The sequence below is a fragment of the Clinocottus analis genome, unplaced genomic scaffold (assembly GCF_023055335.1).
Source record: "Clinocottus analis isolate CAN_PGR_092001 unplaced genomic scaffold, fCliAna1.0.p SCAF_23, whole genome shotgun sequence".
In the NCBI taxonomy this organism is placed as follows: domain Eukaryota; kingdom Metazoa; phylum Chordata; class Actinopteri; order Perciformes; family Cottidae; genus Clinocottus; species Clinocottus analis.
In genome coordinates, this window is record NW_027175965.1 from 7,876,507 (window position 1) to 8,164,864 (window position 288,358).

The window sequence follows — 288,358 nt, forward strand, 5'->3', positions numbered from 1 at the left end:
GAGTTTAAGAAGAGGGGGGGTCATCATCAGTTATTGAATATTTGAAGAAATCCACGTTCCCTATGTCTTATTTGATATGATCTATGGAGTCGATATACACAATAAAGATCTGTGTCAGTCTTAAAGGAATCATTTTACGCAAATAAGACTGAATTTTACTGCCCAACATGCAGCACAAATATGGTGACAACAAACCCAAAAAACGAGGCAGCTCAATGTCTATATTTTGACTAACGCACGCGGGCCTTTACAGCTGAGGCCCCGATAACGAGCTCTCTGGTCTCTATACGAGCTCTATATGGCCGAAGACTTCAGCAGAAAACAATAGACACACTGGCTGGATCTGTGACTCGGCTTTGGTCCCATTAATAGATTTACTGAGGGGCTCAGGGGGAAGAAGGGGGGGGGGGGGGTGCAGGTGTGGATGCTTCTTCTCAAGACGTGTTACATTATCATGTGCATCCCCCCCTCCCCCCTCCCTCTCGCCCCCACCACGAAGTTGTGTTGGCTTTAATTGGAGGCCCCTTGGTAGCAGCTATGAGACAGGGCTGTGGACCCTCCTGGACGGGCTCTGGACCTGCAGCTGTTCTGGAGAAAAGCCTTACATTTAATTTGCGCTGTCAGTGTCTCAGCACCGGCCAATGGAGCGGTGAAAAGAGCCCCAAAAGGGCCACGCGGACTCCATTTCACCTGGACAAAGACACCCCGAGAGGACCGATCAACTCAGCTCTGTGTGGTATTTAATATGGCTGTTGGTCCCTCTCTCTCTTTCTCTCCCTCCCTTTCTCTCTCAACTTCTCATTTCACAGAAACAAATATAAACAGAGTATATGCGCGTGTTCGTATTTGTGAGCAAGACATCATTATTGTCGTTGCTGTTTTGACCCGTTGCCTCCAGCAGTGACATTTCATTTGACTGAAGAGTGTTTAACAATGTGTCAGTGAGCACCAAGGGGCCGAGGGAGTGATGGGATTGTATTGTGTCGTTTTGTGTCGTTTCCTTTTCTTTATATCCAATTAGGATTTTACCTGCAACTAGATCTACGCTCATTAGACATTTTTTGTTGTATTGTCTCATTTGTGTCGTTTGTACAGATAAAAGCCAATTCACGAAATTAACCTCAATCTTTTTTTTTATAGCTGAGAATATTTATTTAATTTGGAAATAACAAGTTCTCGTTTGAAACGTTTTCTTACTACTGTCCAATTAAGCGACCTGGTTATGTTTGCTATCGATCATATTTCATAGCTGGAATTAAATTAATTGGAAGAATATTCATCTGTGCCATCTTCGTTTAATTTCTGAGAATGGTTTGCTCTAATTTAAGAATTGGTTTGACCAAAATTCATTCTTATAATAAACACGATCATCGCTGTTTATTCTCACTCTGCATTTCAAACCTTTGGCGCTTTAAATAAAATAAAATAAAATAAAAACAGTGTTAACAACCATGTTTAAAATGGCGTTTGAACACAGCGTGGCTCAGTGGGTCTGACCTTTCTCATATAAATAAAGAAAAGAAAATATATTACCCTCAACCGACCAACTAAATTACGTATATTCCTACAATTAAAAAAAGAGCGTCATTTCATATTTCCCCTGCCTTTCAACTTGCAGGATTTCCCTCCACACTCATGTTATATTTACATAATTCAGATTGTTATCGAGGTAAATAATATTCCGTGACATCCCGTAAATAACGACGAGGTTTTAGATGAGTTTTCCTTGCACAGCCTCCCTGTTCATCCCGCACAATAACACCAAAAATCACCGTCTGCATCATGCACCGAATCTGTCGCGCATTGCTTCATGTGTGTTTTTTTGTGTTGTGTTTAAAACGCAGACCTCATATACTAATATTCCCCCAAGCCGACATAAGGAAAGGTCTTACCTGAGGCTGTGAGAGAGAGATCCCTGTGAGGCGGAGGCGCTCCGGACTGCGCGCAGCGTGCAGAGGAGACAGAGGAGCTGCCGGTAGATGGGGGCTGTTCCTCGTTTCTGAGCTCACACTTGGAGTTCGAGCGTCAATTAAAACACAAGACATTTAAATATCCTTCTCCCGCATGCAGACACCCCTCAACACACAGCACAAGCACCCAAACGCACAGCAAAACAAGGAAGCCGGGAGCCAATGGCCTCTTTACTCAGCATGTGTAGGTTAGAATATGTGAAGTTGTCGTAAATTAGAGGATACATAATCTGGAGTCGGAATAAACTGCCGTTTTAGGCTCCAGCCAGATTTAGGGATGTTTAAATCAAAGCAGATGTTTGGGTGTTTTCTCTGTCGCGACATGTTTTCTGTGACTATAATGTAGTCATTCAAATGGTGAAGTTATATTTTAACCCCCCACAGACACACTTCTATGCGGGTTGTGAGCACACATCGCTGTGTTTATCCCCTGCATGTGAAGGAACAGGCCTGCACGGCTGCAGCTCTAATTCCACTGGTGTGAGCGGAGCTCCGCGTGAATATGTAATTAGATCTATAGTCAAACTGGATCAGTCAGTCTGACAAAGATGTGAAGCAGCAACACAAGGTCTGCTGCATGAGAACACAACACAAAAAACAACGGTTTGGTATATGGATACAAATCGAAATCAATTTCAAAATAAAAGGTGCTGAATGCTTTTTGAATTTGACGTATTTATTGTGACAATAATCTAAAGCAAGCAGTGTTAGGCCAGTTGTTCAGAGCATATTGTTGTGTTTGTATGTTAGCATCATTAAACCAGAACAGACGTTTAAAAGGGGCTCATTTATTCATCATTTCTTTTGTTCCTCACCTCTGGTCTATTCTTCTATTTTCATCACTTAAATTAAATGAATCCTCCAAAAATAGCAACGACCTTAAAATAATTCCATTAGTTTATATTCTGTTTCCCCTAAAACTGCTCTGTGTGTCTCTGCATGTGTCTCACCTGCAGATGCAGCAGATATAAATGCAATGCAGTAGTGTGTGTGTGTGTGTGTGTGTGTGTGTGTGTGTGTGTGTGTGTGTGTGTGTGTGTGTGTGTGTGTGTGTGTGTGTGTGTGTGTGTGTGTGTGTGTGTGTTTAGCCAGGAAGCATTGTACACACACTTGGCCTCATGTTGCAACATGTAATGAATAAAGAAATGTTGTTGATAAAAAATTCACCACTATTTAATAATGTCAAGTTTTACAGTAAATATTAATACTGCTCGCCCTTTGAAGATGGTTTGATTGTGCCTGACTGCGAATGAAACAATATATTTTACATTTTTCAATATTTACTACCTTATTATAGAATGTTCCTTGGAGTAATTTCCCTGTGCATTATTGGATTGTTATTCACTTGACATGCTAAGCAATATGACAAGAAGCCAATAAATAACAACAACGTTGATACCAGGATGTAAGGGAGTTTGTAAAGCATGGTGATGCAGGCCTGGAGGTCCTGCTCACACTGACCACATGCACAACACGCTGCTAGATGGACCGATTTCAACCCACCACACGTGATTGGAGGGTTTGTTGTCTGTAAACACTCTCAGCTCCGGTGAGAGCGAGGGGTGGCAATTAATTACACCTCTGTACACGCTTGCATAAATGACACTGTTGCCACACTGCTAACAGTCTTTTTTTTTTGGTGCTTTGCTCCTTCCGCCTGGGCTGACATCACAATGTATCTCATCAATAATGCAACAGCACTCAGATCCATTTCAGTGTGTGTGTGTGTGTGTGTGTGTGTGTGTGCACCACAACGCGTCCCGTGTACACTGCGTTCTCCGAGCATGATACACCCAGACGTGGCTCTGCAGCGTGCTCGGTTCAACAGTGAGACCACAGATACGGCGTCGACACCCGGGGATGCCTGCCTGCCTGCCTGCCTGCCTGCCTGCTTGCCTGCCTGCCTGCCTGCCTGCCTGCTTGCCTGCCTGCTTGCCTGCCTGCCTGCCTGCCTGCCTGCCTGCCTGCCTGCCTGGCTGTCTCTGGCTCCTTGGGCACGGCGGTTAGATTACCACACATCCAGGGTTCATCTGGAGTCATCATTTCTGGGTCACCTCAAGTGACACTCGGTCTCGTGGAGAGGGGAAGCTCTCAGTCACTCCCAAAGCAAAGCCAGAAAAAAAAAAGGAGCGGAGGAGACGGGGATGCGAAAAGAGGCAAAGAAAGAGGGGGAGAGGAGGGAGGAGGTGGGAAGGCTCTCCCAGGATCCACTGTGGTGCAGGCTAAACACTGACAGAGTGAAGGAGAGGAGTGGGAAGGGGAGGGAAGGGAGAGGAGGGGGGGTTTGAGGAGGAGGAACAGAGGGAGGAGGCAAACACTGCAAAGCTGAATCCCAGTCACATGTATCCCAGTCACATGAGCCAGGGTGGGTGGGTGGGTGGGTGAGACATCCTGGAAATATTTACAAACACACAGTGGACATGGCTTCATAATTATTGGAGGAGAAAAAAAAAACAAAATCGGAGCACACAAGTGCGGGTGAAATATGACCATATCACTGTTTTTATAGGCAAATTAAAATGTCTACCAGTGATTTAGAATGGACTAATAATGGTAGACAAGAATACGACTATAAATAGAGAGTTGAGGCGTCTCACTCCCCACGTGCCCTGTTTTTCATTTCCATCCTTATTTTCTCTCTCCAGGTCTTTCTCCCTCACTTTTTCCCCCTCTCCTCCTCCAACATCCTCGCTTCTTCCACTTTCTCTCTTTTCTGTCTCTTCCAACAAACGCTCCCCCCTCCTCCCTTCACCCGCTCACTACCTCTCCTCCTCCCTTCCCACCACCCCATCCCCTACTTCCCTCCACCCCTCCTTCGATCTCCCTCCCTGCTCTGCTCTGCTGGAGCTCAAATCACAACCCCGGTCCCTGGCAGATGGAGGATAGGAGAGAGAAGCTCTTAACTAGCTAGCCCGAGCCTCTGCTCTCTGCACACCAACTGCTGCCTGCCTCCCCAGCTCCAACGGCACACCGCCACCTCCACCCACCCCCCCACCTTCTCCTCCATCTCCTCTGGGGACAGAGAATCCTCCTGGGGAATGGTGCACATATTAGTTCATATCTGGCCACAGTAGAAAAGGACATGGAAACATAATGGAGGGATGTTCTTTAGTGCGATATGACCAAGCGACTTTTCGATGGAGACGCGGGTGTTTAGGTGATGCTTGTTGCTATATTGTCAAATGCTCTCTTTCTTCCTTTGAAGGCAGAGTCAGAGGGGAACATAAGTTAAGGATTAGATAGTGTAAAAGAAAAAAAAGAAGCCCTTAAATCATTTGTCTTGTTGTTGTCGACAAGAAAGCTCAGATGTCCCCGCATTGATGTAGAACCAGGTGGGAAATAAAGAGGCCAAAGTGCTCATGGGCACGAGGTGCCTGGTACGGCCCCGGCTTCTCCTTTCATCTGGGCTCATCTGGCGGCCAACGACTTGGCCTGGCATGAGCCGGGGCCACCAGTTGTGGTCTGAGGAAGAAACTGCTCCTCTGTGCTATTTGCAGCCCAGTCTGTCCAAAGGAATCTGGAGTGCTGACTGTCACTCAGTGACCATGTGTGTGTGTGTGTGTTGTGTTTTTTATCACTAATTCTACCACAGGGATCTGGTTGTCCATATGACCACTGCGGAGGCTGCTGCCCCGAGGCGAGCTGACATCGTGTGTGTGTAGAACGACCAGACGTTGATGCAGGGGCTGCTCAAATGCTGCTCGAATATCAAGATACACGCGCGTAGATTTACGTGCGTGCACACACACACACACACACACACACACTAACATTACAAAGCAGTGACCGGCCAATTGCTGAGACTGATGTTCCTTTCAGCCATCATACGGCTGACACTCAAGTTTTTTTTTCTTCCCCCCGCCAACCCTGTGTCAGTTCCTGGCTGGTCTGGCCAACAGTGATGGAGACGCTGTAACTGACTGTGGTTGAGGCCATTGGCCGCAGGGCTGCTGTGGCTGTTTGAGATGGAAGAGGAGGGAGGAGGGGGGGGGGGCTGCTTGGCCTGTCAACTGGTTGTGACTAGAGCCTGTCTGGTCACAGTTCCAAACTGGACAGCTCTCTCTTTTTTTTTTTCTTTCTCTGCGGCGAGTGCCATCATCCTGCAGAAAGGCGCACGGTACAGAGCTGCCACTCGGCTCCAGCGCAGCATATGCTGCAGCTGAAGGTCAGAGATGTTCAGTCCAAAATGCCTGAAATAAACACCTCACATGTCAGGTTGGCCGCGGTAACTTTGGAGCAAATTTTGCACCGAGAAAATACCAGTAAGTGTGTGTATCGACATAAACCCAGTAGCCACTTTAATAGGTACACCTGTACGATCCCATCCTTCTGCAATAAAGTGTATTTTGTATGATGCTTCAAGTTTTTTTAATACTGTTATAATGTTTGAGGTCATATAGATGAAAAGTGTTTTTCATATTTTCTCCCTATTATGTATATAAATAGGGCGGAATTTTTTTAAACACATCTTAAAACATATTTTAATATACTTAATAATAGACATATACCATTTTAACAAAATCTGAACTATTTATCAACTTTCTCAAGGTAGAATCTTGGAGGAGCTGTTACATTGAGTTGCATTAAATTGTGCACCTATAAAGTAAAAGTACATATTCCTACAGGTATTGCATAATACAGCCCAAATCAATAACATGAATTAATTCATGAATAAGGTCGATTGAGGCCTTTTTACGGGTCGTCGCATTAATGTTCCAAAGTAAAATAAGCAACTTTGAATAAAAGACTATTTTAAACAATTCATCTGAAAGACAATAAGAGAAAAAAGTCCAGATGTGCAGTTAAACTCTTCATGACACACTCAATCATTTGCATTTAAAAAGGGCACAATTCAAGAACTCTGCGGGTCCGCTAAGACGAGGCTTCCTCTTTCTAAACATAGGCATGATGATTGACCATGGCGGTAAATTCCTCCATAAATCTGTCGCAGGGATCGCTGTGCTGTTTGTGTCTCAGTCACCAACTGCTCGGCTACAACATAATATTTAAATTAAAGAAGAAAAAAAAAACATTTCAAACTGTGCCATCACTGGATCGGGTAGACGTGGAGGGATGAGGCAGACATGAAAGTTGGCCTATTTCATGGTCAGGCTGCGGGACCGCCGAGGCCCTGAATGGCAATGCATCTCCTTTAATGTGACAGACAAGTCCCTAGGCAAAACCAGCAGAGCCGCGGCAGGCAAGCGGGCCCAGGTACTTGATGAGTGTGACACCTTCACCGTCCCGCTGTAGGAATGTTGCTGCCGCACGCTCCGCTGCCTCGCTTTAGAATAACACCAAATAAATTCGCCTCTCATCCCGCCTGACGACGCGTCCCCGAGAACCTGTCCTCCCCAGCACTGTTGGGATCATGAATCTCCTTGTAGCCGCTCACAGGGCTTTGCTTCCGATCACTAAGCGCTTGCCTTTGGGACCCACCTGCCGAGGGGAAAAAATTGTGGCCGCGCCGGTCGGCGGCAGCGACAGAATCTCGCGGCAGACACATCCTCTCATCCCGCCGCCGTTCGCCCAATCAGGCGGAGACGGGCGAGTGTGTGTGGCAGGTTCAGAGCCAGCGCCTGGAGGCATCGCGCTGCCTGCCCACATGCACTCACAAATCAAGTGGCACATCTTCCCTCAGCATCTCTCGCACGCACAAGCATTGCCGCATGAGCGCTTGACCTCACCTTGTACTATTACTGTGGGCTACAAAGTGCGGTGTTTAGTGCAACCTTTATTCTATATTGGCCTATTAGGAGCCAACGGGGTGTTCGCGGATCGGAGCCCGTGCATGTGTGCGTCTGAGGATGCCTCGCGAACGTGAGCGGATCTGTTGCAGTGCTGGGATGAGAGGGCCCAGGAGTTCATTAGGCTGCGGCTCAGGAGAGCAGCCGCGGGGAGCGGCGCCGTAGCCAAGTGTTGCCGGGAGGCTGAGCTTGCGAGTCCGGTGGGGAGGGATTGCTGTTGATGTCCATGGCATGTTTGTTAACAGCCTGATTCCATCAAGTGGTGTAAAAGCAGCGCAGCCAAGTGTGAGGGCCGACCCTTGGCCCCCCGGACTATTTTTAAACAACACAGTGTTTCAGTCAAAGGTAGACAGTTCAGCCGAACACTTAGACGATGCTAATATTCATGCGGCTCCGCATTTGGAAGGAAAAATAACAAGAGATGCAAAGCAAAAGAGCACCAGACTCAATCTGTCTAGCTACAGTTGCTTTCGCTTATATGCCCTTTATCTTGAGGGCTAAGATCTCAAATGCTCTTTCAGTTTTTCATCTCCATACCCCCACAACTCTTGTAAACGTAATAGAGGAGCAGAATACTACAAAATATTAAATACTCTTGAAGAGAAATGTAAAATGAAGTTCAAGGCATTTTATTGGACATTTGAGAAGAATTTCAGAAACATACAGCAAAACAAAAGTGGGATAAATTATTATTTTACATGTAGTTCGAGTGAACGAATCCTTACTCCTCATCCTATGCCTTGTGAGAATAAAAGTAATCCGGAGAGTAGTTGTGATTCACAGGAGGTAGATATTGCACAGACACTACCCATATTTCATCACTTGCTAAAAAAATGACTCCCAAGTAGTCCAAACAACGACAGGCAGAAGACAAGCGACGTGTTCTGGGATCCCGTCTGAAGGCGCTTTACCTTCTCTGGGCCGACACGTAGAAAAGAGAATTAAATTCTTTCTTCATGGCAGGGTCCTTCACGTTGACTTGGCCATACGGACACTACGGAGACAAATACACATATTTAAATGGTGTTAAATGGCTACAAGTGGAGGAGAACATCCGTCACAGACTAGAAAAGATGGAGCAGGGGAAGACAGATGTGGACGGGATGGAGCGAGGCGGGACAGAGGACAAGACTGGACTTTCACTTTACTTGTTTTTCATTTGTTCTGGTTGTGTTGCTTTGATTTAAAATGAGGGTTCTCATGAAGGAAGGTTTATTTAAGATCTGAATAACATCATGCATGAATAGACAATATCGCTCTCTTCCTTAAGAATCATCTCTGCTTGATTTGAAGCTATTTCGTCATCTGTGCGTTGGGCACATCTGCTTTCAGCAACATGCAAATCACTTCACGGTTTACTTTCTTACACTTACTTTCAATAAGTAACTTGTATAAAGCATATTACATTATCATACCGAGGGACATTATGTATGCATGTCTGCTGTTTAGGAAACCCAAAATATACAGTGATACATTAAATTCATCAATTCAAGTTAGAACTATACCAGCTGATATCTAGAGTTTTACGCATAAAGTGCATTTGTCTAAACACAGTTTGCATCTGTGGTGAATGATCATTGGGAAACAGAAGAGAATGAAACAAGAGAAAAACTAAAAAAAAAAAGCAGAGGCCAAATGAGAAACACACAACCTGGTGGAACAGAAATCAAAGCGCTTACGTGTCTGCACGCGCTGCCACAACACTTCCCCCTCTGAAGGTGGCCGTATTCTGTGAACACCTTGTACCTACTGGAAGGGTCGACATACATCTGCCTCTTCGCCTGAACATAATGCAGATATTATTATTGAATGCGTGTAACATCCAAAACATTTATGTTGGTGTGTGATCCCTGCATGCATAACCATATACAGCGCATATATCCACTTAAACAGAGGCAAGCATTATACTGAATATGAACATATACATAGAGACAGATTGCTTTGGGGCGAAGGAGACGAGGGAACCAACGACCTCCACGCATGCAAACAGATGCAAGACAGTCGAACTCTTAAGATGCTACTAATTAGTTAGCGCTGTTCTTTTGTGTGCAATCTGCGTGGATTATTCAACCAGTCGCACTGTATATATATTGTTTATTAACTGCATATTTGCAGGATAGTTAAACAAGCATTCCTTTGTTTTGACCGATCCCTCATCTTGCACACAAACACCTTACATGTGAAAGACACTGAACTACTCTGTCATCCCTCAGGAAGTTAGAAAATGTCATCTCTCAGTCTGTTTCCAACTGAGAGCCCACTACTTGGTGAGCTTTGACAGGCCACAAAGGGGGAAAAGGCCCCGGGCCTTTTTGGATGACACGCCTGTCATTCTACATGGCAGTGCAGGCGCACATAGTGAAGCTGGCATAGCTGGGCCCTCCTCTGCATTGTGCTTTTCCCACCCAGGCCCTACCACTTCTCCTCAGGTCGCGGCCAACTCGCTTCAACTTCAACCTCCGCTCAGAAGCACAATATTTACAACAGATAAGCCTCGAGGCACGGAGATGACACCTATTCGCCACTGTCATCGCCGCAGCGTGGCTCGGCCTCCGTTTGATGGAAGAGCTTGTACAATTTGGTGAATATGACGGATCTGACAAAAACAATGGGCGTCATTACTTTGTGACAGGTGTGTATGAAGCACTGGGCAAGTATGCTTTAAAGTCAAATTGAAACAAAACTGTTTTAAAAAAACTTCTCAAATATCTTCAGGCTACCACTTATCTTCCTTTACAACCTCTTTGTTCAATGATTCAGGACAGAATCAATATTACAGTTACAGAAGTAAAAAAGGAAAGAGTGAAACCGTAAATCAAAGTTAAAATCTTCAACCATGACGCTTATTTGAAGTAATTTAAAATTACTGCAAAGTTTCACTCTGCCAAGGTCCCACTGGGACTTTATCTTCAATAACAAGAGGTCTTATTGTTTCGGTATTATTTATACTGATGATTTGAATTATTAATAATACAGTATGTTTGATGGATGTTTATTAGATGTTTGTCTGGAGGCGTTTTGTTTAAATGAAAGTTATTTCAGAAAGTCGTTGAGTAGACGTCTCGTCTAAGCCTTCTACAGTATCAGTAAACAGAATCTATATGACAAAAAAATAACAGGTATAATGTAAGCGCGGGGGTGTGCAGTGCTTATGTTACATATATAGAGGTATTTATGCAGTTTTAACACATGTAATGTTATGATCTAAAATAGGGCTTTTCATAGCCGAACAATCCTGATCCTGTAATCCTATATGAGAGCAATAGCATAGAGTCAATGTTAAATATTTTGGACTCAAATATGATTACTTGACAGCTTTAATGACCTTGAAGATTAAGATTTGACATCCAAATATATAACCATTGTGTAAAATATGATCACTTTGTATTTATCATATACCCAACTGTAAGTTAACATTGGATCAACTTGAACACATCACACTATACAACATTAATATGCTGCTTGAAAATGATATTTTATACATTTGCCTGATAATGTATGTACTTTTCCTAATACTTTGAATGTCAAACTTGTACTCTGATCTTTATAATGTGGTATTGCTTCTTTCATGTGAAACAATCAATCTTCTCCACAGTTATGCAACTCAGTACAAAACTCCACGCGGGAAAAGCCTGCTGCTAATTAATCACACGTAATTGCGGTAATCACATGAAACCCCACGATTTAACATGAGCACATCAGTGCACGCGAGGCCATTCATCTTACCCGGCATGCCTCTGTGTGGGCTCTGTGGATGGCCATCTCTTCCTCTGTGAACTTTCTTCCATCCGGGTCCTTTTCATTGATCTGTAACCGGCTTCAGCCTTTCAGCCGCTTGGCGCTTTCTTCTTCTGAGAGGTTCGGCACAGACATCGTCACAAGTGGTTTGTTACACTGCAGCCGGAGAACAACGCAGCTGCTGAAAAGTGCTTTTAACGGATGATGTTGCTGAAACATGCTTCTGTAAAACTACAATCCTAAAACTACTTTGAAAACCTCTCCCCTCGGAGTTCAAAAAGATACGCGGGAAAACAGACCATCTCTTAATTAGTCAAATGACTGATTATATCGTTGGTATCAAAGCTTGTTTGTTTACTTTTCGCCTCCTCTTCGCTCACTCTTGCCTGCACAGTGATGCACTTCCTGCTTCGCCTCGTCACATTGTGACATGTGACTGTCTCGCGGCTCCTCTGGTCCACACAGCGCCTCTGCTGTTGCAGCCAGAGCTCCTGATATGAGGAGCAGCAGCCTGCACGTTGCTGGAAAAAAAAATCACAAAACACATGCACAATATTCGGGAGAATGATTATATTAGCTGTAATGTCAATGCATTGTTATGTTTTATGATGCAACTTAACGCAGTGTTAAATAAACTTTGTGTGTGACCACCTGAAGTGATCACAGGTCTTTTTATCTGAAAAAAATCCCAGAACAAATAATCAAAAGTCAAAGTCAATTACTCGACATATGCAGAGGAATTTAAAACGTTTCTCTCTTGTCCATCAAATAGAGTGAAAGCTATGGAAGCCCATTTCCGCCACAAAAAAAAGTCATATGTCATTATGGCAACAAAAATCATAATTAGGAAAAAAAAGTATGACACAAAAAAATTATGTCATGACTTTTTTTTGTCATGAATTTTTTTTGTCATACTTTTTTTTTTAAATTATGATTTATTTTTTTGTGTCACAATTATGACTTTTTTTATGACAAAAAAAATCATAATTCTGAAAAAAAAGTATGAAAAAAAAAGTTGAAATTAAGAGATAAAAAGTCAAAAATATGTCATGACTTTTTTTTTGTCGGGACTTTTTTTTATCATACTTTTTTGTAATACTTTTTTTGTTGTCATAATGATCAATTCTTTTTTTGTGTCACAATTATGACTTTTTTGTGGCGGTAATGGGTTTCCATGGAAATACAGATAGTAAAGTGCAAATAGATAAAAACACATTTAAAATACAAACAACATTGAGAGAACATATATATATTAAAATATACGTTCAATAGATGAAAACTGCACTTCATGAGTTCACCCATATTGAGAAAAGCAAATTTCAATTTCAAATAAATCATTCCTCTGCTCTCCTTGGCTGCAATGACACTGACATGCAGACAAAGGCACCTCCCCATATTAATAAAGTAATAGAGACTTATAGAGACTTGGAAAAAGCACTGCAAGGTTGATGAGTGGACATTAATGAGTCCTTTCAAGGTTATCCGCTGCTGTAAGCCACTTCTGATGATGTGTCTACAACATAATTCTGGGTAATGAAACCTGACAAGTGTCTTTTGACTGACACTGTGGGGTCAATTCACCCTGAGACAAATACACATCACTGGTAAAAAAATACATGCATGCTTATATGAGAAATATTGTTAAGACAAATAATGTTTCAACAAAATTGTTTTCTTAAAAAAATGAAATGCTGCAAAAACAACCTGGGATGTGTACGCTAATGCAGATGCTTTAACTGGTGGTTACATTTAGAAAAGACTATTTTTACAAACAAAAAAAACCTACAGAGAACCCTCTTTATATATATATATATTTTGTAAGTGACCTTTACTTTGAGAAAAGTACATCTTGTACACCTCAGCTGCAGCTTAAACGATTAAAGCCATTTTGAAATGTATTTCCAGGGGCTAAAAAAAACAATGAGACTCTGTATTGTCCATTTGTAAATGTTAGGTTATCTTAAATATAAATAGGGGATCATTTACTGTTAATAGTCCCTTGTAATGTGAGTCCTAGCTGGTTGCCAGTGCTCAAGAATCCTAAAAGCTGTATGCATATGTCTCTTTGTGTTTATGTGTGTCATATTGTTGTTGTTTTTTAATGTTAAGGCAGCAGCCCTGCCATTATCATTTCATATGGATGCCTGGAACAGCATGCCCCAGTCTGCTGCCACTTAATTACCTTCCAGTCAGCCTGAAGACATCTGGCTCTGATCCAGGCAGACTCTCTGGAGAGGGAAGAGAAGTACATCTAAGCCATTGGTTTCAATTTACCATGGGGACAAATATTGCTTAAACATGCAAACAATAAAAGGAAAGTCCACCCAAAAACAGAATTTACATGGCACTGCATATCAGTGGTTTTGGCAGGTAAAGCCAACGTCTATTAAAACAACAAATATTTTCCTTAAAAAGAAAATCAAGAGCATAATTATACTAATTAATTGTGTCATCAGGTGTCACTTTCGGAGCTGGTCCTCCAACAATACGTCATTGTTAATGACCCTGTGGGCTGATGCAATCTCTGGTTGAGATATTACACTTAAATTATAGTTCAATGAATGTTCACAGCTCGTGACATGCACCCATGAAACAAGGACCCCAAATTAAATCCCTGAAAAATTATTTAATTTTAGGGTGGATTTCCCTTTTAATACTCCACTGACTCAGCTGATTCCTGAGCAATGTGTTTATTGTGGAGTCCTGAAGCAGACTTTAATAGACATATACAGTATTGGCTGATTCCACACATGGTTTGTGTGTATGAGGCAAACAGTTTTTCATAATCTAAAACTGATGTACATATATATATATATATATATATATATATATATATATATATATATATATATATATATATATATATATATATATATATATATATATAAAAATATATAAATATATAAATATAAATATATCATTCATGGACGGCTGTCGTCTAACTTGCTTGCTGTAAGTAGCATTTACAACTGACACACTATAATTCTGCAGGACAAAGTTAAGCAATCATGCCAGTCTTCATCAGTCTTCAATTGTCCACCACAAATCTGTTGGCTGATGAACAGCTTAGCAGTTGAGGGGTTAAGGGCCGTGCTCAATAGCACTTCAGTGGTGGTAATCGGTGAGGGGCAAACAGCACTCATTCAATCCCCCATCTTGTCATAAGCTCACCTCTTGAACCTTTAGGCCTTGCTGATGTGCAACTTGATGCTGGTTAAGAAATGTGGGGGCAAAAGCCTGTTTACACAGCCTCCATACTTGTTTCTTTAATACAAGTGACCCATGTTGGATGAGCTGTGGTAATGGCCGGCTTAACCTGTTTAACGTAAATTTGCTGTTGGGCTCCTATTGACCCCCACACCCATATACTGCCATCTGTATTTGTATACCACCTCGCAGCAGACGACACATGGCAGCTTTACTATTTGCTGAGAGACCCAGAAGACTCTTGTGCTGGAATACTATACCACCAAACAGGTTGTCTGTGTGACAGTTTATGGTAATCCAATCAAAAAGGATAGCTTCGTTCCCTTCATAATTAACTTGTGTTTTTTTGGCCTACAACTTTGATGTTATGGTTCACTGTTCACTCAAACCTGTCACCAGCTTTGTTCCGAGATGCAGTGCAAAAAAAACCTGGCCAGCAAAAAGTAAGCAGCTAGCTAGTGAACATTGTGTTGCATTGAGATATTAAAGAGCCAACAATTACCCTTTTGGAGATCAACACAGGGCTAAAAAAAGAGTGAATATTGAGCATTAAGTTTGTCAGATAGCCATAGACATGACCCCAAATGAGTGCTAATTTGTTGCTTCGTATCTTTTGAATGTTTAAATGGACATCTGTTTACTATCATGTTGTTATGTTCCCAGTAACAACTTTAAAAGGCCATGATATGTAGTGTTATGATGTGTTTGCAGGTTGTTCGTCAGCCCCCAAGTTGCAAAAAAACATCTCAATTTGCAGGACCCAGGATGGTCCCAGCACCCCACTTTGAGAACCACTGCTGAAGGCAACCATGTGCAACAATTACTGAACTAATAATGCAGTCTCATAGGGAAACACGTGTTTTAAAATGTTTTATATCAGAAGCATGAATCACACGGCTCAGGTCTGCTGTGTGCATCATGCTGGTTACTCATGTTAAGTGGAATAGAGAGAGAGAGAGAGAGAGAGAGAGAGAGAGAGAGAGAGAGAGAGAGAGAGAGAGAGAGATGCTCGCAGGCAGAAGCTGCAGCAAGGTGCTAATCTGACGCGCTGACGTCACCAAATCTTTGACAGCACTTCCTGGAGTGGTGTTTGTTGTGGGAAATAAACGCCGTGGTGGTGCTGAACTGGGGATCCAGGCTACATTTAACGGGAGAAGGACGGCACACAAAAGTACTGCGCTACCCCACCAACAAGCATGCGGTCGCGGCAGCTTTCGGCCGACACCAAATAAAAAACAGTGACGGCGGAGAGACTCAGGAAGGACGAGTGGACATATCCTCGGACAGCCAAGCGGAGTCAGAGCAGAGCCGCCGACAGCACGGAGTTGTCGCGATGCTGTAGCCTAAACCATGGACAGCAGAATAAAGTAAGAGCCCTTCGGTTTAGTTTCTATCCGTCGCTTCTTGACGTAGACATGTCGAGCTAACGGAGAGTGCGTGGTCCCCCCGGCACGGCACGTAACGTCACGTTAACTCGCCCCTGGGTGTACGAAGGAATGTTTGGCCGTAATTTGAGCCCTCTTCCAAACAGTGGCTTTACCCGCCGGGGGCCAGCTGGCTCGACAGCATTTGGGTCAGTCTGTTGCTCGGTCTACCGACGTTAGCTGACCGCCAATTAGCAGCTCCGCTAGCCGGGCAAGACCGCGGCGAACATGCCGGCGTGTGGACGCGACAGCGAGCCACCCCGGTCCTGTCCCCTGGTCCTGTCCAACACCAACGGTCCTGTCCAACGGTCCTCTCCCCTAGTTCTGTCCTCCGGTCCTGTCCCCTGGTCCTGTCCAACGGTCCTCTCCCCTATTTCTGTCCTCCGGTCCTGTCCCCTGGTCCCGTCCAACGGTCCTCTCCCCTAGTTCTGTCCTCCGGTCCTGCCCAACGGTCCTGTCCAACGGTCCTCTCCCCTAGTTCTGTCCAACGGTCCTGTCCCCTGGTCCTGTTCAACGATCCAGTCCCGTCCAACGGTCCTGTCCCCCCTGGTCGTGTCCAATGGTCCTGTACCCCCGTGACCTGTCCCCTTGGTCCTGTCGCCCCGGGTCCTGTCCCCCGGTCTTGTCCCCTGGTCTGTCCCTCATTATCTTGTCCCCTGGTCTGTCCCTCATTGTTTTGTCCCCTGATTCTGTCCCTCATTGTCTTGTCCCCTGATTCTGTCCCTCATTGTCTTGTCCCCTCATTCTGTCCCTCATTGTCTTGTCCCCTGGTCTGTCCCTCATTGTTTTGTCCCCTGATTCTGTCCCTCATTGTCTTGTCCCCTGGTCTGTCCCTCATTGTCTTGTCCCCTGGTCTGTCCCTCATTGTCTTGTCCCCTCATTCTGTCCCTCATTGTCTTGTACCCTGATTCTGTCCCCCATTGTCTTGTCCCCTGATTCTGTCCCCCATTGTCTTGTCCCCTGATTCTGTCCCTCATTGTATTGTCCCCTGGTTCTGTTCCTCATTGTATTGTCCCCTGGTCCTGTCCTCCATTGTCTTGTCCCCTGGTTCTGTCCCCCAGTCCTGGACAACGGTCTTGTCCCCCCCGGACCTGTCGCCCCGGTCTTGTCCCCTCCATTGTCCTGTCCCCCGATATGTTGTCCGAGATGAGATAACTTCTCGTTACAAAGCAAGAGCAGCATATCTGTTATTGACGTAGTCAGCTGTTGACAGTGTGACTCACTCAAAGTGGGGCAGGTCTATAGTTATTAATATGATAGTAATGTGATGGAATGAAACACGGTCGCTGTGCTCGATAATGCTGGAAACACACTTGTTGCCCATGTTTGCGTGTATTAACAGCTGCCACGTATCTCCCCTGAGTAAACAGTGTTTTGTTCTTCACAGGGAAAAGCCAGAACGGACATTTGATCTGGTTGTACAGGTGGCATGTCCAACATCTGAAAATGAGGGTAGGTGATGTCAGTATTTCCATTCATAACGTACTGTCAGTCGGTCAGCTGCTTGGTGAGACAACTAAATGGGAAATGTTGCTCAACCTAAAAATAACATAGATAATAAATATAGGTAGGAGTTGAAAGATTACTCAATTCATTGATTATTGAACAGTTGAAAAATATTTTAAGTCAATTTATTAGCCAAACATGCCCAAAATGTATTGATTCAATCATTATTTCGATGTCAATGAAACCTGCTTGGGTTATAAACTGTTCTGAGAAAACAAGGTATTTGAAGACACCGGCTTGGCTCTCTGTAACAGTGTGATGAGCTGTTATCAAGTAGTTTACGGATTAGTCGATCATTAGAATCTCTGTTAGTTGCAGTCTTAAATGGAGCATAGTCATTTTTAATTAGTGTTACATCGAGTGATGAAACACGCAGGATGCAAACATCACATGAAACGGAACAAAGATCTCTCAATTGCACAACAGTCATTACTTTCATATCCATGGTGCTAAGCTCACCCGCTCACATTTAAATTTACCGCAATTTGTTGACCACTTTTGGGATTAATTAGACATAAGTATTTTTCTTTGCCAGGGGTTTTCTTTAGTGTCCCGGCAAAGGGAGTAACTCAAGCTCATGATGGAGGGAGTATGTTTTGTCATTGATAATTGACTGGGCCTTCATGTGTACAGCTGTGTTGTAGAGGTCATCTAATGGCTTTTGCTGGCGTAAATGATTAGTTGTTTGGCATAAAATCAATTGTCAGCAGTTTTCATAACCAGTCACTCATTTAAGTCATTATTGGTTTATAGTAGTTCAAAAGTGTGGATTATCGCACTTTTATATTTTATTAAATTTAAAATTTTTCTTCTGACGAAAATATGTGAAGATGTCACACGGGAAATAATGATGAACATTTTCCTTATTTTTTATTTTTTTTTACCAAACAAGTCATCGATTTAATAATAAACCCCTAAAGAACGACAATGGTAGTCAACAATGCAAATACTTGTTAGTTGCGGCTCTGACATCAATCTTTTGCCTCTTGTATTTTTTTGTCAGCCATGTGTTTGAAAAAAAAAAAAGCTGTGTTTGTGTATCCACAGTAATTGTAAGGCTGCACAGGCAAGATGTCATTTGACGTTGGCAGAAGTGTTTTTGCACAGTATTTTAAATCAGACGGCGAGCGTCAGAGGGTGACACTGCGTGACCGAGTCCAGTCTTGCACAATGAGAAGCAATCATTATGTCTGTGGTGTTATTACGTGTGCTCCAGCATTTACTCTGTCTATTGTAAAGCCTAGAAAAGGCCAACGGTGAGTTCATCTGTAAAAGTCAGAGATGTTTACTGTGTTAGTTGTTATACATTCTTCATTTATTTGACACGTTTTCCAGTCCTTGACTTTTCTGTTGTTTAAGCCTGACCATAAGACAACCAGTGCAGACCTTTCTCTTGTGACTGTGACCCCACAGAGACTGTTTGAGAAAGACCGAGCTGCTTTAAGTGTTTTGCTGTTTGCGGTGGTCAAACATTCCAGCAGTGGGATGAAAAAAGTCTTCAGACTAGTTTGGGAAATGACTGTGGCCAATGAAGAAACAACACACCTTTTTATATGAATATTGGACATTAAGTAACCTGTATCACACATAAATATCCAGTCACATGAGTCAAATATCATGTATAAACATTTTCACTGTACATTACACCAGCTGTCTTATTTTGCCCCCGCAGTTTTGACGTTAAAGAGGTGTTATGTGGAGGGTTCACTCCAGCAGCTGCTGAGCTGACCGGAGTAGACTGAACGTTGTCCTTGGACGTAGATCTGATATTTTAAACCAAACTCATAAAGCACCGGCCTGCGCTGTAATAACTGACTTCCCCCCCTACTTATGATCTCGGGTTAGACTCATATCCGGACTCCTGCTCCCTGGAGCACAGCTACAGAGCAACGTTTGCTCGCCCCTCAGGTCAAATTGAACAAACGCATTCTGCTCGGTCATTTGATGAAAAGTGCTCTCTCGGCCCCCGACTGCCGAGTCCTGATTGGACATGAGAACGTCCATGTTTAGGAGGTTGTTAAGATGTATGTGTACTGTCTCTCTGCCAGCAGAGGCTTCACATTGTGGTGGATTTTTTTTTTTGTAAGAGTAGTTTCATATAATCATTTGAGGAATGAATCACTTCTCTCTGAATCTGATCAATTTCCCTTTATTTGACTTTGCTTTATCTGCCATTTGTATGACATGAAATACTTCTTGAACGCTAAAACTGTCATTGCACTTGGCCTGAATGAAGGGATTGTGTGCAACTATTATACATCCATGCATGCATTAAGCTCTAAAATTGTTCTTAAAGCAATGTATGCTTTTTTTTCTCTCAATAATGTGATGCTTGCTTCAGCCATGAGCTGAAAGGGTTAATGCTATGAGTCATAACAGAACAGCTTTGGCCAGCTATGAAACCTCCACAGTCGCTTACCACAAACAAGAGCTGTTTCTCCTTCAGCCAAACATTAGGTACTTTGCCAAAAAACACCACTTCACATTCACACTTTATCTTCCCACTAACTCAGAGGCAAACAAACAATAGTGCAACCACGATAGACTATAATTAAATTGTCATAGCAACATGGTGTCGAACATTTGAGCGTTTGGAGAAGTGATGTGAGGTTTCAGTTTGTTCATAATTCTCACATATCCCCCCTGAACAGTTTAGTGAAGACAAGTTTAATTTGAGATTGATTTTGGCTGCGTTTGAGTTGTTGTGTACTCCCTCTACAGCGATGTAGTTTGTATTACCATGCTTTAAAGCGACTGAGAGGGTGTCCTGTTTTATTGACTGGAAAGCTCGCTGTGTGTGTGTGTGCACAGTTTTTGCTGATACCGCAACACTGTTTTGCCGCCCTCACCACATCCTGGACTTGCAGGTGTGAAATTAAATCCACGTGCAACAGCATGGCATGATACCATTGTAGTGTGGAGGATAGTCACCTTTTTGTTTGTGATAGCCGTGAGCAAACTCCAGAGAAACCTGTGTAGTCGTACAAATATAGCTTCGCCCTTTATACATGGTCAGTACGCCTCGCCCTCAACTTCCCGTGTTCAGTGGCTTCTCACAGTTTCTGTAGTCGGCCATATGTTTGCAGATGACACGTACATTTTTGTAGAAAGGCCTGCGACAAGCCTGTCTACTAAGTAGTTTCATGGTGACCTTTTTAAACCGATAGATTGCTCGGCAATTATCAAGTTACCGCAAATATTTTACACTGATGTCCATAACCTCAATATGTATTTATGTGACGGGTTCCTTAAAGCTTACATGTGAGTGCTGAATTATTATTGCTAATCTTGGTAATTAATCAATTCAAGTAATTTATTACAGTCAAGATGTTTAACTCATGAATATATCAACTGACAAAGAGCAAAATTAGCACGGAAAAACATCTCAACATATTTTAAAAGACAAAACAAAAGTCTATTGTTTAATGATTTATATTTTGCATTGTGAAAGTAAAGGTACTTTTTTGGTTTAAAGAATGGCTCAGGCTTTATTTAAGTGGCCTTCAACTGGTGTCATTTGTTTTTCAGAACAGTATTCAACCAGCAGCCTTTATTAACAACCTTACTGTTTTCTTTAATTTAAATGTAACACGCTTCTTTAAACTTTATGCTGCAAAATAGGCCAATGTCATGTCAATAGCATATGTCATTGTCATGTAATTTTGTGTTTTGTAAGCCTTGAATGAAGAATCCATTTTAATTAATAACAATTGATCACTGTGGTGGCCAATTCACTGAAGGTGAAAAAGGGTTTGTCAATGGTCTTGTGCTTTTCTACGCTTTGACAAGAGTGTGTTGATGAAGCATTGAGCTGTGACATTTTATGAATTCACTCTGGCTCTTTATGGCTCTCTATGGTTTAGTTTTTACGGAAGTTAGCTCTCTAACAGCCGCAATGGCAATTAAACACATAAAAATGGCCGCCGCTCTGTCTGAGCATCCAGCTACATTGATTTAAATGGGAATATCCGTTCAACTCCTAATCTATTTCTATGGTGTAACCCCAACTCACTGTGTTTTGGTGACTAAAACTGAATGTCAACACAATTCAAAATGTGCATCCTTTGGACTTAAGCATTGTGAATTATGGCCCGAAGGGGCAGTTGCCTATTCAGCACATTTAGTCACTTAGTATTTCTTGTGATGAAATGCTCCAATCTCAAATCAATTCCACTAAATTATTCTGATGATCTTTGCACTTTGTTGTTAAGTACTCCCATTATTACAGCTTTGACTGTTATGTACACTGCTGATAGTGACGACTCATGTGACTTATGTAGATTTGTGATGTTCAGCCAACTGGGCCATTCAACTGCGAACGACTGCTATTGATGCCTGACATTTAGCCCAAACATCAGGTCTGATTTACAGGTTTCAGATCCAGTTTATCATACTGTGGTCAAGGCGAATACAATGTGTAAGTGTGTAGCTAAGAGCATGTTATTTAGAGCAATTAAGTCTGCCAGTGTTCTCAGTGCGTTGGACAAATTCCCAATTATTACTCCCATGGGTAGGTTGGATTTTTTTTTTCTCCCTGTCTTTTGGCAAACACCCGTGGTAACAAAATAATATCAATGGCGTCTAACAAAAATGTCCATCACATCCCAGATTTGATTATAAAACAATGATACAGAAATTTGAAGAGCATGAACAGAAGAGGTGTCGCTAGTGAAAATAAATAACAACAACAAAAAAAAAAAGCTCACATCTACAATGATGGCCGTGTTCATATCTGGACTTGGCCTCACACTTCTAACCATGGATGTGTTGATAGATGACAGACACTGGCCCTTTTTCCTCATGCAGGTCCATGGAGACCTGGCCTCCCTGTTCAGCCCGAGCTCAGTTCCGCTTAGCTCTCTTGGCTCAGCGCTCTGTGGATGCTCAGGCTGTGAGCGAGATGCCTGAGAGCGTGACTGGCATGCTAGCTACTAGCGGCCCTGGCTACATAAAGCCATATTGATGTGCTTCCAAGATGCTGCCAAAGCTAGCAGATGACGCTAATGCTGCCAAGGCAGTAGGTGGGGACAGATGCTACCTGTCCTCGCTCGCTCCCTACAGCCAGATTGTTCCCAGTAACAAAGCAATAAACTTAATAGATCAGTGTATCAATTTTACTGCAGCATTCATGCTGCAATTAAGAGAACGATTTACCGTATGGCTAGCACTGGTGCCTCACAGGACTACCGTTTTTGGGTTTAAAACCTGACACTGGTTCTTCTGTGTGGTTTACTTTGCAGGCTTTTTTTTTGTCAAGCTTCCCCTTTTTTGCGTTTCTCTTTCAGTTCAGACATACAGGTCAGATACATTGGGATAAATTGTCAGTTTCCCTGCCATTGGTAGATGGGTGAAAGTGCTCTGTTTCCACCTCTCGCTTGTGCCTGTCAGTAGTTTCTCATAGAGTGTGCGTCTTTTTTGTTGGCGATAAGTGACAGGTTTGTCGTCTGCGTCTCACGATATCGCCCCTCACTTGTCGTAAAAATATGCTCTGGAAGGTTTTGAATGGTGAAACACAAATGCATTTGCATAGGTCCGAGAAGCAGAATTTTGTCCACGGATGAAAAGTTTCTTTTGTTCTGTATCCTGAGATGAATCTTTGCTAAGACCCGTAGGTCTCACAGTGTCACCTGCTGTTTGCTAGCTAGTTATTAATCTGCTTTCTTCCCTGCTGTAGCCCCCCTCAAGCAGCACTGTGATGTTCCTTTTTTACCCTTTTAGCTTTCACCCTTTTCCCATTTCCACCCTTCGTTTTCGTAGAGCAAAACTCCTGAGCGGTAGAACTTTTAGAAAAGGTTGAACGTTGACATTCTGCAAAATGTCATAATTGCTCCTTGACCCAAGCTTTGTCGTTTCTGCAGTCTGATTGGATTCCGGCTGCGCGTTGAGTTCATGGTGGGCTCACACTCAGACGGGAGGCCATTGGAGTACTAACAGATGCCATGGCAGCAAGGAGGGTGTTGATTGGTCATTAGAGAGGCCACACTCCTCCACTCACACTCCTGAGAGGACCTTGGGGTCTCACACTTTATTTATCTCGCAACCCTTCTGCCTTTCTCTTTTGTCTCACCCGTATGACTTTGCTAAATTGGCTCTTTCCACAGAATCAGATATCGTCCAAGTCTTTGTTGTCTTTTGTTGGTTTTCTCTGAAATGATTTGAGGAAGTCTCAACTTCCCTGCGATGCTTATGCTATGGTAATGACCGCAGTGTGAGTGGACTTTGAGGAACCCCTCCCAATTTAAGCCAGTGTCTATAGGATCATGGCGGACCCACAGTCCAACATTTGGCAGCTTTTTTGTGTGAACGTGTGTTGACACCCTTTTCTTTGGCGAACACTCTTAATAATGACATATTGAGATGCTAATGTGGTGCAGCAAGCGGTACACAACTTTTGGAAGACTGCATCACCTGCCAGCAGATCAGAACCACATTTCATTTTAATGACATCAGAATGATGAATCAAGCAAGACATGAGAAGACGGTAATGGGATGTGATGGCATAAGTGACTTGAATATGTATTGATGGATGAGGTCACATTCCAGGAAAGAAAAAACAACTGTTGTCTTTGACATTACATTTGAAGTCTGCTTGACTTTTGTGGAATAGTTGCATGTTCACAAATCAAGCCTATCCTGTTCAGTTTCCAAGGTGGATCATCACAGTCTGTCCTTTGTACGACACGGTGAGGTATCACAGAAGAATTGTTGGTATTTCTGTTTTGGTTATCCAGATGACGACGTTGGCACGCGGGTGCTGCTGCTTTTCACAATGCTCGACATCCTCGTTCTTGGTGTTGGTGTCTGGAGTCATTTGTAGCTCCCCGCTCACAGTCACTCATCCGTTCAGTTGCTGTGTGGCACCCTGCTGCTCACTGGGTGTAGTTCCAGCTCTTTTCTTATTGAAAGGAGTTGGAAGCAAGTGTTGTCCGAAAATTTCCACCATCCCAGCATGTTCTGTTTCAGATTATATGGTCCAGCTAAAACCATGACTCAGCATTGTTCACTTTTTGTCTAGTGCAGGTCTACAATATGTGAGTTGTTGCCTCGGTAGAGGCACTGAAGAATTCTAAACTAGATATATAATAATAATATATAATAATATATATTTTTTCTTTTTCCAGTCTATGTGTCTTTGGCAATGATAACCAGAGTGAAAAGTTATGCTAATGAATGTGCACCGGTTGTATACCTGCTCTACACACTTATGCACTCTGTTTTGTTGGTCTGACAGCACGGTTTGAATGAGAGCGCTCAGTTTGTGTGGCCGCAAAAACTGTCATCGCTAATGTTCATCCGTTCTGTCTGGCGACATCTGTCTTTTTCCACACATACACTCACACTTCATGTGTCCTGTTTCTACCTGTTCTTCTCACATTGCAACTTTTTCTTTGTGATCACACGTTGTTTGACACAACCAAGGCGCAATCCTTCTTGCTTCCCTTTTCTGATTATCACTGGTTAAGACAAGTCTCTGGGACTTTTCAGGTGGTGCCACGTGACTTCACTACGTTCATGTTTTAACACACACACGCTTATATGCACATTGATCACATGCAGGACAGCTGTGAGTGAACTTCTCTCTTATTTCTTCAGAGCATTGTTGCAGAGTATTATTGGCCTGAGCATGAAGAACTGGGGCAAAATGAGACTGGGTGGGGCAGGATGGGAGGAAGGGAGATGGGGAGGGGGGAGAGAGAGAGGATGAAGGGTGGTGGTGGTGGTGGATATGCTGATGGGGTAGTCTATTAAACGAGAGGTGAGATACCGAGGGGGTTTCTGGCTGAGCTTTCCCACTCACTGACGCAGAGAAACTCCAGGGGGGCAAACTGCTTCTGTGTGTGATAGCAGGTACATGTTTAGGTGGATAGTGTGTGTGTATACCATGTATGGCTCTGCATGCGTGTGCACGCCTGCTGCATGGATGTGTGCGTCTGTGCACGATAAAGAGACACAGAGGCGGTGAGAGCTGCAGGAGAGGCTCATCTGAATTCACTAATGCTGCCAGACTGGGAGAACATGGAAAGACTTCTAGGCACTGACGCTCACGGACTATTTTTAGACTTCCCCTTTCCACGGCGAAAAAGTGGGGGGAAAAGTAGGAACCCGATCAATGATTTAAAAAGAGATGATTTTGATGAATGCAGAAGAGTTTCATCACATCGCCCCCACTTGCAGCCTCGCAGCATTGTTCTTGGTGGCCTGTTTATTTTTATTATTTGTGTGTATGTGTGTGCATTTCGCTATGCATCTTTGTGTGATGGCAGATGAATGTATTCCCTTGTGGACACTCTTAAGTTATTCACCAGAAAGCTGTGGGAGTTTCATGCGTTTGAAAATAAAAAAGACCATGGAGCAAAGGCTAGAATATCGTCCAGCTGAATTTAGCTTCCAAAAAAATAAAACGCTAGTGTCATCTTAAAGTTAAGCTCCTCTTCACATGTATCATGTCAAAGGATGACAATAGAGGGCCATGAGTATTTACGCTAAGCACAGCAGATGGCACACACACACACACACACACCACAAAGTATTGCGAGTCAAACAATGATTGGCTGGTTCTTATGCATGTAATACCAATGTGGCCTAGTTTAGCCCCCAAATGAACAGGATTAGTGCAGCTCCTGCTTTAATGTCGCTTTAGTGATGTTAATCTGTTCCTAGTCTGGCAAATTGGATTCCATCAACACAAAAAAAGCTATGCTCAAAAATATGTGACTTTTGACTGCCATATTCAGCAGGTTTTAAAAATGACAGGACTCCAACAGGATTTGGGGTTTACTCACTCCTCATGACCCGCCCACGACTCTGGTCGTGTGCCGTGGGAACGACGGCATGACGTATTAAACGAGACGGCGCTCTCTGTGAGATGTTCCTACAGGAACCGTTACGTGTGAGCATTTCTGATTTACGGCTGTCAAAAGTATGTTTTATTTGTATTGCGTTATTGGCAAGAAACCTGATGTAAAATGATGAGTAATCATTTTTGCAGGGGAGACTAAAACAATATCCAGTGTTCTTTAAACCCCACTTATATGAATGGATCAGATGTACAAAGAATGAAGTCCTCTGGTTGTATCATGGTCTCACAGGGCTGCTGCCATGTTGACTGATGTAAAATGACCCCAAAGATGAACGATGCAAAAGACAAGAGATGCGTTTTTCCCCGGCAATTAATGAAATCAACCTACTTATTGACATGATATGAGTACTGGTATCCTGACATCTAGACTGTTGTCCTTTAAACCTTAATTTCTGTGGTCAAGTCTAAACCCGAGTGGAGCAGAACTCGTGGTACGGGCCTCCTGTCTGCGCTGTCATCTTGGCTTCTATCCCCCACTATTTACACGTCAACAGCTATATGCCCGGAGGCTACGTCTCTCCATTCAAGGCTGCTTCTATGCAGCCCAACGCCACACAATTACTGTGAAGACGACGGCGTTTACACGCATGTTGTAACCCTGCTGGCCCCTTAATTTGGGTTCTGGCCTATTTTTTCAAGACAGAAAATATAGGTCAGTCTCGACGTCTCTGTGAATGTCTGGGACCATTTATCATTGCAAATCATATAATTCATCCACAAGGTCTTTGTTTTCATGTAGACGGACAGACACACACACACACACACATACACACACACAGACACTTATACCTCCCTCCCACTAGGACGGGACAATTTATTGATGTTACATCGATAGCGTGACATAAAAATATGTGTCTTAATATGTCACGCCTCCTTTTTTTTAATAAAGTAGATACTGAATCCACAAATAGCATTTCCAATTGTTAATTTGTCTTTTAAAGATCATGAACTTCTAAATCTCCTGAATACACACAACAACCAACGATCATTCCACAAACAACCAACACATTTACAGTTTATATCAGGTCTAGTGTGGAAATAGTTTGTATATTTAGTTATTGGTCTATTGAAATGTTGATTGATTTATTTCAATATAATTTATCAAACAAAAATGCCAAACATGAGCTTAATTGGATACAGCATGACTTTGGGCTTGAGAAAATGATGACAAATAAATGAAATGAATGAAAAATACATGCCAAAAGTCATTATTCTATTATACACTTTCAGTTTGTCCTTTTTCTCCAAATGACCCTGACAAATAATCTCCTTAAAACGGGTTAGCCAACATTTTTATCTTCTACTCCTGAAGCCAGTTACATATTGAGAAAGTGTGTGTGTGTGTTTAGATTTCAGTGGTTCAACAGTGTGTTTTTTCTGTCAGCATTTCGTCCATCAGTCCTGCAGAGCATTGCGACCCCGCTGAAGGTGTTTCGGCACTATTGTGTGCTTTTAACGGATACAGACATATTGTCATCCCTGTGGAGGGATTGGCTGACTGACTGACTGCCTGTCTGACTGAGAGCTGTCTGTCTGTCTGTCTGTCTGTCTGTCTGTCTGTCTGTCTGTCTGTCTGTCTGTCTGTCAGCCCCTGCATGTGAACTTCAAATCGCAGCTCGGCAGCACCGAGCATGTAGCCGCCAAAGGCAAGGCTTTACACTGTCATCAGCAGCACACAGCTGCCTCTGGGTGCCGTGCCATGTGACATTAACTGAGATCGATCCTCTCCACACCTCAAGGAGACGCTGTGCTGCACTGTGTTTCCTCTGATGCTGCAGCCACCACCTCAAAGACGAGGAAAGGAACTCCACCTTTAAGCAGGTGTAATTGAGTGACAATGACCTGAGCACCAGCGCTCTTTGACTTTGTAAGTTGTAAACCCCCAAAAAACTATTTTATTTTCTCTTGTTTTTCACCGAAAATTCAAGTTACACTGTTGGTCCAGGTTATATTAACTTAATAATAGAGTTATTAATAATTAACTGTGCACATATAGATGTTGTGTTTGGACCGAGGCAGATGGTTGGACCATATGGAGAGAAAGTATGTGATTATGTGAAGAAATGTTGGTATTTAAGGCGACAAGCCAACAAGCAGCGATAGAATCGTACCCACTAACCTGTGCCGTTGCAGCCTGCCCTCCTTTTCCCCCCTTTTTTCTATTTGGAAATACGTATCTGGGTCATGTCTCAGATTTCAGATTAGATCCCAGATTTTAGGGCACATTACTGCGTTAATGTAAGAACTTGATTTTGTTATTTGGCAGCAACAGAACATAATACAGTGAAGACAGAGTTGGAGACGAGTCTGTCAAGGGAGATGCTGGTTTGTTTTTCTTACCCCCCCCCCCCCCCCCCCCACAACAAACATGCCGTCTGTGTGCTGTGTGGAAAGATGCAGTCATGCGAAGCCGGTGTTTGACATAATGTTGGACCAGTATGGAATCTGACTGGGAATATCAACGCTGATACGTGGTGATACACAGAGGCTGTCACAAAGGTTGCATCCATATGCTGTGCCACTCATTCGTGAAGCTGTGAAATTGGGTTGCATCCCAACTAGCCTGAAGACAGTATCACTTTCACTTCTCTCTTTCTGTCTCTCCCTCTCCACCCCCCCCCCCCCACACCCGTCTCTCTCTCTCTCTCTCTCGCTATCTTTTTCCTCTCTCTCTCTTTCTCAGCTCATCCTTCTCAAGCATTTTTTTTCAAGGGAAGACGGAACAATTAATGTGGCATTATTAGGGTCACATCATCTCCATTCAGCTCTTTCTTTCTTCTCCTTCCAGTGGCTGAGGCTGTTGTTTATCTGTTTCAGATGTAGTTGTAGAAATGGCTCAGAAATCCCCTCAGGCCGACATCTCTCACATGTGAAGCCTGCCAGTTGATTTTCTTTTTTTTTTTTGGCCGGTAAAGGAGGTTCTACCTTAGAGGTTTTCTTTTTTGTTTTATTCACATTTTCAAGCATTGTAATTAAAATGCATCGCTCCTTTTTTTTTAAAAATGTAGACCTATTTCCAGACCAAATCTAGACCAATGTAGTAATGTATTTGATCGTGCCTTTTAAACAAGAAAAGATGTGCCCTTTGTCAAAGAGGAATTTGTTCTAATTTGTTCCAGGTAGTTTTCGACTAACCTCCGGCTTTCACTTTTTCTGTCAGTCCTCAGTCCTCATTCGTAACAACATCGTGTGACCAATCAGTTTTAGTAAACTTAAGCACCATATCATCGTTTAAGATGTTTCTCTTCTCCCTCCGCGCACTAAATCAGCATGAAATGTAATGCCATTTGCAGTGTGCAGTCTAAGACTCGATAGGCGAAAGGGGAAAGTTTTTTTTTAAACGTCTGTGAGTGTGTTTTTCGTTCTGCCGGCCTTTTGTAAAATGCCAGTTAATCTGCTTACTCCTTTTAATTGTGAGTGTAGGGGTTGGGCCTCCTCCTGGCCAGAATAAAGCTACTGATCCAGAAGTAAAACGATGACCACCACAGTTATTCCTTCTTTTAGGTTTTTGCAACCCCCCCTCGTCTTCTTTAACCACCACTCGTCTCCGCCTCCTCCTCCTCCTCCACCATACCCTCCCTCAGAGGAAAGAAAGCTTCTTGTTCTGACAATAGACATTTTTTACCATATGTTGGCTTGACATCTTCATCAGGTTCACAGCAGGTTACCTTAGTTAACTTTCACTCCACTGCCTGATGGGATTTTCTCCCTCTGTTTCTCCAATCGGCCCAGGCTCAAAGTCTAGACGCCGGCCTCCGAGGCAGGGTCCCTTCAGCCCCGTGTCCACAATGGCCGTATTGTGGATGCTTAGTAGCGGTAGCTTCCTCCAACGTTACAGCGAACGGGCTAGCGCTAAAACAATGCTTTTGTCCGAGGGCGTACGAGAGGGGTGGGTGGGGGGGGCCTAATCCACTACATACTGTGAAATAAACCTCTCTCAGAGATGAGAGAGTGAGCGAGAGGAACGGGAGTGAATGAGAAAATCACTGCCAAGGAGGTTAGAGTGCAGCAGTTTAACCCCTTGGCCAAGAAAGAGGGAGGAGAGGAGGCAAAGGGAGCGAGAGAAAGGAGGAACAAGGAGAGGCAGGCGCTACATCCCTTCATCTCCGGAGCGCGGATGGAGGAGAGGGGCTGCCGGTGGCTTTCACAAGCCTCCCTTCTCACTAGAGAAGCTGCTGTTCACCATATGGGATTTGGCCTCTCTTAACAAACAGGCCCCCTATTCACTCGCAACACACATTCAGTAGTTCATGGAGTAAGGTGAAAAAAAAAGAAGTGTTTTTATGCCTTTAGAACATTGGATGGCCATGAGGGCTCAAAGTCTGTGTTTGATTCACATAGTATAGAGAATTATAAACTAGAAGCTTTCATCTAAATGTGTATTCACACTGGATTTAGGGTTAGGTCTTTTTGTGTTTTTACTGAAATCTCTCTGTCTTAAAGCCAGAGCCGTGCATTCAGGCCGCTGTTATTGAGCTGCAAGGTGATCCTATAGAAACACAAACGCAGGCCTCGTCTCACTGTGGGTGTGTTTCATGTTCAGCATATGCTTTTTTTTCTCCCAGTAGTTCTCAAAAGGCTATTTTTATAACTCTTTATGTCATTCAAAGTGAGTGAGTAAATCAGTTGGATTCCGCTCCTTTTTTTTTTTTAGTGACAATAGGTTGAATAGTTGAATAAGTTGCCGGGCAGTGCAAGCTTTCTGACACACTGGTGTCGTGCGCCAACTTTTTTCTTCCAGCCAGCAGCATTAGGGCAACATTAGGAATGACATCCTCTGCCAACAGCTTCTTTTTAGCCTACTTGGAAATCCCAAGAAGCGTAGATTCATGCCAAAAGGAAGATGCCAGCATTTCTCATTTTTAGCCTACTTGGACGTGCCAGTGCACTTAGATTCATGCAGATAATAGAAGAAAAAGAAGAGATGAAGGGTTTTGGTTCTCGTCTTTCTCGTGTTTCGGTGAACACGCGTCTTGTTAATTTATTCTGTTTAATTCTCTCACGCCTAATGATCCACCTGAGTAGGTAGAAAGGAAGTGGTGCCAGTTTGAGAGAGAGGCAGAGTTCTCCTACCTCCCACTCTCAGGCGAGCCATCCATTTCTTCCCTCATCCCGTCCTTCCTCCTCCTCCCACTCCTTCCCTGTTGCCCCGCTCTCAGCTCCCAACACCCTTCACCTATTAACCCTCCTTTCTCCTCGCTCACTCTTCTCATCCAACTTTTAAAGACCGGCGTCTCAGGAATAGCCAAAACATTGATTTTCCACCGTATCTACCACCACCTCCCTCTCCCCTCCCAGTATCTGTGTCACGGCTCAGGGGCTTCCTGCGCGTTGCCCCCATCGTGACTGTTGGAGGTCAGCCACGCTTGAAGCCCTCGGAGATCAATGGACATGCTACTGTACAGTGAATATTCAATCCTGAGCTTCCTATCCATCTGTGAACACGCATGTACCAGCACACATTTGTACACAGACACACACACGCTTTGCAAACAGAGACCAATGGTCACTCCTTGAGCTTTGTTTTTTTTATCACATTTGCCTCACCTCCATTTCCTGGGGTGTGAATGGAGGACTCCAGCTCCGGATAGGTGATTTCAATTCAATTCTCACCCATTGGATCTGTTTATACTTCACCGGGGTGAAAATGCTATAGGTTGTTTTTCCCTCGTCGCTGGTGTCGCGTGCAATTTACTGTTGTTTCTATGTTTGTTTGCAACAGCTCTTTATGTATTTTGTCAAAATAAAAGAAACACGTTTAACATTTTGGAGAGGCTGTTGTCGAACAGATCAATGTATCACGAGACCGACCAGACCGTGGTTTCACAAGACAGAAGTATGGACAGATCAGGAGCATGCAGCACGCCGGCGTGTGAACGAGCAGTGTTGGGTTCGAATTGGAAAAATGTCAAAAGCGATAAATCATATTGCCATTTGTTAAACCTGACCTTGTGCGAAAGCCAAACACATTCATATAATGTGTTTGTAAAAAGCCACAGCAAGATCCTGAAAAGGCTGCAAAAAACACAAACGTATTTGCTTACAGACATTTCAATTGAGAAAATTGCAAGCATACTTTTTGCACCTTTAAATACTTGTTTTAGTGCTGAAAGGAACATTGTTTAGTAAATGTATGTATTACATGTGTCACAGTTGACTGTTGCAGTGTTCAGAAATGAATTGTTGCATTTTTTATTTTTTTTTGCACATGATTTGCAGCTCTAGTTTGCGCGTGTGTGTGTATGTGTGTGTTTTGAAGAAGGGGAGGGTGGATTAACCAGTGTAGGATCTGTCATGGTGACATTTGTGTCCCCTGGCAGAGCAGCAGGGGTCCTCTTCACCTCTGTAACCTTCAACTTTCAGCCTTAACCCCCTTCAGGCCCCCTCTCGAGTCCACCACACGCCTTGCACATCCAAAGGGAGGGGTATATTAACGCAAAAGGGTGGAAAAAAAAGAGTGGGGAGGGGTGGGGGGTGCAGAAGTGAAGAGGACAGAGCTGCAGGGGAGGGCGGGATGAAGAACAAGAAAGGTTGTGGAAAAAATATTTAAAAAAAATCCGTCGAGCATGGGAATAGGAGAGGCGAGAAGGAGGAGCGTGAAGGACTGGGGGTAAAAATGAATATTTAAAAGAAAAAGGCAGTGGGAAGGAGAAGCACGAGGCAAACGGATTGGCAGAGAAACGTGGAGGTGGAGCAGAACGGAAACAATAAGAGCCTGTTGGATAGAAAGGAAACGCACAGGATGCAGAGGAAAGAGAAGATATGAAGGATAAAGAAAGGTGTTTGGTGAAGCTCTGAAGTTCTTGCGTGGTGTCGTTACAACTCAATGTTTTCTGCCTCCTTTGCTTTCTTTATTTATGACTCTCTCTCTCTGCAGCACTCAATACAATGACTCAATACTGAATTGAATATACTCAACGACTTAATCTTACCTCATTCTACTCCTGGAGCTTTCATACAAGCCCCAAAGAAGGAGCGAAACTTTTTCCTTATGACTGCTTTTGGGCTCATATATTTGAAGGATGTCATCTGTTATTTTTCTATTGTTCAACTTATCTAAACTATTATGAACCATGGCAGTAAATCTGAATATCAAACACTTAATTAGACCTTCAATGTGGGTCATTATACTGTAATCAGCGATGCAATGAAGATGAATTAAAGGCTGCAGTGTACAAGCTCACCTGTGCTTTTCTTGCATGACACGTCAAAAAGTCTTTTGACACGTGTGTGTTGCAACTTTCAACGTCGTGCCCATCAGCTCAGTCGTGAAGAAGGACACTAAAGTAGACCTCCCCTTACCCTCTCGTCTTCTTCTGTCCTGCATCACACTCCAGCAGCAGTTCCCATCCTCTCACCCAGCAAATTGGCATAAAATAGCCCTAACTGTGGCAGAGGAGGGGGTGACTTTGGGGGGGTCGGAGTTGGTTAGTAGAGCTTTGCTGTTTTTTTTTTTTTTTCTGTGCTGCTCTTTTCAAGCTGGGGCCCATGAAATTATCCAACAGGATTATGTAAGGCATGATGGATTCTGCTGCGTCCTGTCATCCGTTTGTCCATTGTGGAGCTCTCTCTCTCCCAGGCTGCCTGGTGGGTTAGCCATGAAGCTACTCTACACATTGTGTGTTATTGTATGTCCTCTTTACTGAGGTAAAGGTGGGGAGTGGGGGGGTCCTCCCCTCTGGCTTCATAAATGTTTGCATTAATCTTACTTGGACATATGCGAAGGGCGGGATCATACCCACGTTTAGCCTGTGTTAAAATGGGTCATGCATCTTTTTAATTAAAGGACAACGGACTAAATCTGTTTTACCTGTTGAACTCACCGTTATTGCTATGCTATCAAAAGGTTTAGAGCTTTCCAGATTCACTTTGTCTCAGACAGCGGTGGGGGCGTTCAGGGGCCTGCAGGCCTTTTTGCACGTCCATGACAGTGAACCCGGCACGCAAGAGCTCGTCTCTGCAAACCCTTGCTGTTCCTGCCGAGGTCACAGGATGACCTTGGAGCTGTGGAAGCCGTGTTTACCAGAGACCCCTGTGTTCAGGGTATCGCTCAGTGGCTGCTTCCTTTCAAACACACGGCAGACGCCTGTGAGAAGAAGGTCTCGTGTTTTGGTTTGGAAATAAGCTTTAAAAGAAGTGACACTAATGCAAATAGATAATTCAAATAAAGGGTTGTTTTGCCCTGACGATTTACCCAGTAATTTCAAACTATAAGTGCAAAGAGAATTACGTACATACTATGATTTTCTTGTACGCTCTGTCTTTATTATTTACATAAAACATTAATCTGACATCCTGAATGTCTTTGAAGCATATCCTACTGCAACTGGTGATTATTTTACTGTTGATTTCCGTTCTCCTTTTGATTAATTAATTACTAAGTGGTCTAAAAAATGTCAGAAAGAATGAGGAATACCCCTCACAGCTAATGAAAACAACATGTTTATCTTAAAATGTTTTGATTTATAATGTCATCTATTTTCCAACCCAACTAATGCTCAGTGTGTACACTTTATTACGGACCTAACTCTTAATTGACAAAACCTGAATTAGTACATTTCTCTTGGCTAATCTCTCGACACTAAATGTTATTTACTGGAGAGAAGAAACAAATCTCCAACCTCTGTTCCGGTGTTAAACCCTTTAGCTTATAGGTTTTTACATCTCTCCAGCAAACAGCCAGGCGTGTCTCACTGTAGGAATAATTAAATGAAAATAAACTAGAGTATGTGTTGATGTGGCTTTCTTAAACGTGCATGATTTGGTAATATAAACTATCATATCTACACTGAGAATATAGATTAGCATATTTACAGCATATACCTCCTAGACACACTCGCTCTCTTGTCTTTCACTGTGTGCCGCTCTGCATGTGTGTGTGTGTGTGTAAGTGAGTATATAAGTGTGTGTGTGTGTGCACACAAACTCGCAGCAGCCACCCTTGCCCCCACCCCTCTCATTAATATGTATGTGTTCTGAGGCAGCTAGCGAAGACGGTGTGTTTCTCACCCGCTGATTAATGCTGTCTGTCAATTACCTCTAGATCCAACCGTGCTGTGGAGCTTCCCCCAGGACCACACCGACCAGGTTGGAACACCACTCTGCTTTTTCATTCTTTCCTCCCTCTCTCCCTCTCCATCTCTCTCTCTCTCTCGCTCCCTCTCAGTCGTTATAGACAACCTCTACCTCCTCCTCCTTTCCCATCTCCCTTCCTTGCCTAATGCCCTCACTCACCCTGCCATCCTGTGGTAACCCCCCCAAACACCTATCACCACCACCACCACCACCACCACCACTCTCCTCCTCCTCATCTCTCCCTCCCTCCTCCTCCTCCTCCTCCTCTCTGTCTCTCTCCGTCTCATTGTACGTCTGTTGCTGGTAATGAAAAGCAGTGAGCAGGTCTTCAATAACCGACGAATCAGTAATTATCATGCAACCGTGACAGGAATGCACACCTCTGTTTTCTCCTCTTACTCTTCCTCTCTTTGTATCTCTCGCTTTCTCTCTCACTGTGTCTGCTTCCCATTGTTTCACATGTAGAGCATTATCACGTTCATTTTCAATCTGAAAGGAAAATCTGCAGCTGTTTTGCAATACATTTTTGCAAAAGCAGTTATTCTAAACCAGTCATATACACCTCAGTGCCACCCTACTATCTGCACTGTTGAGGAGTCACACACACACACACACACACATATATATATATATATATATATATATATATATATATATATATATATATATATATATATATATATATATATATATACACATACAGTAAATAACTACAATTAATAAGATAAGTTAGATAAGTACAATTCAGTGTTTTTTTTAATGCCAAAGTAATCCCTGGCCCAATGTTATGTCACATAAAATGGATCCATCAAGTTTGAAGAATTGAGATATACTGATGTTAACTTTAAAGCAAAAGAAAGCGCAGGTATTGGTTCTATAGCTGGTATTGGTTGATACCCTCAGTTGAAGTATTTAAATGGTTCAGCAGGAGATGAAAAGTTGTATTATTCGTCTGTTCTCTATAACCTTGTTAAATGTGTATCGTCCCATCTGACTCATTTGTATTGATGTCACTTCAGTCAACTTGGTGAGTGCAATGTTATTGTTAATCATATAAATGGTGGCCAAAACTACCTAATAAGACCCAAATTGTCAAAAAACCCAAATTACCCTTTAAGCCAATCACAGTTGGTATCGGCTGTCTCGAGGGGACAACGTGTAGAACACGCGTATGCAAAACATTTTTGGAGAATTATTGAAATGGATTTGATATCCTTTTTTTTTATTTAAAAGCCCTGCTCCTTACCCTTAGGAAAGAACGGCACCTCAGCAGGGCGTCTTTGTTATTTATCTCTGGCTTCACCTTCAAAGAACCACAGTCGAGATCCAACCTGATCAAAACAAGAACATGGCCTGTAACGGCGTGCGTATTAATCTCTGCGTTGCGCACATCGTTCCGTAAGTAGATTAGTTTGACTCATTCTCCTGTTGTTGCAGAGACGCGTGATGACTCCAGGACTGTGTGTGGTTGATTTCACTGGCAATCTTTTAGTGTTAGTAACGAGAGTAGAAAAAAAAACACAAGACATGCAACATATTGGTTTCTGTTCCCAAAGTGGCCACAGCGCAAAACAGATCCTGGAGCAAAACGATGGACAGATGACTGCAGCGGCGCATCATTGGGCTGAAGGAAGAAAAAAAAAAAGAGACAACTATAGCGGAAAATAAAGCAATATGTGCGTAGGCTAACTATCTCTCAATGCAGCAGCCAAGCCAGTGAGTGTAAACGGCTCTCCTGTCTCTCTGATCCACTTTGAGGAATAAACGGGCTTGTAGAAAGACGCTTCAGGCGATGTCTGCCTACCCCACAAGAACCAGAGCATGCAATCAAAGCAAGAAGAGGAACAGGGAGTGAGGGAACCAGAGTGTGAGCGCCAAAATTACAGACTTGCAGAGGTAGGCACAGGAAATGGAAGAGGAGTAAAAAAAGAGCAGCTGAACCCAACAGAGATGAAACCCCCCCCTCTTCAAAAAGTAGTGTAAACATAGTCCATGTGCCGTCGTGGGCCTGCCTCGTCCTTCCTCTGCGACACGTCTCCCTTTTCATCCCACCCACAACCTTACTTTTCTTTTGATTCTGTTGTGGACCAGATCGTTTGTGTGGATAAGATGGCCCTTAAGATGGCGAGTTAGCGTGCTGTGTACAGAGGGATTGGCCCTTTCCCCCGTATACATAAAGACTGTATTCACGGGCCTCATTACCAGGATTAGGGCTCCTTTCCTCCTTTTGTGGGGCTGAAGGCTGGAGTCCTCTGGAGCCACAGTCTATATCTCTTTCTGTGGCCCGAGCTGGCCAGCATATGGCAGCAGCAGCCAACAGTCTCTGCAAGAGGGGCTCAGGGCTCAGAGCAAGGCCTCCTTTTGTTTAGGCCGTTATTGTTGCTCAGCGTAATGACATTTGTAGGCCGTAGGATCGGGGTGGAGGGGTTAGTCTACCCCAGGGGAGAGGGAGAAAGAGAGAGAGAGAGAGAGAGAGAGAGAGAGAGATGGGAAGGGGGGGAGGAAGACATGCAGACAGACAGGAGTGTGGATTATGGAAATATGAATTGATTTTTTTTTCTGTTCTGTGGTAGAATAGAAAGCTCAAAGGAGAACAGACTGCAGGCTGGCTGGCACGCCGGGGTGGTGCTGGGGAAATATGAAGTGAGAGGCGCTTGCTCCCTCTTTCTCTCTCTCACTTTCTCTCTCTCCCTCTCTCTCTCCTTTCTTTTTCTCCCCCCCTCCTCTCTCCCTGTTCCCCCTCTCAGCCCCTGAGACTCTTGATGCCCTGGTCATCCACAGATGCCACTTGGATAGAGAGGGAGAGATGGAGAGATGGGAGAGAGAGAGAGAGAGAGAGAGAGATAGAGAGGGAGGGAGGGCAAGAGAGCGGTGGCTAAAGCATATATTTGAATCGCAAGAAGGGCTTTTTTTTTTTTTTTTTTTTGCAAATGAAGCAGACAGATGGAAATCTGTCCGTTTCCTCTCAGATCTCATCCCAAAGTTGTGGAAAAAACACAGCAGACAGACCACGCACACTCATGCTGTCACACACACACACACACACACAGAGACACACACACGCGCATGCACGCACACAAAAACAAAAAAAAACGGTTCTGCCAGTTAGTTCTTGCTAACCAAAGTTTGGTGTATAGAGGGCCCACTCTGTGAGAACAGAGGATAATATGATAAACACTCGGCAAGTTCCACAAACAGACGACCATTTGAAAACCTACAGTGAACAATGTTTCTCACACAGATCAACTTCCTGGTCCAACACTCCAGGCAAAGACCCAATTTTGTCATTATGTGTTTGATTATCTGTTATTTTCTAACATACACTTGTGTTTGTTTGTGTTTCTGTTCATTTATTTATCTAGCTTTGGGCTGTCATGATGTAGTTTCCTTACATTTAACTCTCCAAGCTGTCAGACAAACATGGGATTAACCGAACAAGTTAAACAAACAAGTCCAGTTTAAACCATCAAACCCTCGAATAAACACTGAAGAGTCCTGTGCAGAAGGTCTCACATAATCATTTAATATACTTCAATTGGAAATTCCTCCTCCATAAAATTGTATCTCATTAGCAGTTTTATATGTTTTCGAATTTGTGCTATTTATTTCTATCAGATATTCAGAGGTGCTAGCTGCAAGCCTGGAAAACGCCGTACCAATTCCTGATCTGGAGCGATATGTTGAGTGAAATCCGATTTCTTTTGTTTCTTCTTATTAGCAGAAATGCATATTAACTGGGGCCCAGTACTCCCAGTACTCCTGCTGGAGGAAATATGGATCAACACGGGTCGACCATGACCGCATATTTTGATATCGTTAGACATTTAGCTTTTTTCTTCTTCTTTTTGGATAAGGTTTGATGTTTATCAACAAGGATACTGGGCATACTTTAGTAATGACATATAGTTTATCTCTATAAACTTCAGACGCATCTCTAAATGTTGTGAAAGTCATATCCACCACCTGAAGAACTTGTGGCTGCAAGTAAAAACATTTCCAAAAGCTGTCTGGAGAGAAACTTCCTGAATGTGCACCTTTCTTCCGAGACGTTGCCGTCCCCGTGGCTTTGTGGACTCTAAGGCCTTGAGTTTGGCCATTTGGCAGTTGCCGTCTTGACGTTTTGGCAACTGTTGAACGGAAGTTACCGTATTTGCAAGGAAGGATACTCGGCTTTATGGTCTATTTTACTTGAATATGGACGTAAATGGCTGTAATTAGATTGTTACTCTCAGGAAATAGACACTGAATGACTCCACAATGTGTCTCCTTGCACACTCCACATTCTTTTCTTCTTCTTCTAGTCATTATCTCTCTTTGTTGTGCATTCTTGCACATTTCTTCCTCACAGTGTAAAGTTAGCTCCCCCCCCTCTCTCTTCCATATCATACACTCAAGCATACACACTGAGATAACGTGGTGTTTGCTTTCTTGGCATATCACCGTTATGTGTCATTCTTGTTCAACCTCTCGATGCTCTCGTTAATCTTTTCTCTATTTTTTCCCTTCCTGTCTCCGGTCCTGTCTCTTTCTGGCTCCACCGTCTCAACTGGATTCATTTTTTTTTCTCATAAAAATCACTCCTGTTCCTTTTAGTATGCCTATAGCTCTCTGCTGCTTCATCAAACTTATACATTCATAACACCTTATCCCATATTTCCCCCTCTAAAGACACTGTTGCAGGGAATTGCAAATTATGCATAAACCTCCATCGGTTGCTGCATAAAATCCAGCGAGAAATAAAGGATATATTGAATAATGAATAGATTTTAATCTCCGCTATGAACTAAAGTTGATGTTAACTCTCTGTGGCTATTCCACACATGTTAATTGGGAACCTTTTTGATCTTCCTGCAGCATACTGAGTGGAGTTGACTGTATAACATGCTGTTTTTCATTCATTCACACCAACGTAGGTGTGATTTGATCTTAAAAGGAAATCTATGCTTTGATACAGATATATACAGTTACGTTGATATGTATTATCAATTTGTGAAATTTATTGCGCTATTTATGTGTGAAAAAAATGCAGTCGTGTTTCTTGCATTAAGGATCATGTAGGTGGTAAGAAAGAGTTCCCCAGTCGAGGAAAACCATTTTCTTACTTTTAGCATATCACGTGCTTTTTGGACTAATGGGCTTCGGTCGAGTACGGTGTCTCCGCTTCATCGATTGAGATTTCGTCGTATCACGCTTCACCGTTTGAGAGCGGACACAGTGCCTCCACTTGCACGGCTGTGGCTCATCGGTAGAGCGGTCGTCCTGCAAGGTTGACGGGTCGATCACGGGTCTCCTCATAGGTCACATGTCCGAGTGTCCTTGAGCAAGACATTGAACCCCCGAGTTGCTCCCTGACTGTTTTACAGCAGCCCTCTGCTCCTTAATAGCTAAGGACGGGGAAAAGGCATGTAAAAATATGACAAATGTAATAAAGTGTACTGTACAAATCACTCTAGCTGTACACATTTTTTTGTTTCTTTCATAAATGGTATTTACACTTTCTTTTCCATGTGCTGATTTAGTTTTTAACCGCCGTCAAGTTTTTTTTTTAGATGCCATAACTTCAGGCTAAACTTGGCTTATTTTTTCTGCTCACGTAGTCCTGTACATCCATCTCTGCTTAAAAGCCCCCTGTGTCATCAGCCAGACAGGGAGAGAGGGAGGGAGGGACAGACACAGAGAGAGAGACGAAGAGAAGGCAGTGGGTCTCCAGAGGCTTCAACCTTGGCAAGTCTGAGTGTTGCTCTGACACTGTATTCCATCAGGACAGGCTGGCTGACATGATGTGATTGGTGGCCACAGCTCTGGACAGGCCCTGGGTGGGGGTGGGGGTGAGGTGGAGGGGAAGTGGGCTCAATTGGGTGGGTGAGGTAGCAGTGGTCTGAGGGATTGAGGTAAAGGAGAGGAGCTGGTGGACGTGATGGGTGCCCTGAGGGAGCTGAGGGCTGACCCGGAGTAAAGGAGGAGATTGTGGGTGGTGGTGGTGGTGGTTGAGGAGTCAATGTGGGTGTAGAGGTTCGGTATCAGGGGGCCCACAGGTGCTAATTTGATAAACAATGATATGTAACTTTCATTATATACCTGTATGGCACCCAAAGGGCAAGAAAAAAAAAGATGGAGAATCTAACGAGATATCAAAAAGAGATTTATAGCATGACATGTAAAGTTGGAAGGAGGTAAAGAAGTCATGAGATTGAAAGGAAAAGGAGGGAGAAAGAAGGAAGCAAGGTGAGAGGCGGAGGAAATGACAAGATGGTGTTTTAGGAGTGCAATGTTTTGTCAGCAGAAATCCCACAAAATGTATTTTTGTCATGCAAAGCTTAAAGTCAGTGTCCTCATGGTCTACAAACCCAACCTGAAATGTTGTCGCCACTACGACGGTGAGGTCGTCTCTGCAGTTACTGATTAATTGACAAGTTTAGGTGTGAAACGCCACAGAATAAGTGATAAAGTAGGTGATATCCTCAATGACATCGTAATATAATAATAACACCACACGGTAATGAATATTTCTGTCGGCTGAGCGTGGTCGACAGAAGAAGGTGTCGGTTGGAGGAAATGATGCTGAAGAGGGAAAGTACACTGCCTCTCTTGCCAGCCTTTTTTCACAAGGGCCGACCTCCCTACCCATCCTCTGAAAAGATCAGACGGAAAAGTAGTGATGTTTTGTGACAAGCTGTTGAGAATGAGCACATTTTGCCAGCTCTTTGGATGCTGCTACAGCCAGTTTTGTGAAGCTGTAACAGCAAGGCGTGAGGTGTGGGAAACTGAGAGATGAGAAAGATGGAAATTCATACCTTTTTTTATGTTTGTGTGTGTGTGTGTGTGTGTGTGTGTGTGTGTGGAGAGGTACTGGCACAGGCCTAAATGTGTGTGTGTGTGTGTGTGTACTGGTGTACATGTGTGTGATGTCTCAGTGTGTCACAGGTCTCGTCTTTCCACTTCACTGCACCCTGACAGCGGTGTCAAACAAGGCCTCACATGATCTGTATATGTCTTTGCGAATATGTGTGTGTGTGTGCCCGGGTTGATAGTGTTTTTATTCTTCTTTCTAACCCTTTTCACCTCGGATCCCTGGGGGTGTTTCAGGGTCTTGCCTATTGGACAGTTTCGCCCCACTAAGCTGGCCTTTGGCTCGGGCACTGAGCCGGACGCCTAAGTAGGGCCCTTTTGTTGCTCATGGGTCCTGATTGCGCTGACCTCTGGGCTGGCTTCCTGGGAGAAGAAGGGTTGGTGGTGGTGGGAGAGGCAAGAGGAGAGGGGAAGTGTTTTTAACGCCCCGCTGCTCGCATCTCTCCAGCATCGCCGGCCGCCGTGGGTTTTGTCAGCGCAGTAAAGAGCTGTTGGCTGCGTGTGGATGCAGCTACGGATGTACTTTAGCTTCACTGCCATGCAAACTTGATGCCTGCAGAAGCCCCCGGGGTCCCACTTTGTCATCCTTCTCACCCCTGAACTAGTTGCTACCTGGTCGAGAATGACACCACTGCATACAATTCATTTAGCCTCATTCAGAGCACTTCCAACATACAGATATGTGAATACTGCTCTGGTCTATTTGAATCTGTTTTTGCACACGTGACCATAATAAAGGAACAGATAATTAAGAATAGGGAACAGGGAGATTGAGGTGAAACATGTTTCCATCATGTTTTGTATCTTAATTAATTATTTAACTCTTAAGGTAACGTGAAATCAATGGCAGAAAATGCTGCTTTGCCTGGAGTTTCAACCTGTAAATTGTTGCAAGCAAGATTATAATAAACATTTTCCTTCCACAACCATTTCTTTAATGCAAACTAGACTATGTGATGCTGCAGTGCATTTTCTCCAACCATATATTATATTTGTGATTCCTGCCAAACAGCGTCAGTGTTGTATATGTATTCACAGAGGAAAAAAGAGGGCATCCACACTGAAACAGGTTGTCCCTGTCAACCAGGAAGCTCATATTTACGGTATCGGATGCCAGGCTCACCGTAACCACATGCCGCCGCTGCCAACAGAGCTATCACACATATAACGATGCAGCTTAATTGGCGTGCATTTCACATTAGCTCCCCGATACGTGGCACAACCAGCGGCCACCAGCCAGAGATGGAGAGAGAAACAGTCGCTGAACAAAACAGAAAGGATGGAGAAGGAGGCGGAGGAGGAGGAGGAGGGTGCAGCGAGGACCTAACCTCCTCTGCTAGAGCCCGTGTACATCTGTCAATGAGACATCCACAGCCAAATGTTTAGGAGCCAGTGTTGCACTGCTGCCCTCCTGCTGAGCTTCAATGTATACGTGTGTGTGTGCGTGTGTGTGTGTGTGTGTGTGTGTGTGTGTGAGAGAGAGAGGGAGAGAGAGACGCCATGTGTTAGAGGCAGGCCCACATCAGGGTTCATACAGTCGAGCTAAGCCCAGTGGGAGCTGAAAGCTTAAAGAAGGAAATCCCCCCCGGCTGCTTGGTACACACACACACACGCACACACACTCACACACACATGCACACACACACACATGCTCTATCCCTATCTCTCTATATCTCTCCCTATCTCTATCCCTATCCCTCTCCCTCTCCTCCTGGCACTTCATTAATGAAGTCCATTGCTTGTATGTTTGGGGCATATGCAGCTCTCTTGGCCCAACACTGTGTGTGTGCGTATGTGTGTGTGTGTGTGTTGGGGAGTGAGACATCTCCCCCTATCACATGGTAATATATTCAGTGGAAGATCTCGGCAGAGGCATAATACCGCCGCTCTCCCCTGTCTTAGCCCATCTGTGATATGTAGAAAGGACATCAGCAGGACAGGTTATTAGCACTGGAATAATGCACACTGTTATTGTTGATGCCATATATTTATTCTCCGAGCAATATGACCCTTCACCCCATAACATAAATACATCCATTGTGGGAAAAAGCAGAAAATAAATGAGTGCAGTGCAATGGGCGACATGTATAGTACCCCAGTGGAATGCTATTATATTAGAGGTGACTCATTAACAGCTGATAGACGGAGGGAAGGAGTTTTTGGGGCCGGACAGTGGGAGGTTAAGGGGATGAGATCCCTTTTGTTAACACAAATTGATGAATTCATATTGCATGTGCGTTATAGCCTAAACTGAAGCCAAAGAAGAAAACTATAAAACTAATCCCATCAACATTTTATCTCCCCTTATTAAGACTTGAGCAAGGACAACTCTTAAGGGTAAACGCAATGGCTTCTGGGAATGCTAATTTTCAAGTGACATTTCTATTCAGGAGGGGGCTGTAAGGTGTTGAAGCCAGGGGAAATGTGTGCCGTTGTGCTTCACAGGAGGGTGAAACTAAGGCCTTTATTTTGTCCTTCTTGTCGGCGTCTGCGATGTCCTCGAGGGTCCAAAAGTGCAGATTTGAAAATGACAAATATTTTTTCCCGCAACCGGGGTTTTTCTCTTCTTCTTGTTATGGAGGTGGAACATACACATATGGATATAAGTGTACATATACCTGCCAGGTGTTGTCATGTGCTTGAAGAGGCCAGAAGATCAATCTGCCACCTGCAACACCTTCCTGGAGAGGCGCACCGGTAACATGGGACCGTTGTTAACCAAAATAACCTCCCTCACACAGACGCTGTGCAGCAGACGGGTCACTGGGAACAGAAACTTGTGGAGGGGAATAGAAAAAAAAAAAAAAAAAAAATCCAGGAAGACAAAACTCCCTCTTCCCCCCATCTCCCTCTCCTATCAGCAGAATAAGCAGGGATGTGAAAATCTACCCCCCTTCTTCTTCCACCACCCTCTCTCTCGAGCAGCTCTGCTGCTTTGGTCCGGCTTTGAAGGCCGTTCTTATTACTGGCACAGAGCGCAGGTCAGAATGGCAAGCCGGCAGCATACTATTAAAGCCTAATGAAAGGAATCTCTGCAGGGTCCAAGGTCTGCAGCGGCCAGAGGAGTCGGAGCCTCTCCCTGTTGTTCTTTTGCTCCTCTCCTCACTATTCTGCAGGTTTTTTATTCCATCTCTATATATGGCTTCCCGTGCCATCTCATCCCCCCCAGCCCACCAGTCTCTGTCTGTCATTGCCTGTGTCTCTATCAGTCATTTATTTAGTTTTCTCTCTGGATCTCCATCTTTAAGTTGCACTATACCTTTATCTGCAGGTACTCTGATATCAATGCATTCACCACATTGATCCCCACCAGATAATCATCTTAATTTAAGCCCATTTAATAGGAAGGCCAAAGGTCAGGGTCACCTAGAACTCGGAGTTAAGAGGTCCTGTTTAGATCCCAGGGATTAAATCTTTGTTCTAATTCCTAAATGTCCTGTTTTTGTGAACAGCCATCGCTCCTAGTTTGGTCCTCACAGTCAGTTTCTAGGAGAAGAAGTCTTCACAGGAAGCTAATTGCCATCTCTGACATGCACTCTGATAACAAATGTGCATTGTCAAAGTGTGGTTTACATTGTTATGCATGCCTCAACGCTTCGTAGCAATAATATGACTCGTGCAACACTTTCCAGTAACCACGATACCTGCATTTATTTTCCTGGACATAGAAAATGATGGTGTTCTTCAGGAAGATGTAGTGGGCTGGTACAAGCATTATTGGAAGAGCTCTCTTATATAGATTGCTTGATACTTGTAAAGCATTGGATTGTTATGCTGTAGTCCATAACCTGACAGTAGATTAATCTCTTGTGCCATATTTATGTGTTAATGCCTACACATAATATGGGAGATATACAAATCAACAAAGAATTGAAAAATAGGATTTAGCCTCTTGTTTGCCTGAGAGGAACAAAAGCTCATCATGTCACAAGTGCTACATTTTCTTTTTGGACTTTACAATTTTAAGTATTCAATTGTTATATTCTCTCTCTATATCTCTTTGTCTCTCTCTTTCAATATATTTTCTTTCTCATTATATAGTGGCCCTTCCAGTAACCTTTATCTGGGGCAGTTTGGAGATCACTGAGGAAACAGGAAGTTGTTCAGGAAGTTTGTGCTTACAGTATATAAGATCACAGACGTACTCACTCCCCTTCCCCAGTAAATGTACTGATACTGCTCATGGTGCCAATGTTTTATTAGTTTTAAACCTAGTTTTAATACACCAGTCTACCCAATCACGGTTTCACACCATCATACATTTTTATTCTGCATTATTTATTTATTTTACCCTCTCTCTCTCCAAAACCAAGGCTCAGCTGTCCTTGTGCCTTTACACATTGCAAATGAATGCATATCCATGCAAATTCTTAAAAAAGAAAGGCTGAAAAATTTGAATATTTTGCTTAAAGCTGCACCCAGGTCGACCCTGCCATTCGGCATTTGAAAGCAGTGTGTGTCTGTTTGAATACTGAGGATCTCTCTTTGTCATGTTCGCCAGAGGGGCTGGGTGAGCGAACCAGCACCGGCAGGATGGGCAGAGATCGGCTGGGTAGCTGCACACAGACACACTAATTGGGAAAAGGGGGGCGCGGGGGTGGACGACGGGTGTTGGTAAGGGTGAGGAAAAGGTGGGGTATGCGGGAAGAGGGGAATCTAAGATGACGACAGGGGGTTTAGGAGGGAGGTGAAAGAGGACGGAGACTCGGGGGCGGGGGGGATGGAGGGAACGAGAGAGAAAGGAAGGAAGAGAGGAGGTGATGAAGAGGGCACGAGAGCGTGCGGGAGGAAGAGGTGAAGGAAGGGTGAGTGGAGACACTGTGGTTTTCCAGCGCTGATGTGTTAGTAGCCCTGCTGACTGTGTCATTATACTGTAGGAAGCGCTGGCTGGATAACAGGGGTCCCTGCCTGCTGCAAACCACTGCATGTTTGACACATATGGAAAATATAGCTTTGCACACGGGAGTTTTCTTGCAGTTATTACATATATTCAAACATAATCGTGTCCTTCTCAACTTTTACACTCTGCATACTTTTTGATTTCACCAGATCGGGCATCAGTTGCGGGGATGGTTTCTCACTGTATACAGAGAGCACTGCATTGCAATGTGTTGCCTTTGTAAAGTGGTATCAGAGATTGTAAGTTGTGTAACAAAATGTGTCGCTTTGGGCATCGTTGAACTGTACAAAAGATACTTGAGTAGTGACTGAAGCTAAGCTAACGGTTTAACCCAAAAAATGTAATCTTAACTCAAGGTCCGCTTGTGATCTTCAAGGGCTTTCAAGGACATCTCATGGTCGTCCTCACAGGATGGACTTTGCTTCGTTGTTGTCGTTTAGGGATTCAGAAGAGCGAAAAGCATCCTGGCTTTCACCCAAAATGTTGCCATGTGACGTCGTCCTCGCTAACTTTTTTGTAGCTAGCAGAATTGACACAAACTTTGAATCTGACATCATTTTAAACATTTTAGACTTCTGATCATTTGATACGAGTTGAACATTTTTGTTGTCTTGTTTCTCTCCAGAAAGACCAGCAGTGGTTCACCAGATTTCACGCTAACGGTCACCAGTTTTGAATCACAAGCGAATGCAAAAAAAATGCTCTGTGCTCACACACACTAATATTTCACGCCGTGACATTAATGATCTCACAGACAGTGAGTTAAACCAACATCCATGGCTGCTGAGGGGTTGTTAACCTCTTGAAAGAACAAAATGATTCAGAGCCGTTTGAGTCCTTTGATGACTTGTACACATTAGCTGGCCATGTGTGACACCGCTCCAGAGCTCGGTTCACTTCCATCCTCATGTGCAGATGTGCAGCGTGCCGTCGTTGTCGTTGCATACATGAATTTAAGTCCCTTCTCAGCTTTAATTGATTTCTATGTATTTCCGTGTGGTTCAAAAAAACTCATCTTGCACAAAACTGAACTTGAGTTATTAATAGTTATCCATTAGGTGAACATCTTGCCTGCATTATTTTGAGTTGTGTTATTTGTGTGTGGTAATGCGGCACAGACTTTTCAAATCAAGTCTTGCAGTTGCATTACCAGGAAATAATAAATTAACTTTGACAAAAAAATAAATAAAAGCAGGCACAGTGTTCACTGTGATGGATTGTACAGTAAAAACACACATTAACAAATCTAACACACGACAGCTTGCTTTGAAAAAACAGTTGACAGTAATGTAAAGTATATGTGAATTGTAGTAATGGGCTAACATGCAAAAACACCGCTCGTCTGCTTCTAATATGAATATAGCAGTGGTACATTTACAAACGTGCCTGCCTCCGTTCCTCTTTAAACTACACCCTGTGCGGAGGGCTCTGGGGGCCGAGCTGCACTGAACTAGGTTGAGTTACACTGGGTAGCCGGCTGGATTGATCTGGCTGCAGTAGCCAGGGGAATATAAAGCAGGGCAGGGGCTTAAAGTCTGAGTTCCCCCAGGGAGGAGACCTCGCTGCATGGGGAGAGGGGCATGAACCGGGCTGCTCGTCCCTCCCTCCCTCCCCACCTTCTGCTGTTTGTGTCCAGAATACCTCCTCCATCACTCCTCCTTTTAAGACATTCACTCTTGTCAGTCTCTCCGTCTGCCTTTCGCTTCTTTGCATTTTTTTTTTGCTGCCTCATATTTAAAAAAAAATTATTTTCAGCATTATATTTGCCCCTTTTTACATCCATCCTCATTCCTCCCCACTTCTCGCAATCCATATCTCCACCACACTGTTCTGTCTCTCTACTTTACTCTATATTTGCAAGCATATGGGGGAAAATGAACGTTGCTCATGAAGTTCACACCCAAAATGAAACACCACGGCTGTGGCTGAGTTTAGCATTGAATCCCTTGATAATGAACTGGTTAACATCGTTCCATCCACTTGCTGTGATTTTTAAAAAGCTGTTTTTGCTCCTTTTTTGTAGTGATGGTGAATGGTTAAAAGGGAGGTGCATGCAAATAGCCCACAGAGTACGAACCGTCACGTGTCAAATCCCCCCAGCACCCCTGTATACCTCAACCATATATAGCTTAACTCGCCGCAATTACCTCTAAAAATAATTAGCGTCGAGCGGGAATAAAAGGGAAGTTAAAGCTTTTTTTTTAAAGAGTAGAAAAACAAGATTGTCGTCCTGTGCCGCAAAAGTTTTGTTGCTCGTCCCTGCTGCACCGCGCTATCCTGCAGGGGCTCGGTGCTGCCGTGTGCTGCTGTGTGCTGCAGCGATAGCATGGTCGTCCGCTGGGGGAACCCAGATATTCTGTCTCGCTGAGTGATACCCCTGTCTCCACTCACGATAAACAGCGTGCACACACATACACACATACACGCATACACTGTCTGCCAAAGCCCAGCCCAGCAGCAGATTCCTCCTCACCCCCCTCTCCCCTCACAAATATATTAGCTGCCTCTTTTTCTTTTGTCTTGGGAAAATGGCAAGCAGGGTGTGTGTGCATGTGTCTGTGTGTGTGTGTGTGTGTGTGGAGATGGTGGGCGGCTTACTGTACTAAGAAACTGTGGAAGAACACTCCCCTTTGTGCCAGTCCTGTTGAGATATATATCCCCACGGTATAAGGCCCAGTCGTGGACAGAGGGAGGTGGAAAGAGAGCCACAGATGCAAAGATGTGTCGTCAGTAGTCCAGGTATGAAGAAATCACACTGACAAGAGACAAGATTATGAGTTTGCATATCGCACAAGCCGTCTTATTTGCTTAAAAACCGTAAGCGATGTTGGAACAGGAGCGCTGTGGGATGATTCAGCCAAAACATATCTTCTCACTCACCAGTGGTGTGTAGCCATGTGGAGGGCTTTGGTGTTGTTCGCCCAGGTTTGGAGATGCATGTTTTGAGATATTCACTCGGCGTATAGAACTATACTTTCTACTATAGAAATAGACCAAAGGAAAACTTTCTGACAGTAAGTCTGCAGGTTATCCAGAATAATGGAGACGATGATGATAAAAAGCATTTTTTTTTTCCAATTCTGTGAGCTCTACACATTACATTCTGTTCAACGACATTATATTAGGTGTTTTAAAACCGAAGATCAAGACTATCTGCACGGTTCCATGCCATTAAGTGAGAAAATGTTGTTTTTAACCAAAGCATTTTCTAGTATCGGTGCTTTATCTTACGAAACGTGTGTGTGTAGTGATTTTCTATATACTAACAACATTACTCTGAGTGATTAAATACCCAGGTCAGCTGTTGTCATATGTATGTAAATCCATTCAAGCTGAATCAATTTGTCTATTAATGAGAAAGTTAACCTGCAAATACTTTAAAAGACTTTTTTTTATTGTTGTACGTTTGTCCTGCGAAAGCCTGTTTTTTTTTTTTTAGGTCTGTTCGGTCCGTTCTCGTGAACGTGATATCTCAGGAATGCCTGCAGGGAATTTCTTCAAACTTGGCCGAACATCCACTTTCACCCAAGGTTGAACTGATAAGAACGTGTTGGTCAAAGGTCACCGCGACCTCACGAAACGCGCTTCTGCACCAAAACTCGCCAAAAAGACAACGTGATTTCACGTAGACGTGGATGTAAACTTAGTCTGCGGAAGCGTACGACTGCGAAGGGATAATTCTAGTTTCCCTTTTAAAAGGGAAAATAACATTGATTTTAAAGGACAACATAAGTAATAGATTGTTTGATGATGATTTGATAAGCTACAGCCCAAAAATGTATTGCAAGATATTGTAAAGAAAGAAGAGGGTGGATCTCTAGTGATTTCAAACACAGAAACAGCCATCTATTAGACGGCTAAAGACAGATGTAAAAATGTCTATAGACGTATAAGGCATGACGCACAAGGACTGTATATGTATATGGTACTCAGAATATATATATATATATATATATATATATATATATATATATATATATATATATATATATATGAAAGAGAGAGCATGTCTGCTGTCACACCACACACGCATAAAAACGCATCACTTCCCTCTAGTCCTGTATGAGATCAGAGTCTCTACAGCCCCAAGACTGTCACTCAAACAGAGACAACTGATGTGGGCGGGGCTGTGACAACTCTCAAATCTGGCAAGTCAAATGTTTTTAGTTGCAGGGAAAGCGTGTGTGTATGTGTGTGTGTTTATGTGTGTGTCTGTTTGGGTTTGTGAGCCATATGCAGTGCGCCAGGGAGGGCTCTCTGGAACATATTGGTGTGCGTACATAGTGGTTAATAATAGTAGCAGACGCATACAGCGATGGCAGCTCTGATGTGTGTGACAGTTTTACAGCCGCACACGCCAAGACACAGTCACACACATGTGTGCACACACATACATATCCACCATACACACACCCACAGAAGAGACGGAGACCTCCTCTGCCACCGAGCCCTCCGTCTTTGTTAAGTCCTCAATTTCATCACAGATCCTGATAAGTAAAAACAACCCCCCCCCTCCCCTCCACCCTCTCGTGGGCTCCATGTGTGGCCACGCAAAGCGAGCCGCCCACCCACACCCATAAACCTACCCAAATGCCGTACAAATGTACACGCTTAACCACCCTCTCACGTTGAAATTTGAATGCGCAAGGTCCTTGAAGCAGCCGCGCACTCACACACACTCAAATTCACGACCGCACGAGGCACACTCACTCGCATACCCTCATCTCCCCTTCTGTCATATCTCATTGTTGCTCGCTTGTCTGTGACGATGGTCGTGTTGTGCTGGGATGGCAGCTTTAAGTTTTGATAAGGAGGGGCGGCGAGGGAGAGAAAGAGGAGGATGGAGGGGGGGGATCAGTGACTGCACCCCACGGCGAGGTCTTAGCGACAGTAGGCGGCGGCAGCAGCAGACGCCCCAACCTGTCGTCCGGAGAGGCAGACAGGGAGACGGTTGGAGCGGCAACATCACTCTCTCAGGTCGGACATTTCCAATCACAAAGAAGAGAGACGCAGACCTTGGGGCTCAGTGGCCGAGCTTGGCAGGCAAACCGAGAGAGAGAGAGAGAGAGAGAGAGAGAGACCGCGAGAGAGGCCAGAGCAGACAGCCGCCCCAGTCCCAAGGATTAGTCTGCGGGGTTGGCAGAGCTCTGCCGAAAAAAAACAGAGAGCGCGGTTGCAGAGAGAGAGAGAGAGAGAGAAAGAGAGAGACAGACGGCCAAAGGGACCTGATGCCTGGCGCCCGCTCTGGGCCAGGTTAGCAGCCAGAGAGACGGGCAGACAGAGCGACAGACAGAGCGGGGACCTGGTAGCGCCGTGGCTGTGTGGCTGGTCTGGAGTGGCTCACCCATATGGTGCTCCGCTCTGTTCCTGCTCCCCGTCTATATCCATATGCTCTGCTGGTGGAAAGGTGCCCCCTCCACCCCCCCCCCCCCCCTCCACTCCCACATCGCTTCAAGAGCATGCACCCTCCCCACACACTCCCCCCAACCCACAAGGGAGGTGTTGGGAGGTAAAGCCCTGAAGGCTTGTACACCCCCCCCCCACCCCACCCTCCCTCTCCTACCTCTTAACCCCTCAGAGCTGCTTAGCCCATTGTCACTACAATCTGCCACCATCGCCTTAGTGTTGTGTGTCCCCCTCTCTTCCTCTCTTTCTTTCTCTCTCTCCCTTCATCTTCTCCTCTCCCTTTGCCACCTGATAATCGATGAACGTATTAACGGCTAATTATTCAAGCTGTGGATTGGGATCCACCCCCATCCTCGTAAAAAAGAAAAAGGGAACCGTTCCACTGTTCTGCCAAATGAAGTGGGTTATATTGCCCATTCAGTTGGATTAAGTGCGTTTAGGCTGCAGTGTTTGGGATGTCAAGACTTTGTCAGATTGCTATCAGCAGCGTTTAACATTAATCCTCATTTTGTTCAGCCAATTAATAGCATCCACTTAGTGGAGGCCGAAGAGAATTTCATATTGAAACAGGCAGTTATGCAGTTATTTGCTTTCTCTGTGATGTGTGTTCCTCTAAAAACTTGTGTGTGTGTTTCTCTCTGTTCTGGATTCTCAGGAGGTCCTTCAGACGATACCAAAGTTCTGCTTTCCCTTTGACGTGGAAAGGTACGATTCCTCTCCCTTTCAGCTTCCCTGTTGTTGAACACTGCAGCGCACTTTCACCTCCTTCACAGACGTGTACAGCCAGCTCTCCTCTCATTACAGAAACACACACGTGTTTAAAAGAGGAAATGATAATGACATTACCATCATTCACAAGATCATTTACTCTCACTGTCACATTGAAAATATGAGTGAATTTGTCGGTGTGATTGCCTCTCTGGTCTTAAACCCCAACACACCTGACACACACACACATTTTCTTGCATACAATCTGCATCGACTGTATCTACAAACAACACAGCTGTTGACAAAATGTTGTGATGATGAGGACACACTATAATAATGACGGCAACAAGTTCCATAAATGATGATGATGTTTGTGTGTGCGTGTGTGTGTTACGTTCCCTGACTAGTCAGGCTTGGAGTAACAATAACACGGGCAACAAAGGGATAACCAAAAAAGTGGGTTTATTAATCAAGTAACAAAAACAATAACTACTTAACAACAAAAAGAGGAGGAAGCGGTAGCACGCGTCCACGATGTCGTCAGGCCTCTTATTCACCTTCCGACCCAATCAGCTGATTGCCCTCGGCTTCAGGCAGGATCACGGGCGTCACCTGCACGGATCCTTAAGGGTGGGGGGGGGGGAGAGAGACGACATGTAACTGTGTGTGTGTGTGTGTGTGAGAAAGAGCCCGAGTCTAAGGAGGTGTGTTTTCTTCTACCTTTACAGAGGTCTGATCAGACCGGCAGCTTTTTGAAAAGTAGCGGCCTCTATATTTTGAGGCTGGAAAATGACTTGTTAAAATTTCACATTGTAAAGACAGAGAGAGTGTGAGAGGGGGGAGGGGGAGGAATGTACAGTATTTCACTGAAGCTGAGCTGCTGCCATCTAGTGGAGCAGGGAGGTACAGAGCTACTCTGCCATTTCAAAAAGCTTTTTTACATTTCTCAAGTCATAATGGAAATAAATTTGGACATTAACCGGAAATTTAGCTCATGGGGAGATTTTGTCTGAGTTTGTTTCTCCAGCCATCCAGACCAAAATTCAGTTTTTGTCTGTATTTTAAATGTATATGATTTCACAGATTTAACTGTACCCCATTGCATTCAGTTGATTGTTAAGTTGTTGTGTGGTTGCGGGTCATTTGTGAGTGTGTATGTTTACCCTTTTGTCGGGCTCCAGGGTTTCCCAGAACCAGGTGGGGCAGAACTTTACCTTCGTGCTGACGGACATCGACGGCAAGCAGAGGTTTGGTTTCTGTCGACTCACTCAAGGCTGCCGGGTCTGCATGTGTCTGCTCAGGTAACACACACACACACACACACGGTCAATCTTGTTATGCTTTTAATACTCCAGGGTCCATATATTTATTTTGTATTTGTTCAAAGCCATGTTGTTCTAATGAACTGAGTCTTGCTGCAGTCTTTAGCACTCTGGATCAAACGTTTAGTCCTTTTTAATAGTATCCAACTCTCACAGATTAAAAGAGTGACAACTGCATGTAGTGTAAGTTGTGCTGCACATCACAAATCCAAACATATAAAAGTCAGCCTTTATTATCTTACTCTCTGAAAAAAGTCATTTCCCACACATAGATTCTGATTCAAACATTGCTTTTATTTATTTGTTCAAATAACCAAGACTTGGTCTTTTTTTGGCCCTTTTTTTTTTTAGATCAGTCTCAGAACAGTTTTTTTTAAATATCTGCATTTATTTCTCAAGTCTGATAAGAAAAAAAATTAATTTCCCAGATCTTAGAAGTGAGCACAGATTTCTTTCAGACAGTATTTCCTCTCTTCACACTGAACTGCACTATGCCAGAATAACACATTTATATTCTCATCTGCCCACACAATTATGTTAGTGATGTGGTTATAATTACCCAAAAGTTTAGCAGTTTTTTGATATTTCATAGGTGGATTCATCTTATCACAGCGTAGATAAATGAGGATACCGAACCCAGGAAAATATCATTTTCTTTGCATAATTACCCTCCAGGAAAGGCTATTATCATTTAATTCCCATGTAATTGCATGTTGACACTACATTTTTACAGATGTAATTACCTTACCATCACAAAGGAGCGCTGCAGTGATAATCTCAGTGGACGGGCTCGTGTGCTTTTAGAGTAAACTGAGGAAAATGTACAAATAAATACATTTTTAATGAATGTATTAAGCAGTTTAACAAACAACAAACTGGAAAAAGGAGCACAAAGCCTTTTCTTTTTCTCTGTTGGTGTAAAGCAGCACACTCCTGTGTGTGTGTGTGTGTGTGTGAGTGTGTGTGTGTGTGTGTGTGTGTGTGTGTGTGTGTGTGTGTGTGTGTGTGGCTGTTGATGGACAGTCGTGGGTTTGTCGCTGCCCTGATGAGCTGCTGTGAAGAACAGTGTCCCTCCTCCCCACACCACCCACCCTCCTCGGCCAGCTTCCATGGCCTTTGTTTTTCCCCTCTCTCTCTCCCTCTCTCTCTCTCTCATTCTCTCTCTCTCTCTGTCTCTCTCTCTCTCTCTCTCCCTCCCTCCTTCTCCTCGTTATTCGGCTACTGCCACGGTGCGACAGCAAAGACGCTTGGCCCATAATTATGCATGAAGCTTCACTGCCAATTAGCAGAGGTTCCCCTGTCCCTCTCGCTGAGTTAGACATGCTAATTCATTTGACATATGATGTATAAAATTCATTATGCATTTTGAGTAGTTTGCATGGCTTGCTTCATTTTTAATAAGACAACGTATAGAAAGTTTTTTTTTTTTTTTTTAACGTTAATTTAAAATTGTTTGTGTGCTCCCCAGTTACGTTTGCCTTTTATTTTTTTGTCTTCTTATGAAGACAAGTGTCATTATTCTAAAGCATAAAAAACATTCATGATATCTAATTGAGAAATGGGTACATTTAAATTGGGTAGGTTACTGCAGTTGAACATTTAATTATGTTTATATGTCTTTAAACTAGTTTTCATTCTGCCATGCAAGACAGTGTTATGAAGGACAGCAGATGAATATGTGTGTGTGTGTATATATATATATATATATATATATATATATATATATATATATATACACACACACACAAAGAAGAACAGAAAAATACAGATACTGTAAAGGATTTATCTGAAATAATTGTCAGTTAAAAAGTGAACGAGGAAGGCCCAGACCGACTAGTTTATTTCAATTTTTCATTTTATCTTTAATTTCCCACGGATAAAGAATAAAACTGTAACGTTTTTTTCCGTCTCTGTGAATGTTGAAGTGCTGGGACCGTAAAATTGTCACCTCTCCTTACAGGAGGAAGTGCCTTAATGAGGAGGGCAGTTTTATGAGGATATCCCTTTGTAGTGTCGATGCTGAAGCCGTGGCCGAAGGGCCGCGCTCCCTTCAGGCGTGTTCTCCACCAAAACCAGGAACAACACTAAATAGATCTTTCAACTTGTTCTGTTTTTCCTCCATTTTCTCTCCTTCTTCATCCCCCTCACATTTGACAAATTTTCTGGGAGTAATTTGGATAAATGTGGCTCTTTATTTGATGGCTGAGGCTTCAAGGATACATTTTAGGGACTGCGTTGCTCCAGTTTGTGGTCACTTAGTGATTCGCCGGAGGACACTTCCTCCCCTGTACTTAACCCCTAACCCGAGAATGTAAAGGTGTAGTGAAATGGTCTACAAAGTGTAAGATGACTTACGATTACAGGTGCCTGTGCATTAAAGGAGACTTAAGACTCATCTAAGGAACAGGAATAAGTGACGTGTTTAGCACCCAACAGGTACTTTATTGCAGCAGAAAGGGCCAATCCAAGTACTCTAATACAAAGAGTTAATCAAACGCCTTCACTACTGACGTGTATAGTTAAAACGTATGAGTATGAGAATATTTATTCACAATTTGGACATTTTAAGAATAGTTTATTTCACTCTCGGTTCACACATCTTCTGTGCGAGCCTATTTCAGCCGCATTTCTGTGCGTGTCCATAATGGCATAATTGTAAGTTCCCAGAGGCACCTTGGTGTCCCTGTCTTCTGTCAGATATCTCCGTGCGGTGAGGTAGTCCGAGCCCTGGATGAAGAGCATGACGGGCTGTGAGTGGACCGCAGATTAACTGCTTCATTCTTTGAGTACATGGCACTTTGAGAAGACATGTGTTTAAAATGGCAGGAGAGATTGTGTGCCCCCCCCACCCCTCCCGTCCTCCCCCCCCCACACACACACACTCACACACACTGAGCACTCGTGTGATGGATGCCTCTCTCTCTATCGGAGGATTTGCGGAGCACAAACAGATCTGAGCAATGAACTGTGATGAGTAGGAGTATCTCTCTCAGCTTTCCAAACTTTAACTTTGCATCAACAGAGAGCGCGTGGGGGAGGGGAGGGGGGAGGGGGGGATAAGTAGAACAAAACATTACATTTCTAAGTTGTATTCATGCTATTGCGTTTTAATTAAGCATGAGAAGGCATTACTTATTGCGGGAAGATGTTATAAGAATATTGATAATTTGTGCTTGGCTGCCTTCACCGGCAATCATGTGTTTTCCTCTAAAACAAAAGGATTTACAGCACCTCGGTGTAGGAGGGTAATGACTGTGAGATCCGTGAGGCCTGACGGCTGCTCTGACAGCAAGACTCCTATTTACATCCCCTTCGACGGTGAAAAATGAAGGATTAATGTCCAGAAGCCTGGCTTTTTTTTAAACACACATACAGGAGGCAGATAATACAAAAGGCATCGCCCTCCCTCCCCCCTCCCGTCAGTCATTACATATACTGACCTTTTCGTGTAATTGCTAAATGTAAACTGACCCCATATGCAGATATTGTGTCGTCGTCTCGGCAGAAATAGGTCTTGATATCCGGTCAGCATGTGAATTAACATACGCGTGTTTGAATTTAAGGCTCTCCTGCGAATGTGACCTGATTGCGTTAAATCTTCGCACAGACGTCAAAATACTGGCACGTTAAAGAGGCTGATTGTTTCAGGCTAATGGTCACTCGGCCTCTCTGATTGGTGCGCTTGGCTGCACTTCTCCGGGGGAACCTGGGCCCCGTCGTTGGCCCCTTTTGCGGATTTAGCGATATGAAAACAATTTGCATTAGGGTTCACTTTATTGTTTTCTTGTTGTCTGTTAATTCCAGTCTACAGAGCAGCCGGTGACCCATGCCCTGCAAAGTCCTCCGTCTCCAGCCAACTGCCTGAGCAGGACTTCACTGCCGTATAAACTCACACGCAGTCAAGGCTTCACTCCGACAAACCAGTCATCTATTAGGACTAAGAAATGGCAGATTTGATGTTTTTTTTTACTCAAATGAAATTATTGTCTTAACGACTTTTTATTTAACGCCATTTTCACTCGTTGACATTAAGAATTAAGAATCCACTTTTGATTGATTGGCTCATTTTGCCACTAATTTATTTCTCAACCCCGCAGCCGGGCGAGTTAACGGAGCGTTAATGGGAGTTTCTGTTTATTTCATCGGGATGCTAAGAAGTCCTTATCTCCAAATCGTTATTCACCCAGTGTTCAAAACCAAACTAAATAAAACAAATCAATACATTGACAGGACACTATGTTTTTAGTAGTATTGATTGCATAACATTAAATGCACCGAGCCCTCTTTTATGCCAGGAGAACATGTTGGCGATCTTCCATCGAGGAAAAGCGAGTCGACGTGGCCAAGAATATGTCAACTTTGTAAAGAAAGCCACGCCGCAGATGCTTTTAGCTTATGGTTGCTGTGCTCAGTCATTAGCTTTAACACAAACACTGCAGTATAAATTATTTTGAGCTTGTTAATGAATTTATTTATTTAACATTAATTGCATAAGGGAAAGATTTTTTTTTTTAATGCGAAGGGCAAAAGAAGAAACAGAGAGAGGGGCAGAAGGAGGAGGAGGAGGAGGAAGAGGAGGGGGGGGGAATCTTGGGCTGCATTTTGTTAACCCTGCGCATCTGTGAGCCGCATGCTTGTAAACCTTAGCATCCTTCCACATCACATGAAAGCTATTGTGTTGTTTTATTAAAGAATCTAAAAGAATGTCATAGTACCAACTACATAGCATTTCATTTTTTCGCCCCCCATTGTGACACAGACTTTGTGCTTTGGACGAGCTGGGAACACGATCCATTATCAATACCCTGAGTGTGTTTGATCCATAAACAATGGGTCACTAACAATAGCCAGTACGTACACAGGCTATACGTTACAAACTCACTGCTGTGTCATGGTTTTATAGCAGACGGTGGAACAATGTACTGTATGTACAGTGAGAACACACAAACAGTAGTTTTCAATCCCTCTACGTTCATAGTGATGCACATCTTGTTTGTTTGTTGTGGCGGACGACACAATGAATTAAAACATTGTCATGAATTGTTTTGTCCCTCTGATTCTTTCAGTTATCTCCCGTGGTTTGAAATCTACTACAAGTTGCTAAATACTCTGGCGGACTACCGAACAAAACAACAGGTAATCCGTCTCCTCTGAGGTGTTTATAATTGTGTGTATTGCAAAGGTAAGTACATGAGGAATAAGACATGGTGGTTTGGTTTGACTGGGAAAGGAGCACACAGTTTAATGTTTTTGAAAGTGTACTGTGGTGAGATATTTCCCTCCCTTCGGTGCTTCTTCTGCATGTTCCCTTTTGTGTGCAAGTTTTGTTCGCCGTCTTGGGCGCCACTTGGCTCCTGTTGTTAGCAGCAACAATGTTGACATTTCACAGACCAAACGCTGATCTGACACTGGAAGTTATTCCTGATGATTTACTGGAAAACAAATTGTTAAGAAAAAAAAAACAAAACCACACACACACACACACAAACATACACAATGCTCACACTTCACAAAAGTCTTTTCCCCTGACTATTCACTGCATTGTACTAGCAAAGGGAGGGGAAATGTAAAATATTCAACAAACTGGGGAGATGTGCGGCGTCTAGCGCAGAGGGTGTAGGTGATGTTCCCATGTTGAGACTGAAGTGAGAAGACGAGGGAGGAAGGGAGGGAGGGAGGGAGGAAGAGCAAGTGAAAGCTGCAGAGAGCTTTGGGACCGCTTTCAATTGTCATGTAGTCACTGCTTCTTCTGGGATCCTTAGAGAGCAATGATCAGGACAGAGAGAGGCCCGCTAAAGCAGACAATCACAAACATATCACATAAACATTCAACATGCACTCACATGAATGTGATTGAGAGGCGGGATAGTCGAGTATATACAGAGAGAGAGAGAGAGAGAGAGAGAGAGAGCCAGATGAGTAGAATAGACCGGTTTGTGTGCGAGGAAGAGAGATGGAAAGATTGGTGGAAATCCTGGGTGACTGAAGTGTTAGTGTGCATGATTTGGTTTCTATTTACTCCGCTGTCCGTTCCGGGCGAGAGGGAGATGTTGACAGACGAGGGAAGACAGAAGAGCGATGAGGGTTTAGGGCGAGGGGTAAATGAACTGTTTCCCCAGGCCGTGTTGCTGACCATGCGTGTGAGCATTGAGCCTCTCATGACAGGAGGCTGTTCGATTGCACACACCCCAACACATCCCCTCCCTTCCCTCCCTCCATCCCTCCCTCCCACCCTTCTTCTCTTACAGTACATCGCCGCCCATTCCTCTCGAGTTTCTATTTCCTTCTGGCTCGCTCATACAAACATGTCCTCAAACGAGCAACCGTTCCAAGCCAAAAACTAAGTTCTCTGGGCGAGTAGAAAAATAATCTCAAACAAACAACAATGTGCCATCTCTGTATTCGCGGTAGTTAGTTGCAAACTGTTCTCCAGCCAGAGGAGCCGAGTGTAAACAGTAATCTTGTCGCAGGGCTCATAAATGCTGCAAGAATAATCTCCCGGCCTGTTTCTGTGGTCAAGCTAGCTCTCTCTCTCCGACGGCTTCTCGAAGACCCCCACCCTCGCCCCGCCCCCTCGTCTTTGGAGCGGGGGACCCCGGGCTTAATTACCGACAGCCCCGCTCTCGGCCGTAAATCAACGCCGCCGGATAATAAGCGTCTGCAGCCCCACACTCAGCCGTCTTTTAACCTCGCCATTGCTCGTTAAACATATGTCAGTCGGAAGTTTTCGGAGCCCTTCAGGCCTCGCTGCAGGATTGCCCTCTGGTCTGCACCGGCGCCGATCCCAGCGCCGCTGTTAAGATTGACACATAACTCGCGACATCAACAAAACAAGTAAATAAAATTCATGTGTCCCATGTTTTTATGTTTTTTTCTTCTCCTTTTGTTGTTTGTTTCTCTCCCCCAGGAAAATGACTTGAATGACATGCTGAATTCTCTCCATGATCTGCCTGTGCCAAAGCCCTTCACGCCAGTCAACCTGAGTGTGGTAGGTATAGATCTCGTATTCCCCCTTATCAGAGGCAAGACAGCTGAGAGTAGAGCGAGAAAGAGAGGGAAAAGGGGGGGGGGGGACAGGTAGGTTACTGCAGTAGTGTGTTGTATTAAGAAGGAGACTGCAGAAAGAAAGAAGATGGCTGGCTGAAGAAGTTAAAAGTAGAGCGAGAGACACTACAGACAAAAATTGGGGACAAAGAAAGGAAAAATTAGAAATGAAATTGACACAAAGACAAGAGGAGGAGACAAGTATGGCATAAAAACAGACAAGAAAATAGGGCAGTCAGGCAGAAACAGGGAGAGATGGAGAAAACCGGTTGAAATGGATGAAATGGAGAGATTACAACAGATTAGAGAGAGGGAAGGAGGTTAGATACACTAGAAGCTGAGACACACAGAGGGCCCCGGACCGACACTGTTTGGAAACAAGAAGTGGCGCTAACAGGTTTTTCGGGTGATAAGCCAGAGCCGGACGTGTTTTAAACTGGACGGGTCCTTTCACAACTCCTCATGTCTGCCGCTTATCAAAAGAAAAAAGTGAACTGGCTTAACGAGCCCGGGTCCCTCCAAGTCAGCCGGTGTTTGTGTTACCTCTGACACAATCTCTTCTCGTGTGACACAAAACACTCACTCTTACACAGATGTCGACTCACATGAGCCCGGACGACATAAGTAGAAGGTAATGATTTTCAGTCGGTTAAACGTTCAGATGTTTTGTTCCTGTAATATAGTTGCTTGGACTCCACACGCTAATGGGATTAAAAGAATTTCAGTGGTAGCCTTTGTCCTTGAGGACCTTCGCTCCTTTTTTTTTTGGACCAATTAAAAAAGCAACTCCGGGTCTTTTCTGTGGCGCAGGTCTCAGAAGGATACACATCTAATTACACAGATGACTTTACAACATAACAAGACTCATACGAGGTAATCAATATATCTATATGGAGGTTAACAAGGTCAATACATATTTCCTTGTGATTTATTATTTCTTTGCGTCGGTTTTTCTCACCCCGCTATGCGTGTGTGAACAAAGTCTTTTTCATCAGCATCTCCGGAGCATCATTGAAAAAAGACGCCCCGGAGAACAGAGGTGATGGCTCCGTGTCTCTTCTGGAGAAAGCCACTAGTTTGATATTTAATTGATGAAGCCGAATTATTCCCTTAAAGATGTGTTTTTTTTTAAATTATTTTGTTTTATCGTGGCAGCCAAGAAAAAAAGGATCATTGTCCCCTTTCATGTGTGAACCCTGTTTTTGTTCTGTATCTCCCTCTCTCATTGTGCAAGAATGAGCAGTTGTATATTGCCACTGGGCAAGTACTGAGAGATCAGCGAAGCAAGGAGCCGGTGAGTGGAGGGGCATGAGTGAACGGCAAGAGACGGGAGGAGGAGGGGAAGAAGGAGGCTGCTGTGAAATATGAAACCCGCCGCTGTACTAATCGCATGGGAGCAACGGCTTTCCAATTTGGCCAAATAAGCTGCGCTATCTTTTTTTTTTTTAAATATAACAAAAACAAACTATCCTGGGCCTTGGTGTATGTTTCTTCTTCTCTGGAAAACAATCAAACTTTGTAAATGATTAATGCCTTTCCACACTGCTATATTCTCTGTGAATATCAAAAAGTTTTTCCTCCCCTCTTTATGTTTAAAGCAAAGGCAATTGTGCTCAAGAAATCTCCTTGATGCCTTTCCAGTTAACCCACTTTCAATGTTTTTATACAAACATGTCTTCGAAAGAAAAAGAGAAATGCAGATAAGCAAGCAAACAGCCAATAAAAGCCCGGGTTGAGTCGAGGAGCACGGCTTGTGATTATCACAGTGCCGTGAATTTGTCGACCAACAGGGAAACATTATTTAGCACACAGAGCACGCGATGTATGCTCATGGAGGGTTGTTCTCTGCCTCAGGTGTATCGTCTGGAGTCCCCGATCTTTGATTGCGATTTTCATTTGTTCAGTTACAATTGCTCTTTTATCTCGTTTTAATTATTCCATTGCTAGTCTTCTATTCATCCAGTCAACGATGAACAGGCTTCCCTTCCCACATGCAGTATTGTTCATACAGATATCCAAGATTTAATCCACTTTCCTGGCAGCTGCTGGATTCCAGGCGATGGAGCGTTGAGCTCGATGTAAAGTGGGTTAGAATGAGGTGGCAGCAGAGCGCCGCTCATCTGTACCTTCATTGTACACCAACGTGAGAGTAGGAGTTACCCGGGAGAGTTAATTAACAGTCGTTCCAATATTTACTTTGGTGATCTATTGTCTTCTTTTAATGATTTTACAAAAAAGTTTTCCAAGTGAAACTGGAAAGTGAAACTTCAGTTGGAGCTCCAGAACACAGGTGAAGATAAAGAAAAGGTGTACTCAAACGTTTGACTTCATTCAAGCATAAATCGCTTAAAAGTTGTAGCAAGTGTTGTGAAAATCTTGCCGTCGTACATTTCTGCAAACCGCTAATACGATGAACGTCACGCGGTACGGTGAGCAAGTGTAGTCCCGGTATCTTAAGCGACCGTTATTAACAGTCACCTGGTATAATTATGAGTATAGCAAGTCAAACGCAAGTCTTCAACCCTCTTTTCATGGCTGTTTGTGTTGTGAAACCCACAGTAAACGCTGACTCTGAGCACTACAGGACACGCTGACGACATCGCTGCTCAGTTACGTTACGGCGCCAACACTTTTAGGTTGAGGGAAACGTCACCGTTTGGGGGTTAAAAGAAGTACGTTAACGCTGGACGTTATCTCAGGGCGCGCTGTGTTCGGGGCAGTTGCAAATGAACCAGAGTTCGATCGCTGAGACACAGAGAGGGCCCAAACTACGTTCTTTCCCGCTTGATTTGTCTGTCTGAAATATGTAATTACTGAATTATCTCTGCTTTAACCCGACCCATCGCTTCAATGCGTCAGTGAACGTGTCTGTGAGCGTGATAGCAGCGGTACGTCACAATGAACTAATAGCTGTAACGCTAACTTCTGCAGCTGAAACGCGGGAAGAGGGAATCTGCTCAAGCGTCGCAAATTGTTTCCCTGACTATGCTTTTCTCTTTGACTGCCATGTTTTTTTTTTTTATATAGATACCCCGTTACGGTGTAATGGTAACTGGCCATTATATGCATGGAAATGTAGGAATTCAAACATTTACAAATGCACTTGCCATAAAGAAGAGTGTAGGAGTTGCTTCTGCTCAGAAACAGTCTCATTGCCCATAAAAAAAAAAAACAACTCGAAAGGCGAAGAATGCTTGCGTGTGCTGCATCTTCATCTCCTCTAAGCTTCGCTTGACGACAACACTTCGTCCTCGGGGGAATTGTTTACTCACAGCAATTGTTTTCGCATTTTTCCAACCAACTTAATGCACTCGAAACATCTTCGATTGTTTTACATTAAACCGAATGGTCCAATGTCAACCGCAGACACAGTTTATGTGCTGCCATCATCATCATCATCATCATCAGAGTCTGTTGTTGTTGTTGTGTTTTCTCAAACACTCACTTCAGACTAAGACACAGCATCATTCTGGGATTAGAAATTCCCATCTGAATAAACAATTTTGAGAAATTGTGTAAGGCACCAGAACAAAAGTTTATATGTGAAATGTGCTCACGAAACGTTGTACTTTGTGACCGACGGTGAAACACATCTTTGCTCAAAATAGCACAAAATCAGGTCAAATTGTCACGACCCTGCTCGGTACATGAAGCTCATATTCTTCCATTGTTGATTTTTACTGTCTGACTGTGACGGGCTTTTACTCTCCAGATCTTTCTTCATGTCTTTTATAATCAGAGACGTCTTTCTTTCTTGCTGGTGACATTTGCGGCGGGGTTGCTGCTTTTGAATGCATCCTCTTACGTTTGTATACTCTTAATTATATTGTTTGTGATGTAAAGCATGACTGTGATGTTGTCTTCTGTTTAAAGAATTTAAAAGTCTTCGGCGACGAAATACATTTTATCATATAAAACACTGTCCAAGTATTTACTGTATTTACATGATTTCCATTTACAATGGAAGCAAATACCTGCAACAGATGGTATAGCGTGAAGGCCTCCAGAAACGCAGGTGTGATAAGCATACAGGAGAGTGTGTGTGAAAAACACAACAGTGTGTTTGAGTTGATGCTTTGTCTACCTGTCTCCAAACACCACCTCTCTCAGGCCCCTTTTATCTGAACACTGAACCTGCCCTGCTCTCCCAAAGTGAGACAGGCAGCCCTGTGATCCTCTAAACAACCTGTGTGTGTGCGGATGTGTGGATGCACATGAGCACATGTGCACACACACTGTTGTCTGTGTGTCGGTGCTCCCCGAGCCTTTTTAATGCTTAAATAAAGACTCGAGTTTTCCACCGGAGACATCACCCCAGTCTGTGTCTATGGGGAGCTGAGCTGCTATTGAGCTTTCTCTGTTCTGCAGGCCTGATAAAAGCATTGCCACAGTTCAGACACCAGCTCAGCAATTCATATAGACAGAGCTGAAGATGAGCCATAAATCATAGAACAAAGTGAACGGCCTTTCCCCCCCTCCTCCTCCTCTCCTCTTCCCCTTCATTCTTTTCTGTGTGAGTGGTATGCTTCACTTGTGACCTTCCCTCTTCTTTCTCCTGCATGTTTGTGTTTTCGCAGCACTCCTACTTCATCGCCCCGGATATCAATGGACTGCCAACCATCCCTGAGAGCGTGAGTATTCATGGGAAAAAGAAAAGAAAGGGGTTGAAGAGAGAGAGAGAGAGAGATGCATTTTGGAAACATCTCTGCCTCTAATTGTTTTTTTAATCAAATACACGTGTCACCTTTTTGAAAATGATTGCATCATCCTTTTGTTTCACTTTTTATCTCCCGTGGTGCTTTTCAGTGGTCGTCCTGGGTATTAGGGGATTCAAATTGAACACATGATCTTTTTTTTTTATCTTCTATTCCAATTGTAGCTCAAACATGGAGCATCCCAAGTGTTTAGCACAAGGGACGCCAGATGAAAACGGGTATCAATCAGCCTGACAAATGCGAGCAACATTGATTGACAGAAACATGACTATATAAGATGGTTTAAATCTGTATTTCTCATGTATTCTTTTTTTTTTTTTTCGGGCCTGCAAAAACAATATGTGCAGAGATTGAAGTCCACATCCTTTTTCACAGCCAGTACTGTATGTCTCTCTTTATGGAACACTCAGGCACTCTCCCTGTCTGTAGCATTGACACTTTACTGTAAACAAGGACAGTTTGTTATGAACCTGCATATCCCTCTGTTCCTGTCTCTCTCCAGAGGAACCTGACAGAGTACTTTGTGGCTGTGGATGTCAACAACATGCTCCAGCTCTACGCCAGTATGCTGCATGAACGGCGCATCATCATTACCTCAAACAAGCTTAGCACTGTGAGTCCATTCCCTCCCCAGTCATCCTCTCGGCTGCAGTCGGTTATCAGCTCTGCCCTGTCAGCCGCAAGGTTGGAAAACAAATACCGCAACCGCTTTCATTCAAGTTGAGGTGAAGCTTTAAGTCTGAAAAATGTCACGCTTTTGTGTTCTCAGTAAGTCATGTCGGCGTAAATGTAGGATTTTTATGTTCGCTATCGCACTAACTGGTTTCTAATTTACACTCATGGAGACTCACGGTTGCTATTTTTGGCTCCTTTACAAATTCAGATACCGATTTTGCCCTCTCTTTAAAAAAAAAGAAGAGTATAACTCAAATGTAGATTGAACATGATTCTCTTCATCAATAATCCAGCAGGATATCAACCCCTAATTAGTACGATGAGAATATTTATCTGACACAGCTACGCTACTTGTACAGATCTGTCTCCCCCCCCTCCCTTCCTCTCTCTCTTTGCGCACTATCACCAGACTCTGACAAGCTGTGAAATCCACACTAAAGCTGGATTATATCTGCCTGTTTGTCTTATAACCGCAACATATTAATGGCCAAAAAGCCATAAATTATCCGTTATTGCATGTCTTGACTCTCTCACATAATTTAAAGTCTTCTCTCGGTCTGTGTGAGGGAGGACATCTCGCTCTTTCTTCCCCTTCTTCCTCTCTCTGTTCCTCATTCCAACCTTTCCCAGCGTTATCTCCGCGGCTGACGAGGCAGAGCCAAATGTTTATGACAAATGAGATGGGAGAGGGAAGTGATGTCATCCACGTCCTCTCTGTATCTGTATAGTTTAGCCGGTCCTCGCTCGGGTATCTACAAGGCTGCAGAACGCCGAACAGCCGGAGGGGCCTGTGGGTGGTGATGGGTGCTGGAGGGAAACGGTACCCAAGGTCTCCCGTAAGGGAGCTATCCTCGGAAAAGAGCTGTAAAAAAATTACCCAGCCCTCCAGAGAATATCACCTGTCTCCCCTCAGCACCTCAGACTAGCGGCACTGCGCTCAGGGTCTCGGCTGCACACTGTGCTGTGACACGAGGGTTACACCATGTAAATGATCAGACTCCAGGGTGAAGGTGTTTTTCCTTTTTAGCAGGAAAGAGCGGGTGGAGGCGCAGATATTTGTCTGTGATTTATATTTTTCTCCCGCTACGAGACTAATCTCGGGCTTGTTTCTTTTACAAATTTATGCCGACAGGATTTTTTTTAAGCGCTTCCACGTCAGACCTTCACCCCTGTAAACCTTTATTTATCCTCTGCAGTCCTTCATCCACTCATCTGTCTGTCTCCCTGTCTGTCTTCCTCAGGGAGAGGTGTTTTGGTTTGGTAGCGATATATGTCAGGCACTGCATTACAAAGGTATTTTCACATCTCCACTGGGATTACGAGCAGGCCTGATGTTATTACTGCTCCTGTGATGTGTTTTGTGTGTGTGTTTTTGGGTGGAATGACCTCCTCGTTCAGGTGGAAATGGCTGCCATGAATCTGCACATACATACGTAAAATGCAAAAAGCATCTCAGTATCAACACTACTGTCTTCTGATCAAATATCTTAAGATGGGGGAAATATATAATTAACGTCAGCGTTTGTCAAAAATGTTTGTTAAAGTGAGCGTTAGCAGTCACTGGATGGACGGGTAATATTTCTATAGAGTCTGCTCGCCGCAGATAGAGGATGTATGAGAGAAGGTATTGTTAGCAACATCGTTAGTACCATCCAGCTGCTTTTCACCACCTCCGCCTGTCCAGCGTCTCAGCCGAGCAAAGGGAAAAAGTGGAAAGCGAGAACGAGGAAGACACACGAGCACACACAGACACACAACGCTATATATACTGCATTTATTCTGCCCGGCTCGAGGTGCTGCCTGTGTTAAAGCCCCCGGTGAACCCCGGCGTGTCAGTCTGCCGGTACATGGCCGCCGCGTCTCGCGAGCAGCCAACAGCAAAGGAATAAATCATGATCTTACAACAATGCGTCAGTTGACTTATTGCTGTTTCGTGACCGGAGGTGAATGGTACCACTGTTTTAAAAAAAAAAAAAAAGGGCCGGTCGGCGGTGGCGCAGGGGGCGGGAGCCAGTCGAGCGTGCAGCCTTGTCATAGGGCCGTATAATAGGGCTGCATCGGCCCTTCCTCTAACTAGTCAGTTGGGAGGACCCCCTCCACCTCCCCTCCCCCCTCCCACCACCACCATCGCCCCACCACCCTCCGTGTCTTTCATCTGCCGAGGCCCCCCAGCTCTCGAGCCCAGCCTCTGCCCTGCCTATTGCCCAAACTCTCGCACAGCCCCGGCCCCGGCACCGGCTGACAGCAGCCCTCTCATCAGCCTGTCAGGCCTATGCTAACAAGGAACTATCCATCTACCATGCCCTAGAGTGCCAGCTGTCTCTCTGTTTCCTGCCTTTTTCCTCTGTTCTTCCCCTCCTCTCCTTCCATGACTTCTCTCTCTCTGTCTCTTTACTTTCTCTCCATCTTAAGTTATTCTTCCTCACTGACATTATTATTTTCTGTCCATCTGTCTCTCACTTATCCTGTCTACACCTCTCTCTCTCTCTCTCTCTTTCTCTCTCTCTCTCCGACTCTGCCTCCCTCTCCTCTCGGGTGTCTTAATGCGACTCTCTGTTGCGGGGCGTCTGCAGAACATCGGGACATCCTTTCTCCTCAATAGACTTATCTCAGCCCCGTGCCATGTGTCTGACTCGCGCCGCCGTGAATGTGCACGTGCATGCTGTGTGCATGTGTGTGTGTGTGTCTCTTATGCATGCATCTGTTTGTGTGTCTTCTGCGCTCACAGGTGTTTGTACCTTATGTCTGGTGTCTCTCTGCGAGAGAGTCGGCGACTGTGCGTGCATGCATGCATGCGTGGGAGGCCCGGCGTTAGCCGTTAGCCGTGTCGTCCCGCGCGCCCTCCCTCTCTCACCCCGGCGCCACCTACTTGTTTTGTGGCACACCTGCGTCGTGCCGGGCCTGACACCGGCGTTTGTCAACAGAGGGAGAAGCAGAGCGAGCGTAATTGGTGACTCACTCTGCGCGAGGGGAGGGGAGGGGAGAGGGAAAGGCTAACACAGCGATAAACCAACAGGAGGAAAGGAGGGAGAGGTAGCAATGGACAGAAGGCAGCGGGATGAGAGGCGGAAGACAGAATAACAAATGAAGAATGGGAATGGAAATGAGGCCGGGAGAAGAGAAAAGAGGATTGAATTCGGAGAGTGCGTAGGGACAGAGTTGGAAGGAAAGGCTAGTGGAGGGGAAATGAGTGTTTGAGGCTGGTGTGAAGAGGTCAAGAGCGACTCTGTTGATACCATTCCTCCTGTCAAATTGAATTACATTGCCTGCAGCAGCGGCTATTTGTCTCACACTCCGCTCTCGCTGTAATTTAACATGTGTGAAAGATTCCCGCATCTAAGAGCATCTAAGCAGAGGGAGCGAGCGTTGCTATGTGCTCAGTCCAGTGAAATCTCCATAACTCTGCCATTTTATGATGAAAAATATGCGGAAAAAAGGTATATCTCGCCCCCCCCCCCCACCCCTACGATAGCAGTTTCTCCATATTCTGTCGGCGTTTCACTTCAACGTGTCCAGTTGCTCAGGTAAAGGGGGGGAAGGTGTAGCAGGAAGCTTACTGAGCGCAGAGTTGAGAAGATCTGAGGTCTCTGGTGGCTCCAGCTCTTTAAGGAAACATCCCCGTTGAAGGCTTGTGTATGAATATGGAGAGTTGTTGTTGTTTCTGCTCACCTTTTAAACAAAAAAAACGTTTCTTTTAATTGGGTGAATGTTTGTGAATGTGTCATAATTTAGATTTTTTGCGGGGTTAATTTCCAAAAAAAGAAAAAAATCATAAGCTGAATCTATTCCTTCCAACATACTACCTCGAAGCAGTGTGTGTGTGTGTGTGTGTGTGTGTGTGTGTGTGTGTGTGTGTGTGTGTGTGTGTGTGTGTGTGTGTGTGTGTGTGTGTGTGTGTGTGTGTGTTCACTGTGCAAGAGTGACGCACTCCTGTGAATCAAACAAGTGGGCTTAAAAGAAAAAACACTGCCGTTGATGGTTATTATTTTCCCACAATGCAACGCGCAGAGGAAATGGGGGAGCTGCTCAGCAGCTGGAAAATATTAAAACAAATTGTAGATGGTGGTAAAACAGCTTTGTGAACACAGCAGAAAGATTTACTATAAAATCCTTGAAACACATTTTAAGGTCCATTTGTGAAGTTTAATTGGGAGTGACATACCAAAAGTCCCGGTTTGATTGACACCAGGTCACACAGATCCTGTACCTGCAAAAACCAGTTCGCTCAGCCATTCACCAGTTCCTCCAGTATGAGTATGTTGTCTTGATGGGACACGCTCAGACCCCATTATTGACAAAACTGGCGCGTGACCTTTCAGCTTAAGTTTATCGCTACCTACTTCAAAGTTGCGATGCCCATTTTGATCTCTTCACTTCTCTCTTTCTTCTCCTCCTCCCCCCTTTCACACCATTCTCTCCATCTCTCTTTTTTTTGTCTCTCCTTCCTTTAGTCCCGTTGAATGGATCTTGGAAAACCAGTGTTAGTGTGGACACTTTCTGTCTCGGCTACAGCGCACTAAAAAAAAAAAAAAAAAAAAAAAAAAAGCTCTCGGGGCAGAACCAAAGACCTTGACTGCTTTTTGAAGCAGGCTGTCGCTGTATAATCGGTTAGCTTCTCTCAGAGGAAGGGGGGGAAACACACACACACACACATGCACACACACACACACACACACACAGTGTAAGAGGCAGGCAGCCCCTCATTACAGGGCAGAGCCCTGGTCCCTGAGGACTGGACCCAGCACCTAATCCTGTATTTGTTCTTGGGGACTGTATCTGTGATTCTCCATTGAATGGAATATTAAGCACCCAGGTCTTTTGTGGAGCGTGTAAGCCATTTGGCTCCACTCATCTATTATTTATCAGCCTGGCAAATATTTTATCAGCCTTAGCCTCTCATGACCCACTCTCATGTGAACCCCCCCTCTCTCTAAATGAAGAAAAAGAAAGAAGGGTACGATTTCTCTCTTTTTTTTTTTCTTCCCCAGTTTAGATTCCTTTTACTTTTTTTTTTTTTGCCTTGTTCGTTATGAAACCTGAACAAGGACATGGAGCTTTGTATTAGGCTGAATTAGAGAAGCAAATATGTGAACTATTCCTCTGGAGTTCCCGTCCAAATGCCTTATCTCAGGCACACTGCCACTTCTATTGCTTTAGAGATAGCGACTAAAAGAAAACAGAAATCTAGATGTTGCTTTATAAATCATTATCTCAGTATCAGCAAACCACCTCCTCTCCTTTCCCCCCGGCCAACTCCCCTCAAGCCAGCCACCCAGCCCGAGAAGAAGAGAGGCAGGAGGAGAGACTCCTGTTTTCCCTTTCAACCTGAGAGTAAATCATGCCAGTTGGGGGGCTCACCTTGAGGCCTGGTGGAGATAATTGGAGTTGGTTAGCGAGGTGTTCTGTGCCATTACCTCCTGGTACCAGTGAATGACTGGGGCTTGTCTCGCACTCCCAGAGGAGGAATACGCTCGCCTGTTGGCGCCCCGCTCAGTGTGTGTGTGTGTGTGTGTGTGTGTGTGTGTGTATGTATATATCCACAGCCGGATCGCTGACCTCTCTTCATCACAATTTAATGGCCCCTTACCATCCTCGCTTTTGGAGAAGGGGAGAAGGGTGTGATGGTTTTGTTAGTAGCTCTTCCACCAAGTGCCTCACTTTTCCGACATAAATATTCATCGCATTGATTTATTTTCAGAATTAGCAACAAAAAAAAAACAAACAGTTTGCCAGGGAATTAATCCTGACAGGAGCGTGGCATTGTTGTTTTATTTGAAGACGGCATGCGGCGGGAATATGCATATGCAGATACACAGAGCAAGACACCAATTAAATGTTGATTAAGTCCTAACTATTGTGGGACTGGGTGTAGGAGAGAAAAGACGATAAAAAAAAAAAAGATCATTGCTTTTTTTTTCCTGGCCGATATGAAAAATGAATGCAGTTAAAACAAACATTCAGGGAGGGAGCCACACAAACACACACACACACACACGCACACACACACGCTCTTTGTTTTCAGCCTTTCACATGTCCAGTGTTGATGTTTGGGGTGCATTCAGAGGGTGGGGCACTTTTTCCGTCGGTGGGTTTCAGTCGCCGAGCTCGTCCGCTTTTTGGCCGGTCAATTGTGACACTGTGTATGTGTGAGTGAGCACGGGGTCTCCTGGTAGTTGTGTGCACGCGCACGCACACGCGTGTGTGTGTGTGTGTGTGATAGTGTGTGTCCGCTTCACACATTGACTGTGAAGCTGCAGCGGTATAACGGCGGCTGCTGCTCCGGGGTCCCGGCGGTATTGGCCTCGCCCGCAGTCTCTCTTGGCTAACTCATGTTTCATTCTTTGGCAATTTGCCCTAATGAAGTCCCGCAGGAGCCCCTCAGACCTCTGTTCTCTTTCCATATTTAATCATGTTATTTTAATCTGGGGGATGAGCTAACGCCTCTTTCTCCTGCCGTGTTTCTGTGTGTGTGTGTGTGTGTGTGTGTTGCAGGTCATTACTATAGCTGGGTTTTCATGAGACGGGATGTCAAGAGGGGGGTTCTGGTTTTAAGACAATGGGAGACAATGACTTTAATTTTATGTGTAATCTTTGTTTGACAATGTAGAGAGCAATGCCATCTTCATGTGATTGCTTCTCATTATTTGTTAAAAAAAGGGCTTATTTTCTCCTTAATTTCCTCGACTAGTTGGCGTAATTTAGATTTTTTTATGGCTGCTGTCAGCGCTGTTTTGGGCTCCTTTTTTTGTTATGCTTGGGCTGGTTGCAGCACAATTCTCACATTGACATAGAATGAAAAAAAAAGCAGTTAATTATGAACACTGTGCTCGTATTCACTCATTCCTGTGTGCAAAAAAACTAGAATCTGTGCTTTGAATGTCTCGATGCCACGTGCAAAAGAAGCAATATTGCTGCAGTGATGACCCGCCACAAATGAATCAATATGGAGGAAACATTGGTTTCATGTTCTCTGTGTGTAAAGCATGTGTTGCCTTTCTTCATGTCAGTCTTTTCAGTACTTTCCCTTCTCACCTCCTCATCAATCTGTCTCTCCTCTGCTGTGTTTCTGTCATGTGTTTAAGACAAGGCTCCTCTCAACTGGTTGATCTCCGGCTCTCAGTCTGTTCTTCTCTTCCTCCAACAATAGCTCGCAGGTCGTGTTCATCACAAACAGCACCAGACACGTCGGTGCGCCGCCGTTATTATTTTTTCTTCCGAGCGCGTTTGTCTGCGAGCAAGATTAGAAGCGAACTCGATGAAATCAAACATATTTTATGTCGGCACATCACCACAGCAACAACCTTGATCAGACCTCTATATATCTTGAATAAACAGGAGATTGTTTAGAAGGAAATAAAGCTGCAGTTATATCGACTTCGATGGATTTGAGCTGCGTAGAAACTTTAATAAGTTAACGAAATGTATAAGAAAGAAAAGACGATTTATTTTATTTTCTACTATTTCTTTTAAACTTGTTGCACTTCTTCTTTCTGGGGGGTAATTCTTGAGACTGAACAATAATTGAAATTGCCTGGAAACAGTTGTAAAGTTGTGCTGAGTGTGTCTTCTTTCTCTCTAGTTAACGGCGTGTGTCCACGGTGCAGCTGCTCTGCTCTTTCCTATGTACTGGCAGCACATCTTCATCCCTGTACTGCCCCCGCATCTTCTGGACTACTGCTGGTAAGCCTGACCACCTCTGAAACACACACACACACACACTCACACACACAGCGTCAGAAAAGCATCAGGATCATCATAACTGTTTACACCCCCATCTTTTCTCTCCTTCTTCCGCACTTTTTTTTTCCAGCCACCCTCTAAAACACACACATGCACGTTCACACACACACGTACCTGACAGCATCGGCACGTAATCGCACATCACGCCTCGTGCGCTGGTCGCGCACCGGGCTCCGTCACTAAAACCTTCGGTGTAAAAGTGCAGACACGCGTGTTCGCACGTTCCACCCACCCGATTCCTCTCGGCGGGCGCCTTCTCCTGTGTGGCCCCCTCGGCATAACCGACGACCTGGATCACCTTGCTCTATATTTCATGCCCAAACTCGCATCATCTGAAGCCTCTCAGGGGTTCATTACCACCCGTCCAACTCAGATCTAACAAATCTGAATGGACTCCATCACAGCTGAATGGAGAGCATCAGCTCATTTATGAATCTACATGTGTTCATAGCGACTTCAGATATATGCACATGTAAAAAAAAAAGAAAAGAAAGCCGAGGAAGTCAGCTTTTGTAAAAGGAGCTGTTTTTTGTCAAATCAGTGCCAATAGCGCGTACAGTACGCTGCTGTAACCATGAGGGACACGTCAGCTTCAAAAAGCTATTCATCACTGACAGTAAAATGTGATTTTCAACACTCTGTGAAGACTCATCATTATCTTATTTAATCACACGGGGGTCCTCCATGCGCTGATTATATAACTACATTATTGTGTGTGTGTGTGTGTGTGTTGAAATCCAGTGTATTCATGAAGCAGAGACGACAGCGGCTAAGTTCAGAGCTACAGGCCTGCTGTTTGCTTCGCTTTAAGTTGATTACAAGGCTCCTGGATCCTTCTGGCCACGTCTACTCTGACCCAAAGCTATCCCATTATTGCCCGCGCTGTAAACCTCCGTCATGAAAACAGTTTTTTGTTGATTTTATGTGTCTTGGTATTCATCCTTTCCTTGCCACTAACTTCTCAATCTGGCGACGATGAATGACGACAACATTTGACACTTGTACCCTTTTAGCTTCTGAGAAAGAGATGCAAGCTTGACTTTACTTTCTGAATGCTGCGTCTCGTTAGAGGGAACACTTGATGTCGCGCAAAAGCATTTCATGGTATTAATGGATAATCTACGAATACAAGTTGTAGCATTAAAATGTCCAGATGAATGTCTGCGGATAGCTCAGGGTGGAACTTGTAGACAAAATTTACAAAACATGTTTGAATAACATTATAACTTTTTGATTGAGCAACATGTTAAGACTGAAAACCTAAATACGGACAGAAAAAAATGACACACACACATGTTGGGTCATGTGACTTGTATCCAGGGTCTTTGCCCTACATGTGACATGTTTGGGTTAAACATCAACATGTGGATGATAATCCTTTTTGCTGCCTATGTTATGATTATGTTATCTCACGCAAAGTTAGTTTATTTTAACACATCCACTGCACAACTGTTGCATTCTCGTAGTTACACATCATTGCCAGCAGTTAATGTAATAGATTTTACTTTAGAAAATAATGTTGGCTTATATTGTTAGTGTTGATCATTCGGACTATATTCGGATATCACTTCAAATTAATAATTTCTCTCTCTGTCACTATATATATATATATATATATATATATATATATATATATATATATATATATATATATATATATATATATATAAATATAAATATAGTGTGTGTGTGTCTATTTCTATTTCTGTCTATAAAAGGTTGAATAAACCACCAAATCTTCACTTTAAACTGGGACGTATGCCAGTTTATCTCTCAATAAACAACTGAAGATGATTCCGAGTTCAACATATTCATTCAGTACATTTCTGTAGATCGACCAATCTGTTAATCAATGAATACCCTCAACAATGCGTTTGTGCTGTGTATGAAATATGCTGTGCTAGCGTAGCCTCGATACATATTTCTTCGCTGCATGTACCCATCGGATATTGATATTGCTCACAGCTTTGTTTTCCTCTCTCCATCTGCAGTGCCCCCATGCCATACTTTGTGGGTGTTCATCTTAGTCTGCTGGAGGTACGTTAGTTAATCTCTATGTGTGCATATGAATCTGTATGAATGTTCATCATTATACCGTGTGTGTATATTTATACATGCTGCTGCAAATTGATGATTTTTTAAAACTCTGTACTGTATATAAAATTCTAAATGACGATTTTCTTTTTTTTCATCTGATACACATTATGAATTTCAGTGGATTTTCTTAAAAAGCACCACGAATAACACAAGTTATACTGTCTATGTGTTTATTCAGACAGTTCTTCTTTTCCCCTCTGAGCACTACATATGGTCAGCTGTATAGTGCTGCACCTCATTTGGTGAATCATCTTAATTTTGGTGTAAAAATATTTCTTTCAGCCAATTTTTTGGGCATCTGCAACACATTGAATCAAAAAAAAAGAGAGACAGATTGTTTTTTCCTCTTCATCTCCCTGTCTTCTCGCATGTGTGCATTCTTAACCACAAGTACAAAAGACACAGAGAGAGAGAGAGAGAAAGCATCTGCGAACAAAGAGCTTTTCTACTTCATTGTTAAACCCTGCGTGTTGGTTTGGGGGGGGGGGGGGGGGCAGAGAGGGGGGGGGCAAGCCTTCACCAGCACTGCTGTTGTGTGTGAACGCATGTTGCACGCACGCGCACATTTGCACTCGTGTGTGAGTGTTAGCATGTGCGTGTGTAAATTGTGCAAATGCATATGTTGTAATGCACATATATTTGTGTGTGTGTGTGTGTGTGTGTGTGTGTGTGTGTGTGTGATATTTGTCTGACAGTTGCAGCAGTGGCAGTATTTATCACACTCTGCATCCGTGACAGACCCCCTTTCCGCCACTACATAATTAGTCCAGATCAGCATGTGAGCCTCCACTGCACAGGCTGTCACAAAAGTGACAAACTAGAAATTCACACACTATGCTACCCCCCCTCCACACACACACACACACACACACACACACCTGCCTGCATCCTCCTGCGCCACACTGAAATAATAGTTGAATTTGTCGCCATCAGAATGCACGCAGCACCGCACAGCGTCCGCGTGTTGTTGTTGATTCATGAGGGGTTTTTTTTTTTGGTGCTGTGGAAAATGTTTGCTCAATCCAAGTGTTTCCTCTCAGTACCATTCTTCATGTTGTGTGTGTGTGCGTGTGCGTTACAGTAAAGATGTCCTAATATTTTTCTTTCCTACGCTCCGTATTTCATCGTTAATCGTAAAAGGAGTGTGATGACAGTGTGGTTTTAAATGTGACCGCTGTGCTTTCTCCTTCCTGGAGCTTCTGTGGAAACAGTGCAGACTTTGTCTGCTAGCAAACACAGGAACTTTCTTTCATAATTTCATGAATAAACCAAACTATATTCTCAGGTTCTTTGTTATTTAAAATATGTCAAATATACGTGATGCGTGACAAATTGCTCTGAGATGCTAGATTGTAAATCAATTCAATTTAAAAAACATTTTTTAATCGGCGATAATATGAAAACTTCTGAATGCAAAATGTTACATGTTGTAAAAAATATTTACTGTGACAGTTTTGTTCCATATTGTGAGATGATTCGAGTCGTTTGAGCTCCAGTGGCAGCGTGCGCACTGTTGCTGATAACACTGAACATTTCCTCCCTTTAGAGAGTACGCAGTCGGTCACTGGAGGATGTGGTTATTGTGAATGTGGACACCAACACCCTGGAGAGTCCCTTTGATGACCTGCACAACCTGCCCAGTGACGTGGTGAGACACACACACAAATACACACACACACACACACACGCACCTTTCCGGAGCTTCTCAACCTTTATTGTCTCATTATCGTGACACACAGGAGGTTCATTTTTCCTCTTTCGCATCGAGACTCACGCTCATGTGCACACACCAACACAAACTCAAACAGACACACACACACACACGGCGAAACAAACATACACAGACAAACACATACACATGCAGAAAGTTGTCAAAGTACAGCTCTGTCCCCTCCCCGCATCATTAATGACTGCAGTACTGGCTCCTCAGATTGTGGCTGTCTAAAGTAAACTCCCGTCGCGTCGCATGACGCTTGAAGGCAAACAGCATTCCCCGACCATCAGAGGCTTGTGGGAAAATGTGCAACTCCCTTTCCCTTCATCTCCATCCATTCTAATCATTATTTCACAAAGTCTTGCGTTCCTGCCTGCCCACTGGCACGTTTCTGAGAGCGAGGGATAGGAGGAGGGAACGAGGCAGAGCGGAGAGAGAAGAAAAAGGCAGAGATGGGTGATTTTCTAGGGGGATAGTGGGAAGAAAGGAGGGACAATTACCAGTGAAGGCAGCGAAGCCACCTGCCAGTGCGTCGTCTCTTTAATTAATGGAGCACTGACCGGCGCCGGTGCTCCAGGAAGCATCACCGCCACGATGTGCGGGGTCACTCACACATCTACACACACACACATTCTCTCAGACGCACACACACAAACGCAGAGAACAATGCACGCGGTTGTCGTCTTCCCCCGTCTTTGTGGAAGGAATATATTTGTTTAGCTGCTTTTATGGATGTATATGTTACAGCTCGTCTGTGAGGCCCCCGCTGAGGCTGCGGGCACACTTTATTTCTTTCTTTTTCTTTCCCCTGCGCTGTTAAACAGTTTGTTCTCAGGTTCCCCTGCCTACCTACCGGACTCCTGTCCTAAACCCACAACGTATAATTCAATGGGCTACCCGGCAGACTCCAGACCCTGTCACACTCCCACACTTCTCTGGTTCTCCTGATTTAGCACCGCTGCTCAGCCTCGTACGACTGCTAGTGTGTATTAACGCCTCCTTACAACCTGCAATGATGCGATCGCGCTCTTCATTTTATACAATTTTTCTGGCTACTTTTGAGCCTGTTTGCCTGCCCGCCCGCCTGCCTTATCGCCCGCCTTAATGCCTGGCTGCTCGAGTTTCATGACACCTGTCTGCCTTCTTGTCTCTCTCACAGTACTTACCACCAGCAGCCTGGACGCTTCTTGCACTCGCTGTTTGCTTCTCCGGCTTCTTTGTCTGTCTGTCTGTCTTTCTGTCTCTCTAGCTGGCTGGCTTCGCTGGCTGCAGTGCCTTATTCTCACTTCCTGCCTGCTTTGCTTTTTTCCCCCCGAATTAAATTGCAAACTGAGTTTGTCATAAAAAGGAGTCAGGGCTTCTGAAAAGCGACAGAAGAAGAGAGAAAAGCCTTTGTCTTTGCCGTGTGATAAATTAAGTGGCAGACTCTGAGCCTTTTTTTTGCTTTGATCCCCTCCTCACCATTTTTCCTTACTAATGACAGAACATAGCCCACATATCATGTCAAATTACACCACCTGAAACAGGAAACCTCACTGGCATTAATACATTTATTGCAACAAATTGTTGTTGTTGTTTTTATCCCGATTCATTTTTTTTCACTCCCCTGTCTCCTCTCATCTTTTCACCGAGGCTAGTAGATTAATAAGGAAGCGAGCAGGTACTAATTGAGTGGAATTCCAGGTCTCTTGTTAGTTTGCTTGTTAGTGATGAGGACATGCCACATGGCATTTGATGTTTGTGTTTACACACAAGTAGATGTTTGAGGCATTGTTCAGTTTGTCAAAGAGGCCTGAAATTTTGATTAATGCCGTGCGACTCTCCGCCTGGGCTGAGCTGCCGTGTGTTGTTTCGAAGCTATTTAAAAAAAAAAACCTCTTCATTTCCCTCTAATTCTCGCCGTAACACTGGCTGCTTAACACTCAGGCTTTATTCAGTGTGAAACCAAAGGCCTGAGACCAATGAAATAATGATTCTTCTCACTTTTAAAAAAAGCCCAGCATCACTTTGCATGAATATATAAAGCATGAAATGGATTAAAAGGTGAAGGCCACGGGCAGTTTTTGTCCGCCTTTCAAGTCCAACTAAAAGTAAAAAACAAAGCCCTCTGATTTGGATTCAAGCAAACCTTTCAGAGATCCGTTTAATTATGGCAACGCAGGCTGTGAGCACATGTGGACTCTATTACGTGGCCGGGCTGACCAGTGGTCGTGCTTTTTCAGCGGGTTCAGAGTTCACAGTTGTCCTGAATTAGCCGCCCTCGTTCAGACGGGCCCCTGCAACCGGCTCCACGAGAGCCCGCCCCCTTAATGGCCCCCCCCCTGCAACTTCACACATAATATTTCAGATTTATTGACTATTACAAATGCTACCACGCCGGTAGCGGTTCCGTTTAGCAGAAAAAGGGAAAGATCTGAATACAAAGAGTAATTGGTAATGGGTCAGGAAAGGATGCAACACTCTTTTGCGAATAACGATTTGCATTTTTTAAATTGGAAATGTCATATGAAGCAAACGTTGAGCAATAATTGATCTTGTTTTCTCGATTTGTCTTTTTAAATGCGTGGGATTAAAATAATAATCACATGAATCCCTTCTTCTTTTTTTACTTGTATAACCTTTATGTATTTATTGAAAGTCAATCCAAGCATTTCCAATATTAATCGGTATATTTAATAAAAGAAATGATGCAGATCAAAGAACTTTTTTGTTACTTTATTTGAGTCTGTGCTTTACTGTTTGAGCTATTCAGTTATCACGCTAGTTATATTAGATACACAGTATTTAGTATTTAGATAGAGGTATTATTAGAGATCTATATCCCTTTTCAATGTGTTTTACATTGTGTATTTTTAGCTGGATTTTGCATATTTTAAGATTGCCTAAGTTGAGCTGAAAGTTTCAATAGTTTTTACACATTAATAAGTCATATTAATCTGAGAGAGACTGCTCGTGTCAGTAAAATCAATGTGTTGACAAGCACACTGAAAAGAAATATTCAATAAAAAAACATTTTTTTTTCCCCTGGAAGATCAAGGTATTTTTGTTTCTCTTTCTGAGATCCACAGTTCCTCTTCCACACACAGAGATACTGCTGATAAAGTTATAATTGGCTTTTGGTTTGGTGGAGCTGTTTACCGCGCTAGTCATTAAAAGTATCCAAGAATAGCGAATTAGGAGTCTGTTAATTCTGAAAACAAACAGTGTGTGACTGAATCCCATTTTCATTTGATCCCGCCAATTGATCTCAAACCAATGACGGGATTTTTTTTTTCATGTATTATTCTTTCAGTGCCACATATTCAAGGTGAGGTGTTACAATGCAGCTTACATCTTTATTTTCAGATGCTCTCTTTCACATCACAGCCTAATTCCTTCTATTCTCCTCCTCCTCCTCTGCCTCTCGCTGCTTTGCTGACACCGTGTTCCCATACATTCCTAGCCTTCGTACATTTGATCATTTGTATTCCCAATCAAGGGGGAAGATTTAAAGCGTACACTCCTACTTCCTGTATTTCAAGCCGGCATTTGGAGGTTTACAAATGAATGAGGGGGTTGAGGGTTGTGTCTGCGCGCCTCTCCTGAGATCACCTGGCACACTTAATCAAACATCGCGGCTTTAATTTGGTGTTCGCTTTTTCCTTCGATGCTCCCGGAAAAAAAAAAAAAAAAACAACATCTACGTCGTCATGTACAGCCGACAGCAGGCAAACACTCGCAGATGCACCGACACACACACTCACACAGGGACACCTACACATTTTTCCGGCCAGGAATGTTCATCAATGACATTTTAGATCTAGCACAGCAGTAAACTTTTGCTACTCACAGATTTTTTTTCGGGGGGGGGTATGTCCACCAGATTGTCCCATTTTCACATTAGATGCAGCCATGTGTGTTTCAATTCATTTGTGTCCTCCCACTATAGCGGAGCCAGCTACAGTAAAGCCCCTCACACACTAGCCCAGTGTTGGGAATGCGGTTCCTCCACCACAGTCACATACTGTCCTTTTACTTTACCAGAACCAGAACTTCACCGTCTCCAACAGCTAACAGCAAGAGCCAAAGTAGTTTCTGCTGTTTGCTGTCGAGTCTCCTCGACTTCACCAATCGCGGCTGTTGGAATCGGCTCGTTCGAGACGTTATTTTACAGGTTACGATTGTTTTTCGACGCCGCTTGAACTGCGCGTACACTCTTCTCTCTCTCTGCAGTGTTCCAGCTCCTCAGTTAATCATGTGGAGTTTAAAAAAGCTGCACTTCATTTTCGCATGCTCGTTTCTGCCGGCGGTTCACTCTGGATTAGGAGTCAAAAAGAGAGAGCAGCATCACCCACTGCGTTAGTTATTGAAGTGAGAGATGACATTTAGCTGTAGTTAATTATGTATGCAAAACTCAGCCGCTCTGCTGCTATAAGAGGTCAGCTTGACAAAGTAACCCCACACCGGGGAGAGTCTCGTGGCAGTGAGATAGCCCTATTAAAACACACAGACGCCGGAGTTTTCCCCCCCTTCCTTTCTCACTCTTTTTCATTTTGCTTGACTAACTTTTTTTTTAAAATGTTGCATGTATTTAACAGCAGATCAACATAATAATACGTCTTAATAGTTTGTGTGTTCTAGTCTTTCTCCGCTTGTATGTATTTTTTTTCATCACATCACTTTGCAAATGTAATATTCATAATATTTTCCGATCATACCAAAGATTAGAAGTTAGTGATCTCATGTGTTAGTTATGAGAGATTGTAGTAAACGGCAAGTAATATCCCCATTATTGAGCAATTTTCCGCAAGACTGAAAATAGAGGTTAATTAAAAAAAAAAGAAGAGGAAAAGAAATCATTAAGTACCTAATATTTGTTTTGAATTGAACGATTGAATTTCATAGATTGTAAGCTACATGCTCATCGTGCACATGTATGTGTGTGTGCATGTGTGAGAGTATTTGCCGGTTCTCTGTGTGTCTTTGTTCGGATTTGTGTGCGTGTGTGTGTGTACAGTTCAGACTGCAGCACATCAAAAGAAAGTGGGAGATTTTCATAACTCTTTTTTTCTTTGTAGTTCTTTAATTGCGTCCCCATGGCTTTCTTTCCCTGGACAGAATCTTAAACAAAACATTCTTTTTTTTGTGAGAAGAAAACCCAACTTTTTTATTTTTTATTTTTTTTTAAACAACAGACAAGTGTCAGGGTCGTTAGTTAGAAGGTTTTTTATGCTCTTGTGAAAATTTAGAGGAAAATTCTAAATATATATTCAGAGTTTTGTGAGTCACAATATTTTCCTCACTTTTCATTCACGCAATAGTAACAATCATATTGTCAGCCAGGCTACTACCTTTTGTCATGTTTAGTGTGTTAGTTTTGTGTTGATACCTCGTAATAGAAGTTAACAAAATATCCATATATAATAACAGCAATCACAAGGTTTCATATGTTGTGTGGTCCGACTGATCACAAGAGCAAATATTGCTTAATATGATGAAGAATATGCAGGTTGAGTTTTAGAACAGGCAGGAGAAGTTGTAGGTTACTTCCTCTCTGACGGAGACAAGTTTTTTTGTCAGGTAAATTTTCCTTGGATGATCCCACTGTGGGTGTCACCAGGCACCGCGTGTGTCCGTGTGTATACATGCATGGATTCACACACACACACACACACACACTCACACAGATGCCTGGTGTCACCTACAGCGGTATCATCTCTCACAGTCAGGCAGGGATCATCGTTGCACCTGCTAATTACCATCTCCAGCTGGAGAGTTAAATGGAGATCTGTTCTATGTCCGACCTTTGACCCCGTGCTCTTTATGTGACGCGTTTCAAAAACCCTGTTTTGGGGGGCTGGCTGGGCCGGGTCTTAATGAGGCCCCGTGTCTGCCCTCTGTGGGCTGCGCGCCTCGGATGCCCCACTTTCATCCCCGACCATCTTCCCTTGATGTAAATTGAAAAGATCACAGCTATGGGGAGAAGACCTGTACTGGAAAGGCCTCTCTGCATAGATTATGAATATCATAACTCAACAGTTTTTTTTTTTTTTATAGTTTTTTTTTTATCCCCCCCCTTCCCACCCTCCTCCCTACAACCACCCACTCCCGCTCTCCTCCTGCCGCTCCTTCCCTGTTCAATGCTACAGTTCTAATTGGACCCAATGGGGGACTCTCTGCCTTTGATCTCATCACCGCCACTGTGACTTTACACTAAAAAATGTCACCGCCAAATAGGGTTATCACCTGTAGAGCCTGGCCTTCCTCTGATGCCTGCGCGCATCTCGTTAGCTTCACTCCAACTGTACGAGTTAATTAGTTTGACAGAGCCATTACCGCGGAGGCATACCTGATTATTGTGGTATCGGTGCCATATTCAATATCCAATTACTAAACACACATTTATTTTTTTTCTCATATGTGAAGGAGCGCCCCACAGACTGTGTGCTTGATTTTTCTATTAGCAAAAAACGATATTTTCCGGTCGTTGTCACGCACTTCTGCTATATATGTTATACGTGACATTTTAATTAATTACCACACGCGACTAAAGAAACATAGATTTATTGCCGTGCCGTGGATAAATGTGAAACTTTGAACTTATATCTTTATCACCCGTTTTTCTCTGGGTAACAAAACACAAGTGATTGTGTCCCCACCTCATTAAAAGTGTTTGCCGCCGCGGCGCTCGCACCCGTTCAAAGCCGCTGTACAGAACTCAGTGTGCAGAGTAAACTCCGCCGCTATCCCGTCTTCTCTGACAGTCTTTGGGGTATGCCTCCCCCACTTAGACTGACATTGTGTTCGCTTTGATTCTCTCTCCCACCCCCCCCTTGAAAAAAAAAGACAGTTTAATGATTTGCGAGGATGAAAAAAAAAAAAATCAGCGAAAACGCACATTAACATGAAATATTAATTCCAAAAAAAAAAGGCTTTACATAAACATAAAAGCATTTAGCACAATGAGTGAATATGGAGATGACACTTGTTAATATAACCGTGATAAACTTCCTGTTTGATGCCTGGGAGCATTTGCGATGGCAGCGCGGGGACATTGTGGAGAGCGAGGAAGCCCAGGGGAGAAGAATTCACGCTGTTCGTTTTGTCTTTGTCCCAGTTTAAGACTGCCACTCTCTCCGTCTCGCTTTCTCTCTCGTTCGCTGTTTTCTTTTTCCGCCGGTCCTCTGTGTGAGCCGCGCTCACACTTTGCTTCTCCTCCCTGAAGTTTTTCCAGATAAGGCTAATTGCAGATGCCAGACCGCCGCGTCCCTCTGACGCCGCGGCGACGCAGCGTGACGCTCGGCCACCTCTGATAGAAGCAGGACCTGATCAAAATGGTATCGCATTACAGGAGAACTCGCTCCATTTAATGGTTGACACAACCTCAAAATTTCTTCCGCTTTAATCTTCTTTGGTTCCTTCCTGCCCACGAACGCGGCTCCATTAAGACTCTTGATATCGATGTACAGAATGAGTTGTAGATGTTCCATGCTGCTTCAGAGAGGTGGACGGGCCTGACGATGAACACATGAATATATGACAAAAGAAGGACCAGAGCACGCGCAATGTTCACTGTATGAAGAGGTGGTTGAGTTGACTGGTGACATATGCAGTGTAGTGTTGAATCCTTGTTGTTTCACACACACTTTTATCAGTTTAGTCCGTTTTGAACTCAAGTAAAAAGATTGTTACATGGAGCGTTTTGGCTTCAGCCACAAGCACAGTACTGTGTAAAAAACACTCTTTTGAGTGTGTCATTATACAACGATTATGAGGCAGTGATTGTTGCATTTCATCTCATAATATGACGTCATACATCCAGTATAATTAAAACATACAACATGGCAAAGTTATTCAGTGAGAATGTTCCTTTTTTTTGTCCACTTGCTGAAATTGAAGGTTAAATGAATGTTTTCCTTTTTATAATTGTGATCCAAGCCCGTGCTACCGCTAACAGCACACGCACCACACTGTCGTACAGTAATCTAGACCTCCTGTGCAACCCAATCAACGTTGTGCTTTTGTGCTACGCTGGCACAGCCCACACAGAGAGCAGCAGTCCCCTCGCTATCGCCGCCTCCTCCTCCTCCTCCTCATCCTCCTCCTCCTTCGTCACTCTGCCACAACACAGTCACACGACTGCTGAGCAGGTGAGGAGAGCCTCTTGACAACTTCTTACTCAGACTCTCCAGGGCCCCCGTTGGCCAGGGTGAATCTTTTGTCATCCTAAAACAAGCTTGGGCCTGCTGCTCCTCACACTCTCTCGCCTGGAGTCCTGGAGACAGGGCCGGGAGCGAGGGGAAATAATTAAAGACATTTTATGTCAAGAGTCCCCTCTTCCTAGAGAGAGAGAGAGAGAGAGAGTTTGGGGAGAGCCAACAGGGGAGGGGACAACTGGAGGACTGGGAAGAAAAGAGGAGACGAGTAAGAAATGGAGGGAGAAGTGATAAAGCAAGAGAGGTGATGGGGAGGAGTGGAGGTGGCAGCGTGGAGAGAGCGAGTGGGTGAGAGTGGAAGAGCAAAGATGCGAGTTTCCATTTCCTCTCTGCTGTCCCCTTCCTCTCGACGCCCTCCCCCCTCCTCCCTTCCTCTGCTCAATTAGCAAAGCAGCAGGTGCTCTCAGCAGCACAACAGATAAGCTCGGAGGAAAGACTGAAGCTTTCCCCTTTTTCTTTTCTTTCCTATTTTGAGATGACCTGCAAATGTGACACTTCACACCCAGAATGGGCTCGCTGTTTCCTCCACCAATTTCAGAGGTGATAATTTAACTTTTTACCCCTCCATCTCCCTTTCCCTCGCTTTCTGTCGCTTTTCTTTTTCTCTTGCACCAGGTGTCCTCTCTGAAGAGCAAGCTGAAGAAGCAGTCCACGGCAACAGGAAGTGGCGTGGCGAGGGCCTTCCTGAGAGTGCAGGCCGCTCTGTTTGGATCCTACCGGGATGCCCTGAGATATAAACCCGTAAGGATCCAGAGTCATACGTCGACAGTCATCTTGTTGAATAGTTTGCTTGTTTACCATCAAATCCAGAGTGTGATACACACATGCAGTGTTTAAGCTGGCCTTTATTACCCAAATTACCTAAAAAACATTAACTTTCCTCTCTTGGCGTCGAGCCATACAGAGAGTTTTGGTCTTAATAATCCATGTTGGGAGTTATCTGTCCCAAAAACAATGGACGTAAATGGAATATTCTTTGTGCTTATTCGAGAAAAAATGTCTCCCGTACTCTGATAAATCAGAAAACACATGGTACGGTTTTTATAGACTACGTCTCCTCAATAACAACTGGACCTCAAATGAAATTCCATTAACATCTGTTGTACTGAGGTGGCAGCAGAAATCAGAGACAGATGTCTAAAAACCTAAAAACCCACACTATGTGCATTTAAAGGTAAGTGACGATGAATGTTCTCTTTTTCTAATTTGGCTGAAGTTTTTATTCATCTCATACGTATCTCTGCGCTAGACAGGAAACAAACGTGTACAAATAAGCTGTTGGGCTGCATTTAAAAACAAGAAAATGTCTTGATACACTATAAAGACCATAGATTACATATAAAATGAAATATTCACAGACTAGAATCTAATATATTTGCTCGTCAGACTGTGTAGCAGGCGGTAGCAATCTCAGTTTGGGTGAGTTGAGTCAAATTTCACTGACGCCTGGTTGGACTGGGGCAGTTTTGACTGAAGGTAAAAGGTGTGTTTTTCAGTGCGAGCGCAGAGCGAAGGTGGGCCTGTCTGAGGCAGTGAAATGTCAGAGGAGCTGAAAAGAGTCAAGACGTTCCCTTTGAAGATCCCTTTTAGCCACCTTTGGTGTTTTACTCTTCTTTGCTAAGCCCCCCCCCCACACCCCTAACATTTCTTTTCTGGATCTTTTCTGCTTATCAAGTCTGAGTCAGAGCAGAGCAAAACTACAGCATGTCCTGTTTGTCAAATAGCGAAGCCTTTGTTCCTTTGGCTTTGAGATTAATTGGACTTTGTGGACTCCCGGAGTCAAGATGCTACATTATTGATGCTGTCTCTCTTTTCTCTGTATACAGACGGTATATGAGCAAACTGCCTCCCCTCTGACACAAGCACTGAGACTCAGTGTTATATGTGTGTGTTAGCGTATGTGCGAGCACAACATGGAGTAATTTCTCAGCTCACTCGCGCTCAAAATGCGCGTCGTTAACATGCACGCACACGCGTAAACATGCACAAGCTGCACATCTGCTTGCATGAAGATACTGACGGTGCCTCCCTGCGTTCTGATATTTTTGGAATAGCACTCTGCTGGTGATTTTTTTTTTTTTGTTTCCGCGCCGGAGAAAAGATCTACGAAGACGAAGCCGAGCGCTGCGGTTCACGGGCCCATATGCCTCGACAGAAGGAGGGGTGTGGATGTTTGGTTGGAGTCTCGCTGAGTTGTAAATGAAACAATACTGGGAAAACGATAATGAGTTGAAAAGCAATCAGCTGATTAGAACGCCATTTCTTAGGTCATCAATTTTCAGCTCGCGTCGACTCTTTCGCAGGTGCTTCTCGCCTACTCGGAGCAGCTCACGCACGTCGGGGCTAAAAGAACCTGAAACGGCAGTTCAAATTAGTTTTCACCACCGTTGATGAAGCCGAGTCGGGTGGGCGGGCAGCTTCCATTGCCGTGTGCTCGGTACTATTTAGGGGCCGAATTAGCCAACATTCTGCTCAAATAGGCTTGTAACCAGTTCATGTCATCCAACCAGGTGTGAACACTAAGGAGGAGATGTGCTATCACATGTTTAAAAGCAGTCGAGATGTTTTAGACTCATGCATAGAAGATCTATATAATGTGTCTACATACAGCAGGAGTCCTGAACCTGCAGGTCCACGTCAAGGTGCAATGTATTCAATATAACATGGAATTGCAGAAAAGAGTTATTTAGTCTATGAAAAAAAAGTTGATTTTGGGGGGGGCGGGGGGGGAGGGTCCAAAAAAAAGTCTACGAAAAAAAAGTGTTTTTTTTTGGGGTTTCCAATTTTTTTGGGGGGGGGGGTACATTTTTTTTATTTTTGGTCCTAATTTTTTTTGGGGCGGAAATGGGCTTCCATACAAACTGGTATCTAATAAATGATTTAAAAGTCACTCCTCACTCATGCTGGTTAGCGGGGCTCATCAGGCGTACATGGCACCCCACCAGAAACATCTATTACAGCACCGATTATTTCCCCATTCGTCTTCATAACATCTTTAAAAAGTTAGCATCACCTGGTCATTGGAGAGAGGAAAAACAATTGGACAATTGGCCATCATCTCTTCACTTGGATCCGCTATCCACACAAGTCTGGGTTCTCCTATGAAGGAACCAGATGTGATTACGTATGGCTCTCTCTCTCTTTTCAAGCCTCATGCTGTTCCTCTAAATTAACTGTGTGTCACTAAATCAACCGTACTGGCTGGCTACACAGAGTGAAGACATATTTTACATGTTAACTGGAAGTTGTCTTTCTTGTCATAGGCAACCCTGCTGACCCTTTAAACCCTTTAACCCCTTAAAATAGAGACAATTCATACGTCTCTGCTTTCATTCGGTGGCCTGTATGTACAAAGGATTTAGTTGGATAGCGACTTGTACACAGACCCAGTCTTAAAGTTGACTTTGGAAGTTTTTTTCAGTAGCAATTAGTTGTTAGTCTCGGCGTGCTATTCAGTTTTGTTAGCTGCAGGATGGTCGGAGGCTGTAGCAGCCAGATGGAAACTGTGAGCTGATTAAACTACAGCGAGCTACTTTCAACTCGGGCTTTATGAGCGAATAAGCCTTAAAAACTTTTAGTGATGTAAGTGGAGCAGTATTCCTGTGATGTAATTTGGGCCACTGGTATCATCCGCCCATCCTCGACAATGTAGTTAGTCTCTGGTGTTGTTAAGTTGTTTTTATGTGCCACACTGTGCTTGTAGCCTCGAACAGACAAAGCACATTGTTTTACACCAGAAGAATTTAGAGCATCATTGAAATATGTGAGAATTATGCTAATTATGAAAAAAACATGAATTGGAAATGACTGTAGGGCTGCGTGTGATTGGCCCGCAGTGGTTCTGTTGTCATCCTCCATGTCTATAGCTCACAGGCCAACAGACATGATGTAAGAAATAGTAATAATGTGGTGATGTGTTCATGTGGACTACAGGGGAGTTTACTGGGACCCAGTCTGCTGGTCCAGGGGAACTGGTTTCTTTTGTTCATACTCTTCCTTATCTTTCTTTATCCTTCCTCTTTACTATCTGTCTCTTGTTTTTGACTTTTTTTTCCCTCCATATTTTTAGGCCCATTTAGCTCACTAATTAAGAAATCCATTGAAATAGTTTTTATGAAACTTTTTTTCAGTGCATAATGACAATAACAACGATGTGATCTTCTTCATGCTGGAAATCATATTATTAACAGCATTGTTTACCCTCACACACACACACACATCTGCCTTTGTGTTTCCCGTGGCTCATGTAAACAGATTGGTACAAAGAGCAGTGAGCCGAAAATAAATAAGTATTATTTTTGTATTATGATTGTAATTTTTTGCCGATAACATCGCTGTGAACTCCTCAGGGGGAGCCGATCACGTTCTGCGAGGAGAGCTTTGTGAACCATCGATCCAGCACCATGAGGAACTTCCTGTCAATGGCCGTCAACCTGCAGCTCTTCAAACAGGTACACAACACTGTTTGTGAGACTCTGTGCAACATCATATTTAACTTCATGCATCAATACAGTACATTTAGTCCTCCTTAGATCATTTCTCTGTAGGCGAGCGCACATATGAAAAGATGACTGAGTGCTCATATGGAAGATTGTTCTGTCCTCTCCTATTAGTCTTTATTGTTGAGCTGTTTATTTCTTGAGCAGATGTTTTATTTAGAAGGGTAAAAGTATGTATTATTAGAGCTGTCTTCCAGTACCACTCGCTCTGCAAACTGTCAACTGGGCAAAGTTAGCGTTTAGCATCTTGATAGTTGAGTTGACAGCGTGAGGAGAAGCGAGAGGCCCGGGATTAAAGACGGTTATTGACCCCTTGAAACTGTTTACTGTGCTTATCTCGCAAAACACTGATGTTATTTCTTAACGTCTCTCTGTTTGCTCAATTTTGCACGGTGCGCAAACAAAACTACGATAAGTCCGGCCTGTTATATGTTAAAAAAAAAATTGTACTCTGTGTTCCCGTGCATGAACATGCGTGTAAAATATCCCCCCAAAAAATTGTCTACATGTTAACTATGTCCTGAGAAAATGTCAAATCCACCACAAGTAAATACATAATCAACTCCACTGCATTTATGTTTATATGTATGTACAGTGTAGTGTGTATGTGTGTGTGTTTGTGAGCGTATGAGCAGGTATCCTTTATTCATGTGTGGTTACATGAGTTTCCCTTAAAATCACTCATGTATACTTAATGTCGCCCCCCCCTCCTCCTCCAAATCCCCTCAGCAATACTAAACTTAGCCGAGCCGGCGCTGAGTGGAGAAACACACCTCTGGCTCCGATGAAAATTTCCTCTAAACCCTTGAATCTTTTTTTTTTTTTTGTTGCGCTCTCTGACCCGTGATAGTAGTGTGATTTACCCCCGAGAGTTGCAGCGCAGCAGTCCTCAATCAGCCTTTTGTTTCTCTGGACATTCTGCCCCATCTATAATTTTCCCAGGCTGAGCAGATAGCGAGCAGCAGTTCAAAGCATCCTCCCGGGCTGGCTCCTGCCTCAGCGGTAGCATTGGGAAACCGGCCCTTATCTCTTCCTCCTCCTCCTCTCTAGCGCGGTGGATGGGGTGAGCTTATCTCCTCCACTCCTCTTTCGACTAAAGTGAGAGAGGCCAGCGGTCCGCCCGAGCTCTGCTCCGGCCGTGACCCACATCCGCTCTCAAACACGCAAACAATGCTCAGCTCGCGCGGCCACACACATGCGCACATTCATTTTTGGAGACGTGAGTACACACTCACGGACTGCTGCGAAAGTTTGGATTTTTCCCCTTTTCTTTTCTGCTGCCTGTTTTCTTATTGATTGTTTTCACACCAATGTGTTATTTTGCACCTAAATTCCAATATATTGTCAGTATATCGCACATTATTTATAGGCCCGCAAGTAAGACTGCTGTCTTATTAGTATACAATTATATTAAAGGTATTAATATATCTCTTTCTTAATAATTAAAATAGATAAAAATCCCAAAATGCAATGCTGCTACTACAAAATGAGCAAGCATGAACATTTTACTTACATTTTTTTAGTTTAGTTTATTATTTAATTTAAAGTTAAAAGTTTCTGGTTTATTTCTCGGTTATTAAACAAAACTTATTAGTTCTAGTCTAGACTGAAACAACATGTCTCATCCAATATATATTTAATTATATATATCTTCTAATCACTTGCACACAATGGCCTTTAAAGTGTGGGACTTGTCACTGTCGCCTATGAGGCAACAATAATGGGTCAAACTTCAGCCAAATTCAAACCATATTATAGGAATTGGTCGACCACAACACACGGCACACACCCGGTGAAGCACACGCGAGTAATGCCGAAGGTGTTACCTGAGTTTGAGGTGTTACCGTTTCAGCAGGAAATTGCTTTTCTACAGGTGATTTTTGTTTTCGTTCCTTGCAAAGCAGTTATTCTACTTCACAAGTCATTTCAGGTTTTATAGATGCACCAGCATGAAGGTTTTTATGCAAATTCAGTGAAACATTTCGCAATACCGTTTGAGCCGAGTGGCCTCGTGGACAGAGAGACTATTGTGGGTTGTCATATGTCATAAGGGCCATCACTTACTTTCAATAGATATATTAAAAATGTTGCTTAAGAACACCTTTTTATGAAGTACCACGGAAATGAAAAGTTGTGCGCAACAACCGTCCTTTTTATCTTTTGCCTCCATATAGACTTATAGACACGAAGCCTTTTAAACCTAAAAAAATACACGCACACACACTCTGACGCTTTCACCTTCTCACATACTTCTGTTGGGTCGCTTCCTGTGTGCTGTGTCCACCAGCCCATCTCCGTTCAGAACAAGTGGGAGAAGTCTTCAGAAAGAATGCGGGGGAAAGCCTGTCGGCGTTAACCTGCTTCCTATCAACCATTCTCAGCTCCTACACACTCACGAGCGCACACATTCATGTGTGTGTGTGTGTGTGTGTGTATTGTGCTAGCTTGGACTGATAAAATGAAGTCTCTTCCTCTTATTGACAAAACTAAACCATCCACAGTTTTATTGAGTCTGCCGGGAGACTCGCAGTCTGATAATTTACCAGCCGGGAGCCTTTTGGAGACGACATGCGTCCCATCAATCCATAATCATCAGTCATTCTCAGCGGGCGTATGAATGCCGAGGCATTTATCGAAAGGGGGAAAGGTGCGTCCTCGCAAAAGCAAACGATCAGATTCAAAATCTGATTGTGTCGTTGCTCCGTCCACTCCGTAGCACAGCGGTCAAAGTAAGCTGGAAAACTACATTTTATTATAACCAATAGGAGTAAAGCTGCCTCCTCCAGGTCCAAGCAGGAGCTTTAAAATACTGCTAACGGCTCCAAACACTCGCTCACTGTAAGGAATTAACATGAAATAGTTCTGACTACATTCTTAAAATGAATGTTTCTACATCTGATTGAAGTCTTTATAGTTTATTTGTGTGTCACTGTGACAAGTTTGAATATTATCAATTGTTTTATGAGATATCAGTGCCTAAAAATACATATATTTTGTCGTACTTCACTGTGCAGGTAATCAACACTTTATTGAAATCACAAAACTGGTTCAATATCTGTTAAAATACAGTTTGGTACACAGATCCCTTTGTACTGACAAAAAAAAACACCAGAATCCTGTTTTTCAATGAAAATTCAAATAATTCTGTCAAAAATATGTTTTTTTTACATCGAATCACAAATGATATTGCATTTGCAAAATCACCAATTATTATTTTCTGCAGCCTCTGATAGCGTGTTGCTCCGTGCTCCGCAGGCCTCCTTCCTTGTGGCCGGATTTAGATTTCATGCTTTTAGTATCCGACCTTCAAACCCTCCTTTCAGAAAGCTACCAGTGACATGATTTCCGCTGCGTCCCTTAATATCCACAGTTTATGGGCTTTAATTCCAGGTTTCAATTACATTTCCTCTCGGCTCCCCGTGTGTATATTTCTGTTCGCGAACCCCCCGTAGAGTCCTAATCCCGACTTCTGGCTCCACAATTCCAGAGTTTGTATAAATCTCGACCGCTGTGACCGACCCCTGAGTGAGTCGATGTGCTGGCGTCCAGATGGAATAACTCTCACGGTCTGAACGGTCGGCTGCAGCCGCTATTGAAACAAGATGACCTGTAGGAAGCGGAGAGACGGAGCAATGCACTTTTATTTACATGGAGACTGATTAGCATAATACACATATTTGTTTTCATGTCATTAGATTAACAAGTATTGGAAAAAAGCGTTAAAGATAATGTTTTTTTAAACGTCTCCCGACTTTTTTCTTTGAATTCTTTGAGTTTTTTTTTTTTTTTTTTTTGCTCTCTCTTTCAAAACAAAGAAGAAAATGAGCCAGTGTGTTGTTTTTGTGTGTGTGTGTGTACGTGCACGAGTGCATGAACAAGTGTTTTTTTTTTTTAAGTGTTGGTTTGTGTGAGAGTGTGTGGTGATCACAGTCTGCCATTGTTGAGTAATGTCCAATTAGGGCCCACAGTGAGGCAGGTAATCTGGCCGGGGTGTGTGTGTGTGTATATATGTGTGTGTGTGTAGAGGGAGACGAGAGAGGGGGGGGGGTAGATAAGTGGAGACTTTGGCGAGGTGATGATTTGGGTTGATTATCTGCACTAATTGGGCCAGCCGAGCAGCCGAGCAGCGGTTGAAACCTGCAGTCTCACCTCTCATTAAAATGATCTAATGATGAGTCTCCAGCTCTTCTGACCAGAGGAGCGGGCGGCGGCGGTCGCTAGTTAGCTAGCTGCCCCCCCCAACCCCCTCGAGGACACGTGCCCTAAAACAACCGACTCTGTTGTTACACTTTGGACACAGTTGCAGAGGTGTGTGTGTGTGTGTGTGTGTGTGTGTGTGTAGGAAGCGATCTGACAATATGTTGCTTTCAAGTATTACAAAGAATAGTGTCCCGAAAAAAAGTGCTTGAAAGGTAGGAGGTGTTTTTATTTAACGTTTTTATTCCAAATACTTTATATATATACTAATTATATTTTAATGAAGGCATAACTGATTGTTTTCCCCTCCCACCTTTTACACAGATAAACTGAAAAGGTTAAAAAAGTAGATTTTAGTTTAAGGTTGAACAGAAATAGTTAGTTAAATAAATATACAGAAACTGGTAGAAAGTCATTTTTTTCATGACTTTTGCAGGTTTTGGCCTCACATCTTGAAAATACCATAAAAGAGCTGCAGCTGCTTGTTTCTTTTGGGGGGTTTTACACCAGAAAGTTGCCAAGATTAGCCCAAGGATTTCACTGGAAAGTATTATTTTCACCCTGTGATTTGCTGATATTATAAGTGAGGGGACAGGAAACTACCGGCAACTCGAGGGGTCAATGTGGTTCGATTTAGCTAATAGAAAACGGAGCGCCGTATGTGTGACTGAGTGATCTACATTCAAATATATATATATATATATTTAAAGATTTTCTTCATGTTCAGTATTGTAGATGAAATACAGTTTGATTTTTGATGATGACGGCCTGTAAACTGCATGGAAGAGCTCTTACAAAAGGCCAAAATGCTAAGAAATGGGTTTAAAACTATTTAATGACACAATATTTTGTCTTCTTTTTTTTAAAAAAAGAAAGTTTTCCTTCCCGTAAAACTATATTTTGCCCGTGCTTTAGTGTCTGAAGAATGCCGTTAATTTATTTTTATTGTTTTAATCACAAAAGTTGAGCTATTTGTGCTTGTATTTGCATAACATATAACATATTATTCCTGCGCTCATGAAATGTGTAGCTGTCTTGACTGTTGGGTCAATATTTATGAGATGGCGTTTAATGCGCTCCATGTTACAAAGGGAGGAAATGAAACTTCCTCATGTCTCAGACGGTGTGCAGCGTGTCGTCTGCTGCTCTAATCCCTCACCTGCTCCACATTACCAAATCCTTATTACCTGCAACCCACCTAATCTTGGGATGTAGTTGCTGTCAGGTCGGATTAATAACACCCCACTGTGGCCCGAGTGTTTTGAATCTGTGTGTGTGTGTGTCGTATCTGTTTAAGTGTGTCCACCGCCAACGCCCCCTCCCTTCCTTTAATAAGCACCTTGTAATTTATGGTCGCAGTTCATCGACGGACGGCTGGCCAAATTGAACGCAGGCCGCGGCTTCTCCGACGTGTTTGAAGAGGAGATCACAGAGGGGGGCTTCTGTGGAAGTGAGTATTACTAGAGCTGTCCATCAATTAGCCACGTTATATTTATTTGCCCTATTTCATACTGTAGTTGTTGTGCTATAGGGAGATGCACAGGAGAAATCTTTAAAGTTAAGACAGTTAATAACGACGGCATTTCACTCCCCAAATGAAATGTATATTGCTTTAAAACTCTTAAACAATTAAAAGTATGAAAAGGCCTCGAAAACTTTGATAAACCGATTAAATAGGTAGTTAAATAGTGTACACTACAGTGTCCAAGTATATGTTTTAATACATTTATGTTCCCCAGCGTCTTATTGGAGTCAGGTTTGAAGCCTGTTAAATATCTCATGAACACACCTTTTGATCACAAAAGGCATTTTCAAATACTAATTCAATAAGTGTATTGTCTTTGAATGGATAACAATCATATTTTTGTTCTTCCAAACACTACAATAAAATGGCTTCAAGTGACTCTTGGCCATTCTTAAAAACTGTAAAAAGCCTCTTGTGGTAAATTGGTTAGTTTAAAAAAAATAAAAAATTGACATGCATCTTGATGTTGTTGAAAAAACTAATTGGAACTGATCCAAAGGTTACTTGTTAATCTGATTGAATGTGACAAAAGGAGATTGATGAAAGAATTAGTAACGGTTTGGCAGGATGGAGCATTGTCACATGTGGAGACTTCAGAAGTTTGAGATCCCAGAGGAGCGCTCGCACAAATTATATCATGTTCATCACTTCACTTCAGGTTTGAGTCTTATTTACACGACAAGAAGAAAGACATGGCGTCCAGATGTTGCAGCTACATATCCATCATATTGTTGGGCTTATATATATATATATATATATATATATCTATATCTATATATATATACATATATAGATATAGATATATATATATCCTTTTAAAGCATTAAAGAAGACAAATTGCTCTAAAGCATTGCATAGAGTATATAATATATAAACGCTCAGTAACGTGAGTGTGTGTCGCCACGAGACGACGTGTCACAGTGTAATATACACAGTTACCTTTGCTTTGCAATGTTAATACAATGCTATGGAGTGCAAAATGATTAATTCATGTTCTCTGTGTCTCATGCATCCCTCCAGGTAATTCAAGGTCTTACCAGCAATGGATGCACACTGTGAAGGTATCCACAGAATGTCCCGCGTATCGTATCTAAATGCTTTTATCTGCTTTTTAAAAAAAAATGTTTCACTCATTTCATTCCCGAGTTGTATTTAATTGAAAGTGTGATTGACGCGACTCTGTGTTTGAAGTCCCGGGCTGCCGGGATGTACAGACGCAGCTCGAGAGAAAGAAAGAAAGAAAGAAAGAAGGTTTTTGGTGTGTGAAGCGGCGCGTGCAGCTGGACAGTGGAGACAGACGAGACGGGGAGGGAGACAGAAGTGATTTGACGTGACAAGACGTCCTCCGACATGACATGTTGATCTGGCAGCAAACACGGGCGTTACTCCGCTGAACCGACCCGAGAACATAGATCTCTCCCTCCTCCTTCATCTCCTGTCTCCATTCCCCTCTTCTTTTCATCCCATATCTCTCCCTCTGTTTATCTTCCTTTCTCTTTCTCCATCTTTTCATCTCTGTCACAGCCCCCCCCCCCCTCTCTCTCTCTCTCACACAGAGTATCTTCCCCCCCTCCTTCCTCTCCCCCCACGCCGTCAGCTAAGGCTGAATTAGTTCTCTAGAGTGCTCTTCAAAGATTTGTTAAAGTTCACATTTCCTGACTGACAGGGATCTATAAGAGGGGCCTTCACCTCGGCCTCTCTCCTCCTCTCCCTTTGCCGACTTCTGAAACGCTGTCTGCCATTTACTCTGTTTAGCCGTTTAGCCGCCGCTTTGTGCTTACACTAAAGACCAAACGGAGGAAAAGAACGAGACGCCAGAGGAGAGATCCAGCAAACTCTGAGAGAGAGAAGAAGACAGGCACCGAGAGATATCGGGTGCCATAATGTCAGTCTGCAGAACTCAAAGTAGAAATCAATCACGCACAGTCCCTTCCATCGCTGTTTTAGGCTGCTTCTAAATAAAACCCCTCCTGAATGCTTTGAATCATGCAGTTTATCACGGCTCAGCCGCGTGATACTTTGCCTGGTGTCACCGCTTGTTTATGGAAGTTGCGTTACGATATTATTTACAGCTGCACGGGGAGTTTTTGGCTGTGTTTGAAATTGAAAATGAGTCATTTGTGACTACTGTGGGAGTCAAATGATACGGTAGAAATGATTCTCACCATATTGATACTGTGCTTAATCTAACTGCAGTGCAGCTCGCTCTCTTCGGGCTGATATTATTGCATGCTGTGTGGATAATATGAATATTTGATCGTTTAAAAAGAATCTGTATGTGTGGAAACTCACCTGAAGTGACTTACTAATAATGTTCTGTGTCTGTTACAGAGAGGAGGAGCACTGTTCAACACAGCTGTGACTAAAGTATGTTGTTCTTCCAAACAGTCTAATGAATGTAGCTTAATGCTACGTAATGTGTCTTCTCTGTGTACATAACTTGAAACATTGAGTCCTCAAAACTCCCATTTTGCAGGTTGTTTTATGCAAAAGAATCAGTTTGCCTTAATATTCAATAAGTAATTGACAGTGGAAGGAATTGGAGTTGTGTAGTGTGCGTTTGATGAGCGGCAGCGTGTCATCAGCATGTGTACAATAGGTGGTCAGGGTTTCATGTTATCGCCTTCTGTTCGTGCGCAACGCTCTCATCCCGCCTTTTGTCTCTGTGTTTTTTTACCACAGGGATCAAAGCTTTTTTTCTGATGTTACACCAAACCAGAACAGAATGTTAATGCAGCATTTTTTTTTTGGATTAGTAATCTGTGCGTGTTGTTTTTTTTTCTCCTCCTCCTCCTCCTCCTCCTAGGCCAAGAGTCACGCGAAGAGGGGCATCCGAGACATTAAGGGCAGGCTGAAAGCGAGGGTGAGCGGCACGGACCTTCACACCTCCCTGACATACACGCACACGCTTGTAGAGATGATGTGTGCACACGTGATTCTGTTCGGAGGCACACAGATGCAGCAGCCCCCCCCCCTCACCTCCTCCCTCATAGAAACAGACAGGAAGGCTGCTTTACATGGAGTGCGTGCTTCTGACGCCGGGCCCTTTAATGACTGTTGAAGCCTGCTTAGCGCTTTGTTCAGGGCTGTACATTTTTAACCAACGCCCCTCTGGCTATGGCCTGTCATGTCATCCGAGCCCCGGCCTCCTCTTTTCTCTTTTATTGTCTGCATATTTCATCAGCGGGCCTGTGATTTCCTCAAAGCTAATGTAACGAGGTGTATGTTTCCATAAGCCTGATGGATTTGATAAGGCAATAGCAGTTTGATCTGTCAGCGGGGAAACTGTGCAGAGAGGGCACCGATGAAGAGCACCAGGAGTTCTGCATGTGTGCAGACACACACACACACACACACACACATATTGTAGAGGAAAATAGAGGTTTTGAAATCTATTTGATTTGAGGTTAAACATATTTCCTTTGCATTCATAAATTCTCAAATACACAGATTAATGAATTCAACTTTCCCAGGATCACACTTGATCTGCAGTGCGTGTGTGTGTGTTGCTGGCAGCCATATTGAAATTAAGCTCATCAGTGCTGGTTAACTTGAACGTAATTGTTAAACCCTTGTCGAGTAAGTTTTAAAGGATCAGGCTGGTGGTCATAAATATATGCGCCGTTATCCCAAATTTCTATGAAAAGACCAAAAACCAACAATGCGTTACTTCTTCTCTTCAGTCTCATGCCTCAGAGACACAAACTAATTTGTTCCTACTGAAGATCTTTCTTTTGAAAGACGGGTTAGAGTATGTACTTTAATTCTTCCAGTGATTTACTGAAGCAGATGTTCTCCAAACCCAAAGATACGGTGCATTTCTGAAGCACTATTGTTGAAGCAGATTTAGTATTTGCAGTGACGGTGCAGTGTGTTTAATATCTTCCTTTGGATCTACGGTACAGATACACAATACTTATGAGTAGGAGTTGTTGGTAGCAATAAAAAGTAGACTATCACCAGAATAATCCATTAACTTATACAAACGTCACTGAGAAATAGAAACAAACTGTACAAAGCGCATCATTCTTAAATCGAGGGAGTAAAACATTAAATGTGATGTGGTTTGAATGTAATAAAACACATTATTCTTCCAACCAGCAGATTCTACATACTCGTCACTTTCGTTCATATACAACACCGATTCGTTTTATATTCACATTCATTTCATTTCTCTCTCAGGAAGAAGAGGAAGAGGGGGTGATGGTCTGTGAGGGGTCTCCCACCAGCACCAAGAGCCTGTCTCCAAGGAGACTGCAGAAGATGAGACGGGTATGACACACACACACACACACACACACACACACACACACACACACACACACACACACACACTGATGCACATCAGTAAATAAGTTAACTGCATGTACACCGACTGATCACACCAGAGCTCAGTTTTTTACTTGATCGACATGGATGCCGTCTTCCACTTCTGTGCCATTTTCCGTCCATTTTTTTTGTTCTCATGTCTTTCTTTCTTCCTTTCTTTCGTTCTTCATCCCCTCCGCTCTTGTTTTTGACTCCATCCTCCACTCTCTCGCTCCCCTCTGCTTTCGCGCTCTCTTGAAACAGCTCTTGGAAGTGCAGTGGGTTTGTAGGGTGCCAAATGTAACGATAAGCATTTTTTCTTCTTCTTCTTTCAACGCGCTCGTGTTGTACATTCAGTGTTTCTCTCTGAGCAGCGCGGACAGTAGAAGCAACTCATCTGCTGGTCAGCATTTCCTCTGAAGAATTTGCTTGTGCCCCATAAGTGGATAGCACTTTTGTGTGTGTGCAGAGCTGGCATACAATGTGCAAGCACATGCACACTCACAAAATACACACTCATCAATAAATCTATCAGGTAAAAAAAATAAAAAAATGAGAAGAGACCAAGAGAAAAAGTGTATGTAGTTCTTGGTGAAGGAAGTCTAGTTTAATGTAATTAAAATAAGTATTAAACGGATGCACACAGCCTCAGGTTGCTAGTTAAATCTTCCACCTAATATCTTCCTCTCAGCTGGAGCTTTTCCACTTATTCTGGCTAAAGGAAGAAAAAAAAGCCAAGTGGACTCACAAAAAAACATCCTGCATGCACACACTGACATTTTAGTCACAGTCGTGTATGAGTTTGATTAGGAGAGGGTGTGTGTGTGTGTGCGTGCGTGTATGTGTGTGTGTGTGTGTGTGTGTGTGTGTGTGTGTGTGTGTGTTAGAGATGAGACTGGGAAGTCTTTGCACAGAGGAAGGTGTGACGGCCGGGGAGAGGAGGAGAACGGCAATTAGGGTTTTCTAAAGGCCTCCTCGGACACCCTCCCTCCTCCCCCCAGCCAGTGCACACACAAAGACAGGCCAGCCCGACACACACACTCACACACACACACAGATTAACAGTTAACATGCAATTGATGTGCGCGCACACCCACAAGCGTGCACACACACCGTGTTCAGGATATACACACTCTCACACCCCTGTCCATGCCATTGAGGCCTGTTCATTGCCACAGTAACGGGTCCCTGGGGACCACTGGAGGAGGGACACACAGGACACGTGTCCCACAGCACGGATTTTGTGTATTTGTGTGTTATATATTTGTATATATACACACAGTTTTTCTGCAGCCATACACAATGCTCTTCCCATCCTTCTCTTCTCACGTTAACTTTTATAAATTGACTTCTATCTTTGAGCTGGAGTAGAGTTTACCAGCATGTTTCCCGGACGCCTACACATTAAAGACAAACCCCGGTAGGAGAGCGCTCTCTGACATCCACACAGTTTTTTTTCTGTCAACTGAAACTAAGACGGAAAATTGAGAAGCCAAGAAAGCTTTGATAATTTATGGCCCGACAGTGCGCAGTAACCCCTGAAAGATTGAAACTCTTCAAAACTAAAAAGAGTTTTTGTTTTGTTTGTTCCAAGACAGTCATTTTCGTTTGGTTTACGTCCTGAAACGTTACTTAAAAACTCAAAAAAGTTATTTCACAAAAAGATGTTCATGACCAACATTTTTTACATGCACACAATGCAGGAAAGACTCTTTCTTTTCTCTTAATGTTAGCCATTTATTTACTTCCACCTCTTTAAAGCACCGTTCATACATTTTAGTGACGGTTCAAAAGATTCGTGGAGGAAAATATCCCCCTCTTATCTTTCCTTCTCCTTCCTTTCCATCAGTTTTTGTATTAAGTTGCTGCCCATGAAACCTTGATACTGTATTCTGCCCACAACTGTGTTGACCAGGTGTTCCTTGCACGAGAAATTGCTCTCAAAGGGACTAACCTGGTTAAATAAAGGTTAAGTAAAGGGAAAAAAATAGAAAACCTCCCTTTACCCCCTCATACCTGCCCTGCCTCTCCTGCCCACACACACACACACACACACACACACACACACACGTCTCTCGTCCCGACGTCTTCGTCCATTCAACCTCAATAATGCAATTCTAAATATTCTAAGAAAAATATCTTACTTTTCTTGAAGTGAAATTCTACCCTATTTTTATCAGTGACCTCATTTTTTTTAAACACGTCCTCTATGAGTTCTAGCTACTGTAGGTGTGCCTAATAAACTGGCAAGTATGTTACAGATAGTTCAATGACGCTGCTTCTTGAACATGTTTTGCCTGTAAGACACATTTTTGTGTCCTTAGCTCCAGTGCGCTCATAAGCTCCACCACCGCGTCCTTTTCTCACATCCATACCTCGGACCAAGTGACCAACAAAAGCTCATTCACCTGCTAACGTCAAAATCCTGAAACATTTTGTCATCTGGCGGTCCAAATATGTGATCTGATTAAAGACATTCCTCCTTCCTGTATGAAAGAAGAAGCCTTTTATCATTCATCCTGTTTTTTTTTCCTCTTCTCCTCAAACTCCTCAATGTTTGTCCTTGAAATGAAATGAATGATCCTGGAGTAGCTCTCTTTTAATTAATCACAGCAGAAAATAATCGGTTACTAAAATTCATATTCCATTTGATCAGCCAACACGTGAACCAAAGTGAAAGCGCTGCTGTCATTTGCGTACATATCTCAGCCGTAATCTGGCAATGTGGGTGATTCTCAGCGTTTGGTGAGCTTGTTGATTAAGGATGTAGGAGGAATCCTTTCGTTTGACAAAAACAAGACTGAATTGGACCGCTGACTCCTCGTCTGATACAACAAACAACAACCATTGTTCAGGCGTTTCTGTGTGAGTGCCACATCTGTTTAGGAAATTCTGTATATCAGGTATGTGTGTGTTTCATGTGGGGGTTGTGCTGTGAGCATCTGCAAACAGAGTGTGTGTCTTCTATACATGCGCGTGGTTTGGACTGTGTTGTACCGCGTGCACACAAACACGCATGCGTTTAGCAGTTTGCCCTCAGGTTGGAGGAGCTGTAGAGGAGAGCAGAGGTCGGGACGGCGTTATGGACAGTGACAGCCAGCAGGCCCGTGTCCGGGCGCCGCCTCGGGCTCCGGGCTCCTCACCTGGCGAGGCGGGAGAGGAGCCAGCCCGGAAAAAAACACCACGTCGCTTAGTGCGGAGGGGGAACAGGGAGCTGACAACGATGTTTAACAGAGGAACAAAGTCACACGGATACTTCAGTCTGTTCCTGTGAGCGTGTGTGTGTGTGTGCATGGGTGTGTGTTGTGCTCGATCATGTGTGCATGGCCACTGGACACACATGTTTGCGTGGTCAGGACTTCAGGATACTTGAGTTTAAACATGCTTATACTAATAATATGTATTTTAATACAGTAACACTTCAATTGAAATATTGCTCATGAAGTCTTACACAGTGTGTGTGTGTGTGTGTGTGTGTGTGTGTGTGTGTGTGTGTGTGTGTGTGTGTGTGTGTGTGTCATATTCAGTATATGATTGAAAATGCTATATTTTGAACAAAATGCTAAAGCAATACTTTCTGAGTAAACTGCATATCTATATACAGCCTATTCATGTAGATTACAGGTGTGTGTGTGTGTGTGTGTGTGTGTGTGTGTGTGTGTGTGTGTGTGTGTGTTTGTGTGTGCATAAATTACATTTTCAATCTTATTGTAAATGGAAAATAGCTCAAATCTGCTCACAATATTTATTATAAGATTAATATTGCGAGATGAATAGATAGAATGTATTACAATGAACTTTAAATACAGTGGCGCTCTCCATTTTGTGTGTGTGTGTGTGTGTGTGTGTGTGTGTAAATTACATTTTCAATGTTATTGTAAATGGAAAATAGCTCAAATCTGCTCATAATATTTGTTATAAGATTAATATTGCGAGACACATAGTTAGAATGCTTACAATGGACTTTAAATACAGAGGCGCTTTCCATTGGGTGGGTGCATGTGTGTGTGTGTGTGTGTGTGTGTGTACACGTGGTTGTGTGTGTGTGTGTTTGTAGGCTCCACTTCATTTAGTTTCTCAACACTTCAGAGACCGACTGCCTTCCTCGCTGAACCCAAAGTGCCATCTGCTGGCCCTTCGTAGTACTGCAGCCGTTCACAGAAAGACTCCAGGTGATACTTCTGGAGGAGTTCAGTGCAACAGAATAAGCATAATGCACACTTTACTTCTTTTATATGCCTCCCTTTTTTTAAGCAAAAAAAAAATAAATGAAAGTGGGCTTTTAGCAGCAGCCAGTTGGAAACACGAGCAGTGCATCTTGCCTCGAATGCTATTTTTCTTTTTTATTTCTTTTTGTTTTTGGAGCGCAGCAGCTCTTAAACAGACTTGGCCGTACTTCTGCGAAGGCTCTGCCTCTCCCCGAGGTTTGTTTGCATTTCGCCGGCATCTCTTTACGTACACTGCCAAGCAGTGAGATCAGTGCCCGCTCAGAAAATACCATATGAAATGTATAATGTAAGACCGGCTATTAAAGTCCGCGAGCGTTTGGCCCCGTCACAGACGGCCATACTTGTTCCGCTTCACCGGTCATGCAGGGAGGGAAAGAAAGGGAAGAGGAGGGGAAAGTTTGTTTCTCCAAATGCAGCCACTAGAGTAGACGGTGATGACTACTTTCCCCTCATAACCGCAGACACTAAATGTCATTTGTTGCATTAAATCTGAGGCCCTTTAGATATAATGCAATGCCAGGATATAAAGGGTGAAACATAAGTTAATCGTGTTAATAAATCCACCATCATTTGCTCACAATCCATGACAGTAAAGACTTATTAGTGGATGTGTGGCCTTTTTTAATGTCTAAAGCCTCAACTAGTGGAGATTAGGATTCTTCAATTTCTTAAGCCAGCTACTCAGGAACCTGGATCCAAGTGAAACATTTAAAAAAACAGATTACAAAATACTGTAAACATTATTAAGAAATGTTTCCGTCAAGGTAAAAAAATAAAGAGAAGCTGAGATCTTAGAGCTCAAATCGTATCCTTGATTTGAGGAACACGAGGCTGTTCTCTCCCTCCGTTGAGCTGGTTTTTACTGAAACAACCTGATCCTTCTTATTATTTCCCTGCCTCCTCTGCTGTGTCTCCTCCTGCAGGGAGCCAACCAGTCAGATCGTACAGTCGCACTGGCGCTGGAGAGGAAAGGGGAGGCGAGAGCGAGGCAGACGGAAACAGTGACATCTGTCGCTGACAGCAGAGTGATGGAGGGAGGAAATGGGAGACGGGGAGGCGGAGAGGGGAGAATCACGTTTTACATTTTCACCTTTTAGCTTCCCCATTAGCCGACAGCGAGACGCTAATGAAGGAGCAGTATGATAATCTGTTGTTTTAAAAAATGCTCTCCCCTGTCCTGTCAGGCCTGAGGAGGTATGGGATGGTGCCAGAGCTGTCACGGCTCTGCTTGAGAATATCTCCCTGCACATTTGAAGAGTCTCTATATAGTTGTGTTATTGTTGTTGTTGTGTTTTTTTACGTTGACATACAGTACATCTCATGTGAGATCTCACATTTAACTGATGCTGATGATTTCGACAGCGAGGGCAGACATATTATGTTCAAGCGTCTCACAGAAGCACACTTTGTATCTCGCATTATCAGTCAAAGGAATGCAGCGTGTTGGCCATTAAAAAAGGAAAAGAAAAGTGCGATAAACCCAAGTTTTGGTTGTTGTAAATAGTCTAATCTTAACGGCCGCACTCCAGGGTCACAGTGAAGAGAGGGAATGACAAATTGATAAAGCCGTGAAGCGAGGTGCCATCCGTTTACGGCTCCCTGTGGAACTTTTTTTTTTTTTTTGTAGACGGCACCGGAGCTGTAAGGGAGATCAGAGGGCCGGGCTTCATGACCTGTGTCTGGTTGTGTTGGGCCTCACCTTGCTTTAATAAACACCTAGACGCAGAGAGAGGCCCCGCTTCCCTACACACACACACACACACACAGCTCTCTTGCACAAATAATGGCTAAATGAACCACACACACACACACACATCATGAACATGCAGGGTTTGTGTGTCCCGCCCCTTTCCCCCCAAGTGTCTCACAGGTGCATCTCCGCTCCGCCGACCCGCTTTGGCTTCGGCCGGCTGGCACGCCGGCCTGGCCCCAGATTTACTGCCCTGACACAGGAATCCATTAAAGGCTGTTTAGGGATCCCGGGCCGGAGCCCCTCTGATATTTCTTTCATTATAGCTCCACGCCGCCGTGGACGGGGGAGCGGCTCGGCCAATCAGCAGCGCCGCCACATGTGTTCGTGTTTAGCCCGATGGCTGAGAGGGCTTAAGTGGCTACTGCACACATCTCCTCCGCTGACTTTTATGGAGAAAATGGCACTTTAACTCTTTTGTGTTTGTGTGTGTGTGTACGAGTTTGTGTGTGTGTGTGTGTGTGTGTGTGTGTGTGCCTTCCCTGGCCGAACACAGGCCCTAAATGAGGCCAGGCCAGCCACACGTTACATTCCGCCCGTCTGGCTGGCACTGCGTCGGCTAATCAAGACCAGCTTGGCTAACCGGGTCCGACGCTAACCCCCCCACCCCTCTTCCTCCTCCTTCCTCCCCCCATTCCCATCATTCTTTCTTTGAGGAATCTCTCCTCACCTCTAAATATTTCCTTCCTTTTTTTCTCCTCTTCTTCATTAGTTCCCTTCCTCCTCAGTCATCCGGCTCTCGACTCACTCTGAGTTTGTTTGCCGTTCATAACGAGAGTTTCTTTGCTTTCCTTCACCTTTTTTTTGTGTCTCACGACCACAACACAAGCGCACCAACACGACAATCCCTCAACACACACACACACACACACACACGCTCGTTCTCCACTCACTTTCAGGGTTGTGAAGAGCCCTTTTGCTCGCTGTGGCGCTTTGATAATTTGCTAACGTGAGTTTAGAGAGAAAAATGCAGAGAGGTGGAGCCACGCTATTGTAAAAAATAACACAAAAAACACACAGGGGGAACCCGCTAACTCTACCACATGAATGCTTGTTTGTCTACACACAACTTATAAGAGACTGAACGACAATTTCAAGATGTTACCCCCTCAAAAAAAGACTCAAGGTGTGCAGCAATATGTGAGGAGGTAAATGGGCGAACGTGGAAAGAGTGTAAATTAGAAAGTGAGCGATATTGTTAACATAAACGAACATGCGCACGCGAGAGAGAGGAACACATGCGTCAGAGTGGAAGGCATGTTAATCGGTGGCCTGGGGCAGATTTGGGCTCCCATGGGGAGAATCCTGCCCCGCTCTGTAAAGCTTCTGTCTCTTCTTTAACCCACCCATTAAATATGGTACACAGGTGGCTTATTAAACCAGCTGTGTGCGACAACGACTCCAGCACACACTGATCACTCACCTCTCAGTGGCAAATACCGTCACGTAGCTATACCCACATCTCAGCTCACTGTGTGTGTGTGTGTGTGTGTGTGTGTGGCTTTAACTTCCCACATAATGCTGAGTTTGATAAAATACTGCAGGGGATGTTAAAGATTTTTTTATCCCCGGACCCAAATTTGACAAATTTAGTCTCAACCCGAAGGGTCCGGGCTCATTAAAACTGCTGCTGGTGTCTTGTGGGGGACCCACCAGACACAGACCTGCATCTTCTCTCCATCAGGTTGCAGCTCGTTGTTTAATGAAACGCCGTAGCTCAGCAGAACGCCACGTTCTGTCTGCCTCCATGTTTATCACCAAGCCTTGTATCTTAAAGAGAACCCCCCCCCCCCCCGCCCGCCTTCCCCCCGGGTCCACTTTCCTCGTTTTTATCCTGTAATGCTTTTGCTTTTCTAACTGCATCCACTTGCTGTGTTGTTCTCATTAACAGCAAAACTTCAACAAGTATCCCATGAGCATGGGCCCTCGAGATTTCGGCTACAGACTCGATAATGATGAGCTGGACACTGCGAGCAAGTAAGTATTTATGTTTTTATCATCGCATGAAAATGAACATTTTGGCCATTCTCAATTTGTTTCAAGATATTTGGAACTTTAGCCGGCTGGCTGATTCATTTAAAATATAAAAATAAAAGAAGAAGGTTAAAATTCACTTTATCTGAGCACGTTCAACCTTTTTTTTTGTTTTTTACCCATGATAATACTGCCCCCTGGTGGACATATGTAGTAACAGCTTAAATTGACAGAAGTGTCACTCAAGACTCCTTTCAAAGGAACTGCATATCGCAGCGTAGTTCTCAGTAAAACGCTACATACTTGAAAATATGACTTTTATGAAATAATCCACGTATTCCTGTTTGACTCCGACTGTCTCAGGATCTCCTCCGAGGACAGCGGGGATGTCCCTTCGTACATCGAGGACAGCGACGACTCTCTGGAGCTGGACATGGAGTCCTCGCGCTCCGGCCAGATGAACCTGCTGGAGGAAATCCTGGACTCCCTGAGCACCACGACGGTGGAGCAAGGCAAGCTCAGCGCCGCCAAGAGCCTGGACTTCTTCAGGTCCATGGAGGATCTGGACTACAAGTCCCCGGTACGCAAGAGAGAGACGGGGGGGGGGGAAGACGGGGTCGTGTGAGGGTTTACAAGTTCAGGACTTAAAGGAAAGAAGGCAGAGAGGCGTAAAGGAAAGAGTTTAAATGTGTTAGAATAGAACAAATAGATCATGAGATTTGTCTTTGTATTATCTTAAAAAACTGAATTAGTTTCCTCCTCCAATAATAGATGCCACTTCATTCTAGTTCACAGCATATTTACTGTTATATCTTAATATTTATCCATGAACTCTTTCAGGCAAACTGTGTGCACACTTGTGTACTAAAGTGTGGTTTTATCACAATTCTTAAGGCCTCGTAAAATTGGACATAACTCGGTTATGAAGTACATGTGTGATGTTTTTGATTCATCTGTCAGAAACTACGAGCTTAGAACATTGATATAACTATTGATATGACGATCTGTGCCAACCTCACTTCCTGTGAGGGATGCTGGCTTCACTGTCGTCGCCTACAAACTGTTCAGTAGTGCAGATCTGTGTTTCTTCATGAAGGCATAAAGTTCATGGCGTTTTCCTTTCTTCCAGAGTAAGCCCGCCCCCTCCGGCGACGCCAACCCCGCCGATGAGCGGGGCTGCGATGGGGATCAGGGCGCTTGGAACATGGGCCAGGATGACAGCGCCGTGCACGGGAAACACCTGCCCCCGTCCCCGCGCAGAGCGCCCAACAAGAGCAGCCTGAAGGCCACGAAGAAACCCGCGGCGGCGTCCGCGTCCGCGTTGCCCGTCATCGCCACGGATGCGGCGCCGGCCCGGGAGGCCGACGCCTCCAGGTCGCGTCCTCGTCCGCTGGACTGCAACCCTCAGGCTCTGCCTTCTCCGGGCCGACGAGCGAGAGACCGCTACTCCTACTCGCCCTCGGCGCCCTACAGAGTCACGCCCACGCCGCCCTCCCCCGCTCTCTCCCACACGGACTCAAACTATTCCCCGGAACCACCGGGCCGGCCTCGGACCGTCTCGGACCCGCAGGGCAACGCGGAGCCTCCGCAGGCCCAGAACCAGACCGCCTCCACCAGCATCCTGCGGAGGAAGGTGCTCTCCAAGGAGACCGTGAGGCACTACCAGGAGAAGGCCCTGCAGAGGCAGGGCAGCAAGGCCCAGCAGGAGGCCCAGGGGAGCCCGCCGCCGAGGCTCGGCCCGTCAGCCGTGCAGGTCCCCTGGGAGAAAGAGGTGTCCAAGGAGGGGCTGCTGGGGCTCGGCCTGTGCCTGGGTCAGAGCAGGGGCTCGGGGCCGGCCGCGGTGCAGGATCAAGGCCTCCTCGAGGAGATCGAGTCCATGTGTTGCCTCGGCTCGGTCCTGCACACCGGCCTGCAGCTCTCGCAGGTTCACTGCAACAACGGCCACCAGCAGGTCCAGAGCAAAGCCACAGACGAGTCGTAGGGACTGTCACAAAATATCTATTCACTGTAATTCCTCTATTTACAACTAGCTACACAGAGAAAAGGATCTTTTTATTATCTCAACGCACTGCTATCAGGAAACATTATCAACTAATTTGATGTCCGACAGGCAGAGTCACAGCCTCCAGAGCAGCAAACAGGAAGAGATGAATCGATGCACTGCACAACTCTCCATCTTTAGCGACATGTCTGCGTACTAAAGAGCCATAAACTCCTTATCGTCTTAAAACAAGTGAAAGAACCTGGAAGGGTTGGAGTAATACTTTAACCCGCTTTCAATAAACGTGAACCCGTTTCTTAAGATAAACGTAACACAAAACTATTTCAAGAACAAGGTCTCTACTTCACATGAAGAACCAATTGAAGTGCTTTGATTTGCAATATAAACACGTTAAACAGTCTCACTACATCTCATCAACTCTTATTTATTTTAAATACTGTAGTTTGAGTTTCTTTAAATAAGTTTATTCTTGAGTGAACTGGAAGAGCAGCGCTTCAAAAAAACACAAACTGAGTCCCTTATGTGGAAATAGTTTAGTGTTTTTGGAGTTCAGTGCGATTTTTTTCACTTGTTTTAAGATCATAAAACTTCATAAACTCAAAGACAAAGTTACACAGACTCGACAAGAAGGAGAGTTCTGCAGTGTTTCTGCTGATGAAACGACGGGTTTCTGTTTATCATCTAACTGTATGGATCACGTGTTTTTATATGTTCATCTTTTAACAATTTCACAATCTTATACCAGAAAGAGAAAAAAAAACAACCATGAAACCCATAAATTACATTTAATAAAGTAGAAGAAGCCAACCGGCAATGAAGGAATGAAAGTTTAAGGAATGGTAGGGTGGAGGATGAAAGGAGGGATGACATCTCCTCCACTCATCATGACATCATTCACTCAGTGTGCCGAACATTTTAAGAGATCAGGTTAAATTTGCACTTAGATTAACAAATCTAACAAACCACCTGGGAGTGAAATCCTTTGAGCAAGGCAGGATCTTCCAGACGTAAAGTCCTCTCTGGCTCTGGAAACTTAACACCACCCTCTTGTGACACGAGTGTTTGATACTAGTGTGTGTTTTTGTTGTTTGTTTTTTATCACCATGCCTTAAATGGACGTATGATTTGTTCTCTGGTGTCTTAATCTACAGATACCATGCAGGTACTTTGTAATCAGGCTCTCAGATCTTCAAATGCAACAGTTAGTAGTACTTTAACGGCACAGTATTTCTCTGGATGAATGGAGTAGTTAATATTTATATGATGTGCTTTAAGCTGCTGTTTTTAAATCGCATTCCAGATAAAGAGACGTGTAGGAAACCTCTCTGTTGTCACGCTGAAGAGAAGCAAACGGTCCAACGTTAAAGCGTCCCGTCTGAAACTGTCAAGACCCCCATGTCCTGTTCTTCCTCCTCCTCCATGACCATCATCACCATCACCATCGTCACTCTTCCCCCTCGTGTTGTCTCTACTTGTGTAATAGTACTTTCTGCACATCTAACTTTAAATCAATCTTTAAAATGGTTGCCAGTTGTTGCAGAGCTCCCGTGGTTCAGATTTGATGTGGAGAGGTGAAGTTTGAAGGATGAGGCTGTTGATATTATTGTTCTCATTGTGAACAAATCACATGACATAATGCGTTATAAACCCTGACTGAAAACAAACATAAATATATAGTTTCAGTTCAAAAATGACCTAAAACAGCTGCGATCTGTAGACAAAAGTGAGCAGCGGGGAAACATTTCTTGTTTGTAAGATAAAAACATTTTCCTTCTTTCAAATGATGTCATGAGACATTTGAACTATTTTAACTGTGGAATCCTTTTTGGCTCCAGGCCTCTTTTTCTCTGTGTTTGAGTCGTCGTAGGTTTATTGTATGTATTTCTTCCGCAAAGTATAGGGAAAAAACGTGTATCTGCAAAAAATCACTTTTAAAAGATATTTTTATAATAACTATGAACATCCAGCGTGATATGAAACAGATTCCTCAAAAATGCCTCCTGGAGCATCAATAAGACACCTTTTAGAAAAGATTAGGACCTAAAGAATCAGAATCTGCATCAAAAATCACAATAAAACAAAGTCTAGTCCTTTTAGGAAGGAGTTTCAGTTAAAAAAAATGGAAAAATTACGTATTTTAAGCCAAAAGATTGTCTGATTGGGGCATGCTGGGACTTCAAATTGACACGGGGAGGATTTTCACACGGTTTCCAAAAGGTTAAGAGTAATATACAATCTCACCAGACTGTCCTCGTCTTTCCTCTCCGTGTCTCAGGAGGGAAGAGCAGCGTCTGGCTCCAGTTACACACTGCAGCGCTGCAGCGTGACGACTCTGCTGTTGTACTGTGATGAAGCAACACTTCTCCTCAGTGAGAAGCTTTGTGGACGTGAAGCGTTCACAAAGTATTCCTGTGCCGGACTCTCCTGTGGAGAGGAACGCAGCGTCCAGAGGTCGTGGGTTCCTTCGTTCTCTGCGTTGCCATAAACCCGGAGAAAAGAAGAAAGCTTTTTTTTTTTTTCTGCGCTTGCGTTGGGATTATTACATTTATGGCCCGTTGTTCTTATGATTTATGCCAGACGCCAGTCGCTGTGGCAGTTTAATAGCGGCTATTTCTCCACGTTTTGAGTGCTGCGCTGCGTTAACGATTTGCTCATAAAGTCTCTGGCGTGCTTCTCAAAAAGCCCTCGGATCAGTCGTAGGAAAATCCAAAAAGGAGAAAAAGACTCCAGAAGAATCTTTCCTCTCCATTATATACACTTTAAAACTTATTTACTATGCAAATATTTAAAATTGTCAACTACAAAAAAAAAGGTCAGTTTTATTGAACAGTAATTATAATGCACGATTCTACTTGAAAATAATAATCACAATCAATGTAGTTTCTATAGGAGCTTCACGTGTCCCTCTATGAATACAGAAGGACATCTGTGAAGTGTGTGTGTGTGTGTGTGTGTGTGTGTGTGTGTGTATAGTGTGCCTTAAACATTCAGAGTACCACCCAGTATCACCAGAACAAGGTACATAAAGTATTATAGAAAGGAGGCGTATGCAATGCTTTCAGAGCGCCGTCACTCACAGTAAGAACATGGATCATTGTGGTATTTATGAATATGAGCGGACCTGATATGAACTCGGGTACTAAGCGTTGTTTTTTTAGCGGTTTTGTTCTCGTGTTGCGGCTGCAGTCCAGCTGGAGTCAGTGAGAATCTTCCTGCTTGTGTTTAATAGAAGTTCTCTGGGTTATTTGACTTTTTGTCAACTAGTTTCCTTTGATTGTACTATGAGGTGATTCATTGGATCGTTTGTGTGCTTTTATTTCTTTTCTCTCTTTTATTTAAACACACTCATTCTGAGCAAAGTGTTTGTAAAGTTATTTCTCAGAGGAGTCTGGTTGATTTCATATTGATGCAAATTATTTTCCTGAACTGAATAGACGTGTATTTTTGCTGGCTTGAGTTTATTTTACATGGATAATATATTATTGGTGCTGTGTGTTGCAAAAGGAAAAAAAGACACCTAATATTTGAATGTTTTAGATTTTATTTTTGAAAGGAAAAAAAATATATAGAGAGAGAAAATATTAACAAATGTCCGATGTAGCCGTTTGTGTTGAGAAGCTTTCGACACCCTCGAATCAAAATATGCAGACTGACGCTCGCTTGTTCGCGGTACAATGCTTATTGTTGTATCTGCATGTATGTGTTGTATGCTATGATATGATTTGTTTCTATTCTTATTCATTATTATTTCAGTATTTAGCGCATCCGTCAAATGGAGAATGATGGAATTAACTTTGGGTCTGGCAAAACGCCCTCATCCTGCCTTTGCATTGGGTATCGTGGAGTTTATGTCATCTGCCTTGCATTTCATGTGTTTCTACTTTGGTTACTGTAAATCGACCTGGAGAGGTTTTGTGGGACAAAATACTGAGTTATTTAGTGACAGAGGAATAACTTTGTGTGATTACTGAAGTTAACTGATCCTCTGCAGACAATACAGTGTGACGTAATCCATGAATATAAAGTAGGAATGTCCTAAAATTACACATTTGGAGTAAGTCGGAGGTGGCAGATTATGTAGCAGCGTTTACAGAGTTACTGTGGACTTAACATATATATTTACATGACTTTCCCTAGCTGCACATTCAAGACAACAAAACAACGTATTTCCAGTGTATTGACAACCTCGCAGAAGTTACAGTATGCAACTTTATGACGTGTTTTTGGGTGTTGTCATGACTCGTCGGGGTAACGTGCTGGTGTTCTGATTCTGTGCACACTTGCATGTTCTCATTGCAGAGAAAATAACCGTCTTAAACAACTGAGATCAATCTAACGTGCTATTGATGAGTCACTCGGTACAACTGCACACAATGTATGCACACTGTGAAAATAAATTATAGTGTTTAACGATGATGCGTCTGTGTTTTTTGTATTCCAGAAGGTATTAACACAGAAGCAGAGTGTGTGGAAAGAAACATTTTATAATCAGAGTGCCATGTTGTGTATTCACAATTCACACAGAGTGCTGCTTTATTTTATTTAACACAGTGTAGTGTTTTGTTGTTGTGTGTGAGATAATGAATATCAGTGCATTGCCGTACACACAAACACACAAAATGCTAAACCTCTCAAACAGCACCGGACTAAAATACGTCCACTTTAGTTAAACAGCACATGTTCTATGTACAGCTCACATCAATTAAAGGTAGAAATCATATTCACAGCTTTAAACAAAAGTATAATCATGGTATATACACTTTAAAATTACACTGCAGGCAACAAGGTTCTTGTTTCTATCGTCATATAAATCAACCTAGAAGAAGAAAAAAATGCTGGATTAGTGCAACTGATCCTGAAACCTGAAGTTTATTATCCGTCAGTACGGAGGTTCAGTTTGGAAAAGTCCAGTAGAAATGTTCACTAAAAAAACCAAATCAAAAGACATCTAATCCACCAATAAGGTGTTTTCCAGTAGTACATTCACACAGATGGAAGTTCATGAATTTTAAGTGTCATTCTTGTGATGTTTCAAATCCCCCCAAAAAAGAAAAGAGCAAAGCAAACACTGGATTTTACTAACTAGTTTTGTCTTTTATCTCGAAGACATAGAGCTCCATCACAGTGTAAAACACGCTGTTGCTCGTGTTCCTTCACCATCAGGATTTAGTGGTTCATTTTGAGCCGATTGCAGCAAATACTTCTCTTACTTTAGTTGAGCACCAAATGCCTCCGGCTGAAAATACTCCCCGAACAGTGTTTGCTAAAAAATCACAGCGCCCAACTATCTCAGGGAATCACTGAGCCTTTTTCTCTCCTCAGTTTTAAAAGATATTTGTGTCCAGTAGCATGCTAATAAGACAAATATATCCATTACATGAAGAGGAGTTAACACAATGTTCTTGTGTGTCTCAAATTTCACCACGATTTCTTTTTTTTTTTGTTAGTGCTCACCGGTCCATCAATCCTAAAAAATATGGATCAGACACAACTTGTGGCAGACTTGATAGGGTCTGAGCTAAAATCGTTGTGCGTTTTGATGGATGCACTGCTGGGGGGGTGAAGCCAGGTGCACCACATCACAGCAAGACGGATGAACTGGGATACATGTACGATTACACAGCCTGTGAAGAAAGACAGGACTTAAAAATGGAGGTTCTGAGAGAGAGGGAATGCTATGTTTACTTGCAGGCTGTCATGCTTAGCGTTAGCCTCTCCGCTAGCACCCTGCATGTAAACATCATATGAGCCTCTCCATGGGCGGCGGCTCGGTGATGCTCCACATCTCCACCCGGGACCCCTCCTTCTCCTGCCGGCTGGGACTGTAGGTGCCGTGGGTGGCGCGCCGGTTCAGCGCCACCACCAGGCTGACGGAGGTGAGGACGAGCGCCAGCAGCAGGACGACGGACGCCAGACTGATGGACAGCAAGAGGTGAGAGGTCAAACCCTCGGGGGTCAACTGCAAGGGAAAGAGACAGAAATAGGTTTGTTTTAAAGAACCACACGTTCACGTTGTTTATTTCTGTCACACACACACACACACACACACACCCGGACACACACACTTCTCCACCCCTCACTGCTTTACACTACACCAGGCGCTCCCCGTGAGCTGCCAAAGTGCTGATGGATGTGTTTCCCGGCTCAGCAGGTGGGTTGAGACCACCAGGAGCCTCGAGTCGCCGCAGAGTGAAACCTCCCTCCGTCTGCCGCCTCTCTCTCTCTCTCTCCCTCTCTCGCAGTTTGGCAACGGCCAGCGTCGCCGCCATCGCCAAGCAAACCAGGGCCGGTGCCAGCACGGCAGCCAACCGCAAGCTGGATGGAGCGCGCTCCGTCTGTGGAGAGTCACACACACACACACACACACACACACACACATAGGCAAGATGCTGCCTGATGATGCCATTAGCATGAACACAACCAGAAACTTACTCACACACACACACACTGAAAATAGCTCGTACATAACCACCCTGACCTCGCAAGTCAAACCTCCCGAATCCAGCGTCCAGTGCCGCCAGTGAGTGATTGTTATCGCTCATTAACCAGCAGCAGATGCTCACATCAGTAGTTGTGGTTGGTGTGATAGTCGTGGGGCCGCTACGAGGTCACCAACAGCTGTAAGCGTCACTCCATTTCCCTTATTACACACATTTTACATATATATACACACACATTTTGGCTGACACCTTCATAACTAAAGCCTCTTACTGAGCTTGTCAGGTCACACAAGACTATAGAAAGATAAATCTCAGAAGTCAGCCAACTTTACTCTGAGCAATCAACATGGAAACATAATTCATATAAAAATACAACCATCCGTATCCCGAGGCGAGAAATAACTTATGCGCCCGAGCGTCGACGCTGTAGACATTACGCTTTTCCCCTTTCCCTCGCTGCAGGCTTTGTTGACTCCTGGAAAGTGCTTACCTGTCACTGCAGCATAGCTGGCTGTCAGACTGAGTGTGACACCAGCGAGCCGGAGCAGCCTGAAGCCAGGACCCGCCATCAGTCACCGACTGCCACACACACAGACGCGGGAATGTCTAACTAACCAGTCTCTAAGGTACAAGGTAAGGCCACCCTGAAGCCTCGGCAGAGCCGCCACACACACACACACACACACACACACACACACACACACACACACACAGGGAGACGGCAGCAGTGCTTCCCTGCTGTCAGCACTATCACCCTGCTCTGTGTGTGTGTGTGTGTGTGTGTGTGTGTGTGTGTGTGTGTGTGTGTGTGTGTGTGTGTGTGTGTGTGTAGGTGCCTGCCAGATAAGCTGCTCTCATACGTTTCTGTGAAGCAGACCAAACTTCTGTGAATGCCACCAGCTCTCTGCTGAAGCTGCACTTCAGCGCCAGATGCTGCTGTTTTCGCCGGCGAAGCACATTTCTCCCTCTCTCCCTCTCTCTCTCTCTCTCTCTCTCTCTCTCCTCTCTCGCTTCTCTCAAAGGATGGCCATATCACTGCCGACGCTGAAAAACCGCTTCCCATTTCCTCCCCCTCTTCTCCCTCACCATAAGGGCTACCTGTGCTCGCAAAGGACAGTCACACACACACACACACACACACACACACACACACACACACAGACACATACACATACACATACACATACACGCACAGACACATACACGCAGTGGAAAACTAGTAAAATATTGCATATTGCACAAAACTACGAGAACAGAGGACGCAGGTTCAGGAGAGAGGAGTGCAACTGCTCACTGACTGAAGGGTCAAAAGGAAAATGGCGACCTTTCACACACTGAGGTGGAGGGCAGTGTGTGTGCAGGCCAGGCAACTTCCTCCAGATGAAATTAAAAAAAACTTTTTTTTCACAATAATGAAGGGTTTCCAATTTTTTGTGTCTGTCTCAAAACAATAGTCTTGTCTATCAACACTGTTTTTTGCTTGCTTTAATCATTCCAATCGTCCATATTGTCTGTTTAAAGAACTCTTCCTCATGTTCCAGTGTAAAGGAGCAAGAATAACATGTTCATATGGGCAAAATGGGAAAATAATCCTTCAATAAAGAAATATAAGAAATGTGTTGGCACAATGCGGTGACCTCAGCGTTGTTTTTAAACCCTTAAGTGGTTCAAAAATGAGCCGGTGACGTTGTTTTCTAGAAATATCTTCGTCATGAAAACATTTTCATCATTTCATATTCCAGGTATTCCTCAAAAAACATACTTTTGATATGATGCCACTTACCTTTTATACATTTTAAGAAATTGTAGTTTTTTTTACGACCCCACGCTTCCATAAGTGGGTCAAAAATGACAAAAAAAACACTTTGATTCTAATATAGAAGAGTGTGGGGTCCAGTCACTTGGGCGTCGTCAGTGTGCAGTTGCACGCCTCGCCCATAAACCTGCATCTGCTGCTGCATCTTGTGTTTTTGTTTAGTATGAACATAGTCTTAAAGGTGTGTGAAGGAGAATGGGGGCATCTTGGTCGCCTCTCAACATGGCGACGGCTCACAGCACACAGCGTAAAAGATGGCGGGAGAAAGAGTGCTGACAAGGCAGAAAAACCTTTGCTCGGGTGGACATGACCTCGCTCTATCTTCTATCTTTACACAGCTGATAGTAGTTTAGGTCTGGATGTTAAACGCAGCTCATTCAATCTTCCTTCCTGCACAATCTGTCCGGTCCCTGCACCCAAACACTCAACAATGGACCATCAGCCTGTGCAGCGCCGTGTGTGTGACTGCTTGTGTGTGTTGATGCACTCGGGCTATTCTGGGATCTACTCACGCTACATCTCGTTAAGAGAGATCAAGCGTCTACGTTTGGTGTCACGATAACCACCTGACTTCAGCCTCACGGACACACACTGACACACACCGTCAGGAAATCAATGAGAGGATTTGTACACAAGTTCACCTTCAACCACGGAGAGTCGAAAATGGAGGGAAGAGAATGGAGGTGGACAACATGTGAAAAGACATTGTGAGAAGATGAAAAGAGGACAGAAGACAAACAAAAGCTGATAAGATGTTGTTTTTTTGTTTTAATTTGACAACAACGAAGACAAAGAGACGAGACATGAGGACAGAATATGATGAAGGAAAGACAGACACACAACAAGTTACTGTCAGACACAGTGACACTAACAGACACGATGAACAGATTGATTCATTGTGTTATGAAATGTTGTGTTGACCACCACAGCACGGCCAATGTTGGGAAGTCGCGTTCAGGCCGCGGAGACTTTTAGGCTTTAAATATCTTCGCCTCAGTCAGGAAGGGTTTTTGAGGCGGAAAACTTCTTCTTTTGGGTACAAAACAACACACAGCAGTCAGTCAGAGAGCCACGCGGCGCTCTGAACGCACATCAAGAACAAAGTCAGACATCTTGACGTCTTCCAGCCCCGCCAGGTGCTTTTGTAACCACAACAGCGCTTTTGATAGTTCACACGTTTCCTCCGTGCGGAGCTCCCCGAATCCGGTTCAGACGAGACTGACAGGATATCTTCAGTGAGAAGCATTATAAATAAAACACATTCTATAATGTTCTTCTCCGCTTCACAAAGTGCTTCATTGAATGGAGTCCATCCTTCCCTTTAGACCACGCTCATTACACGGCACCGCCTACAAGTTCAGCTCCATTATGAGACTCATCTTTGAAGGGAGGATGCAATTCTATGATTCGTGAGTTTTTGACTATTATCCAGTCAAAAGAAGGAGCGTTTCTTTAGTTTTTACACAATATAGTAGTCAAATAACGAAGACAATAATAAACAGATGACTTGATAATGAACATGATCTTTAGTTGAAGCCCTAAAGTGTCATTCGTGTGTGTGTGTTTAGAAAATATTATAGCATCTGTGATCTATCGCTACTTAAGTAAGTCAAATAAATTGAGTAATATAGTAAATTACTCTACTGAATAAGGTGCTTCTGCATCATTTTAAGGCACAGAAACAGCTCTGTGGTACCGGTAACCTTGTCACAACTAGAGGAAACCCAAATGTGTGCCGTGTGCTCTCTCCCTTGTGCTTCGAATGGGAAACCTCCGGTGGTTCTAATCATTGACGACCAATCGGTCATCCGTACACAATGGCCGACAAACGTGCAAACCAACCCAAGCGCAGAGACACAAACGCTCCTGCACACACACACACAAACACACTCACACACACACGCATTCAGTCATTGCCTCCCCAGTCCACCTCCGGCTCGTCGTCCAGCCGCAGGATGAGGTACGAGAGCAGCTGGAAGAGGTTCTGCCACAGCAGCACGGCCACGTAAAAGTAAATGTCGCTTACGTCCGTCTGGCACGTGTCTCCGGCGAAGCTCATGTCGCACACGCAGACGAACTTGTTGATGAGGTTGCGGCAGTAGCCTCCGTTCAGACACGGGTTGGACATGCACTCGTCCAGCTCTTGCTCGCACCTGACGACACAGAGTCACGGGTCAGTCACGGACACACACACACACATTGCGTGGAAGTTTTCCACTTACAGCAAATAGTTAGAAGTCCAATCATGTAACATACATATCAGACTATACGTCAGACAAGGAGGAGGTCGCATGAATGCACAAACTCATGCTCTGTTCATGCATCAATCTGAGTATCTCAGTGAGCTCTGGAGGGTTTTTTACTTCTTTACAGGGTTGAGCTTTTATTTAGTGACATTGATGTGTTTTTTGTGTTCCTACCGGTGTCCCATGAAGCCCGGCGGACAGTCACAGTACAGATCTCTGTCCGTGCAGTTGCCTCCATTGAAGCAGGTGTAGTTTCTGGTGTCGTCGCCGCACACTGAGACAGGCAGCTTCGGCCGTCTGGTTGCAGGAGACAGGCAGATGTTTCATAGGGTTAATACACGTGTTGTTTGTGTCGCATTTAAAGCCGTCGCACCAGAGGCATGGAGGCGTTCAGCAGGTCATGTGCATCTGATGGAAGCAGAAGGATCAGCCGAGCCGGAGCTGTATTGTTCAGCCTTCTGCAGCTCCCCAAAGGGAGCACAAAGAGGCTTAGGAGAGGTCCAGGTTAATAACCTTAAAGTGCTCTGGACGAGGTCAAATCACATGGACAGGAACGAAAAAAAACAATCACGCGCTTAAAGCACAGCAGCTCTGCTCCAAAATGTTACTCATCTGTTGTCAATTCATCCGTCAGTGGTTACAAAATACTGTACGCTTTACTTTGGGAAGCGTACAACCTTTGCAGGTGAAGTTGTAATCTAGAGGAATCATTTTGAACCACAGCTGTCACTCATCCGTAACAGTCGGCGTCTCATTTCAAGACAAACGATGACACAGGCAGTGTTAATATTAGCTTTGCTTGGCATTTTGTCGCACACAACCCAACAAAAAAAACAGGAGACGTCGTACATGACATTTGAGAGATGAATATCTAACGGCAAACAAATAGCTAACACCTGAGAAATAGAAAAAGAAACTTACAGATTTCTGACAACAATGTACCACGGAATCTCTTCAATACGTTCACTGGAGAGAGACAGAAAGAAACGGGTAGAAAGAGACACAAACAAGAGACACAAACACACAAAAAAGAAGTCATTTTGATGAAAACTTTACAGCGTGGATGTTCCCAGTAAAAGGTGATGTGCAGCTTGTCTGAGCGCGACACTTGCAAAGGTTTTCCTTGTGCAACAACAAAAAAAAGAGGCCAAAAGCAAGAGGCTGTGTGTTTACAGGATAAATGCTCGGAGGCGTTCCCCTGCTGGTTCTCCGAGGCAAACGGGTAGATGACAGGGGAAAGAAACTGGCGCTGAACCAGAGAGGTTTTGTGTAGTGAGACACCGCAGCAGACTGAGGCCTTTTTCTGGCTGACACTAGAATAGAAATGCAACATCTGAGACGCGCGGCGGGCGTGGTTGAAATGCTGAACAGAGGCAGCGACGCGGAAAACATTTACACTGAAGGACTTTATTCCTGTTGCAGCGCGGTCCCTTGTTTGTGCAAATTGGAGCATTTATTTGTGCATTTTGTGTTGACTAAGTACCTACGCTCCCAAAACTGTTAGTAGAAGAGGAAAAGTTTTCTTCAGAGCATACAATAATAATCTGGCGAGCCTTTTTGGAACCGGCTACGCGGTTTTATTCTCTCATTTCTACTTGTATTTTCAACTTACATGCACAGGGAGCCGGTGTAGTTCTCGGGGCAGAGGCAGGCGTACCTGTCCGGCCCGTGCAGACAGGTGCCTCCGTGGGCACACAGGTGATTCTCGCACATGTCCACCTCCTCGTCGCAGTCCACGCCGGCGTAGCCGGCCGCGCAGGCGCACTCGTAGGTCATCCCGGTCACGCTGCAGTTGCCGTGAACGCAGGGGCCGGAGGCGCAGGTGTCGGTGAAGAAGCTGCAGCGCCGGCCGGCCCAGCCCGCCGCGCAGCTGCAGTTGTAGGTGTTGAAGAGGTCCTGGCACTCCCCTCCGTTCAGGCAGGGGTTGGGCTCGCACACGGGACCCCCGCCGCAGCCGAGGAGGGGCGGCCGCTGCGACGTCCGGGTGAACTGCTCCTCCTGCGGCCGCGGGAGGTTCACGTCGGAGGAGCTGAAGTAAGGCAGGGCGATGCCGCCGAGCTCCACTGTGCTCAGGCACCCGGCGAGGGACCAGCCGGCATCGGGGGCCAGGCCCCCTAAGAAGATGTCCACGCCCTGCCGGAGGAAGTTCAGGTTGCCTCCTCGGCTCCTGGAGGTGCTGGCGTCCTCGATTTCGTCATCCAGCACCAGAGTCCAGCGGGAGGTTGGCGCCCACGGCGCCGCCATGAACAGGTGGACGCTGTGCCACTCGCCATCACTGACGCTGGTCCTGCTGCTGAGGCTGACCGTGGACACGCCCTGCTCCGCCACCTCCTCCTCGTCTTCCTCCCCCTCCTCTCCAGTGGGACTCTGGAGCTCCATGAAGAGGAAACCGCCTTGGACGGAGAGCGTAATGAACGCCGCGCCCTTCTCCGTGTGGAGAATCGCCGTGTTGCGCTTTCGCGTGCGTAGGTTTAGGGAGAGGTTCGTCAGGTTGCGGGTTATGTGTCCGTTTCCCCGGTAGGACAACACGGTGTGGTCATTCAGGAAGGTTGCATTGGAGTAGCCTAGCAGATTGGAGAGGATATATGTTCACACAGACTATAGGAGCACTGATTTCTGATGCAAAGAAACACGACAAGGCAACAAGAATATCCGTAACAAGCAGGTATCCCCGATGAGTTAATCTCTGTGGTTTATAAGACAAGCAAATTATCAGTAATCCCAACAAAAATCAGGATAAACTGGCCTCATCCTGCTTTACGGCGCACATAGAAAATACTGTGAGGGCAGATTGAGGCCGATATAATCAAGCATGTTGTAACATCCGGTGACATCGTGGACAATTACAAACAAGGTCAAAGATTAGGTAACGTGGCCTCAATGTAATGTAAGTCTAAAAGGTAAACAACTCCGTGTCAGGGTTTAACAGCTTTTACGTAACTCAGAAATGTAGAACGAGGCAACACACTTCTCCACTATGGAGGCCCCTTCCTGCCACTGTGATGAAGAAATGATCTTTAAAGTCGTTATAATGAGGAAGTATTTAAAAAATAATGACTGTATATTTCAAAACGATGGGAAATGAAACAACAAAGTTGACTCAATAACGTAAAATAATAAGAAACCTTGTGAGTCAGTATTGTTAAGAAGCTTTCTTATTATTTTCAGACACCAACTCATAATATCTAGTATCTAAATGATAATAATTCAATACACATAATGCCCTACAGGGCCGCTCGGACACCTCTGATTATAACTTAGAAATTGTCAACACCACTCACACTCGTATCCCTGGTTCAGCATCCTGCACTCTGAGTCGGTGGGACAAGGCGACAGCTCGCACCACCTGACGTCTTCACAGCGCCGCCCTGAGGTTTTGGGCGGGCAGGAGCACTTGAAGTCATCCCACATGGAGTAACACATGCCACCGTTCAGACAGGGGTTAGTCTGGGGATGAAACATTGACACGGGGGGCTTACTCACCTTTAAGAGATGTAACTATGTTTGTATCTGAATGATGTCATCGGTCATGAGTGAGGTCTCAATTTAAGCAGGATTTTAAATAGTAATCCATTCCTGCACGCTCTACACCAGCTCACACTAAACAGGGAGAATAAGGTGAACAAAGAGTAAAGGAATCTTTTAACTCACACCGCAGGCGTTGTCTCCTGAACATCCAGTCGTCACATTTTCCATGAGCTCCAGAGGATAAGATCTCACCGAGGTGCCCAACCCGAAGAACTGCAGCCGCCTGTCGTTGATCCTCAGGTCCTGAATACAGCCTTTGAAATATCCGCCGAACGCTGCAGTGGTCCGACTCTCCATCAGGCCTCCCACGTACACGGCGTGCCCGGCTCGGACGTTGACCGTCCCGACTTCCACGTCCGCCTGTTTCTGAGCCGCCACGTGCAGAGACATGCGGCGCCCCGCCACCTCCACGCTCACAAAGTGGACTTCCCCGTCGTCGACGGCGCTCTCGGCCTTCAGGCGCTCCACGTTGTTCAGCTGGACCGCGACCCTGCCGCCCTCCAGCCGCATCTGCAGGTACGGGCGGCTGGCGTTGGCGAGCGCCAGCAGGAGTCCGCGGCGCCTCCGCGTGCGCAGGAAGAGGGAGATGGAGAAGTCCTCCTCCAGATCCTCGGTGACGCTGAACGCTGCGTAGCTGTGAGAGTCCTCGTTCCCAAAGCGCGCCGTCGTGTGTTCTGCGGAAAATGGGAAGAAGATGAACGAGACATATTTTTCGGTTGAAGATGAGCGACAGGTGACTTTGATGGGCGTCAACATCGAGAGAACAAATATGTTCAACTTGCATGTTTGAAGGGTTTTCATCACTATTTTGGAGTGAAATCCATATTATAAAAATGACGACATGTCACACAACAAAAAGAGCTTACTTTTACAAATCTGTAAGACTAAAATTAACAACATTCATTCAGGTTTTATCTTCATCGATGCAGACGCAACATATTTACTATTAAAAGTGCATTTTGATAGCTTTGTGTATTTTCAGTACTAACTTTTTTTTTAGGCCCCTTGAAATTTCGGCCATTTTAGCCGCCACCCGCCCTCATGTTGTGTATGTTCTGTGTGCACAGTCAGCACTTTCCACTGTGTCACCTCCAGACAAGCAGGACATTGAGAACACACACAGCTAACGCAGAGAGGACGAACAGTGCATGACAGAAAACTTTATGAAAGCATGCGCTGATATTTTCAAATTCGTTGGCGTTGAGTGGCAAATTCAAACGACAACTTTCTTTTACTTATTTAGATTTGGATGTTTTGATTAAAGTATTCAACTGTGGACTCTTTCCTTGCATGTTCTGTGTATTTCCAAAATAGAATCCCTTGTATCCTTAATCCAGTGCGTCGGATAAGAGGATCTCATGCCTTCGTCCTTGTGGCTTTTGACTGGCCTCATCTCTACCCGCATATCTTCTGCTACAGCTTAGGATGTTATTTAATTACCCTCTTAAGAAATGACCTGGTACCCATTTATGAAAACTCAATTAATCCGTTTTTTTTGTGTGAATGAAAACATAATCTAGTTTAAAGGGAATACAAACAGACAAAATCTTCTCCCATTTGTTCACACTGTGTTGCTGCTATTTGCTTCCCAGCTGTGAACGTACCCTCGGCACAGTCCTGCCCTTCGTAAGGCCTCGGGCATCGGCACTGGTAGCTCTGCCACAGGTTGACACACTGCCCTCTGTTTTGGCAAGGCACGTCCAGGCAGCGGTCCCTGTGGCTGCAGCCGGGCGACACATTAACAGCAGAGTCGCTCCGCCAGTCCTCGGGGACGACGAGCTGCCAGTCCACAAACACGTCCCGCATGCACCCAATGAACGCCGGGAGCGGGGCGTCTTCGCCGGGCCCGTTTGAGTCCTGAAGCACTCCCCCGATGAAAGTGTCCTGAGGAGGCGACACCAGCCTGGCCAGGGGGCTTTGCACTGGGACCGCCTTGTGGCACGCCTGGCTCCCACAGCTCCCGGCGTCGTCCAAGAGCGTCAGACTGAGCGTCCCGCTTCCCAGCTCGGCCTTGGCCGAATGCCACTCTCCGTCCGTGACGTTGTGCGGGAGCTCCAGGACCTGGTTCGGGCTCTCCGCCTCCGTCCCGGCAGAGGCCTCCTTCCTCAGCGAGAGGCGGAGCCGGCCCTCGTCCAGCTCCAGGCTCAGCAGCAGCCCCCCGCTGTTGCGCTGGAACAGCGACGCTCTGGGCAGCGTGGTCTTGAAGCCCAGGGTGATGTTGCAGGACTCCACGGTGTCCGCCTGGGGACTCTGCAGCAGCAGGTAGCCTCTGCGTTCGAAGGAGAAGGTGGTGGGGGTCTGACAGAGGTGTCCAGTGTGCCCGGGTAAGCAGGAACAGGTGTATCCCTGAGTCCCATCCAACAGGAAAGGAGAGCAGGAGCCTTGGTTCTGGCACTCGTGTCCCTCACAGCCCACCAGCCTCACGTCACAGTTCGCGCCGCCGTAGAGAACGCCATCGCGGCTCTGTTCGAGGCAGTGGCAAACGTAGCCTCCAACGCGGCTCTCGCACCTGCCCCCATTCTGGCAGGGAATGGGATCACACTGGTTTATCACCTCCTGGCAGAGGGAACCTGTCAGGAGGAACATATCAAGTCAAGCTTGTGTTTTTGCAAGGGAAGAAACAAACCTCGTTGAACTGTTACCGCTGCTTTTTACGACGCATGTAACGTAATTCTGCTCACTGGAGAGGAAATCATTGTCATTATTACTTGTGCAGTGGTCTTGTGAGCAGTTATGACAAAGAAGTCACATTCATACACTTAAACAAGGACAATGTGCCAAGTTTCTATCATATTTTGTCAACTCATGATATGTAAATCATGGTTCCTGTTTAATCAAATGTATCTGGTGACATGGCTACACATGTCAAGTCAAGTTACTGTCAGGGGAATTAACCCTAGTTCTATTAACTATGTTAACTATTACTTTTCAATATGTGTACATTGTTTTTCTGCTTGTTTGTGTTTGTCTCTATAAATCATGTGACGTGTTGGTTGCTTTCAGCATTTAAAATGTGTGTACAAGTAGACAAATGGTTTGATTTAAAAGCTAAAACAAATTAAATGAGTTGGCACATATGGAGCAATAAGTTGTATAGCACGACACATCTCACTGTAGAAACAGTAACAGGTGTATTTGTATTCATAAAAGATAACCGGACACAGGAACGAAGAACCTATTACGTAACGATAAACTAAATACAGAAACAGCTTCTGATGTTACCTGATCCAAGCAACAAAATCCCCCAAATCCATGGTGCAGGTGTCCACATCATGTCGTCACTTTTCCCCCAGGATAGCCTCGAACCTGTCTAACTGCACCATATTAGTGTGTGTGTGTGTCTGTGTGTGTGTGCATGCCATTCCATTGGAGGTCTGCTCTGCTTCTACTTCTCCACCAGAACGTAGGGCTGAGTGGCTCCAGTCAGGAGACCAGCAAAGCCAGATCCTGAGGATTAAACTAATGCTATTTAGCCACCTTACTGAGTCAACGCCACAGCGACTTGGCAGAGGGTCAATATTTAGAACACAACTCTCAGCAGCCAGCAGCTCACAGTCTTACCTCATTGTTGTATCCAGTCTTGTGTAAGCACAAAAAAACAAGATTTTCTGCTTTTGCAACTGAACTATAATTAGATGCAACATCCCTACAACAATGTAAAGCTTATCTTGTTATTAAAGCACCAACAATGTACTCTAAATATGTCAATGTTATTATATGAAGTATTATCAATTGTAATGGTATTTCATCCATTGAAAAAATGGCAAAGGTGAAGATGCTGAGTGCCCTCTTCTAGCTGCGTATGAAAACTTCGAGCTAGTGACAGGTTTGTATTTTTGTTTTGGCCTTTGAGACCTTGATGCCTTTAGCTTCCATTTTAGTTAAATGACAAGATGACAATAAATGTAAATCTCACTCATTGTATTGTTTCCCTTCCCTTTTCCACCTTTGCCAAGGCCATTGTTCTCTCTCCATGTGTGTTAGGCCTGTGTACCGTTAGGCAGGCCCTAACATTTCCCATTTCTAATGCACCCATTCACCCGGCCATCGCTCCAGTCAGAAACCGCTCATTCCCTGGAGCAGACGTCTGACTGCACACGCTGTGAGACCTGTGTACGACACCATGACTTCAGTTTGGTGGATCAGAATAGATTACCAGTAGATCCCGGAGGACAGCTGCAGATGTAGCCCGCGGCGTGCTGCTGGTCATAGTGTTGAGGAAGCAGAGGCTCGCTGCCGTACAGAACCTGCCACGACCTCTCGATGCAGCGGCCTCCGTGCATGCAGGGGTTGCTGCCACACTCGTTGACGTCAACGTCACACTGGCGCCCCTCAAACCCTGGAATGAAGAAGTCAGATAGTGTCTCTGATGGGGGTAATACATACGATAGACACATAGTAGATAGATGAGGTAAAAGGGTCAGAATGTGTGTTTGTCTGCAGCTTTTGCTCAGCACTTTTCTCATCTCTTCCTCTTGCCTCCGCCTGTTTCTGTCACCAAACTACCCAGTGTCGCCCCACCTGAACACCTGTGACTCAGAGGGAGGAAGTGCTTCGTGTACCTGGCCAGCATTCACAGCTGTAGTCGCCCCGGTCGTCCCTACAGATGGCGCTGTTGAAGCAGGGATCGGAGCTGCACGCGGGCAGCGGCGTCTCACAGAGTCTGCCGGTGAAGGCTGTGTGGGAGCAGTCACAGCTGTAGCTGAGACCATCACATTAGTGAGAATATTTATTCCCTGAAGTCTGTGTGAACAGGTTTTGAAACCAATTTTGCTTTAATACATTTCGCAAAAAAAAAAAAAAAAGCTGCAATTTCTTATTCCCAACGACTTACTCGTTTTCCGCAGCGACACACAGAGCCCCGTTCTGGCACGGCTGCTCTCGGCACTCACGGATGCTGATTTCGCATCTGTGTCCTTGGAAACCGGGCGGGCAGGTGCAAGACGCACTACGGCCGTACGCATGGCAACTGCCGCCATTGAGACACGTCTGTGATTGACACTCATCACTCTGGACTTCACAAGTGGCCCCTGTGAAAATCAAAGCAAGTCTGATGTCAAAGGGCGAGTGAGCCTGCTGCATACACTCGGGGGGGGTTGAGGGGCAAAGCTTTCATGTGGACCGGCTGTGATCGTGAGTGGATCGCTCACAGCGAAGGCTTCTGCAGCTGTTTGCAATTTTAACAACAGTGCATTGTAACACAATGTATGTTTGAATGCATCCCTGCACACACAAAAACATCCTATCATCTTAGTGCAATGTGGGAAAAAGATGATGAGCATGAAAGTTGATTCATTGGGGTTTAGTTAGTCTAATATTTATCAAAATGGATGGATGGATAGATAGATAGCTTTATTAATCCCCAGTGGGGAAACTCATTTGTCACCACAGACAACAACAGCCAAGGTTTACAGTGCACAACAGACAAACAAACACATTACAAGAACAAACACCAGAAGATGCCATATGAAACAAGACCAGTAGACACATAATGGACATAGAAAGATGCTAAATTTAAATGTAAAAACCACAACTAAAGGTGTTCAATAAAAATCAAAAGAGCTTCTAAGTTGCTCAGTCGAACACTTTGGCCTTTTGGGATGTTGGAAACATAAAAGAATATGTCCTTAATCAATTGAAATCCTTTCCATGAAGCCCTTAATGTTAATTCAGCGTTGAAACAACGCGGTCCTCTCTCTCAGGATGCTCTGAGGAGAGATTATGTCCACTCACCAGTGAACCCGGGGGAGCACAGGCAGGAGAACCGGCCCACTCTGTCCTCGCATGTGGCCCCGTTCCTGCAGGGCTGGGAGACGCACTCGTTCACGTCGATCTGGCAGCGAGCGCCCTGGAAGCCCGGCACGCAGAAGCAGGAGTAGCCGTCCCCGCGCAGCCTGCATAGCGCCCGGTTTTGACACGGGTTTGGAGAGCACCGGTCCACTGGTGAAGGCAGCCTGTCTGGAAATGCACCTGTGAGCAGATCACACTCAGACATATTGATGTCACAGGATATCATTGCTACTTTTCATGATGATTCATTTAGTCAAGACGCAAAAGAATAGTTTGACAAAACATACATGAATGAGTCGACTGTACGACATCTGGTTGCTTCCACTTTATTGTCTTTCTGTTGCTTTCATGACTATCAATCCAGCAGCTGTCAGCACAAGGGCTTTACATTTAAGAGCCTCTCAAAGCGTCATGGACGACTGCCATGGTAACCAATTACACTGTTGGGCTTCGGTGTTCAATTTATTTCCGTGGTGAACGCATCCGACCGAAGATTTTGAAGCATTTACTTCTTTACACTTGATGGTGTGTTTTGATCATCGTTAAAGCTGCTCTGGGTTCAGGCCTCGCTTCTATCAATGCATGCTACTCTTACTAATTAGAGGATCAGCACTTGATCCTCCCCAGGGACAACGGCGAAAAGCAATTATTCTCATTTCTATGTATGACTTAATTATGTGCGTCTTAAACTTTGCGTCTTTTTGATATTTTTCACTGGCAGTAAACGAATCACACATTTAAAAAAAAAACAAAGAATATTTTTGCATTTTAAGGATTCTCAGAGCACGACTGCACTTTATTGTTTGTTTTAAAACAAATAGATAATGCACTAAATAAGGAGAATTCATCCATAAGATCCAAACTTTAAATTAGAGTTCATAACTTCACTGTAAATGTCGACGCCACCAGACTTCTCTTGTAAAAGTGAGCCTTTTCTTTGTTAGTTATAATAACTGATATTATTGATTTCTAGGAAATCAAACCTTAAATTATGTATTCAAGAAAGTTATATGAACACCAACTCAGGTATTTGAATGTGCAATATTTATGGTATTTTCTATAATCTAGATTAATTTCTAAAATCTCCAAAAGACAACTGTATTTTGAAAATCCCTAAAACATCAATACTATAGAACATATAAAACATATAATACATAATTATAATTAAATAATATATTTAAAGAAAGAATACAATTATGTTGGGTGTTCCAACGCCTAATGAAGTAAAATATTTCACTCATAATGAAATGTGTGCATTATTACATTGGATTGACATATTTTAGATAGCTTGAGTATATGGATTTAAGCAATAAAGTGGCAATGAGGCCACACATGCATGATGCCACAAATAAGACAGCTTCAAATCAGCTGGGAAAGTGTTGCCTCTATTAGATGATAATCAGACATTTGAAAGTTCGTTTTGCATGATGGGTACGTGCTGCGGTCGCACACGTAGCCACACTGATATGAAAAGAGATATTCCAACAATATCCTTCACAGATGATAATGGCGCACAGTAATCATGCCTCAAGAGCGCAATCAAGCCGAGTGCAGACTACAAAGAAGTAAACGAGTGCAATTACAATGTAGCTCCATCTTAACCGACTCAGGCACCGATCTTCCATCATTATTGGAGGTCAATCAATTCCACAGACAGTTGGCTGAGAATTCTCTATTAGCAGCTTATAACATGTCTAGACTTGGACTTGGAGGTATGGGCTGATTGTCCCGGGGGTGTGATGGAGATCATGGGTATAAGTGGTGACGCTCTGACCATATGTCTATATTAGCTCTTATTACATTAAGAACTCAGAGCAGATTAGAGGCACGTTGCAGCCATGTGTATAGTAGATATGTTTAAAAACATAGGCTCTCATAACCATAGAGAAAAAAGGACTATCCATGTATATTTTGGGAAACCATGACAGGTGCTGTCTGATCCAGTGGTCTTCAGTATTGCTCTGAGTTCAGACGATGCAGAGCCTGGCCTGTTGCCTGTTTGAGACACAGCCAAGCACACATCCCCTCCCACAGCGTGTGAGGCTGGGTTTTTCATATGCAAATGTCTTCCAAGGGTCTTTGTGTGGTCCTATCTGGAGGCCCTTGAATGGCACATGTGGGGTCACCTGACAGATGCATGTCGTTGGTATACGTCTGTCTGTTTGTGTCAGTGGTGATAAGAAGACATGTTATTGTGAGGTGTTTTGGAGAGCCATTGAGACGTGTAGTCCATCACGTATCCACACACTCCCAACCCCCCCAAATCCTAACCCCCCCGCCCCTCACTGGTGACTATGTTGCTCGCCATTGTTCGATTTATTTTTGTCCATTGAAGATGTGCAAAGATTACCATAGGCAAAGATGTCAACTCTCACAGTCTTAATTGATATTCCGAGCATGGACTGTTAATGTGCAAGCCAATTCTTAGACTGAGATTCAAAACACAGGAGCTGGTATCAATCTTTACACTGATTTACTTCATTTTAAGGCTTAAGGAAACTTTGGCAATAAAGCATTCATAAAACAAATGTTGTGAATGTGTCTTGGGAGAAAGCATTGTTTGAGGAATTGAGAGGATGCAACAACAACTCAGTCTAATTCAGCAGGTGTTCAAATGCAAAAAGCCCTATAAATGTATTATAGCAATAATTATCAACTATATGCATGATGATTATCAGCTACAGCATCACATCAGACGAGTGAAGCCTTTTTATGGTACACAACTGAAACTCAACTCACAACCACGAGAGAAAAAGCAGTCACTTACCACCTGTCACGAACAGTGATGAGATGAGAATTGCACATGCAAGTGATTTAAAATTATGACAGCGAATTAAATCCATAATCGTCACAGGAAATCATCCTGATCGTTGAGTTGAAGTCTTGTCATGCACGGATCTCTCTGCTTCTGCCTGCTGCGACTCTTCTGCTGTCAACTCCAGATCCACTTGTGCACACTCTTGATGGAATAATAATCAAAAAAGACCATCGAGTGGCGACACACACACACACACACACACACACACACACACACACACACACACACACACACACCCTCCCGCGTGGAGCGGGCTGTGACCAATCACATGGGAGGGAGTCGCAGCGATACAGGATAACTGATGTTTAGGAATAACATTTAAACATCACGTGGGTTTTAGATAGTTATAAGAGAACTGGCATATTTTAATTTGTATGGAGGCGAGATTTGACTTGAAGTCGATAACCTTGATGTATAGGTTGGATACAGCACGTGTGTATGCTAGCAAAACAAACAAAACAAACAAAAACATCTAGCCCACCTACAATCTAACGTTAAATATCACGATGCAATATATTAATCTTGATATAAATTAGCATATTAACACCTGTTGATAGGCTCCATCATAGAGAGACAAAATACAAATGAGTCAAATAATCATTTTCTGAATTTACAATGGATTTAAAGATGGTAAGAAAATGAATTATGATTTCATGATTAGGATGTTTGAATGATTATTTAATCATTGTGTGTCTATGTTGTGCTCCGTTTATGAACTGATGACAAAACACACAAAGAGAGACCCGTTTTATAGTCAGTTCATGAACGAAGCACAAACTAAACACAAACATCCGTTAATAAATTGATCAAACAAAATGATATATTGTTTTATTTCTTAAATACATGTATATTCAGGCTATGATGAATAAATAAATTTAAAAAAGACTTCAGTGTCCGTGGAAAGCGTTGGTTGTTTCCATGGCAACGCGACCAGGAAGTTGGACCCTGGGGAAGAGCGGAAGAGAACGGGTTCGGTTTTTTAGGCAAATAAAACTATCTTCTCGTCCACATAACTTCGTCGACGTTTGGGAATTTGGTTTCCAAAAACCTCACAGGAACATCGTAACACCGCGAGTCCCGGATGTCTGCGTCCATGAGAGCCAACTCAGCGGCGAGCTCACCGAGGCCGGAGCTGGACGCCAGAGGTGCGACACCGGGGGGGAAGGGGGGGGGGGGGGTGTGGGGGGGTGCTAGCATGTTGTTAGCTATAATGCTAGCACATCATTAGTTACCCCACAGGAAGCTAGTTACGACAGCCCCAACTTCTGCAATAATAATTACAGCTATTTGTCTCTTTCTTAAAGATAAATTATATATTTAGATAGATAGATAGCTAGCTAGCTACCTAGCTAGCTAACTAGCTAGCTAGCTAGATAGATAGATAGATAGATAGATAGATAGATAGATAGATAGATAGCTTTATTAATCCCTAGTGGGTAAACTCATTTGTCACCATAAACAACAACAGACTCATGCAGACAACAACAGACAAGGTTCACAGTGCACAACAGACAGAAAACACATTGCAAGAACAAACACCAGAAAATGCCATGTGAAACGAGACAACAATATATTTATGTCCCCTTTCAAACACAATGATGCATCCTCATCTCATTCATCACGACAATTGTGTTCATCCTCATAGGAAGATATGTGGATGCTTCAAGTGATTTTAAAGAGTATAACATGTGCATCCCCTCATAACAAGGTGAGTTATACACTTACTGATTTGTTTGAGTTTGATTAGTTTTTTTTCTTCTCAGTTATGGAACTGAATTTCCAAGTACCTGCAGAGAGCAGGAAGACACGGCCTCCTTTTGTCAACAACCACATCCTCCCAGATGAACTCCTGGTCAGCCTTACCTCCACTCTCAGCAACAGGAGCACGCTGGGGCACACTGCACACCATCGACACTGCGAGGTATGTTCTACCGCCATTAATCCCGAGAAGCGTATTTCTGCGTGGCAGTTTCTAAAATGACTGTGTGTACAGGACTGTGGGATCAGACGGCCGGATGCAGTCTGGCATCACCAGCATGGACGCAAGAAATACAAATTCTTTCTGGAGCAACCTACGTCCCTGAATGGAGCAGGCAGGTCAGCTAGACCAACAAAACAATGTTGTTGTTGTTGCAACATGGAGTTTATCCAAACATCTGTGGAGTTTTGTCATCCAATAAACATTACTTGTATTGACTGTATTACAATCATTACTGCAACATGCACGTTAACTCTCGACACTAATGCAGGATAGAATTAAAACAAATACTGCATGGTTTTATATATAACACTACTTATCAGTAATTTCATAATTATATTATTGCACTCGAATCAGGGCAACATTAGATGTCTCAAAGGGTCTTAACTTTCTCTTTCTGCAATCTGCAGATAACCTCAGAGACTAGATGTGCTTGTTTTCTTCATTTTTCTCTTCTGTGTCGGATGATGTACAGGGATATTTCATTCCTCTGTGATGCTATGGTAACCCAGGGGAAGACGACCCCCCTCCCACCATTGACTGACAGAAGTAGCATTGGAGACACACAGGTAAACTGAGTCAGGTGACCTGGTTGACTTTCTGGCATTTTAACCCTTCATGACAAAAATATGTAAGGCCTTAGAATGTGCCGAAATAAATAAAAACACATCATAATCTACCTGATAGTTTTTTCTGAGCGATATGTGTGGTACAACCCAACATTGAAGCAGTACTACAGTACTTATTTGTTCAGTTACCCAAAAGAGAAAAAGATAAACAAATAGAAGCACATAAAGGGAAACAATGCAGACTCTAACTACAGTATTTCTGTACATTTAGATCAGTGTTAAAAGTTTAGATTTTTTTTCTGTTACTAAAAGGAAGGTCTTTTGTCTTGCACTGATAATAAAATACAATAATAATATTAAAGTAAAAGTCAAGAGAGACAGTCAAATAGTTGTTCTTATATTGAGTAGTAGAAGGTTTTACAGTAGTCATACAGATATTGAGATTTACTGTAATGTCATTGATTTTAAATTCACATGTATTGCCATATATGTATACTATATGTATATAAGTTCACAGTGTGAGGTAATAACCACAGCCTCTCTGTCTTTCAGAACTTGTGTGTCTCAGAAAGTCTTATCCCGGAAGAATATCACATTGTGAAAAACAAAGGGCTGCGGGGCCTTGAGTTCTTCGAGGAGTGAGTCTGCTTTCTTCTGTGTATCCTCATTTCATTTTGTAATTCAAACAGCCGCTCATGTTGCTTCTCCTCTCAGTGCGTTCACAGTGCAGCTGCAGGACGATGAGCAGAAGCTGCGGGTCTTCCCTTCGTTGTGAGTTCAAGAATATGAATTTGTCTCATATACAGATACATTTTAGTTGAGTGGACTTCACTTGCAGATTTTGTCATCTAAATTAGTAATGATAGAGCTTAATAGTAGGAGGTAAAGAGTACATTGTAGCTTAAGGGGTGTTTGTGTGTATTCTGTGTGTCCAGGAGGCCCAGTGGCAGACTGGAAGTGATCCAGCTGATGAGGATGATGGATGACATGTTGGAGAAGGCCGGAGTGGATCAGCAGATTGAGGAGCTAACAGAGCTCTCCCAGGTACACATCTGCCTTGTGCCTCTACAGCTGACACTAGTGCTGTATTGCATTTGCTGTATGTACAGAGGAAAAATACAAACTAGTGCAACATCAGGCTTTTTGAGTTGGATTTGGAGTGCGAAGGGAACCGAGGGTGCAACTGGAAATCACTCTGTTATAGTGTAAAAGCATTGTATGAAAAAACAAATGTGCATGGAGATTTCTCTTCTAGTACATATTAGAAACAGTGCAATGACGTGTTTTACAGATGGAGGGTCTGCTGGAGCTGGTGCAGGTCGAGCAGAACATCTACAACATTGTGTTCCATGAACTGATTCGGCAGGTCAGCGTGGGCTGTGCTGAGAGAGGACAGCTGCTCGCCAAACTCAGGTTAGCAGCCAAGACACTAGGATGGCATTTCAATGGTAACACACTTTTGAGGGAATGGCATGAGCCTTGTAGATAAGAACTCATCAAATGAGCCATCATTCTGCAACTGCATTCACTTTTTTTGTGACCTCAACTTAATTCTGACAGATATTTTGACGGATAGTTTGAGAGATTTTCAGAAAATATTTTCCAGCAATGACCCCAAGAAGCTTTTTTTTCACAGCAGCTCTTGTGTTTGTGTGTCCAGACAGCGCTACCAGTCCCTGCTCGAGCGAATCCCCTGCCAACTGAAGGCTCTGCACACTGAGGTAGTGGCACAGCGAGCTCTGGACCGCCGGCTTACTGAGGAGATCCACCGCATCAAGACATCCATCCAGAGGCTCAACATGTACGTAGGTCATGTGTGTCCTGTTTAAGCACTGGAACCCGTTCAAAGAGCGATTCTGTTCAAAGAGTAAATAATGAATGCAAGACATTTAAATAAGAGCATTCATTAAAATATGTACATTTGAGAAACGTGTTTGCTAACTTTCTGTGTGTTGTTCATGGGTGTGCATCCTCTTCACAGGGAGCTGTCCAAAATGAGAGACCACGATGTCTTTGTTTCCCAGCAGGCGCAGCGTGCTCACCAACAGCTGGCCGAGGCACTCGAGCAGACTCAAAACAGTTCTGAGTCAGTTCCTCGTACAGTAGGAATTAATACGTAGTACAACATGTGACCAGATGTTCCTTTTCAAATAGTCCATGCGCTCTTCTCAGTGTGATGCAGGGTTACCACGAACTGTACGAGCTGCAGAGGAGTCGCCTCAAGGCTCAACTGGTCCAGATGACTGAGGAGAGAGACTGCTGGAGCCAGTTCACCTTCTGCCTCGGCCTCAAGGTGTGTGAGCTGTGATGTCGTTTTTCTTTGTACTCGCATCATGGATCAGTTGTTTGTGATTCTGATGTGCTGTTATGCTGAATAGATAATAGATTAACTGACTTTACTACGACAATCAGAAGCAATGAGAACAATATTAATATGGATTATTTTATTCGATAAATAGCTGTGGCCAACATTGTTGCTCACTGTGAGTTTTGGGTTATAAGGATAACATGTATCTGTGATGGTCAGGTGATCAGTTTGAAGAAGCTGCAGCTGATCCATCAGCTTCATATCATCGCGCAGAGCTGGTTCAAGACAGCTGAGCAATGCAGCTTTTACCTCAGTTTGAAGGTAACAATGCAGTTTCTATTTCTGAACACTTTCTGTATTGCTCACGGTAAAAACACCAAACTTCCCAGATGACTTTCTGGAAATATTCCTGGTGCTTCAATTACACTCTAACTATGATAGTGACCTTCCTGCTTTAGGACACAGATGACCTGACTACCCTCATGGAGTTTACTGACCACTGGAAAACGCAGCTGACCGCGTTCATGTCCGAGCGAAGGGAGGCTAAGCAGGCTCACTGTGAAGAGATCAGTGCAATCCAGCAAGGCATCGCCAAGTGGCTCTCCTTCTGCACCACGGAGAACAAGTAAGGATAAGATAAGATACCCAGGGAGATTATGTAGGGTTTCATGATTTACCGTTAATTAAAAAAAATTCTAGAAAACTGCCCAGTATATTGTCTATGATCATAAAAGTAATTCAGAGCAATTTAAGGAAGAAGAGATTGATCTATGCGTGTATTTTGCCAAACATGCTTTTACTCTCTTTCAAGCTGTCCTCAACCAAAATATGAGAACACTTCTTTGGAAAAGTGTCATGATGATATGAAGGACTGGTCAAATGTAAGACATTATGTTTTCTTCCTCTGTCTAAGTTTTTCTTGTTGTGGTCCTTGATGATTTCTATCTGTCCATGTATTTCAAATTTGGCTTGATGTCCTATACTGGGAAAAGCTTCTTTGTTTTTTAAGCAAGCATATATTTTTGTCCTGAAAGTAATTTCCTTTTTTTTTTATTATCAAGTGGCTATGTTGAAATTTGGGTCATGCAGTATGTCTCGTCAACGGCCATGTTTAATTTTCTTATCCCAAAGTTGTCCCCCGTGTTTCTCTGCAGACATTGGTCCTCCAGTGTGACAGCTATCAAGGTGAGACGATGCTTTGCAGCCAGAAGACACTCAGAGACCTTGATATGGTCCTGAAAAGATGGCTGAATGTAAGCCGTGGGCTGTTCAGAAGACATGTTTCACTCGATGGTGAACCCTGTGCAGGCCAACAGGCCCTAGAAGAGCTGGACGAGGTCCTATCTGGGATCCTGAAACAGCTGGACACCCAAGTCAATGGAGAGAGTGGTGAGCGCTAGTAGACATAGTTTTAAATAATTAAAAAATTAGCCAGAAACGGTGATTTTTGAGGCCTACAGATGGGTAAGTACAGTATACACTTGGCACTGCTTTAGTTTTTGCTTGAGTGTAGTCCAAATGGAGATCTGTAAACAAACAGAACTGCTGACAGCCGCAAACCAGGACCTTGGTGAATGTCACAGTGTGCTGCTGACACATGCACAAGCTATAGTCACACAATCTTCATAAATCTGTCTCTCTTGTTTTTTCTTTATGGTTTAGTGGGCATTATTGTGGAATACAGTCCTTAAGATATGGAAGTATTGAAACTGATTCCAGCCGTGCTGTTTCAGAGATCCACGGACAGATGATGCCTCTGCTCGAGTTGATGAAGTCCCAGATTTCCAAGCTTGGTGCAGTGATTGATCAACTGGAAATGATGCCTGTTTCTGACTGGCTGGAGCTGGAGAACACTCTGCAAAGTTGGAAGAGTTTGGCTGAAAAAATCTTTCAGAATGTCTCTGGCACGCCAACAGAGAAGGAAAAGGACAAAAATGAGTCAGACCTATTGTAAGTTTGTTTTAAACAATGGATGTAATGAAAAGGCAGAGCGGCCATTTGTCAATTTGCTCCAAAAAAGGAGACTTTTCAATTTTCTTTGGTACAACAAATATGGTATTCTTCATGTGTTCAGGAATCATTGGTAAGGAAATGTGTAGTTCCTTTGACAAGCTAAGTCTCTTTTGTTTAAACACATTGTATTATTGCTGGTGAGGAAAATAGTTTTGAAAGACAACATTTTATTGAGCACATAAAAAGAAAAATACAATTTGATACTGAAATTGAAATACTTCTTTACCTGTTGCGTGTGTTTGTTTGTTTGTTCAAACAGTACCGAGACAGAAGGGGCGTTAGACAAAGTGCAGGAGTTCCTCACCAGCCTGTCCAACTTCACTGATGATGAGAATCAGAGAATCAGAGCGGAGGTCAGTACCAACCAGGTTTAGTCAACAGAACCTAAATGACGACGTGTCTTTGTTTACTAGAAAGTAAGATCTTGAGTCTGAGCGTTTCCTCTCCTGTCAGGTCACTTCTATTCACATGGGACAGACCCGCTGGATGTTGGATCTGCTGCTCATCAAGGTGCCTGAGCACCGTGACGAGCACGACCGGGAACAAGAGCACTGCTACGTTACAAACATCTCACCACAGACACTGGATGAGGATGCCAAGATGCTAGATGAGAAACTCAACTTATTTTCCATTCACATCAGCAGGTAGTTTTCACAACTTATACGGTTATGCAGATGCTGTTAACAAATGTAAATCTACAGTACAGTAAGTACTGAACTGAATCAGAGGGCAGTGATAACCTTTTCACACTACAGTATAACTAAAAACACAGAAAATAAATGATGGCTAAGTATGTTTAGTTACTCTAAGATTGGAATAATCAGTAGAGGGTAATTTTTTCTAGGATTTACTAATCAGGGAATGTTTGTTTCTGCCTCCAGCTCTTGCAAACGGATTATGGAAGAGCAGATTCTGCAGTACCCACATGAAGTTGTGAGTGAAGATGGGATGAATAAGTGCAGAAAGCTGCAGGTAAAATTATGAGAAACAATTCAATAGATGACAGTAGTATAGTAACATTAGGGCTACATGTTTATACATTTCTCAAGTAATCATTACTTAAGGTACAACAGAAAATGTAAAATCCGCACCAAACCTACATTTCAATTTGAGACCGAACGACTTGGCGTCTTATACTTTGTGTTCAAACAAAGCTCCAGGAGAGGAAGCCATACTGGCTTTACAGACAAGAGGGAGATGCGCTAAACACAACCTAAACGTGTACTGACTGTGCTGTTGTCTCGTCCATCCTCAGAAAGAGAGCACTGATTGGGTGGAGACCAGTATAATCCTGCTCTTAGGAGTGACAGGTGGTCCTGTAGAGCCGCCGGTCCAGCAGGATGACCCCGCCTCCAGCACCGATGTCCCGGTCTCTCCAGTGGACAGCGTGGAGACTCTGGTGAGGAGTCAATTAAATTGAATTTTGATCGTGGCTGTGGTTTATTAATATATTTTAACTTAGTTATCTCTTTATTATTGGAGAAATTACTTGAAAGCGATACTGATACTACAGTAAACAGACTCCAGAGGAGAGATTGCCATTGATCAAGTATCTTTTTTTTTTACTTCAGTCAAGTTACTCAAATCAATTGGGACCACTTCATCACAAAAGTTTGAGATCTGGAAATTGCAAGTGGAACACAATGTGTTTTTGTTTTTGTGTGTGTTTATAGGTGAACAAAGAGGTTTCAGCAGAGCCTGAAGCAGATAGTGAATCTAAAGATGAGGCAGAACCAAGTGAGGTGATTCATTTTAACAGCTGTGGAGTACGAGTAAAGAACATCCTGTCTATATATGTATATTTTGAATAAATGTGGCCTAGACTACAGTATAAATAACTTATGTTGTTTGATTAATGACATTAACTGAGACTTTTTTTTTACAGATGGCGCTGCTTGGTTTCATTTTTTTGTATAACATACATCCTGTTTTGGCAAAATTAGACTGTTGGAGATACGACCTTCAACAACTGTTACCAATGTAATAATAACCATGATGCTCATGATGAGGGCAGTGATGGTGCTCTTGTTTCTCCACAGGGCGCTGCTGAAGGACATGATACACAACCAGAGCTTTATCAGGTAGTAATGTAGTTTCCATCAAGTCTATTCAGATTGTAGTGAAAAAAAACATCAAAAGAAATCTGATCAGGAACATTAAAATTACACAATCATGGTTCATTTTGACGTTCATGAGCTTTGGAGCATCTCAGAGTTTGTAGAATTACATTGAAGACATCTTAACTCTTAAGAAATACAGTGTATTTCACAAATATTTTGAAAGGAACACAGCTTGTTTCACAAGTTCTTGGTACAGTATGAACAAGAGTCACTTGCTACAAATAACAGTGTTGTTGTTGTTGTTGTGTTTGTTGTCCTGCAGGGGGAGCTATTGAACCTTGAGACCCCAGTAGTGAAGCTGATAAGCTACGATGGAACCATTACACAAAGAACGCTGGGAGAGAGTCGGGTCCACCTGACTGGGGTCAGAAAATGAAATCACACACTTTTTCCAATGTTAGTGTCGTGCCTTTGACCGTTTATAGAGCTGAAGAAACTGTCTGTCTCCCTGTCTGTCTCTCTGTCTGTCTCCTTGTCTGTCTCTCTGTCTGTCAGACGGATGAGCTGGTTGTGTCTCCAGCAACAGATGCAGCCCGTAAAGCTTTTAGTGATCTGACCACAATAGCTTTATTGCAACAGGAACTGCAGTAAGTTAACTCTCTTAACGTTAAGTGGAACACTTTTGTAATAGATATCCAGGTTGTGCATGTACTGTTTTTAACACTCGTTGGCTATAAGCTAGGCTATAAGTTTCTTTTACTATTTAAAATAACTGGGGGGCTATGTTGTTTTAAATGTCCACATATTAGCTGAGTTTGTGTTAGTTCAGAATGGAGAGTGGACCTGTGGCTGTGCAGAAGACATCCAGGTATAGTTCTCTCCATGGATGTTTCAGTGATTCAGAGTTGAGTGTCCAGACTGCCGAGCGGCGAGCCTACAAGGCCGAGGAAGCCCTGCAAGCGGCGCTGGAGACGATTCAGGATCTGGAGAGACAACTGCAGGGTCGGACCAGTCTGCAGCCCGACAGTGATAAAGGTACCGCCTGAACAAAAGACTCCATAATCTTATAACTGAGACAGACATTATAGTATTAAAAGCGTAATGGAGTACAATTGTTTTGGTTTCAGAGAGAAAGAAAGACCCTCCACTCTCCCCACAACCAGAAACAACTCCAGATACTTCAAAGAAAACTGAAGCTGAAGCGGAACCAACCAGCGGCACCAAAAAGACCAAGAAACGCTGATCTGACATCAGGAGGCGTCACAACTTTATATGTATGTGTGGAACTCTCCATTGAATGTTGGGTCAACTATTTTTGATATACATTTTAGTGTTTCATGTATTTTCTGTGTTGTAACAGGGCAGACCATCACATTCACAAAACCAGTAAAGGAAAACCATCGAAGGTATTAGAACTTCTGTACTGTTCCAGACATTGGTGTAACACATAGGAAGTAAAAAACAATACAGAAAGATATTGCCATGATCAGGATGTTGTCCAATATCCATACTGCTAGTCTGTTATCTGAGAATGAATATAACGATGTTATCATTTATATAATGGCTTGATGTGGTTTAACCATGTGATATGTCTGACTCCAAGTAAAGGCAAATTAGTTTTTGTTTCCTTCCAAAAAAAATAATAAAGTTCCTTCACACATTACATGGAAATTGTCAACATGTTACACAAACCAAGTTAACTCTCCCGAAGCTCTACCACAAGCTGAGAATGGTTCGCACTCTTTTCACGTCACAACAAGTCACATCATCGGTGAGTCCGTGTCTGGTTCCCCCTCCGTCGCCACACCCTCTCCGTCCACAGCAAGGGGGGAAGGAGGAGGAGGGGGCGGCAGGGATGAGAGGTCAGGGGTCACGCTCAGGAGATCTTGCGGGAGTGGAAGGACCAGAGCAGGCTGGAGGAGACGGAGAGAAGCCCTGAAGCCCTCCCAGGCATCTCTCTCCCCTTCTGCTGCTTTTACCTGGTGGGATAGAAGGACTGCTTTAGGAAACGTGTTTTCTGTACAGAAATATGACTAGGAATGCAAAAAGACTGAACGTAGATGTCTTTCTGTGTATTTCTACCCATCTTCCAAAGCTTTTTCAAAACCGAACATCAACACATAATATTCAAAAGCAGGCGTTAACATGATGAAACTGTTATAACGAGCTGGTGCACTGACTCTGACCTGCTGCCGTCTCTTGGCTGCAGCCTCTGCAGACAGACTCTGCTGTAACTCCTTGGGAAAACTGAGCTCGTCTCTGGCAGGAAATCAAACGCAAGCCTCGTCAGCAGGAACATCACAGCACGCTACAAATCTCTACATTCCTTTTTTGCGCGGGAAAAAAAATAAATCAAAGATTTTAAGAGGGAAAAATACATTGTTGTCTGAAGCCCACATGGTGGATTTTGTGATTTCAAGTCTTGTCTTCCAATGAAACTCACACAATTGAGAAAGATGCTGCCAAGGAAGGTTAACACAATATCTTCAGTCTTACATGTCTGCTCTCTCCACCTTGATGCCCCAGCGGCAAGCAACGGAGTCAACGGCTGCTCGTATCTGCTGTCCGATCTTCCTCCTGTTCAGCAGGATGTGGCTGAATGTGTGCTGGGCGAGGACGTCTCTGACCGCTGCCTGGACCAGAGTCTGCAGCACGGTGGTCAGACTGGACAGAGCAGCGCTGCACAAAGCCACGTTCTCTATCTGGTAATAACACACTGCACTAAGCTCCGGCCTCACCAAGTCCTTTGTCACCACCTGGGTGTAGAGACGCATGACAAGTCAGCAGCCTAATGGAATGAAACCCTCATCACTCCAGTTAATTACTTCAGCGGGGGGGCACTTCATTTACTCATCATCCGAAAAGGTTGAGAAAGATGGACAAAGCTGGAATCCTGCTTTATTGCAAACGTATGTGAAGATAAGTGAAAGTAGCTAATGAAATTAAAGGGACAAAAGGGTCTGATCGCTTCATGCACTGTGAAATATTTCAGAGACAGCAAAGTACATGTGTACTGTGCACGATTTTGCACATAAGGAGCTAAATGTGTCAAGGGAAGCTCTGAGATTAAGGCGCAAAATGCCTATGCAACAAAAAGAGTAGTTTATTTTAACAAAAAAACATTAACAGCGACAGACTACTCCCAAGGGAACAAACAGTACGAACTACCAAGGGGACAAACAGGGTTTAACTACAAGAGGAGGTAACGAGACACAGTGGACACAATGAGGGCAGCACAGGTGAAGGAAATACACAATCAGGAACCAGGTAGACGCACAATCCCAGACAATCACCAGGGCAGGAAGTGCAGAGACACACAAGACACAAGACTACAAAATAAAACAGGAAACAGAAAACTACAAATCGTGACAAAATGGGAATTGTTCTGTACCGTGTGAGGAGGAACCTTCAGCATTGTCAGTCGAATGTCCACCTTGTGACACACGTCAAGGAGTGGAAGGTAGAAAAGAAGGCCTGCAGGGAGGAGGGTTAGTAATAGAGAGGGTCGTCCAAACGCAACACGATTTAACTGCATGATCACAAGCCAGCCAACCCACCAGTGATCAACAACACTGACACATCCTCAGAAATGACAAGTCAACCGTGTTGCATGAAAACAAATAACAGTATTTGGTGACAACCTGGTCCTCTGGGTCTTCCTCGCAGTCGATGACCCAGTCTGAAGATCACTGCTCTCTCATGCTCCCTCACTATCTGTCGATCCAAATGACAGACATCAGTCAAGTCCATGTGATGGAAGACAGCGATGGCTGCACTGACTCAGTGTTTTATATACAATAACAATGGAGTCAGAAAGTATGAGGCAGTTTTGTCACGTTGGCTATGAGTGCATTGCAAATGAAATTCATGGCTATAAAATAACGATGCTGACTCTAAAATAGCCCATCGTCGTGCTGTAAAGCTGTTGGGTCTGTGGTGTATTTCCTACTTTGACACAGAACCAAATGGAAAGAGGGAGGATGAGGAGAACCAGAGCGAAGACGAAGACCATCAGCAGCCACTCAAACACTCCCAGGTTCTTGTGCTTCTGACCTGCGGAGATCCAAATACACATTTTGTTTGAAGAATCCCAAAATACTCAGATTAAATATAATTAAAATGACATTTTCAAGCTCGAAAGATTTCCCAAGACTTTTACTTGAGTTATGATTTGTCAATACCAAGAAGAATGATGAAAAATCATTATTGAATCCACAATACTGTATATTTAAGAGAAGATTTATACCTTCAGGCTTTGACTCACCTTCCTCCTGCTCGGCTGCTTCCAGGAGCCCGACGTCCTCCTTCACCTCCTTGTCTCTCACGCTGTCTATGTCCACCACGGTGGTCCTCAGCTTCCCTTCGGTCTCCGCCTGCTCCACTTTCCCCTCGTTTGTCTCCGGCTTCTCCTTCTGCAGCCTCTCCTTCCTCGCTGAAGATGCTCCAGGGACCCGGCCGGCCTTCGGGGGCCTTTGTCTGTGACTCCTGGGAGGCACAGAGGCGCCGCTCTCTCTCTCTCTCCTCGACCTCGATGGGTGACCGGGCTGCACACCGGAAGACTTCTCCATTCTGACCGGAGGCTCTGCAGCGAAGAGCATAGGAGTGATGGCTGCTGGGATGTTTCTGCTCAACGGGCTAGTGGATGTATTTGGGTGAAATAAAGGAACTTTTACTGCTGTGAGTTGCTTCCTCTGGCTGGAGGTCTGTAGCTGGAGTCAGTGGTGCTGCTTTCTACATCTGTGGTGATCACACCAACGACACGGATGAGGGAGTAGGACACCAGTGGGAGTGACACACACCACCTGCTCTGTTTTTCAAATAATTTCAGGTCACTGAACTTTAGTGAGCATGATATTTAGTATGCTTGATGTTGTCAAAGCAGTCAACCAAACATATACAGATAATAATATTGGAAAATGTCACGATACGCTAATAATTATTATCTCATCTCCTGATCTGCAAGCAAATCTCTTGCTCTATTCTCCCACATTCAGAAAGACATGAACTCAAAACATCCAGACATTGATGGATACGTTTATTTTCAGCAATATTCAGTTTAATTTATCAGGATGATTATTTGCTCATTTTCATTAAAAGGTTCTCACGAGGGTAAAATACAAAAACAACCGTATCAAGTTGTTGGTTTTCTTTAGCTGTTACAGCTTGGAAGCTTTTGATTCACAGAAATATCATCAATTAAAATAATCGTAGTTTTAGTGTATCCTCACATTTCTCAGTATATCTACTCTACTACACTGTCGGTATACACGGACCATTAAAATAACTGACACCATTGCTCTGGAAAGTTAGTGAAGGTGCAAGCCAGCTACTCGAGTGAATGCCATGTAAATATAAAACAGGCACACTAATTGTGTTGAAAACCTCTAAATATTTGTGTCACTGGGTGCATTTGTTGGGTTGTGCGCCGTTCCTTGTGAAGCCAAAGCCATTCAGAGGTAATTGCCGGGACAAATTGCGTCATCGTTGCTGAGGGAGTCACAGTGGGAATGTGCAGACTAAGGCCTCTTCTTTCCCAAGAGCTGATGTGGGGTTTTCTCTGTTTTTACAGGAAGCAACACGGTATCCTCCCTCATAGATCCTTAATTAATCTGAACATTGCACGCAAATCACAGCTCGTCATTTATACCTCTCTCCACCGAGTGGCCACAATAATAAATATCATAATATTAAACTATTTGAATGTGCCCCTGACAAATTGACGGAATAAAATAGATAAAAGGAGTTAGTGGGACCTGGTCAACACCTGGATTGGACACCTGGGTAGAGCTAATAATGTTCTGAGTGTTTCTTCACTTCTCTTTCCAAACAGCAGGGGGCGCTGCTGCTTCTTCTGTGCAAACAAAAAAACTGCATTTGTGTGTTTTTTTTTAAATATCTATTTGTAAAGCCTAATAAATTATATTTTTAGCCGTATCATCGAGCTCTAATACTAGTTGTACCGTGCTGATGAAGAAAGTAAGTCAATGTGCACGAGTTGTGTGGTTGTTTTCTTTTCATTAAACTAACGTTACTCATCGTTGCTGCTGCAACAAACGATCTGTGCGCCACGCCCACGTGGTCTCGACGCGGTCACGTGACTGCAAGAGTTCGCGTGGTAATTTTAATTGAACTATAACCAATTACGTCTTTTGTGTTTTGATGTATTGCACGCTAATTTGTGAGTAAGGTCTTGGATTTATAACTCACTTGTTGACTACAAATCCCGCGGTCCCTTTTGTTGTTGTTTTTTCTCGTATTTTTGACTCATGCGTGTCTCTCTCAACGGACTCGGAGGTCTCTTAGCAGCAGGTGTGCAGAGTGAGTCAGGAACAATTTGAGGTAAGGTGTCCGCAATATTTTTTTCACAATTTGAGCGAGATAGGCCAGTTCTGGTGGCTCAATAACACTAATTTACGTTAATAAATGTAAAAAAAAAATTTAAAAAAACATTTCAAAAACGTTCAGCAGCTGCATCCGGGATACTGGATTTCATGCTCAATCCCAGAGGAGAGTCCTGCACGTTGGACGCTAACGTTGTCGTTTGCTATTCAACAATTGAGTTGTGTGCATTGTGTGGTGTGAGTCTGCGAAGCAAAATGGAGCTGAACACACTTGTTGTTCCTCGTTTTCACGGTGTAGTGCGTTAACATTACCCAAAAGAAGGTTTATTGGACCTGCAATGACAGTTGTAAGTATGTATGGTAACGCTTAAAGATGGCCGAAGAGGTTCAATTAATCGCCATGAGATCAACTGCACACATTTTCTGATGTCATCTTTAAAAAAAATCAATATATACTTATGAGTCTCAGCGTTTTGACCATATAGTTTTGTGTTTATAAAATGTTAATAGAAGTTAAAACTCACTCAAAGCAAGTAATACTCCTTATTTTAGCATTGAGGACTGTGCATTTCAGGTTGTGCAGTGTTGTCATGCTTTGTTCCATCTGTCGTCTTGCTGTCTTCCCCAGATGTCGACCAGCAGGATAAACCCGGACGAGGTCTTGGCAAAGCTGAAGAAAGATGTTCGTTCCTTGCTCATCTCCTCAAAGATGGGCTTGGACCCCGATCAGCTCAAGAGAGACTATATCGCCATGTTGGGGCATCCCATGCCCCTGAAATTCCTGGGCTACAGACACATCATGGATATGGTGAACGAGATGCCTGACGTGGTGTCTGTTAACTTCAGGGAAGACGGCAGCACAGTTTTAAAGGGTAATGTCATTTTTTGTATTGTTATTTTAGTACGGTTTCCATTTAGCAGTGTGTTTTTAATGCATGCAAGTCCTCTCAAACCTCTCCAACAAACACAATTCCTCTACTTAACGCTGTCACCCTTTTTTAACATGTCCGCAATCGCAGCTGTTGGCGACGATTCCACCCGAAAGATTGAGGAGTTGGTAGCTAATCAACGCACGCCTACCAAGAAGATCGTGAGAAAAAGAGGCGTCAGCTACTTCTCACCTCGCTACCGTCAGCGGTCCCCTGCTGTGGTCCTTCCCAGAAGAAGTCACGCTCCTCCGCCTGTGCCGGCCCTGCTCAGGGCACAGCTCCGCATATTACTCTCCCAGGTAGGAGACTGTGAAGGTTTTGCACAGCCTACTAAATCAGAGAAGTAGTTTTCTATAAGTTAATCGTTGAAACCGAAGCGTTTAGCTCTGGCACTGCAGAATGGTTCTTTGTGACGATGCGACCGCTCTCCCAGGGGTCACTCAGGTTGTCGGACCTGGAGTCCAGCTTCCTTCGCTACTTCGGCCACCCGCTGCTTGTCCACAACTACGGCTTCTACTCCACTGGGGAGATGCTGGAGGCGTTGGCGGACTTAGTCCTTATTCAACAGGGCAGGCTGGGATCAGTTCTGACCTTGAAGGAATGTGGACAGCACAAGCCGTCGCCCAGACTAACCGCCTTACCAAGGACTGGAACCTTTAAGTCCAAAATGCCAGACACCAGAACTCAGACACCAACAACAATCATAGGTGATGCATTCACACATTTTGAACATCTTGCTAGAAGTTATCCCTAAAAGCAATCCATACCAGTGTCACGTGTGAGTGTTAACTTGAGCTTTGTTGAGATTGGATAGCTATTTACCTTTATTTTCTTTTGTGGTTTGCTCCAACCGAAGTCCCGAAGAAGGAAAGTCCTTTGAACCAGCCGGCCGCTGAGCCTCCTTTGGGCTCTGTCCATGAAGAGCCCGCAACTGGTAACCAGCCACAGGTCGTTGAGAAGAACCAGGAAGCGAAGCCAGAGCAATGTCTGGACGGTCAGCTCTTTCAGAAACGTGTCCTTGAGGTAAGAACACGTAGTACCTGCACCTTGTTAGAACAATGAGACATTAAATTAAAATGAGACCACACACAGCTATTGGATGGATGGATGGATGGATGGATGGATGGATAATCAATCAATCTTTGGTCTTCCTACTTGAATTCTATGTCAGCTGGAAGTGGAGCTCCGCCAGCAAATCCTGGAGAATGGAGTCGCCGGCACCATTAGTCCGAAGCTGAAGGACAAGCTGCGACAGGTCAGAATTACTGTTGGTTTCTAAGCAGATTGCTAAGTGTCACGACCAACTGAATGCTTCTGACATGCTTCGCTTCCTTGGCTCGAATTATGTTGTTTTCCAAACGTCACCAGAACCGAGGTTCTTGTAATTCATATGTTCACGACGCTGCAGGTTGTAGGTCTGACCAGCGCTGGATTGTCGGTGCACGATCTGCCTGCAGAGTACAAGGTAAATAATAAATGATTCATCATCATTTTGTCACGTGAGAGTTTAAGACAAATGGTTCATGTGGTTTGGAGCTTCAGATCTCATTCATGAGAGGAACTGGATTAAGTCTAACATGATCAAGCTACATAAAAAGCATTGGGTTCACTGTTTTGGTTTTCTTTCTTTCTTTTTTGAAGCACTTACTCCTACAAGTGAGCAGGAGACAAAGCTGTTCTTCACTTCAGGTAAAAATGAAAGATGTTTTTTTTCTCATCAGAGGCTTTTCGATGAGGAATTCCCGCTCAAACAAAGCGGCTTCGTCAGTGTCACCGAGCTGGTCGGTGCCATGAGCGATACCTTCCACCTGAAACCTGAACCGAGGCAAAGTGGGCAACACTGGATAGTCATGGACAAACAGGACAGTGACGACACACAATCAGGTGTGTATGTGTTCGAGAAACCAGTCACCGACATCACCTTGATTACTTCACAAGAAATGGAATAAAGCTAGTTGGAAAATATAGTGTGTGGACGCTCCCAGTGTCTCGTAAGGACACAGTTATGTTAACACTTCTCATGTAATGAAGCTTACTTGTGGAACAATGGCTTTCAACTAAGCGGGAAATGTATTTTTCTTTGTTTTCGTAGAATCAAAGTTTACGGAGTGTGACGGTGAGAATCGGGGCTACTACGTCGGCTGCGAGGAGTCTTCTTGGGAAGGCCGACTGGAAGGAGACGATGACGGCAGTACAACAGACGAGGATGATGAGCTACAGACCACTAACAATGTCAAGACGAATGAATTGGTTCGGCAATACATCAATCACTATATTTCACATGACTCGGCTGAACAACAATCCTCAAAAGGGAGACCTAAACAAATAATCTGTCAAGTAATCCGCGCAAGTAGACGCTGTCGATTCCTGCCGTGTGCCGCTCACCACTCTCCCTTCATGTGTTATCTGTCCCCCCCCCCCCGTTGTCTCAGATATATCCTGCCATCCAGGTGCACTGCAGCACCGCGGTGCCGCTGGACGCCCTGCAGAGCCAGCGCCTCAAACCGCCGACGCGGCGCGGCGCTCGCGAGCTGATAGAAGTCTTGGTGGAGCACGTGGAGTCGCCCGGACATTTCTACGTCCGCTTCAGCGAGAGCGAGGAGGCCCGCGCCATGGAGGACATGATGATTGAGATGAGGTGGTGTACACGCTCGTGGCAGCTCAGTGAAATGATCATTTACTAACACATTCCTCTTCTTATTGCTCAATGATGGCTCCCCTTTGGAATTGCAGTATATTCATCAATCTCACTATGTCGACCCATATATCTGATGAGCAGGTAAAATATCAGTGTGGGTTTCAGCATAACGAGATGCAGAATAGTAATTCAGATTAATCAACATGAGTTAATAATACATACATGTGAACAACTTTGAAAAGAAGTCCCCCTAAATGTAGTTTCTCTGGAGGCATGACATCAATAAACACAAGGAAAAACAAGCTGAATATAATATTTAACACTCAATTTAAGCAACATTTTACATGTCAAGCTTCCTGATGCTTCTATAAAACCAATAACGTCTTTTTCTCTCTCTTCCTCTGTTCCTCCAGACGATGCTACACCTCTCCGAAGGTGTCAGAGCGTTACCGCCTGCCTGAGCGGTTTCTCCGACCGGGTCAAGTCTGCTGTGTGTCACCCAAAGGCATGTGGTTCTACCGGGTGGTGATCCATCAGATCATCAGCCCCGCCGAGGTCGAGGTGTACTACGTTGACTTTGGCGACATGATCGTGGTGGAGAGCGCCAACCTCACGTTCCTCAAGTAGGGACATCTCAACATTTAAGCACTTAAACCATCCGACGAGTTCTGCCACTACTTATCTGTTCAGCCAATGCAGATCTGTACATCTGTCTCCTCAGGTCTTGTTATTCGGTTCTTCCGGCACAAGCGGTTCCGTCGTCGCTCGCTGGAATTAAACCCACCAACGTAAGTCTAACAATATGCTAATATGTGAGGTCTCTTGCAAAAAAAGGCCAGCTCTGTCTTCTCGTTAGTACCACAGTGGTGATTTGTATCTGTCATCCATCCTGTTTTGGCACCAGAGAGACTGTTGAATTCATATTTATAGCATATACTATTTGAAGGGTCATTTATTTACAGTAGTGTTGAGTATTTTGTGTGACCATTTCCAACAGTTCCACAAGTATTACAAGTGTAACGGATGTGTTCAGGCCGTTGAAGCGCTCAACTCAGATGAATTTTTCCAGCATTCGTTTATTCTGCAGAAGACAGTAACACAAATACTTCTGATCTGTCTCTGCACATCAGCTTCCTTCAATGGTATATAACTTTTGTGAAGGTAAAATACCTTAAATCTAAATTATAACAACAATGAATAATCAACATTAAATGAATCTTGACAAAAAGGGGGAAACAGCGACTCCAAGTGGACAAAATAAATAGACTCAACAAGCAAACTATAAACAAAATAAAACATACCTGCAGAAGACAATAACACACATACATTACCTTCTGGTCTGTCTCTGCACATCGGCTTCCTAAACACGCAAAACAGACGTACACAAGGAACATTTATGACAAGGCGGCCGGATGTAGATAGTACAAATGAAACGGCCACAAAACACAAACTTTTACCATCTAAACTAATGACACAACAGCTGGACACCGTGATGGTGTTAGCGACCATTACCGGTTACATTTTTAAAAGAATATAACAAAATAGTGCGACATCCTTTTCCCTGCAACTTGCCTTCAACGGTAAACAACTTTTGTGAAGGTCAAACGGCACTACGGAAGCCTCGGAGGCGCAGAAGAGGTAAAACGCAATTTCCGCAGGAAACGGGTTTAACTTTTCAAGATAAAAGTCACACACACTCGACTGGATCGTTGAATTATAAACAAAAATAAGATGTAATGCATTGAAAATAAGAAATGCCAGTGTATTGTATCTCCGTCACACAAGCGCAAAATAGATGGATACATTATTCATCCCGAGGAGGATTTTTTTAAACATACAAATACTAAGTAATGAATGAATTAAAGTGTCACGCTGCAGACAGGATGTTCAGTCCCATGGAATTTTTCTGAGTTTTCTGGTTTCCCTCTTGCAGGACATCTGGACCGCTGAGGCCGGGGCTTCTTTCCAGAAGCTGTGCTCCGATCGCACCCTGGTGGGCGCTTTGGACTGTTACACTGGGGATGTGCTTCAGCTCTACCTGTGTGACACAAACACTGATCAGGACCTCTACATCCACACGGTCCTGCTGAGCCAGGGTCACGGGACGGCCTGCAGGCGCGCGGCTGCTGCAGCGGTAAGCCGTGCACAAACGCACTTATTTCCACTATGATCGTGATGAATACTTGCCTTTGCTAGTAGATATGTACGTGCACATGTCTAAAAGTGTCGCGCTCTGCATTTCCTTCGTTTTTCTTCAGCTGTTTGTCGGCCCAGTGAGTCTGTACCTGGGAGAGGGAATGGTCGACCTGCCAGAAGTAGAAGACGTTTCACCGAAGCAGGAAAACATTCTCGAACAGTCACTGAAGGTATGACACACACACACACACACACACACACACACACACACACACACACACACACACACACACACACACACACACACACACACACACACGTCGTATTTTAATGACATTACATTGTTTTACATTCATTTCCTGTCAACTTACTCCAGGATTTATTGGACTTTTAACCAGAAATGGTTTCACAGAGACGCAGCTGCTCCTCGTGCCCCTCGTAGCATAGCGTACCATAAAGCTACATCTAATCGTCCCCTTACCTTAAACCAAGATGTCTCCATAAAATGTAGTGATTTATCTAATGGGGACTTGCGTAAGGAAGGCTGGTCCCCACGGTGTGACTATGAAATCAGATTTATGTCCCCACATGACAGGTAAAACACGCCCACACACGCAAACACAGTTAGCTTTTGCTGTTGGATGTAAAAAATGTTTGAAGTTGCAGTTCAGCCAAAGTAAACAATAGTTTACTTGGATTATTTGCGGTGGATTTGCAGCTTTATGTCTCAATTGTGTCGTCTCTATGCGTGCACTCTCTTTGTCTCTTCTCTCCCTCCTCCTCTCACTTGTTTTTTTTTCCTCACTAATTCTTTTAATGTTGCTGTAAAGCTTTTATTCCTCGCTGTCCATAGCTCTTATCCTACCAGCCATACACGCATTAACATCAAACACACACATCCTCTTGCTGAATGTTAATGTATAGTCACACTGTTGAGAAGGTCACAGCTTGTTGTTGGCCAATAAATAAAATGGCAGCCAATCGGTGGGCAGTCGGATATTGGATCACTAGATTGTGTTCCTCTTATGTTAATGAGCGGATGGTTGTAAACTGAACGTATAGGAAAGGACATTTTACAGTTTCAGTGACTGCAAAACACAGTTATTCTGGTTCTTGGTCAATTAATTTGCATGTTAATTAAAAAATAAAATGATTAAAATATCAAGGAAAGAAACTGAATACGGCAACGTTGATTTGATTTACATAATTTGAACCACTCAAATTTTAAATGTTATCCTTCTAGTTTACCTATAGTGTTTTTTTACCTTCATAAAAAGACACAATTCAAATAAGGGAAACAAATTATATATCTATATTTATGTATTACAGTAAATTAAGGTCTAAATAGTACTTTAATTTAATTGTAATATGCATTTCCTCAGATAGGAATGGAGTCAGCAATTTCAGAAAACCCGGCAATTGTTTGAACAATATTTAAGTTAATTTAGTCATAAATCCATAGCAATAAATGATCGAACTGTCGAAATGATCGAAAATCGAAATGATCGAAATCACGAACTGTCTTGACGTCTCAGGTTGAAGACGAAGAGCTGCCCGACCTGGAGTTCATGGAGGACAATGGTTTCAGCCCGAATGCCCAGGTAAGACCACCTGACGGTGTCCAGACCACCGCTGCCTTCAGTCCTTGTGTTTCCAAAAGCTGCTCTCAGTGTCTGTCTGACACTTAACCATCTTGTTGTTGCGTTGATTGTGTTAACCGACCTGCTTATCCCACTGCAATCACCCAACAGAGGGCACATGGGAATAAAATGGAGGAAGATGGTGTTTAACGGTACTAAATTATTGTTTATCTCGGTCTGTTCAGGGTTTGGACGTCAACGCATTCACTGCTCTGCACGATGATCGGACCTTCAGCTACAGTGAACTGGAATGGGCCGACAGATCTCCTCCCTCCAGCCGGGCCTGTCTGAACCCGAGTCCTCTCGCCCCTCCAGACCTGATCCTGACCCAGACGACACTCGCTCAATGTGAAGCTGATCTCCAGGTGAGAAGATACCAGAAACATTCACTGTCCTGGGATGTCAGAGTCTTTTAGCCCTGATGGCCTGCAGTTGGTTTTATGGATGCAAAATCACTGCAGATTTATGCATGTTGTTTTTGTAAAGCACTTAAAAACAAAAGTGAAAGTTGTTTAATGACTTTTAGATCAAATAATCCTTTATTAGTCCCTCAGTAGGGAAATTACAGGATTAGCACCAGCACTGCTCACAGTAAATGAAGATAAAGATCAAGTAATATAAATAAACAGTAATAACCCCAAATTAAAAAGTAAGAAGAATATTAAATATATAGATGGAAAACAAAATAAAATAAGTGTATAAAAGTTTTGCACAATAAGTAAACATGTGTATAAAAGTTTTGCACAATAAGTAAGTGTGTATAAAAGTAATGCACCAGGTGATGAGTTAAATTAAAGTGTTCAAAAGTTGCTGTCCATTAAAGAAACTTTCTTCTCAGACACTGAGCCTGACTCCTCCACCAACTCCATCCGGCATCACCTCCAGGTCCGGCTGCCTGACCCCAAAAGAGGAGCAACAGCAGCACAGCGTCGCTGCCCCCTGGCCGGACAGGCCTCCTCCCATCGTGAGGACCCTGAGCCTCCACACCCCGGATCTGGGCCACATTCACGACTACGCTCAAGGTACATATACATCCATCTTTACTTATTATGAAAAGTGAATAATATGCACTCAAGTGCCAACATGAGCTGAACTGAGTATCTGATTAAGTGTGAAGCTATTTTAGCAAATAGGATTTTCTTATGTAAATTAGTTCTTGAATGGCAACATTTTTCTCATCATTATTGTTCATGACATAAAAAAAAGCACCACTTCCTGTCCGGCCCTAGATTATAGAAGGAAATCATTCTGAAGTGTTAAGTTAAGCAAAATGCTTTACATTGTAAAACACATATACATATTTTAGTCTTACACCTTATCGCATAACGTTTTTATCATTTTTAATTACTGTTTCCTCAGGATTTTGGCGAGATAATACTGTGGAACAAAAGGCTAATACACACACACACACAAAGGCTCGTCCTCTCTATTGCGCCCACGCTCATTTTTTTTTAATCGTATTAAAAAATGACCTTCATTAACCTGCGCATGTACACAGGAAGAGAGAGGGGGGGGAGAAGCCCTCAATGAAATTAGACTGTGTCCACAGTTCCAGAGAGGACGTATTGATTTCCATCCTGCTGCTTGCAGTGGTGGATGTACCTGCGCAGAGAACCTGACACTGATTCAATTAGACCTGTTACCAGAGCTATTTGACCCAACAAGCTGCTTTCATTGCATTGCATTTGTCCTGATATCGATACACTGCTGCTGCACCGGGCCTGTGCTCGCACAGCGTTGGGAAGAAAATAAAAAAGCAAAACCAAGTGGGCCAAGGCAGATTTATCTCCGAATCGCTTTTCTGCACTGTAGCATTACAAATGCTTCACGACGCTGCACAAACACAGATAAATACACACGATAGAAACCAGAATTAGTACATGACAGATGAGACGATATGGTGTTGGAGTGTGTGTGACTGCACACAGATGGCACGATCTGTACGCAATATTGGTAGAAAGTCGGTAGAAATTCTTTTGTTTCCCAGCGTGACCTGATGAGACTTGTTTGCTGGCTTTGACATTTCAGAAACTCGACTCAAAATTGAGAACCGCTCGCAAATGCTAAGTCTGCACTCGTCTCTTCTCTTGCATCTCTTGTTGATCTGCTCCTCAGAAAGAAAGATGGGTTTTTATTTCCTAATTTATTTGTATTATGGTACCTGTGAGCGGTTGTGCGACAGGGACAACGGTTGGTCGCACAATGGATGTTTCGATGTGACGCAAGAATAAAAAACTAACTTAATTTAACTCGCGGTGAATGTGTTGTGGAGGGAAATCACAAATTTCTCCGCGTCACTGAGTTTGTTCACATTATTTTGCTGAGCTAAGCGCTCGCATCACCGCTCAAAGTTGTTTGTACGACAGTAGTTGAACATATTGTCAGTGTTGCTTCAGTCTTCAGTCCAGGAGTTCATATTTAGCCCAAAAAAAACACAACTTGGCTCTCTTTCACCTACAAGGAGCTCCATTTCTTCAAGCTACTGATGCGTTTAGTGAGCAGGTTCATTCAGTATCGTGAGCTCACTTTGATATTTTGTTGATAAAGACTTGTTTGTGGAGTATATGTACTAAACTACTCTATTAGTAATAGTTGTGTGTTTTTGTTGTTGCTATTCATTGTTTGTGTCATTCTGTTGTCCAGGTGTAGCAGTGTCTCCGGTCCACCTGCAGAACTCTGGCATCCTGTTTCCTCTGTTCAGTGGCAGAAGGTCGGGCCTCCTCCATCCGACCCAACCGCACGAATGAGTCAAAGGAACATTTATTCCTCAATAAACACAAGTACTCACAACATATTGTGAGACACTTTGCTAATCCAGTTTTGAAATAATTCTGACTTGTAAAAAGTGATGAAAGACGTTGTTTTAATCTACTCGAGATGAGTTTAAGTGTATGTTAAGCTATGTTTTAGTTTGGTAATTGAGTCATTGTAGCGCGTTCGCTGTCTCCCAGAAGACAAGAATTACAGGAAATGGATGGCTGTTCTTTTTTAAATGTGAAAACGCTTGTGAATGTTTTGTTTAAAAAAAAAAAAATCTTTCTTTTATGTGACGCGTTTCATCACATTCTCAGAAGCCATCCAGATGTTTGATGTGTTAAACGGTTTACTCTTTATATATTTACTAATATAGCCGTTCTGAAAAAAGTTACAAGTCATGACAAATGTACATTTATTTTGAAGAAATAAATCTTATTTGATAGAATATTTTAGTTTTACTTGTGTCAAAACAAATGGTAATTCTTGACTAACATGCTTTGCCTCTTCCATCACGAGTCCCTCAAACTTTACTTGTTTTTGGCAAATCTGTTTCCCTGAATGTGACTCTGCTTTCCTAATGTAAAACAATCATATTCTTCTGAAACATATGCAGAGGCTGGAGCTGCGTTAACAGAAAGGAGGCAGGATGTGGCGTCCTGCATCATGAGTCGGCTTCCTGCTGGGCTCCCTGACCTTTACTGGCTCAGCCAATCAGCTTTCTAAAGAGACTCCTAACGAGAGTAACGCAGCAAACCAGTGACGAGCATTAGCCTACATACTGTGTACACACACACACATGTTCTGTACAGTCCCACTGCATAACCTGCATTTACAGACAGATATTATACATACTTCACACCCGTCTTCTTTTTCGAAACATATCTAATTTTTGCACACACTGGGTTTTTAAGCAGACCTACAACAGCAGTCCACATAATCTCACACACACAACACTAACACCAGTAAACAGAAAGATACACATAAAGGCAGTGCATGATAATAGCTCAATGAGAGAGAGTGTGCGTGCGGCAGATGACCACGTAAACCTCATTAAGGAGCAGAGTAATGTGGTTGCAGCTGCATTAGCGGCCAACAGCAGCAGAGCATCAGCGAGCTGCATGAAGCCTGAACATCTGATGGCTTTCATTTACAGTGGAGGCCCTGAAGCAGACCGTCAGAGGAGGACTGCGTCTGGTTCACAGGCTTTTGGTTTGCTGAGGAGATGACAGGAACTATTGATCATCTGGATCTTTTGTCTCCCCTTTTTTTTACTTCAACATCCATAAATTGGGCATTTGGTTGATGACTGAGCAGCTTTGTTGAGCAGGTAGAGGGCAACTGTTGGAATGGATAAGAGCGACGACTAGACCGACCAATACTTGGATTATTTACTCATGCACTGCACGTATCACCATATTTAACTCTTAAAATTAATGATAATAAACAGTATTTTTTACCAATGAATATGTATTCGTGTGGAAAGAAACCCAGAGTCTCACACCGATGCTCTTGTCACACGTTGTAGGGACCGAACCCTCAGATTAAGAACCACAGGACTAAATAATCCTTCTAATAGGGAGTGTAGTGTTTTAGGAGGTTTATGTGGGATTAGCTGTGTGCGCTCGTGGAAACGAGTGTACGAAGTCACACTCCAAGAGATAATTTCTCGAAAAGAGGCGCCTTTATTTTTATCCCTGTAAAAATTCTTATCTGCTGTTTTAATGTGAGGACGATTCTCCTGCTAATCCCTCAGGCCTCGAGTTCTGCTACACACACACACACACACACACACACACACACACAGCAGAACCAGCACCCTTAATGAAGCCTTTCCTCTCAACACATTGGATTTATATGTCACACTTAGTTACACTAATGGTTCTCTTGTTCCTTCCACTAAATCCAAACTGCACTTTAATCACCGCCGCTCGTGCGAGGATGATTCTTGTTGATGTACGGTTTGTGTTTTCACGGTAACATTTTGCGCTCGTTCTTTTTCTTGCCAGGAGTTTGATGAGCAGATCAACAGCGCTGCGATCGAACAAAGTTCTCGAATAAACCCTTTTTTCCTGTTGAAGTCCAACACAACACGCTGGAGACAATTTGCGAGTTTTATTTGAAGTCATGTGCAATACATGTTTTTAGCAACCAGCACAGTGATAACAAGTGTTTAACTCGCCATTTAAGAAGAAAGTTAGATTTATATATAGTGATAATATAAAGTGTTCCCCTCCTGACAAACGAGGAGTATCAGGACTCTAATTGAGCTAATGGGAAGATGTGCAATAAGGTTGACAACATCGGTCCATTTACTAGAGTTATATGGTTTTTAACTGTAAAGAGAACTTTAGATTGTTCTAAAGAAACATGGGCCAGCTGTTGAGATGACGCTCCCCTCGTGAACCCGGCTCTGCCTCCCATCCGTCTGAGTTTGAGAATTTATGCCTCTGTAAATTACTGGAGGCCTTGAGGAGACCCTGGAGGGGCAGAGGAGAGCGGAAGAAGAGCGATGAATACGAACGCTGGATCACATTTCTTCACCTTGCTGCTCGTTGGGGTTTAAAGCTGAATGTCCAAAGTTTAAACTTTACTCACCATTTAGCCTGAACTCATTACAGCATTACAGGTTTCCAGGGTAGTTACATTGAAAAGGATCTTCTTCTCAGAAAAAGCCCACGTCACTGCAAACAAAACATGCAAACATACAAGACACTTCCAGGAGAAACTGTGCAGGAATTTGTCTGTTTTCCGATTCAAATGCTTTAGCCGTCAAGTTTACAGCCTGCAGCTCGTGTGGAGGGGTCAAGGGCAAGTTGCTGGCACTTCTATTTATTGTTGGACGGATCAGAGAAAGCTGCTGATGGGAATCAGTCCATCAGCGGATCATAAAACAGGTTGACAACTATTGAGCACGATCAACTTAAAAACAGTTTGTCAAAAAGAGAGCCGCAGCTCCGACTGGAAGCTGATGGTACATGTGATGAAAAGACTGTTTAGTCTGAACGATTCGCTTTGTTTGCATCAAACCCCTCAAGGGAAACGAACACATGGAAACGAGTAACACAAAAATGAAACGAGTATTGTTTTAATACGCAGTTTTCAAAGGCGTTTTCCATTGGATTACAGTCGTAATACAGTTTAGAGCACAATGAGTTGCAGCGTAAAAAGCCTCTAACAATACAGAGGCAAAAATGAAAGCATCTCTCATATTTCTGTATTCAATATGGTGGAAAAATACAGCCGAGTCATTGAAATTCAGATAATATCTTTCTTTCACAGCAGTTGTCAGTCCAGGTTCATCAGAGCACCTGCTGCACTCCCTGCTGCTCTCCACCTGGATGCAGATGTGGCCGGTGTTGTTTGGCAGCGGCATCCAGCTGCAGCTGAGCTCCAGCCTCAGTTAATATGCGGCGGCACACACTGACAGTTCCATTAAACCGTATTTATGGCAGCCACGAGTAATCGATATGCAGATAGAGCAGCCTGCTCGCATTCTCAGAATTGTCTTTGGTCCAGCGGTGCAATGCATCAAGCTGCCACGCGCAGTGACAACAGAGACAATATACACACCATCACTGGGTATTGTTTGTCCCCCACAGGCCTCTCTCACTATCCCCCTCGCTCTCTTATCCTGTCTCTCCTCCTCCATCGTCATCTCTTTCCTCATCCCATCCCCACTGTTTTGCTTTCCAAAACATATCCATTAAAAAGTCTACATGCATGTCAGGAGTGACCTCCGATAAGTGCTGCAGAACTGTAGTTAAAACCCTGTCCAGCATATCTTGCATGAGAAGGCTTGAACACATTCATATGCAGTGGGCAGACCTTCAATTTCTGCATCCATCATGATGAAACTACAGTCTGTGCTCATGGAAGGACACCACTAGTCAACATGTCAAACGCATGGTGCTGGATTAGTCCAACACAAGTGAGATCAGGGGAGACAGAACGCTGATGGTTGATGATTCTGCAAAATCGTGAGGAGCAGCATCAAGGAGCTCGGACCGGTTGAACCATTTTGCTGATTAAAAACCAGTCGGCGTTGTATCTGATTGAGTAGATTTCTAGGGCAGCTTCCTGTGGAGTTATTCTGGTGATGTCCAACTGGGTGGAGACCCCAAGTTGGAGGGCAATGTCTTGAAGAAATGGACATTTGTCCCAGCTCACTCGCCACCGCGTCCTCGAACCACGACGGCGGAGAAAATCGATGAGCTGTACGATTGATTGAACGTTCTAATTAACTGTCGAGATGTTGTGTGTTCAAAACATTTTTTACTCAAAGAAAAAAAAACAATATTCACTGAAAAAAGTGCCCTCTGCTTTTTTCCTGACTTCCTATATTACCGGTGACGGATCGTGTTGAGGATGTTCTCCGTTGGTGTAATTTGAAAAGTTGCATTTCTGCACTTGAGTTAGCATAGATAGATATTGATGCTAACCGGCGGGGGCTAATCCATCTTAAAGCGATGTCGTCTATTTGCACTTCAGTGATGAAACTTTGTGTTGAGAGATCGCAGCTTTGAATGAGGAGCTCCAGGTAAACTGATGAATGTCTTCGCTTACAGACAGCAGCATAACGCTTATTCATAATCAGTCATCACGCACATGCCTCCTCCTCTCTCTCCTCTTTCTCCCTCCTCCTCTCCTCTAGTTAATCATCTTCTCCCTTGGTTCAGCGTGATAACTTGTAGATATCCCTGGAACGTAACGTCACGACCCATCTTGCTTCCTTTCCACCGGTGTGGTTAGATCAAACCTGACTTCATGTCATGTTTTGTCCAGTTTGTGCTTTGTTTATTTTGCCGTATGCACAATTTCTCAAGCGAGGACATGTCGAAAAAAATAAAATAAAGTGCTGTGACCCATTTTTAGCTTCACCAGATTGAAAAAAAGCATTTTTTTATAGAAAAGAAGGAAGATGTTTAGCCCTACAGATGAGGCTGGTCGGTAACCTCGGGTCTGAGGAGAGAAGCCAACTCTTTAGCAGGTGTTTTATCTCATAATGTCGTCTTTAGCATTCGATTGTACTTAGCTTCACTCTCCTGTCACTTCTGGTTGCAACAAGTCAAGATAGGATGGACTAAATCTAAGATGGCGATTGCCAAAATGCTGAAGTCAAGTCTTCAAAAGGGTTTACTAAGCAACGGGTGATGTCACGATGACTACATCCACTTTTCATTCACAGCACTCTGTAATGTGGTCAAATTAAACGTTTACCAGAGGAAGCTGGAGGCTTTGTTGGACGATAAGAACCACAGTGCTGAGAGAACCGAGATCTCCAAAGAAAAGCAGTCACACAAAACGTTCAAAGGGTTTTTTAAATCCAGCGTCCAGAAGAATGAGCTGCACATGCCGAATAGAAACAATTAAAGCGCGTTGTGTTGTTTTCAGTCTGACGGGCGATCTTTTAGAAAGAAAAGCCAAACAGAACGTTTGATTGAATCGAACATTGTGACATGAAACTGATCTTCATTCAGACGTGGACGTGGCCGCAGAGAGACAACCAATCGGCACACTGAAACATCAGGGATGGGCAAATCCAGATAAGCATCGAGTCGGAGCTGCCTCCCAGCACAGGAAATAGCATTAGCTTTGTGTTCACACACACACACACACACACACACACACACACACACACACACACACACACACACACACACACACACACACACACACACACACAAAGGCAGTGACCTCTTACTCCCTAGGTTGCCATAGAGATGCTGCTTTCTCTTCACACACTCACAAACCGCTGTGAGGGTGTGTGTGTGTGTGTGTGTGTGTGTGTGTGTGTGTGTGTGTGTGTGTGTGTGTGTGTGTGTGTGTGTGTGTGTGTGTGCAACAGTTGTATGTTCATTTGATATGTGATAAACATGCAGAACCAGAAACACGGCTTTTATTAGATTTTAGTCAGATTCCACCTTCAGTGCCAGAACTAATTAAATGGGAGTTTCAGCACTGCATTTCCCAGAAGCCACCTGTCAGTCAAACCGCGTGATTGGGACTTTCCGGTTCTGGATTTTCTGTTAATGTAGTTTTGGTAGATGGGATTTTTATTCTCTTTGTCTGTAACCGCCACAGTGGCGATCAATGCTCACGCTTAGCATCAACATCAGCTTCTTCTTCTTCTTCTTCTTCTTCTTCTTCTTCTTCTTCTCCTTCTTCTTCTTCTTCTTCTTCTTCTGTTCAAATTAAAACACATAAGTGTTAATAATAATATGTCCTCCCGCGCAGACGATGTGTTCACAGCCCTTCGTGCAATAGAGTCTCTCGTTTCTCGTCTTTTCTTCTCTGTCGTGAACCTGACGATGAGACTAAAAGCTCTGGCTTCAGCTCGTCAGTGTGATGGATAACTCGTCTGGCAAAAACAATCGAACAATCACCAGCCAATGTTTCGCTCATCATCTCGGCCTCTTATTAAGATGAATGGGTGAAGTCAGTCCCATTAATACTCATCACAAACCATCAGCTTGATATGTTGTTGCAACGGGGTTGACCACCACGCCACTTCAACTTCTTCCAATTTACAGGACGTCAGGACATCATGTGTTCTTCTGACTTGGATGTGTTATTTTGTAAACCTCTGCATTGTCTGGACAGAGTAGCGTCTGAACTTTTGAGTCTGTGATCCGCCAACTGGAGGTGAACCCGCTGTCAGTTGGCCCATAACGTAATACTGCGGGCCTCCGGTCCTGGATGCAGGGACGGGAGGTCACTGCTGTCTGACCCAGCGATTTGAAGCCCAGATCTAGTGTCACACCTGGGCAGTTCACTGCAGAGTCAATACCGTCAGTTATATCATAAACACAACACCAAAATGCTTGCAGCATCTTCGCTCCAGCTGGTTTTGTACTGTGGACCGGCGTTCTGCACTGGACGGGCATCTTGAATGTCTTGTACATTTCAGATGTTACAGTGGTTTTGGGTCTGTCAAGCGATGGAGGAAGTAGGAAACAGGTGGACACAATGAGGGCAGCACACAACCAGGAACCAGGTAGACACACAATGCCAGACAATCACCGGGACAGGAAGTGCAGGGACACACAGGACACAAGACTACAAAATAAAACAGGAAACAGAAAACTACAAATCATGACAGGGTCACCTTTGGTTTGAAGGTAGAGTTTCACATTTTGGGAAATTCGCTGACGAAGAGTTCATCGCATAACCTCTCTGGTTAGACAAATACATTTCTTATTCATACCTCTTTATCTTGTATATACAAACAAGATATGACATGCTAATGAGTGAGCTAGAGGTGCTAGCAGTTTCTAGCTCCTTGTATTTCAAAACATGTCAAATGGTTCCTATGAGTTTGGGTCACAATGCAGCTTAAATTAATGATGTGTATCTTTCTTCGGAGATAAAAAGAAAAAGAAAGAAAGCTTCTCTCTGCTTTACGTTCATCTGCTTCTATTAAGTCAAGGAGCTGGTCTGGACTACCAGCGTCTAACTGTGCAGACGTGGCCTGGCTGCGGGTGAGTGCCTTGCTTATTGGCAGACTGACAGAGCAGGCAAATGTATTTTGTTTGTTTTTTCCTAGATGTATGAGGCTGCTTTACAATTTGTACCAGCGATTCATTTTGAAGATAACAAAGCCAACAATTTCTCATCAACTCCATCTTCGTCTGTTTGTTGGTCAAGAGTAAAAATCACCCTGTGCAGCGGGGGAGGCAGTGTTCAGGCTGAATGAACACAGATAAAGTATGAAGCCGTACAGACAGAAGTCCCTTCAGCTTCCTCGCTGCTGCAAACGATCAGGAACACAAGCTGCTGCTTCCAGGAACGTCTGCCGCTTCGTTTTTTAAACCGTGTTGCAATACATTAGCTTTTTAGCTTTTGTGTGGGAGTGTCACAGAAACTTAATAATTGTTGCTGTGCATTGACTTTTGCAGAGACTGTACATTGGTTTGTTTGTTATCCAAAAGTGCCAAAAGACATCAGAAAGCTGAGATCGTTTCAACCCATTAGGTCATCTTCAGAATCAATCACTCTTCTTTTGCGTCATGTATTCTTTTGCTGTTTTACCTCCTAATTTTTGAGGCTTTTTAAATACTGCGGCCTCATGCGCTGTTCAGTGATCCCCAAACCAGATGCCCTGACTTTCAACGCCTTCATCTTCCAGGTTGCTGTGATCATGACTCTTGTCGTGTCATCGTTTGGTGGCGCAGCACAGCTCTGTCTGCTCCGCCAGGCTTTTCCTCTCTTTTGATATTTGCTTTGACTTGGATGCAACAGTAAGTAGATTAAGGGCCAGATGATTGAGGGCAAATCAATTACTGGAGCTCAGTGGTCTGTGTTGGGGGAGTTTACTGAAGCATTTATTTACTGTGCGCAAGGCACAACCACATCACCCACCCTTCTTTTCACATCCTGAACAAACCATCATGTTCAGATTATGAGCCTTGTGGATATGTATGTGTCCGTATTCACCAATAGTGACTTAATCACTTGTAATCACCTCAAGATGGGCATCTTTATGAGTTGGTACTGTGTTGTCTAATCTTATAATATACGATGGCTGCAGCCTATACTTCTTTTTATATCTTATAAACATTTTCCTCTAATAACAACAGATGTTTTTTAGAGTAGTATCTTGCTCCAATTGTACCTATCAGGTCCTTTGCCAGGGCGGTGATGTCTCCTCCCACCGCCACCTCCCAGTCCGCCCAGCAGCGGACTCCGTCATTTCTCCCCCTCATCCCTCACTTGTTGGATGTGATCCGTTTGAATTTCTGAGATTTCAAGCGTCCAGATGCTTGTTTACCGCCTCGGAGTCCAGGGAAGACCGCCGCTGCGTGCGACCCTTTAAATGCGCGTAAAAAGTGCAGAAGCCGCTTGTTTCTCGTCCGTGAACGTCTCATCTGTTGTGCCGTGACTATGCTCCGTGTTTCGGTGGCTGCTGCTGCTGGTCGTGGCTGTCTCTGCAGCCGTGCCTCTGACCTTTAGTCTGCTGATCCCACAGCGGGGGGGGAGGCGTGGGAGGGGGCTTTCCTGGCGGCGTTGCGCGCTCTGGACTCCCGGCTCATCCTTGGAGAAGTTCCGCCGCAGTCCCGTGCACAGCGCGTCTCTGCTCTCTCCTCCGACTGCGAGAAGGATGCTGCTGGCTTCACGCGGTCAAACTCCACAAGGATTAGCCTGAGTTGAACAATCGGACCATGTAACCAGATCAGGTATGTGCAGGGATGAAAAGGGGAGGGGGGGCGAGCGGGGTCACGTTTTAAAATGTTTGTTTTCTAATCAACTGGCTCTGGATTCAAATGCCAGAGGTGGCAGGTACTTCTCTCTCTCTCTGTCTCGGACTCTTGATGTGAAGGATTAAGTTGCATATCAATGTAAAGGTTCACATTGCCTAGCAGAGATCTTTGTGACTTCAATTCACTTCATGCAATGTGTCTTTATGGCTGCCAGAAGAGAGGAAGTGACAGTGGAGCAGCTCAGCAGGAGCTGGAGTCCTGGGGCTTTTTGCCATTTTGCTGCTGCTGTGATCTTCTTTCACTCTGGCTCAGTCAGGTCTGGGTGGCCTGCTGCTGCTGCTGCTGCTGCTGCTGCTGCTGCTGCTGCTGCTGCTGCTGCTGCCGCTGCTGCTGCTGCTGCTGCTGCTGCTGCTGGCATTTGCTTTTTAACAGACTGCATCAATTCTTATTGAAAAGATGAAAAGCAAAGTGCTTACTTTACAGTTTACCTTACAGTGACTGCCACAGTTGGCACAGGAGGCGACTTCGGGCACCTGCATTTAGATGATAATCAATCATGAAGCATTTTGGACAGAAAGGGGGCAGGAGGTGAAGGTCCTGAGATGATGAGCAAAGCACTCACACTGCTGGCATTTCAATTTCCACTGAGGCTACTCCTCCTGTTAGAAAGGGGTCGATTGAAAGTGTTCTACATTTTACACCTAATCCCGCTGGATTGCTTTAGGATGTTAGCTATAAAATATAATTATTGGGGACATATTTACCATACAAGCAGAGACATTAAATGGTCATTTCACTGAGATACAAAACTCATCATCTATCATCTCCAGTCCCTCTTTAACAATACCGATCTGTCAACAAATCACTCAGCTGTTACTGTTTAAATGATGCAAATACTGACGACTTGTAATTACTAGTTGACGGTTAACAGGATGCTACTTTTATCCATCCAGTGGACTTCCTGGAATAGATGAAAGAGGAAAAAATCAATCACTGTATCTCTAATCCTGAGTTTCTCTGCCTGTGTTTCTGCATCTGCTTGTTTTTGTCTCGGATACGTTCACAACAAATAGACCAACAAAACCTGCGCTGCCATGTTCCTTCCCTCTGCACATGGCGGCGATACGTGAAGAGTATTGATCTTCCACATCAACTGACCCATTTCTCACAGAGGAAGCGCCAGTAAATACAGCTTGACTAAATAACTCTCGAGCAGCCTCTCTATATCCCCCTGTCTCCACCTCGCCCTAAACACACACACACACACACACACACACACACACACACACACACTCTTCATAATTCCTCCACCTCCAGTGGCTGTGATACAACAGGAAGTGGGCTGATTTCCCAGAGGAGTCTGCAGTCAGGGCTCGTCACAGTGAACACAGCAGCGACAGGCAGAATGTATTTAACACACAGGTTGTGTCATGCTGTGCCGTGCCGACAGTTAGAAACACTGTGAGCAACGTTTACTCTGCCGGTGCAAAGTTGTTCTGTAACAGCCACTGTGGCCGGGAAACTAAATCTTTAATTTGACCACAGGTAATTTAAGTAACCGTTAACACGAGCTGCCTTATTAACCCCGACGAATCATCACGGCTCAGGAAGTTTACGTTTTTTTTTTTGCTTCAGTTGAAGAAACACCGGGATGATTTGACCTTGTTTGAACCCAGGAAACCGTTTCAAAGGCATGTTGGACAAACTTGCTGTGATTTCAGCTAAAAGCAGCAATATTTTAGGATATTGTACACCTGCATATGTTGTATGTCTGGAAATGTTTTCACGACATGTCTTCAATCCTGATCTCTGTCCTCATGCAGACGCTGAGAATTGGCCTCATTTAACCGTCTGCTTCTTGAAATTTTTATGGTCTTCGTGGATAAATGTTCCTCTAACATTTTGAAGTATTGGAGTCATGGTTGTGCAACTAAAAAAAAATGCATTGAAGAAGCTCAAATGGAAAAGTGAGGCTTCTTAGTGAAGCACATGTTATTGAATTCTCCTGTTAAGTGAGACCGGCAATCTTGCATCATGTCCACAAAAAGATCGGCATGAACATTCAAGGGTTCGTGGGCTTTATTTGTGACAAAAATAATGCTGTAATTTAAAAAGAGTCCCTAGATAATCTGCCCTTGGTTGTGTGGAGTAATGTTTTAATCAAAATCGACATTTTTACTGTCAGAAAGTCGTAGATTTAGTCTCTCTTGCTTTCTGGAGGCGGCCTGTACTCGGCCTACCTTTGGGCGGTAAAGTCATGTCTCTCTTCCTCCTGGTGACACTCCACTCAATGCAAACATGCATGGAAAAGTGTTTTTAAGATTGTGTGTGTGTGCGTGTGTGTGTGTGTTGTTTGGGGTGGCTACCCAGGGAAAGTGTTTCTGTGTTTCAGGAGCGGCGCGTGAATTATTGAAAAGCCCTCAAGGTTTTTCATGCAGCTGGATCAGTATTTCTTGCCATGCAGTCGAGAGCTCTGTAGCTACACTTTAAAGGTGAGACGAGCTGTGTCCAAACTGCACTGCAGCATCAGGAAGACGGAGAAACTGAACTCCTGGATCTCACTCCAGCTTCAGTCAGTCACACCAACTCTGTCGCGGGTCTACATGACCCCACACGCGATAAATGTAAAAGTTTTACCCATGGATGTGTCAAACAAAAGATGAGGGCTCCACCCGAGATATACTGTATATTATGAGACAATATGAGAATCACAGCAGGATGATATGTGTGGCTCTTGAAACAGCTTTAAACTTCTGGACACTAGACATACTGCTTAACATCTTACTGGGTTTGTTGTCATGTCAAGAAGAAGAATTCATGCGACTACACAACAGGCCACACCGTGACACACACACAGCCATCACCGGCATCAGGTGCGCCCGAGCCGATGCTATTTGTTTTCAGTTCCCTGTGTGGTTCGGATCCCGGCTTGTGGCTCTTCCTGTGTTGTTGTGTGTGGCGTGTGGATGCGAGCGCAGCCAGGCTGGGTGAGGATGAGGCCGGCGAGAGGAAGGCTAAGTTGGCAGAGCCGGAGGCCTCTGGAACAGAAACGCTGTTATCTGCTAACGCTGCTCTACTGCTGCTGGCTGCTGTATCTGTGGTGACTCATCTAAAAAAAACACACGCATGCAGACATACACACTCAAACATACACTTCCTGACTTCATCAGACTGACAAAACGTGCATGCACATCCCTAAAAATGACACAATACTCGTTGACATATACACTCACACAGAGTTAGATGTGTGCTTTGAGGCGTGCACACAGACCAATACGAGCCTCCAAAGTCTCACAAAGACATTATTTAAGCCAGAATGACATTTCCTCTCCATCATCAGTCACTTAAAATAATGTGAAATGACTTCACTTAGATTTCCAGTCATGGGGATTAATAATAAAATGACGTGCAACAACACAATGTGGAAATCTTCTTTTGTCCTAATTGTTGAAGGACAATCTTCCCCAAATGTGAAAATGTATTACATCCCTCCTGTTTACTACTGAAAACACACTCCTCTCTCACTGTTCATGCACAGACCTCCTTATTGTTTTATCCTAAAGTGTCATCACAACAGCCACCAGCTCCCCAACTGTTTATTCATGCATTTTCTTTCCTGTAGCAGACTGCTTGAAGCTTAAATACAACATTCACACTTGCAAAAAGACGTTTTTTTCTGATTCTCTTACTCAGAACGAGCTGCAATTCAGTCCCTAGAATGATATTAAATGACTAGTGAGAAGGAAAAAAGGTACCCAAATGGTGTCTAAGTGTTATTGCTGAGCATGTGAAGGTGCTGATGTTCTCCACGTGTCTATTTAAGAGATTTATCCATTTTAACTCGTGTGTCAATGATACAAACATGGATTGCATGTGAAAACCAAAAACTACTTCCTCTCCAGTTGCCATCTTTACAATGGAGACCTATAACGTCCTACAGGTTAAGCGTTTGTGTGGCTGAATAATTGAAAAGATTTCGACTACAAACCTGTTTAAAAACCTCATTGATATTTGTTAAATTACCTTGTGAGTTGTTTTTTTTGACAAAACAGCGGGTTATTGCTTTAACACATATGAAAACAATAACCAATCTAATGCAGAGAGATGAGAGGAGATGCCAGTCCCTCTTTGTCCTGCAGCGTTTCTCCTTCTGCCTGAGCAGGATGATGGCACCGTGGATCCAGTTACCGTCCTGTCGGCTGAAGGTCACGGGTTCAGTGTTTTTTTCTTGCACAGCTGTGTGTTGAAATGGCCTTGAGTGAGCGTGAGCAGCGCTCTCAGATTCACACCTCCTCTTTCAGGCTAACTGCAAATGTGTCATGTTGAAGATAGATTATTTAAACGTGTCCACTTGGCTCCAGAGATGAAGACTTGACTGTTAGTGGCTTTCTTTTGACACGCTGATCAATGTGGCCATGTTTTATATTCACAGGGCACCCTCATGTTTTACATCATCTAGGATGGGATTGGAAATGTAAAAGAGGAAGTACAGTAACGTTTGTTTAATGCCAAGACCTCAGAGCAGAAGCAGTAGAAGCTGCACTACTTTACAATAGCTGCTATGACGTTAGTGTCTTACATTTATGTACAAATATATATTTTTTTACAGCAGGAATGAACTGTGAGAATCCACTCGTGAAAATGTCGCTCCCACACATCAGTCCACAGGCAAATGGCTATGTTAGGTTGATAGTTGAATTCCTCATGGCTAAACAAGGATGTCTAACTTCCCCCTTATGCTCTTCTGCTCCTGAGCAAGGCACCTCAGCAGCCGTGCCTTCAGCGTGCCGGCTCTGCCATCTGTGCTTGTGCTCCCTTACTTTATTAACTGCCTCAGAGGAAATGCCCATGTGAATGTATGCTAATGTAATATTCGTGGTGCATTACTCCCTCAAAAGACAGAAGCTGGACCGTTTCTTTTCCTCTTTATGAGGCTGCCGTGCTGACCGGCAGAATGGAGGTGCAGCAATTACAGATTCCCCGGCTGCCCCGTGCCGGGTTGTGCGTTCAATGACGCCGCTCTGCTGCCAAGTGTGAAAGGGAAGCCGGCGTATCGCAGGACGGCAGAGATGGAGCTGAGCAGCTATAATCATATCTCTGCAAACCTCGCGAAGCAGGCAGACGCAGAGCTGGATGCATGTTGGACGTTGGTTCCCTTCAAACCTGCCTGAACCGGATGTGAATTAAATAGAAAATCAATTAGATATTTTTCCAGTTTGAAGTTGAAGCGAGTCAGTGGCTCGTTGGATAAAATTGTTGGTTCAAAAAAGTCGTAGTAGCAGACTGAAGCGCTGGGTTTACTGCCCTTTCTGGTTGAAACATGCTTTGTTGCACCTGTAACCATCAACAACTCTTAATGTTGATCAGATATGAATTATTCCCCCTGTTGGGCCGTCAGAAGTTGGGCCGTATAAAAGCTTTCAACAAGATTATGTTCAGCTGAAGCGATGCAGTCGTAGATACACACTGCTCTTCTCACATCATGTTTCTGTTGTGTGCTACTGTTCTCCCCGTTCTTTGGGTTGCCCACAACAGCAGTGGATCTATTGGCTTAACTCCATTCAGTTAGCATTGAAGTGAAAATGATGTGCAGGATGTTCAGAACAGTTTAAACCCAATTCAGCACAAAAGTCGCCGTTAACATAGTTGCTGCAGAACAAACAGCAGGAGCTGGAACAAGGACCACAAAGACGCACATGGAGCTACACAGTACGACCCGACAAGGAGACAAACAGGGTACCAGGTAGACACACAATCCCAGACGATCACCACGGCAGGAAGTTCAGACACACAGAGGACACAAGACTACAAAATAAAACAGGAAACAGAAAACGACAAATCATGACAGATCTGTAAAGTTTCCCCACAAAGAATCGCACAAAAGCAAAGATTTTTTATTCATTTAGAATAAAAAAAACATTCAAAAGAAATGACTAATTGACGCAATAAATCTTAGTTGACGAAGCGCAGGAGAACCACAGACAGTAGAAGTCACCCTGGCCTGAATACCTGGGCTTCTATTGAAAGGGAGGAGGTTGTATTTGGCGTGTGTTTAAAGTTAGAGAAGGACCATGAGTAATTAATCTTCCGCTTGCCATGCGAGTGAAGGTATTCACCACATCTCCAGTCCCAGTGAATGTGTGGAAAGGCTGAATCAGGACCTGGCAGGCCGGAGTGCAGTAGAGAGCTGCATAGCGGCATAACGTCCACCAGTTATAAATCTGCCAGCAGCGTATACGGCATCACAACATGGTCCAGATCGGACGGAGGAAAAAGCCTGAAACTGTGTTCCAACTCTGTCGTCCTGTCTCCCTTCATCTTCACGGGAGGACGCCGCCGTTTTACCGCCTGTATCGATCATGTGCTTTTACTGGGCCAAGAGCGTCATCCTGGGGAGTGGTTCTTCACATTCATTGCATTCTTCACCCCGAATGACCTCAAAGGCAAAATCAAGTAATTGAACTAAAATGTTCGGTGTCATCAATCTCTGACCACTGGGCCGTAACTGCTGCGACAGCTCCAGAGAGAAGACGGGGCAACGGCTGGTTGAGCTCCTGGAGGTCCCTCAGTACACGGAGAGGGCTTTCAAAAGAAGTGTTTGCATCTGGGAAGTTAATGTACTTATGATTAGATAGATAGATAGATAGATAGATAGATAGATAGATAGATAGATAGATAGATAGATAGATAGATAGATAGATAGATAGATAGAGAGAGAGATAGATAGATAGATAGATAGATAGATAGATAGATAGATAGATAGATAGATAGATAGATAGATAGATAGATAGATAGATATGTATTTTATTAATCCCCAAGGGGAATTTTTTTTGTCAAAGTAGCGTCTCACATTTACGGACATCAACAAAATAATCAATGGAATAAACTAAACAAACAAAATAAGTAATAAAAGAAAATAAAAGAAGAGCAGGGATGGCAGATATATACAAAATAAAAATAGAAAATATATATATGTAAATAAATAAAATGTATATACATAGAAACATACAGATAAACAAATGAAATATGTATATTTACATATATATTACCATTTGGAGTATTTTTACATCAAGAACAGTGACGCACAGCAATGTAAAGTTTCAAAAGGTCAGAATTGATCCTTTTTGTTTTTGTTTGCTTGTACATAATGTTTTACACAATAAAAATGCGAGTAACCCTTCTGTTAAGGTCCTTGTAGCATTAGCTCTGATTGCAGGAACCCCTAAATTCCTCAGACTTTGGTTTATTTTCAGTGTATGCAGGAAGAAGGAATACGCATCCATCAGTGTTTCACATACACAAAACATACACTGAATTTCTAAAGCAATAATCCTCACAACAACCTGCCATGGAGCCCAATCAACCGGGCCTCACGCTGCAGTTTATCAGGTTTAACAACAAGGACAAAGTATCACACACGCTGCAGGTCGTGCTCCCAGTGACATCACTTCAGCACCACGGACAGCTCACATTTAGTTTTTTGCAGAAGAGTAAATCACCTGACGCTCTTCAGCTGGTCGTGTTGCTCGTCATATAGCATCAGTGCTTTCACAGTTGCAGCTGCACTGCAACCTCCGGACCTGAGCCGTGGTCGTCACCTCGCGACATGAACTAAAAGGCAATGATCCAAAATCCTGTGATTTCATCCTGAGCTTGTGAAGTGCAGCTTTTCGACAGATTAGGGTCTTTTTGTTTTGACATTTTCTATGAATAATCTTCATCCTAAATTTTGTTTACTTAACCCTTAAGTGATGTTTGGGTCTGTGGGACCCGTTTTCATTTTTTTTATCAAAAAAAAAATGACGCCATAATTAGTTTTTCAAACTCAGACTCATTGGCTTCAGGTCATTTTCTGTAAAGAACATAAAATCACATTTATATTACATATGTACGAGTCTCATTATGAGAGTGTGGAAATTGTTGGTTCCGAGTACCTTCATTCACACTGTCCTCCTGTGTGTGTGTGTGTGTGTGCGTGTGCGTGTGCGTGTGTGTGTGCATGTTGTGTGCTGTGTGAGTTTTGTTTTTATGCCCTTGTAGTTCCCGCACTAGGTTGCAACATCCAAAAGATTCACTGCTCAGAGAATCACCTCAGGGTGCTATGCTCTGATATTAACCATATATCCTGCTTATATTGCTTGTCATTGCTGATATTGTTTGTAATTGGGATGAAGTAAACATCTGTTGAGTATTTTAACATACAATTGTGTGATTGTGTTGCATTAAAAAACCCCAAATGCAGCCGGTCCACCAGACTCAGGAACACTGGCAGATTAACAGGAATATGAACATCAATCAAAGGTTAAAACCCACACATGCAAAAAAACAACAACAACATGCACACTCACACGCAAACACACACACACACACAGAGACGCCCACGCTGGACCGCAACAGAGACGACGGAGAGGAAACAGATAGAAGGAAAGCCTTCGGAACGTCAGATAACAGGATTAGACAAATTACATTTCAACTGTGACCAGGAATCCCATTTGTACGTGGGACTTGTTTTCTCTCCGTTTACAAAGGCAGCCATACAAGTTCGGTGACAAAATGGTGGTTTTTCTAAAATAATGTGTGCTGATGTGTGCTTTTTTTTAAGAATTATTGCCCGGGTTGGTTAGCCTGTGTCCTAGCCGCTGCTGCTTAGACCAACTCCTGAGGTTGACAGGAATGGAAAAGAGTTTAAGTTTAGTGAAAAACAGATTCTCAATCGTCAGCCTTCCACTTAGCTCTGCGTCTGTGTCAAGCTCAAGGATGAAAGTACAGCCGATGACTGAAAGCCAACTCTTCCCATAACTGATGTGACCCACATACTGAGAACTGGGTCTTAGCTTCCTGTTTTAGTTTCAGTTCTTTAAAATATTTACACAATCATTTTCTGAATACCACTGAGGTGGGATGCAGGTCATTCAGCTGCTGAATCATTTCAATTTGATATTCTTGACACTTTACTTTAACCAGATGTGTGTTTCACCAAGAAGTGGTAAATTAATGTCATCATTTTAACCCTCCGATAGCGTTTACTAATCTGGTTTCTGGTTTATTGTCATTGCACGATGACATTGGATTTAAAAAGAATATGTGTTTTGATTCTGCGTATGGATTTCTGATAGCATAGTGTGGACTGACTGCTTTCATCTGCATTGCCCATTTGGCAGCAACAGTCTGTAAAATATGAAAAGGAACCAAAATCAATTGTCAGAATCAGATGGCTCATATCAAACATTGGCCAAGCTTTGCAAAAACATTGCATTTGTCTTCAAAAATGGATTATTTGCAAGGCTTTGTCACAGGTTCCCTTGTGTAATCTTTAGACTCTGGCTGCTCCTAGAAAATGATGTAATAAGAAGTATGGTGCGAAATTCAGCTGAATGTTTCAGAACTAAATGACCATAAGTACAAATTGACATATATTTATTATTGAAAATGTGATATTTTTGTAGATTTCGGGAATCCTAATCAAACCTACTTTACCATACCAACCTAAAGGGTTAAACCCCGTGTAATGTGTGTCGAGCATAGATTATGTTTTTATGTGTTTGGGGGAGGATAGATTGACGCTGGTCAACTGCTGGATAATTGCTGAACAATATGATATTGCTGAACAAATAAGACGTGATCAATGAGGTAAAAGCAGACGACTTCAAAGTAATTTAATGGAAAAAACAACCAACAAAAAGATCCAGTTAAACAGAACTTTTTTAGCTGCGAATGGTGAATTATTATGTGAGTTTCCAAAAACAATGTATTACAAAATATGAATGAATGACAGATACACATAAGTGAACCAAGATGACTGACAGCTGTCAAAATAGGGAATTTAAACATTTATGGTGGAATAAAAAAAAAGTATTTTCCCCCTCAGGGTAAAATGTTACAGATTCAACAATTCAACCCATAGTTTTGATATGTTTCTGCGTGCGTATTTGACGGACATATCTACGGACTTCTTGCTCAGTAGGTGTATTTTCGACAGCTGTCACGTCTGTTTCACAGGAGCTCAAAGAAATCACAAAGAAACGGCTCAAAGTTCCCGTTGGTGTCCATTTTAATGGATGTTTTATTAGGATGTCCTGGTTTATTTGCTAATGCATGAGGACATGGTCGCCTCAGTGAGTTCTGCATGCAGTATGCGTGTGAGAGAGAGAGTCTTATCAGTGTACAGGGCTCTTCAGGCAGTATTGGGGATTGAGGGCCACTCTAATCTGGACCCAATGGTGACTGATCCAGCTCTCTTTCTGTCTGTGCTTAGCATGAGCGTTTGCATGTGTGCCGATGCAGATATCTCATTTCCCTCCGCAGTTTGTCAGATGAAGTGAACTCCCATTAATCCAACCAACAAGTGTGTCTGAAAGTGTTACCAGGGAGGAAAAACAAATCTGTTATTTCGTGTTTGAGTAAAGGATGACGTGGTAGTACTCCATGTAGTACAAGTCATGCTGCTGGCATTAATTATGAAAAATAGTTTGGTGTACTGAATGTGAGATTGCTCTCACTGGAGGGAGTTATGATGAACGATGTTAAGAGGAATCTGTCGGCTGCCATCCAGTTTGGTCCCCACAAATAATTGAAGGCTAGTGTACTTTCTGACAGAAACATGGTTTATGAGCTGGGTTCAGACGGCGGCATCTGGGAGCAGCACCACCTCGTCTTCTTCTCCTCAGTCTGACAGCGCTTGCAGCACAGTGTGTTTTAATGAAGAAACCCATTCAGAGGCTCATAACGCTGGGACATGTCGTCAGTTTGAGATGCTCGACACGTCTCGGGAGCTATTGTGTGAAGCCGTTTGCTCCTTTTAGCTTTTTGCAGACGTCAAGCTGCCTCATATGCTTCTGCTGCTGGTCGTTCCTGTAATGTGATGCAATTCTGTGTTTGAATTGAAGTATGCAATGGAGTCATTCTGAATGCTTTTGAATACAACATGCACATAAACATTGATCCATTTTGGAGTGTCAATGCACAAATTCAACAAATACATCCTTCAGAATCTTGCATCCAACATGCAGTGGAGTAATGTCTACCTGAGCAGAGAATGAAGTTTCTGTGTGTGTTGTTATCTGAGTTTCTTCTTTGTTTCCTTGAACCAGACGGGCCGGCCGTGCATGCTTTTAGAGCCCCGCCGGTCAGTACGGCAGCCGCTCTGCACCGCTCTCGTATGGTTACAGCTGATAACGCCGTCCCGACAGACGTCGTTGTTGCAGAAGCGTGGCACTGACTTCCCGGTTTCCCCCCTCGAGTAAACGCTGATAGCTCTGCCAGCACTTTTGCTATTGTAAGCATGATTAGCTGAGAGCTGCGTCGCCATGTTTAGAGCCTTTGAGAGGCAACAGAAATGCAGTCAATCTCCTGTTTTGTACTTAAGTTTAGTTGCTGTATGAAATATATTTATACCACTGAGTGAAGGTTTAGTTGCTTTGCTCCTCTCTGAGCTTCTCCCTGTGGTGATAATCTGGTGAGACCAGTAGATGCAACCATCTCAATATTAAGGTCGCTGATTCTCAATAAACTGGTGTCTGATTAAATATGGACCTCATTGACACTTTGCACAATGATGGACTGACATTCTTCATCCATCACATCAGAAAACAGACTGCTCATGTGAAACCAGAGCAAACACAAACACACTTTAGTCCATCCAGACATCCAACAGCAGGAATCGTATGTGACAGGCTGAGAAATGAGCTCTGTGTGGTCATGCAAAATAATGTTAATGCATGTGTTAACATCTGTGCCCCTGGTGCTACTTACTTAATATTTCAATTTCTTCATTTTCCTTACATTCATACATTCTTACCTTCTCTATCCCTTTTTCCTGTATTCTTCATCCTTCATTTCCTTTCATTAAAATCCAGCCCACCACCCCCAATCACAGATTTGGCATATCTTTATCAGAAGTGATAGATTTCACTTCATCTCGACAAGCCTCGGCATGCAGATTAAAACCCTTTAACAACAGAACCGTTCGCCACTAAATCACCTTTACTGCTGCTCTGCTGTATTGTAATGCTGCATGCATGTGTTTGTGTGGACTAGATTATGGATGAGATTGAGTGATATTGCTCAAGAATGTACACATCTAAGGACTCTGATGTTTTTTATTAATTATTCTCAGTTTCTTTCTTCTTTGTCTGACAGCAGTGATGTGTGTATGAGTTCTGATCAGAGATTATTTCTAGCAAAACTGAATAAAAAACGTTGATTTCTGAAACTACCCTGGCAGAGTAGACAGTGAATAAAGTCTATATATCTATATCTATATCTAGATATAGATATATATATCTAAACAGAATATAATGACAAGGTTGTGTTTCTTTACAGCAGATGGACACATTTATGGACTTGGACTTGTGTTTCCGAGTACTTTACACTACATGCAATGATTATGACTAATAAAGGATTATCTTTAAACATTTACTGATGCACGCACGCATGCTTTTTTCTCCATTTTACTCTAAATTGGAGCATTATTTTCCAATTGAACCTCATACTGTTTTGAAAACGTGTTGGAGAAGCTCATAACGAGCAATGGCGACTATAAACTAATGTTTACTGAGAAGTAGGGTCATTTTCTCATCGACTTCTACACAAGATTACTTTATTTTTGCAACCAGAAGGCTGAATGTTTGCGTACCTGTGAGAGATATTTCACTGTTCTCGTTGTGCCACCTTGTGGAGAAACAATGTCGAGAGCTTCTTCAATCGAACGCTTTCCCATTTCTTCCTGTCATTCAGATGTTCATACAGTGTGGCTATCCAGCGGTGTGACCTCTCACCTTTGACCTCTGATTTGAACTCTCTACACACGTGCAACCTTCAAACACTCCTCTGATGTAAGTCATCCAATCGGTCTCTCTATATGTCTGTCTGTCCGATCTATGACATTTAATAAAACGACCCCTGTTGCTGTATTTCTCTGCTTTCAGGTGTTAAGCAACTTTGCTGAACGTGAGTATAATAACAATAAACACGACCAGGTTTTATTCAACTTATACCACATGAAAAGATGTGTTACAATGTTGTTCTGTTAATCTGAATGTGCTTTATATATGTGTTTAGAATATGATTTGTGTCTCTGGTTTTCAGTTACATTTAGTTAAATACTCATTAGTCGTGTATTTAAGCTAAGATTGACATCATGTAATTTACGCTGCACAACGACTAGTTTCAGTTTGGTTTTCAAGGTGTTAAAGGTTGTAAATATACAGTCAATTAAGTTTATAATAATAATACGACATATATATTCAGGTATCTTTATGATGGAAATCAATATATTTCATAATGCAGACTTGTATTTAAGTAATTTACCCTACGCATGTTCAACACCTAATTCTCGCTGCATGATTACAGATTGACATTTTGAGTCGTCACGTACATAGAAAATATACTCCATCTGTGTTTACTGTGATGGTGACCTTTGCTTGATTTGATTAAACTGTGCATTCGCTGTGCGGTGGAGAGCTCTGGTTAATGATGTCACTTCCTGTGCCAGAGTTTGATGGAGAGCTGGTCGGATGACAGCTGGAACTGTTGTCATAACCGGGGGAATACTGGCCACAGTGATACTTCTGTGTATCATAGCTGTGCTCTGTTACTGTAGACTCCAGGTACGACCTCATTAAGTGTGTGTTTTAAACCTGTTTGAATCCCACTTTGATATTAAACCTTCACATCACCTCACAGGAGACTGTGGGCACATTTTAAATCCTCATTCAATTTAGGAATATAATCATATTCTACTGGCAGCGAAAAATGTTCCTTTCATTAACATATTTTGAATATTTGTACTTAACGTTGGCTTTGCTAAACTGGCTTTGATACGTTCTCAGTGCAGCTTGTATATTTTTAGGAATAGTGAACAAGTGGGCACCAGCATCTTTGAAAAAAAAGGACTAATTTAAAAGACACTAATTTAGTATCAAGAAAATATATCTTGACTATGCAACATTATTGGAGCAAGTTGATTATATTGTATAAAGTGCATTGCACCTCATTCTATATGCATTTCTGAATTTGTGTTCACATGCAGTCAGTTTATGCTACACATCTATATTGTCTCTGTCCACAGTACTACTGCTGTAAGAAGAATGGGTCTGACAGTGGCTCTGTCTCTCAGCATCACTTTGCATGCAACGCCTGCAGCGTCTCTGGCCTGGACGGGTCCATCAACACCCCGCTGTCCATGTCGCCGCCAGAGGCGCCCGGATCCTCCGACTCCACCAAACCCGCAGGGGGGCAACGCAGTTACTGCCCCACCTGCTCGCCCTATGACTCGCCCTTCTACGTCCGTACCACTGATGAGATGCGCAACGGCGGCGAGCGCATCACCTACATGCCCACGCACTACGAGAACCAGGCGCTGGCGATGCCTCTGCCCGCCGTCCGAGGACCCCTGCTGAGGGAGACCCAGCGAGGACGCCCTCCCGATTTCTACACCAACACCCGAGCCATCAGCACCGAGGTGTGACCGTCCCAGAAAACAACAACATCACCCATACACACACACACGCACATGCACACACACACCCCTCCCGTCACGTACACACTCATGCACCAGCACCACCACTAACAAGACCACAGACATACTTTAGACACTTGCTGCAGCTGCCAGTGAAGATTTGCTCGATAAAGGCCCACTGTTTGTGGAGGTTATCACGTTTATTTCGGGTGTGTGGGGACAACTGCTGAAGACTGAAGGATGTGATCCACAGCAATCACTTTCAAATCTAGCTCCTCACTTTATACCCTTACATTTTAAGTTTTGATGTCGACTAATAATTCTGTAATTTATGGTAGATAAAAACTGTAGGTTTCCTGTAAGATTATGTCTCTTTGTGCTTCCACATGAAGGGTATGGTTATAAACTTGTAAACTGTTTGTTGACTGTTACCGTGTGTTTAATGACTGAGGGCTATCTTGGACCATTCATGATTTCCCCCCCTGCTACACATCTTCCTCTTGACAAAACTGAGTATGATAAAGTATGTAGTGTCTATGAAGTAAATTTGTCTTGATAAGCAGACTGGAGACTGCAATTAATTTGAAAAAAGTTAAATGAAGGAAAAGTCAACATCCTCTCTGCAGTTTTCTGCAGCCTCTCTAGAAGTATGCTTGAGTTGCAGGGAAGGTGGATGAGGGCGGACGACTGGAGCTTTCTCTATGCAAGCTGTCTGGCAAACGACTGCAGCTCTTCATCTCCAGCCATCTCCCTTCAGGTGTCCTTCTCTCTATTGGAGGAATGTTGGAAGCCCGGTGCACACCCATCAAGATATGACGATGATGCACATGTCGATAGACATACAAGTATCTACAACTGGATCACGGACACAGTATTTCTCTTGGGTTGCCAGAGCCACACTGAACCCCCCCCCCCCCCCCCCCCGCTTTCTGTAAAGAAGCAACGACGCCCGAGCCCTGAGTAGCCATCTTGAAACCGAATGAATTTCTCTTTTAACAGTGATGCAAAAAGTTGTAATTATGAACCAGAAAGCAATTAACGGCCACCTCTTGATCCCATTGTGTTCTTGATGAAAAAGAGATGCACCCTGGGATATCAACATAATGTGTTTTGATCGAGGGAGTGCGATTTACTAGTTTGTGCTACTTTGTCGACGCACTCCTCCTATACTCCTGTACTAATCTCACGTTGAATCTTTGAAATGCAAATACTGAAGTTATTTCTTTTCATGTTTTTGGTTTCATATTGTGAGGATGTTAGAATACACATGTATGTGATTGAAACAGTTTCACAGTGCTCATTTTCTACATAACACCTACCCAGCATTGTGTGTCATACACTATAATATTTATTGGGATATTTGTATTTATATTTCATGTGTACTGCAAGAATCAGTGAGGCTGAATGAGCAATGCAAGAGACATTGACGACCTGCATGGTGTGATAACGTTGGGTGATTTTGCAAGACTTTCTGCCAGGCCTAGTATTATCATTCAAGCAACAGTGCATATAGCATAATTCAAATTAATTGATCAGCAGCTACCTCACTTATTTCTCAATTACTATTTTTTGTAAGGTTAAGTAGATGCCAACTGCAGTGCCATTACACTATATATCTTGAAGCTCCTTTAGACCATTTTGCACCCGAATTTTGTTTTTCTTCTTCTCTGGATTAATTTAAAGGGGCAAATAAATGTACGGAGGACTTGCAAAATGAAAGTTCATCACTAAAGGTTGAAAGGTTGAGGATTCGATATAATAAAATCAGTGTTTCTCCATGTTGTCCACAACCACAAATAAGGATACATAGTCATCAATCATTTATTTAGGCATTGTATTAACTATATATTTTATTACTTACTTAACCCGTTATCTTTGAAAACAGAGAAAAAAAAGGATTTTTAGAAATGTGGTTAAAACAGATATTGTACATGACAAATATACAGAAACAGTAATATTTGACAGTTAACTTTTGAATTAAAGATTTGTAACTGCTTGAAATGCCTATTTGTGTGATGATTGACACACACACACACACACACACACACACACACACACACACACACACACACACACACACAGTATGCCTATTCAATTATTATTAATATAACATAACAGAAATATTTCCACATTGTTCATTTATGTATTTATACGATAAGTCATTTTCTGTCCTCAATAGAAGAAACAACTGACAGACTACTAAAAAGGCAGCATGAATTTTGACCTTCCTCTCATCATTAGCACGAGGCAAACGACCACTTTAAGATGCTGGAAAAAAATTTCAGAACAAAGCATTCATTTATGCATTCATTATTTTCATATTTGCCAATTTCATTAACCAACAAGAAAATATATATTTTGAAAGGATGCTACTACATACGAGAGAGAGAAAGGGATAACTCAACATATATGCATGTTTGTGTAAATATGTATACACACCTACATGGCAGAGCTGAAGTGGAAAAAAAAATCCTGATTCCGACTTTTAGAAATCATTGTGAATTTAAGAGGTGTGTGAGCCAGACACAGCAGCTACAGCGCATGCGTGTAATTACGCTAACATTCCAAACCGGAAGGCGTGTCGCTAAACTCCCAAGTGATTCATCTTCTTAAACATATACGATCTTCGGTGCAACTCCTCTGACAGCTAGCAAGTGAGCAACTCCTCTACCCTCTCAACAAGTAAGTTGACAGCTCTTTTCTCCACGTACGCGTTGGTTTCAGTGTCACCTTTAGGCACAGCGAGGACCGAGACGTTGTTTTCCTTCTACTTTCTCGTCATCTTCCTCCGGAGTCGGGCGGGGTGTTGCTGAGTGAGCTCGCTCTTCCACATAGTGGTCCAACTGTTTTGGACTTCGAGCTGGTTAGCTTTAGCCACACTTAGCTTCAGGTCGCAGGTCTAGCCTGGCACACATAGGCACTTCCTCTTTCGCTTGCTTTCACCTGTTCTGGTAGCTAGCTCCTTCTCTACAGAGTTGCTTGTCTCAAATGTTATTTCTGTCAACGTGTTGGTATGAAATGGCTGTACGGACAAGTTAGCTTGCCACTAGCTAATGCATAGTGTCTATCTCTGTGTGTGTGTTGTTTATATTAACAACCTGCTGTGAGATGAGTCTGTCAGTTTTACATGTACCTTTTCATTTTACCCTTCCCTAAATGTCCGTGTTGAAAGAGGAAACGCTGTCCTATTATGCCTGCGGAGGATGCTGTGAGAGACTGGTGTGCTCCATCCAGGCCTTCAGAAACCAATGAGAGCAGCAATAACAGTTTACTGCAGTCATGAGTTAGAAACATGTTCCCCAACGCCGAGTAAGACAATATTACATTGAGTTTGGACCACACATTCATTATGTACAAACACTGACAACTGTCTCCTCGGCTGGATAAAACACATCACAAACATTTTAAATGTATTATTAGTCATCAAGTGACTTTTTGTGTGTGGAAATAAACCATTTACACACACAATTGGTGTCTATTTCAGAAAGGGATCATAAGGCGTGTGTTTGACATACACCGCTCAATTGAGTTTTAGTCGCCTGGAGGGCGTACAGGTCTGTCGTAGAAAGTGTGTCAGTACCTCAGTAACCTCACTGTTGTCATGTTGCCACAGCATTTGTTCTGCTGTCTTTGGATGAGCTCCAGGATTTGTCTCTGGGGTGACTTGAGAAATCTGAGACTTAAACATCCACAATACATAAATAAAGCAGGACCAGGAGATATTAACACAAATATCAATGTGTTTCATTCAGACCTTAAAAAAGTTAATACAATAAAAGTGTGTTATTTTGTTTGATAGTCTTATTGTTTGTTACTCCAAACCAGGGCACACAATTGAGGTCAACACATATTATATTGTTATAATAAAGTCCCCCATTGTTAATAGGCTTTAGTCCAATATGTTCTTACTGTATCCAACATTAGGGTCTGGCTGTTTTACTTTTAGCCCTTTTAAATTGCTCAATCTGCTTTGGTTGATATAAGCAACATTTTAAAATGATATAGAGCCACGATAAGGTAAGCAGTCTCTTGACGAGCAGTAGATTGTGGATGTTTAAACAAATAGTAATAAATGATGTCGGCCAGGCTTTAGCGTTGGCATGAAGCCAAAGTGGCCTTTTGTTGTTTGTCTTAATGCAACTAGTTTATTCAGAAGTTGCATTCGACAGCCGACCAGTGAACTAACCAGTATAGCAGGAAATACTTGGCCGGCATTTCACACAGATTCATTAAATGGACTGAATTGTGTAGTCTTTTTATAATCTTGTATGCAGTAATACAGGTTGTCATAACATCATACTTCAGTTAAAAACCGTGTACTTCAAGAGGAAGTGATTCAATGACGTTTAATGTGTCACTAAAAGCAGATACTATTGTGTTCACCAACAAGCCTCAAAACAGGTTTCAGTTTCAGGCCTAGTTACAAAGGAGAATGAACAATTTCTCTCTGTGAGGCTTTGTGGACAGTCACCTGGCTCAATCTGGTTCCTGGTAGCACTGACTGAGGTTACTTGTAACAAACTATGAGATGGATGCTTTTGGAGGGAAAGGAACTCCCAACCCAGATCGTGCTAATGTTACACCCCACACAGGATGGAGTTACTCATCCAGACTTGTGCTGTAGCAGATTGTTAGTAATTACAGAGGCAGCCACAAAAACTTTACAAACAGACAAGACCAAAAGATTGCACAAATGTAAATATATTAAAGTAATACTGTCTTAAAAACTGAGTTGAATCATCCCAACAAACACACAATGTTGTCTTTTAGGCTACCCACAGAACAGTTTGAGCACGCTGTAATGACAGGGCTGTTCAGTGTTCAGTTATTTTACATAATCGTTCAGAGATAGAAAAGATATAGTCAGCGGGTTGGGCAGTCGTAGCTTTGTTCCTCACTTGGAGATTACAGTTAGGTTAGTTAGTTTGTGGCACAAGTCCGACATGTAGGCATGATTATCCACAACCAAAAGAGAAGCCAAGCCAAAGGCACTGACTGAAAAGATGGTAGTTGAAAGGAAAAGTTTGTCCCAACCCTCCAAGTGTTACTTTTTCACTAATGCATACTGTACACAGGGTCATGTATAACAATTTAATCAAATGCAATGTGATTTTGTGCTTCAGTGTTTATGTGTGTCTGTTGAAAATTGGACACACACACCCTCCCAGATGTAATGTGTCCGGTTAGCCCAGTGCTTGTGGGTGTTGTTCAGCCGGTCTATGTCACGAGCCACTCACAGTTTCCAAACAGCCAGTGGTTAGGTGGCAACGCTGCCAACTAAGGCAGCACTGGAGCAGCAGGCTGTAATGACTGGGTCCAAACTTGCCACTGAGTTTACAGTTTGAGTTGCAGCTAAAGAGAAAGCGACTGTTCAGCCCCACAAGGGCAACAATTTGAGTGAAAGTAGGAAAAAAAACAGTGTAATCTGGATAATTACTGTTTTATGTGTATAATAGCCAGGTTTGAAATTACCAGGTGGCAGTAAAACCTTGAATGGATAAATCTGTTTCAGTCACCTCCCTCATTTTCTTGCTATGACAACAATTCAAAAGCCTTTATTGCAGTTTGTTTGTTTATTTACTTTGCAGTTAGTATTACTACTCTCTACTTGCAGAGTTAACAAAGTGTGATTAATAGCTAGTTCAGTGTGTCATGTGTCAGATCCAGAATGATTACAGAAGCAGAGACATGTGATCCAAGAGAGCCAACATACTTTTGCTCTATACGGTTCCTTCTCATTGCAGCTTCTTCCTGAAGGCTGCTGGGTAATTGATTAAGTGTGATTTGAGCACATGACCCATTTGCTTTCCTCTTGCTCCATGTGGTGTGTAACGTTGTGTGTCATTTGCCAGAGCTAAGTGTGTATAAATGCTTTTTGTATGCATGCCATCACTGTGTATGTATGGATGCCCCCTTCATGCTTTTGGTGCATGTTCAGATCATAAACGTTGCATAACTAAAATATGAATCTTTCTTTATAAAGTTTTCAAAAATGCCCCTCACATTTGTTTAAGTCCAGAGAAACATTACATGTTAGAGGCATATCCTCACAAATTAAACTGAACAGAACTGCTATAAAACATCCTTAAGTATTCAGGTGTTTTATTTTTTTATGCTTAGTATTTGTGAGCCAGGTTTCAAGCATCTGCCCTCGAAAACATGTTGGCAAAATGAACGAGCCAGCAAGATCTAACATGTGGAGGCAATGGGCTGGTACAGAAGTGTGGACATACTTTGTCAGTGTTTTTCTTTTGGCGCTATGCTAGTAAACACACACATAGAGTAAAAGAACAAAGGGTAAAATACTTTAACAGAGACATATTATCCTCATTTCTAGATACATGCTTTTCACAATACAGGACCTTTAACATTTAGCCCAGTAGATACTTAGAATGTAGTCTGAAATATTGTAGACTTTAACGGAGATTATTTTCTGCAGTTATCCAAAATCCAATGTAAAAATCCTGCCGGTTTATTGTCGAGCAAAACCAGTGCGATGCTAACTTTCGGGCTGGCCTTCAAATACACATCAACAAAAATTTACTTGGCTTACAAAGTTTACTAATCAAATACTTGAATGTGGAAAATAGGACCATGCAGAAACGTGTCTGCCAGCTCGGGCTTGTCGGACGCTGTGACGGGCACTAATCACACTGCGGCACGGCCGATTCGTGGTACACTTACAAATTGTGCTAACTTCCGGACTGGTATCATTAACTCCAAGATGACAGGTTCAGAATATGCCCTACAAACCAAGGTAGTTGTTAGGCCAGTGCCTGGCATTTCCTTGCTGTTCTGAATGGGTGTGTTTTTAGTTTGGCATTCCTTTACAGAGACAACGCTGCACACAGTACATTGACTGTGACGTAATACACCCTTTATTAGCCAGTGTTAATAGATCCTAGACAGATGCAACACCACCTACGTTGTGTAGTACTCTCAATCACTAAGAGGATCTTGCAACTCTTTCAGTGTAATACCTCAAATGTTCACACAAAAAAACCAGCAGAAAACACCTCATAGTATAGTCTAATGCATTATGTTTATCTTCCCACAGAGTTGGGCGGACAGGACAGGGAAGGGGAGAGCTTTGACCCTGGTCTCCCCAGCCGACCCCTGAGTAAACCAGCCAGCCATGGATGACCGCTCCTCTCTTGGAAAAGTCAGCAGCTCCACCGAGTCCGTCGCCACCGTCACCAGTGAGGAGTTTGTTCTGGTTCAGACTAGTGCTGCCGGGTCACCGCAGGGCTCTGAGGGCAAACCAAGACTCAAGGTCAGAACGGTACAAAATGTAATTTACGTTCCCCTAAAGAATACACGTAAAGCCACTTCAAGGCCGTTAGTCAGATGTTCTGTTGCAAAAGGTCAATTGCGGCAACTAACTTTTATATGTCAAGAAGTAGTAGCGCTGACTCAGTCCAGGAAGCTCCACTCTGTCTTTATCTATCTTTCTGTTTCTTTATTCTGACCTGGTTTTTATCTGTCCTTGTTTTTCCTTCGCCCTCACCCTAAATTTTCTCTTTTCCTCAGATGTCTTGGAACGGGAGTGAGCAGCTGGAGAAAGCTATGGAGGAGGTGTTGGACGATGACGACGAGGTGAAGGTGGAGAAGAGTAATGTGGAAAAGATGGAGAAGGACAAGGACCCAGAGACCGGAGCCCCGGAGCCCCAATCTTCAGTTACAGGTCCATTTCTTGTCATTGTGTCCTAATTGTAGTTACAATCTGCCAGTCAGCTGTTCTTTCATTCACCTAAACATCTTAAATATTAAGTTTATTCTTCCTAGTGTATAGATAGTCTTCCTTTTTACGCAAGATATTACTGTCAAAAGGCAGCTGATTGAATTGTGAGTCTTTCTGCTCGACACACGCACACACACACTCTAACACTGTGGCTTAACATTTCTTGAATTGTTTTGCTAAATCAATTAGTTAAATCCGAACATACCACTGCAACAGAATGCATGTTGGCATATTTCAGCGTTTTTTCTGCAGGCTGTTATCGCTTCAAGTTATTTTGAGGTATTTGTCTTTTTTTTTAATTGAATGAAGGATGAAAAGTCTGCATGGCATTGACCTTCCAAAATATGGTATTGCGATATCATTAGCGAGGCTGGTATCTAAACTCTCTGACATTGGCTGAACTGTTCTGTAAATCAGCAACGACATGTTGGCGCTGACTGCTGGACAAACACTAGTGCAAAAACAATATGCTAACAGTGGTCAACAATACACTGCTTAGTGGTGTGAGACGTTAGCACTACAAGGGATACAGTTTACAGGCTACAAACCCTCTGGAAAACCTTAAGGTTGCTTTAAATCTAAAATAATATAGTACTCTATAACATCATATGTTCTGGTCTGTCTGGAGATCGACGTAAAGTCTCCTTTTTTATTTGGACACCGGCAGCCTCAGCTCTTCAAACGCTTCCCATGAAGCTTCTTACTTTTAGGTGAAATACAACTGCAGGTGATATCGTGTGTCACAGAGGGAGGACGCACCTGCTCTCTCTCTCTCTCCAGACCGACAGTGCATTTAGCAATGTTGTCAACACTTAAGTTTGTAGCGCAACAAACAACAACTCAAGGTGTGTCAACTTTTTCATAGTACTATGTCATTGTCTTTTAAACACGTATATAGTCTTGAATGTATTTATTATGTGCCTTATGTACGTTGTTGTTACCAACTCTTTCTGTGTGTACGCACTTAGTTCAACCCCTTCTTTACGTATTTACTTGCGGTTGTTTCTGTCTTCACAGTGGTGCTCGTGTTTTGTTTTTTACTACTGCTGAGTGAACTAAGAGGAAGTGGTTTAGTGCAATCATGTTAAATACTAGCCAGTCAGCAGTGGAAGTGCAGTTTTTGCTCTCATTGTTCTGCTTCCTGTTTGCAAAGTGTGAAAGTACCAGGTCAACCTTCCTGTGTAGTTCTCTCGCACCTTCGGCTTACCATTACCTCTTCTTGGTTGTCTTTTTCTAGTTTTCTCTAAGGCCACAGGAGGTGAAAACATTTTATCAGGATACTTTGACGGCATGCCAGATTCATGCTTTACGGTGTTGTTGAAAACTAATAACACAATTGTTCTTGTATCTTAGTTAAAATGTTACCAGACAGCAGAGAAAAGGGTTCAGTTTATCTTTAGATTACGGACAAAACATCCCCAGAAGATGTTTTTAACTTTTCAGGAAGATTAACAATATCGCAACCTCTCTGCTGTCCGTCCACAGAAACATGTCCGGCACCATCCAGCCCCACCGTGCTGGAGGAGGACAGTGTCCAGTTCAACAAGCTGTCCTACCTCGGCTGCACCTGGGTCAAAGCCCCTCGCAACGAGGCCGAGGCACAGAGGGCCATGGTCACTCTACGGGCCGAAAGCGCCATCCCCATCCCCGTCACCCTGCACGTCCCCTGTGGACCGGACGGCTCCGTCAGGTCAGCCACACACACTAAGAGACAGACACCGAGTATATTGAGCCCGTGATCAATTAATGGCCTTTGGTAAAGGGACAGTATAATATACCGTACGCCATGTTATCAGTGTGCGAAATACCGACTGCGTCCGAGGTCGACCAAGAACAGATTAGCATGAATCTTGCGTGTTAGCTAGCAGAAGAAGTAAAGTTGAAAGTGGATATCACGTGAGGTGAGGTGAGAGAAACCTTTTGACCTTCCTGAATCATGAAGGATAACATGAAATGTTCAAATACACTAGATAAGCAATGAGACGTGGCTTCTTTAACCACTCTGAAAGTATTGACATTTCCGCTCTGCTAGACAAGAGTGACACGGAGGCCGCAGATGCCTTTTTGTTCTGACTGGAAGTTTGGATAAATGCCATTTATTGAGGGAAACTATTACTATACGGAGCCTTTTTTAACCCCAAAGTTGCATAACGTATCTGATGCAACCCATTTTAAGAATCACTGATGTAAAAAAATATATAAAACCCTGTAAATATTTGCTGTTTCACTGACTCGTTACAAGTCTGAACCAAAACGCCATTTTCACCTGTCACTAAAATGACTCCCCAGGATTGTGGACCAGGCCTCTGGGACCGAGATCGCCTCGTTCCCGATCTACAAGGTGTTGTTCTGCGCTCGTGGAAAGGAGGGCTCGGTGGAAAGTGACTGTTTCTCCTTCACTGAGAGTTACCGGAGCTCCGAGGACTTCCAGATTCACGTCTTCTCCTGCCACATCAAAGAGGCTGTGAGTTACACGCCTACATGTACTCCTCGTTATAAACTGTAGCTCAACATGGTTTCCTCTCTGCCGTGGAGCTTTAAAGGCGAGTTACTTTGTCAACATGGCTGTGTGAACCAGAACCGCTGTGCTCAGTAATGCAGTTATGCAAATCGAAAAATGACTTTGAACAGGAAACGGAAACAAGTATTTTGTAGCTTATCTAAATCTTTCATTCCACACACACCGTTTTACCTGCCTCTGTTTCTTTTTAATAATGTAAAATGTCACATTAATAAGTAAATGACATGTATAATGTTACCCACCCCTTAACAGTAATGAATACAGTACACATGTACTTGACAATAGTGAATTTGTTCTTAAGTGGCAGAATTAGGAAGCTGCCGCTGGACTCTAATAAACATACAGTGATACCCACTTCTGTTGTAACTTAACAGACATTTCAGTACATATCTGTTAAGTGTGCTTTGTATGTTAACATAAAACTGGTAGAGATTTACTCGAGTCCAATAACTACTGAGACCAGCTGAGGGCACTGTTGTCCTCTATTGAGTTTTCTCAATAATGTTAACGTTCTATTTTATTCTTTATTCATCATGTTCTGCTCATTTCTATTAATTCCTAATTTCCTAGCACAACATTTTTCTTAAAGGAAAGTCTATCCCATATAGATTTGTATTCATTATTTATTTTGTCTTCCTAATCTTTCCTACTTCCTTGTCTCTTCTACCTGTAATGTTTCTGTTTGTCTTTTCCATCCAGGTCAGTCGTATCCTGTACAGTTTCTCTACAGCGTTTAAACGTTCATCGCGGCCGGCAGACATCAGGGACCCGGCGCTGTCCAGTCTGCCTGATGGTGACCTCTACACCTTCTCCGTCACGTTGGAAATAAAAGAGGATGATGGCAAGGGCAACTACAGGTGCGTTGCCCACACACAGCCATGCAGATACACACTGCACCATGACATAGGTGTACATTCACAAAAGGTATATTAAATGTGAACATTTCCTTAACATTATTCTATTTATGAAAGAGGAATGATGCTATATTATAGTTTGATCATCTGTGGTGCATGTAAATCACACGGCTGTTAATATCCCAGATATGTTGATAGTTGGAAAGCTTCAATACACTGAAGCAGTACAATTTTATCTAACTGTTAATGTTCATCTGTGAAGAGTGTAACGCTTATCGGCACAGTAAGACAATATTTTAATTTTCACTTGAGTATTTTAGACGGATTTATATTTTCTGTTCCCCTTTTTTGAAATAAAGTGGCCCAAAAGTTGTTTTGAAAGCACACCAAATACCCATCAAGTACAACACACTTGTCCTGTTTCATCTCCAATTGAATGACATCTATGTCCCTAAGGTTCAGCATGATAACTCCCCACACACACACCCTTTCTTTCTCTTTACAGTCCAGTGCCAAAGGACAGAGATAAATTCTACTTCAAGCTGCGACAGGGTGTTCAGAAGAAGGTCGTGGTTTCAGTTCAGCAAATGTGCAACAAGGAGCTGGGCATCGAGAGGTGAGGGTGTGAAAAGAAATGATGCATGACACCGTCCTGGTAACCTTCCATTGGAGGCTCTTTGTTGAGGTGTTTATTCCTCACACACTCTTTTCAAGAGGGATTTAATCTTATTTACTGTATAGTTTAAGTTTTCCCCAGGTCATGTTGCACCTGGCTTTCCAAAAGTTAGGAATTGCCAGACATTAAATGTCTACATTTCTTTCTTTACTTCCACTAACACTTTGCTTTTTGTGGTTGTTTTTTGTATATTGTCGGCTTAATTTGCTGTACTTCAGACAGACGCTTGCCTTTTCATCTATATTGGTGCCGTAGCCACCAGAGATTGTCAGGCAGCTGGCTCAGCAGGACAAATAAGCTTAACGAAAGGAGTTAATGATGTAGAGCTCAAAAAACGCTGCTCTAAACATGCTGGGGATTCACACAGCACACCAAATCTACAGTCTTGTCATAAACTTCATTCTGGCAAATCAAACAATGAGTTTTCCAGATTAAAGAATCAGGTTAGCTTGTCTTCATAAGGACAGTGCAAGTGCACATACTCAGTGGTCACATATTGACGGAAACCAACAAGAACAAAAGAAAAAGTAAAATGAGACACGCCACCCAAATGGAGCACAATACAAAATAATGCCCCAACAGAGGAATACTAGTGTAGTTAAATCATTTCCTGCGATCTCTAATTTGTATGTGTTTACACGCTCGAGCAGCACAGCAACACCAAAGAACTAGGTCATCCTCATAACTCCCCTCCTTTCTTCATTCCCTCACCTCCTATCGCTATCAGAGGGAGACAGACACCTGCCCTCTCCTTTATTTTTAGCCTCTATGGAAACCCCTATTGTGCTCAGAACTGATCCTTCCTGATGGGCTTTGCCCATGTTCGACAACACTTTATTTCATTAATTTTCATTTTTTTTAAACCTGGACGTATTGGTTAATTGCTTTTAAATGCGATACAGTATAGTTCTGCAATATGAGGTTTATGGATGCTGTCCACTCTTACACATTCCTTTGAGATATCACTTTGCAAGACCCCGTGACCCATATCTTTAAACCTCAGTATGAGCCCTCCCAAGTGCTAGCCTAACTGTAATTGTATTCTTGTACAACGCTATTTAAAAGTGCTGACGACTTGATGGCACCTCCGATAACTTGCGGTTATGTTGGATTTGTACTATGACCTGGAAACGATGTAAAGTATAGTGCAACATCTTTATATTATGTCTAATAAAAACAGAAGTTTGCCTGCTATATGTTTTTTTGTAATTTGAAAATTACCCGTATTTTTTTAACTTCCTGTTTGTCTGGCCTTTTCTGTTTGAGAGGGGGTCTTTTATCTTTTAATACCTGATAGATTATAAGGCATTATTGCAATGTTAATGAGGATAGTTTGATCACTTGAGTTGTTTTTATATATTCCGATTTCCTTTCCCTCCCAAGAACTACTTTGATTCACTCTGCAGGTGACTGCAGACTGTAACTCTACAATGGAATTAGTGAATATTGATTTGTGATTGTACCTCCTGTGTCTTCCCCTCTAGGTGCTTTGGGATGCTGCTGAGTCCAGGACAGAAAGTCTGCAACAGCGGCATGCATCTACTGGAGATGGTGAGCAGAACGCACCTCGGCTATTTTAAAATTTCATTTCATCGTAGTCGAAGGAATCGCTCACCCTTAAAATGACCATTTCTATATAAAGCACTCTGTCTGGATTACCTTGAGGTTATGAAGAAAACGTTGTTTTTTACACATACCAAGCAGTACAGGAACAAAAATGTTGTAAATCCTTGATAAATAAAAATGAATGGGGTTAACTAGATAAAAACATCCCTTTACAAACTCTCGCACAACTCTTCCAGTATAATCCAAGGCTTGTTTACACATTTATATGCCAAATATTTCCAAAACAAACGCATCTTCACCCAAATTCTTACAATTAAAAACACTTCAGGTACTACAGTCTCACGCTTCAAAGTTTCCTTCAAGAAGTCACGGTGATCAAATGGAAATTTGAAGTGTGAAGTATTCCTTTAACTGGCATTTTTATTTGTGAAACTGATATTGGGTGCTTTTACAGCGACCTAGTACATGATCCATGCATTAACACCTACACAGGAGTCGATGGGGAAGAGCTCCGATGGGAAGGCCTACGTGATCACTGGAAAATGGAACCCCAACATGGCGGCTTTCCAACTGCTGAATGAAGACACACCCAAAGGTGAGGAGCGTTATGGCCGCCTTAAATTATGTCTCACAGATTACAATTCAATATATATGCAGCAGCTGTGAAATATTACAAGTTGCAGTCATGTGCCACTGAGCAAAGCGAGCAATTTGACTTCGAAATAACCTTGAATTCTTAAAAAAAGTAACTTTCAACAATGCATAAAGGCATGTTGGTAAGATATTTCAATGCTGATGTTGTAGTAATAGTAATTTAGTAATTAAAAGTGTTGCTGCATTTATGATCTGTGTCAACTGAAACCCAGCAGTTCTTGTTTACTGGTTGTTCACAAACAAATATGAAGTAGAAATTATTTCCATACATTATCATCACGTATGTGATGTGGCATTGAACAAAGCTCAAGGTCACATCTGAGAGTTATGCAGCGCTTGCGTTGGAGGCTACATGTGATAATTGCCGTCATCCGTTCTAACACACAGCCTTGTACCTGGCCTTGTGAGCATTACTCGTCAAAGTCTGGCACGTTTTCGCACATTGAAGCGTGAGTTGTGTGTCAGGCGGTGGAGCTAACGGAGCGGTGGACACTCACTCAAGTGAGAAATAGTAATAAAAGCAGCATTTTGAGGAAATTATTCTCATGCAAGTCACTTTGCATTTCTGTCTAGCTTATAGCTTTGCAGGTCTTTGAGCTTAATGCATTTTCCTCTTTTATTGTCTCTTTCTTTTGCAAAATGAGGCTCCTAATAACATAACTTGATAACTTAGCCCTGCAGGATTATTCTATTGCATATACACAAACAATTGTATAATAATTATTTTGATTTTGAATACTTTCATGAACATAAATTAAATGTACGTTCACAAACCCGCTCAGATTAACATATTGGAGTTGAACAAATTGTTCATTATGTACTTGAGAAATTACCAATTTTATTATGATTTTGAAGCGAAGTATTTATTATACGGGTTGAGACCGGATCCCAGAGTGTTTCCAGGCAGAGCGCTTTCCTCACCAAATACATTACCGCTAACAAATTAGAGCACTTGGCAACCTGCTTACTTAAAGGCTGCTGGAGTTTGACTTGGAAGTGGGTGGCAGGTCTTACAAAGCACTCTACCTAACTTACACACACACACACGCACGCACACACACATGCACACACAGAGAGACATAACAAAAGGACATTTGAAGGGAATTATGTCGCATAGAAAGTAGCTTTTTTTTATACATTATTATGCATTCAGTGTGATGTGGAACTGGTGGTAATTTTCAAATCTTACTTTCCTCGGGAGGCGCTGGGAAGAGTCAACATTACTGTTGAGTAGTTTCCTGCTGAGCAAATAATCAGTTCATGGATTAATGATTAACTTGCCAAAAAAAAAGTAAGCTAACTGAGTTCTTTGTCCAAGATAATCTTGTTCATTTCTTTCTTTTCACAATCTGGAGCTACTTGTAACCAACACCTGGGAACCAAACCATCAAAAGACATGCTTTTATTATCGGCTAACTGTAAACTATCTCAGCATCAGCGCCAAGAGTATCTGAATCTTCAAACAAAGTACTTTCTCCCCAAAAAACAAGTGCTTAATATTATCATAACTGCATCTATATTTAGGCGCTGGTTTATCATTTCTGTGCCTCCTCAGGTTGATTGTCTGTTTCCCATTGTTTTTTATTTAACATAAAGTTAATGAAGTCATCTGTTCCTGTATAAACCAAAACATTTCCACCATGAAAACAAGTTCAAATCCCATTGCTCAGCTTGCAGAATACACTTTTTCACCTACAGTAACAAATACATTTATAGACTTCAGTTGTGAAGTTGATGACATTAACGTTGCGTCGTTATCCACTAGAGGGTGTGGCATCCTCACAGGATGCATGGTGTGGATTATCCTGCCTCCCAGTCGAGGCCAGTCAGATGAAAAGTGAAATCTCCTCCGCTTACAGTTGCATTTATAGATTTGGGTTTTTTAATGTAGATCTGTGTATAAATACTTTAAACTATGTCATTTAACATAAGAGACAGAAGGTGTGCTTTACTGACTAAAATCAAGTATAAAGAAAAGAAACAAAGGAGCTTCTCATTCTACCTCCACAGTAACTTTGCTTCTTCTCTCTGCTTTGTTCCAGATAAGCAGGTCTACATCACGGTGGCGGTGGACCTGGTGGTCACTGAGGTGGTGGAGCCGGTTCGCTTCCTGCTGGAGACTCTGTGCAGGGTTTATCCATCGAACGAACGCTTCTGGTACTTCAGCCGCAAGACCTTCAGCGAGACCTTCTATCTCAAACTCAGACAGGTATCTCTACTCACTAGGATAACCGTCTCAGAGCATGCACTCTTTTTCGTATTTTACATGGTAGGATCTTGCTAGTTTGCTATTACAAGGTTGTTTTTTTTACAGTTTCTGATTAGTTGTTTGTAGGATTGGGCAATTTGTTTATTCATAGGTTTTTTTATATTTATCCTATAGTAGCTATCCCTTTACCTTTACCTTTATATTGGATCTGATTTGTTGAGAGTAGGCTCGATGTTGACAATGAGATTAATATCTTCAAATGAATGTGGCAAGGATTTACCGGAGTGAAATTTATAGAAATAACCCCTTTGATATTATTTGTCAATGTATAAGGCAGCACCAATCCAATCTTTTATCACTCTATTATTACTGTAATAAAAGTAGTCAAACATAAACAAAATGTAGTAACGTAAATAAATGATCGGAGGGAGTCCGAGTAGAGACCTCTGGCACAGAAACGTGTCAGCCATATTGCTTCCACAAGGTTATTTAAGTCAAGTCAAGGTTATCGACGTAGTCCAACATCACGTGTGTCTCAGAGGGCTTTACAGCCACAGCTTTACGTCACAACTCGGCCTGAGTTCTCCACGAAGTAAATGTGCAGAGAAATGTGGATGTGCAGCTTTAAAGGAGGTGTGGAGTGGAGGACGAGGTCAGAGCGGGCATTCGGAGGCAGGTGGTGTGTCAGTGACCAGTCAAATGCTGTAACCCGGAGGGCTGCTACACTGCTACAGATATGTGCTCAAAGATGCAAATGTCTCATCCCCAGATTTCTATTCCTCTCTTTCCATCTGTGTCTCTTCCACAGTCTGCCCGCCTCTCATTGTCAAGATGGTGCATTGATGCGCAACATGTTATTCCCTAAACTCTGTGCTAAACTCCAACCCAGTTATCGCGTTTATCTTGTGAGCCGATGTCTGGCAGCCGAATAGTCGTCGCCACAGTCCTCTGATGTGACGAGTTTTGTCGATGGAACCACATACTCAATATCCGAGAAGCTCTCTGGTATTGTGTACTGGCAAATATCCCACACCCTGAACTGTTTGCCCTTTTGAGTTTCCTACCAACTTTCCTCTAAAAGAGACAGTGAAGAAAGCCCATTTACTCACCTCCCACCAATACAAGGACACCAAGCCTGTGCAGTTGGTGCAGGTGCTTAAGAAATGCAGTTAAGCTGTAAGCCACCTCTTTCTTGTTAAAAAGCAGATCTCCTTTAGTAGGCCGTGGGGAGCTGGCAAAGCAGTGGAGTGTGGGGAAGCTTTGGATTGTAGGGAGCTAATAAGAGGCTCTGTCTCATTATTGGCATGTGGGTAATTAACAGCGGCGGTCTGATTGCCTCTCTAGTTATCTCCTCAGTGAATGGAAGAGTGTTGGACTGGTGCTGTGGTTAAGAGCTAATTAAAAGATAATATTGTGTGGAGGTTTTTGTGGAAGATGGTAATCAGAGGTGATACACACACAAAATATGTAGTCCTATTATATTATTATATATATTCAAGTCCTTATTTTTCCCAAAAACTGTGAGTAAGTACCAGGGAGTCATTAGCTGTACCAACTTTAACTGGAAAATATATTAGGTGTCCGTTTGACAGGGAATAAAGCTGTAGGCTTCATCACATGGGTCAAGTCCAAGTTGATTTCCAGACATGACAAGTCGACACTCGGACTGAAGAAAACGTTGAGCACATGTCTGAAAAGCCATTCTAAAGATTTGGGAGTTTTCTAAAAGATCAACAGATATGTAAACCTACATCATCTACAGGAGCTACACACGTCTCAGATGATGGAACAACAGATTAAACAAAATATAAGTTACCAGTTTAGATGCTTTTTGGAGGATTAACTAAAATGTCGAGCCAGCATAGAGGTTGATGGATCGGAAGAGCTTTGTCCTTTTTTAATAGGACAACAGCTGAATTGCTTTGCAAGAGAAATAGCCTTGGTAATTTTACAAAGACTCTCCTGTAATGTTGTGATCATGCTATTCTGTGGGTTGAATTTAATTGATTAACATTGTGTCCGGTAATCAATTCAATTCCACCTATAGAATAACGTTTAGCAGAGAGAGCAATTTTGGATAATCACTTTTGATCTTATTAGACATCCACAACAGATGATAATGTGTTTCAACAGTCGGCCCTCTCTGGTCCAATTACCTGTCACAATTTGATCAGTGTTAATAATTCACTCTCTCGGGTTAACAATTCACCCTGAGCCAGCGTGTTGCCCAGGCCTCCTCAGATTTTCTCCTAAAATAGGCCAGGCTTGATATTCTCTCCCAATTTGTGCTCTCATCACCGCCTTGAGTTAGTCATTAGACGCCATGCGAGTGGGCAGATCAATGCCGCTCATTGATCCATTCTACCAGGTGGAGGGAGGAGAGGCAACTACAGTAATTGAATAGACCAGAAATAAACATCAGTAGCTTATGACACCCAAGGTCAAGTCTGCTGGTGTCTTTCTACTTAGGGTGCATTTCTTCAGTCTATTATGATGGATTGAAGTAGTTAACAACTGTATTTAGCGTTTTTTAAGTAAACTTATTGTTGCGATCATTGATAAACTTTCAAGTTCAGCTGGCGATGCGTTGGCTAACACCTTCGTGATGGTTCCCGCCCAGTAGAAACGGATCTCTTTTCCTGTAGAAAACAACTCTATTCATTTGGGTTTCGTTCCTTCTGTACCACCTCAAGAGGTTAAATGTATTTGAGGCTTTGTTTCTAGCTCAAAGTTTCACACAGACTGCTTTTCATTACTTCAAAATAATTCTAATTAATACAAAATTCTTAAAAACAAACAAAGATGGTGTCCTAAGTCGACAACCTTTTGCCCATATTTGATTCATCATCATTTTACACACAATTTATATATTCAGTCTGGATGTTTTTTGCATCTGTATAATTGTCTTAGCTATCATCCCTTTAGGTACATGCGTGTTGAAGCGTGTTGAATCTTGTTAAATGGCTTCCCTTGGTCACCTTTGTGTCCACTAGGTTGGTTTAGTTTCGGGGCTGACCTGCAAACACATCCCAGTTGAGGCGCAGCTGGCTTTTGCTTTGCGGCTTCCTCTTACACGGCTATTTTCCTTTTTTGTTGGTGTCATCTGATGACCCTGTGGGGTCTGGCCTGACCACCTGCATGATCGATTGAGACGGTCAAAGTGAGGTCTCAGGGTGGTCACGCTGATTCCCTTGTTGAGGTTGACCCTCACTGCCAATCTCACACCGACACAAGCAGACCTGCAGGTGTTCTCGCCGACTGCTGTCCGTCCTGGACACATGAGAACTGGTGATGTGCTGGTTCGAGGAACTCTGTGCTCCAGCTCGCGGCTCTGTTGCTTCTTTGGCTGCCACGTCCCTAACGCTTCAAGTGAACATTTTCACACAGGATGATCCTCCTCCTCATAGCTTTCCTGTGCTTGAAGGGATTAGTCATCTGCATATGTAAAAGTGTTTAAAGCTCATCACTGCGCCTCTCAAGGCCCTGTAGCATCTGATTGTCTCCAGGCACTGATGTACCCTAGTTGTTTCAGTCAATTACTGTACCTTGTTGGCAGCCCACATGCAGTATGTATACAGTATAACTAAAGAGAATGACTTTGCAGAAAACAGGCATCTCTGTGAACTAGTAATATCTGATCTAATATTTATCAAAGATTGCTAATACTTGCTATTAGCATCATCAATGATTTTCTAAAAGCATAGAAGTATTTCCCCTTGAGGATGAGATACTTCCTGATTGTATTTGTGTGTGTGTGTGCACACAGCAGACGCCAGAGAGGATGGGTCAGAGCGACGCTGTTTATGAGGTGGTGAGTCTTCAGAGGGAGGCAGAGCGAAGCAATGAAGGACGACTGGCCTCGCCCACTGAGGAAGAGGAGGCTGATGAAGGTATGGATGTCTCTCTCTCTCTCTGGCTTTCTCCTTGGTTGCTTGTTTTCTACCCCTCTTGCTCTTAGTTGAGATAATCATATACAACACATAACAGTATGGCACTGACTTAATCACTAATCATGCAAATACTATAAATCTTTGAAAAGCCAGTGAGGCTTTCACTGTCTGTACATCGTTGAAAAGATGCCAGAATACCAGATTACTTCGTCAGAATCTCTACCCTCCAAATACATATACAGTATACATATATATTTTATATTATTTATATATAATTCATAGAGAATGTGTCTTACGTATGTGAGTATATATGTGACACACAACCTCACGTTGTGTCGCCGTACATATCCCTCACGGTCTTTGTTATCAGAGAAAAATGAGACACTTCTGTGAACCTTCACAGGCACAACAAAGAAAATAATTGCGTTGCCACAAATAGCTTGGCAGAGCGAGCGTTTACTTTACATTCCACACATCCAGCATTTTTTCTTTTCTTGCCTCTTCTAAATGAGATTTTACGTCGAGATATTCAGTCTGGCGTTGAGGTTCACCAACATGCACCTTCTCTGTGGTTTTTCCTTTTTTTGTTGTGAGAAGCACACGTGTGCTATTCACTGGCTGACATGAATCGACAGTGAAGTTTCATTTATTTCTTTTTTTGGCACATAAACATTGGCAGGATTGTGTGCACGTGTGTGTGTGTTAGAACGTGTTTGTGTAAGTGAGTGTGGCTCAGCATGTGATAACAGCGTGTGTGTCTGTGTGTGTGTGTGTGTGTGCGCTGTGGAGAAAAGGAAATGTCTTCTGTGTGTTTTACAACCAATGTTACTGTGTGTATATGTGAAAAAGGCAATGACTGCTGCTGGCAGAATCTCAGGGGTTTTGATAGCTATTTGTGTGATTATGCACGCTTGAGTGTGTGTGCTTGTGTGTAAAGCGTGATTGGTTTTGTGTGGCGCATGTCCCAATCCTGTTAGGGCTCGTTGGCATGTTAGCATTACGCACTGCAGTGTCAAACTACAACTATCAAACTACCCCCGGCACAACCTTTTTGGGTGAAAGGAACAGCCTTCCTCAGCCAAACAGTCTAATGATCTTTCCAACCTGCCAAATAGTGCAAGTTGTTTAAATGTAATGACTAACAATGTAAAAATGTTCTCTCAAATGTAGCTTTTGACCACTACATTAATGCAAACAGAGCATTTGCATATAGGTCAATCAGAATCATCATCAATCGATGGTGCTTGTGATATCCGTTCCCTGCAAATGTCTGGATTTAAGAAACTGAATGTAATAAATTGAATCCGGTGAAGAGCCACAGCAGAGTGGATATTTTCCCCTTAATATTATGGCAGAGGGATCGAGGCAAAACAGCAATATCATTAAAAGCATCATCACTGGCTGTTAGACCTCAGTGGTTTCTAAACATGACCCAGTTTCAGCCCACTAATATAAACAGGACTTGCATTTCCACCTCACCACTGGCTCGGCTATGCAGGTGTTGCAGATTATGCCGGGCCGCAGTTGAGCTTCATGATTTATGTTGGGATAAAGGTGCATACTTATGTGGTCATTTAGCATGTGTGTGTCTGTGTGTGGCCAGTTTTCAGGGGATTTTCTCCATCCAAGTTTCACATTGTGTGAAATAATCATTCTTAACAGTATTCAAGTGAAGGTTATTTCAATGTCTGACATATTTTGATTTTCAAAATATGCATTGAAAATGTCTGGTTATTTTGTTCTGTTTCCCATAATTGTGATACAGAAACACAGGATCATCTGACATTAGTTGTGCTTTGTCCTAATCCCCTTTTCTAGTAACCGAAATGCTGAAATTATTAACATCTGTTTTTTGTCTCTTGGGAAAGGTTACACTCGGCATTCGTTACAAAAACAAATGACTCAGTCGTAGTTGCAGGTATTCATCTGCTCCAGCTCTGACTGACACCTGGGTGGACACAATAAATATGACTGTTAGCTGTGTAAATATCTATTGTGTTAACAAAGGAAAATATAAATACATCCACACAACGTTCACAACAAAATGGTGGGAGAGGCATCATGCCCACTCCCAGCAGGAAGTGTAGTACTTTGCCATGACCACTATATATGATTGACTCTTAATAAACTCAGCCACAAAAAAGGGTATTATTGTGTGGCTTTTCTCTCTTCTTTGCCATTGTCAACACTCCTCTATTATATTTTTTTTCCATTTTGAAGCACTTAAAGGTTTTAACAAGAGTGGGATGCAAAAATCATCGCTCAAAGTCACTAGTCAGCCACCAAGGCCGGAGCTGATGGCTTTCAACTGGCTCTGTGGGAGTTTTTCAGAGGGCTTTTTTTCTATAACTCCCGCCTCCTCCCCTGGTGCTGAAAATTGGAGGCGCTCAGGGCCGCGGAGCTGGAGGTCAGCCTCATTGTGTACAGAAATGAATACACTCCTAGTGTCGATGCCACCGCTGCGAGCGCGCACGCGCATTCAATTCACGTGGAGTTTTTTTTTTCTTCTTCTTGGAAGCTGCAATGTGGAAAATGGGCCTGAAGCTGACATCTCTTCTTTTTTCTTCTTCTTTTCTTTTCCTTTTCACAGCAGGCTTTGTGATTGTTGCGCATTGTTGTTTTTTTGTTGCCCCAAACACATGCATATATCATTTTTTTTATTTGCATATATATAAGACATACAAATAATAAACAAATGAGAATGGAAGTCTAATGCATCAAGAAGTCACAGGCTTATGCAACAGACAACCTCCCCCCATATAAGGAGAAAAATAACAATAACAAAAAAGGAAAAAAAAACCAAGCATAAGAAATACAACGTATGGATTCATGCACAACGCGTGTTTGATTCAGTACCCTAATGTCAAATAACAAGCAAAGTAACACAACTAAAACAGAGTGCAAGACAAAGTAAAGAGCATCGTTGTCAAAACTAAAGGACACAAATAAACAGAGTAAAATATTACAGGCAGAACATCATCATGGCACTAGTAGGGACTTTCTGCTCACTTTAATGTAGACAAAACCAATCCGCTAGTGGCTTCAACATCAGAGAGATCCTACTTGAGAGTAATCCTAGAGTGAATGCACAGCCCTTCTCTAGATTAAAAGGTAACGGTAATAGTCCTCGTCTTCACAGTTTCTTTCATCACCTGGTAAGTTGGCAGCGGCATTTGACTCACGCTTCCTCGCCACGTGGCCTCAGCCAATCTGAGGACCGAGGCAGCAGCTTTGTGCGGGGCCTGAACCGTTTGAAAGAGCTCATCAAGCATTTATAAAGACCTGAAAAGCTCCTGCTGAGGCTACAAGGTATAGGAGCAGCAGTGCATGGAGCACAGCAGCTGCATGTTCCAGAAGAAAATGTCCTAACTCATTATTTAATGCCAAGGCCTTAGTAAAGGCTTCAGTGGGAGTGAAATGATGGCGTTAAAACCTTCTGAGTGCTGCTGCTGCTGCTGTTTGGCTTTATTGTTGAGATATCAGTGAGGCGTAAAGCCATAACCTGAGAACTTCATTGACACCATTGTGCTTTTTTTCACATCTCTGTCTTATATTTACTGTGCAATACGTGCTGGAACTACTGTGTGAATCTGCACGCGTGTGTTCCAGTAGATATATGTGTGGGTAATATGTGTGGGTATAAGTTCATCTCTCCAGCAGCAGAGTAAGCCAGACGGTCAATTAGTGCTCCTGCATCCAAACACAAGTGGATCACTGTGCTGATTGCCTCTTGTCTGCCTCACCAACCACCAGACAGAAGAACAGCATTAATGGAAAGTGTAGGCGCTGCTGCTCCTTCCTCCATTTTACTGTAAGGCATCAATATTAACCGGTTTTAAAATGTGCGATGCAGTTCAGAGTGCCCTGACATACATCGAAAAGATATAGAGACGTATATATCCCTCCAACAGACTAATGGCTCTCTTACATTGACGCTACTCTTAAAGAGTCGCCTCCATGAGGTTAATATGCTCTCCGATGTGTCCCGTTGAATGTTAAAGGTCATGATTTGATGTGGACAGCGGTTACAGATACAAGGAATGATCTATCCGTGCTGTAAATGTATTTTAATATCTGTTTGTATTTGTGTTTCTCGCAGATAGCGACAGCGAAATCTCTAGTGGGACAGGAGACGTTTCCAAAGATTGTCCAGAGAAAATCCTGGAGTCCTGGGGAGGAATTCTCACCAGATGGTAAATCTTCAAAACAGATGTGACGATGAGACATTTGAAAAATGTGTGATCAAAATGTAGATTTTTTTTGTAAGCTGGGCAGGGAGGTTGAAACCAGGGTACGGAGGAGGCACAGTGAGATAAAGATAGAGAACACTGAGATACAGCGGCATGATTAAATGTAGAACTAGTGGAAGATAAAGACATTGAAATGTGAAAACACAGAGGAAGTTTAGAGGCGATTGATGGAGATCAACATCGATGCAGAGAATGTGGAAATACTATGCATAGTCAAAATTGACTCTCGAATTAGGTTTATCTCTGAGATTGAGGAGTATCAAAACCATAATAATGCAAATTAAGCATAATAAAATATGTTTGGAATTAGAAAACATTAGAAAAACATACAAAAACTAAAACAGTAGTACATTCCTGCAAACAATTCTCCGTCCTGCCCTCCGCCCATCAAGTGCAGCTTTATCCGGGATGAACGATTGAGGTCTCTGTGAAGACGTGGGCTCAACATCGCAGACCTCCCGCTGCCTTTCATTCATCATTATTTCCTGCAACAGAACCTCAGACGGCCATGAGTAGACCGGGTAGCGGAGTAGCCTCAGGGCCTAGCTGTGTTAGCTTAGCTTCCATCTCAGCTCTCCTCCCTGTTAGGTGGCGTTCGTTCCAACATATCTGGCCGTGGGCGGCGATTGACTTAATCCCCATGCTTCCTTTTCAAATGTTAAGGAATGTTATCTGTCATATGCCATTCATAATAAACACAGAAAAAAACAAGAAATAATACAAAAAATGTACCGGAAATCATGGGAGCTACATGCATCACCGTCACCATGCCAGAGTCATCATTCTAACTCTGTGCTTTTTGCAACAAGCAGCGTTGATGCATACAGCTTTAGGTGGAGCATAATTAAGTGAATGAAAGATGTTTCTGGTTTTTCATTTGATTTCACAGCCGGCTGTCTTGTAGTTGCATCAGCACAATGAAGCGAAGCAGTTTTTCACGAAATCGCTTTCATATGGCCTCAATAAATGCATTATGATGAGTTTCAAGCATCATTAGAAAGAGCTGACGGTGTGTTTGAAAAAAAAAGAGAGAAAAAGAAGCAAGATATTTCCTCATGTGGGAGAACTCTCACAGCACTGCAGTGAATACACTTCTCTATTAAATGACAGTTTTGTATTTGATTCTATCGTCGATGTAGCAGCTAAAGTAATATATAATCAATATGATGCTTACTGAAATTGGTGGTACTGTGATTAAAACTGTTAATAATGCAATCCAACTGTACTTAACAGACCACTGTACTCAATATACTGAAGTTAATACAGTAATTTCTGTGTGTTTGAGTGAGGCAGTGATTCCAGAGCTGCTTTAGTGAACATGAAGCAGGAGTATGTGGATGTACTTGGCAGCTTCCATTGTGAACGTGTGTACCAGTATGAATAATTAAGTGGTTGTTCAGTCAGCCAGTCGGCCCTACCTGGCCTGAGTAGTGTGGGGAAAAAAACAAAAACTTCAATGCATTCTGGCAATAATGTTACAATACTGAAAAAAAAGTACTTTTTAAGTTAGTGCAGCAGGCGTGTAACTCTGCACTTGATTGGTCTTCAAACTGCCCCAAAAAAAGGAGGAATGATCAAATCTGTTAAGCTGCACTTCACGTTCATATTTAAAGTGTCTGAATTGAATTAAGTGACATTATGAAATAACGGATGACCTCTGCGTGCTGTGTCTCAGGCATGGGAACCTGTCCACCCGACCGAAGGGTTTGCCCTCGCTGGTTCGCGGCGGCATTCCCGAACCGCTCAGAGCCGAAGTCTGGCAGCTGCTGGCTGGTTGCCACGACAACAGCGACCTCCTTGAGCACTACCGCATCCTCATCACTAAGGTACACACACACATACACACAAACACACACACACCAAAAAAGGACAAGTCACATTTTGGGGGTGGTAAAAGTATGTTTGATGATATAAAACACGTTCAGGGTGTTTGTTGACTGATCAAACTTCAATTTCCAAACTTTTTAAAAATAAAAACTGAGACTTGTCTGAAGGCTGACGCACCAACAGGCTGTTGGTGGTTTAAAACTGGATTTCACGTCAACAAAAGTCTGGCATTTCTTTCACTTTACAGGTGTGTAGTGCCCTTTCTTTTCGTGCTGTATTCATGACTCTGTGTCAACTTAAAATATGGAAAAATGGGTTCACACAGGTACTTTGTTTACATTCAATTAGATTAACTTGTTTGCCTTTTTAGATATGAATCTTAAGCACACAGACAGCGGTGACATTTAAATGACTCGGGACTATTACGGCTCAGGTTGGCCCCTTTTAGCCTCGCGGAGAGAATTTAAATATACTTTTAGGACATATAATATTTAGCTGTTTGGTGTTCTTCAGGCTTTGTTCACACGTGACCTAACGTGGTGCAGTTTGACCTTTTTTGGTCGGTTGAATTTAAGGTGCACATCGAACTCTGGCGCATCGACACTGCCTGAAAATGGGATTTGGATCTGCTGACTAAGTTCACTTTCATTGTACAGTTAGTTTCCAACGGATCACAACGACTCATTGTTACCTCGAAGTTCTGGTCCAGTTCATGTTTACTCTGAACAAACAAAGAGAATACAAGCATAAAGTCATATTGACAGGTACTGTAACTCATGATCGGACAGTTTTGGAAACTGTCATCCTGCATTATAACTGCGACACGCCATCGTGAGATGTTTGTGAACCAGTAGGAAGTGTGACAAAGCCCCACTGGACCACACAGCAGCAGTAGGAGGAGGAGGAGGGACATAAACACGCAAAGCAGACAGAGATCTGTGCTTTTATGGATAATGCAATAGTCTTTTTGTTTTCCTTTGACGCTCAGAAGCGGGTGAAACTACCTGCCTCGATCAATATGTATGGAGAATGAGGGGGGGGGCAAAAGGGGGAGATGGAAAGAAGACAAATAGGGAGAGGGAAGAATGTGGACCCATAAATATGAGACTGTAGTCACTCGGGGAGAATTGGAAAAAAAAGGAATGTGTGTAAACGTCGAGAGTGCTGGCAGATTTCTATCTTTCCTGAGCCACATACCTTAAGTTGTTTTTCACCTGCTGAGTAAGTTTCTCTCTTCGTCGTTCTCGGTTTTTCACTTTCTGTCGCCCTCTTTATCTGTTAAATTGGAACCGTTTTTCTTTTGCTCTTTATGTCACATTTGTCTGCCTGGCTCTCTCTGTCCTCCTGCCCCCACCCCCACCCCCTCTTTCCTTCTCTCTCCTTACATAAGACCGAGCTTCTGTAGTTCAGCGCATTTATTCTCATTCCATTGGCTGGGCCGTGCCCACAGCCTCTGTCTTTCTGGAGTAGTGATGGTATTGATAGGCGGGTGGCCGGGCTATTAATAGCTGCACCAAATGAATGGGAACCGAGGGAAGATGGAGGAGGCAGGAAAAGAGGCAAGAGAGGCAAATGACAGCAACGGTGAGGGCGACGTGGAGCTTATTAATATCTGTTGTCCGGGCTCAGCGGCGACGTTAATGCTGATTGAATTCTAAGTTATTGGACTGTCATCCTTATGGAAGGGGTATCAGGATTGTAAATCAGCGCTGTTCAGGCTTTGCCTTAGAGACTCGCAGCCGACGGGTGTTAAACCATGTGTAGTTTCTAGTCCAAAATCTAAATCACTAAAACCAGATCTCACACAATATCAAACAACCATGTGCAGACGGACTTACATCCTTACAGTAATTACATAGAATGCCATGAGTTTACTGCCAACTAGTTTGCTTTACATACTGATCAAGGATACTTTAAGGTGCTCGTCATAAATAAATAATTTATTTATAGAGCACATTTCACAGACAAAGGTCACAAAGTGGTGTACAGTCAAAAAAAAAAAAAAAAAAAGACACGGTAAAACACATTAATTAATGGAGCAGCATACAAATTACTATATTTAAATCCATATCTGTGGAGTCTGGGCGGCCAAAAGGACTCCTAAATCAGAGTCCTCGTCACCTTGAGGAGGTCGTTCCCAAGGTGGGAACCACTGGGCTAGACTTAACTCACTGAGCATTTAGCGGCGCGTGGCCCCTGGCCGACTAGCTTGATATCATAGATAGCGAGTGTCACGTTCAATGTTGTACTGCTCTCATTTACAGTCGTCACACACGGCATTACAAATACACACTGTGTCACACACATTTTGGCCTCAGGGCATCTGAGACATTCACAAATAAAAACTTTTTTTTTCTCGGCTGGCGCTGCACTGTGTTCGAGGTCAGAGTTGGGGGGGGGTCACTGGTGACATTTGAACAACCTTTTCGTCTCCCTGGAGCCGAACAAGCCCAAGGTGTGCCGCCTCGCTTGAACCAACAGCTTAAAAAAAGCTCAGCCGGCTATTTTCAGGCCTGCCTTTCCAGAGACCAATCTCACTCGCTGCACAGCCGGTGTGCAAACAGAGGTCAGCCTTTTCTCCACAGGTTGGATGGCTGTCATCAGAGGCCGAGAACAGCAGTTTCACCACAGCAGGCCTTAAGGAGCCTTTACTGTATGAAACCGAAGGTCCAATAGATGATTGATCCTCAAAGGGAATTGATTTTGTTTGTTGCTTTTGTTCAATCTCTCACCTCTTTCTCCTGGCGGGACAAGAGCATTTGTAACAAACACTGGTTCATACATACATACATGCATACACTGAGTGGACCATACAGATTGATGAATTTGGAGATGTACATGGTTAATTGTTGCTTTCAGGAATTGATGAATGGAATTAGAAAGCATGTTTCTACATAAATCCTTGATATTATTAATTTCGGTTCACTTTTAGAAGAGTTTAAAAAGGCCAACCCTACATATAGTATTGTGCCTTCACTGTCTTTTGTTTGTCTACTGTGTTGTGTCCAACCCCCCGCCCTCCATCTTATTGCTTATTTGGACGCATTTGGACTGCGGTAGTTTTACTTTTGTTAGAAAAATTCTATTTTGAGCTACAGAGATAAGTGTATGGTTCCATTTTTCAAAGGTTAACTTATGTTAGCTGTAAAAAAAACAAACATGTATGTATCTATTGTTTTTCCCCATTTCCTTCCTGAACTTTACTGGAATTCCCACCCCGTGACTGGAGCCAGCTCACTTTAATTCTGCACACAGCATGTAATGAAATCGAAGAGCAAATTAGAGCGGGGCTGCGAGGTGCTTTGCATTTTGATGTTGAACCACATTGAGGCGCGGCGCCAGCTTAGCGATGACATTTAACGCCGGTGTACAATCAAAGGTAGCATCGGCCATGCGACCGGGCTGGAATAATACTACACCCACGCCCCGATAACCCACATACAGATACTCGGGAGTACAATGTACATAAGATAGGCTGCCATGGTAACTGCCAGGGTCCATGGACTTCTCTCTGCTTGAAGTTGTTTCCATGACAATTCTGTGTCTCCTTTCATCTTTGTCTTGTAACCTCTGCCTTCGTTCATTAAGTACTTGATATTTGGATAATTGGAAACTGGGTAGGTGGTCAGCTGCTTAGTAATACACACTTTTTCAACCTTCCTTCAACCACTGCAGTCTCTATTGTACAGTATGTGTACCCGGTGCAAGTTATAAATTAAAATGGTGACTAAAAACCAAGCAGCTCTATCGTCTAGTGAGCTGGAGAGGTGTTAGGATTGAGTACGAGTGCGCAAAGTATATTTTGACTCGCAGGTACCGTTCTTAATATTATATGGATAGTGCTTTTTTTTTTTTTAATTCACTTTGTCTCAACTAATGACAGCACACAAAACCAACTTTTATGCCTTAGTACCAGCAATAGTGACAGCTAATTGGTATATTGCTTGTATTTATATACATTATTGGGATTTTTTTTTGTTATTTTGATGGTGTACACTGGAGGTGCGATTGTGCTGTATATTGCTATTGAAGGACAAAACTCCAACTTTGTTAATGTTGATGCCTGAAGCATTTACATAGCTCAGAAATCCATAACTGTAGTCAAGAAACCTGCACTGTGATCAAAGTGAAACACCAAGTTTCATAGGTCTTCAAACATTGACATTCGAGAGATACAAAGTGTTCACCCCTTGCTGCAAACACATTATGCATGCATGCACAGATAACCATAATGCACATACATAAACATAATTATTTTGGCTTAGTTGTGTGCCCTGCCACCAGTTTGAGGTATCCCACCATTCATGGATGGGGAAAAAAAGAGAAATACCCTTGAGGAAAGTCTTGTCACTCAAAGCCCCACACACACACACACACACACACACTGGCCCTTCCCGCTTCATAGTATCTGTAGGGAACAGCTGCATTTCATGGCCACAACACCGCTTCCATCCTCCCCTCCTTACAATGTAGGTCTATTCACAGCACTCCTCCCATCCCGGCTCTGTGTGTGTCTTTATAATGCAGCCCTCCAGCTCCCATTCACATATGCAGAGCAGGATTTATCTAAACATAATATATAATGAGTAAGAATGGATTATAAGACGGGGTTTATGAGTGATTTTGAGTATTTATGGCACACATTAATGCTTGTATGCTTTTCATAAAATGTCTTGTTTAGATGGAAATGATCATGCAATATATATATATATTTTTTTTTAAATACATCGAGGTGTTTGCTGTAGCTGGGCCATGCAGTGGTTGGCATAGCCACTGTGTTTGTGTTAGCATAGCCTCCTAGCCATGCTGACACTGATATGACGGCTCCGATTAAGGAGATCCAGCCTGCAGTGTCTTCTCTGGTCACAACACTTCACTGTCTCAGGCCTCATACTGACTGTAGCCTCACAGCTAAAGTAGTGCTCTACTTCCTCCTCTTCTTCACTGCAGAGTCACACTTACTTGTCATTATTACATTTTAGATGTATCCGCAAATAATATATAAATAATGTGATTTATTTGGTCTGCATTTTATACAACCCTCCTATTACCTTTTGGGGTCAATTTGACCCTATTCAACGTCTAAAACGTTGTTTAACGTCTCTAAATAGATGATTGACATTTATTTATTTTTTGCTTCATATTTCAGGACTTTTCCTAATTTAATGGGGACAACTGGGTAAACATAAAATTAATATGATGATATGTTTTCAATGTCTTGTACGCATCAATGTTCTTGGGCTCAATTTGACCCCGGGCTTATTTTTCGGTGTGTAAAACATATAAAAAATATCAACATTTTACACATTTTTTAGTTGTTTTGAATGATATTGAGGTCATTATAACATACAATTTTATAATCTTCAGATTCAGTGTCCTAACCTTACTTATTCAAAACATATTACTTTATTCTTTTTTTTCCAGATAAAGGCACATAGACTTATTGTTTCCATTGAACTTTATCTTACAGATGCACGTTGCATCCTGACCTGCATGGTACAAGGACAATAGCTGCTGCAGAATAATCAATAGAAGTATCTTAACCTGAGCAGTCAGACAGGTCTGCACTGCCATGTGGTGTGAGGTTAGATGGAGATGATGGATGGTGATTTGTGTAGGCAGCCGGTGTGTCTTTGACCTTTAGTTTCTCTTTAACATTAACTGCAGCAATTCAGGTGTTCGCAGTAGACGTTGTGACATTGTGCTATGGTATATAGATTAAGTTATTAAGGGTGTTCCACATAAAGTGTCATATGATATTAGTTACGAGCTAGCTATTTATATTTGACATTCATACGTTTTTTTCAGTTATATTAAACTGAATGAATTTGGTCTCATAATCATTAAATGTAATGTAAATACTGGCTTCTGCCAGCTGAGCTGGTTTAAAGTTGATGCTGAATAAAAGGCGAAACACATTAAAGTGACGTGACTTTGTGTGAATTGATCAAAGTACATTCGGCCTCAGCCACGTAGACAATACTTGCATCTATATCCTCAGTAACCCAGATTGTGTCAGTAATAAAGGAAACAATGACCAAAACAAAAGAGTACCAAAAGGTGGCAGTCTTGCAGAAACACAGCTTTTCACTGATAACAAGAATACAAGAAGAAGTGGAAAGCACCGCAGCTCTGCATCTACCTACTCATCTTCATTTCAGTCCGATCACACCAAGGCGAGTTGGTGTCGTGAGTTTACGAGCTTCTTCCACCAAGAACAGCTTTAAACTGGCGCCCTTGCTTTGCGTACTGTAAGTTGCCGTGGATCATGTTGATGTAAACTCGCTGCTTTTGCCAACACATTGCTGTTGAGACTGGATCCAGCAGGAGCCCACGGCTGGAGGAGGGTAGGATGCTGGGAAGCAGTGAAAGGTGAATCAGCCGCCACCTTTGTTTCCAAGTGGCCCCGCTGGCTTTGTTTTGGAGCAGAATGAATTATTAACGGTGGCCTTCTGGTGGTGTTTTTCATCAGTGTCCACCTCCAAAAGGTAAAGAGCACTGCGCTGAGTGATCTCCATTGACTGGCTCCTTCCACAATGACAGCAGCACTGTCAAAAAACTTATTTTTTTTCAGTCTTCACTTTGTCCGTCTTTATTTTTAGCTCCCCTTCTTTTTGGACACCCCTCTCCATTTTTCCGTCACACCGTTTCTCTTGAATGAACACATTAACAAACACAGATGCTGAAGAATATCTGCTCTCCATGACAATTAAAGAGCCATCCTTCTGCATGGCAGACTATCTTGCACTCCAGTTCACAATCACATTGTACGAAACGCACCGATTTAAACCTTAAAGGCGTATTACACTTCACTGAAGTTGAATAGTCTCATTTTAACCTTGCAGACAAGCCTGTGAGGATCCCCAAAACAATCAAAAAAAAGCTACATTAAGCATTAAGTGGACATAAGTAAGTTAACTTAAATAGATATTACAGATGGAATTATGACTTGTTTAACTTTAAAACACAAGTTCCAAGCAGCTTATAATACATGATTCAAACTACATTTTTTAAAATCAAAGCTAACATTGGAATTTAAATACAATCATGTGTTTTCTAATTATTGTAATTGTATTTTTATGCAAATAACCATTCAATATGTACATGTGTAATAACATAACATTTTTTGCGTGTTTTGTCCAAATCCTTTTTCTTTTAATGTGCCTTCATTTAACATTTCAGATAAGTAACTACTGCCCTGCAGGGGTTTCTTTGTCACGGCCTGCCCTCGTTGTTCGGATAACACATTTGGTCTTGCTCTGATGGTTTAAGATGTGACTTTCTGAGTGGATTCAACCAAGCACTTAGTTTTGTCCAACTAGACACGGAGGTGAATAGCTCCATGTGTTCCTTTTGTCCACCTGCAGTTCACAGTGTGCGTATTCTTTGGAGGTTGACACATTGTCTACATGTTTCCATGAAGGATTTGTATTTGTGTTCTGTTTGATCCTTTCAGACATTTTTTTAATCTTTTATTTTTTAAATCAAACCACTATACCCTTGCTGTAAGAAGCCAGGTGCTGTGTTGTTTTCAAAAACAGCTTTTTTTTCAATAATTTTCAATATTTCTCATGGCTCTGATGGTTCTCCTGCACAGCCACGATGCCTGACAGTTTCTTCCCATCCGCCCTTCTGCTTAGCCAATTTACTGACACTTGATCCTCTTTATCATCTGCCACCATAGGATGCTCCCAACTGGCTGAAATGCCAGACAACTGTAACTAAGGGGCAGGCATAACTGTGCTAAGCTGTTGGTTATATAAAGAATAAATAAAGTACCCAGAAGAACCTGGAGCCTGCTGGATAAGGCTCTCATTTTTTACTAGTTAGCTGCCCAAGATGTTTCATGGAGGTTGAGTGTCATCCTTTATTTATGAACATAATATTCTAATGTATTCAGGAAGTGACAAGCTAAGGCTGCTAACCACTGATGCTAACGGGCATCGTCTGCCCTTGTTCCCCTAAATTAGAGAGACAGTGTGATAAGTGACATATAAAAACATCATGGGATGTATATTTACAACTTTTTTTGCTGTGATATTTCTTTTTTAATGCTTTGTTCAATGTTTTTTATAAATATACGAATTAAATAGAATTGGGTGTTTTTTTTTTTTTCACTTGGAGACGGTAGATTAGGTGTGACTTAAACGGGGAAGGAAGGAAAGAAAAGGAGGGGAATGGGGGGGACTTTAGTTAATAGAAAACAGACTGTGAAAGATAAGTAATATGTAAATAGGAAATGGATCCAAATTTACCCCTGGGGAAAAAAGCCAGTGTGAGAGACAGAATAATGTGGCAGAGAGCCTCAGGTGCAGCTGGGATGGGAGGAGGCGGGGCAATGAGCGAGAAGCTGAGGGAGAAAAGAGGGAGGGTTCGTGTGTGTGTTTGAGTTTGTGTGTATGGAAAGAGAGAGAGAGAGAGAGACGGAGAGAGGTTGAGTGTGCAAGCTAGAGAGAGTGTGTGGAGAGGGAGGGTGGGAAGTGTAAGCCAGTCACAGCATCTCTCCTTCTCACTGCACCAGGGCTGAGGGACTCTTCGTCCCCTCGCTTCCCTCGCTGCAGATTTAACTCATTTCCATCAACGCAGTCATCTTTTTTTTCTTCTTCTCCTTCTTGCTTTTTACTCGCTGCTTTTGACAGATGCATTGCATTTCATCCCAACTGTATTCCAGGATCTAAGGATTTATTTATTTAAAAAAACACGGGTTGTATGCTTTAACAGAATTAGGGGGACGTTTGCAGAGGACAGTGCTTGAAATTGGGACTCCGACTGGGACTTTTTTTTTTTTTTTCTTCCTCATGCTGCTAGAGTGGATTCCCTTTTTCTCGTGCCGCCAGTGTTTTGTTCAGGGCGACAGAAATACTGAGAGCGGAGTTGTAGGACCCCCATACCTCTACAACTAATCAGAGCGCATACTTCAAAGGACTGAAGCAAGTTAGAAAATCCATGGTTGCATTAATCACTTGAGGAGAAGGTGCCGATGCTTCAGAGTGTCACAACAAAAATACAAGTAACATGTTTATGGGATAAATAGGTGGATTGCTGATTGGTCCCCACACCCCTCTCTGCAAGTGTCTGCCACAGGATTGCTGAAGGAGTCGAAGCGAGAGGAGCACTGAGCTATTCAGCTGGCCTCTCATTGCTCCAGGAGAGTCCTTCCATCTGCCTGCAAGGGAGTCTTGCATTCAGTACTTTCACTGCTTTCCGCTGCTGGACTTTTACATTTGTTTGTCTTTTTTTTTTTCCAACTTGCAGTCCAGAACACTGAGAGGCAAGTTTGCACATTTGGATTAAAACTTCAAATCATTTTAATAGCAAAAATTAACTCATTCAGACATATTGAAGCGATTGGTTTCTACCTCATTCTGCCTAGGGATGCCTCGAAAACACATTCACCCCCCCTACGCCGTGTGTGCCGAGAGAGCTGTGACATTATCTCCTGCGGAGATCCCTGTGTTGTTCTAGCCCGTGTCTGTGTTTTGATTCAGACAATAGCTGGGCATGCATGGGCTCCAGACACCGACCAGAGGACCACCAAAATAAAGGAAGCCCGCCGTTACATTGTAAACACACCATCACCCATGGCACAGTGAAACTTTGGATGTAATTGAAGGCTCTATCAGCATCAGGAGATGAGGCCACAGACTGGCAGGGGTATTCACCTTTGGAATAGATGCAGGCCACAGCAATGCCACCCTGGTTTACTCAAGCAACACAGCTTTTTTCACTCCACTACTGACTGTAACCCACCCACTACTTTCACTAACCATGAGTGATTGGAAGAGGAGAGCTAAACAAGTTGTCCTACCTTCCCGGAGGCTGTATTGATTTTCCTCCAGTCAGTGTTCATTTGATTGAGACCCAGCTATGTGAGAGTCGGGTGAAAAGAGAGCGCGAGTGTGTTTTTGAGCTCTGTTAAACTGAAGAAGGCTGCAGACACCCGGGTCGATGGGGCGGGGGGCAGGCAGTTCTCCAGTTTCAGGCCAGCTGCCTTATGGGTGACACACCACAAACCTGACCCACCTGGACGGCACCCAGAACAATGAACCAGTCTGAACTGACAACGGACCCGCTGCTCACTGCCAACAGCAGTCATGGAGACTTCTTTCCTTACAGGGCTGCCAACCACTCCTGTCCCTTGGGGTGGGGGCTGAACGAAGGACTGGAGGCCTGCGTCCTGGAGACGGCTGTCATTGTTCTCCTGACAGTGCTTATCATTGCGGGAAACCTGACGGTGATCTTCGTGTTCCACTGTGCCCCGCTGCTACACCACTACACCACCAGCTACTTCATCCAGACCATGGCCTATGCCGACCTGCTGGTGGGTCTGAGCTGCCTGGTGCCCACCCTGTCTCTGCTCCACTACCCAGCGGGTGTTCAAGAGCCCATCACATGCCAAGTTTTCAGCTACGTCATCTCTGTTCTGAAGAGCGTTTCAATGGCCTGCTTGGCTTGCATCAGTGTGGATCGTTACCTGGCCATAACTAAACCGCTGTCTTACAACCAGCTTGTGACGCCGTGCAGACTACGAGGCTGCATCACCCTGATTTGGGTCTACTCTAGCCTGGTTTTCTTGCCTTCCTTCTTCGGGTGGGGTAAACCAGGCTACCACGGGGACATTTTTGAGTGGTGCGCACACTCTTGGCCCACATCTGCCCTCTTTACAGGCTTTGTGGTTTGTTTGCTCTATGCGCCTGCTGCACTTGTGGTTTGTTTTACCTATTACCATATCTTTCGCATCTGCCAGCAGCACAACAGGGAGATCAGTGAGCGCCGAGCACGTTTCCCCAGCCAGGAGATGGAGGCTGGCGAGGGGGGTGGCGGTGGGCATCACGGAGGGCACGGACCAGATCGGCGCTATGCGATGGTGCTGTTCCGCATCACCAGTGTTTTCTATATGCTTTGGCTGCCCTACATAATCTACTTTCTGCTGGAGAGCTCCCATGTGCTGGACAGCCCTGCCCTGTCCTTCATCACCACCTGGCTGGCCATTAGCAACAGCTTTTGCAACTGTGTCATCTACAGCCTGTCTAATAGTGTGTTCCGCCTGGGCATGCGTAGGCTCTCGCAGACAATTTGCTCCTTCAGCCACTGCGCAGCCGATGACAGGGACTTTGGGGAGCCTAAACCTCGGAAGAGGGCAAACTCGTGCTCCATCTGACGGGGAGGACTTTTACAGCATGAGGATACTGCAGGAATCTACAAATGGGGAACAAGAATCTTAACAAGCTTAGCAGCTAGTTAACGTTCAGTAACATTGGGAGAGCTCAAACGAAGAGAAAATGGGATCTGTTGTATCAGCCTGTCGGCTAACACCAGTGACATTGCCTTGGTCACAATAAACCATCGTTTATTGCATTACAAGCTTTCAAGGAGATGGGCGTGTGTCTAAACGGAGAGATTTGGGGTATGTGACTTGACTGTGGATCAAATAGACAGAAGTCGCCCGATGGTTTTCTTAGCCTTCACATTTCACTGTATTTCAACCAGGTCTGACGTAGTGAGAAGACTAAAGTGTAAACTCCAAAAGATTCACAAATATCTTTTCAGACATCAAATGTGGCCATGCCTGTTACAGTTTGTCAGTAGTTGTCCCCATACTTTCTGTCGTTAGGAGAGACTGGATAACCTACACCTACTTGTGTTAATAAACCTGTTTAAAGGTTGTAAATGGATCATTTGCTTTTTAGTTGTATAAACACACGGTGACCGTGACGGCAGCCATTATGCTGCCGATACATAACAGATGGCGTGAGGTCTTGACTGTTTTCTAGAGAAAAGTGCACACTCAGTTTCTGCTGAATTATTTTGTGTTGTGTCTGTAAACATGATGTGTGCAGGTAAACAGGAGAACGATGCAAAAAAAAAAGTGTTGGCTCGGTGTTCTGACACATTTATTTTCTATCATCAGGGTGATAATCGCAGACCTGACCCGTGATTCAAATTTTTATAAAGTTGTTTACTGAGAACAGTACATCATGTAAAAATGCATAGTAATCTTTAATAGGAAAACTTTTAGGAAAAGCAAATAATACCACTACATCACAGCAATATTTAAAAACTGTAACATGTAAACATCTTTTAATCAAGTCAAAATCCTCAAAATACAAGGTTTCACTTGACACATGGTCACTAATCTATAATATAGGCTGTCAAATTGTCAACACAATAAACAACTGCACATTGCCTACTCCTGTAGTACGACCTGTATGAGATGACATGCTGCTTTCATGGTTTACCAATTTAAATTTTAGCTGATTAAGGTTGATCACCTATTGATTGGTGCCACTCTACTAAGAAGCAGCATGTGTCCAGAATCCAGACAACGGATGTGTTGTTTTGACACCGAGGCCTTTTATATTGAAAGCAGTGAGTGAGCTGATGCTTGCAGCAGATAACTAGCCAGCATAGTTTTTTTTTTCCCAAGGTCCCTCCCTTGTGTTTATGAAATAGCCCATCAGGGCCAGCATTCCCACCATTGGTGTGGCATTCCTGATATGGCTTTGTTATGAGTATTCTGCTCACAGTTTCATGCATGAGTGCTCATGACAGCCAATTTCTAACCAACAAATACATATTACATTCCCCCTGCACATGTAGGTTCATGTATATTGACAAGTGGACAAACAGCAGGTATAGCTTTTCGTTTAGAAACAGAATTTCGTATCTGAGCTGACTTGGGGGATATCATTTTTAGCTGCACCTCTTGGATGCTACTTTTGATCTACCCACAAACGTCTTTAAAAAATGAGAAAAGTCATAGTATTTGCAGCGTCGACTAGAGGAATACATAGGCTGGTTTGGGGTGCTTTGCATCAGTGACGCAGTTATCTTGAGATCAGATGATATTGGGCTTTATTTCCCAGCAGCGGTGAACAGAGGCTCATGTTAATGTGATCCGATCTGTCTGGAGGTCGCTGTGAGGTTAAAACTTAACTGATCTAAAATTACATGCTTACTTGTGATACAGGTTTAAGGCTAGCTTTTTTTAGTGGAGGTTTGTGCAACTTTTGGCTGGAGAATCCTAATTACTTAAAATTTGCCCCACTTTCTTTCAGCTGTACCAGATCTTTTGTGGATTGAAAAAAAGTCACTGCCCTTAATATATAGTGTGCACTTCTTATAGGAAACCGTATTATTATGTCTGTACCCAAGCAACAGATGGTTGTTTTGGAAAGGGCAGAATATAGGTGTCCTTAATTATTCCATTCAGCACATGAAAAACATAAATAAAAATGCTTCTTTCAAATCTAAAGACTGTTGCCCAATCTGGGGCTTTTGATGTACAAAAGGGAAGATGATGGTGTGTTGTTCAAACAATCTATAAACTGCCATTGATTATGATTATCATACTTGGCTAGTTAACAGTCACTCCAGTCAATTTTACCTTGTAAGTTTCCTTGATCGATGGTTCAGGGCTGATGCATAATTTATTTCAAAACAATACATCTACGTTATAGCCAATGACTTACTGATCCCCCTCTTTGCTCATAGAGTAGTGTCATCTGTGGTTTAGGCTTTGCTTGTAGTGCATGTTTGTTCATGCACAGCAAACCAAGTCCCTCGGTATTGTAAATGCAGTCTATGCTGCTTAATAGGAGCCTGTATAGGTCATTCCTCATTTTAAAGCTGCATTAAGTGATTTTTGACCGCTAGAGGCAGAAAGACTCTTGAGCCTTTAGCGTATTGTTTCTCAGAGACAAGACATTTACTTCTTCACATCCAGCTAAAACAGAGCTTCCTGATCATTCCAGTCAAGAGTCTTTCTTGCCATTCTGATGAATGTAAGTTCAATATTGTTTTTAAGCCCTGGTTTGGTAAACCAACGCCACTAAAAGAAAGCGTACGTCTCTCTTGGGTTATCTACATACTCGACTATCTTTACCAGCCATTCATTTACTTGCAGTGATGCATGAGGTGGCGAGCCTACAGTCAACTTGAAATACACATGCGCTGACAGTGACTGTCCATGGTTTATAGTCTATGTGCCGGTATTTGTTTTTGTTTTGTTGTTTCAGACAACTAGGATAACCAAATGTGTAAGGTAAAAGCATCTATGTAAAGCTACAGTATAGGGTGTTGATTCTCAGCGCGGTCATCAGCATTCATCGCCCTTTCACACATTCAGGATATGTTTGAGTCAGTGTTTGTATTAAAAATATTGCTTTATGCAGCTTTAACACATTGCAGATGGTTTTGTATACATGCCTAAAGATGTATTTTGTAAAAAAAAAGTTAAAAAAAGAAAGAGAAATTACTATAACATCAACATGCTGCACTTTAGAAAAATTAAAAAGGGTACATTTTACAATAACATACATTGTGACAGTGTACACATCAAAGCCACTGTGTCGTTGGATTTCATTTTCCATGACTTTAATCTTCCAGATGGGTTTCCACTTGAACCAAGAATAGGTCATTTTTCGCAGTCAATCGGATTTTTGCCTTTTTAAGCAGGTACATGTGCTACTATCTGGCGCCTACATCATATCTGTAAGATATCAGGACACTGCAGATGTCCAAGTCTTGTGAATTCCCTTCTGTAGCCATATAAAGGATGGCAGTAGGAAACCACAGCATAGCCGTGTCAAATACTAGACTTATGATGATTTTTTTATTTTGATAGCTTGTGTTTTTGGTGCTCCTTTGGCGCATAGTGCAGTGGGGTTGTAGAGGAAATGTAGGGTCCGAATTAGTGCTGTATTATCTTCATTATGTGGCGACGGACCACAATACAGCAACATATAACAGGAGAAAGAAAGCAAAGCTCTGTAATAGCCTAAAATAAAATAGCTCAATTGTTACCATATAATGTAAAAGTTGGAATATACCATTCAATCAAAGAAAATAGTATTTGGTCAGAAGTTGCGCAAATATTAATTTCTGAGGTGGATGTTTTGTAGCGGGTACTGTGAAATGCGTGTCTTGGTTCAAGGTTTAAAAAAATCAAAAGAGCCACTGAATGAATATTTAAAAAATAAATAGTTTTATGTGTCTGTATTACGCTGACCAAACTGAAGTGGTAGAAAATAAAAACTGTTAACTTGTTCAAACAAGTCATCTTTCAAGTGCATTGATCGAGGCTTTTAGTAAAAGGAGTTTTATTAATTGAAGGATATGTATTTATTTATAAAAAAATATGTTAAAACCTTTACACAATATACTGTATATGAGTATACTGTATGTAAAGTGTGTGTATCTGTTTTTACCTGCTGTACAGCCAAAAAATCTGACAAATTCTGACAAAGGTATGGCACACCCATTTGTGTTAAATGAACTAGGCTGCTGGTGTTTTAAATAGGAGGCAGTGTGTGTTAAATTACATAGTATATATTTTTTTATTTTTAAATTGTGTCAAAGACTATGGTTTTGTCGTTGCTGCCTACCCAATAAAGGTGAAAATAGTAGACATTCACATCTGTGTAGTTGCTTTTGTGAGATGTCTGTGTTTCTGTAGCAACAACCGCCAGCTGCTATTCATAGTAGGACTCTCCAGAATCATCTTCATGTTTCCTCCACTTTGCACCTATCTTAAGAATTAATGAGGATAATGAAAATGTGGGCTTGTTACTGTGTGTGATGCCAGTTTGAATCCTAAGACCTGATGAGAGGAGTGCCGTTAGTTAACGCCTGCTTCATCAAACATTATTGAGGTACACTTGTAGCATCAGTTACTTTTGAGGTGTAATGGATGTGTAATAATCACAAAAGTAAGAATACACGATGTAGATCTAGGTCTAGTGAGCAGATCAAATGTTTAAACCCCACCTTGGGGAGCAAGAAGTAACTTCACAGCCATGTTATCAGAGAATGAAGCCCAAACAGGGAGACTCCATTGCCATTTGGTCTCATATATCTGCCTAAAGTTCTGCCCCTGACTCAGTCATGAGCAAAGCAAAGCTGTATTTAATTTTCCTCTGAGCCAGCAGATGGTTAATCTGGTGGTATCAGCTTGGTAACAACTTTGAAGCAGGGAAGCCCTTCCCTTTCTTTTTTTTTTGCCATAGGGAGTTAATGCACACCATCATTTCCTCTCTCTGTGTGAATCGTATTCACATTAGAGTGCCTGATCCCTTGTACTTGGTCTGAAATTGGCCTTTGAAATTCATACACTCAACCTTTCAGACTGCAGACCAGCTTTGAAACAGCCATAACCCCACACCGTCTCCACAGAGTAGCTTAGTGGAGAGACGGGCAACAGGAGATGGAAGAGGGTATTGGAAGAAGATTGAATGTAAGAACAGCAGATCATGGAGATGATTTGGTTTGAGGGAGAAAAGAAGGCAAGATAGAGGAAGTGATTTAGTAGACTGCCTGAATGAGAAGAGGAAGGTGAGCAGGAGAAGGTGGAAAGAGGAGGGGTGTTTAGTATGAAATATGCTCATTGCATTAAATAAAGGTGGTTTAATGGCCCAAAGTTTGATTACTTTATTATAACATATTGAGTCCTTTTATTTTGTGTTCTTGTTCAATTTTCATTCAAGGGTCCATGTTTAAGAGTAGGCAGTTTTCTAATGCTTTCCCATTTATTTTGCAATGTTTGAGATCTAGTTTTCGAACAAAGAAAATCAAGATCTAGACCAGAAAGCATCCACACTTACTATTCAGCCAAACCAAGAACGGCTTCCCAGTCCAAGCCTGCTCAGTATTCACAGCCGGCACCAAATCAGGAATTCCCTTTTATTTCCACAAATGGCGGCACTCGGCTCACTTCCTCTTTTCCTTTCCGTCCTGCCACTTTCCTCCTCCTCTTTCCGTCCTGATTGAGAAAGGACCACCTGACCATCTTTTGAGGTGGGGAAGTCATAATTGGGTGAGTGGGGGCTGGGGGGTGGGGGGGGAAGCCAGTTCCTGCCCCTGTGTGCTAATTGTGGAGGCTTGCGGCGCCCACCAAAAGCCTTTGATGGCATAAGGAGGACACGCATGCATCCACACACCAACACTCCCTCATACATCTTGCATGGCCTCAGTCAGCCTTTGAAAATGTGATATCAGACAGGTGTTGATCGGGGCAAAGCCGATGGCGTGCTCCTACTGAATGTAATGTTAGCATTTATTCAGCTAATTCTGAAGCTAAGACTCTAGTGGCTGTATGGAATTTCCTGGAAATCTATTCAATAGTTGTTGAGATAGTGGTGGGTCGACCAACTCGGACCATTCGTACAGCCTCCAGCGTGGCTAAAATGTCAAGAAGCGTGCTCTACTTCAGTAACAACACATGCTCACACTTTTCACCTTTCTCCTACTGGCTATGTGGGGTTAAAGTATGGATCAAAAACACAATCACAGGTAGTTGCTGTGGGAAGGAAAGTTTTATTTTCTCATCTTTACCCAGTTTTCTGGTTTAAGCCTGGTAGGGCTTCTCTGTGATTTCTGCATGAACCTCTGGAGTATCCCATGGTTCAGTGTTTGATGAAGTCTCTGCTCTAGTTTTAATGTGCCAAAAGTTATCAGTTTTACCAACTAAATAAAATATATACATATATACTTTTGTACAGTGCTTTTCATCGGAATTTTGTATTCCAATTGCACATTTTCATGAGGTAAAGTATTGCTTGAAATGGCCTTCATTATGACATTTCACACACTTGCTTTACTATTTCACAATCACCAACATAAATCAAAATATAAGTGCATCAGATTCAGTCTGTCGCATTTTTATGAGTGTGTATCAGCTATAAAACATACTAAATGTAGTGATTGGCCTAGAAGCACACAGTGATGCTGCAAAACAATTCCCTTCAGTTTAATGAGAATACTGTGAGAGCCTCTCAGCACATACATGACATTTGAACTACATGCTATCTTTTATTTTCTAAATGTCACTATTTTTCTAATAGCTATTGTTGCCAGGTGGTCACATTGTACACCGAGTGACAAAAAGGTGCGAGGTTAAATCCCCATAGTGGACCTGAGTCCTGTCAAAAGGCCCCAGAACAATAAAAGGAACAATTACCTGTCCACTCATTGCAGGGTGCACTGGATAGGAACATTGGACAATGCCTTGAATCTGGAATCACAGAGGTCCTCATCAGCTGCTTTTCAGAGTTCAGCACTTTCATTTCACCTTTTGGACCTGTTGAATGTCATAGGTAGGCTTTTTATCCATCAGCCACCGCTTGAAGTTCCACTCTAAGTGCTTTGAGTCTCTTGAATGAGCTCATTGGGTTCAGTGATTCTGCAATTCTTGGCTTATTTATTTTTAATTGAACTACTATATAGTGACGCTAAGGAAAAACATGTTGAGATATATCAAAATGGATTTGATGTAGGTTATTTCCATCATCTCTTTGGCTGAGAAATACAATATATACTTTATTACTTCCATTTGAATGTGGTCAAATGCTGAAATAATAATAATTGCCTTTAATTAGCAACCAAAACCTGCACAACTGTGATGACAATGATGGTGAAGTTGTGTTAATTTAGCAGTATGCCTCACTGACTAAACTAAACGTAGTCAAAACTAAAATAAATGGATTTCCAGCACTGTAAAATGCTCACAGTTACTTTACTGCTCCATACAGTTCCATAGACTGATATTTAGGCAAGAAAAAAACAACAAATATATATCTTGAGCAGTGTTGCTGTTGCTTTAGAGCACATTTGCATTGACAAAAAAATTGATCCAAGTGCACAAAAAGACTCTGCATGTGATCTGTAAGTGGACGTTCAATGACGTGCTAACTTGCTAGAGTATGAATTAATTGCACCCTGAGCAGCGCTCAATATTGGACCAATTTCAGAAAATGTTAGCCCTATTAGTCAGGCACAAAAATATAGAAGGTTGAAAAATACTTATTACCCTTTAAGAATGAATACAATTGGAAAGTTATGACATTTTAGACAGTTCTAAAGCTAATATCATGAGACTAATATCAAATCTGGGTGAACATTGAAGGTAGCCAGGTTGCTACGATGTTTAATCTGTTTGGATTATTAAGGTGGTTTGTGTGAGGTTCTTGTCCAAAGTCAGTGTATTACCCGCCGTGAACCGGGTCCTGCAGGAGTCTGCACATCCCCAGTTTGGAGAAGCAGATAACGGTATCAGCACAAGGGTAAAGTCATATATCTCTGTGGAGGGGGTCAGCTGCAGAATGTATTTAGCCGCCTAAAAGAAAGGCCCACCTTTCAAAAAAAAATCTATATCGGTTTTAGTGTGATTTATTTACAATATTATCAGACAGGGAACAGAAAGTGAAACTTTGGCTTATCAGTACTGTTGTTGCCAAGAGTCTGGTAGAGAGCATCGATACGCAGAGACAAAATACATATGGATTGAGATTTATTTTTTAACGTGAATTAAATTAAAGGACAGGATATAAATATTGATAGATTTGCTGAACTGATCAGCTGCACTGTAAAATCTGATTAGTTAACTTTACTTGAAAAGAGCTCGCAAACCGAAAAAAATCAAGTAAAGGAACTTGTTACAGGCGAGTAAAGTTGATTATGTATTGAATGTTGTACTAACATGTTTATTTAGTGTAGTATACTTACACACTTACAGTGTCTTGAGCGTGCAATAACTGAATGTTGGCTTCTGCACACGCTCAGACGCTACGTGTTACTTAAGTGTATCAAGTTAGCTTTACTCAACATAATTAGTAAATTGGTTATTTTTGACCTGCAAGTAACTGTTACTTGGTAAAAACTAGTAAAAAGTGATATGTTTGATAGCGGAGTAAAGGTAACTCCTTTATTGTGAGTCTGGACCACGGTTACATTTTATAGTGTAGTTATTGATTCACTTGAACCTCTGTAATGATCATTCAGCCTGTGCTTGTTAAGCTGCCAGCAGTGATCTACAGCACCACGTCTCTCCTCCGTCTTTCCAATCTCTTGCATGCCTCATAGTCATAAGTACTTCATATTTTAACGCTGGTAAATGTACAGAATGAGGTCATTATCACCATTGTTTACTTCAAATCATTACAGTCCAATTTAGTTTTTTTGCTTGGCGAGAGACTTTTGAAAGAAACGTCTGTCGATGAAAAAAAAAAAAGTGCAACAGGGTTTTTTTTAAATCAACATTCAAAATCACATTGACAAGAGAAATGTAGTCCTTGAAAAGCTGTTATTGCTCATCAGTGTCAACCAATGCTAGTCTGAAAACCAAATTAATGGGATTCACTTTGTGTCACTGTATGTATTGTGATCAACTAGATAGTTATCTTACAATTAACTCATGGTATTCAACATCTGTTGCATTGTTTAAGTAGTGATTAATACAATCAGTGTTTAGAAAAGTGATGGCAAAAAAAAAGAATAAATTCTGGTCTTTTTAAGTCCGTTTCAGACGGTGATCCTCTCTTCTTTTTCTTGGTCAACATTATCAAACAGCTGAGCTGGCCATGGAACTGCAGATATTCTTTCTACTGATGAAAAAGGATTTTATTGTGAAGGATTGACGCTCATTAAAGTATTGACTTTGGGACCGCTTCAATCCACTTGCCTTACTCATGTTCGTATTCATCCTTTCAAACTTGATTTTGTATAATTCACACCAATAGTCTTGCTCTAGCTTTTCATACATAAAGGACAACCTTGACGAACACTGGAGGACAAACTTGTTTTTTATTGTTAACCTCCCTGCAGACCTCAGATACTGACGCTCTGCCAGCAGACGTACAGCCAGCTTCTCTAATGCTCTCTCAGGGCATTTTAGCTGGATTAAATACCATAAGAGAGTAAAATTAACCCCTTGGCTCCTTAGCATATTTGTCCCTCCTTCCTCCACCCCCTCTTTCGCTCTTCCTTCCCCTCTCTATCCTGAAGCAGTGTGTCTCATAGTAGCACACCAGGCCTGTCTGTGTTGGCCAGTTATTTAGTAGTGATGGTCCAGCAGCTCGCCTCAGGGCCGCCGCTGATACGGGTACAGTAGCTCTTCCTCTGTGGCATTTAGCCTCGCTACAGCTGCTCGGGTAGGAGGATGGTAGTGACTGACTGAACATATATATAATTGAAATACAGCCCTGTTTGCTGTTTGCTGGCCTGTGTGACCCGTGTCTCATTTGAGACTCCGTCAGTCAGTCAGTTTGTTTAATGAAAGCCAGAAAAAAAAAGTGGAAATTACATCATCCTACATAATAGTTTGTCAGGATGTTGTGCCCAAGCCAGTATTAAAACAGTACAACAGTGTTTTTATCAGGAAATAATCCCGACAAAACTCGTCGTCACATTGGCGACAAGTGACAAACGAGGGAAAAAAGTGAATAAAAGAGCATTTTATCTTTGTAGAGGACTTTGTATAGTATGCATCCAACAAATAGCACGTCTTTAAAACACATGATTACCTGCTTCCCTTTACTCGTAGGAATCAGGTTAATGTTTGAGTTTTGAGGTTTTTCAGCCACAATATTTCTAGAATGATCTTCATCAAGGCCGTGTTTATTACACTGTGCACAGAGAATATCAGGATGTGCATTGTTTGTTCAACAATCGGTTGGTGCAACATGAACGGAAATGCATTCTCAACAATTAATACTTGATTTCTGGTGTGAGCTGCACTCTCCCTGTCAACCTCTGCACATGTATTGGTGGATGAGCCTGCCAGCCATCCAGCACTGTACCTCCGGTTACAGTCGAGTGTCTCCGTTGTTCGCTCCGGTTTCTTCCCGACTGAACATCAGGACTTAAGAGCCACTGTGTCGCTATGGAAACCCCTAGCTGAGTCTGAAGAAGCGGCGAGGTTTCAGTGAGTTCATTTTAAGTTTATAAATAGAGTGCAATTAAAATGGATGCTAATATTGGCTTCAAAATAGCGAGCTCTTCATTATTTATTTATGTGCACTTTTATTTGGAAAGTCTAGTGTGCGCGCGTGTGTGTGTGTGTGTGTGTGTGTGTGTGTGTGTGTGTGTGTGTGTGTGTGTGTGTGCGCGTGCGTGCGTGCGTGTGTGTGCGCGCTCCTGACCAAATTGTTTTTGCACTAGAGCACAATTTTAGTCGTACCAGCACCACTGAATTAACATCTAGCGCAATTAGAGATGCAACAATTCAAACGGCTGGCAATCAAAACCGAGCGGTTTGTCTCATATTTCCTTCCCCTTATCAATCATAAACATAATTTCCCCATAATTAAGAGTAAGTGTGTTCATTAGACTCTCTCTGTCTTTCTCCCTTGGATGAATGAATGCTGTGCACGCACATAAAACTACCCAAGGATCATAATTGTTTTGGGATCGCTTGTGTTACAGCCCTGTTGTCCACCTTAAGTTGCACCTGCAAGATCAATCAATACCAAGCATGCAATGCATGCAAGCAGTGCATCAATGTTAGTTTGGACGACACACACACAGTCTGTATCGTAGCCCGCAGCCTGTTTCTTACACACGAGTAACATGTGGAATGAAAACATAACACATCTCGACATGCAGGAATTCCCATAACTTTTGTACATCTCCATACACGAGTCTCCTCTGGTGGACCGACCAGGTGAGTGTCTGACTCTCCTCTCAGTGCAGCGCTGTCATCCTGTGGGATCTTCTGTCCCCACATCGCCGACACTCAACACATATCCTCCAGTAAAACAACGCAACACACAGAAAATGTCAGATATCTGGGGGGATGCACTTTATCCACTGACCTCTCACTGTGCGTGTGTGTGTGCGTGTGTGTGTGTGTGTGTGTGTGCGAGAAACTCATCCAGCTCCAAATTGTTCCCGACCAAATGCAGACTGGAACAATACCAATCACACTTTTCATTTGTCTACATTTTTTGTTTGTTAGTACTGATATACATCCTCACAGTGCTGTCAGGAACACCACGCTACTTCTGCAGTGAATAAATTGTAAAACGACATTCAAATTGAGCACAAGAAAGAGGGACATCTATTCTATAAAAGTCAATGGAAAAGGTTCAGAGAGGGACACAGACTCAAAACAATTGTGAAAAATAACCATCATGATGTCCCAGAACCATAAAAAGATATTAATCATCCTATCAGCACTAACTAACGTGCATGTTTTGTGCAGGGTGATGAAATATGCTTATTTAAAGCGCTAACCCTAAAGTAAGACGCTGAGCGTTGAGCTCTGGTCGACCAGTGACGGCGCCCTTTCATCAAGCTGCGTTATTGAGAAAATGTTTGGCATTTCGCGACGATAAATTACTTCATTCAGTTGTCAATAATGGGGATTAATTTTCTGTTAATCGACTAAGCATTTTTGCACAATTATTAAATAAATGTAAGTAAATAAAGATGTTTACCAGAACATCTAATCCAGCTGTTTTACCCTTCAGCTCTCTGGTGTTGAATGTTTGTTTTTTTTAAACCTGCTTGCTCGTCACTAAATTTCACTGCAAGCAAAATGAGAAGTTTTAGCTTTTTTTTTTTTTTTGCTTTCTGTCTGAACACTGAACCTGCACCTCCCAGCTCGGCTTATTGAAATGCAGAACCAGCCGGACCATTAAAATGCCACGGCAGCGATACAGAGACAGATGAATTTGCAATCTGCCAGGCGGGGCAGCTGTTGCCCCCCCAACCCACCCACCCATCCACACACCCTCAACCCTCCAGGGAAGCCTCTAGAAACTTCCTCGCCAGCAACCAAGGACAAAGGTCTCAGGGGGAGCTGGTTTTTAATTACTGGGCTGCCGTCTCTGAATATCACACCACTCCATGATTTCACTGTGTCCCACTGAAGTAAAGAGCAAGGAGGAGTGTTTGTGGCAGCCAGGTGTGTCAGCAGAGAGGCATGTCCATTTCACATCCTGAATGTGTCATGGCCGAAGGCCAGACTTTGAATTCATGAATTGTGTTTGTTTTACGGGACAAGCTTTTAGATTTAGCACCTTTCTTTGAAAGCCGACCGAGACATTTTTCAGGATATCGATGTACAACCTCTTCGGTAATCTGGCATTTAGCGAGTTTTTAAAAGATGATTGTTACCTTTCCAATACCAGGTCATGCTCCTTGAGCCTCAGAGTTACAAACTCTTGAATCTGATGTTTTTAATAGTTGTCACACAAAACAGAGGTCATGGCTTCCACTATGTTTAAAATTGTGTCGCAAGTAAGCTGGCGTTTGTATCGCATTCAGCCCAGTTTGTTTTCTCAAATCATAATCTTTTTATGAAACCAGAAGGTGCCTCAGTGGAAGTTAATGGTAGACCTTTGAATAGCGTTGGAAAGCATTGTATTTACCTCCTCGCGCCCATCTTCATACAATTCTACCGATGAAAAAAAATAAAGGAATCCGGGAAACTCGTTGATGGCACCGCATTGCACAGACTGCAAATTTCTCTTCCATCATGTTTTTTTATACACCACTCACCTTTCTTTCCCTCTTACATTGTTCTGTCTCTGTTTTTTAGGGGGTTTATGTAAGGTTTTTGTGATCCAAACACAGCCTGTTTGTCACTTTCAGCACTGCCCTTCCGTTGAAGAAGCTGCCATCCATCCAAAAGATGAAGAGGGTGGCTAATATTCTGGCTGTCAGTCATTCTGCTCCCACTTGCTTTCCTCTATCTCCTCTGAATCCTGTGTCTGCCCTTTTTAAGCCATTTATCCATCCTTTCATACCTGTATGTTCTTTACTATAATCTGTCTTCCATTTTGAATGTGTCTGATGAGCCTTTTGTAACGAGTGAGCTCGCTTTACACTGAAGCAGACGTTTCTCCTCACCAGTTTGGAGACTGGTTTGTGTGCTGTCTTGCCTTGAGGAGCTCCAGGGTGCAGCTCTGCAACAGACATGGTCTTTGACATACCATGCTGCTGGTTTATCTCACAGCCTCTGTTGTCTAGCGCGGCCCATCATGCACCACTCCCCCACTCATGTCGAAGCCAGGCTCAGATGGCGCAGCACTTGCTTTTGTTTTCTCGATCCCATCTGAGAGAATGGTGCATTGGACGTATTCAATTGATCCACCTCTCTGCCAGGGTGAGAAATGATTTAGCCTGAGAATAGGGATCAATAATTAGGTCTGACAGTTTATGGAGATGAGTAACACATAAACAGTAGTGTAACAATTTGCCTCATCAGCTTCAGGAGTGTGTTTTACTATAAAACCTGCCGCATAAGCCCCAAGGGAGCTGCTAACCCACCTACCTGAGACAATTAAATTACTAGTTTTAGTGTTAAAAGATGTGTTTTCCTCCCGGAAAATAGAACAATTCTGGAAAGAAACACTGAAGTTAAATGGGATAAAAATCTAAAATGAGGAATGTTGACACAAAACATTGTCGCTGAGTGGCTGTAGTCCAGAAACCTGTTCTGGTTTAACACTGGTGTGACCCTCTCTTCCCTCCTCCTCCTGCAGCTCTCACGCTTCAAGTATCAGCAGGGCGCTGCAGGCGCTCGTTGTTGGAGTTAGTGGTATTTATTTTTGATTGTCAAAAGACATAAATATAGTTTCAATTCATGTTGACACAGTAAACAATGCTGGAACGCCATTTCGGTGGTGCAGTTGTTTGCAAGTTCTAACCCTCCTTATTCCTACACCTAACATTACCTTTCCATTGTTTTATTCTTTCACGTATGTTGGAACATTCTCAACGTCCATCTTTCGGTGGTCAGAGAAAGTGTCTTACCCTTCAGTATAGTGTAACTATGTTCTTGTGTAGTGTCAAACCACTGAGAAGAAAGTGAGATGAGGTTGTGTTGCATTCATTCCTGGTGCCTCTGTTGCATCACTCGGGTTGACATGTTAGCATATTTGTGACTGTTGTATAGTAAAGATGATAAAGGTGTTCACTACCATGGCATAAACAGAGTGGAAAAATCTCACTCTACATATACAGTATCGTCATATCGGACCAAATAATAGTCGTCTGTTGTGTGAATAATCACACCATTATATTAATTAGTGACAAAACACACACACCTCTCCAGCTATGGACTGTGTTATCTTATCCAGGCGTGGATGTTTGCCTTCAAATGGCAGTTGCTGGACTTGTTAAGTATAACATTTAGGTTTTGTCTCTAGCTTTGCTCCCTTTGTAATTATTCTGTAAACACAGTTTGACTTTGTACCCGGCAATCTGTCTTCATGTTTGCCTCCAGCGGTTTAACGCCAGCAGCGGCCTCTCTGATTGGCCGGGCTGTCACTTCAGGACTTAGTGGGCTCTGAGTGTTCAGCTGTCTGAACCCAACGTATTTCGCTGCCACCTCATCGGTTTAGCAAAGCATGGCTGCCTCTCTGTCGAGGGGGGGCTCACCAGCCAGCACCCTTGGGCCCCTTCCACACCCGGGAATTACATAACACTGTCAGAAGAGAAGGGTAACTTAAGAGCTCACTGCTCTCTCTCTCTCTCTAAAAGAGGAGAAAGATGGAGCTGCTTCTAAGATTCCACATTTGCATTTTTACATTTTTGAGCATTTAACTAGCACTTTTATTCAGAGTGAAATAAAGAAATAATGTGAAAGCAGGTAGGTGGCTCATTATCCTTCTCAAAGACATTTTGACAGGGTTCAGTGCTGATGATGGACAGACTGACTCATGCTTTTAAAGCAAAACGCTGCCGTGTGGTGAAGCACACATAAGCGTTGCCATTATTTAACTGACGTTCACCTTGGCTGCGTGCTTCAAATGTCTCATGTTTAAAAAATTACCAGTGTGGGTTGCGAAGTCTCAGATCAGCCTTGATAACTTTTACCCTATTTAGAGACGCACTTGCTGAGTCCTGATACTGCATCACAGAATACCGAAGGAGTGAATTTTTAAGCACGATATTCTTTCAGTTGTCTCCCTGAGACTCTGAGCAGGACGGCAGGACTCGACTTAGCCGATGTCAGCTGGTTTCACATTAATGACCAGCGGCCCTGAAGGTACCCTGGTTTCATCTTTCCTTCTTTTAGCGACAGGGGGGAAGCAGACAGAGCCTAATAACCACAAAGGTAAACACTAAGTGGACAGAGGACTTAACCTGTCGGCGGTCGGAGCGCACTTGACATGGAAGAACTCCAGCGTCATTTCCGCTGTACCAGCTTCTGAGTTAATTGTTTTTTTCTTAATCATAAAATGACAGGTGCTTGCTTGTTTTGCCTTCAAGCTTAATACAATATAAAGCACAGTTCCCAAGGCAGTGATTACCATTTAAAATGTCCCACATTAAGCATCTGCCCTTTTATTGCTTTCTTCTACTGGTTTTGCAGCAGAACCATTTTAGTTCCAGCCACTGAAGCTTGTTTTTTTTTCTCATATTGTGACAATAAAGAAGTATATTTTAACACAAATATTTGCTGATCTGCAACCCACACTGTTTAATTCATAACCAGCATTAAATTCAGCTTCATTGTAAAGAAATGTATATATCTTGTCATTATTATTAGTTTTAGAAACAGAAAAAGCAGCAAATCCTCAAATTGAAGAAGCTTGAACCATCAATTATAAGATATTCCTTCTTGATAGAGGACTTAAACAATAACTCAATTATCAAAATTGTTAATTTAATTGTTTCAGCACTGCTCCCGTTGCTGCTCGCCCTCTTTTTCAAGAAATACGAAACTGCATTTGTATTTGTTTATGCTACACGGATCAAATAAATGTCAACTTTCAGAGATCTGCAGAGGTTTGCACTTAAAGGAAACGACACACTGCACCGTCCAATAAACCACTCAAAACAGGGCCTCAAGGCATTCGAAGTTCAGTATCGTTCTATAGTATAATCTAATGTACCCTTCAATAATCTTTTTTGTATTTTCTTGATTTATACTAATCAAAACATGCTCTCTTAATCATATATTTAAAGCACAGCAGAAACTGATTTATGAGTAGATCTGGTTTGACCAAAGGAGGGCTTTCCCTCTCCGGCTGCAGTGCTTCTCCAGCTCTCTTGATTCTGTAAACCTGTGGCGGCTTGTTGGCTAAATGAATTGCTGTTGAATGTAGAGGGATGTGAAGGTGAAGTGCAATTTTAGACAAATCAGCAATTCTTATTTTAAACTGTGTGTGTTAAGTAGGTCACCTGGTGGTGAGGTCTGAGTAATGGACTGTCTGCCCAACAAGCCCCCAGGCCACAATTAGAGGAAGGGTTAGGGGGGGGTTACATATCTCTCTCTCTCTCTCTTTATCTCTCTCTTTCTTTTTCTCTTTCTGTCTCTGTGTTATCTGTCTTGATCTGTCTCTTTTCCCTCCTTGCTCTTTGCTTCTCCTTCTCTTCGTATTTCCATCTCCTTTTTGTCTTGTTTTCCGCCTTCAGTCAGTTAGTTTAAAAGCCACCAGGGGATAAATCTGACAGGTGCACACAATACTGCAGAATAAAGACATCGACAAACACACACACACTCACAGTTTGTTGGATTCAGACTGATGGTGGACAGTGTTTATGGAATCCTCCCCCCTTTTTACCTCCATATTTACTGTCATCTACAAAATGCTGAGAGTCTGTGCTGATGTGTAACATTCCTGCAGGTTATTTGTGTCCAGGTAAAGGGGGATTGCATGCATATTGGTCAGCAAAAGTTGATTGTGTGTGTTTGCATGAACTTTAATGCATTGACACGCATGCTTTTCATGCATTGGTCTATATTTCGTGCATGCTTGCTGACTAAAGTGCATTCACACAACTATTTGTATATAGCTCCGATTTACACTCTATAGGATTTCCTTCTCACTCCAGGGGAGCAGCTTCCTGAAAATTTGCATGCACTGGTTTTGCCAATCAGGATGGATCCAACAATCATCCTGTTACCACCGGTTGTGTAAATCATCCCACCGCAAACCGCCATCCACTTTTTCCAGCAACATGGAAACTAAGAGGATTACCTGCAGTCAAGAAAAAAAGCCTTGTGTTCTCCTCAGATATGACGCTGCCTCTCTTAACATGGTCTTATCGCAGCCACAGTTCCTCTGTCCTTTTCTTACCCCTGTCTGGAAATGGAACAAACGCATCGCTAACAGCCTCCTTGATCCCCCCACTTGTGGCAGTGGTGGAAAGATATTCGGGCTGAAGCTCCTTTTTGATGGTGTTGATACTTGTGATGATCTTGATCTCGCTGCTTCTCGCTGTTGCCGCACTCAACGACGACGTCCTGCTCTCTCCCGTGCTTCAGAGGACGATGACCTCGTGGTGCCTCATGGTGTTGGACACTCTGTCCAAGCCGTGGCAGGAAGGGTAAACATCTGTATTGGACCCATTACGCCTGTTAGAGTATGAGCGCAGACGACGGGGGTCCCATGACCTGGTCTCTATGAAGCTTGTTAAATTGCTGGCATTATGATGCAAGTTCAGGGTTTGACAGCTGGTACTGTGAGGAATCAGTGGCTCGGCCCCTATTAGCCAAACTACTATGCAAATGTTGAAGGCAGGAGTGAGTGGGCAGACCGATAAAGTATCAGAGGCGCTGCACCTGTGCTCATGGAGCTAAGGTTATAGGGTTTATTCTGTTTGTTTTGTGTGGGTACGAGCTGCGTACTGCAGGGATGTTGAACTGGGGCACTGTGACGAGAGCTGATGCTGCTGATGAGGCTGCAGTTCCTCCTGAACACCTCAGCCTCCCTGCAGAGATCAAAGAGCCGCGTGCTGCAGCATTCGCATACTGTTGTTTACGCTCCACATCCAAACACAACATATAACTCTTCTTCCAGCACATGCATAGCAAGAACAAATGTACATTTATCAGCTCAGGTGGACCATAACAAACTCACAGCAACTGCATCTTTGTTAACCGCTGAACACACTTCCAGTGTTATTTTGCAATAGTGGGGTTCACTGTACACGGTACCAGCTGGATGAAGTAGTGCTACAGATGGTGACTGCGGAGGTGAAGCTAACATGATGATAATTTCATCCTTTTAAGGTAAAATATGCCAACAACAATAATAGATTAGTAACTTTAAAAGTACAACCCATTTCCTGTTTTGTTTTTAAAAGTTGTTGCTAAAGAAAATAACTTAAGTACGAGTGTCCATTAGGGCTGAAACTTCTTTATGTTTTCTTTCTGCATTGAAAATGGGAGGTGATGGGACACATTTTTAGGAGGAAGGAAAGGAGGGAAGGAAATGAAGGAGATGAAAAATATGTACGTAAAAGGGGAGAGAGTGAAATAGAGAAAGCAGCAGACATGGTACGTTAGGAAAAGAAGCGAAAAGAGAATATGGAAGTACAAAAAAGGAGATGGGAGAAAAGAATTGGAGGGTAAAGGGAAATGTGCAGGGGGAAATTAATGGAGGAAGAATGGGTTCAAGACGAGGAAGGAAGGATCTTAAGCGGAGTGGAGGACATCTGCGCTTCATTTTTTATGGTGTTTTTTGAGTAATGAGGCTGTTAATTAGGAGAGGCATGCATGCTTTATTAAATCAAAGTGTTTACAACTTTCACCGTCAACCAGATTCTTGCTGGTCTTAGCGGATGTTGCCATAGTAATTACGGTGTCATAAATGTGTTTGTTATTGATGGGCTTACTCAAAATGTAGTTAATTAATCATTAGTCTACAACTACCTGAAAAGTAATGTTTTTATTCACGTAGTAATTAAAGAAATGGTTTCTTGTCCTCGACTCTCTGTTCTCCTGTTAATGTTTCTCACTTAATTATTCTTTGTGAGGTTACATCTTTAGTTCTGTACTGGTCTTACAAGAATAGGGAGCATTGTTTTCTTGATAAGTGATTCATCCTTTTGGTTTATTAAATGTCAGAAAATAGGGAAAACGTATATCACAATTTCCTAAAGCCCATTGTGTCAAAAACACAAAGGAATTCAGTCTATAGCACAAGACAATACTTATTATACTATTATCAAAATAGTTGCTGATTTTATTTTAACCAATTGTTTCAATTACTTAATTGTTTTAGTCTTTAAATGAAAGATAACTCCTACTGTCTTGGGAAACACCTTTTTACATGTATCCGTTGCATTTACATTCAAATATGATTTAAGTTTAAAATTTGATCAATCTGTGGTGAAGCATTTGGGAAATGTACTTTGCTGTCTGTTGAAGACGGCCATGAACTTGAGGAAAATAAAGAATCAATCACACGTCGCTCCCTTCATTCCTAAAGAGCTGCTTCAGTTTTTTTTAATTTTTTTGCTCCGCAGAAGAAACGCAACGTAAAACTGTTTCATTCCTAACACATAATACACAGAACGACACGCCACCTCCACACTACAAATCTCATTAAAGCATTACATACAGTTGTGCCAGGAGCTTCCATCAAACCCTTTTGTGGTGTGTTTGCGTTTGTGTAGACGTGTTTTACCCGTCTTGTGGGGACAGATCTGTTACAGTCACATTGTGGAGACTCGTCTTTCTTTTGAGGTAAAAAAAAAAAACACGTCCCCATAACATAAATCATTATATTTTAGGGGAGACTTTAAGGGTTTTTTTTAAGGGTAGGTTTAGGTTAGGCCTGTTTCAAGGTTAGTTTTAAATTTAGGTTTGGGTTTAGATGGTTAAGTTTAGTCTAAAGGGGCTAATAACTGGATTAAATCAAGGAGTTTCCTCATAAAGATAAAAGTTGTGTATGTGAAAAAGATGTACACACAAGCTACACAAATGCCAATGAAACACAAGTCACTAAAACTGTATGTAGCACATGTTATAATATGTATATAATATCAGCATGGGGACTGTGGTGGTCAAATGTCTTATTTTGTCTAACCAACAGTCCAAAACCCAAAGCTATTGAGTTTAAATGAAGCTATTGAGTTTACCAAGGGTAGAATACATTTTGCATTTATTCATAAATATCTCAGAACAATAATCGTTTCTCACAATCGTTGATACACCAATTAACCGTTAGAGCTCTAAATCAAAATCAACAACCTCAGAAGCCGCAGTGTCTTCTAGTTAGTGTTCAAGTTGTGCCTTTTTAAAGAAGCAATGCCACCAAAAAAATGTAATTACTGTACAAATCTCCTGTCCAGCCTGAACCGCTTCAATCCATTCAGCGAGCATCGCTGTGCTTTTATTTTCTGCACAAAGTCATGCGGCATTGAGGTGCGGCACCTCGTATGAGAATTACATGTTGCGGTGTTTTACACAGACATGCAACCGACTGCTTCCTTTCTTCTTGTCGCTCTACTGTCCGAAAAAACGAGGAGAGAAGCGAGAAAGATGAAATTTCTCACTCACACACCCCATTTTCTCTCTTAATGAACACAACACACACATCAAGGCCAGGCAGGATCAGGGTTGGTTTATCTGCAGCTTACAGTGAATTGTTGGAGAATGCTGTGCTGCCAGTCTTCTCTGTGTGTGTGTGCGTGTGTGTGTGTGCGCGTCTGTGTGTGTGTATGTGCGTACAGTATGTGTTTGTGAGAGAGAAGCGCATAAGAAAACAAGCAGGCTTGTTTGGTATGTGTGTGTACACTGCAGTGGCTGTGGATTAGACAGTACAGCCTAAGAGACTCAGGCCTGGGGAGTGCTGTTGCTGGAGGAATAGGAAAAACACTAACACACACACACACACACAAACACCCGGTGACATAGCAGTGTGCTGCTTTGAATCACAGCTGTGGACCGATGCGGTTGAAAACATTGGCTTCTTTTCTCCTGTGTATAAACAGACAAAAGATATGTAGCAGCGTGATCGGTGTAAATGTCAGAAAGGTTGTGGGTGCTCAGTGGAAAACTTCTTCATGCTGTTTATCGTCCAATGAATCCATTTTAAACAAGTGTATAACTCAGGATTCAACAGTATATTAGCTTGCACAACCTCCAACACACATTTGTGTATCCAAATTTGGCTTTGATTTTTGTCATCAGTCTAAACGCGTTCAATCCATGTGCGTTTGCAGGACTCGGCGCAGGAAGGCGTCATCACCCGGGACATTCACCGCACCTTCCCTGCACACGACTACTTCAAGGACTCCGACGGAGACGGACAGGATTCGCTGTACAAGATTTGCAAGGTGACATTGAGGTTGTGGAGGGGCGTCGAAAAAATAGCATTGGGAATGTACAGTATTGTGTGTTAACTCGCTTTCTCCACGGCATCGTGGAACAGAAGGCAAATCTCAGTACACATTCTTTCATGCTGTGTTCAAACGTTTTTTGGAAAGTTTCCTGCTGAGAAGCGCTGTGAGATGAGAAGCTAATTCTGAATTGTGCGCTCAACCTTGTACAATTTGTGCTATTTCCCATTTTAAAAAAGCGGTTTTATGTTTTTTTCTGGTGGTCTTTTTGGTCTGGCAAGGCTCAGTAGGAATTTGTTTGGCATTTCAAGTTGGCTCGACAATATGACTGACAGCGTCCGCCTTTACTTTACTGAGACATCAACATGAACCCACACGATACACCGGACACACACACACACACACACACACACACACACACCAATCAGTGGAAAGGGATTGATCCTTTCTTCCAATTTTGAAAGTGGAAAAAAAAACCCATCGTTGTCGTTATGTAGGTGGCAGATTTCTCTCAAATTAACCGACGAAAATAGTTTCTGAATATCAAATTTGAGACGAGAAATAGACAATTCAGTTGCAGAATATGTTGTGCTTCTTTTGCAACTCATTACAGCCTCGTTTAAGTTAGATGCAAAGCATTGCAATGTCAATGCATTGCTTGTTATTACTTTTATCAGCTGCTGGGGGAGTTTTCCTGAATGAAAACTTGCATGATTTTGTAGGATCTAGCCACAATATGACTCCTGTGGCACCTACAAGATTTGAGAATAACTATGTAGAAATAGATCACCTGCTGGTCTGATTTACTCACGAAGGTCATAATGAGGCACTATTATTACATTGAGACCGTTTCATAACCAGTTAAAAGTTCCATGTAGACCCCTCGACCTTTCGTGGGTCAGCCTTGTACCATTAAACACATGCAGTTGACGCTCCTTTTATATTAAAATGAATGAGGAGAGGGTCCCAGTGGACTCGCAGCCTGAGGTAATTACCTGTGAAGACACAAGGTACATTTTATTCAGACAAAAGCCAAGGTCAGCACTACTGTAATGTATTAAAGCCACTCTCAATCTCCGTCACTGTGCTCAACCAACTCAAGCAAGACAATTTATTATGCACAGACGTCTTTGCCTTGCCCTACAAAATATCCAACAGCTCTATCACAGAGAAAGTACTTGTGAATTCAGCACGTATGATTTCAGTAAGAAATAGAAATAATCATATGCAATATTAACAGTTGACTAAGCTTAGGTGCGATTGCGATGCTTTGTGTAGTTCTCAAAAAAATTGCATCTGCAGAATAAATTCCTTCATTTTCTCAGACAGCAAAATAGCTCAGTGATGATACGGATCATTTCTGGGTAACTACAACCATTCTAACACCTATTGGGTTTATTCAGTAACAGCTGAGGCAGACGACTCGTCAATCTGTTGCATTAACAATCAGTACTTCACTCAAGCCTGGACAGCCATCTTATCCAGGCAAACACACTTATACAAGTTTAAGGATGTATTATGTATTTATTAGTATTGGTGTGTATACTTATCTGATATACACTCAGTAATCTACTTTATAGCCAGCATTAAATGCAGGTTTAGACAGGTGAAGTGTAGCACAGCTGTGTGTTTTGCATCTATTCTTAACAGTCATGTCGACACTCCTTTTTTATTCACATTTTATTAAGGGCCATTTTCAGGTGATATATTTCACACATATTAACATGCAGATAATTTGCACCTGTACGTAACCTGACATGCTATCAGCTGTGTGAATGGAAGCATATCTCATGGAAAGTTAAGATTTTGGTCATGACTTGGTCAACACCTATGAGGACAAAGCTGCATCTGATAAAAGGAGTGAATACAGGAAATACATTAAACACAAATGCGGATACCACAGAAGTGGTTTGTTAATTCAAATCAATGGTAGGAAGTAAAAACTTTTGCTCCTTTTTGAATTTTCCTGGCGCTGCAGAAGTGGAGTATGACCGGTCAGCGCTCTGGGAGAACCTGTCAGGGAGGGTTAGCGTCCAGTCTGGACCCAACTAGGTCAGTGGCGAGCCAGCCTTCATTTGTATGCAAATCCATGTAGATTTGCTGCTGATAAGGTTGGTTGGATCTCGAGGCATGAGTGGGTTACAGGCACAGAGAATCCAGGACAAAGTGTATATTCATCTTCATAGCCTACTCGGTAATAAGCTTGGAGTCTTTTATTTTTTAACCTTTATTCTCCAGGGAAGGTCACCTGAGTGCCGTGCTCTTTTTCAGCGATAATATGCTTCGTCCTCTCAATGCGCAGCCTCGGACATCTACTAGAGGTCCCTCGGATGACCCGGTGGAGCAGTTTTGGGATAGACTGCCTCGCTCAAGACTCTGACGGAGGGTTTTCTATAGGAGAGGGGTGCGTTATCCTTCCAGCTGGTGTGGGGGATTCAAAACCTGTGACTCTGAGATAAAGATAATTCCTGCTCTATTTCCAAGGAAACAAAACTTTTAAAAAAAGAAGGCGTGGTCAGGGGGAAGTCATCAACCTGGGTAATACCTGCATTTACCAGTAAACACAGAGTGTTTTCATGCCCACAGTGTTCAGCATACGAGTTGATATCCTGGTGCCCGCCACCCGGATCACAATGTGTGTACTTGTAAACACAACACCGGCAGGGTTTGTTTAGAATAAAGATTTGCACGGCTGCATCTCTTCCCATTCTGGAGCTGACGCTGACATTTGATCTACGCAAACAAGAAAAGGTCTCTTCTGTACGCTGTATCACAAAAATAACCATGGAAACAGACCTCAGGCTGCAAAGTCTTAACACTTATAGAGCTTTAATATTCCTACATGTTCCATCGTCGTATTCACATGAAACAAGTTAATTAACGGGATTCCCTGCTGGCCGAAGCTTCGACCATGAGCCGTGACGTCCCATCCAGCCTTTTCTGCGTGTCATTTACTGTTTCTCTCTGCCCTCTTGCTAATAAAGGCTTCCAATGCTTAAAAAAAGCAACCTTTTCGTGAAATATGAACCAAAACAAAAGCAATACCTGATTACAGAAAAAAATCACTATGTGCTAAAAGCACACAACATTTTTGCTCTAAACTATTTCAATTCAAGTCTTACTGACCTCTTTCATTGTTTGTTTCTACACCGCCTTGAATGTGCTTCGTAAAGCCCTCGTACTAATAACAAAGTGGACTTAGCTCTCCTTTACTGCCGGCACAGTTTCCCTTTCAGCTGGTTTTCTTGTATTTTGAATACAATCGGTGAAACACTTTTCTGGAGTGTTCGCATATTCATTATTTTTTTCTCTCAAGGACACGTCTACAGCACAGACGATCACTAATTGGTTGTTGCAGAATCCACCTATGACCTACAGTTTATCAAATGAAACGGCTCTCTAAATACTATCACTTTTGTGTTAATAACACCTTCCACATTTGTCTAAAAGTCTTACACACATAACAATCCTGTGCTTATTGGTTATGAGCACCAGGCATATAGATGGTAACAATCCAGCCCTCTGAGCCTATTATCTGTTCAGGCTAACAAATTTAGATTTCACCCACCAGGACCTCCCTCATCCATCTGTCAGCGTGCACTTCTCCCAGCCGATTTGGGGACATGTGAATGCCACACTCCATCAAGCATGTCAGCTTGTAGATTACACTCCAGACAGCTCCACAAGACTTCTTCATTACCTCCACATCAAACCCCAAATTAGCTGAACAGATTAGCGGTGGAGCTCTGGATGTCCACGCTCATTTTTCAAGCGTGCAAAAAGGGGATAGAATATTTTAACTTGATGTATGGAGGTTTGACTGCTGTTGAAGTTAATGTCCATCAAGGCATCCTGCTAAAATACCAGCTGAAATAATTTTGAGTGACATATTATTTAAAGATGATATTGAAATTGTGTACTGTGCTGTACATCTGCCCCAACATGTGTACAGGGGAATATGACTACATGATTACAGGATATATGTTGTATGTTTTCTGGGTCCGTGCTCAGTTCGGGTGTTGCTGACCTCTTAAACATGTTGAACTGGGTTCTCGGTTACATATGACATACATGTACATGTTACATAGACAACACACAAGCTGGTACCAGATAAGAGATTAAGTTGTTTGATTTGGTCTTTGCCTCCAAAAGTGTCTGTCGAATAGTTTTACCTCTACAGATCCGTGTTTACGCCGTGTGAAGGCCTGTCTGTTTGCTCATTAGCGTGAGTGGTGGGGTGTGTCTACTACCCACTGTTTTGAGACGGCGGCTCTCCTCAGCGGTCATCTGAAGGTCACTCTTCTCGGTCTGTCCTCCATACTTAAATGCACAAGACCAGCCAGAGTTCTTATACTATACAGGCCACCACTTCCCTCACTGCTGAAGTGGGGAGACGGCTTTACTCGTAGCGTGACTTGAGTTTCTTTGCCTTACTGTTTATAATCAATCAGGCTTTTAAAAGTGGAAATGGATTCGGCCTTCTCACCTCAAGCTAAGCTTTGTTCGTCAGTGATGTTTAATCTCTGTGGTTAGCGACACATTTTTATGATGCATTGGTGCCATAATAGTGATTACAGGCATCTGATTATAATATACAGGGTGTCAAGTAAATATTGAACACGTCATCATCTTCATTTCTAAAGGGGGCTGTTATATTTGACCTGTTATATATCATTAGTTTTCAAACAACTAGGAAACAAATGACTGGAAAACGTGTGAGGGGTTGTCCATTGTGATGCACTTTCTGGAGCATTATAGTGACTTTCACAAAAAACAACAAAAGCCGAGCAAACCGTTCATTAATAATTAAATTAATTGATAGTTTTTCTGTACGTTTAATAATTGCTCATTGACTGAACAATATCATATTATCCTTAGTCACTACTCAACTTTTCCTTCTGAAAGTCTGTTTTTTTTTAAGTGGGCATATTATGTTGGTGTTATGTTATTAAATACAGGGACTTAGCTCAGCATTTATTGAATCGATCCCTCGTAGCGAGCGAGAAAGTGAGAGAAGAGAGGAGTTGGAACCAACAAGGAAAAAGCCCAAAGACCCAGAGAGACATCCCCCCAGGGAAATTCCTCTGAAGAACAAGAAATAAACGCTGGCACCAGAAAGAAACTGTCGCTGCGTCTGTCCTTGTACGTGCGGATGCTTCAGATCAACAAGGCAGATCAAATGCTGTTTGATCGAATGACTTGATCCTGACTCTGAAAAGGAAGCAGGAATTCCTGGGTGTACTAAAAATACATCCATTCCACGCGGTCACAAAAAAACCCATCATTTTTCATGCTGACTCAAGCAAAGTTATTACTTTCCTATATCCGTGTTCATGCTACTAACCTATATTAGACGGCAAGTAACTGTGGCAGCCTTAGTGAACGCTCTATGCAGTAGTTAAACTGAATGTCTGTACCCATGGACGACACTCCCCTGCAGTCCAAGACACTAAATCCCCGAGCTGCTCCAGTGGGCTCGTTCATTGACTGTAACTATCACACGATGGCTGACGGTGCAGCTCCTTAGTGTGAATGTTTGTGTCTGTGTGAGACGAGCGGCAGAAACGTATTCAGGTTGCCCTGCCGGGTAAATAATGGGCAGAGGCGGGACTAAGTCGTTGTTGTGCGAGTCACAAGCAAGTCACTTCAGTCCCGAGTCGAGTCCTAAACTTTGATTTTTAGTCCTGAAGAAGTCAAATTTGGTTTAAACTGTCGATTATTAAGTGTCGATTGGAATAGATAGAAGCTGATGTTGGTGGTTTCAGGAAATTAAGGGAAGTTAATTGATTGGTGGCACACTTTCTTAATAACATATTCCTTCAAATTTGGGCTTGGTGGAAAGTTTCAAGTATTTTCAAGTCAAAAGACTAAAGTCCAAGTATAAATAAACATATTTACAGTATAAATAAGGAGTATTGTTCATCACTAATAACCTTTAGCTACTCAAGTATGTAAAGAATATTCACACTTTCATCAGTAACATCACATCCATGTCGACATTATTAAGAGTCCCAGTATTAACATGATATGTCATGAGCACCTGTGTGAAACAATCGGCGACCAGCTTGTGACTTTTGCTGATCCTGACATTGCACCCCAACACCAACGTGTCTGTTGCACAAATTACTACCGTTGATGTATGTAAGATGGTCTGAAAACTGTTAGAATAACCAAACTGAACTTGACTTTTTCTTTCTCTCTCAAAGGCCTACTCCGTCTATGATGAAGAAATTGGTTATTGCCAGGGTCAGTCGTTCCTCGCCGCTGTTCTCCTGCTGCATGTGAGTAAACTTTGCCGTCCAGCTATCCGGTGAGCCGGCTGCCTCTCGGTCGACACGATGCACAGATACACAACGAGATGGACACAATACATACACACCAGCATTTGTAATATCACATAACAATGGTATTTTGTCTAAAACTAAAAAAAAAATTGTATTTACGTCCTTTACATGGACAGAACTTGCTTCTGGTTCTTTTCTCTTTCCCCGTGAATCCTCTCTAAAATGCTGAGATGGTGCCTCAAGACTATGTTTGAGGACAGCCGTCAAACTAATTATTACAAGATGAATATGTCAAGATTGTGCTGCCGCACTTACACCTCTCTGCAGCTATAGTAACAACGTTGTGTGCTGGGTGCAATAAAGCAGAGCTGAGCCCATATAAGAGAATAAATGGAGGCTGAGAAGGAGACATAAAGAACATCTCTGGCTGACCGCTGGAATGAACACACTTCAGAGAAGAATTATGTGGATGAATAGAAGGAGTGAGGGAGCACTCGAGACGGTAAAGCTGAACGCATAATACAGCTATAGCGGACAATTAGAAGTGGTAAAGAGGTGGACACTTATTCACTCTCTCACAGATTTCATTTCAAGGTCACTGACAGACACACATTTCTTACAGAACTTCTGCTCTATTAACCCGCCCCCATAAACATTAAAGTGCATTATTTATTCCTAGTACTTAATTGTCTGTTCAAAATAGGTTGCATCATGTAAAACACACGTGACATTTGTATTTAGGGAAGTTGTTAAAAGACAGATGGAGGACATGGAGGCGGGAGTCCTGGGTGGAGGAAGAAGTTTGGTTGAAGTCCAATTTACAAGGGCAGCAGAGGTTAAAGAGGAGGAAGACAGAGGATGGTTGGAGGCAGGAAGAGAGGCGAGGAGGAAGCGGGATGAAGAGTGATGGTGGGAGAGTCATGGGGGCGAGCGGTGGATAAATTTGGTCAAGACACATAATGTACAGAGGAGAATCGAATGGAGTGGAAAAGATAGGAGTGTGAAGGAGGAAAACAGCAGGAAGTTATAGAGGATGAGGCGGTAAAAAAGGAAGAGGGGGAGAGATATCAGCAGTAAAAGAAAGAGAGGTTATGCAGAGGTTATATAGAGGAGGAAGAGGAGGAGGAGGAAGAGGAGACGTTATAGAGGAGATGTCAGGAATATTAATAGTGGTTCAGGTTTACCTGCAGGAGCCCATTCAGCTCCAAACACATACTGTCACTCTGATTAAATATCACCTGTGTGTGTGTGTGTGTGTGTGGGGGGGGGGGGGTCTGTTGGGAAAGACCCACACAATTCATTCATACAAGCAACTCCCATTAAAGCCTATTTTCCACACACTTGCACATGTAAACACTGTGAAGTTGTCCCTTAATGTCATTCACACCTTCCTCTGTCCTTCAGACTTTATTTAAATGTCTGTTCTTGTCCTGAAGACGGCTCGACCACCAATTGTCATCTGGAGATTTAAACAAAATGTCAAGGTTTTCCTTTGTAGCCACACATGTGAGTGGTTGAGACATTAAGTTCCTGTCCCTGATCATTATTTGTGTGGTTGCAGATGCCGGAGGAACAGGCTTTCTGCGTGTTGGTGAAGATCATGTACGACTACGGCCTGAGCGCTCTCTACAAAAACAACTTTGAGGATCTTCACTGCAAGTTCTACCAGCTGGAGAGGCTGATGCAGGTCAGTGATGTAATGTTTTATAATATTTGAAATGCAGTGCAACGCAACACGATGCTGAGAAGACGACCCTGACTGGCTTGTCGGACGATCAATGAAAATGTTTACATTTTCGAAAAATTGTGTTTGCTTATCATTTTGGCAGACGGCTCAAAATACTACAATACCCATGAGCCTCGGCCACGAAGGAGAAGACTGTAAGAGGTGTCAATGAAACGCTAGCGAATAGAAAATGTGTTTTCATTGCAGTTGAGAATCACGGCACCATAGTTTCTGAGTTAATCCTAAATTGACCCTGAGTTTAAGACAGATAGTGTTTTTTGTTTTCTCAACTGCGTATTCAAAATAATTTTTTTGCACGCCGTTTTAAGCTCAGGGATTGGATGTTTGTTGATGGAATCTACCTTCTTAACTCCCAGTTGTTAATCCTTTGTGATAATAATTAACTTGGAGGAATCCATGCTGATCCAAGCTGTTGAAGTGCTTCCACTACAAGTTACCGATGTTGACGATGGAGAAAAAAAATGGCTTCTCCTAATTCGCGATCCTCTAAGGCGTCAAATCCCTCCCAGTTTGTTCATTTTATCTTTTTTTTTTTTTTTCCCTAGTTTGTTAATCACACATTTTTTTCAGACTCCTCTGGGTGTAGTTGAAGAAATTAGAAATCATACCACTTAGTGGCATAAATTTAAACGTCTTGGCCTTCAAATCAAGTCGATTCGTCTGCATCTTTACTTAAAATGACATAAAACTCAGTTCATATATCCAGCTCTTCTCTCAAGGACCAATGACTTACACCAGATTTGAGTTTCCAACATTCGTTGAGAATAAAGGTCCCATAGGCTGTTTACATTTAATTAAGAATTGAATGCAGGGTTTGTGCAATTTCGTATACTGGTTGCCACTAAAAAGAAAAGACTAGCAGACGGCATTACAAAATATATAAAAATACATGTTTCCAGTGATTGCATCACACGTGGGGGACGACATGTTTGTTGTTGCCTTGTTGACTCGTTACTGTTCACAAAATATAATGAAATGTAACAAGGATTACTTGTAAGTCTGCGTGTGTGACGTTTGGTCTCTGGAGGCTAAACGTCATTATTCATGCGCGTTGAGGCTGACGTTCCTGCTGCTGGTCGAGTCCCATCATCCCTCTCGAGTATCACAGCCAGAATCCACTCGCTGAGTAGAGTTTAATTTAGCCCTGAAATCCATTCTTGCCCTGCTCGCAGTCGTCTCGCAGCATCGAGATCAACTAATTTAGCATCGACCGAACGCGTTCAATGTAAGGATATTAGCATTGACTGCTAATTATTAGCGTACAGGTGGGAGCCCACTATCTGATCCAGACAGGTGTCAGGTGGCATGGTAAGTGTTGCCTGCCAAAGTGGATCGCTATCTGGCTGATTACATTGACTCTATCACACACTTGCTTTCATACAGGAAAGCTCCAGCTGTCTTATTCAGGGATAAATATAATCTTTTTAAACTAATACATGGTTTGGAAAGAGAATAGTTTCTGGAGAACACACATAGGAACCCTTTAAATTCATAACACAGAAAAATAAAATAGTATTGGCAATATTATACGTGAGTTATCGGTATTGTAATGTCACACTTGCATGGTATAATATAGTATATTTGAAGGTAGTTTGAAAACATTGCATTGATGAATAATGTCTTTTGACCGTTTGGCGGCTGGGACTTCACACTGCATTGTGTTCAGTGTCTTTTTCAACTTCATCTTTTTGTTCTTGGGGCTCTTTTGAAGGAGATTACCATCTCAGTGAGACAACATGATTTAATAAAGGATGAGTAAAAGAGCTGCATCCTTCTATTCTTGTAAATGCTGTTTCATCTCTTAACTTTCTCCTCCTGCTTGTCTTCTATCAGGATCAGCTTCCAGACCTGTGGTCCCACTTCCAGGAGCTGAACCTGGAGGCACACATGTACGCCTCCCAGTGGTTCCTCACCCTCTTCACCGCCAAGTTCCCCCTGTGCATGGTTTTCCACATCACTGACCTGCTGCTCTGCGAGGTATAATGTGGCTCACTATGTGCTGATAGTATATGGAGACTCATGTGGTCTACATTGTCGATGAGGGGGAGGGTCAACGGTCTGGGAAGATGAGAGGACAAAAGGTCACTCATGGAGGGAGTATGGCAACCGTTGAGGTTGGAGGAAGGAGACGAGAAAGGAAAAGGGGACAGAGAAGGATGGAGGGAGGATGGAGGGAGGAGGTTCACCTGTACAGCGACACTCAACCCTCTACCGGCCAGCTTTGGTTTGATCGAATGTCTTACAAATGTAACCAACAGAGATGCGTTGATGAGGCTTTTAAGGGCAGACACGATCATTGATTTAATGCCATTAGGACCACACGACCCGATAGCAAACACATCGCTCCTCTGAACAGCCCTTCTTTCAATAACTGCTAGTTTACTTCATGTCTGACTCACTGTTTTAAAATATTCTAACTATCGGTTTGTATTTGATTTCCTGGTTTCCCTTCAGGTGAACACGGTTTGGTTTGTCAACGCTGTTGCTGTAGTTTGCATTGTTAGTGTTGCTAGCATCGTTAGCTTTGAGCCGCTACATTGAGAGGCAATGGAGACGCTCCCAATCTTGTATTTAGCCCCTTTAATCACATCATAATTTTTACAGTACTACAGACTAATTCAATATTATAGAAACAAAAGTATTCATGTATCCAATAAAACACAAAATACAAACTATTTAAAGCAAGTAGTAGAATAGTATTTCTGCCACAAAAAACAAATCATAATTAAGACTTTTTTTTGTCCTTTTCTCTTTTTTTTTCATAACGACTTTTTTTGTTTTTGATGTCATAATTAGGACTTTTTTTGTGGCGGAAAAGGGCTTCCATAGAAACCTCAATAGTTCCCTCTGTTAACAGTTCAAATACAGAGTCTCTCAGATCCATTTTCCAGGTGACTCAGCAAAATAGTATCATAAATGTTAAGCACAGAAACCGTTACACCATTATGCGTTTTATGTTTCTGTGTACATCAGAAAGAAAGGTCATGGATTATTAGTGTTGGGCTTTCTGACTTTCCACTAGTTCTGAAAGTTTCAATTCATGAAATATCAAAAAGTTAAATGCCCTACGTGTTTCCTCTGCCCTCCACTTCCTACCCCCTACCTCGCTCCCTCCCTCCGTCCTCCTATTGGCCTCAGGCAGAACAATTAAAAGTTTCCCAGGTCTTTCTCACCCAATGAGCCGCATGATGAGAATCTGCTCGTTAAACCATCTCTTTCTTTCTGCCGCTCTCTTCATCATCTTCTCCCACTCCTTTATCGCTTCCTCTCTTTATCATCTTTCTCTTTCATTGTTTACCTCTTTTCTGCCATTTGTTTAACAACTTTTTTTGCTTTGTTTCCGTTCTTCTGCTGTCTTCCATTCTGTGTCTATTGACTTAATCTCATGTCTGTTTAAACAGTTGTGAGTCTCTCTTTTATTTTTTTGGGCGCCACCTCTTCACTAGCTTTCCTTATTTGCTCTTTATTCTTCATGCATGTCTTCCCTTCTCTCCTGTTCTTTCTTTTATTAGTATTCCCTTTTTTTTAAATCCTTTTCTCAACCATTTTAATTCATCACTTCCTTCATACTTCCTCAGTCAGCTGCTTCCTTGATGAAGTCCCCTCAACAGATTACAATGATAATTGTTTCATTCTTTACATTTCTACTCCGTTCTACTGCCACCTAAATGTCTTGGTTGTCTTTTATCACATCATTTATTTATTATCTCATTCAACATCTCTTTACCTCGCTGGACTTTTGTTTCTTCAGTGTTTTCCTACGGATCCAAGAGACCAAAAGTTCTACTGATTGGCTCCAACTTGATGTCATGTGACGTTTTTTACATTCAATTTGAGTCACTGTTAAGTCGTCGGCCATTACCGCTTTAGTTACCTATTAGCATTAGCATTGTCCAGCATTATTTCTTACAAATAATTTCACATTTTAGGTGTGAATGGAGCCTCCCTTGTCACCTCTATGCACTAATCTCTGCTCTACATGCATGCTAATGTTTGTTTTTTGCTCATCTTGTAGTGCTGACCCTGCAGTCCTCCCTCCCTTGGCCTCATGGCCCCGTCACCTTCCCCAGTCTCTCGGTGTCTTCCTCTCTCTGCATGTTCGTCTCTCTTTCTCCCCGTGACTCCGTCTCACTCGGATACACACTGAGAGATTATCTTTCTCCCTCTCTCGTGCACGCCTTTGATCCTGACTCGGCGCTGTAGCGCCATCTTGAGGCCCACAGACATAAACGTGCGAGGGCAGCTCCCTCTCTTCCTCCTCCCCTCCCTCGCTTTTTTTTTCCTCTTTCTCCGGATATTTTTAGAGCTGTCCAGATATTTTTAGCTCTGTGTTGCCATGTGAACTGGTTGTCACGTAGACCAAGGAGATGGGTGTTCCCGTGCAGAGAGCTGACATCAGTTTTTACATTTCCCTTCTTTCTGTGTCAAAATTGGAAGCTTTGTGTGGACAGAAGAGGGAGGAAGAAAAAAAACACGCTGTCGCGGCATTATTGTGCATGTGAAGCAGAGAATGGAAACGTCTGACTGCAATAATCGCTGATTCATACAGAAACATTATAGATGGAGTGAATAAAAGTCTTAGAAAAGACTTCATCTGTGCAGCACTTTTCACAATGATTTATAAGGAATGGCTTAAGCAATGAAGCAATAAACCATCAAAGCAAGATGTAGGATACAATACAATCAGCCTACCTGAACATTTACATCAATATCAACATGTTTTTAGTTGTTATTATAATTTAATCATCCAGTATAGTTTTCAAGATATTCCGGTTTCATGCCATCTTTGAAGTTGTGTTTTCAAAGCACTGTAGACTTTGTTTTCTTGCTCTTTCCCAGACAGTTTTATAACTTTTCTGCTGATGTTTGACTTGTTTTCACACCAGTAATTAGAGGTTGTATTATTTTAAAGCATCTAGTGACGGCTTTCATTTTACTGCAAATATGTTTTGCTGTTTTTGTGTCTTAATGTCCTTGTTAAAAATTGTAATGGAAGATATTTTGAGATAAAACTCCATTATTTTTTTTATATGAAGTGAGCAATATAGGTAATTAGAGCATCCCATAAAAGGATTTTTTAAAATTCAAATCTGATTCTCTTCTGTCTTCCAGGGTCTGAGCATCATCTTCAATGTCGCCCTGGCTCTGCTGAAGGTTAGTTCTCACTTTCATTCATTTATCTATTACATCTGCTTAAATTCACTAAACTATCAAATCAGTATTTTAACCCTACTTCACTTGTGTTTAACGCTGGATCCATTTTATGAGCAGTGTATCGGAGCTGTTATTAGTCCGTGTGTTACCACGATGTACTGAAAGTTTAGAGAAGCGTGATTGTGCAGAAGAGGCAACGTGAATGAGGAGGCGCATCAAGTCCTGGAGGGAAGAGAAGTGATGGAGAGTTTGTTTGTTGGCGTGTCTCGCCCCCTAGTGCTGAAACCAGAAATTACATCTAGGTACATTGTAGGTACAAGGTCAACGCATCATATTAAATAATGTTGAATTTGATGCAACATGAGTCACAACAACAAGTGAAACCATTCAGTGTTTAATTTGACCATTATTTTGTAGTTTATGTTTTGAGCAGCATACAAATTGTATCTGTTGTAGTAATGTTTTAAATTAGCACCCACACCGCCCTCAGCTGAAGTTTCTAATGTATTAGCACATGCACTTTCATGGCATTCAAATAGTTGTGGGTGTTTTCTATGCAGTTTCCTTCAGAGGTTGATAAAGTAATGAATCATTTAGATTCAGCAAAAGGTAATTTTCCTTTAAAAAAAAAAAAAAAAAGTTTTTTTATGGAAATAAAATAAATTTAGCATCACGTTAATTTTATATTACTTTTTTTAAGAGAAGATTGGCAATCAGCAATCTTCTTCTTTTAGACATATTTTTCTTTTATACAACACATTTAATTTCACACTGAAGTGTAATTCTCAGGAATTATATTTCTACTTTTAGTCATTCCCAATACTAATCACACTATCACGTGTTTACTGCTCACTCTTCTGCATAATTTCCCCCAAAAACATGGATACTTTATAAAACTTAAAATAATTCAAACATATTAATCCATAAAGACACAAAGGAGGCTGATAATATATTTATTATCAGCTAGTTTGGACAGAAAAGGGGAATATTTTCAACCATTATTGCTGCATAATTACACAGATCTCCACAATAACTGATTAAGCCAAACCATTTTTTGCAGATTGGCTCATAATATTTATAACGATAGTAAATGTACTAATCGTTTGCTTTCACGTTGTAATGCAGCAACACTCAGGCTTTCCACTATAAATGAAGCATACATGGTTGTTGTTTTTTTAAACCCTCCTGCTCTACATCTTAGCAATAATGTGCTCGGTGTGTCGGACAGAAAGATGTGGTGCGTGCGATGGTCGGGAATGGAGAACAAATGAGGATTTGAGGAGGGTGGAAGGGGCTTCCACTGCCTGCCTGTCATTGGCCAGGCATGACGGCATTCTCCCCCGAGACTCCCTCCTCCTCCCTCCTCCATCCATCCTGTTCTCCTCTCCGCTCTCATCCCCCCTCCCTCCATCTGTGTTCAACTCCCTCCCTCTCCTGCTTAGCAGTCGCTATCCACATCACAACAGGAGCATAAGCTAGAGCGTTAGCAATCTGGACCTGGAGGGAAGAGCTCTGTTTTATGCTTTTTTTTTTTTAGAAACATTTTGTTCCTCTTCATTTGTACCTCCCATGGACGCTTGCTTACTCACTCGCTGTTCTTCAATCTCGGTCTTCTTTACCTCCGCCTTGTCCTCTTCTCTGCTGGCTGGCTATGGATTTCTTCAGCACGCTACCTGTGTCCACCACCCAGACCTCTGCAATGGAGCCGCCCCTGCTAGCTGCTAGCCGTCAACTGTTAGCATAACAAAAAGAAAGTGAGGAATAGGACGGCTGAGAGAGAAGCGGTGGACAGGAAACACTGTGTGGTTTCTCTGCATTGCCTTCACCGCAGCTGCTGGCCAAGGACCATCACTTCTGATAGCACAACATACACCCTCGTGCAAACACTCAGCTTAACAGCTGAGAGGCAGAAGAGACTTTTCATCTGAAGAGGTTGACTCCCATCTACAGACCGGATGCCTGGCTGCTGCTGCTGATAATAATCTGTCAGAGGGGACAGACACTGCTGGAGCTGTTGACTGGACGGTGCTTTTACTGCTCTTTGTGGTCGGGATCTGGTCCAATTTCATATCCGATGGTTGTTTAAGTGAAGAGGAAGAACAAAAACACAGGGAGGCTATCGGGATACACATTTGATCTGTTTTTCTACCTCATTCTGAACTCATCTTGTTTCATATGCATCGTCGGCTTAAATCTGACTCAACGAGTTCAGCATCCACTCGGCCGTGAACCGACACAAATGCATCATCATCTCCTGAAGGCAGGGAAGTGCAAACAGACCACATCTCGTCTGCTTCTGCCTTGTCATCAGGAGCTCGGGCTTCGGCCGGGGCTCTAGAGATAAAAGGATTCGTACTGTTATTGCAGGGCCTTTTCTACATTTCAAAGAAAGCTTGAAAAAAAAAAAAAATACTGTCAACTCTAGAGCAGGTGTGTCCTCCCGTTTGGAAACCGGGTACAAAACGTATCGAGTGCTTTGATGTGTCGTCTCTCTCACACACACACACACACACACACACACACACACACACTCACTGAGCCTTGAGCGTTAAGGCCACTCAGTTGCGCAGACAGAGGGAGATTCACTCTGTCTTTTGAAGTCTAGCATCGAAGAAAAAAGGTGGAGTACCCCGGCCGTCGCTGCCGCTAGCAGCGCTCCACGTGTTAAGCGGCTTTGTTGCTTGGCAACACTTTACTGGATTAGAATTGGTTGGGGGGGGGTGAGAGTTTGGCACGGGACGATGAGAGTGGGTGATGTGACTGGATTTCAAAGTGGATCTGGCATCAGGTAGCTGGAAGACTCAGCATTATGCCGAAAGCAGCGCCGACACATCATTTTCTGACTGTTGTTCTGTGGCACCTCGCGACTGGGCTCTGACAGCGGTGCGAGCCGAGGGCCGGGCCTCCGCTGACGCCTCGTCCACTCGTCCAAAATTCTGTGTCACCTCCTTTTGAGATCCGTGTGAATGATGCGTTCCTGTGCCGTCTCTGCCAAGTTTGCCGTGTGTTCCTACGATCGTCTCGTCTCTTCTTTCCGAGCTGGCGTCCTGAACATCGGCCTATTGTGACTCTTGACATTAGCGGCATCCCTTCCAAGACGCTCAGTTACCTGGTTTCACCTGAACTCTGCCAGCTCGGTTCGACGACGGCAACCTCGGGACGTGTCTCGGCTCACCTCTTTAGTTGATCACGCTCAGCTTCCGGTCCGCACGTCGTCCCTTAAACTCTTTAAGAAACCCCACACTGGGACGTTCGGACGACACGACACGCTGGAGTCATCTGCCGCCCTGGCTCCGGAGCGGGAGCGCCCCTCTTCCTCCTCCTCTCCCTCACCCTCACCCTGCCCCGGCCCCTCCCCTCCCCCACCACCCGTCTTGACCACGCACCTGCCGGCAGTGCGCGGGGCGGTGGAGGACGGAGAGGGGAAGTCGGAGGAGGAGGGGGGGGCGCACGGCGGTCAGGCCTCGGCGGACTCGTACTGCAAGGCGATGGGGCTCCTCGGGATGGGACACCGGCTCTTCGTCCCTAAGTTGCTGGCGGTGAGAGAAAGGGGACTGGGAAACAGACTCTGGATGAGAGAAACTGAGCATGCAGGGACCTTTTTTAGAGATAAAAAGGCATGGTTGATAGTTTGACTGGTGTTGGTCATGGAGAGAGCTACTTCTGATGTTTCTGAATACCACCCTGGATAAATGTGCCAATTGCCTCAAGATTCGTGGATTCATAAATTCAATAGATTTATCTGAAGATATTATGCACGATAAATGGACGCTTTGTTTTATTAATGCCGCCAAGACGTTTTATATTTCATAATAATTGATTCAATGAGCTCAATTACCATCAGAAATGAAACAGCCCAAACATGATCTACTCTGTGTCACATATAAAAACACACATAGAGACTTGTTTATCAGACATGCACATTATATACAAGTAGTATCTCCGCTGAGGTTCTTGGGTCAATTCATCCTTTCACCACAAGATGGTGATATTGATTGTTAATGATTCATGTTCGAGTTCAGCCCCTGAGCCGCCCTGCATTGTTTTGTGTTAAGCATCTTTACACGCCTTCTCAGACAACTAACTTTCATGTTAATGCTCTCTGCTCTAACCTCTGTATCTTGCAATAATAATAATGCGATTCCATAATTGTAGTCGGACTATTATGTTTTTGTTTGCATTTTAGGCACGAAGCTTTTGCGCTTTATACTTTGTATTTATGTCAAAATAGAATAACTTAAAGTACTAAAATGACCGTCTTTTTGTCTATCTGTCTCCACCACCACTTCCTCTCTCCTCCCCGACTCCTCATGTCTCGCTCCAGACGTCTAAAGAGGACCTCCTGCAGGCGGACTTTGAAGGAGCGCTCAAGTTCTTCAGAGTTCAGCTGCCGAAACGCTACCGAGCTGCAGAAAACGCCCGTAGGCTTATGGAGCAGGCCTGCAACATCAAGGTATGGACCTCTACACACAAAAACATCAATTTGCTCTATGCCTTACCTCTCCACATGCAAGTACCACGTTTAATTTTAAAAGACATGTATGGGAAAAACCAAGAGTTGTTAAAATGTTTACACACACACAAACATTTTCCCTGAAGTGACTATGAGATTATTGTACGAGTCCAACCAACACGATGAGGAATTTTGGGCATCTCCCACTGAGACACAAATACCTTCAACCAGAAGGGCGAGTGCTCCTGGAGCATGTCAAGTACAGTTATGCTGTTAAATGATTAGACCGTCTCCCACAGTGACATCCCTGATTTGGCCTTGAAACACTAGATCTCAGGTCCAGCTGTTAATCGGTATCCTTTATGATTCATCTATCTTGGATTATTGTGTATAATTGCCCTGTATTTTAGAGCAATGTAAAAACAACATGAAAGGGTATTAAAAAAAAACAACACCTGGTCAGTAGTTCTGCAGTTTAATGTAAAGTTTAGTTGTGTGTGTCTGCCGTTATCTTTTGCGATAGGCCATCTTATCTATTCATTTCTCATTCAGTCTTTCTTCTATGATGTTGTTTATTGGTACGGACGGACAACAGCAGTTACAAGATGGCTTCCATAGTTTTCTCCAAAGGTTACCAGGTTGTGTGGTAAAGAAAAGCACACACAAACCATAACATACACAAACACGCATCCCGTTATCATTTTCTTTTGACCTTAATGAGGCGGCTGGCATTTCGGAAATTTGCTGAGGTCAAACGTGTGTGTGTGTGTGTGTGCGGGTGTGTGTGTGTGCGGGTGTGTGTGTTGTGATAGAGGAAGGAAAGAGTCGACTGAGAAAGATGGAAGAGATAATCATCCTTCTAGCACCACCCTCCTCTCTTTCTCTTTCTCTCTGTCTCTCTTTATCAAAATACAACTAATATTTCACATTTTAGGCATTTTTTTTATCTTGAAACAGTTTTAGTGAGTAAGCAGGTTGGCATGTGCTGTGTTGTGCTCAAGGGCATCTTGGCCGGACACATGGCTTTAAGTGCGTAAGATCCCTCCATGTTTGGTGTATTTATGTGTTTTTGTACATACAGGATATCCTGCACTGTGACTCAATCTTTATCTTTCGTGGTTTGGTGACATTTTGGCACACAATCCTGCTGAAATGCAAAGCATCATGTCAGGCTGTGTGTTGCACACGAGCACACATGTGCTATACATGCTCACTGACTGAAATACGCACACTTTCCAGGCATCAGACACACATTCATAAACCTCAATTCCCACCATTCTTCCAAAACACATTTGCCTTTTCTGTATTATACTCGTGATTATGATCAAAAAATGTCCCATAGATGTCCAACTAGATTTTAATCTTGCATATGCATAAAATATATAATCGCCCCCTCCTTCCTTGTGTACGTTGGTTATGTTTCTTCACTCTTTGATTCAGTTATTTTTCTTGTATTTTTGTCTGTATGGGTAAACACACTCACAGGATTATAGTCTCGCACACGCACACGCACACCAGAAGCAACTGACTAAAGTGTCATCAAAACACAAATACCAAATGAAGAGACAAACAGAGTTTGCTCAGGTGTGTGAACTCAAACAGGTAGCGTGTCTCATAGGACGACTTCGCCTCAGGACAGAGAGGAACATTTGCTGCTTTGATCATCCGGAGCTCATCTGTCCCTGTTCCCTCGTTTCCTCTTGGGTTTCTTCGTATATATTCTTTCCTCGCTCTCATCTCGCAGACAAGTCAGGTCACACTTGTGTTGGCTCTACCTTAGACATTATTCTTGTGAGAGAGAGAAATACTGAACACATCCTAATAGCGAGATTACAGATTGAAACTCTGGTGGAGCCTGAGATCTTTAACAACTCATCCTTACATAAAATGTTAGATATATTCTGCCATTTTTTAAAGCCAGTTTTTACTTTCAAAAAGAATATTCCCTAAGGATAAAAGTATCCGGAGCAAATCAGCCAGAGGGAGAGAAATATAAAAGACTGTAGAGTGATGAGAAGGAAAAAGAGCGGAAGAAAGAGTCTTTCTTTCCTTCCACTTCTCACTCCACTGACCATCTAACCAACCCAAACTACTACACCCGCAGACCACAGCATGTCACATCAGCTTGTGACTTACCGGAGTAGATCCAGCACTCTCTCTGGGAGAGAGAAAGGACTGCCATGTTCAAACACCATCAGAGGAAAACGAGGAAACCAGTCTGTCCAAAGCCACTTTGCGCCCCGTTCGCCCCCCTTTTACATATTTCTCTCTGTCAACGTCTAAATCGGATCAGCTGAACTCTGTAAGCTGCTTAAAACATCGAAAGAATTCACTGGCACCTTGGCTTGATTAACACAACGGGCAGTATGTGGCTTAGCCTTTCTGGGGATTATGGGAAGAATTTGAATTTCTCAGCCTTCTTAAACAACCGCCCAGCCGCAGCTGGAGCGATGACTTTTCAGGACTGGAAGAAAAAAGGAGAGCGAGAGAGAGAGAGAGAGATGTCGTACATTCATTTGCCGCTCAGGGTTTGACTGAATAATCCTTCCGACAGAGAAGCTAAACTTTAACAAACTGAGGAGAAAGAAGATGGAAGAATGTGAGCAGAGAGGCCGACAGACAGAATAATTTACAGAGAAGTGAAGATGGAGTCCAGGAGAGAGAGACATGGATGGATGGAGACTCACGCAGGGAAACGCAGTTTCATCATGTCGTCTAAGATGATTTCTCTAAGCTACAGAGAGGGACAAGTTTAGAAAGAAAAGGAACTGCTGCTATAGTAACTCTTTAACTATATTACTAAAAGAGTACAACTAGCTTAAAGTGATTTAAATAAATGTTTTCCTTAAATGCACACCTATTGTATTTTATTGTGTATATATTTTACATATTTTTCACATTTTGCACACTGTTTACATTCAATTTAATTTCCTTATTTTATTTATTTATTTTTTCAAACAATTACATTTCCTTATTGCTTTCCTTATATATATGTTTATATATATATATTTATATATATATATTTATATATATATATTTATATATATATATATATATGTTTATATATATATATTTATATATATATATGTTTATATATGTATATATATATATATATTCTATCTGTATATGCTTAAGTTTGGTGCACACAAAATGCTTAAAAACAATATTTTTAGCCATTATTATTTTTTATTGAGAATATATTTCATAAATGTTGTTTCATTAATATGTCGTTTATATTATTTCTGTATTTTAGTTAAATAAATCGATGTGACTCGTTATGTATTTTTATTTTTTTGTGGTTACTCTTAGCGGTCATTGAGATTTTCTAGATCGGTGCTACGACTACTTTCCTTGTTTAAGGCAGCTAATCTATGTTTGTCTGATCTTTAGTGGCGTAGAATATTCCACATAATAGTTGTCCTCACATATTGCGTGAACCTGAGTTAATCACTGATTGTATCTCCTCCCTTTATAAATGCAGAATTATTATAAATCCCCAAAACTACTGAGCAAAAAACAAGACTATTATGACCTGGAAGGTGCAGCAAGACAGGATCAGGAGAGAGAGAAAACCCGGTGGCATAGAAAAGAAGAGTAAGACACACAGAGGCCTGTAGTTGTTGATGCATCGCCTCCAACAGGGGAATCTGTTGCCAACCACGAGGAGGTCGTCAGGTAGTTTTTAGCCGTTAAAGCCTTAAGGGAGGAAGCTAATTATGCAGGCACAGTCCAGGAACAGCCGTGAAGTGGCTTTCACTTCACTTTACTGTCAGAACGATGTGGAACTACGAACGATTAGTCACTGTGGCTGATCTGACAACTTCCTGCCTTGCTCTCTTTAACTCGAACACACACACACACGCCTAGTGTAGAAAGCAAGCCTTTATCTTTATTTTTATCGGCAGCAGGAAACAGAAAAAAATAAAACCTCCTGAGCGCAACATTAAGAGGGAGGGAGAGAGGGAGGGAGATGTTATAATGAGAGACGTTAAGAGAGAGAGAGAGACGAGGGAGGGACTCACTCAGTGGAAACCAAGAAAAAGCAAACTCATCCTCTTTTGTCGCACACTTCTAGCGTTACAGAGGGGGAGAGAGAGAAAACAAACAGGTGTGTTGTACTACGCTCTCGCCCTCCCTCCTTCCTTCCCTCCTGCCCTCCTTCTCTCAGTGGGCGGGGCTTGGCTCCTGAAGGACTCTTGAAAGCAGCCAGTCGCCTCCTTCACTCAGAGAGAAACTCAGACCTGTCAGCTGCACTCCTCTCCTTCCTTCTCTGCCACTTGTTCTCCCTTCTCTTCTTCTTCTTCATCATCCTCTACCTCCTTGTCATTGTTGTTGGGAGCGAGAGGATTCACGATGATGCAGGAGGTGTCCATCATGGTGGCATACGATGCTCATGTAGTCGACCGGCCGGGGGACGAGGACACACTGACTCGCTTGGTCGCCCACTCCAGACCTCTAAGAGCTCTCAGACCGGTGGTAGGTCTGTTCTTTGATCCTTTTGTTTCTTTCTTTTATCGCCTTTGTCATTCTCTCTTTCTCTCGTTACATCCCTCCTTGTACCGGCTGTATTCCTATTGAACTCTAATGGGAGATATTTCCAACTTTTCCCCTCGACCTTTTATATTTTGCATATTTAGATAAGAGAAATTAAAAGAGGAATGCGCCTGCATTATTCTTTTCAATCGCTGGTTGTCAGTTGTTTTTGTCATTTTGTTTTCTCAATTTATTTATTTTTCTCTTTTTTATATCTTGGCATTTCTTTGCAATTGTACAGAAAATAGTTGGTTAGATTTCACAGAAACGAACGACATGTTTCTTTTCCATGAGATCGATGATGTAGACACACATGTATGTGTGGGTGTGTGTGTGTTCCGACTGAAAGTGTGTCTGATGTTTGAGGTTACGCAGCTTTGTCATTCACTTGTTTGTGGCTGGTACTTTGTTTTTAATTACTAATACAAATGTTGAATCAATCGAGACCTTTTATTTGTTTGTGTGTTTCTATTTCCATCCCACAGGGAACGTAATTTCATGGTCTAGCTGGTTTTATCCTTATTTCAATATTCAAACTCTTGGACACAATTTAAGACACACACACACACACACACACACACACACACACACACACTTTTTGTCTTGCTTAAGTAGTTTAATACCAAATATAACTTCACAGTGCGTGATCTCAGCTTGGAGGTTAGGGACCAATTCAATTTTCTGCTGCAGGGATTCAGGTCAGGAATCTATAAGTGGACCTGGAACCATTTCCTGCGGCACCAGGCGTCTTTAATCTTGTTACCTGAATCAGAGTGGCCTCTTCATCCTCAAACTACTGGCCTTCAATATTTTTAACTAAGAGCGTTGTAGAAAATCTGATTGGATGGAAGCTTCTCCTTAAAACAAGCCGCACTGCTGAAGACTGAAGGCAGAGCAACAGAGGAAGACGGGAGCTACGCTAATAGGGGAAAATAATTATAATACATGTAGTGTATTTGTGAAAAACAGCTTCAAGGGGCCTCCTGTTTGGAGAAGCGAGTTTCATGCATTGTTCAGGAGTGATTTTGACCAAGGTGTCACACGAGAAACATCTCATGCTGGTTAAAAGCAAAGAGCGCTCTCAAGATTGTGCAACCTTATTGTTGCAAAACATACTGATGGCCTTGGTTACTGAAGGATTTCTAAACTTCTGAACGTTCCAGTGAGCATCGTTGGGGCCATAAATCCGGAAGTAGAAAGAGCATCATTTCACCATAAACCGGCCACGACCATGTGCTCCTCGCGAAATGAACAGAAGACTTGTCCAAGAGCCAAGGGCCACTTGTGGAGAGCTCCAGAAAGACCTGGAATGAGCAGGTCCAATTTTTTCAAAGAAAGCAATAAGTAATGCACTCAACACGCGGCCTGTATACACACTTACCACTAAGACTCTTGCAAACTTTGTATAATTGAAGGAAGGATGAATGGAAACATGATGCAATAATGTTAGCGTTCTGTCTGAAGCGGCCTGCACATGCTCACTAGTTGACTAGTGGAGCATGAAGTTTGAGGTGTTTTCCTCATGGTGCCATGTCACTTGGAATGTCTGAAAGTATTAACTGGGAGTTTGACACTTTCCTGTAATACTGTTGATAACGTGTAATGTTGGTGACCTTAGAATTGTAACTTCTAAGTCGCTTTGGATGAACATATCGGCCACATGATGAAAACAAAATATCAACGTAAAGGGCAGCGGTGTCTATGAAGGACAGCAGAGATGAAGCACTAAAGCAGTTTTTATGGAAAGGTCGGGGATCCTGTGTGATTACAGCTGTAGTGTGTGTTTCAGTGAATGATTCATGCCTCACCTCTATCAGCACGGCCTTGTTCTGCATTGCATTTCATTACAAGCTTTAGTGTTTGTGTGTCTTAGGCGTGTTGGAGAGTTGCATAATCAGTAGCTAGACTGTCGATGATCCTTTAATGTGTAATTAATGTGTTTTAATGTGTAACTCAGAGAAACACCACTGCCTGTACACGCAAAATGCCAAATTGCATCAAGTGTAGCTTGTTTTTACGGAAAAATTGTCAATTTAAAACACACTCGCAGTCATTTTTACCTATTATAAGCAACCAAAACCTAATTCCACGTGTTTAAGTGGAAAATTAAACAAGAGAGAGAATCATACTTACTGGCAGTTTGGTGTCAAACCATCGCTTCACATACAGGACGCTTGGAAAATATGATACAACCATTGTCTTTAATTAGTGTTGTAGATCTTTTTGAAGAATAGTTTAAGGCCATGAATGAGCACAAGCAAGAGGTGGGTTTTAGGAACGCGTGGGTGTGTTCCAGTCACAAAACCAAAACGGCAAATCTGGAGGTGTATGAAAATCTCATGAAACATCACACGTCCCTCCCTCTGCCTCTCGTGCTCTTGTGCGTTTTGGGGTATTAATGTCGGACTGATTCACACACACATGGTTCAACACACACGAGGGAAGCCGCCTCTGGACTATTGTTGTGTATCAGAGACGCAAACAAAAGAAACCACATCTACTTAATCAAATAATCTTCTCGGGTCTGCTTCGGTTGTATTTCACTGTGTGAAACATGAGTTATGCAAATTTAGGTCGGACGGTCGTATCAAGTCACAGAAGTCTTCATGAGGGGGAAATGTAGTATGAAAAGTATGAAAAAGTATGAAAAACTGTAATTTCCAGCAGCCCGCCAAGTTGAAATCTCTATCTGATGATGAGATGTGATAATGAGGAAAGTTGAATTCATTAATAGGTCAGCGGCATCTGAAACATCACATCTTTCTTTGCACACATACAACAGATAAGTCTAGGGACGTTAAGTCACCTCAGTGGTTCCCGTGTGGTAGAGGTCAAAGGTCAACCCACAGGTCACCGAGCAGGATAAGTAATGACTGCCTCGGTTGGTGTAAATAAGCCGCTTGTTCAGTATAACTTTGAATGAAAGTCTATACCTTTCATTTAAAGTTACACTATCAGGGACATTTACTGATTTAGGAGAAAAATATATTTATTACAGTTGCAGGAACAATATTACCAAATGCTCAATTAAAGATTAAAATCATCAACTCTGACATTCAAAATCACTAAAACAGCAGTAATTCAACCTGCGCCAAGTGTATGAAAGCTTGTATTCGTTGTTCTAAACTCTGACTGTGAACTCTTGTCACATCTTTCTACCACATAAGAAGGGATTTATGTTTTATAATGTTGTTTAGTATTAACAGCAGATGTGAGTAAACGAATATTTAAACAACTTTGAACTTATTATCCCGTTTTCTTTCCACAATTTCAAACACATGCAAGACACACAAAGTGAAAAGCACACAACAGCACCCCTAGTAATGCATTAGACACTCGACTCAACAGACACACACAGCAGTCTCAAAGGGGGTCATGTGACTGAGACCGACTCGGATCCCCAGCCCAACATGTGGGTGCTATAACGACGCTGTTTCTAGACAGAGGAGATAACATTACCGCCCACCTGGAACACACACACACACACACACACACACACACAGGTGCAGTTCAACATCAGTCAGCCATGTTGTAATGTCGCTGTCGCTGTAAAATGTACTTTCATGGACGGTTACAACAGACAGAAAATCGTTTGCTTCCTGGTTTGCCGTGTTGTGCCAGAAGCATCATGTGGTTCGTTACCTCCAAGATGGAAACGTGTGTCTTTGTCATTCCAGTTTCTGTTGTGGGAAATAAACGACCTTCTGTCGCGTCGCTCGCAGTGAACTGAACGTTTCTGTCGTCCGAGAAGAATTTGTAGAAAAAAAGTAAACTTTGTTTGCAGTCAAATGTGTGTTGGGTCTCTTTATTATTCTGAAACTCATCTCGTGTGAAAAGAGCACATGTAGAGAACAACATGCAGGAAAATGTGCTCGTCACAAACATAAATGGAGCAGATACAAAATAGAAACTGAGCAGCAGCAACCACAAACCCACAATGTTTCAGCAGTTAGTTCTGAGTTTCTGCTTCAAGGATATTGTTCTGTGTTTCACCTTCGGACCCTTTCAGTTCCTTTTTAATGTTGAACAATTGAAACTGAAATGTGTTTTCCACATTGAGCGTGAGTTTACATTTGTGACGATGTGCTGTGGTATGAATATAAATACGAGCGGTAATAATTAATGACATCTTTTTTTTCTATTTTATCAGGTTCCAACGAAAAAGCTGAAGAAGTTTGAGAAAGAATATCAGACATTGAGAGAGAGCCAGCTGCAGCAAGAAGACCCCATCGACCGATTCCAGGTCAGACACACACACACACACACACACACACACACACACACACAGTAAGAAAACTCTTGTCTCTTTGGTACATTGGCCAGTTTGTGATGTAGTAAGTATTTGCTAAAATTAGCCATGTTTCTAATATTAGACGACATCTGTACCGTTGATATTCGTGACACTGTTCTGGCTGCAAAGACACACACTTCTCACACATCACAGACGTTTTTCACTATCAAACATCTCGAACATTTATTTTTGGGCGAAGCTGCCGGGGTGTTGTCGGCTGCTGGAAGTGATTTTATCTTCACAGGGTAGAAACAGAAGAGGTGAGGCAGATATTTAGACATTCACTCAAACTTAAACTGACAGCTTCTTTTCCTCTCATGTGCTCTATTGTATCAGGATGTTTAAATTGTTCATTTTTAGTTTTTCCAAAATTCGCTCACAGAACAGATTCATTAATTTTTCGTTAAAACCGAGCTGAATGTTTTCTTAAAATGAAAGGAAGAGTTTATATAGTTGCCAATAATAACTCAAACTTTTGTTTTCAAGCAAGAAAATATCAAAATATCCTGCTACTTTAGCCACTATGACTCTATGATTCTCCGCATATTGAACTGCTGATGCTGATGGATGAAATATACTTTTATTAGACCATGGAGACCCATTTAATTTGACTTTAAATAAAGTCTTTATCATGATGATAGTGTTGAATAACAACTACATCACCTAAAGATATCTAAGGCAGTTTTTTCCAATTTACTTTGCAAGATATTTTGCAGCAATCCTCTTGTTTCCTGAGTCCAAATGTTGCGTTACAGACGCCTGCCTCCTCGTAGTAAAACACATCAGCATGCAGTTCATGAGACACTAGAGCTCAGTAGAGAGGAAGGAAGGAAGGAAGGACTTTTATTGTTGATAAGATGTCCGATTAGAGACATTTCCTCTGCAGCCACTGGAAAGATTTCTTCTTCAAGCGAGAAGTCAAAGCAGGAATGTCGCAGCTTCTAAATGAGCAAATTAAATCAAACACATTTTTATTGAAGGAATCCCTCTTTGGATTTTAGTTACTTTACGCTCAACATTTTCATATGGTTCAGGCTCCAGGTTCAGGTATGTCCTTACTGTGCTTTGGATCCGCGCGTGTCTTGTTCAAAATCAATGTCGGCTGCGTTCAATATTTATCTCACTACAAAATAAAAGCATGGTGAAAAAGCAACAGAGGGAGAGCGAGGCGAGCGAGGGAAACTCCTGTCAGGGTCATGTGATGAGTTGAGTCTGTGCTGCTCGGTAGGAAGTCGTTGTTGTTGCTGTGGACATTAAGATGCCTCTTTTCAAAAAGATTTTAATATGAGAGAGTTTGTACAGGTTCTTAAGCTTCCAGCTTTTACTAATCCTGATTGTTTCATCCTGGAGATTAAAGCTTTGGTGTGTGACATTTTACATTTATTAGTAATTTATTTTCCTTATTTGTCTTTATTGGCCACATTGCCAAAAGACTGGAGACTGTTTTTAGCCAGATGTTAAACGGTAGAGTGTGAAATATTTAAGTGTGAAGACTCGGATGTCTAATCAAGTTAAAACATCGTGTAGAGACATTTGCAGCAGCGAAAAACCTCCCACAGTAATTAAGACTCTGCAGGTCTTTCCTTAGTTTGCCCAAATTAAACGCATTACTCGCTCACAGGAAGTGGTTGATTTAATCTGAAGAGTAGCATACAAACTGTCTCCAAAATGTGTGTGTGTGTGTGTGTGTGTGTGTGTGTGTGTGTGTGTGCTAGAAGAGGTCATCGTTAGAGGGGCAGGATATCAGCGTCAAGTGACAGCTCGTAACTGTGTCAACTGTTTTGTCCCATTGAGGCCATCATGTGAGACCAGCAGTCATGAGACGCCACTAATCGTCTACAATGCAGACTTTAAGTGTGTGTGTGAGAGAGAGTGTGAGTGTGTGTGTGTGTGTGTGTGTCTTATTAGATTTACAGGGCTGCAACAATACATTAAGACTAATAGGAGAGGAACCGCTGCCTTTTTAATCAATAGAAAATTTCAAAACTCCAACTCGTCATAATGTTCTTACAGATGAAAAATGTTTAAGTTACAGCATTCATACAAAATAAATCTGTTTCTGTCATAAGATGTAACGAAAAAAAGGATCTTTTCAGATCCGACGTCCATCAAAACAAAACAAAAAACAATCAAATCTAAGTGTCAGTTTATAAGCTGAATTTTATATTCAGTAGGATGTTTAATTTAATTATCCTAAAAACCCAAAGTCTCCCCCCTATCAGAATGGTTTGACCCAAACTGGCACAAGCTGATGAAAACATGAAGGGACGAGCCGGCAAAAAAAACGACACTGCTCTGCGTAAAAAAGTCCCTTCAAAATAAAATCACAAGATAATTTTTTTTTTTTTTTTATTGAATTTTTTTTTCCCAAGCAAAGACCCGCGACCCATTAAAAACGGGTCCGCCACCCACCAGTTGAGAACCGCTGCTTGAGAGTACATAGCATAGGTGACTTGTTTCCATCTTTGCATCCACACTACTCTTACATCGTCCATGTGTGTGTCTGTGTGTGTCCAGCGGGAGAACCGTCGCCTTCAGGAGGCGAGCATGAGACTGGAACAGGAGAACGACGACTTGGCCCATGAACTGGTCACCAGCAAGATTGCCCTTCGAAACGACCTTGACCAGGTAAACACGGCGATACAGTCTGCTTTCTGTGTGTCAAGTTAAAGCTGAATTATTTTAGTTGGTGAGTCCGAATGTGTTTGTGTGTATTTGTCCCTAACTGCCGACAGGGTTGTCTTCTACATAGAGCTACATCAAGAGGAAAATGTGCTCCAAATGCATGCAGTGACGTTTACAAGTGACACGCTGATTAAAAAAAGCCTTTCTCTGACAGAAACATCAACCGTGTCGGCAGAAAAACATTTCCTGTTAGTCGTCGTTGAGTTAACAGTACAGATTGTTCCAGTGTGCCACGTTTTCCTTCCCTCTGATAGTTGTGTGAAAATGGCACCGTGATAAAGTTTCAGATTTGGTATCAATTGGAGGGATTGTGTGTTTGTGTGTGTGTGTGCACTCAGGCAGAAGACAAGTCCGATGTGTTGAACAAAGAGCTGCTGAGCACCAAGCAACGTCTGGTGGAGACGGAGGAGGAGAAGAGACGCCAGGAGGAGGAAACCGCTCAGGTAGCAACTGCACTCTGCTTCCCGTCAGCTCGTTAAGCTCCTCGACACCTATTGGTCAATTATTTCCAACCAATTAACAGGATCCTGTGTGGGGAAAACCAAGAGGGGGGGGAGAACACAAAAGACTGACACTTAACACCTCAGTGATCACAAAGCTATGTTTAAATTATTATTATTATAGATCATTATAAGGTATTTTAACCACTGTGTATGTGAGTGTGTCTCCAGACTCAGATTATTAAGAGTTGCTACGTCATCTTTTTCCCTATAACACACTTTTTTCCTTCATAACCTGTGGCCAATTTTTCTAAAGTTGTTCTTATTCCTTATGCTTAAAGAAAGACTGATAGTTAGATCATGACTTTTATGTCTGGACAGTGAATGTGTGATTGTTATGAATCCTTCACAAGGCTAATTTATCACTGCTACATTTGTACATTTACAAACATTGTGTCATCTTGTTGTGTCTCTCCAAGCTGAAGGAGGTGTTCAGGAGGGAGCTGGAGAAAGCAGAGCTGGAGATCAAGAAAACCACAGCGATCATAGCTGAATACAAACAGGTTGGAGAGTTATAATTGTGTCACTATCACTGTTCATCCACAACTAGTTCAATATCCTTCACTGCTTGAAAAACTATCACACAGAGCAACAGGGTAATAAAGATTGAACTGTATACATACTATTGAGTATGAGATGTGTGCGTGAAAACAGTTTAAATTGAAAATATCATCATGCTCAACTTGAGTTAAAAAATCTAAAATGTGTCTTTCGTCTGATAGCTCACATGTCATCTCTTCTACAACCCAACGTCTTCCTCTCGTTACAGATCTGCTCCCAGCTGAGCACCAGGCTGGAAAAGCAGCAGGCGGCATCAAAAGAAGAGCTGGACATCGTCAGGGTGAGATCTCGCTGTTAACTAAATTATTAGCAAGACCGTTCTGTTTTTCAGTTCACTTAAAGAAGAGTTACCAGTTGAAACAGGAAGTTATGTAACACAGGAGGAGAATATTCAAAAGTTTTCAGGACTGAAACTTGTAGTAAGTGTAAATGTAAGACTTCCTGTTCAGTCACGGTGACGGTTGGTTCACCACAGGATCCTGCCCTCGGTAACATGACACTCCAGCAGTTTTTTTAAAGATTAATGGTCATTTACATTGTTGTGAGGACTTGCAAGAGTTTGAAGTGGAGAGGACCAACTTCCTGTTGCATAATTTGTCCATGAAGTCCTGGCTACAAGTTCAAAATTAAAGGATAATATGCATCACGTACTCTTAGTCCTCAAGCACAAAATATATTTGCACAATTTTAATTTTGCATCAGGACAAATATTGTGCAATAGTTTGCACTTAAAAGGAAAACCAACCAAAAATATGATTTTCACCTTTTCCATAGCAGTCAGGGTTTTTTCCACACCAGATGTATCCTCCAGCTTTAGCACAGCATGTATTTCTGCTCCGACGCGCGAGTGTACATGGGCACGAATATGTATTTCTACCTGAACCTCTGCTAATATGCTTGTTTTTTGTTCCTGTGCAGAGTAAAGTCATGGGCTGCGACCACTGCAAGGACCTGTTCACAACCCTGGGGTCCCTTCAGGCGTCGTCCCCTGGCAGAGACAAGACGTCCAGCGGGCCGTTGGACGAGGAGAAGGACGGCCTGAACGAGCAGCTGAGGCACCTGGAGCTGGAGCTGGCTCAGACCAAACTGCAGCTGGTGGAGGCCAAGTGCCGCATCCAGGTCAGCAGTGATATCGAAAACAATAATCATAACTTCTGCAGAGATGCGGGGGCAATGTACAAAGGTGTAGAAGCTTTAGGAAATATCTATATATAATGAATCAAACTGACATTAGGATGCATTAAACATCATCATTGGTGATGCATTGATAGCTGTGCCAAATTTCCTGGCAATCCATCAAATCATTGTCCAGTCAGTTCACTAAAAACAAGAAAAAAACTTCATAATCCAGACGTCAGACAGCAAATACAAAAGCACCCGTTCTAAAATAGAAGTGCATGCAACTGTGGATGTGACACTCAGACGGACACACAGAGGAGATAGTCAGTGTATTAGAGTACAACGGTTGCATTGAAACGACTCATTTGTCTGCTAATTTGCATCTGCAGTCGTGGTAAAGTGCTCATGTGCGATTGGAGATATGTTTCGTAGCCGTCTGGGCTGGATAACGTGCTAGAGTACAGAGCCACGTGACAAAAGGCTGTGTTTTTTAAGATGAGCTCCTCAACCGACCTCCTGACCCCTCTGGTCCTCTCGTGTCTCCGCAGGAGCTCGAGCACCAGCGAGGAGTTCTGATGAACGAGATCCAGGCGGCCAAGAACTCGTGGTTCAGCAAGACTCTGGGCTCCCTGAAGAGCTCTTCCTCCTCGTCCTCCAGCTCCACATCCCAGACGCCCTCCTCTCCAAAGGACGGCCCTGCCTAGAGGAGCCTCCATCCCTCATCCCCTCCATTTGCAGGACGCACATTAGAGCCGAGGAACACAAGTTGAAGAAACAAGCAGCAGTAGAGAAATGCAGTATTCCTTTTCCAGCCGCCGGCTAAGCCGAGCTCAAGCGATTTCTTGGACTGCATATGAGGAGGAACCAAGCGGAGGACTGGACCTGCCGCCCGTCTTCCACTACGTGTTTACGTTTGAGTGAACTAACAAATGTCTGTGTGACGCTCTCTGCTCCGCTGGTGTGACAGGAGGCGACGAGTGATCAGCGAGGCTCGACAACCATTGAATTCAAAGTTCAGTGTTGGTTTATTTTATAGGTTCAGTCGTCGCTGACACAATTTTGTTGGGATCTCATTGTAGGAAACTGGAGTTGACGCACACGATGGCATCCTTCATTCCAGGTGAAGGATGTAGCGACACCTTGTGACCAGATGATGCTACTGCAGAGTCAATTTATCTGTACGCGATTTATGTTTGAGGCAACATTCAGTCTTACAATTTGGACAATATTCAACGATAGTGCTTTGAGCTCCAGATGCAGAGATATTATAAGTTTGCCACGTATAAATATTGTGATCGACATTAAGCATCTTCATCGCAGCAAAGCCACAGGACTCTGAAAAAGGAATACTGCATAAAACAAGGCCGACACAAAAAAGTTGTATTTCTTTATAGTAATATAACGTAAACAATGTTGTCATATAAATATGTATAACTAATTATTGATTTTTGTAATAATCTTGTACAGTTCTTTAAGAGAAGAAGAAAAAAAAACAAGGAGAACTTTTGTTAAATTTTTTTTATTTTACCGTTTTGGATTTTGAAAGTCGTCTCTCGACGTTGACGTAAGCACAGTGTGTGTGTGTGTGTGTGTGTGTCTGTGTCTATGTGTGTGTGTGTGTGTGTGTGTGTGTGTGTGTGTGTGTGTGTGTGTGTGTGTGTGTGTGTGAGAGAGCCGGTCGAATCCAAATGCTGAAGAACCAAAGTGACAACCTGCAGAGACCTTAAAGAGCTTAATGTCCCGACTGTCTTTGTCTGTCACGGGTTGAAAGGACTCGAGGTGTGCAATATCACAATTTATTGTATTTTTTTATTCCAGTTCATGCCTGTAAGTATTTGATTGGCTTTTTTGTGTTTCACTACATTCAGATTTCTAGTATGCAGTCATCATTTCGTTAACAGCTACGATCACAACGGTCTCTTTTCCCTTCATGTTTCCGTTCCGTCTTTTCATATTTTTAATAAGGATTAAATTACTATAATACGAAGCCACACACCTTCTGTGATAATGATAGTGCAGGTGTCCTCCAGGTGTGTCTGCAATGGACATTGTTGTGTAATTAAATCACTACAACCAACAATTGTCTAACTCCCTGTGGAGACTTAGTGAGGCGCCGCAAAAACACAAGTTAAACTCCCCACGGTGTCTGTAGCGCAGCAGCTGTGTTACATTGAGGTACAGCAGTGTGTGTGTGTGTGTGTGTGTGTGTGGTTCCACTACCTTTTAGCCCCAAAACACCTTTCTTTCCATTAGCTGTTTGCTAAATCCACAACAAACTGTTATTAGAGTGTCGGCAGGGAGGTCGGAGAAGCGCTCTGCAGTGTTATCACTAGCGAGCAGGCCGGATGGCAGAATAAAACAGGTGTTTTAAAGCAAGTAGCTACTACTGGACACCTACAATGTAAATGTACAATGTAAACTCACCTTGGACAGATACAGAGATGCTCACTCACTCACTCACTCACTCACTTGCACACTAGCGATCAATTGCATGGTCCTCCTGCTGGAGATGAAAATGGCTTCCGAAGAGCCAGATAATCCTTTTCCAGTGATCATGAGTGGATCTGTTAGGTAACACTACGCAGAGAAAGCACACACAACATGTTTTAAATCCTCATACTCATCAATATTCCCCGTAGATGCGAGTCAGCGCATTACATTGGGTAACTTTCTAGTACAGTGTGTGCTCTAAAGTATCCGTTGTGTAGCACAATTCATCCCTAAATAAACGCCTAGCATTACATTAATAAGCAAGATTAAGTTGTGGTAATCTTTAACTAGAACAATGTAGTTAAACAAAAAAAAAGTTCGAACTGAACACGTGCTTTATTGACTCTGAAGAAAAATAAAAACTACAAACACGTTGTCATTCCACTGCTGGTTGATAAAAAGAACATGTGAGGCCAAAATGCTGTTTTGCTTCAACATGACTGCGTGCTCGTGCTCATAGCAGAGAGCTGCAGTGAAGCTGCCAAATGTCCCGCTTTATTCTCCTCTGGTTGTCACTGAAATCAGCTTTTGGACTTTGACCAAGCCCATGTGTACTTTGTGAGCAAGTGTGTTTTTCCATGTGTGTATGTACAAGTGTGTTCTGCACTGTAACTCAAGTGGTGGAAGTTGAAATGGTTTCTTCTTCACATGGATGCCTTTTTTTTTTTTTTTTTCGACGGAAGCTGTTGGCTGATTAGAGGGAAGACACCCGACTGTTTTGAAATGCCGGCGAGTGCCAGCTGTGCCATAAGAGCCTCCTCCTCCCCTCTGCTCTCCGTCCTCTGTGGTCTTCCTCTGTGCTCCTCATGACCTGAACCAACCTCACCAACAACCAATGTCATCCCATCCACAGATCTGCTCCATGTAATTGACTCCCAGTACGACTACCGCTCCACCAATGGTGGCCACGGAGCAGCTCTGCTCAAGGAAGTGCATCAATATGATGGAAAGGGAGAGGAAGGAGTCCTTAAATCCAACGTTTTGCATTCACAGGACATTCCTTCTTCCCTCGTCCATCGTTCTTGTGGGCCACACCTTTTGACCGTCGCAGTACGACAACGTACGGCCAGTTTAATGTCAGACGTTGCCGCGCTGGAGGAAGCTCCTTGTCTTTTACGTGCACTAACGCATCTGTATTTTAAACACTATTTCAAGATGTGTGTTTGTTTTAAAAGCCATCCTGATCACAGAGCAGTTATTTTTTAACTTATTACTGTCACTGAGAGGACAGCTGCCAATTTATAATCCACTCTTAATTCAATTAATTTGCATAGTGTAAAAGCAGGCTGATAAGAGGTGATGTGTGTTGCGCAGAGGGATCGCGCCTCCGCTGGTCCGACGCCACTGTTCGCTGTACAAACACTCTCTGACATTAATAAAGTTCAGTTTTTCTGTTCATTCATGCACTTTGAACTTTTATTGAACGACACAATTCTGACTTTAATTATTACAGTTTAGGAATGATGAAAGATTTACTAAAGGAAGTTTGCAAGTGACAAACTAGAAGCACAAGCTAATACGTAGGACTTTTGTCTGCAGATACTGGGAAGTTGTTTCCATGGCATGAAATACTCTTCAGAAAAAGATGTATTACTACAAAGCTTGGTGAAAGAAAAAGGAAAAAAGACTGGAAAGAAGTGTTTTAGTTTAGTATTAGCACTGCTGAGTCTCAAATCACCTGTTATATTGATGTTTTTCTTCATAATGACAGTTTATTATCAGGCATTTATCCATTTATGGAGTACAACGGCAAGAATATGAATGAGATTAGTCCTCTTGGACCCGACCTGCTGAACGTTGGAGTCATCTTGAAGGACTTTTCATTGCAGTTGGAACGAGATACAAACAACTGCTGCACAAATGAGTCCTATCATATCATTTCCGTGGCGCTTAATCGGTCACTGATTTCATCAAAGTAATTATCAGCGAAGCGAAACATCTGGATGACGGCGCTGAGCAGCAGGATGTCGCAGTTGTGATTCACCTCCAACTCCTCGCTGTAATTCTTCACTGGAACCACACAGGACACCGGCACGCCGACCCGAACGCTCACCTCCTGCATCTGAAACGCAAAAGACCCGTTTCTAAAAGACAACAAAGAGTGTTGCCAACGTTTGTGACGCAACGACTACACTTTGTTAAAAAAAATGCATGTTTGACTTTGGAGAATTGGTGTATTTGGACAGCCTGACATTCCACGCTAGCTGTTGATTTGCTGAATCAGATCTGATTAAACCGTCTAAGACTCTGGCCTGGGCCAAATATACCCAGGTGTACTCTGGGCGGGGTTAACTTGGCCTGTTACACCTGTTTGATTGCCTGCCATCTCACTCATTTAATATTGTTCGAGTACAAAAAAACAAGAGCCAAGGTTCCCTACAATCTCTGGCCTTTTAGCAGAAAATCCTAAAACATCTTCAATTCAACACCATCAAGTATCTGAATTGGAGCTATCAAATAAAAACACATTACAACCCGACTAAATGGTTTAGAGTTCATTTCTTCTGTAAAGCACAATAACATCCTCACCACTTCCTTGATGTAGCCGCTCTTGTAAACGTTTCTCACATCTTTGGCCACCAAAGGGCAGGCTTCATCCACCTTAGTGAGCAGGACCAGCTGAGGAATCCCTGGAAACAACACAGCAGACGGGATATTTACAAAATGCTGTTGATTTGTGTGCATTTCTTTGCAGACTGTCGGAGGAATTTGGCATATATTCTATGGACATTGCGGTTTTTTGCTTCATTGTAAAAAATGTTTGCATACATTTTCACAGTTCAGAACTTAGTATAAGAAGTAGATGTGGGGGAAAAAAATCGATACAGCATAGTATCGCGATATTTTGTTTGGCGATATTATATCGATACACGGGACCCGAGTATCAATGTTTTTATTTAATCAATACCTAACGTTTTGGTGACAATTTTGTTGACAATTTGCGGTTGAAAAAAATGTAATAAATCACATTATATCGCAATATATGTATCGCGATAATATCGTGCCAGGACGATATTGTATCGTGGGACCTTTGGTGATTCCCACCCCTAATAAGAAGTGGAAATGTCCGTGATTTTCACAAAGTTAAACGTTTACCTTGTGAGCACAGAACAAAACTCATGAAACCACCACGAGTTCAATCGTGCAGCTGAGAGAAGCGTTAGTAGAAATACTGCAATACTACTTGTAAGCGAGTAGTTGATCAGTGACACAGTACATTTACAGCTTCACTACCAGCTGTGCCAAAAGCTGTAAACCTGGTCTTGTAGGATAAGTGAAGGTGGACTGCTAACACAACAATGTTTTTCCTATAAATATAAAAACAATTAATGTTGGCATTATTTAAATAGACTGCATACCTACAAGGGACCCGATAGGATGACTGTTTGTTATGCTACATTGTGATTAAGAAAACTTATTCTGATATTTTCTAAACAGTACACGTATGTCTTCATTATAATGATTTGAAATTAAATCTGACTGACCCATTGCGTTGATCTTTCTGCGGATAGCATCCATCTTCTCCTGCAGCTTTTGGGACATGATGGACACCTTGCAGGCATCGGCGACGTAGGCCACGCAGTGGACCGTGTCGTTCAGAACCGGAGACTTACGATAGCCGTTGGCGTCCGAATTCAGAGGCGCAGACGGGTTGAACTGAGTCGTTCAGTCGAGGGTGAAAGACACGGACGGTTTGAGTTAACTGCGACCAAATCGGTGGCTACGACATTCATTTCCCTGCTTAACGTCACAGAAAGCCGCACCTGGTAACGATCGGGCAGATGACCTTTAAGGATGCTGCAGATGTCGTCGATGTCAAGCCCCGCCCCAGTGCTCTCCTCCAGTCCCATGGTGTCGCAGAAGATGATTGGCAGGGGTTTTCCTTCTCGTCCATCTTTCACCGAGTAGGTGCGAAACTGTTGAGAACAAAAACGATTGGAGTAACAAACCACAAAGTGGGGACCGTGCAGGGTTTTATTCTGAAACCAATCACCATGAAAAGGGAAACCTAACCTGTGTGGTGAGGCTGGTGGCCGAGCAGCCAGAGATGGCCTGATTGGTGACGTGGCCTCTGAACACAGAGTTGATTGAATTGAAGAAGCTGGACTTTCCAGCTCCAACCGGTCCAATGAGCAGGACTCGTAACTGGGACACGGAGCTCTCTGTGGGTTTGTAACACTTAACACTCTCGATCAGCTCCTTCCTCTTCCTGTAGAATGAAGAAAGTATATTTCGTTGTACTTTTTATTGGTTGTTTTCAGCCTGGTTGTAATATAAAAAAGGTATTTTGTGCACACAGCCCGTTGACTGCTGTGATGGTAGCAGTCTTGGTTGCAGACATAATGAAGAAAATAAGAAGAATTGTGCATTTCTAAGTTGTATAGCCCAGTAAGCAAGAGTCCATTCTAATCGTAGTTGGTATAGTACGCCCAGTCAAGCGTCGCAGCGTTGCATATCGCATGAACTTGTGTCATACAGTATAAAGTGTGTAAATCTCATTATGTGCAGGATCCATCTCACTCTGATTCCCAGGTGATGGTCCTCCAAGGCTTCTCAAGTTCTGGGGTTTCTGTTGAAGAGCGAAAACAACAATGATCTGTTCAAGTTTTATTAAACACCCAGCAGCTACACGCACATTTCTACATAAATACATATTTATAATCACAAATAAATAAATCCACAAACAATGACAAACAATCTACATTGATAAATAACACTAGAGGTAAGAGGAAAAACATGCATTTTTGATTTTGGGTGAACTGTCCCTTTAAGACGGATAGATAAATAATTTGCTTATACTTTACTTATACTTTATTTATCCTGCAAGAGTCTATCAGTACCTGCAGAGCTGCTGCTGCACCTGGTTCATTCATTCGAACAAACACAAGTTGGAATAATCATATTTATTCATGCGTGTTGTGTTTTGTAATACATTTAATTTATATTAATGTCATATTCATCTTTTGATTAAAATCTTGAAATTTAAATGTTAGACTCAGTCTTTTACCACCCCAAATATGTGCATAATAATAACATTTATATTGAACTTACCCTCCACTTCATAGACTTCACACTCGGTCAGGATGAGGTCGTTGCCATGCATCTCTGCAGCATCGAAGTTGTAATAAGTCCCTGGTTGGGAATAGACGGCTGCTTTGTTTCCATAGTTAAGAACCAACGTTTCTCCAAAATATGGACCACACTTACTTATCATTCTCACTGCATTAGCTGGGAGAATGACTGGATACGTAAGAAGCGTTTCTCCACTGAAGGTAAAAAGGAAGGCCTTGTCATCGTGCGCGTACTGCCCAGACTGACTGAAGGGTTGCTTGGTGTGGCCTCCAAACACATGACCTGCAGTGTTGTAGCCCACAGACACTGTGGGACAGCGGCTGTCACATCGCTGGTGGAAGGCCGCGCTTGTGAAACCGTGGAGGCTGGCCTTGTACAGCAGCCGCAGTTTGACTCTTCCCAGCTGGCTGCAGATCGTTCTCTGCTGGCTCCTGGTCAGCATGGAGTTCATGGTGGACAGTCGGTCTGTGTGAAGGACAGTGAATGTTCTCCCTTTGGTGTCGACAAAAAGAAACAACATTTTACTTATTTTAATCCTCACTGGATGAACTAGATGTATGTGGGTCGCTACCTAGTGTTCAAGGTGTAAAAATACAATAATACATATGATCCAATAGCTTGTCATCAAATGTAATTCATACTTCAAGAGTAACAAACATTTGTCCTCATTGTATCAAAGTTAGGACTCAAAATAAGAGATTTCCCTTCAAAAAAATAGTATAAACTGTAAATGTTTTTGCTCAAACAAGGCCACCGTTTGATACCAGAATAAAGAAAAGGTTTGCCACCCCCTCAGTCTCACTACCGACTGCAACTGCGATGATTAATTAATGTATAAATCATATTTAGTGTCGTATATGGTTTCAACCAGAAAGGAACTTTTGGATCTGTTTGTTTATAGTTTGTTTTTTTGATGGTTGGGTGTTAATCCAGGTTTGCCACACCCTCAGTGACAATCACAAAAGTAATCCACCGTTAAATCCCACTGGCTAATTTATATTAAATTGTATCAAGATATGAACCCTTTTAATATTAAAATAACTATATAAAGGTGTTCAGTCTCACCTTGCCAGTAGTCGTGGTTGGTGAGCAGCACGAACAGGAGACGCGCAGTTTCTCCAGAAACGAAACTGGAAGTGTCCGAACGGGGATAATCTGGCCTTCAAAATAAAATATGTGTCTCTAAATAAACTCATTTAGTTTTTCGGTATTAGTTTAAAACAAATTCAGAGTGAACTATTTAGCCATTCAAGGTACTAATGCCATTTTAGCAAAAATGTTTTTATTACTTCAACGCCTGAAGTAACAGAATCAAGACAGTGTTGGTTTTGGAGTCGATCTGTATGTGATTACTTTCTAGATGCTTTTACTCTGCAGCAGCTCTGCACCGACTTCTGGCCCAGTGCATGATGGGAAACACCTGGGTGTCGCCACATCAGACAGTTGATTGGCTCTTAGATCTGACAGCAAACACCACGTGTTGTATGAAATCCTTGTTTTATGTGAAATCAGAACCAGTAGTAATGTATTACATGGACATGTCAAGAATAAAGGATGCAGCTGCACACTCATTTCTCCAGTAACAGATATTTATAAACAGATATGAATAAATCCATATGTGATGTGTGAACTACAAGTAGTCTGAAGAGCAGAACTAACAGGAAGTTGTGTTTCTCGTGTAAATCATCATATTATGTTTTAGCTGCAGATGAATCATGTTTAGTTTGTACATAATGTTCCATATGTCATTTGTACAACCTGTGAGGGATTTGGACAAACAAACTGATACATGCATATTCAGTAAAGTATTTATTTTAAACATGAAAGCAGCACCTTTTATGATGTAACAATTAAGAAAACTGCAACTCAAGAGGCTCATTGCTCATGATAGAAAGAGAATAGTTCATGCTTACAAAAAACATACTACAAAGTTCCGATGTTATTCTGAATTATTAAAAAAAATGTCCATTCTAATTTATTTAAAAAAAACATGATAGCACAAAGGTTCACATGGAAGTTTAAAGCCACTATGTGTGACATTTTATGTGATTGTACTGTAGCTTTGATAGTCAGAAATGATCAAATCCTGTTCACAAAATGCTTCATCCCTTTCCCCAAGTCAATATGTTTAGAAAAAAAAGGAATGTCTTAGTCTATCTTTGGCCCCGCGTGGTGGGATGTATTGTCCTGGAAATGCAGGTCAGTGTACTCCAGGATGTGGTCCACAGCGCTGAGCAGAAGCACATCAGTGTTCAGGTCCAGGTCCAGCTGGGATGAGTAGTTCTTCACCGGCATGATGTAGGAGGTGGACATGCCCAACAGCGCTGCAGCTTTACCCATCTGCAAACACACGGGAGAGCGCCGTGGTTTGAAACGAGCGACTCGAGTTTATTAAGTCAAGTACTTTTAGTTTGAAAATAATCTCGACAGAGTAATACAAAATAAAAAGGATCTGTACAAAGAGTACAAAAAACAATCACCCATAAAAAAGGCATTCAAAATATATCAAATCCTTCAGTTTGATCATTTATAATGCAATAGAATACTCCACATACTTTAATGTGCCCTATATGTTGTATCCACATTGTAGACCACATAGAGAAGTTGACCCACATATTACACTAAATCATGACAAGTTACTAATTCATAAGGCATGTTGACTAAATGACAACCTCAGTGTCTGTATCATGCAACACCTTCACGGTCAGGTGGTTAGTGCATTTCCATTTCTCATTGACAGATCATGAGAGGAAATGTTTGAGTTAAATTACAAGACTTCTAAACTGCATAAGGTTTATTTCAACCTACCATGTCTTTAATGATGCGACTCTTGTAAACCTGGGAGGCGTCTTTGTCCGTTTCTGAACAAATGTGGTCCACGTGGGTCAGAAGAGCCACCTGGTGAACACCTGACAGGCACAACACACGGCTGTCTTTCAGGTTTCATCGCAATTAAACACATTTGAATTGTCATGCTCCAGAGAAACAAATGAACTGACAGTTAGAATTACAACAGTGCTTATTTCAGTTGATTTCTAAAAAGGTTTTAAAGCTAAAGTTCTGCTGCACTTCTGCATCAAAAACAAATGCAAAAAAAAATAAACAGGTTGGAGAAATCTTTGCGGATAATGATATTAATGAGTATGTTATGAACACATTCTAAACAAGGAAACCTAAAAGGTAAATTAAAAATGAAATAATAAAAGGTAAAAACTGACAAAGTACTGCTTTTCCACTTTGGTTTCAAAAGTCAAAGTTTGACAAGGAACTTCAATCAGTTGGTGAAACCGTCTTTGCTTTGTTTTTCCTTTTCTTACCCAGGTCACTGATGTGCTCCCGGAGCTGCTGGAAGGTGGCGCTGAGGCTTTTAGGGTAAGTCAGGACTTTAGAGGCGTCCACCACGAAGGCCACACAGTGGATCTTATTTTGGAGGGTTGGCCTCTTCACGTAGCCCGCAGTCTCTGACCTCACTGGCTGGTCTGGGCTGAACTGAGAGAGAGAAATGAAGAGCAACGCGACTCAAGTTGAGTGTTAAGAGGACCAATAAAACTTTAATAATTCATCACTGTCTCTGCAAACTTCAAGGCAATTGGGCTTGAGGCATTTTCACTCAAAACCACAAACATAAACGCTAGAAGTAAAGTCAGAGGACCACCAAAGTCATTAGACATGCATCCTCTGGGATTCATGAGAGTCTGTATCCAACACTGTGCCAATCCATTCGGTGGTTGGTGAGAAACATTTCAGTCTGGACCAAAACAACCTACGAAACACCGGCGTTGCTAATCTTTAGCGCAATGCTACAACACCACAAGATGGTCACCTACCTTGTGCCCCTCGGGCACGTGACCTTTAATGATGGACAGGATGTCGTGGAGGGTCGGCCCGGTCATCTCTCCACCTCCCAGGCCCATCATGTCGCACAATATCAGTCCAGTAGGATCCTCTCCATTCTGACCGTGGATGTTGAAGGACTGCAGCTGACCCACACACACACACCAAGTTAAATGGGATGGACGCCTAAAGCATCCCAACAGTCCTGTCGATTGGAGGGACGCGCCGAGACGGTCTTCTGGAGGACAAACTTGAGAAATGGTGGTTCAGTGTTGCTTTTTGTGTCGATATCTATATTGATATATATTTAATTGTGTTGTTATGTTGATGCCATTCAGCATTTAACTTTGAATTGAGCGTGAAAGTACATTCTTGAATTGGAAAAAACGTCTGAAACACGAGTGAATGTTTCAACTTCCTGATAACCAGGCAAACCTCATTCACTAAAAAAAAAACATGAGATTTAAAGAGAAGCTCTCGAGTGGCTGTTGAGTTCGACCTTTGACCTAATGTTGCAGAGTTTAGGCGTGTTCTTCCTTTATGTGGGTGAATTGCTCAGATACCCGCTTGAATCCAGGGATTCAATGTCTTACTCCAAGGCACACACTCTTCAGTATCTCCCCATTATTAGAAACCCTACGATACATTTAAGCTGATTTAGCGTCTAAATAAAATGTGTATTATTTGGAGTGAATTCTCTCAGTTACAGGTCGCTGCTCTACTTGTACCTTCTTGGTGAAGCTGGTGGAGGAAGAGCCCACCATGGCTCGGTTGCTGACTCTTCCGTTGAACACGGACTGGACTGAGCTGATGAAGCTGGACTTTCCAGAACCAACCGGACCCAGAAGGAGAACCTGAGCCTGATTCACGTCGGCAGTTCTCGGTACGTAGGAGCTGATGGTCTTCCTCAGGCTCGTCTTTTTCCTAGATTAGAAGTCAAGATAGTTTATTTTTCACTTTAATTAAACATACAAAATTATTATTATTGATTCAAATAGTTGCAAACTTGACTTGAATGACATTTATTTATTTTTCATATTCACATCCTGTTTACATTTATTGAGAAGGAAAGGAAAAGTTTGCTTATTTTGTCAATGCACCTTCTATGCTGATAGAAAGTCATTTTTACTCACTCTTCTGTCCACTCCATGTCTCTCCATTGAGACACCACGTTTGATTGAACTCCTGCGGAGAAGATGTTGGGGTTTCGTTTCCATCTTTCACCTCTCTTTTTGCACATTACTGAATGAAAATGATTTATAGCATTTTGTTCATTGCATGAAAGGTTTTGAAGAAGGCCTTTATTGTTTGGGACTATTTCCACTGCGTCTACTCTTTTTTCTTTTTTTAAACAATGCATTCAAACAATGGAGGAAACGCACAAGAGTAGCCGACATATTCAACGGTAGGGCTGCTCTTTGACAGTTGTCTTGGTGTGGGACTGTGAAGTTGCTTACCTGGGAATGCAAACGCATGATTGTTGTCCTTTTTCTCTGTTGAACTGGCCTCTGCAACTAAGCTAGAAGACTCTGTGGTGGACCCGAACACGTTGAAAGCAGGTTTCGCTGAAGCAGACGGACCTGCGCCAAATGCGGATGGAGCAGGGACTCCAAATGCAAAGCCCCCCGCCCTGATGAGGAAAACAAATCACATGCATCAGTCTACCTGCGAACCTTAACTCCCGCTAAAAGTCTGCGTGCGTAAAATATTACTTTCGTTTGTCTTCAGTTGGTTTCTCCATGATCTCTTCTGCATGTAGACGTGGCGACCAACAGCAGCTCGAGGACAGACGTCAGGACATGAAGCAGAGAAACTCCCTTTCTGGGGAAAAGAAAGTGAAACTCTGTGCAGCGTTTTGCTGCAACATCACGTGACTACATCAAAACAATATTGTGTACAATTGTGTATTTATTTTTATTATTTTTATTCACTGATTTCAACGTCTTCCTCAAGTCGTTTTCAATTATTTATTTAAAATATTTTAAAATTCAAAATGAAATCTTTGATGAATGTGTGTGTGTGTGTGTGTGTGTGTGTGTGTATATATATATATATATATATATATATATATATATATATATATATATATATATATATATATATTCAAACAATATATATATATATATATATATATATGTATATATATATATATATATATATATATATATATATATATATATATATATTTATATTCTGCTTGCATTCCTCTAATTCATGTTTTAATGTTTCATTTTTAATCCATAATGTTGTAAAGGTATTTCATTGGACTAAATGCCCACGTGCTTCTTTGTTTATCTTTTTTTTTTACGTCTCCATTCTTCCATTGGGAACTGCGTGTTGCAATGCATTCTGGGTAATTCCCTTAGGCAAAGTCAGCATCTAATGTTGTCTTACTGAAAGTGTTCATAAAGGGCTCGAGATGTCTGCCAGAGAGGCATCAACGTCTCACATGCGTTTGGGGCACTTGTGAATATCAATTGAAGAAATGTTATGATACAAATACTCATTGATTACCCTAATTGTTGATTGACATGATTTGATTTCACAACCGTTTATAAGTAGCCTAATATGTGTTTATACAGTTTATATTATTGGATGAGGACATCACAGCAGAGACATGCAGGCGATGATTTCAACATGGCGAAAGAAGACGTGCATGTACTTTACGCTATTTAAGTAGAGATGAGGGCTGGACTACTGAGCAGGCAATCTACAGTATATATATATATATATATATGTTTCTATTGTTTCTACTCATCTTATCCACTAGTGGGCGCTCTGGTCTTGTGTTTGAAGCTTGATGCTGACAGCAGGGTCCACCTGTGGCCACCCTTCATTCCCTTTCCTCCACAAGGAGAACACGCGGCCTGATATCCCAAAACTCCTCCACACGTCCTGACACACAGTCAGCAGCATCACTCAGTAGCTTTTCATAACTGAATGTGTTTGAATATTACTTTATAATAATGGTGGTGATTGCTGTGTGTGTGTGTGTGTGTGTGTGTGTGCGTGTGCATGTGTGCGCACACGTGTTTCTTGACTTGTTTGTGAGAGGGTTCGTTGTGCAGTTTATATGTGAATGAAAGGAAATGGAGCTGAGCTGAAGTTCCCTCAGGAAGTCTTACCTCTCGTACATGTTTTAGCACCGTCAGCAGAATTCAGTTCTTATTCACGTCTGTCTCATTTCCCCATGAACTCTGTTTGTTGATCATATTGTTGCTATTCGACACTAAACTGGTATTTTCTGGGCTCTTCTCTGCTGTCACGTCGGTGTGTGTGTGTTTTCTTACATGCCTCTCCTCCAGCTCTGGTGTTCATCAAAGCAGCCTCAGATTCAGCTCCAGGCCCAATGGGCCCCTTTAGGAATCCTGCAAGAGATCACATCTACCAGGTCTTCATGTGTTAAAAATGTCACCAAATCATCTGCATGTTTACACCACAACAGTAGATTTCATTGGGTAACACTTCCATGCATGCTTCATGAGATTTAAATCAATAACAAATGAAATCATATGTGTTGTTTTCACGCTCAGCAGGGTCTTTGAGTTCAGTTGTCCGTCATTCGGCACGGCTTCATCGGGGCTATTTTGTCTCGCAGCCTGCGACTGA

The 288,358-nt window shown here is 42.9% G+C and overlaps 10 protein-coding genes across 21 annotated transcripts; 6 read left to right on the top strand and 4 right to left on the bottom strand.

Moving 5' to 3' along the window:
* The first annotated feature begins 15,731 nt into the window (after positions 1 to 15,731).
* Positions 15,732 to 115,785, top strand: dennd1b (DENN/MADD domain containing 1B). 5 transcript variants are annotated; one of them, XM_068589521.1, is made up of 23 exons: positions 15,732 to 16,029; positions 17,474 to 17,538; positions 35,496 to 35,539; positions 53,338 to 53,387; positions 54,572 to 54,691; positions 59,779 to 59,848; positions 61,620 to 61,700; positions 62,991 to 63,050; positions 66,334 to 66,387; positions 66,974 to 67,084; positions 74,726 to 74,826; positions 76,878 to 76,923; positions 78,530 to 78,631; positions 87,508 to 87,633; positions 91,242 to 91,343; positions 96,948 to 97,038; positions 98,134 to 98,174; positions 99,445 to 99,480; positions 99,920 to 99,976; positions 101,296 to 101,385; positions 109,292 to 109,377; positions 109,738 to 109,954; positions 110,504 to 115,785. In XM_068589521.1, the coding sequence occupies exons 1-23, from the start codon at positions 16,013 to 16,015 to the stop codon at positions 111,353 to 111,355; spliced, it is 2,619 nt and encodes an 872-aa protein (XP_068445622.1). In that variant the 5' UTR covers positions 15,732 to 16,012; the 3' UTR covers positions 111,356 to 115,785. The 5 variants fall into 5 exon arrangements, with proteins under 5 accessions (XP_068445622.1, XP_068445618.1, XP_068445619.1 ...); XM_068589517.1 differs by lacking the exon at positions 62,991 to 63,050; XM_068589518.1 differs by lacking the exons at positions 62,991 to 63,050; positions 109,292 to 109,377; positions 109,738 to 109,954; positions 110,504 to 115,785 and adding an exon at positions 106,574 to 107,774.
* On the bottom strand, positions 114,927 to 134,167 carry crb1 (crumbs cell polarity complex component 1). Of its 3 annotated transcripts, XM_068589515.1 has the most exons (14): positions 133,964 to 134,167; positions 131,140 to 131,376; positions 130,241 to 130,436; positions 129,969 to 130,108; positions 129,563 to 129,745; positions 127,011 to 127,976; positions 125,530 to 126,080; positions 125,160 to 125,325; positions 123,491 to 124,442; positions 122,800 to 122,844; positions 122,053 to 122,175; positions 121,659 to 121,785; positions 117,457 to 117,711; positions 117,253 to 117,335 (listed from the first exon to the last, which is right to left on the bottom strand). In XM_068589515.1, exons 1-13 carry the CDS (start codon positions 134,037 to 134,039, stop codon positions 117,466 to 117,468), a joined length of 4,008 nt encoding a protein of 1,335 aa, XP_068445616.1. In that variant the 5' UTR covers positions 134,040 to 134,167; the 3' UTR covers positions 117,253 to 117,335; positions 117,457 to 117,465. The 3 variants fall into 3 exon arrangements, with proteins under 3 accessions (XP_068445617.1, XP_068445615.1, XP_068445616.1); XM_068589516.1 differs by lacking the exon at positions 117,457 to 117,711 and having other exon boundaries at positions 114,927 to 117,335; XM_068589514.1 differs by having other exon boundaries at positions 117,248 to 117,711.
* A 773-nt stretch (positions 134,168 to 134,940) lies between these two features.
* On the top strand, positions 134,941 to 144,605 carry axdnd1 (axonemal dynein light chain domain containing 1). Its single transcript, XM_068589844.1, has 27 exons — positions 134,941 to 135,159; positions 135,778 to 135,935; positions 136,008 to 136,111; positions 136,468 to 136,561; positions 137,114 to 137,199; positions 137,276 to 137,332; positions 137,497 to 137,605; positions 137,853 to 137,974; positions 138,222 to 138,362; positions 138,543 to 138,647; positions 138,734 to 138,854; positions 139,089 to 139,190; positions 139,328 to 139,494; positions 139,681 to 139,750; positions 140,024 to 140,258; positions 140,603 to 140,819; positions 141,142 to 141,235; positions 141,336 to 141,526; positions 141,764 to 141,854; positions 142,138 to 142,281; positions 142,556 to 142,624; positions 142,922 to 142,963; positions 143,265 to 143,366; positions 143,498 to 143,589; positions 143,838 to 143,977; positions 144,070 to 144,216; positions 144,303 to 144,605. Exons 1-26 carry the CDS (start codon positions 135,096 to 135,098, stop codon positions 144,183 to 144,185), a joined length of 3,033 nt encoding a protein of 1,010 aa, XP_068445945.1. The 5' UTR covers positions 134,941 to 135,095; the 3' UTR covers positions 144,186 to 144,216; positions 144,303 to 144,605.
* nphs2 (NPHS2 stomatin family member, podocin) lies at positions 144,237 to 149,270 on the bottom strand. Of its 2 annotated transcripts, XM_068589849.1 has the most exons (9): positions 149,150 to 149,270; positions 147,616 to 147,749; positions 147,207 to 147,524; positions 146,892 to 146,995; positions 146,584 to 146,656; positions 146,334 to 146,416; positions 145,439 to 145,698; positions 145,129 to 145,201; positions 144,237 to 144,921 (listed from the first exon to the last, which is right to left on the bottom strand). In XM_068589849.1, the coding sequence occupies exons 3-9, from the start codon at positions 147,508 to 147,510 to the stop codon at positions 144,703 to 144,705; spliced, it is 1,116 nt and encodes a 371-aa protein (XP_068445950.1). In that variant the 5' UTR covers positions 147,511 to 147,524; positions 147,616 to 147,749; positions 149,150 to 149,270; the 3' UTR covers positions 144,237 to 144,702. The 2 variants fall into 2 exon arrangements, with proteins under 2 accessions (XP_068445950.1, XP_068445949.1); XM_068589848.1 differs by lacking the exon at positions 147,616 to 147,749 and having other exon boundaries at positions 147,207 to 147,577; positions 149,150 to 149,217.
* Positions 149,026 to 159,443, top strand: tdrd5 (tudor domain containing 5). Of its 2 annotated transcripts, none has more exons than XM_068589846.1 (18): positions 149,026 to 149,281; positions 149,912 to 150,155; positions 150,303 to 150,511; positions 150,646 to 150,919; positions 151,069 to 151,235; positions 151,384 to 151,467; positions 151,621 to 151,677; positions 151,934 to 152,096; positions 152,305 to 152,462; positions 152,645 to 152,850; positions 153,264 to 153,473; positions 153,572 to 153,638; positions 154,784 to 154,984; positions 155,109 to 155,216; positions 156,522 to 156,587; positions 156,812 to 156,991; positions 157,465 to 157,648; positions 159,270 to 159,443. In XM_068589846.1, the coding sequence occupies exons 2-18, from the start codon at positions 149,912 to 149,914 to the stop codon at positions 159,371 to 159,373; spliced, it is 2,682 nt and encodes an 893-aa protein (XP_068445947.1). In that variant the 5' UTR covers positions 149,026 to 149,281; the 3' UTR covers positions 159,374 to 159,443. The 2 variants fall into 2 exon arrangements, with proteins under 2 accessions (XP_068445947.1, XP_068445946.1); XM_068589845.1 differs by lacking the exon at positions 149,026 to 149,281 and adding an exon at positions 149,442 to 149,630.
* An 8,995-nt stretch (positions 159,444 to 168,438) lies between these two features.
* On the top strand, positions 168,439 to 183,943 carry fam163ab (family with sequence similarity 163 member Ab). Its single transcript, XM_068589901.1, has 5 exons — positions 168,439 to 168,556; positions 181,316 to 181,413; positions 181,507 to 181,528; positions 182,073 to 182,187; positions 182,649 to 183,943. Exons 4-5 carry the CDS (start codon positions 182,095 to 182,097, stop codon positions 183,045 to 183,047), a joined length of 492 nt encoding a protein of 163 aa, XP_068446002.1. The 5' UTR covers positions 168,439 to 168,556; positions 181,316 to 181,413; positions 181,507 to 181,528; positions 182,073 to 182,094; the 3' UTR covers positions 183,048 to 183,943.
* A 1,698-nt stretch (positions 183,944 to 185,641) lies between these two features.
* rabgap1l (RAB GTPase activating protein 1-like) lies at positions 185,642 to 277,240 on the top strand. Of its 4 annotated transcripts, none has more exons than XM_068589502.1 (26): positions 185,642 to 185,720; positions 190,096 to 190,311; positions 190,569 to 190,722; positions 192,265 to 192,469; positions 193,069 to 193,243; positions 194,000 to 194,157; positions 194,660 to 194,770; positions 196,315 to 196,381; positions 196,889 to 196,991; positions 199,093 to 199,259; positions 203,026 to 203,149; positions 207,249 to 207,342; positions 209,075 to 209,225; positions 241,909 to 242,022; positions 248,232 to 248,306; positions 249,871 to 249,996; positions 251,890 to 252,033; positions 255,169 to 255,210; positions 259,535 to 259,663; positions 268,347 to 268,439; positions 271,005 to 271,115; positions 271,511 to 271,615; positions 272,092 to 272,175; positions 272,442 to 272,513; positions 273,152 to 273,352; positions 273,901 to 277,240. In XM_068589502.1, exons 2-26 carry the CDS (start codon positions 190,174 to 190,176, stop codon positions 274,054 to 274,056), a joined length of 3,099 nt encoding a protein of 1,032 aa, XP_068445603.1. In that variant the 5' UTR covers positions 185,642 to 185,720; positions 190,096 to 190,173; the 3' UTR covers positions 274,057 to 277,240. The 4 variants fall into 4 exon arrangements, with proteins under 4 accessions (XP_068445603.1, XP_068445604.1, XP_068445605.1 ...); XM_068589503.1 differs by having other exon boundaries at positions 203,029 to 203,149; XM_068589504.1 differs by lacking the exons at positions 185,642 to 185,720; positions 190,096 to 190,311; positions 190,569 to 190,722; ... (13 more) ...; positions 251,890 to 252,033; positions 255,169 to 255,210 and adding an exon at positions 258,585 to 258,749.
* Positions 217,751 to 224,618, top strand: gpr52 (G protein-coupled receptor 52). The gene has a single exon (XM_068590077.1). The coding sequence runs from the start codon at positions 219,269 to 219,271 to the stop codon at positions 220,385 to 220,387; it is 1,119 nt and encodes a 372-aa protein (XP_068446178.1). The 5' UTR covers positions 217,751 to 219,268; the 3' UTR covers positions 220,388 to 224,618.
* On the bottom strand, positions 277,241 to 282,032 carry LOC137793398 (interferon-induced protein 44-like). The gene is made up of 8 exons (XM_068589506.1): positions 281,981 to 282,032; positions 280,895 to 281,407; positions 280,364 to 280,412; positions 279,857 to 280,052; positions 279,607 to 279,759; positions 279,328 to 279,499; positions 278,372 to 278,472; positions 277,241 to 277,904 (listed from the first exon to the last, which is right to left on the bottom strand). Exons 2-8 carry the CDS (start codon positions 281,364 to 281,366, stop codon positions 277,713 to 277,715), a joined length of 1,335 nt encoding a protein of 444 aa, XP_068445607.1. The 5' UTR covers positions 281,367 to 281,407; positions 281,981 to 282,032; the 3' UTR covers positions 277,241 to 277,712.
* A 751-nt stretch (positions 282,033 to 282,783) lies between these two features.
* ifi44g (interferon induced protein 44g) lies at positions 282,784 to 286,589 on the bottom strand. The gene is made up of 8 exons (XM_068589507.1): positions 286,462 to 286,589; positions 286,207 to 286,379; positions 285,883 to 285,934; positions 285,478 to 285,673; positions 284,743 to 284,895; positions 284,233 to 284,404; positions 283,724 to 283,824; positions 282,784 to 283,255 (listed from the first exon to the last, which is right to left on the bottom strand). Exons 1-8 carry the CDS (start codon positions 286,488 to 286,490, stop codon positions 283,064 to 283,066), a joined length of 1,068 nt encoding a protein of 355 aa, XP_068445608.1. The 5' UTR covers positions 286,491 to 286,589; the 3' UTR covers positions 282,784 to 283,063.
* Positions 286,590 to 288,358: the final 1,769 nt, after the last annotated feature.

Coding starts and splice junctions, on each gene's coding strand:
- dennd1b (XM_068589521.1), top strand. Junction 59,849..61,619: donor ACTACCGAACAAAACAACAG/GTAATCCGTCTC, acceptor TCTCTCCCCCAG/GAAAATGACTTGAATGACAT. Junction 109,955..110,503: donor ATCTGGACTACAAGTCCCCG/GTACGCAAGAGA, acceptor CCTTTCTTCCAG/AGTAAGCCCGCCCCCTCCGG.
- crb1 (XM_068589514.1), bottom strand. CDS start 134,039: ATGGATTTAATTCGCTGTCATAATTTTAAATCACTTGCATGTGCAATT. Junction 131,377..133,963: donor ATCACTGTTCGTGACAGGTG/GTAAGTGACTGC, acceptor ATCTGCTCACAG/GTGCATTTCCAGACAGGCTG. Junction 117,712..121,658: donor GAGACACGTGCCAGACGGAC/GTAAGCGACATT, acceptor GACTCTCCACAG/ACGGAGCGCGCTCCATCCAG.
- axdnd1 (XM_068589844.1), top strand. CDS start 135,096: ATGTCTGCGTCCATGAGAGCCAACTCAGCGGCGAGCTCACCGAGGCCG. Junction 136,112..136,467: donor TCCCTGAATGGAGCAGGCAG/GTCAGCTAGACC, acceptor GATGATGTACAG/GGATATTTCATTCCTCTGTG. Junction 143,978..144,069: donor GCAGCCCGACAGTGATAAAG/GTACCGCCTGAA, acceptor TTTTGGTTTCAG/AGAGAAAGAAAGACCCTCCA.
- nphs2 (XM_068589848.1), bottom strand. CDS start 147,540: ATGCTCTTCGCTGCAGAGCCTCCGGTCAGAATGGAGAAGTCTTCCGGT. Junction 146,996..147,206: donor AGCAGCCGAGCAGGAGGAAG/GTGAGTCAAAGC, acceptor GGATCTCCGCAG/GTCAGAAGCACAAGAACCTG. Junction 145,202..145,438: donor AAGGTGGAGAGAGCAGACAT/GTAAGACTGAAG, acceptor ATTTCCTGCCAG/AGACGAGCTCAGTTTTCCCA.
- tdrd5 (XM_068589845.1), top strand. Junction 152,463..152,644: donor ATGTCAAGACGAATGAATTG/GTTCGGCAATAC, acceptor CCGTTGTCTCAG/ATATATCCTGCCATCCAGGT. Junction 153,639..154,783: donor CTGGAATTAAACCCACCAAC/GTAAGTCTAACA, acceptor TCCCTCTTGCAG/GACATCTGGACCGCTGAGGC.
- fam163ab (XM_068589901.1), top strand. CDS start 182,095: ATGACAGCTGGAACTGTTGTCATAACCGGGGGAATACTGGCCACAGTG. Junction 182,188..182,648: donor TCTGTTACTGTAGACTCCAG/GTACGACCTCAT, acceptor CTCTGTCCACAG/TACTACTGCTGTAAGAAGAA.
- rabgap1l (XM_068589502.1), top strand. CDS start 190,174: ATGGATGACCGCTCCTCTCTTGGAAAAGTCAGCAGCTCCACCGAGTCC. Junction 193,244..193,999: donor CCTGCCACATCAAAGAGGCT/GTGAGTTACACG, acceptor TTTTCCATCCAG/GTCAGTCGTATCCTGTACAG. Junction 268,440..271,004: donor ACCCCATCGACCGATTCCAG/GTCAGACACACA, acceptor GTGTGTGTCCAG/CGGGAGAACCGTCGCCTTCA.
- gpr52 (XM_068590077.1), top strand. CDS start 219,269: ATGAACCAGTCTGAACTGACAACGGACCCGCTGCTCACTGCCAACAGC.
- LOC137793398 (XM_068589506.1), bottom strand. CDS start 281,366: ATGAACTCCATGCTGACCAGGAGCCAGCAGAGAACGATCTGCAGCCAG. Junction 280,413..280,894: donor TGAAGTCTATGAAGTGGAGG/GTAAGTTCAATA, acceptor GCTCTTCAACAG/AAACCCCAGAACTTGAGAAG. Junction 279,500..279,606: donor ATCTGCCCGATCGTTACCAG/GTGCGGCTTTCT, acceptor TGAACGACTCAG/TTCAACCCGTCTGCGCCTCT.
- ifi44g (XM_068589507.1), bottom strand. CDS start 286,490: ATGGAGAAACCAACTGAAGACAAACGAAA. Junction 284,405..284,742: donor ACGTGCCCGAGGGGCACAAG/GTAGGTGACCAT, acceptor TCTCTCTCTCAG/TTCAGCCCAGACCAGCCAGT. Junction 283,256..283,723: donor GTCGCATCATTAAAGACATG/GTAGGTTGAAAT, acceptor GTGTGTTTGCAG/ATGGGTAAAGCTGCAGCGCT.